Source organism: Apteryx mantelli, chromosome 1 (assembly GCF_036417845.1).
Source record: "Apteryx mantelli isolate bAptMan1 chromosome 1, bAptMan1.hap1, whole genome shotgun sequence".
Classification (NCBI taxonomy): Eukaryota; Metazoa; Chordata; class Aves; order Apterygiformes; family Apterygidae; genus Apteryx; species Apteryx mantelli.
Genome location: NC_089978.1, coordinates 10,882,284 through 11,148,502, shown reverse-complemented (window position 1 = coordinate 11,148,502; position 266,219 = coordinate 10,882,284). Strand labels below are relative to the sequence as shown.

At 39.2% G+C, this 266,219-nt stretch overlaps 2 protein-coding genes across 4 annotated transcripts; one reads left to right on the top strand and one right to left on the bottom strand.

The window, feature by feature from the left end:
- The first annotated feature begins 75,027 nt into the window (after positions 1 to 75,027).
- On the top strand, positions 75,028 to 183,615 carry NOX4 (NADPH oxidase 4). 3 transcript variants are annotated; one of them, XR_010883134.1, is made up of 17 exons: positions 75,050 to 75,112; positions 75,801 to 75,885; positions 76,513 to 76,610; positions 78,568 to 78,595; positions 81,770 to 81,842; positions 86,538 to 86,618; positions 91,044 to 91,272; positions 93,347 to 93,511; positions 93,661 to 93,723; positions 112,035 to 112,095; positions 132,246 to 132,327; positions 156,777 to 156,896; positions 160,450 to 160,558; positions 161,139 to 161,207; positions 163,288 to 163,388; positions 170,995 to 171,228; positions 173,732 to 174,218. XR_010883134.1 is itself a non-coding variant. In XM_013956039.2 (16 exons), the coding sequence occupies exons 1-16, from the start codon at positions 75,071 to 75,073 to the stop codon at positions 171,113 to 171,115; spliced, it is 1,527 nt and encodes a 508-aa protein (XP_013811493.2). In that variant the 5' UTR covers positions 75,028 to 75,070; the 3' UTR covers positions 171,116 to 171,951. The 3 variants fall into 3 exon arrangements, 2 of the variants coding, with proteins under 2 accessions (XP_013811493.2, XP_067145722.1); XM_013956039.2 differs by lacking the exon at positions 173,732 to 174,218 and having other exon boundaries at positions 75,028 to 75,112; positions 170,995 to 171,951; XM_067289621.1 differs by lacking the exons at positions 170,995 to 171,228; positions 173,732 to 174,218 and adding an exon at positions 183,291 to 183,615.
- An 8,641-nt stretch (positions 183,616 to 192,256) lies between these two features.
- TYR (tyrosinase) lies at positions 192,257 to 247,028 on the bottom strand. Its single transcript, XM_013955976.2, has 5 exons — positions 246,186 to 247,028; positions 234,971 to 235,187; positions 224,741 to 224,888; positions 201,342 to 201,523; positions 192,257 to 192,710 (listed from the first exon to the last, which is right to left on the bottom strand). The coding sequence occupies exons 1-5, from the start codon at positions 247,026 to 247,028 to the stop codon at positions 192,487 to 192,489; spliced, it is 1,614 nt and encodes a 537-aa protein (XP_013811430.2). The 3' UTR covers positions 192,257 to 192,486.
- Between the last annotated feature and the right edge of the window lie 19,191 nt (positions 247,029 to 266,219).

The window sequence follows — 266,219 nt, the reverse complement described above, 5'->3', positions numbered from 1 at the left end:
AGGTGAAGGAGTCTTAAACCGCCATATTGCCCATTTGTATTGTGCCATGGCATCCTTTTCTTGTACTACACAGTCTACCCTATCCCATCTCCACCACTGTCTCACCAAAATTCCCCTACCTTCCCCCCCTTTTTTTTTTCCCTCTCTGCATCATTCGGCAATATATGTCGATGTGACTTAGGTGTCTCTGCATGTTGTCAGGTACTCGGACATCAGGCTATTTTATAAATAAGACTTTATTCTATTTTACGTCAGCAAATTTACCTAGGCTGAAGCAATTGCTTTCCAGTTGCTCTGTGCTCCTGTAGAAGTCACTGTTACAAAACTTTATGTGAGGAGGACGAGGACTTGCTCCCTTCTTGGCCAAAATTTGTGCCATAGTATTTAAGAGAGCTTTTAGCAGTTTTATTGATTTTTCAAATTATTCAGGCATAAAACAATGTTTGAGTTTTAATTCTATGTATAGTCTTGTTCTATCCTTGTCCCTATAGTGTCTGAACTCCTTTTAGTAAAAAATACAACAAAAGCATGATGCACATGAGCCTCCCTTTTTCTCTCCTTGGGGGAATTTGCAGTTGCATATCCTATCCATTGGGCCATCAGGGCACCAATAATATTCTTAAATTTAATCTGAGCCAACAAATACATTTTCTTCATGACTGCTTTGGTCATTTCTAGTAGTACTGTAGCATTGCCAAATTAAAACCTTTTTTACTTTTTTTTTTTTTTTTTGCTTGCACGCTTGCCTGGATCTGACCCTTTACATTTAATAGGCATCTGTTCTCAAACTGCTGCTTGCTATAGTTTCCATAGTGAATTTTCATGGACCTTTGGGCAGGTATTCTGATGCCATGCTTTCAGAGTACTTTATCATGATGATTTCTGGAGCAGCGATATTTGGATAAACCCCTTTGAATTGCAAGTAAGGGTGTGAAGACGGATGATGCTTAGTTTCTGAATCATGTACCGTTTATTTGAGATGAGTCAGGTATATGTTTAGATGTCTGCCTTCTTGCATACTGTTCAAATAATGCTTATAGACTTGAGTCCTGCTTTTATTAAAGTCAATGACAAAACTCTTAGTATAATGAAAGTAAAGCTACACCTCTTTGTTTAGGATGTATTTTACAATGGCTGCCAAAGCTCACAGACCGTATGAAGAAATCTGAAAACTGTGTGGTCTGATGCACAATATAGATTTTAAATTTTGCACATCACATGCATACGTTTTCCTGAATGCTTTTTAAACAATAATGGTGAAACAGTTTGTTTCATTTAGAATGAAACTTTCCTGTGCAGTGTTTGTAGCCTGAGAATTGCAGTTCTGTGTTAGGATGAGAGAGCCAAAAAGTGAAATGCAGAAGGAACAAGTGAGCAATTCATTTGTAATAGCAATACTGGATCAAACATAGGATTGCATAGTTGGAGTGAAATCAGTTAGCTCTTGACAAATTAAGTTGTTTTTTTTGTGGGATTAGAAATCTGTTAGGAAATTCTCATGTTTTTCTTTAAGGCATAGTCTGGATGGGATTATGCTTACCATTATTTAAGGTTGAACAGGATGTATTTTCTAAGTTATGTGAGAGCTGGATCAGATTTGATAGCTCTTTTTAAGAGTACAACTAATGGCCTTACTCTCCAGGATTAATGTGTATGTCTCATGAGTAGTTTAAGTTTGAAGACTGTCACAAGTCTGCATTATGACTAAAGCTGTCACTATCTGAAAGCCAGGTCAACCTCAAAAAGATTTTTGAATATAATATATCATGCTGCCAACATCCTTTTCTTGCACTACATTTATATTTGTCATTAGAGTAGCCATCTGAAATGAATAACAGTAGTGATATCAGTCCTCCTCTTTTTAGGAGCAGGGGTAGCAGGAGCAGAAAAAAAGTTCTAACTGGAATGAGTTTACATTTTTAATTAGTATTTTTTCTTCTCTTGGAGTTGGTGGGTACTGTCTGGTAAGAATTTAGGGACAGTAAAGAATTTAGGAGCAGCAAGTGTTTCCAAGTATGATGAAAAGACTTTTTCCCTCCCAAAATAGGGTGTGAAATATATGAATCACCTTCCCTGAGAAGGCCAGACTCTGGATTTATCTGCTGTCTGAATTTCTTCTTTCCTTTGCTCCTGGGAGTCACATTAAACAACTGACTTTTTATGTCCCCTTTTAAGCAGGTTCTGTTCACTATTCAGCACAATTTCTACAAAAATTAAAAAGAAATTAAGGGTTGAGTCACTGCTTGAAACTTAGACCACTTCAACAAGCATCTTCATTTTGTAACATTTTTGTCTTAGTAGTCTTACTAACAGTATTATTTTTTGTTTATGTCTATGGATTATTCAAGTCTGCCTTGCTATCAGATGGTTGAATTTCTGCATACAGAACTATCTTGATATTACATTTTTGTAGCCCTAATCAAGTGCCATGGTCTGTCCTCCTTCATCTCTAAAGTTCAGTTGTGCACCTTGTCTCAGGAGTGCCAGAAGAGGATAAATGACCATGCTTTTTTTCGTAAGAGACTGAGGATCGGAGATCTGTTTTCACTCACAGTTCAAAATAGGCAGAGTTGCTGAAAGGCGTATCCAGGACTTTACTACCAGTTTATTTAAAGTAAGCTATATAATATGAAGCAGGAGTCCTGAGGCCTAACCACCCTTCTTGGACTTAAAAAGTGTGTAAGAGAAGGACTCCAAAACCAGAAGACTCTCTACTGCACGTGACTGATGGCATCAGATGAAGTGGGTAGAAAAGCAGTGCCAGGATGAAAGCTGCTTGGATCATAGAAGTGCAGGGAGCAGAACTGATGATGAACTTAGATAAACCCAAGAAAGAGATGGTTGTCTGACCTGAGTATTGGTGAGTGGTACGCTGTGTGCTCTTTCTGCTACTGGAAGGCCAAGGATGCTGTCTTGGTCTGCCTGTTCTTGTGGGAGACATAATCCATCACTTGAAATTGCCCATTTTTCCCCCTCAATGTGGCAAAAGGGACAGGCATCACAGCCTTAGTGCATGTATGAGCCACTCTGGGTGAATCTCACTCTACGGGAACAAACTGGTGGTGCTGCCAGCACCGCCAGTGATGCTTACAGGGCTTTTGGGGCTTGCTGTATAAATCTTGCATGCACAGGAAGTCACCAGACTTGCTGTGTGTTCACTGTGGAGTCACTCCCTGCCTGCTTAGTCTTGCATGTCTGTTTTCACATGAGCAGGATGGGACTGACGTGATCCACGACTGAAAACAGCACTGACAAACTTGGTAGCTCGCATACCCAAAAGCATCCAGGCTGACTGAAAAAGCTTGATAGTCACTGTACCTCAGTAGTCCCCACCTGGCAATGCCAGTGCTAAGTATCTGCTGCAGACTCGCATACCTGTAAAAAAATGCTTGGAGCAGTTGTTTTTTCTTTTTACAATGCTCTTGGACCAGGTCAGAAGGGGCCTTTCACAGTCATCCAAGTTTTCTTTGGAGGAGTATTCCAATTCTTCCTTCAGTGTACCCATAAAATGACCAAGCCATTGCCACTAGGCTGTCTTTCCCTCCTCTAAGGTTTCTATGATGACTTTACATGATTTTCACCACCGTGTGAATGGACAACTTGCAATGCTTGTCTGTTTTGCTGACAGTACTTCCATAAACAACATGTGTCTGTATTTCTTTATCTGGTTTTCAGAATAATACTTGGGCCTGTCAGCATATCCTTCTGTGTTTCTGAGGAAAGCCAATTAACCCCTCTGTACCTCTTTAAAAGCAGCCAAAAATCAGTCTGCTAATGTTCACTGAAGTGCAACTGCTTTACTCCTGTATCTTAAAATAGCATTTTTAAATTCTTCTAGTTAATAGCTTCCTTAGAAAGAATTCTCCCTGTAATCAAAATAACATTACTGGAGCTTTGCAAAGGCATGTGCCCTTTATTTCCTCTCTAGAGCCCTAAAAAAATAAGTTTTTTCCTGCCTTACAGCTAATATACTGCCTTACAGCTAATAAAGCCCTTGGGAATTTCGGGAAGGAAAAGGTAAACAGGTTCATATTCCCAATACAGCTCTGTTTCAACATAGTGTTTATGCCCTTACCCTTTAAGGACACTGATTTCTGTGGAGACTTTTAGTCAGTTTGTAAATGAGCATATGTTTGTGTGTGACTCAAAGGCCTTTTCACAATTTCAGTCTACTTTTTAGAAATAATATAACAATATACAAATTGCATATTGTATGCATGTGCTAGTCTTCTGCATTCAGTGTGAACTGATCACCTGCTATTTTTCCCCATTTTTAATCAATGAAAGAGCAATAATAAGAAAATTTCCCAAGCTGGTTGTTCAGAGCTACATGTTTGCAGCTATATTAGGCATCTAAACCAAGAGCTGTTATGATTTAGGTGACCTATCAGTATTCTTTCTCTTCAAATATTTACCAGGACTTTCCTAAGCAACGAAAATAAAATATCCTTCTTTTCCCCCCCTTTTCTCCTTTTTCTCCTCAAAGTCTAAAATCTTGGTTTGTTAACTGAAGCTATCCAAGCAGATCCATGCTGAAAGAGGAAGAAAGAGAAAATATCCAAAGAATGTTAAAATAACTTTACTGAACCCACCTAATAACTTGGCTTGGATACCAGCTTTTGGCCCAGAGTATTCCAAAATTTGCATTGGTGTTTCATTCATTTAAGTATTTTGCAAAAAGTATTTTGCAATTTTTTTTTTTATTTGTTCCTTGGCAGTCTAAGTGATCCAGTAATTTAAGCAGGTGCCTATCTTAAGCATGCCACTGCTTAAAGGTCCTGGAACAACTATCATAAGCCCAGATCTAAAAATGCAGTGAATTTCTATATTGTCTCCATTGTATCTACCTTTTATCATGTCAAGGTAGTCTGCCCAGTAAATTAGTATCAGGCCAATTTTTCTAAGTATTCCAGATTACAGTCTCTTCAGTCATGTATCTACTAGATAACAAGCAAAACTGTGTAATACCATTTTAATCCTTTATGAGTATATTGCAGAGACATTCCAAAATCTAAAAATTATTCTTAGCCTGCAGGAATCTTTATACCGAACTTAGGGAAAATATTAGAATGCTGTGTCATTAGCTATCTGAAATATTCCCAGTTTCTTGTTTGCTGCAGAATATAGCCATTTAAAGTGGATAATCTTTACAAGAGGCAGAGATTAATGAGGCAAATCAAAATAAAGAAGAAAGTCACAAGTATGATGAGGTGCATCTACAAAATGAGAATGTTAGATCAATGTTAATTAAATAATCATTTTTAAAGGGCATGCAAGCAATACTTCTAATAAATGCAGCATGTTTTTTCTTGCCTTTAACAGCTGTTATATTTGGATATATTTCTTTCACTAACAATATTTGTCATTTTTCATTTGGCAAACCCTGTTGGCTTCTTTCATTTCTATATTGTTTGAAGCAGAAATGAATATATGAAAGAAAGCTGGACAGGAAGAAGAAAATTCTGTAAAAAAAATACTGTTTTAAAATATTTTTATTTCAAAAGATTAGAAAAAAAATACAGTTACAATTTTTGTAAGACTTTCTCTGTTGAAATCATCATTTTTTCAAACCTTTTTTAACAAAATTCTTTTTGTTCCCTTGAAAAGGAAAAAGTTCCTGAGATAAAGTCACTAGTTTTAGATAACCCTCAGGTGGGGGGGGGGAGGAGGGGAGGAGAGGAATAGGAAATTTTTTAAGTGGAGGACGGAAGGAAATCCTGTTGGGAAATTTTTTAATTGGCTTTTGTTTTATTCTAACAGCTGAATTTTGAAAAGTTTGGACTTGAATGTTTTCCTGAGCCAAATTCAGAACATACTGATGTCTATCAAGAGCCACTGGAATAAGTGATAGTGGTGAAGATAGGTGAAGTGGGATATAAGATCTGAAGGTTAATTGAACTCCTTTGAAGAATTTCAGTTGATATTCACCACAATACACAATGCAAGACTGAATGTTGAATTAACCCTGAGGGTATAAAATTCTTCAGTATAGACTTTACTTATTCTGCCTAGGATCTACTCTTTACAGGTGAATTTTAAGTTGAGTATTAAGGAAAACACTGAACAGCTCTGGCTCAATGATTTACCAAGCCAGAATTCATTAAAGGCAGTGAGCACAGTCTGTAGAATTATTATGATGTGTTTGCCCTGTTATTACACTCTTCTGTTTATAGCTGTTGGAGATAAAATTCTGGGCTTGATCTGAGCTAATATGGCTGTTCTTAGGTATTAATTACTTAACTAGTAAATGAAAAACAGAAACAGACTATCTACAGTGAGAGCATGATCTCCTTTGTTGGAGGCATTTAAAAGCAGGTGAGATAAACTAATGTGGCTTGGCGTGGGGGGGGAGGAGTGACTGAGCGGGGAGATGGGCTCTATCCTTCAGTTACACTTCATGATTACAATGTCAAAAGTCAGGGAAATGTGCCAGGAAAAAAAGGAGTGTGGTATTAAAAAGAGCATATAGGTTAATCTGAAGTATTTTTTCAGTCACTTGTACCAGCGGCAGGCATGAATAATCCTGCAACTAGGGATCTCTATGTGATAATGGCAGTGCCATTGTGGATTGCATTTCTTTCATATCTGTCCACTCCTCATGGCCCTTCTCTATATTAGTCAGGTAATGTGGAAGATGTGTTTCCAGTGGGGCTGATAATGATCTGTCAGGCAGGCAAGCTTCATCACTCACTGAACAAGCAATAGTACATTGATCATTCAGCAAACATCTCCTGTAGAGCTCCTTGCCCTAGAAAATCAGTCCTTGACTAACTGGTGCGTTTTGTAGAAGCAGAATCTACAATAATTCTTAAATGACTTACATTTCTCTTTCAGTACTTTTAGCTGCGTATTTTCTTGTGTTTATTATTTAGGATGATTAAATATATGTTCTGAGTTCACTGTTTAGTGTTAAAAAAAAAAACATACTAATGCCCTTTTCTTAGATCTTCAATGGCCTCAGGTCTTCTAAGATTCTTAGATCTTCAGCAACCTCAGAATTGGGAAGAAAATAGAATTTCACTATACTTCCACTATGCTGTGAAGAGCAGAGTATTGCAGATAGTTTTCAGTGGTGAAGAGCGAGGGTGAGTATTAGGACAACTTTTTAACTGTATGAGGAGTGAAGCACTGTAATAAGCTCCGTAAAGTAACTGCAGAATACTTTCTCTTCTATAATAGAGCATTCTTCTGCCCTTTAGCAAAAAGTCAATTTGACTTACATTGATGGGGTTAGCAACTTTACAGTCATCATTCAAGGGTCTAGAACAAATTGTTATGTTAATGAAACAAGTCACCAAATTAACTAAGAATATATAATGTTATTGGAACTCTTTTCCCAGAACTGATTCAGATGAATCTTGGAAGCTTGGGATTTTGATATCAGAAAAGTCCGTAGACAATTATTTAATTTTCTAACAATATTCTCACTTATACAACTTTCAGTAGAGATATATTTTAATATTGTGCATCATAAATTCTGGCAAGCAAGATAAGTATGAAAAGTAAAATGGGCATAATCAAAATTCTGCAGTCCAACACTAATACAGAGTACTAAAATCCACTCATCACACATCCCTTCCTAGATTTGGTATCTATGTAGCAAAATAGAATCATTCGTTGTTACTTCATAGTTATCTTTTTCTACCCAATCAATGGAGGTGTCTAGAGAGAAAAAAGACATATATTGCAGAGACTGCAATTGCTTTTCAGAGCCGTAGAAAAATCTATGACTTAAACATCAAACGAAGAATCTTCAACTGAATTTTTTTTTATATTATCTGAAACTGTTAAAGTTGGAAGTACATCAGAAGTCACAGACAGATGTCTAACTGCCTTCTGAAGTGGATAGCTCTGCCTGAAAAGTCTCTCTGAACCTGACTTAAAGGGAGGACTTGATCATAGGAAATAAGGTTGGAAAGGACCACAGGAGGCAGAAGAGGGTGTATGTATTTATGAGGTGGATTTCATTTCTGACATGCCTATCCAACAATTCCTAAAAATCTTCTGTGAGAGAGGTTTCAGCAGTTTTGACTGGCAACTTATCCTGTGCCTCATTTTCCTTATTGCTAGGAAACTTTTCTTTTCTGATGTTGAACAAAATCTCTGTTACTGTAATTTAGCACATTACTACTGGTTTTACTTACAGTGGGAATAAAGAGGAGTTTATTCCCTTTATCTTGTTATAGCTATCATTTACCTATTTGAAGATCAATATACATTTCCTCGTTCTTCCCTCTCTGAAGAAAACAGCTCCCCCACACTTTTTTTTCTTCTAGGAAATGTTGGTCATCTTTTTTCTAGCCCTGTTCCCTGAACTTTCTCCAGCTGATCCACATCCTTCTTGTATTGCCATGTGGAAAGTTAAGTGACTTTATATACAGGGCTTGTAAAGAGGTGTCGTGTCCTGGAATAGATACAGGTGGTGAACTATAGTCTTCAGCCTGACAGAATGGAATGCTTGCAGATACATGCATATGGAAAGTTGAAATGCAGGCATAGGTGAGGCTGTACTTAATCAGTCAAACTGACTGTCACTGCACTTTATCAAAATCCGATGCCCCAGATAAGGCTGTCATTTCCAGATGATTTGTGAATTACATTATGAATTCTCTGCTTCTGGAGACAGGCTCTGCTGCACCACACCTTTGTGAAGCTGAGACTTCTCTGCTTTAGAAGGTAAAGAATCAGGTATGAATTAGCTTTCATTTCTTTTGAACAGCCTGTTAGCATCAATCAGCTGGATTACTGTGCTTTTGTGTGCTTGACAGAGGTATCCTGCGTGCAGTGATTGGTGATATACCAATTTTATCATTGGTTTTCTTAAATTACATTTTGTATTTTTCATGAAATACTTGTTTTGAGTTCAACAGCGTAGGATTCTGATGGAAAGTAAAATCTTCATCTGACGCCTCTTAGAAACACCTGGCATTTGCTTGTATGTTAAAAGAAAAAAAGGTTATTTGATATGATGTGCTTGAGAGATTATCATTCAGTTAAAAAACAATGTGTATCCCTACAAGTCAGAAGAAATAGAATTTTATCTATTACCTTTTATAGATTTAGAGTCTTTACTCTTTTACTCCATAAACAATGAAGTATTTAAGATTGGAAGATTATGTCAAACTTTATTACATCATTGCCTTTCATGTAAAGTAGCTGTAAGAGACAGTTAAACACATACTTCACCCAAAGCAGAGGAAGATGTAATAGCACTCAGTAGTCAGCATAACCTCTGCAAAGGGTGTTTCGGTGTATATGTGTCGCGTGAAAGGGAGGGACGGAAGGCCCTTCCTTATCTTTATAATTTATAATTTACGTTTGCCTGCCAGAGCCCCCCTGTTTGAGGACTTTCCCTTAGACAGTTTCGCAAAGTGAAAAGAATAAGATTTTATTAAAGCGACAGATACAACAGGTTCGGAATTGCCGTTGATAAATGCACTTGCTGCTACAAATTTTCTTTCTATGAGCTCAAACTAACAATTAAGCGCTTTCAATAATAATACATTTTCCCGGGTAACGTCCGACGTTTGTCGGAGGCGCAAGTCTTACCAAAGAGGCGTCCCTGTTTGGGGGAGGGAGAAGGAGGCTCGCTCGTCAGCAATCTCCGGTGAACAGGTTGGGGGTTCAATTTTCTTCCCTTCCAAAAACCTTAGTGAGCTATCCTCTGTTTTATAGTTGCTGAAGGTGGGATGTGGAAGTGCGGCAGACGTACTTCATTGGCCAGATTGCCATTTGCGCGGTTGTTGGGGGTATGCCCCCCTTATTTACATATCGTTATGCAGCAAAGGGCGTGATTTTTAATATGGTAAGCAGGGATAATGAGGCTGGGGGTACTATAGGTCAACAGTTAGTCTGTGAGCAGCAATTATTTTTCGGGATGCAACCCTTTGTGGTCGGGGGCGGACCATGATACCTCCATATCGCTCCCTCCTCCGCCGTGCAGCTGGAACAAACTGTCTGGCCTTCACCAGCTGGTTCGTTACTCATGTTGCAAAAGGGTGGTGTGCTTTGGCTGCCACATACTGTTTTTCCCTTGTGCCCCCTTATCTTTCTCCTTGAATTCTCTCTTGTTCCCACAATATGATATAAACTGAAGTGGAGAAAGGAGCAACCTGTTGGAAGGAAGAATCAATCATGGAGAATAAGTTAGAAGGTTGCTGGAAAGGTGCTTGCTGTAAGCAAGGGAACTGCCTTTGTCTTCATTCCTTGTGTTCAAGAGGATTCAGATGCTTATAAAACACTAGCAATATCATACATATGCTGTCACCTAGCTTTTTTACAATTTCTCATCCCACCTGATTTACAAGAAGCTGTTTTATCTTCTCTCTCCGATCAGGAAGGTAGCCCTGGTGCTGGAAATAAAATTGCCAAGGAGATATATTATGACCTAGTATTTACCTATAATAATATGGAAGAAATAATGGAAGAACTTGGGACAATACAAAGACCATTAAATTTTCATTACCATAAAAAGCTGAAAAAATGACATTCAATCTAACACTTTTGTTAGAGCAATAACTGCAAAATATCTAGGCAGCCTGAGAAACACAGTTGCAATAGTCTCCTCTGTAACAGTGAGAAAGCTTAGTGGGAAAGCCTTGGTTATAGGTTATGGCAGATTCCACCCCTACCTCCCCAGAATGAGGACTGGTTAACAAAGATGTGACTTACATGTAAATTACTAAAAGATGAAACACAGTATGGATGTAGGTGCTAAAAGTGATGGTCTAGAACAAAACTGAAGGATCACAATCAAAATCATCTGTATGGATGCAGAACTGAGCTATTCAGGAGACTTGGGTAACCATGGACACAATGCATTTTTTATCCTACTTCAACTGTAACATACCAAGGCCTGGATGGAAAAGGTCACGATGTCCCAGTTTATAGTAATAGCTATGGGGATAGCTTATTTGCTTAGTTCAGCATTGTAGCACAAATATGAAGGTATGTTTTAGTGGCCAGCCAAAGTCACCCAAGTCTGATAGAACTGAAGAATAAAACTATCAGAAAACAGATTGATCTAGAAATCACGCAAGCCCTGGACATGCAGTGGGAAGCCAGCTAGCCAAAGCATGCAAAGAGCTAGATATTGAGGAAAGAATCAGCTGAGATGATGGAGCACCTGTGGAGATCTGGGCTACAGGTATACCAAAGAGCTGTAAAGGTAAACTGGCAATAAACTGATTTATAAATGTTCAACTGGACTTGAACTTAAATTAGAATAATCTAAAGAAGGCTAAGGACACTCTAAGAAAGTAAAAAATTTGTTGTACTAAACTTTTCTAGCACAAGAAGAGGAAATGGCTACTAGTAAGAAATACAGGAGGTGAAAGCTGGTTCTAAGTATAGCTCTGTCCAGGAAAAAGAAAATTCTATCCTGGCATTATTGAACTATTAGAAAGCAAAGTAAACTGGCAATAATGCAAAAATAAAGGGAAACATTTCTATTAAGTGCTGGCAGTATAAAAAAATCTGCTCATAAAAGGGATGATTATAAATGCAAGACTGGTTATCAGAAAGCATCACATATGTCGAGGGAAAATCCTCCTGGATTGAAAAACCACCCAGGTTAATGGACAAATTTGGAAGTGCACAATCACAGTTCATTAGGACTGCAGTTGAAGAATGGTATTTGGTTCTTGAAATGCTGAAAGGAAGTGGCAGATTTATAAGGTAATTGACATACTGACATAACAACCACTTTTGAAAGAGGCATTCTACAAAATCTTTGGGGTGGAGGGGTCAGAGCAGAACTGCTCTAAATAAAGTCAGTGATTAGGACAATGATGGAACATGCAGTTATACAAAAATGGGGTATGACAGCCCTAGAATCCAAATAAGAAGTTTGGGACATGGACAAACTGTTCTGTGGTTTAGCATGGCTAATAACTTTAGAGTCAGTCCTATGGCAAGTATCTGTAGATTTCATCTGCTTAAGTTACTTTTTGAAAATCTGGCATAGATCAAATTGTTTGTAGGCAATTGGCTTTCAGGAACTACTCTGGGGAAAGACATTATTAGAACCTCTGAGTTCTGTAGTCTTTCTGCAGTAAAAGAAAAAAGGGATAGAGATGTAAAAGTGATGAAGGAATGAGCAATCTCAGTTTTTTGGCTGAATGTTTGAGCAGCAACAGGTAGGAAAAATCTGTTCATAGAATACAGATATAGAAAAATCTATACTTTTGATGCAATAGAGAACTGGGAAGATCCCAATTCATTACACAAACCTATGATTTTATTGGTAGGAATGTGGTATTCTAGATCTCTGAAGAAAATATCATGAAGATCTCAGTGAGATTTTAGTCCGTAGCTCTGCTTAAGAAAAAGAACAGGAGCACCAGACTGCACAGAATTAGATGAAGTATTTTTAAACACTTCCTGTCTGTAAAATAGATGGAGGATCCCTGAGGATGTAGCAGGTCATTCTGACTCCTGGCACACAATGTTAAAATTGAGTGCTAGGAAGTGAAAGAAGACTTTAAAGATGTTGGAGGATGGGAGTTTTTATAGCAGATAACATAGAGATGAATTTGGGGCTACGCACCTGTCTGATCTGAGGCTTCATAAGAGTATTCCATGGTGGGCTGTTGGCCTGTTCCAGATCTGCTGGCATTGATAGGTCTGAAAGTGGTAGGCCTGATTTCTCAGATCTACTGCATATGCACAGCTGCTCTGAACACGCACAGGTATTGCAGGCCCTTCAGAAATCAATAGAATGCCCTTTGATTCAGCACAGCAAAGATCACTAAACATAGTACTTTATGGCAAAAAGTGGCTTAGCCCATACATCATGATATTTATCCCAGGACAATACAACACTTCTGAAAAAAAGCTGATATATTTGTAAATTGTCAGTATGTGGAGTTGAAAGCTAAACTTTTGCTAACAAAGAAACGTAAGACTGCATGCAGCACAGCCCTCCAGAAACTTAGAATATCAGAATTTCACAACTCTTCTGTTAAAGAAGGCTTGGATTTTTGGAGGCTTTTGGGGAGGGGGAGGGAATTTTGCTGATATTCCAGTACTACTGCATGGGCTGAGCAAATCACTTCAGCAGCTGACCTAATATTGCTTAGTATTTTCAGGGCTAAAATCTTTGTTCACTGTTTCTGTTCTGGCCTAGTTGTATTTCAAAAACCTTTTTGTGTTAGGCAGTGCAAGTACTATCAATTTTCAGGGAAGTGTTGATGCAGGAATATAAATTATTAAACAAGGAAATGACTTGCAACATTAAAAGTCTAAATTCCCCTGAGAGGGAGCATTGAACCAGACTTGATGAATTCCTAGAAATGATTAATGATTAGAAATGAACTCTTCAGTCATTAGTTGTCTGGGAAGAGTCTTGTGAGTGGAGAAGATTAGGGATCCCTGTAGCACATCCTTAGAATTTTGCAGGGCAGCTTGCCAAATGGTTGAAAAAACTGTAAAACTTCTCTTCCAGTCAAAAGCGGGTGTAGACACAAGTGTGGTAACTCTAAGGCCTTCTTTAAATGCTTAAGTAGAAAGGAAGGTAATTCATTGCTCAAAGACATGAGTGTGCTCAGCATGAGAGTTGCCTCTTGCTTATTGTACATATTTTGCAGAGGTGCAGGTGGTGCTGGCCTGTTTTCTAAGACAATGATTGCAAGGTTGCCAGAGCAGACGGTAATAATAAAAGTTTTACAGAGATAAAAATACCAGGGTAACCTAAGTCTGCTGTAATATAGATGCTTCTCTACTGCTGTTTGTGGAGCTTTAATTTGCCAAAAACAACTAATACAGTGATATTGCATTTTCTTGTATCAGTTCAGAGTTTCTGACATAGAAATGTATTAAATCAGTTTGTTTTTACCTGGCTCCTTCCGTTCTAAAAAATCCTTTTTTATTCTTGTTGTTTTCTTTTTATTTTGTTCAGAGTCCTGCATTATTTCTCTTTCTCCTTTATATTCCACATACCTGTTGTGATTTCCCTGGATTTTAGGGAAAACCAATCAGCATTCACAATCACTCCCAAGATCAGTCCGTTAGTAAGTTCATGAAGAATGGCTGATGAATTCCCAGCACCAGATGTTCTGTCCAACTGCTAAAGCATAAATAAGAATCATGCAAAAGTATATTGCTCAGTCATCATCGTGAACTAACAACATCTGGTTCATTTGCAGGTACCCTCTGCCACAGTAACATTATATCAAATTCCATGCACTGTATGTTAAAGGAAACTAATATATTTTCTGTGAAAATGTGGGGGATAATAGGTGCTTCTGTCAGTAAATCAAACTATTACTAACTGTTGAAAGAAAATGACTGAAAATAAATGAGTTTATTTGCTGCTATTTAGATTCTCAATTTCCAGCTAAACCAGAAATTTCAATGGCTGTTTTCTGGCTAACTGAAGTTTATTCCTGCACATTTGTTTAAAAAAACAAACAAACAAACAAACAAAAAAACAAACAAAAAAAACCCATGCTTTAGCTTTCCATGACTATTTCTTGAAATATTTCTTGATAATTTCTGGAAATAGAGTCACAAGCTGGTAATCTCCTACTGATTGTCAAATTTCATTGCTTGGGTATTCACAAAGTTAAGTTTTTGGAAGGTCACATAACTAGTATAATATCAAGCTGTTACAAAATTTATTTGCAGTGCAGTACCTTGGTAGAGTGATATGATATTTTCTTGTCCTATATAAAATGACAAAACAGAAAATTTAGCAAAATTGTTGTTAAATTCATGCTCAAGTGGGGTGTGTACAAATTGTTCCTGTGGCTGACAATTTGAGGCAACCTAGATTCCAAACTTAGTGCCACAGAATGGAGGACTGAGTGAATTCACATGACCTCAACATGGTACCTTCTCAAACGGGAGTTTTGTTAACCAGTTTATTTCTTCTTAGCTCCCTAAATGCTAGGGCTGATGCTATTTCTTCTATTATCCTCAGAGAGATACCTTGGTACCAGTGATGTGATACCTTGGGACTATGCAGTGCAATGTCTTCTCGGCCCGGCAAATCAGTGGGAAGAGCAGAGGGAGCTGCAGGACTCTGGAATTGCAGCTGTGCAGTTCTCTGGCTCTTATAGGATGTGCACTCTTTTGACTCACCCAGTCTTAATGCAGCTGGAGAAGATACAGCCTCAACAATCAGCTGTTTCTGCTGAGAATGACCACAATTAAAACATCCCCGTTGCAGACCATTTATAAAAATTTTATGACCCTAAGTTGTCCTTTCTCTGAGGACACCTGAAAAAGATCTTATAACATGAATTTTGCTTCTGCATGCAAGAGGCTAGATTAAATCTTTCATCAAACACACATGACCCATGCAGAGCCAAATTCTTCTTTCTCTTATACCTCTTTTTATGTCTATCATGATGTAAAGACCAATATTTGATGAGAACACGATAAAATTCAATTCTTACTTGCTTGTCTGAAAACTTGCTTTGCTTTAGTTTGATTTGCCAACTCATTTTCTAGGTTAGTAGAATACAGGGTACCAGAGTATGAAGGGACATGTTTCTTCTTGCTGCTGAAATAGGATTGTTGTAGTCTGTAGTTGTAGTCTACGGGGCTTATTGTAATACCCTTTTTATTTCTTTGAATGGGACTATTCAAATACATAGAACTACTAGCAATAGGTGCCACACTTTGTCGACTAAACAATGCCAAAATAATCCAATGAAATCTTGAACTGGAATTTTATAATTGGTTACATAAATACAATTAGATAGATACAATTTCCATCAGCTGCAATGGGAGCTGCATCTATGAGAGTAGATCTGAACCAGTTCCATTTTGGAGTCTGTAAATATTGCTTGGAAATATGATCCATATTATCCTCTTTGTTTGTCATAAATCTGGTGTATATATGAGCTCCACTTGGCCAGCAAGTTAATTGCTTTTCACTCAGACATCTCCTTGCTGATCATCTGGTAACAGCAAAACAAATTCTCTGTCTCGTCCTGTTCCTCATTATGTGTCTGTTTGAGTACTTTTTGTTGTTGCTGTCTTTCTATTAGCCCAGTCTGCCCTGGTGTGGTTAGGGCAACTTTGGTTGATGGTTGTTCTTCTGCTAAAATACGCAAACATAAGAGACTACTGTTTAATTAACTCTTTAACTTTGCAGTGAATCTCCAGACTGTAGAACAATACTTGGCATTGATGGTTCATATATGGAACCTTACCCGACATTTAGCTCTCTGCCTTTTTCAAGGCATTCTCAGGGCAGGGTTAAAGATATTCCTCCCAAGCAATCAATTTAAACTGCACTGTTCTGTCTTGCTCTTAAAGCCCTACAGACATGTTCAGGGTAACATGATGCACTTACTGTAAATGAATTCACAGATACCACAATGAAAACATAAGGTTTTCTCTTCTGTTTCTTAGAAATGGTATCAATTAGATCACAAGTTCTTTTTCTAGGGAGAGAGAGAGGAATTAGGATGTTTGAAGTGTTGAATGCCTACTGTTAAGAGCTTTGTAAGGAGCTGAGGTATCTAGCTACATGTCTTATTTGCCAGTATTGACTTAGAAGAAAAAGAATGCTTCAGTTCTTAGAAATAATAGACAAAAGCCACATAGAAAAATCCCTAAGCTGTTTCTTGTTGGTTCTCAGACAAAGGACTTGGTTGGAGTCAAGAACGATTTCTGTGGTTAATAGCATTTTCCCCATTGGATATGATTTGTGTGTCTATTTAGGCATTTTTTTCTGTTAGTCCAATTTGTCATTGCATGGTTAGGGTCATACAGGGGATTTGCTTTGTTAGTGATAGTGTTACTGACTCCTGTACATTGGTTGCAGGCTGAGTTTCATATTCTGTGAGGAAGCAGTCTGCCAGCCAGATTGTCACACAACCAGGACCAGGGCTGTCAATCAGCCACTGAACTCTTAAACAGGAATGCAGTGGGTGAATCTTTGACTATATTATTCTCCCCAAAAGGTAGCTTCCTAGAAGCCAGCAAGATATGTTAGTGTTGTATGTTGTTAAATCTTCATCCGGATATACAGCTTTGGTTAAACCGGTCAGTGTTTCTAGTTTTGCTACATTCCACTCCACACACTTCACTGTGTAGCAGTAAAGGTTTGAGTGAGTTAAATGCGGGAAGATGAATAGGCGTGCCATGGATTTTTGGAGCGGGTGAGTTGTACTACTGAGGAAATTTTGCTATAATTGACAGGGTTTTTCTGTCCCATTGGGTGACATCAGCTGTGGATAAGAACTCCTTTTTTGTAGGGGTTTTTAGTAGTGGTTCCTGTGTACTTTGATTGCCGTAAAGAAATTTGCTCTATTGAATTATATGTCTAAATTGGGATAGTTGACTGAATACTGTGTTTCCCACTTCATAACAGAATATTAAGAGGAGAGTTGGCCTGTGAATTTTGCTTTGCTGAGAGCAGTGTGTGTGCATGTGTAAAGGCATCCTTCATGAGGCTGTTTTGAACTCTTTCTTCTGGGTTCACTGTTAATGATCGTAGCTAGCTTTCTTTTAGATATACTTTTTGTGAATTTGCTGAGATTTCCTTATAGCATTGCCCTACTTTTTCTAATATGAGGCTTTATGGTTCATTGGATTACATTATTACTGATTTTTCTTCCTTGTTTTCCAAAGGATTTCATGATGCTAGGAACCCATGCTTTTTCATTAGCTCTTGTGAATGTGAACAAGTGCCACATTCCTTTCATTTCAAAGTCTCAGTGCTATTGCATTCTTCCTTTAATTTCTATATTGGCTCATGAATCAAGAACAATCTAGATATTTTCCCTTGTAACTGGCTTGTCTGTTTTGTAAAGAAAGGAATTTATTTTTAATTTCTCCTGGTTCCTATGTAAGTATTCATAATTTCTTTGTGTTTCTTCACAGCAGCTAAATCACCTTCCTCTGTATTGTCCCAAAACACAACTTCTTCCTCTATATGTTTTTAATTACAGTGACAAGGTAGGTTGTACAATGGAAGAGAATATTTTAGGATTTTCTGCAACTTCCTGTTTCCTGAGTCTCTCATGTTCTGCTGAGATTTGGTTTTCTTGGCCATAAAATATTGCTGCAGTTGGGAATTCACTCCTACAGCATCATAAACCACCTGTTAGCATTGCCCTTTGAAGAAAGTTAGGGCTGAAGGAACAGCTTGCTTGCATTAAGAGTTTCAGGCTAGTGTGATGCTTGCTTCAAACTTGGACTCATCTTCTTACTCGAAATCGCCAAGTGCACCATCAAGCCAGGAAGAAAAGCAAAACAATAGATCTCTCTGAGTTGAAGAAAACAGATAGATATGTTAATAGTGTGGATGTGTGCTAGACTGTGTATCAGCGGGGGATGACTTGAATCAATAGTTCCCTACCTTTCTGCATTGTTTCGATGTGTGTCTGAGATGAGAGCGCACAGATAATGCGTGGACTACTGTGGTTCAGCAGAAGTTGGGGCACATTCCCTGAATATGTGTTCTCAACGTGTGTGTGGTTTAAAATGAGGGTGGCAGTTTGGGGCCATCTCTACTCTGGGCCCTGTCTCTGTTTGAATATTGAAGTGTAAGTGAAAGGCTTTCAGAATAAGTCACTAAACTTGCACAGGAGTTGGGACTAGAGCCATCGTCTCTTAGATATCCACTTGTCTCCCCAAATACCGTCTGTTTTCCCACAGTTGTTTCTATACACAGTGATATTAAGAGGCTCTTCAGCTGGAAATTATCTTTTTTTATTCAGTGATGTTATTCATGGATGGGTATCTTACTAGAACATGTCTTGCTTTGCATTACTTCTGTTACCTGTTATGGTAAGAAGGATGTTTAATTTGAAGATAAAGTGTATGGACAGTGAGCAAGGTCTCTGGGTTCTAGTTCTGACTGATGCACTTATTCAGCTTTGTCCATGCCATTATTTCTGTGCCTCAGTTTTAGCAGTTCAGATGAATATACTGTAAACAAGGTCTGGATCGATGCTGTGAGGCTGAAACATAAACAAGTGTATAACGTGAGAAAAATATTCTCATGAAAAAATTACTACCACACAGTAAACAATGCCCAGAGTTCTGTTCTTAGACTTGTTTGGAGGCATGCAGAAACTCTGATGTAATTACTACCCTGCTTCAAAGGGATACTGTGTGAGGATAACTATGATAAAACTTAAATGCTCTGTGATAGCAGAAGTGGTTGGCCATAGAAAGTCTTTATGAATTTGATACCAACCTTTTTTCAGCTCTTGAATTTGATTAAATAGATATCATTTTGCTCAGGATAAAAGTCCCAGTTCTAATATAGTTTTCCTTTAAAAAGAAAGAAAAGAAAAGACTGTACCTCATGTTTATAGGTGAAATCTCAAAAACATGTCCAAAGTAGCTTAGCAAAGTAGCCTTTTTTAATTACACTTTTTTTTCCAATTGCGTTCTTTGGGAGCTGAGTCATAGATGTATTTTTAATGCTTGGGTTTGGCAGTCTTGTACTAAATGAATTGTCACCCAAAGGTAAAATCAAAAGAATATTATAAGTCTTAAAATGGGAAAAGAACATTTTATACAGCAAAGCAAGGTTAAAACTGAACTCTTGCTACATGTGATAGAAAGAGAGTTGGATGTCTCTCATTTCTCAAATATCTTGACAGAGTTTGAAACCAATTTTTGACGTGGTCATAAGTTAACTACTGTGGAATTAGTCCCTGGTGCAAAGCTAGACTATTTCAATATGTGATAAAAAGACAGAGAATTAGTTTTCTTAACCTCATTTATCTCAGCAGTTCCCCAGTCTGTGATGCATCCTGAGGAAGGCTCTTTGATTTAAAATAATTACTTATTAATACGTTTGAATTAACAAGAAAAATTGAGTAGCTATTGAATTTCTGGATACAATAGAATGAATGCTAGCTTCAGCTCTGAAGTTCAGATTAGAATGTGCTCTCCTGAAAGTCAATGTTCCTCTTTTGGGGACTGATTTTAATCTTTGGGATATGCTGTCTCTAATTTTCTTTGGTGGAGGAATGTTCTTGGGGACATGATCTAACAAACTCTCTCTGTGTGACAAAAGACATGGCAGAGTTTCCAGTTTCCTTCTCTAGCATCCTCACTTCAAGTTAGTAGATGTGTTTCTGCAGTTGTTTTCTGTATGAAGTTACTCAGCACCCTCAGTGTTGTGACCTTTCTTCAGAGGATTAACACACAGTACTTTTAGTACAAATGGAAGGCGAAGATGGATCAAAGGGGACAAATGGGAAGAGTGAACTTTCTTTTCTCTCCAAGGAAGCTAAGCTGTGGTCTCTGAGGGATTCCTAGCTTGTGATAAAGGGTGATGAAAAGAAGTGAGACCCTAAGCTTTATTCCAAGTTTCTGGTTTGTGAAAACACCTATGGGTTACATATGCCATAAAATGTTGCAGTTTGAGTACATATATACATTTGTATATGTGATTTGTGTACTAAGTAGAATTTAATTTCAGTTTGTAGTTTCTCAGTTTCTCAGTGTTGTTATAGTTCAGGAATAAGAGAAAAATTGGGTTTATGTTCTTAACTCCTACGTATCAGAGTGAAATGTTGAAGGGCTGGAATCTATTAAAATGGAACTCATCACCTGGATCATGTGCTTAGGAAAAAAAAACTCGGGCTGTGTATAGTATATCACTCCAAAGGATACCTCCTGCCCCCAGAACAAGTAGTGAGAGTATTGTTCAGAGTAGTGAGATGAAATGAAAACATTGTGAACTAGAAGGATTGTCCACTTTCCAGAACATACTTGCTTTACTGGCAAAAGGTTGCCTGCAGCCTATTTTTACTTTCTACAGATGCAATTTGCATGTATCTCTATCTGTGTTGTTGCTCAGGCTTTCCAAAGCTGACACTCTCTTTCCTTGCAGGCAGAACACTGGTATTCCCCTTAGTCTGAAAGAAGGAGATTATTACCTGAACTGATGTAAACCCACATCCACAGATTCACAGTGCAGGGATAATTCCTAGCTGTCTGCAACCCATTAAATGCACAGGTGATGCATGCTTGTACTGCAAAACCAACAATGCATCGAAACTGGATGGCTTATGACCCTATTAAATAACATTTAGTAGTTCAGAAGAACATAAACATCCTTCCTACATTTTTTTTTGCTTGTTTATAATAGTTAAAAAAGTGCATATATGAATTTGGGTTCATACTGACACTTTTAGAAGATCTACTGGAACTAAGTGCCGATGTTAACATAAAAAGCTCATGAGGTGAAATTTATTTCTGAGCTGAAAGCAAGAATGAAGACCATGTACTACCTAAATCCTAATTAAGCCCAGTGGCACCACACAGATGCCACAATCTTCATTTACACTGTATCAATCTAGAGGTACTTGACTGATTTATGTCACAGTAACTGAACACAGAATTTGATCATTTTACCTAAAAAAAAGGGAACTTCTCTTTAGTGCATACACATAATCATATTTAGGGCAATGGACTAGAGAAATAATAAATGTGTATTGCAAGTGACTGAGATTCTTCTGCTTGGACACCTGGAGTGCATTCACTGACTTTTTCTCCCTTGCAGATAGGGAGTCCGGGAATTAGACTAAAAACACTGAACAGCTTCTTGGTATTTTCCTTTGTTGCTGCTATTTCAACCCTATGTTATAGACACACAAATTCCATGATTTGTGATTCCATGATTCCAAGGGGAATCATTATTGTTGTGATTAATATTAGCTACTGAGTTATAATTTTTAGAAAGCTAAGCACAATAGGAATAGCTATATGACTGCTCACATTAAAGATAATAGGTGAAATAATATGAACCTGGCAATGCTCTGAGTCTAGGTGGTGTCCTCTGATCTTACAGCTGGGTCTTGTAAAACTCCCACTTTGTACAACATCTGTTTTCTATTATGTTGAGTGTATTTTAGCTACCTAACTCATTGTACGGTTTCCAACTCTAAAAGTGTTACTTTTACAAATAAGACAATTTCAAAAGGCATCTCTCTCCTGAGCAGTGACTCTTGATCTCTAGGGAATCAGAAACAAGTGTTACTAACACTGACAAAGTTTGAATAACAGTGCTCTGTCTGTGTGCAGAGTGCTGAAGATAATTGCTTCCTTTCTCTGGACAAGGACAGCTTTCTTTAGTCCTAGACCTCTTACTCTTTTCTGCACCTGCTGCTTTTTCTTCCCACTTGTCACTCTAAAACTTCAATAGTGCCCCTGCATTTACAGCAGTGTAACCCAATGATCCTTCTATGAAGGACAGGGAAGTGGATAACATTCCATTCATTATTGTAACTGGCAAATGTAGGAAAGTGAAACTGGGACTAAATCATATTAATAGATAAATATATCATTTTTTGGATGTTCAATCCAAGCATTACCCACTTAGGATATCTACTCAGGATACCTTGTCTAATGTCATTGGGTGAGTCCATTCAGGGCAGTGAGAGTTTCATAGTGTAGCCAGATTTTTAACAGTTCTTTGAAGAGAGCTCATGGAGTCCTCTGCAGATGCTTAACACATCCCAACACTACCATGTTGTTTATCGTTTTTGTACCATATGTAGAGAGCAGGCAAACAAACCTTGCAGTTGTTCTAGTGATTATGGACCTATATGTGTATAGATGAACACTGTAAAAATGATCCGTCTCTGTATTAATTGTACATAGGGAGACCAGAATAAGGCTTTCAGGAAAACTTGGATCATATGACAGAAATCCATTTAAATAGGAATGTGTCCTCTGTTGCTGTTAGTCTGCTGAATAGTCTAGTATCTATCCTCAATCATTAAGTCATTTTTTAACAAGATGATGAAGGACTGTGATGTTACTGCATTTTCTTGGCAGTTTAACTAACCAAGAAAACTGATGGCAAAGGCAATTGCAAGCTGGTCCACAGTAGACATGCAGGGTGAGTAAATATGTCAGTTCACAAATTTTGTGCCTTTAAATATTTCTGCTATCACTTGTGCTTTTGTACAGGAATTGTTTGACTAAGGCTCAGTGTCTCATGTTAGGTAGGAGACTGTATGAGATCAGCCAGATGCATTCCTACTGACTTAAAATGTATAATCTGAAAGGGTGTCTGTTTGAGATATGCATTTGTACACTATGAAAAGGGATGTACTGTGCACATCCCATACAGTAGCCAATTCAAACTGTCTCCTTTTAATGCAAATATTAAAGAAAAAAAATACAGAACTGTTGACAAAAGTGCTTATGCCTGTCTCTGAAATTCCTGTTCTTGTCATTCTACCCTCTTAGGGTTAGAGAAGAGGGGAGGCAGACACAGATGATGGTTTTTGTATTGTGGGTTCTCTGAAGCAGAGATTGATACTTGCCATCCATATAACACCTGCCACAGTCAGAGGCCTAATCTGGTTGATGTCTTGTAGCACTTCTGCAATAAATTTAAATTTTCAACTTCCATGTGTATTCCAGGCTCTTCTAGACTGAGGGGCTGGCCTCCTCCATTTGATGCAAGCCGGGTGTTTTCCTTTTTCCCATGCTGTGTCATTCTAGTTTCTTATGTTGCAAGTGTGTGAGGAGTTATATTTCAAAGAAAAGCCATCATAGATGAATGAGGTTCCATTTATGCTGGGATTGATCCTGGCCTATTCTGGATGCTGAACATTTTCCACATTATAAGGTGTTAAAAAAAGTGTCATAATGGAAACACATAGGAAACAGAGTAGAAGGCAGAGAGGAGCTGAGATAGTTAAATGTATGTATATGGTCTTGTCATAGAAGTCACATCTGTGGTGCAACTTAATGGAACACAGCTCATGGACAACTTCTGTTTTTTAAGACACATGGGATATGGCCTAGGGCTATATTGCTTTGTCCAAACCCTCTTACTCCACTATGCAAGAATCACAGCCATAAATCAGCATCAGAACAAAGGCAGGTGAACAGATATGCTTCGGGAGGTGAGTTGTTTAACACTGTGACCCTTTTTAAACTTATATCCTTCGGGTTAATTAGAACAGCTGCCACAGAGCTATGCTATTTGGCTTAAATTTCATTATGAGTGACGCAGAATGAATGTGTGACCTCCATGATATGCACTGACATACTAGAGACTGAAACAAGAATATCCTAAGCAAAAAGCATTAAATAATTACAGCTAGAATTAGAGAACTAGTGTTTTCTTGTTGGTGCTACAACTGATCTCCATCTTTGATGTTTCTGGCCCCACAGAGAGATCTGTAACATGCATGAGAATTGGATTTAGAATTTTGTCGGGGTACAGGGGAGAACATGGTTCTAGCAGGCTAAGTACTTCCATGGATTCAGCTGGATTGTTTAGTTCCTATTCTATTTTAGATCTCAGATATTTGGTTTAGATTCAGCTTATTTAAACTGTAACAGTATCAATATCAGTCTTTTTATTCCCACATTTGACTAGTGGTACCACACTTAAAGAATATTGTTTCCCCAGCTCACGTCCAGCAAAGTTTATGAAAACCTAATGGATCAAATGTTCTGTTGTGAATCTGTCAAAATCAATGGTGTTGCAAGTTGCAACAGGGACTAACTTTGATCAATGAGAGAAGAGAAAATGGCAAATAGATCATTAGTCTTAATTAGTTTTATACAGTCTTTTTCTTTGATTCAAGACTCAGTGCCAATCCCATGCCTCCAAGGAGGCCCAAGTTACTGATACAATTTTTATGCTGTATTTGCTCTTTCTGATAGCCTTGGGAAGCTAGCCATTAAAAGATGCTATTGGAATAAGAACTTTAAAAGGATGGCAGCCAGATATCATCATCCCCTATTAATGTAATTATAAATATTTTCATTCCATTTACAAAGTTTAATTATACTTGACAGGTAAATCTTCCAAATTTTTGTTTATCTAAATTAACTGTGCCTCACAGACAGTCTATATGTTCTAACTCCCTGCTTCTCTAAAATCGTTATACTTTTTCATGGATGTGGGAACAAGAGAGAATTCAAGGAGAAAGATAAGGGGGCACACGGGAAAAACAGTACGTGGCAGCCAAAGCACACCACCCTTTTGCAACATGAGTAACGAACCAGCCGGTGAAGGCCAGACAGTTTGTTCCAGCTGCACGGCGGAGGAGGGAGCGATATGGAGGTATCACGGTCCGCCCCTGACCACAAAGGGTTGCATCCCAAAAAATAATTGCTGCTCACAGACTAACTGTTGACCTATAGTACCCCCAGCCTCATTATCCCTGCTTACCATATTAAAAATCACGCCCTTTGCTGCATAATGATATGTAAATAAGGGGGGCATACCCCCAACAACCGCGCAAATGGCAATCTGGCCAATGAAGTATGTCTGCCGCACTTCCACATCGCACCTTCAGCAACTATAAAACAGAGGATAGCTCACTAAGGTTTTTGGAAGGGAAGAAAATTGAACCCCCAACCTGTTCACCGGAGATTGCTGACGAGCGAGCCTCCTTCTCCCTCCCCCAAACAGGGACGCCTCTTTGGTAAGACTTGCGCCTCCGACAAACGTCGGACGTTACCCGGGAAAATGTATTATTATTGAAAGCGCTTAATTGTTAGTTTGAGCTCATAGAAAGAACATTTGTAGCAGCAAGTGCATTTATCAACGGCAATTCCGAACCTGTTGTATCTGTCGCTTTAATAAAATCTTATTCTTTTCACTTTGCGAAACTGTCTAAGGGAAAGTCCTCAAACAGGGGGGCTCTGGCAGGCAAACGTAAATTATAAATTATAAAGATAAGGAAGGGCCTTCTGTCCCTCCCTTTCGCGGGACAATGGAACAGCCCAGGAAAGGACTGGCAAAATCTGAAGAGTTTATGTTATCAGTCACATAGATGGGCTCAGAATATTATGCAGACAAATTACACTGAGCTGCCTGCTCAGGTCAGCAGATTGCCCATTAAAGATAGATAATCTGTTAATGATTTAGGATGCATTTGTGGGCAGAGGGGAGCAAAAGTTCTGGCCAAAACTGTTTCCATTGAGTTGGATTAATACAGTGACCAATAATTTATCACCTAGAGCACTGAGAACTGAATTGTAGCTAGCTAACTGGATATACTAGCTAAACCCACCATGCCAGAAAAAGGCAGCTGCATACAAGCCACTGCTGAATTATACTCTGAGGATGCTTTGTGTTGGCTCTTTTCCCATAAAGAGAATTGTGAAGGGCATACAGCAAGTGTGCCGCACCACTGTGAAGTCTGATTTGTACTTCCTATCACTTTTTACTTTTACTTATATTTCTTTTTCTGCAAGCTAAGCATTAAAGCTGATGACGCTTGCATTCCAATCCATGTGGCTAATTTTAAGTTATTTGGTGTTAGAGGCAAATAAAACACTGCCTTTTAAACACAGAAGGCCCCAAAACAGGAGAGCATACCACTGTTTAGCCTTGAAATCCAGCTCCAATTCTGACTCCAGCTCATTACTTTAATATGTGTTCTCGATATATAGCTCTTGAGAGGATGGTAAGTAGGCTGCAATGAACCAGGTAATGAAGTTAATAAAGAACTTTTCTTTGGGCCACTTACATTTTATTTGTAAATATCCTTATTTCTGTTTTCTCAGCTTCTTTTGTGTCATCCCAATGACAAACATATGAGAAATGATATTTTATGCTTTACATTTGTAATGCTTATAAGACTTTTGCACTAAATGCATTCATTTATTTATTAATATTTAATCTGAATAGTTATTAAAGGCCTTTTCTGTGTTGAAATTGAAGTATCCATGTAAGTCATCATCCCAGAATGCTTTGCACTTTTATTATCCTTGTGATGTTAGGTTTTGCTGACAGTAGATATTTAAAAGAATTGGTCAGAATGAATTCTTTTGATGTTTTTTCCACAGCCATGTACTCTGCACTGGAGACAAAAGATGTCTTTAAACCTGCATTTCCTTTTGGTAAGCTCACCTCAAAAGGAGATAGGAAACCAGTAGAAATATTTTGTTTTATATGCTATATCAGAAATGTGATGTATGTTTGGAGTGTTTGAATAGGAGTGGTGAACTGCAGTAGGAATGCTGCGTTACTGAACTACATCAGGATTGGTAATGAATCCATGTATCCTTTCTTCCACTTATGAAACTAAAATACCTGGGTCTGGTCAGTTTGACCTTCTAAGACTTTTATTCTTATACAAAATAAGTAATAGTTCTAAAACTTAAAAGGGATTCAGAAGTTACTCTACTAGTTGTATTGAAAACATTTGTATATTTGTATTGCTTACAAATCTTTGATTAGATCACAATCCCTGTGGGCTTGGTCCTATACTATCTTTTTCCCTGATGAGCTAACAACCTAATTATAAAAAGTAGAAAAATAGTGGTCTGGCCTGCTCTTTTTTTGGGAGAGTCTGAAATATATTAAAATATATTAAATGCAAAACCTTAAAAAAAGACCATTGAATTAAACAAGAATTAATATTAGAGTCTGGCTGGGAGAATTAAAACAGTGAAAACAAAAATGAAAGTCAGAAAGACCTCCCAGCATCCCTAGGGTTGTGACTATCCAATGTAAAGATTCACACGTCTATACCTACTCTGGGTACTTGGACACGCAAAACATCCAATGTAATTTAGATAGTTCTCTACTAACACGGCTTGTCCTGTTTCTAAGGCTGTATTTAGATTCGTGGCAGGATAAATTAGCATGTGAAGCTTTGACTTTTTGTGACTATACTGCTTCTTGTAGCCACACTAACTTGTTTTCTGCACACTCTGTGGTAACGTGCAATGTGGATGTATCCTGGGCATGTGATATGGAGACTACAGGAATCCTTGCCTCCAAATTCATGCCAAGATTCTTGAAAGTCTGGTTGTACAATTAAAAATTATTGGTTGTGTTGTGGTTACTTCCTTCCTGCTGAAGGTGGTGACTGACTTGGTAATCACTGCTAGCTGTCTGCAGCTGGGAAGTAAACTGCCTTAGTTTTATGACTAACAAGCAGCAAACTGTTATCCTGTAATAATAAAATCACTTTTGTATGTAGAGCTTTATGCAAGCAGTTCTTTTTGCACATTGTATTTTTTTAATATATACATGTTTAAGCATAACATATGTGCTTTTTTTTCAAAGTAGCACCTGTTCTTCTCATTTTTTATTTAAAAGAATTGATACCTTTTCAATATTAAATGTGAAGAAAACAATGACAGAGCTCTTTATACAGTGAGGGACAAATTAGAAAATCTTTAATAGAGCCTGGTATGATATTCAGCCAGGAGACACTCCTGGTAGCTTTGGGACTGGGAGTTTACAACACCAAACTGTTTCACATCAACTGTTTCTCTCCACAATCTCCTCTCTGAGAATCAGGCAGCCAGAAGATGACATTTAGGCTGACCTCCCAAGAAAACAAGTTTGTTTTTATTATTTTAACAAGGGCTACAGATGTTTATCTAAGCATCTGCTAAACTTGACTAAGTTTCCCTAAGTTGGACATTTGATATGACAAATGCATGCTAAGTACATTAATATGAATTATTATATTTTTAAAAATAAAAAGGAAGTTTTGACCCATCCTGGATGAGCAAAGGCAGTAAAGCTCTAACCAATGCTTGATTATAGTGTGAATCCAAGAAACCATTATTGCAATGTTAATGGCACTGCCTTAGTTTAAAGCATTAGTGTCTGTAGTTTGGGGTAGCTTGGTTACATATTTCATATTGGTGTAAAATCTGCAAAATGTTGCACCTTTTAAAATCTGCATAAAAGCCAGTCAGTGGCCTGGAGAATCACACAGAGCCTGTAAACATGAGTCATCGTGGATGAAAGTAGTAACTAAGGATATGAATTAATGAATGAAGAAATGTGGTTACAAAATGTGTCTGTTTAAAAGGAAGAAGCTCTTCTGATTGCTATCACAATGTTCCAGTCCCTTTAAAACAAAATTAAAATCTCTCAATCCAAAATTGCATTAAAAAGCTCTAAAGCTTCACACATTTTATATAAAGCCATGAGTTAGCTATATGCATTTAGCTGTGAAACCCTGTGAATTGTTTTACCCACAGGAAGTGTATTAATAAAATCCAAGTGTCTCAGACATTTTTGTGTGGGCTCCCTGGCTGTCGGTGAGACTACTGAAAATCACGGAGGTCCTGAAGGAAGTGAGTGAGTACAGCAAAGCTTCAGACAACTGATGAAGCTACTGCCTCCAGTTGTCTGCCAGTCCTCTGCTGCACAGAGGATGAGGCCGTTATGGATTAACTCTATCACTCTGAGTACATTAAAGGTAAGTTGGCTTCTGTAACGCATGAGGCTAATGAGCCATTTGGCCACCTCACTGCTGGAGGGGGCAAAGAAGCTGGAAGTACTAACTTGGTCAGCCCTCCCCAGTGCTATTGTTACTGCTTTTATCTAATAAGTCGGAATACAAAGAACAATTTACCAGAGCAAGCAAATGGCCTCAGTATTTATCCTGCTTCACAGCTGAGACTGTAACTTTGCTGATCTCATAGCTGCCGTAGATATTGATGCCTAATCTAGCTAGTCTGAAATTGTGATGCAAATTTAGACACCTCTCCAATCTCTTTTAAAAATGTGACTCACCACAAAGTCAATAATAATAGCTCAGTGTTTTTTTGGCTTTGATTTACCACTGGGAGTTTAAAGAGTATATAAAGAGAATAAAAAAAAGAGAGAAAAAATACAAATATGCCCCCCCCCCCCCAAATCTGTAGTTTACACATAAATGAGCTGGTGTTCAAGCTCCCAGTCATCATGGCTGTGTGGTTTATGCAGCAAGGCTAGCATCCCTCTTTTCCATTCTGTCTGAAACGAATTCTGTTTCAGAGCAGGTCTCTGGTTCCACTGGACGTACCAAAATCTGTTCAATTAGCACTTAGAAAAGAGCATGACAACAGAACGTGACAACAGTAGGTAAATGCACAAGGACAGATCATCAGTTTACTAGTTGAAACTGTATTGATATATCCCTGCTGAGAATCTGGTTCACAAACAGATCAATAAGGACCTCCAGAGGTCCCTTCCAACCTCAACCATTCTGTGAATAACCTACTCCATTTTTCTATGAGAAAGGGGCTCTGCTACTAGCTATGCTGACTGTAGTCTCTTATGGTGCTTTTGCTGTGTAAGGACTACACTGATTAGCTCTGCTTCTGGTTTTCCCCAGTTCAGAGCAAGGACTTTATAGTAGCCAGCAAGTGGTGAAGCTCCATCTGGACTGGAGTAGATGCACAGCATGGAAAGCTAGCATACCTGCTGCATCAGAAACAAAGTAGATATATCCTTATGTTCACTGGAAGGCAACTGGTCAGCTTCCAACGGACCTCAACAGTCGCATACACAATTGAATAAAATACATATATTTTACCGAAGATGAAGTTACGGTGTTCTTAACATGGGTCAGGAAGTGTCTGGTCTTTCTCCCTGCTAAAATAAAAAAGCACGTAATCCTGGAATATGTTTGTTAGCTCTTCTCTTTCAAGGGATTCATGATGGATTTAGTGGGATGCCAAATGTCTTGATTTATCTTTTGGGATTAATTAAACTTAATTTCAAACACAGGCTTGAAGATGAGAGGTCAGATCTCTGAAGAACACGTGCCTTCTGTTCCCTCAATTAGTGTGAATGCATACAAGTTGACATTTTGGTAATACCTTCTAGATTTCCTATTTTAAGGTGAAGCATAGAATTCTCTTTGCAATGTTGCCTGACAAGCCCTTTCAGCTAATCAAGCGCAACATGTTTATTCCAGAGTGAGAGCTTTGTTTTTTCCTTTACAGTACTTAGTGGATGAACCTTAAAAATAAGGATAAGGCTGGTAAAAATGGAAGATTACTCAATTATTATATAACAAATATGAGAAGCTCCAACTTCAGAGGATTCCAAAAAAGGGTGGGTACAAGCAGAAGAAAAATAAATAATTTAAAGGAAATATAGTTTGGTTCTTACCAGTTTTCTTTAAAAAGCAAGGGAGACGATGAGAAGGAACAATTTTTAATTTTTATATATTACAGAATAGCCAACCATAACACTTAATCTAGAGCCCAAGAAAGGGATTTGTGTGTTAATATGTCTGTGCATTGTAGATTTATTAATCTAATTCATTAGTAGGAGCTACTTTGAATTTCAAGGAACAAGTAAGATTAGAGGAAGTTTGGATGAGATAGGATTTTTTTTTCCCTTTGATGGGAAATCTTAGCTTTGTCCATATTATAGCAGAACATGAAGATGCCTTTAACCAAAACAACTGCTGAAGCAATTTTTCCTTCTACTCCCTTTTACTGGGTCAGTTTGAAATGTTAACAATATCCAGTTTTTAGCAAAATATCTTTAACTAAATACACAAATTCTAACTTTTGAGCTTATGTTCTCTTCTTTTCCCACTAGGCAGAAAGGGGTATGGAGGCTTAACAAGGACGAGATGGAAGATAATTTTTAATTTTTTTAATGAACTGGCAATTTTTCTCTTTTCTTTACTTTCTCTCCTCCCTTTTGTTGGAAAAAGAGGGGTCACTGTAGGAAATATGGGACAATGATCAGGGGAGAAAACCACCAGGTGATATTTTATTTTAAAAGAGAAAGCAATTTTTACTCCACATTTTATTTATTTTTGCTTAACAATTCTCACTGGAACAATATGAAGAGTTGAAAACTGAGCAAAATGTGAACTTTGTTTCTCTGAAACATGCCACTGAATTCCTCCCTTCTCCTTCGCCCTTGATCAAATCTAGTTAATGTGCAAACTTTCTTGATGCTTCCTGTAGCATGATCATGAGGGAATGATCTAAATATTTATTAGAGACTTTAAATTTCATCTTATGTTTCCCTGTCCAACTCCTCCAGCCTCACTCATCAGCTCCTTGTCTCTCTGAAAAGAGATTTGAATACAGTATTTGAAGGAAAACAGGAGAAATGGTTTCCAGAACCATAGCATGTCAAGCAGGCATACTTGAGATTGGTTTTTAAAACTGTTCTTGAATTTTAAGGCCTCATAACTTTGAAGGTTCCCCCATTTTTTCTGGAAAAGGGTCACATTTACTGACCCTATGCTCCTTTTTATCTGAAAACTGAGTCAATCCCAGAGGTGTCGACTTGAACGCTTACAGTGAGGTTGCGTGTGTAAGGTTGAGACAGTACAGTGTGAGCTCGCAGCCACCCAAAGTCCTGTTTCCTACTCCACCACAGCAGCTCCCTGGAAATGTACTCCTGCTGTTCCCTGTGTGCTGTCTCCAGAGCTCATCTGATCGCCTGAGTGAGCCAGTTCTGCTCTCTTATTCCAAAAGAAATAATCAGTTCATGGGGTTAGATATTTTTTCCCCATGTTTTAGTGAGCACAACTGGCTCACAGATCAGTCAGCCAAACACCTGAGCTCAAGGAAGCACTTGTGCTTAGGGGAGATGGGAGTCAGGACTGCCTCTTTGAGAAGCAGCAATCTCCTAGCTGTAGCATAACCCTTACCTTAGAAATTAGCATATTCAAATAGCCACTGTCTTTTTTTTTTTTTTTTTTTTAACTGAAGTGGGATTGGGAGGTGAACAGAGCTGTGTACAGCAAGTCTGAATGCAAAAATAACAATGACAAAACTCTTCACTTTTTCTGCAGTCATCTCCGTGTTTCTCAAATGTTAATTAAGACTTCAACACTCTTGCCAGATAGCTGAGGTATGAGAATACAAAGCGTCTTGCCCTAGGTTACACAGCAAGGAACTGGTGGCTCCCAGGAGCCTCTGCCTTCCAACAGCTAACTTCACTGCTGGTGTTAGAGGAAACAATAGCGTTGCTTAATTGAACTGGCATTCTGTGCCCTGTTCTGTTCCCTGTAAATTGCAGAACTCTAGTATCAGTAAAGGAAAAATACTCATGCTGTCTGAGCCAGGATTTGATTTGAACCAGCTGCCCTCTTTGGTCCCTAATGAAGGCTCATTTCATTCGAGAGTAATTCCTTGACCTATCAAAAATTCTTTTGGAGGAAAAGCTACTGGACTTGATATGTTTGAAGAGGAAGCTAAGGAGAGATAGATACAGGTAAAGTTTCAAGGGCAGCCAAACTGTCTTGAGAACCTTTTCTATCCTGCAGTTGAAGCCTCCATTATCTGAAATTTGGCATCCAGGGGTGCTGCTGATGTTTTTTATTTACTTTTGATTGCTACTTTATGCTTTAAGTTGCAGAAATGGAGAGCACTTTGCAGATTAGCCATGACAAATTTTCTTTTTTTCCCAGGCACTGTCCAAGAAGTAGGTTTGTTGTTTTGTTTGTCTTTTTTTTTTAAAGTATGACTGCTTGCTGTCATTGTTGATCTTTCACTGGTGACCTTTCAGTCTCCAGTGCTCCCTCCAATCTGCAGTTAGTTAACTGTGAATATATTTAATTAAAGCTGTGTCTCACAGCAGGGAAAGTATTAGCAGTCTGTATATCATTAGGCTTTTTGTTTTTATTAGTCTTAGAGTGTTTTAGGACTCTCACTATGAAAATATCATGACATCCCCAACTGCTTTCCCTTGACAGAAGCTGTAGCCAGTTACAAAATCTAGACTTTGAGTAGACTGAGCTGAGAGAAAACTGTTCCTCATCAACCCTGTCTTAATTATTAAGCACTGTGACTGCAGTAATATTTTAAATTCATGTCACCAGATTTGGTACTTCCCCATTTAAAATATTTTAGTGGTGAAAGTTATAGTAACACCTGTCAATGATTTGTGCCAGGGCAGTCAGCAGAAAGTGGGAAAGAGGAATTATAAAAGAGAGAAAAAGGTATTTAGAAATTTGGAGGCATGAATCAAAAATGTCAGTGATACAATATAAGTTAATAAGGGGAAGAAGGATTTTCCTTGGGGACATAATTATGTGATAGGATTTCATTTACTTCCCACTCCTCTGCCCCCCTCTCTTTCAAACACACATGAAACGGTTGCCATTGGCACTCTCTGGCTGGGGACAGAACATCTAACTGTTTGCTCAGGCCGTGTTCTTCCATCCTTAAATCCCAGAATCCTTCAAAACCCAAATATGTATCCCCTATCATTACAATCTCTGTCTATCTTCTGCTGCATTATCAATGAACTGGAAAATATTGTCACAATGTTTTCACCTTGTACTACCTTTGGTGAGATTCTCTTGACAGTAAGAACTTAAGCCAGACTCTACATTTAATGAGAATTTATCTGGAACTCAGTGAAGAATTTGAAAGCAGCAAATACATTGCTATGGAATATTGGGCAAACCATTTCCACTAGAGAGAAGGCAGTATTAATGCCATTGTGCAAGTCTTTGGAGACCTGTGATTTGATGGACAGGAAAAAGGCTCATCTGGCTGTGTCTACAGTGCAAGGAAAAGGTATCTCATGGTGTGCCTGCAGTCCTGGTTTCCTGATCACCCAGACCGCTCTCTACCTACCCTGAAAACGGAGTATGTTGGCGAAAGTGCTCACACAAGTCTTGTACCACCACCGAGTCAGAATACTGTCTTGCACATTCAAGATGGCGTGGTACCTCGCAGAATATCCCTGTTCCATAGTGCAGAAACAACTTGATTATTCAGGGACTGGAGTGCATACTGAATGAAGGTGTTTAGAAGACAGCATGTTTGGCTTCACAAAGCAGAGGCTGAGCGGACAAGTGATTGCTATTTGTAAAGGCACTGGGAAGAAACAACAGGAGAAGAAAAGAACAGTTTAAGCTAAAAGACAGTATTAGAACAAGTTCAAAGTGGATTTCAAAGAACATAAATATATTTATTTAAGCTGGATAACAGAAGAAAGTAGCTATCTAGAGAATGAAGTATGATGATCATGCAATAATAACAGGAGGAGCAGAACTGAAATGAGAATTATGAAAGAAAGCTCATTGAGTGGTTCCTCCAAGGTCTGACTTCACTGATCCAAGAGGTTCCTTCTATTCATGTTATGATTTTTTTCAGTGCACTGAGAATTGATTGATTTTGACACAAAACAAGATTAATCAGCAGCTCTGACAATTGTCTCCTCCATTTTAGGCTTGGATATGGTCATTTGCTTGCTACTGTATACTTCAGTTTTTCAGAGAACATTTTAGACTATTTAGACTATTTAATCTTCCCCTAAATAATAAGAAATATTTATGTTATGTTGAATTAGCTGGTTCTATGTTATTGATTACCATATGACTTACGGAGACAGAAATCTTTTTCCTTTACTGAGTGGCAGTAAGACTGTGTCCACCATGCTCTACAATAAATCGACACAAAGCAGAAGGATATTCCCTGCCCCAATAGATGATTGTACCTATTTTCACAGATACATTTATCTTAACTTTTCCCTGTCTGCCAGCCCCCTAGAAGGTTACAACTTCTGGTGTTTACTTACAGCATTTACAGAATCAGAGCAGCAATATACAACAAAGACAATTTACTTATATAAAATATTAACTGACCCAAATGTTTCCTTTTAATATATAGGTGAAGGAAAAATCAAAGTTATGATTTTCTGCTAATAAGGAAAGCATTTCTTCAATTACTAATGTTATGATGAAGAAACAAACAAACCATGATGGGGGAGGGGTTTTTTGTGTTTTTTTTTCACACTACGAATAATCTGCTAAGCAGTGGAGTTTTTTATGTTTAAGGACCTAACACTTCTTTAAAAGAAAGGGCAAAAATATTTTGGTTCTTATTTGCATGAAATGGACCCATTAAGGTCCAGAAAACTACAATAACTTTTTCATAGTCACACCAAAAATCAATGTCACTGTGTTTGTCATGAACAGAGGTATGACTGCTCAGTCTAGTGCTTGAGGATTTCTTAGTTATCAACAGAACTTTCTGTTTTTGAACTACTGTAAGGAAATGAAACTTTAAAAGAAGTTAAAGATCTTTCCACTCCTACATTCTTTTGTCTGTACTTAAAGTCAGCTAACAAACAAGTGAGTGACACAGAGGATACCGCAGGCTCATAGGAATATCCTTTTGTTGATAAACGATTTGAAGCAAGTGCAAAAATCCAGAGAGCTGCCAAGAAAAGACCTATTAAATGTCCAGTATTAATGAACTGGACTTTTTTTTGCTGAAGGGGAAGTTGAATCTTGCTCATAGTCTCTTAAGCATGAAAATACAATAAGAGAAAATTGAAGCACAGTAAAGTGCCATATGAATTTCCATGAAAATGTGCATCACAGACCCATGGCAGCATTTCTTGTAAATCCTGAGGGTCTTACAGATTTGTCCCAGAGTTGAGAAAATGTAGATTGGACTCCCAGAACAACTTAAAGTTAATGATACCTTCAAGGGAGAAGAGTTCTAGCCAGGACAGAGCAAGGGTGTCCCTTGGTGTGTATGAGGGAGTACAGGGGATGCAGAACAAGAACGGTAATGGCCACAGGATCTTCCTGGCTTGAGAAGAGGAGGAGGAGGAGGAGGAGGAGGAGGAGTGGGCTGGGAGCTGAAACAGTGTGAGGAAGGCAAATGAGCATCCTGCCCTAAGCGCTGAAGTGTATGGCTCTCCCAGCTGTAAATTTAGGGTACAATACCTCCTTGTGAGAGAAGTAGAGAAGTGGAAATGATGCCACGTCCACTCTTCTTGCACCTTTGCAAGGTTAGGGTAGCTCTGTGAAGCAACAGAGCTGCTTATAATGCAGAAGTTCCTGTAGTGATTTGTCAAGGTGCCTGTCACCCTGCTGCTCATGAGTGTATAGGAAGCAACCATCTTCCTTCCATTATACAATTAACTAATTATGCCTCTCATTGGAATTAATTATATATAAAATTGCATTCATTCATATTCATAATCCTTGTGCCTCTGTATGGTAGCTGTGATTTTTATCTATTGCAGTTTGAATTATAGCAGCCCTAATCTGCTCATTTTTCCTCTTCTGAACACTTTTCATCCCTTCATGTCTTTGGCACCATTGCTATTTCTGGAGCTAAAGCACAAAGGCAATGCAACATTTTCCTTCCTTCTGTGACTGCTCAGAACTATTGGCCCATTGAGAAAAACATTTTAACAAGGCTACACATTATGTATAAAATGTTCTCTGTTTTCTCTGGAACAAACCATTATGCTTTCTGGTTTATACTCTAGGAGGTGATTCACTGATATTATTGAGCTAATATAACCTAGAAAGCTTGTGTGTAATGTAAACCTTTTGATTAAATGCAGCACCTAACTGATTGGTTGAAAACCAGTTTTCACTATTAGGGATAAGAATGTGCTGAACGAGGTACTTTCAGGTACACCCGCTCAAATTTTGTCAGCTACTTATACAGAGGCACTGAGAATTTGGTGCACAAAAATTGCATAAGGATATGCAGTCCTTTTGCCTTCGTCTAAGCTACTATCTTGCTATGAACATAATCCCTTTTTGAAAGAGCCAATGGTAATTTGGTTGCACAAGTGTGTGTGTACAGATTCATTCTGCAAACATACCTTAAGCATTTGAAGTCAAACCGAATTTCGTTTGCACTGTCATAACGTAGAGGTATGTGACAGAGTTCTGTGCAGTTGTTTCAGATTTGACTTGAAGAAATAGCAAAAGAATTTAGCTCCAAGTTTACTAATCTTTTCCCTAAAATTCTAAAACATTTTTCACTTAAAAAGAGCTACCAAAAGGAAACCATTTATAGGCCACAGAATGTTGTCGTGATTCAAAAAAAAAAAAAAAAAGTTTGACAGAAAAAGTGAATTGCAAACCTGAAATATTTTGGGGAAATATGTTTTGTTAGTGTTTTCTGACAAAATATTGGAGTGAGGTTATCTGTATGTGTATGTGTACCTATGCCACAGTGGAACAAGCAGAGAAACATGCAGCCCCATTGCAGTCTGAAACCAGTGTGGCCCTTATTCCAAGTATTTAAAAAAAAAAAAGAAAGACAGAGGGAGAAGGAAGTGAGGAAGACAGGGAGATCATATGTCCCAGCAAGGGGGAGAAATAGCTTTGTGCTGGAATAAATGAACGTGGTGGATGGAGAGAAGGCAGATGACAAAGGCATTTCTGGATAACTGCAGCTCAGAAGGCTATTTTAGACAGTGTATCATATTTTAGCTAGTGTATCATATGTCCTTCTCTCAGTTTGCTGATAGATTAGTGTGGGTTAATCTGACAAGTTTGTCACTGGGAAGCAGGAGAGGGAACAGTGCACTTACTGAAACTGAAATAAAAGCTTTGAGGAAAATAGACTGAGACTAAAGTTAGGGCTTGGATCAAGATGACAAGATTGACTCTGTAAAGAGAGATAATTGATAAAGAGGTTGAATGCTGCATGGAGCTTTGTGGGTTTGGGATGCTTATCTGAGGATGCTGGAGGACAGAAAACAAGAGTATGGACAGCATAAGATGAACTTGCTGAGATAGCCTTGTTAGAAAATAACTTTCAATTTTGATTACTTTTCATTTTGGTGTTCTATTATGTATTAAATTAAAGCAATTTAATTGTAATTAAATTAATGTAATTAAATTTCACCTAGGGAGGAATAACCCCATGCACCAGTACAGGTTGGGGGTTGACCTGCTAGAAAGCAGCTCTGCCGAGAAGGACCTGGGAGTGCTGGTGGACACCAAGTTAAGCATGAGGCAGCAATGTGCCCTTGTGGCCAAGAAGGCCAATGGTATCCTGGGGTGCATCAGGAAGAGTGTTGCCAGCAGGTCGAGGGAGGTGATCCTCCCCCTCTACTCAGCCCTGGTGAGGCCACATCTGGAGCACTGCGTCCAGTTCTGGGCTCCCCAGGACAAGAGGGATGTGGCACTACTGGAGCAAGTCCAGCGAAGGGCCACAAAGATGATTAGGGGACTGGAGCATCTCTCTTATGAGGAAAGGCTGAGAGAGCTGGGCCTGTTTAGCCTGGAGAAGAGAAGGCTGAGAGGAGATCTTATCAATGTGTACAAGTATGTGAAGGGAGGGTGTCGAGAAGATGGGACCAGACTCTTTTCAGTGGTGCCCAGCGACAGGACGCGAGGCAACGGGCACAAACTGAAACACAGACACTTCCATCTGAACATGAGGAAAAACTTCTTCCCTGTGAGGGTGACAGAGCACTGGAGCAGGTTGCCCAGAGAGGTGGTGGAGTCTCCTTCTCTGGAGATATTCAAAACCTGCCTGGATGCAATCCTGTGCAATGTGCTCTAGGTGACCGTGCTTGAGCAGGGGTGTTGGACTAGATGATCTCCAGAGGTCCCTTCCAACCTCAACCATTCTGTGATTCTGTGAAAGTGATTTTTCCTTCATTTTTCTTAAAAGAAAAATTAAAAGCAGCGTCCTTCTTAATTGGTATTTTAAGAAGAGTAAAGCCATTCAGGAGTGAATTAATTTGTTCTGATTTGTTCATATTGTTCCAAAAAATATCCTAGATAATCTCTCTTACTGTTTACAGTGTATACTGTGGTATATTCCTTTATGATGTGGTTAATGTTCCTACGGGACAGCTAACCTTCTAATTTCCTCTAACTTAGCTCATTTTAAACTTACAGAATTTCCACTGTATTAACCAGGAGGAAGAGGAACTGCACTGCCCCTGCTAATGGTGAACTTGCGTTCTCCAAAGAATTGCTGGAACAGGTTCGTGGCCAGCTCACTTCTTAGAACCAGCTGACTCATGCAAAAATAGGATGAGGTCATCCCTTTCCAGTGTCTGAACATTTTATGCTGTGCTACTGTTCTAAGCACATCTTCTTTTCCCTTAGGTACATGTACATCCCTTTCCAGACAGACTTTTCTTTTTTTTTTTCAAATTCAACAACTTAGTCTAGAAAAATAAAAACAGAGATTCTTGCCAGGAAAAAAGATATTAAGACTTGGTTATTCAGCCTGTTTATCTCAGTTGGAATGACTGATGGCTGTTTTTCTTCTGCTCTTTGGCTGTTTCCTCTTCTCCAACTAGAGTTTAAAAACTTCATAACAATATTTAAACTTCAAGTAATAGTAATATCTAAACATCCTAAATCTTGAAGTGTCATTACTTAAGATACTTAACGTAGTCTTCAGAATTTCTCGGTATGCAACTTTTGCTAGGACTATCTTTAGGAAGGCAATGATACCTGTTATGCTTAATGTACTGATAAATTTTCATTGCTTGAGGACTAGGAAACTATGCTTATACGAGCATAAGTGTAGCATATATTAAATGCTAACAATACCATTGCTATTTTGCTAAAAGAAAACAGCAAGCATCTGATTTTTCCTCTTGATGGTCTTGGCCCTGTGCTTCTGAGCTGGTTATTAATGGTCTGAAAGAAAACTTAAAAGGAACACACATGCAGTTTTCAAATAACATGTGTCGCGGGGGCGAGGTAGGGGGAGGAGGTTATTGGTTATTAGTAGGTTATTATTAGTAGTATTATCTCTGGGTTTATTGCAAATAGATTTATTGAAGATGGCCATACAGTGTAGTCATAGCAAGCAAATCTTACTGCACATTTGTTAGTGCTCGAGTCTCGGTTTCTTACCACTCCAACGGTTTCTTGTCAGAGGTTCTCTTAACTCCAGGAGAGTAACCTTGAGAAGGTTGAGTCCCAGCTCAAGGGGAGATTCACCGCCGTGCAGCCCGCTGCCGTGCAGGAGAGCTCAATGGGCTCTAGGCTGCAGTGCTATTTATGGGCACGGAGTTTGACTCAAGGTCATACAATATTTGGTGTGGAGATATACCATTTTTGCTGCTCTCATGCTGTGTTGGGGAAAATATATCTTTTTGCTGATCTCATGCCACATTGGGGAAAATATACCTTTTTGCTGATCTCATGCCCATTTCTGGCCTCACCAGTTGCAACTGGTATTGCCTAGTTCCTCCTGGTCAGCCCTGGGCACAGTCAGTTATTTGCGGTCAGCTGGGGCCTGAGATAAGGTGTTTGTGTGTGGGGGGATAGTTGTGCTCCACCACACTTTGGGCCTGAGATGGGGGGGTAGTTGCGCTCTGCCACGCTTTGGGCCCGAGATGTGTGTGTGTGTGTGTGGGGGGGGGGTAGTTGCGTTCCACCACAATATGCAAGTTGGAGGACAGGTCAATTATACAAACACGTCTCTAAAGCTTGATAGGGAGCATATGTATAAATAATTTGCTTCTTAACAAAGCCAAATAGAATGCCAAGGAAAATGGTGAGGAACTGGGAACTGTATCCTGGAAAAGAGTGATTCTGAAAGGAGCCGGGACATGACCCATAGCAAATCAAGTGCAAACCCTGAGTTTGGTGTTGTCGCTGAAATCAGAATAGTTGGATCTACCTTCAGAGGACCTTTAACTAGAATAAGGAGGTGTTGTTATAATTATGTACAGTACAGGGAAGTAATTTGTCTAGATCTGGTTTACTCTCTTCAAAGACAAGCATTTAACAATTCATATTAATTCAGAAAAGAACTGAGAGATTTGCAGTTTGATTGCAGGTGTGATAACCTATTTAGTTTATTAATAGAAATAATACAAAGCTGATGAAGGTACCTTTTAGGTATACCAACAGAAGAAAAGAAATCTGACAGCATATGCTCTTTGATTTATAAGAAAAGGAAATGCCTGAGATCCAATGTCTAGAAATGGATGATATATCAATTCAGATTAAGAATGGAGCAAAACATTTCAACAGTGATGGTAATACAGCATTGAAAATTATTACCAGTGGCTATGGAAAATATTTAATCACTTGCATTTTTAAATGAGGCCAGGCATCTTTCTTAAAAATAGCTTTGGCATCAGACAAAAAATGTTTCTTCTGCGTGCTTGATTTAGGAATTGCTTTGTAAAGTCCTTTAACCTGTGATACTCAGAAAGTAAGGCAGGATGATCTTCGTTGTATATTGCCTTTAAAATGTTGACCATGCTTGTTGCTAGTTGCTACAGAAACCTCCAATTTATTGCATACCAGATTTTAAAGAATTTCTCAGTTGGGAAGTCTGTAAATCAAGATTGGCCAACCAATAGTATCTTCCATTGGAAACTGTGAGTTAAGACTTAAGCCTGCTCTCCTTTCAATCAAAAGAAAAGATTTACTTCATAGCAAGTCCTAAAAGAATGGAGCTAGCTCTGGAAATAGTTGGAAAAGACCATTGAAACCCATCTCTTTGAAGAATGTGAAGGTATAAATAATGACTAAAGACGTGGTTGCTCAGGAGCGTGTTGTTGGATGAAAAAAATGATGCTTAATGATTTGTAGAAGTCCCTATTGACTCTGAGGGTACTGATACCTAGCCAGTATCATTGTTTATGAAGCTGTTTTGAGTGTAAAATGTTTTATAACACCTTCAGGTCAGCACTATGAACACTGTAAATGATGATTCTTTCATGGAGCGTGAAGAAGGTAACCACATGCTCTCTTCTCCCTCCTTATTGCATTGGTTTGGGGAAAGCTGCCACTTGCCTTCTGCCATGCCTGGTTCTATTCCTGCCACCTGTGCATTGACCATTTCCTGTCACTTCATTAAAGATGTGGCTAACAGTAGGGATTATATGAAGTAGGAGGAGCGTACATCTAGAGCACTTCTTTTTTGGGTTTGGTTGCCTTCAAAAAAAGCAAGATGAAAGATGTCTTTACTGGTCAAATTCACTGGTCAAATTCACCTGAATTCACTTTCAATAAACTCAAAATGCAAACAATATGTTTGATTTGTATCAGAACAAGAGGTTCAATTCTTGGCAGTGAGACTGGAAACATAGCTACAAAAGAAAACCTTAGAAATAAGAAGGCATCAGCTGCAGAAACACCTGTTGCTGATTTCTTGTCCTAGTTGACACTTGTGGGTTTTGTTAGTCTTTTCGCAGGTGCAGGCTCAGACTTGCAGGACAACAGCTCCAGGAGTCTTTGGAACCTGTTCGGACTCCCTTTTCCACCTGCACAGGTGAGGGTTATAAGATGCCACTGAATGCAAATGATTGTTCAAAGTAGTTCCTGGGAACTCTTGAGTTTTCCTTCCTTAACAGTAATTGAGATTTTTTATATGATAACTTTTATTAACTTTGCTCTTTGTGAGGACAAAAATATTCTTTAAGTTTTTGTCTGATCTGAACTGCATTTTGAAATGTACTGAGGCTTGGTTGTGTTGCTTTCTACCTCAGGATGACCTTCCTGTTTTTAAGCCAATTGCATTGCACTGTGAAACTTTGTGTGGCTTCATAACAACTGATTATAACATAAATATTTATCTGTAGACTTTGATAATCTTAAAATCCTTGGCATTTCTCTGGCTTTGCAAGGAGAACCCTCATTCCATCTTACTAATTCAGAAGTCCAAGTCAGTATTCCATGGCTTGGCTGAAACGTTTTAAAGTTTTCTTCTCCTGTATGCAACTTTTGGTCAATTTTAGGGGCCAGGCTTGATGACTCACTCCATGAACTTCTATAGCAACCTGATGCTTGTTTATATGCTTTCTGTGGTTCGTTTGTTATGTTTGAATGCTTTACAGAACTAAACTCGATAAATTCACTTTTAATAAGGACAAGGACTGGGAGTTCTTCCTCTCCTTATTCCCATTTCTCCTTTTTTAAAACTTTGTTTACCATTTTGCTTTCATTCCTAGCAGTCCCACATTCTTTCAGATGACCTTTCTCGTATTTGTCTTCAGATGTGGCTAAAACCAGATCTGTTGAGATAATTAAATCATATTCATTCAACCCTTGTTCCCAGCTTGCCTTTAGTTAGCTTTCTGCTGTGCAACTATGTGACTGGAGGCTGTGATACTGCAGCCTCTCGCAAGCTGGCAGTAACATTTCTTTTCCCACTATCTTCTCACAGATTATTTCTCAAGACTCTTTCAGGAGATTTCTGATGAACCATCCTTCTATAATAATGACTCTTTTTGTAGTTTGTTTCCACTTTCAGATACTCATTGCACTCCTGTGCAATGTGCTCTAGGTGACCCTGCTTGAGCAGGGGGATTGGACTAGATGATCTCCAGAGGTCCCTTCCAACCTCAGCGATTCTGTGATTCTGTGATTCTGTGATTGACACTGCTCATTATTTCTAAGGCTTGATTTTCTTAACCTTTAGTTTATTCTCCTGTTAGGCCATACTGTACCATCAGTTAGCAAGTAGGATTCTTGACTGGATTTAGTAGGTAGCTAAGTGACTCAACACCATCCAACATCCTTAAATTAGAGAATTTAGGTCACCGTATCTTATAGTAATTCCGAATCAGCTTTATTCTATCACCTGCAGCTCCTTAATGTTGCTAAAATATCAGTGCATATCCCTTCTAGCTTAGTCAACATTTTTTTTTAAAGTACAAAGCCTTTCATCTTTTCCTTCCAGTTGGTAATTTTAACTTTTCATAAATTTGAGCTACAATGTGACATTATTCTTCCACATTTTCTAGTAAGACTTTTCTCTGCATACTTGGTGCAACCTTTACACACTGTATTTTTTTAAATTGTTATCTGTCATGCTGTTAATTATGAAGACACAGGAAAAAGGGCTTTGCCTTTTCTATTATTCTTTATCATTTGATTGATAGGTGGAAAATAAAACATTAGTTTCCTATTCTAATCAAACCTGTTGATCATCTTAGTTGATTATACAACTCTTCCACTTATTTCTAAAATTCTCAATTTGTTTTATGTAAATTTTTTTGTTCCTTGCACATATTGGGATTATAGAGTTCAGAAGCAATGTCACGACTCCATTGAATCAGGTGCTACATAAACAGTGTCCATCCCTTCCTAGGCACAGTATAAATGGTAGAGTAACAAAGAAGGCAACCAAGATGATTAACGTCTGAGAAATAATTAATAAGAGATTTTTTTTTTTTAACCCAGAAAAAAAGATAACTTGGGGGAGGAAAGAGGCTATGATACAGATCTTCAAAATCCTGCTTGGTAAAAACTAGTATGGATGATTGTTTCCCAACTCTTCTAAACCAATAAGCAGGAGATGTCAAATGAAACTGGTAGGTGAATGAAAGAAAATATTTCTTCATCCATAGTTCAACTGTAGGATTCCTTACCAAAGGAGACTGTAGCTGCTGAAAGTCCACATGCATTCTAGAGATGATGGACAAGTAATGGAAGGGTAAACACCTAAAGGATTAAATAAAAGACTGTCTCTCAGGAACCTCCTGGATGACAAATAGTCAGATGCTGGAAGATTATACTGCAGAGGCATCCTTAATGATCTTGCTGTATTCTTCTGTTCTTCCATAGGCAGACAATTCTGGCCATTCCTGGAGGCCGGGTAGCTAGCAGATAAGGCCATTTGTCTGACTTGGAACAGGCATTGTATATTAGAGCGTGTTTTCTACCTTTTACACTCCAGACTAACTTGGATATTTGGAATACAGTAAATATGAATAATATAAATTACATTTTGTCTTTCTGCATTTTGGGTCACATTATACTGCCTAAATATCGGAGCCTCCAGGACAGTCAGTACTGAAATCTTGACTGGCTTTGCAGCGCTAGAGAGACATAGCCATTCTGTTTAGTGTACTGAAATACACATACCTGTGGGCAGAACAGTATATAGTGCCTAAAAGAATTACCTTGTGAACTGAATCTAGACCATTGCCTATATGTTGCATAGCCTGGATTAGGGAATTTTGAAAAAATAGGAAAAAAAGGGAACTGAGAGTCCAAACCTCTTTTTTCCAAACTATCGTTTAATTAACTAATATTTGACATGTGCCTGGAAAGATGGCTAGAACAGCAAATTCCTTCTCAGTCTGTGTGGGAAAATCCTCTTTTGCCATCCTCTTTTGTTTATTTAGTAGTGGCAAGGTACAATGATAAGTATGGCCATTAATCTTGTAAAGCTTGTACTGTAACAAATGGAAAGCCAATCTATTTGGAGATCTGAAGAGGGAAATAATTAAAGGATCTAAGAACTGAAGGGCCTCACCTACTCAAAATCAGCAAGCATTTTAGTGGCAAATCTCTCTGCCTTAGTTTCTTAACTTTAAAATGAGGACATCTGACAAAAGCAACTGCATACAAATTTGTTAAAGTTTGAGATGCTTATTTTCTGGAGTAATGCACACAATAAAAAAAGCTTCTGAGGAAATGAAATATTCTGTATGCAATGCAGAGAAGTGTGAGGCCACATACTGGATGAAGAGGATAAAAAGAAAAATCTGAACAGCCAGATGCTTCATTTGCTGAATACTCTCCATCAAAGGATCTAATTAAAAAACTCCAAGATTTATTAAGAGTAGAGAGAGACTCTTCTGAAGACAAAAGAAACAGCTTGATTAACACATCTTGTCCTACAGTGGGTCTGGGTTAATGTGAAAGAAAAGGCGCATCTTATTTTTCAGAGAGATGAGGATTTTTTTTCCTTATTTTTTCCTTCTTTTTAGCTCTCTCAGCTAACCGGCCTGCTACCATATTCTTCTGAATATCTGTCTACTGTCCTTTACAGCCCTGTGAGGTTTCTAAAGTCTTTCTGGATCTCATCACACAAATGCTTGTTCCCTGCAGTTCTCCCCAAAAGCACTCATTTTGTTGATAGCGATCTGGATGCCTAAGGTATCTGTATGGCCTTAATTACCACTGTTCCTGACTATCCTTCCCTGCGAGGTAAGATGATATCTCCGTTTTACCTGTGCTCAGTCACCACTTCATGCTCTCAGGTGCATCATTTTAACACTGGAAACTTTCAAGCATCTTAAAGAGCATGTTTCTACTCAGGCCTAGGCATTTCTAGTTCCCAGTGGGTATCAAGCTGCCCATTAACTGATCTTACCCAAGTCCTATTATGATTGTAAAATTTTAATTAAAGTTGGGCTACATCTGGTAGGTCTTCTTAAAACTCTCATCAAACTGGGAACTTTGTCAAATGCTATTGCAGTTTTTTTTTTTTTTTCTTTCAAATACAGAATAAGATGATATCTATTTTTTTTAGCATCTTGATAGTGGGAACATGCAGGCAGGATACAGGAAAATCAATATACTCAGCCTCAGGGAATTAAACTCAAAATACGTGCTTTGCAGGAGGGTAGACTAACCAGCAGGCTGTCAGGTAATCTGGGCTGGAGGCAGTATCTTCCTTTCAGTGAATTTATAACACTCAGCTTTTCTACACACAGATTCATTTTAGCATTCTGAAGGATAGAAAGCAACTCTATGAACAGAGTGGGAAATTCAGCACCCTGGTTTCCAGTCTCTGCTCCAAAGTCTTTGATGTCTACTTACTCTCAAAACAGAAATAGAGTTTGTTTGTTTGTTTTTAATAATTTGTGCATCATAAATTAGTTGTGCATTTTTAAACTGCCTTTGCCTGCTAAATTACTGAGATAAAGAGCCATGAACATTAGTCCCTTGAGAAAAAGCCTGACTTTTGTCTCTTTATCTAAGTTTCTATGGCTTTGATCACTTTAGGATTAGTACAAACAGTTATGCTTCCCTGGCTTACATGAACACAGAAAGATTACAGATATTTTACTGATATCCTTTCACAGTCTGGATGTGAAGATATTGAGACTTGTTCCTGCCAGCAATACTGAAGTTTTTAACACTGATTTGTGAACTGTGCATCTTCAGGTGAAAAATTCCTCTTTATTTTTATAAGTCATTGGTCAATTGCTCTTTTTCACTGACATATCAAACATAAAATACTTTGGTGGTTACTACCTCTCATTTGCTGTCACAATACCAATTCCCATCCTTAATCAGCCAGTGCTGTTGACCTTTCCTGTCCACTTACTAAACTTGTCAACAAGCATCATCTGTGCTTTCTCCCATTTTACCTTTCATGTTAAAAGGAGCTTGCCGTAAAAATCTCTAAAGCCACGTCATTGTCCTTCTCCAAATCTTTCCTGGAAATCTGCAGTATCACTGTTCTTGCAAAATCTTGGCAGTGCTGTTGGGCGGTTACCACCTATTATTATACTTAGTAATATTATTTCAATTTCCATGGTTTTCAGTCTATCTATCTTTTTGTATCTTTCCTACCTTTGGAAAAGACGGAAAGTCACAGTCAAGGATTACACTGACTAGTGCTGCTTATGTTCTTAACGTGAACAGTTACTGAGATACACATAAAACACTTCTGTCGCTCTCCTGGTGCATTCACCTCGTTGTGAATGCTTTCTTGCAGGTGTGTTTTTTTAGAAAAACATACGCATGTGAATCTTAGTGCAAACTAGTGGTGACTTTTTAGATACAATAATGCCAGACCTTTTCAATATTACGTTAGCTTTATTGTCTCTTGAATGAAACCAATGCACGAGCAAACTTTCTGACCCCTAGCAAGGATAACCCGAGGAACTGACATTTCCAGGAAGTTCGTTATACTGTTCAGAGTTACTTCATTCTAGTTCATTGAAATAACAGAAGGACAAATTTTAATGTAACAAACAGGTTAAATAAAAAGCAATCTCTGAAAGTTATGTTAACAGAGTGGTTTTGGTTTCCTTTCTTTTTTTATATGGAGTGATAAAGGTACTCATTATACATCAGTTTATGACTCGCTTATGTTTCTTTTGTTTATATTGTTTGATAATCGAAGCATGAGAGATGTCCAGCTAAATTAGAATTGCATTGATTGCACTTCAGTACATGTTAGACGGTCCTTTGAAATATCACAGACGAGCCTAGCTTAAAATAAAGCAAGTGATGAAATGGCAACAGTTGTGATTATATATATTGCATAACACTAATACTTTGACAATTATTCTTGCTGTTAGAAAGTAGATGTGATATATTAATGTGGAACAGTGCTGCAAATCTAATCTTTTTTAAGTAACTCTACCCACTTCAGTCATTCTTGCTGCCTTTGTTCTTGCAGAAGGAACATTTTGTGAGCAAGCGCTGTTCCTCGGAATACATGCCTATTTACTTGCTTTGAACAATGAGGATTCAAAATACCAATTCTTTATTTCTGTAACAAAGAAAAAGAATAAAGCTGAATAGGAAACCTAAAGTCAAATGTTATCTTGACATTCAATAGACAATTCTGAATTCTATCATTTAGAAATTATATGGTACAACAGGTAAACAATCAAAATATTCCCCAGAGAGAGTGACAGTTTCTCTGTGGTATGTACAGAAATCTTTGTTTAACGGGAACAATTTTATACCCAAACATTGGGAGTTCTGTACTTAAAAAGATAGACTGTATATATTTTTATAGTTACAGGGATCATAAAAAAGGGAAATAGATGTAAAAAAAAGTTCCCATTAGATATTTAAAATTGAAAATAATGATGCTTACAAATCCTGGGAGACACTAAATAAGTGAATAAAAATAAAAAGTGTTATCAGGATCTTTAACATACATTTTAAATGAGATGTTTTTAGATTTATAATCCCAATGATTTGGCTATGTTGTGGCTATAACAAAGAAATGTTATTTTCTGTAAATATATATATATATATATATATATATACATACATGTACCATGAATTTTTGTTAAAAGGGATTGAAGATCTAGGATTGCTGTTGCACAAATAGAAGTTGTATGATGCCCGTAGGTTTGCCTGGAAGACGGGGAGAAGTTGGGGCTGACCTGTTGCAGCGTTCCTCTGTTAGCACTGCCCAGTGAGTGATGCCTGCTTTCGTGTCCTGGGGGATGCAGTGATCACCCAGGTGCTCAGTGCCCCCATCTAGGTTGGTTTGTTGCCCTTGCAGAATATCTTATCTAACACCTGGCTGATTGATGCATACCAGACGATGACTGCAACAAGCTAATGGAACTACTGCTTTTAGCTGAAGAGGTGCATATTTCTATTATTGCAACAGGTGATATTGTTCAAACTTCTGTGAGATATATATATATATATATACACATGTGTATATATATGTATGTATATTTACTAATCATACTAAACCTCTTAGAGACAGTTCAGTAGTTTTGAGGTGTCTGTGGCTTTGAGCACAGTTTCCCTTCTCTTTCCTTTCTTCCTTCCCTGCCTGATTCTGCTGAAAGGACAGACTTGTTCTTTAGAGACTTCACATCATGGTTAAGGGATGCAGAAGTTTGCTGGGATTCCCTATTCCTCACCCACTTTCTAAATGTACAGGACTACCCAGCACTGGAAAACTATACCTTCCGCACTGACTTTCTGTGATCACTAATCTCATGTGCTCAGCAGCACGGTGAGAATGAATGTTATCCCTTAGGGAGGAAGGAAGGGAGATGTGGCTTGCTTCTAGTGCCATCTCCTTCCTACTCCAGGAGAAGGAAGTCTGTGCAGATACCAGAGAGGAGTGGGAGGAGACAGTGATGCAGTAAGGTCTGTGGGTACAGAGTAGAACACAGGATGGAAGTCATGGTTCTGTAATAGACTTGAAACCTAATTATGTTGGTACAGCATCCAGCACTACTGCAGTATTATTTTATTGCCCCCCATTGGTTTGTTGTAGAAGTGATAAAAAAACCTGAAATGTCTGTTTCACAGAAAATATTGCTATTCTGAATCCATTTTGAATCAGTGAAAACTGTCTCCCAAATTTCCTACAAAATGAAAATTATAAAGATCTTGTTTTGAAAACCACAAACGTGCTTTAGTTTTTAATTTTTATAGTTATGCTTTGTAGTGCCTTGTTAGCATTTATCACATATTCTTGAGACATATCACAGCATGTCAGTGTAGGTGAAATTCTGTATTTCAAATTACAAGTCATTGAATAATAATAGAAATATCTGATTTTCTGGATCCATCTGCTTCAATTTTAATAAAGTGTGGCATGTCAAACAAAAGAAGAAGCACCTGGTAAGTAATTTAAGGAGCAGCTGTTTTCAACGTGTTGTATTAGGATGTTAATGTGCAACACAGCCACAATGCTAAGAGCTGGGACTGCAACTGGGGATTTAGGCTTTGTATTTGCACTCCCTCACTAGTGGCAGAGTCAAACTCTGTCTTGTGCTTTTCCTCCATGTCGCTGCTGAATCTTGCACCGTTTGCTGCAATGGATCAAAGCTTCAGTGGCATATCCACATTTCCACCTGCCCTGAAACCCGGTGATAGGGAAATAAAGGTTTAAATCTCTTTGGACTGAGGACAAAAATTTTAGATTCAACATCAGATGCCACCCAAAAATTTTCTCAAGACTCAGTGATCACCCTCAGTGATCCTGGATTTAACTCAGTTGTTTTCCCAACTGCTTCCAGCAGCCACTACCATCAGTGACTGTGTTTAGGTTTCCAAGAGTGAAGTGATCATCTGTGTCCAAAAAACCCCTCATCAAGTACCTATGTCCAAGGGAGAGCTGAACCCTTTATAGAGATCAAGTGCTATAAAGTGACCAAGTTGCTGCATGTCTGGAAATTTCAGATGAAGAGCTAAAGTTCTCAAATTCCCTCAAGACAGCATGTCTTGGCAGAAGATGATGTATCCAGGACAGTTTGGATGATGGGTAGCTTTACTTTCAGAGAAACCTGATGAGACTGTTTCTGTGATTTCCTTTATCAGTGTGTGGTAAAGCATGGAAAGGAGAGAAATGTTGGGGAGAAAATGAATGAGAGCAGCAACCTGCTAATTATTATTATATTTTTTTTTCCTGCTGAACTAGCTCTTCCATATTGTTAGTATTAATTTTGGTCAAATAAAATCTTACAGATTTTCATATTTAAAATGCCAGTATCTTAGTGCTCCAGCACTTACTGTCCTTGCAGACAGTGGTGAATGTTACCTGATGAAACAGGTCCTGGCATTGGACTAAAGAATTTATTTCCTTTGGGAAGCAATTTAATTGCAGATTTTTTTTTTCTTTTTCACAAAGAATTGACTGTCTTGTTTGTTTATTTTGTTTTGCCTCTGATGTCAGTCAGTTACCTTTAATTGGCAGGAGAATGTTAATGTATTTCATTCCTGGCAAGTGTATTTCACCTTCCATAGTCTCTCTTAATCAACCATAAAAATTTGCTTTGTATTAAATCATTAAAAAAGGCTACCTTTTACTGACCTTTGGATTTTAAACATCTTCATAAATCTTTCCACTCTAAATTCTTGAAACTTAATTAATATTAACTATTTAATTGATACCACAATTCACATTTTTGGCTTCTTTAGTATATGATGATAACTTAAATTCCACTTGGGTACAGGGCAATTAAAAAATACCCCCCAAATTTGCTCTAGAATACTTGGTATATCATTCATCTTTTAAATGATTCAAATTGTGTATGTGAGAGAGAGAGAGGTTTTAGGAATATGCTTTTTAATAACATTTAAAGACTGAAAGTGCTTTTAGGCAACAAATTACCATGTAAGGAGGAATTTCTGCTGTAATTCCAAAAGCACAGCATAATTGAAAATAGATGTCATTCATCTATTCTAGTGTATAAAGTGTTCAAGATACTTTAAACAAAAAAGGATGAATAACAAAAGAAGAATTCTTACTTGGGGGAACAAGGGCATTTTTTTTTCAAGCTAGTTTTATCTTATACATAGTCTCTGAGATGAAAATTTGAATTTCTAAACAATTAATTTGGAATGTACGTGACTTGAAGATCCCATGACATCATTATCTAAACTATTCCTTTATTTTTTTAATCAGTGGAGCTAGACTTGCAGAAAGAAAAAACATTTGAAGAAAATAGGAATGAAGAAATCAGGCACTTATACAGTAAGTATTTGCAAAAAGGGTTTGTTTATAAAGAATGTACATTTATATTTTCCTAGCAAGAAATCGAATAACAAAATAGAATATCTTTATACCTGTTTCCTGTTTTTTTCAAGCAATTAATCAGCTACAAATCTTAATACTCTTATTCAAGGTGTTCCAGCTTTTCTGTTTCTTCCATTTGTTTCTTTTGTTCTTAGCTTGCAATAGTTTCACATGCAAATATAAACTTAGCTCTTCTAAATCAGTAGCTAGCAAAGACTTCCATGTAATAAGTTCAGCTTTGGCACACTTGCCTTTTGTGGTAGTAATGTGCCTCTCTTCTAGGGATTCTTCTTTCAACACCTGTTTTGCTTGATTCTTACACTTCTCTTAAATGAAAGAAATGAGTTTGGTTACAGCCCTTAGTGTCAGTGAGTCTTAATGCGTAGCGATAGTGGCACTATTCTCAGATGGAAGCCTTTGGCAAACTATGGTAGGCCTACTGTGCGTAAAGGTGACTGTAACAAATTGTTCAGAGGTGCAGTGTAGATAAGGAAGAAGAGAAGAATGCCGTCATAAAACATGGCGTGGGAGGGAGCTAAATGTTTATGAAATTAGTTCAGTTACATCCTGAGTAGCTGAGAGGTGTGAATGCTATTCAGAAGTATTTCTCAGCTATGGAATTAGTCTCATGTAGACCTCAAGACCCATGTATCGTGATGTTACTAATTAATTCTGTTTAAGTAGCCTCATCAGAAACTGTCTTTCATTAATTTGCAAGGGATTATGTAATGGTTGTGGTTCCACAAAAATGAAGAGAAGTAACTGTACTGTAAGTCATTGTCATAACAATGAGGAGGCCTTTGGGTTCTCACAGAGGAGTATCTAGTAAGAAAGCCCAAAACAGTTTCAGGTAACTAAGATTTGTCCTACTAACTTTCTATCTAGATACGTTGCAAAAGAATGGTGTGGTTTCAAAAAATGTCACACCATCAGGTATATCCAGATCTATCTATGCAAATCAATCATAAACCTATAGGTTTTCAATAATGCTTAAAATATGTTACTAAACTTTTAATGAGTTTAAAATGAAAGTTCTCAAGCCAGCAGCATTTTCTGTCAGGGTTTCTCATAATGGCTGTCTTTAATAAATCTGGCTCTCCCTATTTAGAATACCAAGGGGGAGAACTGGCATAATTCCATGAACTTCAGTAATGTTGCTTCTCATTTACTCCTGTGCCGGACTTTGATTCAACAAAGCACTTACATATGTGCTGAAAGCCCTGACTGAGCAAAGAAATCCTTTACTTAACTGTAAGCAAAGTTAGGCTGGACCTCAGCAGAACTGCTTGTTTTTTCTAAAGTTCAGTTTAAGACCTTTGCTAGATGAGAGCCTAATTGAATAGAATAGGGGATTCTACTCTATCCCCTATAATCTTCTCCCTAACATTCACAATCTCTTTTCTCTAAACTATCTAGCTTGATACTGTTTATTTTGTCTTAGAGCTAAATAAAGTATGATCCATGGAATATTCTAAATGTCCTTGAGCTTCATCAAGTTGAGCAGAAGCTGGGGGTCCTCTAACAATGTGAGATATACTTTTTATGTTGTATGAAGCAGGGAAAATGTCTTTCTTTTGTGAACCAATGCAGAAATTTGCAGTGCAGCTAAGTAAGAAAACTAAGTATTAGTTTTGCAAAAATAGTTGAATTCAGGAATATGATTCCATAATTGTGACAATAATAGGCTCTTTCTCAAGAAAGCTCATTATGATTTTAATTAAAAGAAAGAAAAGTTGTGTTTAACATTAAATTAAAAAATAAAAAAAACCTTAGAAATAATTTGACAATTCTGATCCAACTAACTGATAACTAAGAATGGAACAAGTGGTGAAGTCAGTGACAATGACTGACTGTTGTTAGCACTGGGTGGCAGTTCTCTGGCCCTTGTAACATGACAATGATTTCTGGAAAATGTGTTTGGACTAGAAGATACTTTCTGAGGCTGGATCATTGAAATGTCTTCTAATTACTCTGGAAGATACATTATACAGTCCTTTTCCTAAAACAATAGAGTTCTAACTTTTAACAAGTGAACCCCCGCCTCCGTTTACTCTTACTGGAAGGCTGTTTCAGAGCTTCACTGTGCTTCTTCTAGTTTCCAGGATAAATTTAATCCTGATCTGGATATATTTCCATGTATTGGTGTTTCCCTGTATTTAAAGAGTGTTTTCTCTCTCTTTAAATATAGCATTTACCTTTCTACTGCCAATTATAGTTGCTTTCTCCGACTATCCCCTATCACTTTTTTTCTCCAGGCTAAGCTCTTTCACCGTATTTGCATTACTCCTCAACTCACCAGCAAGTGCAGCTGCAAGTATGGCACAGTCAAGTCTCTTGCCTTATGTCAGTACAACTGGGCTGACAGGATGCAGCCACTGTTTATGTGTTTTCTTCTGGTGATGTTCTAAACTTTCAGCTGCATGTGGCCATTTGGAGTTTTTTGTGTCTCTGACAAAAGCACATTATGCTTCAGATTTCCCACCTGTACGGGCAGCAGTACTCATCTTGAAGGCCATAAAGTTGTTATACTTCAGAAGGCAAAGCTTAGGAGCCTTTGCTTTTAAGACAGAATAATTAGGGAAGAAACATCTGAATAGCCCTTTTCTGTATTCCCACATAAATTTCTTTCTCAAGTGTGGGGACAGCATTGAACTTCCTGCAGAAGTAGTCTATGCTAGTGTTTTGAGTAAGTTACATGGAGATAAATGTGACCCCAGATTAAATAAGACTATTAGAGCTGTCCTAGGCACTTTCATAAGAGGATTTTGAATTGTGACAATGTGAATAGACTAGGAATGAGCCCTTGCTTAGTTGAGAATTTCTATTATCTGGGATTCCAATCCCAGAGTTTAAGCAGTATAGAATTGGAAATTCCTTCAGATAAGGCTACACAATTTACAAAGGTCATTCTATGAAATGACACACAATACTAGAACATATTCACACTTCTCTTTGCTCCCTTCCTTGTTTTGATTCCTCTCTTGCCTCTCAAAATTTAGTCAGTTTTTGTCTTGCTGTATTAAAAGTGCTTTATTGATTTTTTTTTTCTTTTTTCTGATGAAGGCTAAAAGTCAACTTTAGTCCTCCCAGTTCCTTTGGTAGTTTCATGCCCTCCTTTGCCCTTGCCATTCCAATTTTTTTTCTGCCCTGTTAACTTTGTAGTAAGACTGCAAACACCAATTTGGAAGAGTTAGTGTGGAAGAACTTGCCAGTCTCTCAGATCTGCAGTTTTGACACTTTTAACACTATTTATACTCTTAAGGGGATAAAGGTTTTCTAAGAATTGAGCAATTATGAAAGTTTAGTCAATGCTGATATTTATGCTGCTTGCATAAGTATGTTGTTGCATTTTGTACTGTAGCCTTTAAGAGTTTCTGTAAACCATGCTCTGTAAACTGTAAGAGCTGTAGTTTGTGCTGTAATCATTTAAAATTTTTCATTAACTGGGACGGACGTGTTCTCGATGAGCCCCCTGGGACACTTGGATACTACAGATTATTTGGCACTGACCTTTCTGTCTTGGCACTGAATTAGTATGCCCTGGCACAATGTTAGCATGCACTATGCCACACTGGGTGCAAACTACTAGAGACATAAAAGAATGTTTTATTTCCTGTCTGAAAATATTGCTGTGCAATCCAAACCCATTCTACCTGAGAAGTTGATAAGTGTTGATATGAAGCACTTCTCACCCAGTTTGTAGTTATTTCACGGCTTGTTCCAAAACTCAGTTAATTAATAATTTAAATATAGCTCTGGCCTCTCCTTGAAGGATATCATTTTTTTATTAAGTGAATATCACGAGGGATTGTTATTCAGTGGTTGTCTTTTATTATGATTGTTCAGTAACTTTTTTCTGGACCATCTCTGTTCAGTAGTTTTTATTCATGGTCTGGAAGCATTAATAATCTTCCAGCTCAATTCTGTAGCTAAATTGACAAATGCAGGAACTTGTCATATAAGCACAAGAATATCCTATAAAATACTAAGATATTAGTACTTATACCTATAACATTAGTGAGACTGGTTCTGAACTGTTGTATTAAAACATGGGTTTTCCCTTCAGAAAGTAAGATGAAATGTCTTCTGAAAGATCCACAACTCTGGCAACCTTGCCTTGGAGAGAAGAATTAAGAACTATACATCTTTTCAGTCTATTCAGTTAACCAGGAAAAGAGGAAAAGGAAAACTGATAATAGGTTATATGAAACTGAACAGAGAAGAGATTTCTAAAGGTAGATTTGTTTCAATGTAACAGCAAAATATATGATTATGCCTGTGTTCATTCCATACTGGTTTTAGTCCTGTTTGCTCTAAAAATAAGGTGCATCCACAAAGAAAGAAAAGAAAGAACGATTCATTAAGCTTAAATGTACTTATTAATTAATTAATACATTTAGCTTGGTAGGTTGTATATATTTGCCCTCTTTAAAAGTTTTAAAGTAAGGCGAGCAATTTTTCTAAAAAGGTCTGCTCAAGCTCAAACAGAATTGATTGGCTAAGTACAGAAATAATTGGTTGAGGATGGAATGCCAGTCTAAGTGAATATAATGATTCATTTCAACTCCTAAAATTCATGCTTGATGTGTTTTTAACCACTGTACTATTCTCAGACCTGGTCTCCGCTCCTAGTGAAATCAAGGAAAGGCTCATAAGTTCAGCTGGAGGTGGACTGGACCTGAAACCTTTTAAAAGGTACAAGATGCTGCATGTCAGTTATCTCTAAATATATGGGCTGATTCTGTAGCAAGTGTTCAAGCCAAAGGCAGGTCTTACAAACATTTTGAAAAATGAATATAACTGACATTTCTCTCAGACTGTCATGGAATGCACTCCAGCTGTATTTATTATACACACTTTCCCCATGTGCTATGTGCTTGCGTTCTTCTATGATGAACGATGTTGCTGTGTGTTGGAGTTGTCATGCTATCTTTCTTGTTTAAATCAGGAATGTGGGGGAGGTTATTTGAGGACAAAATACTGTACGACCTGCTGTTATATTCTGGAACTTAACACTTGTAGCATGAAGCTGAGCCGTGGCTGAATGGCTTGGTTTAGGAAAGAGTTTCAGCTGAAGCAAAACACATCCTGTTAATGCCATCCATATACTTAATGCCTTGTTGCTGGTTTTGCTATGTCTATGAGAATCAAGAATCATATCCCCACCTGCTGCTGTCTGACTTTCCAGTTTAAGTCTTCGGGCATTTTATTTTCTTACAGGTAAACTGGGCCTGGCCCATGCCTAAAGCTCCTAGGCACTGACTATGAACCACTGTAGCTTTTTTGAAATTAATAAAGTTGGCTGGCATCCCAAATCTGGAGAAGCATTTCACCCTAGGGAGGCCTTGGAGTCAGCCAGGGAGCATACAAAAAGAGAGTTTATCCTGTGGTATGCAGCAAATGTAAAGATCCAGTTTCAAAAAAGGAAAGAAATGATATGATATGTAATGCCATAAAAGCCATATGCCATTGCACAGGATATTACTTACATGGCACTGATCTTAATAGTGACATAAATGTTGATCACTATTTTAGTCTTATGTCGTGACTACATATTGGAGCTACAAGGAAAAAAGCAAAGGCAAACAGCATGTAGGTTAATTTTAATTGGAAAGTTTCAAAGAAATACAGGAAGTCCATTTATAGGAAAACCTGTCTGTTTTACTTTTCTCCTGTGATTTACAATGTTTCTAATTTTGAAATTTGCTCTTTTTTTTTTCTTCTTCTTCTTCTTCTTCTAACGGAAAACAAAAATGGACTAGCATCCCAGGTCTCCTTTTTCTAGATGATTGTCTCCCTTCCTTAGATAACTGTTCTAGCCACTTGGCAGCCCCCCTTTCTGATTTTGTTGTGACCCTTCTCTCTTGCGTTCCTGGCTGCACATTGGCTCAATTGGAGTTTGCTCCCTTTCTTTAATCTGCTGAACTGTAGTGGTTGGGAAACTTTCCTGGGATCTGGATGCAATAGTATCAGTTCTTTGAGAAAGGTCCAGCTCTCCCGCTGTTGGGCAAGTGCTCTAATCACTCAGATATTATGCAGAAACTGGCCTTTTCTGTCCTCTTTAATGAAATCAGTACCAACATTTCCTTCTTTTCTCTTAAGAGCTTAGTGTTAAAGGTGAACACTCAGGATGCTCTGAGAAGGCATACTGGATCAGCCCCCTCCAGGATGCAGGCAGAATTTAGGGCTGGTCTACATAAATCGAGATTGCAACAGAGTAGAAGATAGCCCAGCCAGCACCCCAGACTGGAAAGACACAGCGCTGTGCTCATCCCATGTGCAGTCACTGTGGGAACTTGCAACATGATCAAGATATTCCTAGATTTCTAGATGCCCAGAGGTTTAGGTGATTTGATTCTGGATCACTCTCAGGTACTTAAGCAAAATTCAGGCACGAGAAGCCCTTTAAGTCATCTCTGTGTTATCAACTACAGCACTTCAGCAAAATGTTGTACGGTGCCTGAATAAGCCATGGGAGTGTAGTAGCTGTTCACGGGAAGTAGACTTGGAAGGTGAGTGTACAGTCACGATCATTTTGCTGATGCAGTAGAAAAAACCTTATCAGAGAAAATACATACTCAGTCTTTATGGGGGACTGACTGCATTGAGACTGTTCTGTCCAGCTGGTAGGACAAAGTACACAGACTGTCACAACTGGAAAATGATATTCAGGAAGCAGAGAAGGGATGAGCTGGTTTTCGAAGCATTGCAGTGAGTGTAAGTAAGTAAGCTACCAACATACCATTAAACACATAAAATAAAAGCACCATGTCCCAAGATGGAGGACCATGTTCTATTCTCTTTTTTCTCCCCACCTCAGTGATGTTTGAGAGTCATAACTTTTCTAATTACTCAGTTTATAGCTAGTGCCCTTACCAAGAAATTTAAAACACATGCTGACATATGTTTATGATGGTTTAAAACAAAAAAAAAGGAGACAGAAAACTTCCAGAAAAGCCTCAGAAGTTATATTGGCTTGATTTAGTTACTTGCAAATTCAGTCTTTTCTATGGAGGAAGAACAAAGTTGTATTAAGGTGTGGCATAGATCTCTGCCAGCCTGTCCTTGGGATGCTAATTCAAAACTCTTAGTTGTTTCCAGGGAGAATGGAAGGGAGATGTTTTCTACAAAAATACATTCCTTGCTCTGTACCTGGAAATGATGTAGAATCCAATGTTGACTGTGGAGTGTGAGTCATATGCTCCACATGCATTACAGTGCTTGGTAAGTGGGCAGTGAAGTACGGTTGCTGGAGCATGAGTCATGAGCTTCATGTGAGTGGGCAGTCAAATTCTGCATAAGCTGATTTTTCTGAGACATTTCTAAGGGTATTTTGAGGTATAGCATATGGCATGGGCAAATTATTTTGGTTTTGTTTGTACTTGCTGTGGCCTCAGCTTTGGCCAAGGCCCCATGTTATTTGGCATGACGTATCATACAAGTTTTTTCTGTCATTTCGTCTTTGATGTGATTGTCTAGAGAAGTTTTGTCATCTGGCTCTGTGTAGGCAGCTTCCGTTTCTCTTTATGTTTCAACAGAAACATGGAAGTGAATGGAAAGAGCAAGCAAGATGAATAAACAGTAATTTTTCCTCTGTTGTTACAGATGCTTTTACATCAAACAGTGGTTCTGGGGAGCTTTACAGTTCAAAATATGTTTTCCCTTTCACTAGTTCTCCTGTTAGTATCATCTGATGGTACGAAATAGCTGCACTCCTTTGCTCTGTTGTTCCAAAACTTCACCTGGCAACTCAAGCAGCTGTAGAAATCCTGCCACTTTCTGATACCGGGTTGCTGCCACAGCCAAAATACCCACAACTGAGTTTCACAGAAGCCATTCCCTGTTCATACTCATTACTTTTAGGGCCACGTATGGGTCAGACAGTCCCTCCATCTTTATATGGGACTAGAGAAAGATGACCCTTAGCTTTCCCCCACTTTTCTTTGGATCCTGGCACATGGCTCACAAAGAACATAAAAAATAGCAGCTTTCCCAGTTACACGAGAAGGACAGCCAGCTTAAGCTGGACTGGGTGAGACTTCTCTGCATTGCTCCTTGGACTTGGCATCTCACAGAAAAACAGCCTGGCTTGTCTGTCAGCTGTCATTACTGCTGCTACCTCAAAGAACAGCCATGTGCACCACAATACTTCATTTTAGAGTGGAAGCTCCCTTGGTGGCTCAGGAGGGTGTTGTATTTAAAAGCTGCTAGCAACATTTTCTTTTTCTCTTAAGCTTTTTCTTAATATAAAAAAATCAATAACCAGTGCAACACCCCTCTCCTCCCCCCCCCCCCCCAAAAAAAAAAGTCACCCTTGAAGCACAGCACAAAGAGAACACTGTTCAGGGTTGCAAAGTATAGCAACCAGAACTTAAAAAATTCTAGATGTGGAGCTGCCCTGGGCAGCGTTTTCTGTGCCCATGTGCACTGTGATTGTACAGGTGCTATGGCTGCACACTCGGTCACTTTGTGCCACGCGCAGGAGCCAGTCTTTCTTAGTGATTCTCAGGAACACCTGAGGCAGCAGAATCAAAACCACGTTGGCAAAATCCGGCCCTTCCCAGCTTTCAAGGATCTCATGTACAGCCTAAAGAGCGGATTCCCGGACAGCCGCTTTGTTTTCTGCTGAATTGTAGTACACTTGCATTCACTGCTGCTCCCCCACTCCCTCTTGCTTTTTGGATCACATTTCCGTCAGGGAGGGAGTGGGGCAGGGGGGATATCAGGGACAAGCTCCTCCGAAGGGGAAGCTGTGCTGTTCGAGGTGGGGGGCTGGGGAGCAGGGAGCCAGTCCAGGCAGGCCACTTGGGTCTGATCCCCGCTCAGCCTGCGGGGACCCCAACGGTGGCGACCCCGAGCCCGTTCAGCGTGGCATTAACTGCCGCGGGCCCCCTCCCCTCCCCTCTGCGCTCCGCTCCGCTGCGGCCCCGTCGGAGGCGAGTCCCGGGGCGGCCCCGCCGCTCGCACAAAGGGCCGCTGCTCGCGGGCGCTCGCTGGGACAAAGGGGCCGCGCCGGGGCCGGGGCCGGGGCCGGGGCCAGTGCCCGGTGCCCGGTGCCCGGTGCCCGGCGGCGGCGCGGCGGGGCCGGAGCGCGGCGAGGTCGGGTCGGGCCGGGGCCCGGCCGCCCGGCGGCGGCGGCGGGGCCGGAGCTGCGGCTCCGGCGGCCGGAAGACAGGGAGGGGGGTGAGGGGTGGGGAGAGGGGAGGGTTGGAGCGGCTCAGCCCAGCTGAAAAGGAGGGCTCGCTCTCCGGTCGCCCCCCCGCAAAGTCCTGCCAGCGCTGCTCGTGGGGTGGGGGAAGCGGGCAGAGCCCCCGCGGCAGGCTTCCCGCACCATGGCTCTGTCCTGGAGGAGCTGGCTGGCCAATGAGGGGAGCAAACACCTCTTTCTGGTAGGATGCTGCCCCCGGGGTTCCTCTTTGTAGGGCTGCCCTGCTGCCGGGCGCCTCCCCGGGGAAGTCCCCTGAAGCTGGAGCGGAGAAACTTCAGAGCCCGCGAGCTGGCTGGGTGCCGCTTCGCGGACGGGGCAAGCCCGGCGGCTGCGTGCAGAGCGGGGCAGGGCGCGGATGCGCCGGAGCTGCTGCAGTCGCGGCTGTTCGCACGCTCCTCCGTGGCGTGGTCCCTGCCTGTACGTGCGCAGGGGGCACAGAGGTCCCAGCCGTGCTTGCTGTTAGGTTTCTCTGTGCTTTAGGGAAATATGCCATTGTGGACGTACGTGCACGCGTGTTTGGGTTGTGGTCCGTACGTAGCGTGGACCATGCGTGCTGCTTGCATGGAGGTGCACGTGTGTGCAATAGCCGGGGGACAATGCAGGCATTTGTGCAGTAGTGGAACTCGGCACAAACCGTATGTATGTGTGTGTTTGCTCTTTGTTGGATCCTCTTTGCCAAAGTTTGCGGGGGGGCGAGATAGATCTTCCTGGGGGTCATATTCTTCCTGCCTTTTTCTTTGTCTCTTTGTTGCTCGTTTTTACTCTTTGAGTCTTTGACTGCAATATGTAACTGAAGGTTTAGAGGAATGTTGTATATGCAGAAGGCTTTGTCAGCTCTCAGTAGTAAAGGTAAATCATCGTAAAGGTAAAGTTTGGGGAAATTCACTGAAAGCCAAAATTTCTCACGTAGGGGCTGTTACTTTTAGTATTTTAAAATATTTTTGTTAAATGCTTTCAGTTTGTTTTCCAATTCCATTTCAAAATCTTTATAAAACTACATTCATATGCATTTTATGATTGAAATTAATATTGAAAAGTTTGCACATGCAACTTTCACTTACCATCTCTTGTTTCTTATCTTTTTAATTTTAGCTTTTCTGGCTCTCCCTCAATGTATGGCTCTTCTGGAAAACCTTCCTACTCTATTATCATGGACGGCAGTATTATTATTTGCATCAGATGTTAGGGGTGAGTGACCCAGACACTGCTTTTTGCCCTGGAAATTGGGATGCTGGCTGAAGAGAAGGGATAGAATGTATTTGCTAATGAAGGATGACACAGACTGCCTGTTAACTCTGCAAAGTGGGGAAAGATCAAGTAGGAAATTACTGGGATGCTGTTGGCAGTTGTTTAGGAGTAGAAAGTTGTCAGTGTTGAGAATAAAAAGAGCTGATCAAATGTGGGACAGCTATCCTTTCCCCCTCCCTTCTTTCCTCGCTGTGTTCTCAGCTGCAGGCAGGCTCACAGGAACACAAACACAATCAACAGTCAACTGAAGTTCTACTTTGTCATCAAAACTTTAGCCAAGCTTATGGGTTCTTTTTGACAAATTCTTTCTAATCCAGTTATTATGATACATATTTGCTGAAGGAACTCTTTGGCTAAGCCTTAGTTCTTTTCAGTCTTTAATTGACATTTTCATAGATCCAATGTTCGGTGTAAATAATTGTAGTCTGTTTAATTTTAGTTTTTCTTTCTAAAAACTGTCTCAGAATCTGAATTTAATGGAGACTTGACTATTCTGTTTTAGCAACATCTACCATCACTACCAAAAAAACCCCCAAAAGATAGTTTTTGGGGGTGATATATGAATCTGCTTTGCAAGGTTATCCATAGATAATAACTATCTATTTGCAATTGTTTGAAATGACATCTATCCAAAGGGATAGATTAAGAGTTAAAAATTTTCTGAAAAATGCTCTAGAGATGCTCAGAATCTTAGAATCTAGGAAAAAGTGGATGAGTAGCATGATGCTTTGTAACAACATGTCATAACCTGGAATGGATTTCGATGACAAGTTGGCACAAGATTAAAACACAGACGGTGTGCATCCTAACCCTCTGCAGATGATCTAGGTTTTAGCTTTGGTAGATCCAGGATTTATTTTTTCATATAACATATCATTGCCATACCTAGCGAGTTCCGTAAGTTTTTGTGAACTTGTCTCCTTTTTCTTCTTATGGCTGACTCAGATATGTTCAAGAAATGAATTTTAGCCAATAGTGCAAAACGAAGGGAACGAAAAAAATTAAATACTTTATGATGACTTGTAGATAGAAAAAGTATGAAAACATGTTTAATTTTACCATCTGTAATGGCTTTGCAGCCTAGTGCATCCATTTGAAAAGTGTTTTTGCTCCCGGCAGAGCAAGTGGGTTGTTTATAAAAGCAAATGTTCTTAGGCCAACACGTTGGGCCAGATTGTCAGCTGGTATCAATCAGCACAGTTCCGCTTAATTCAGAAGTCACCCACCTTGTACCAGCCTTTTGGGGGGGTTTCTTGTACTTCAGAATGAAAGAAACATACAAAATAATATAATACAGTCAGGCTTACAGGTTAAGAACCTGTGAGATGATTCAAGCAAAAGCCTCATTGTCTTGAGCAGGAGATAAGAACCAGGAGGCCATGCGTTTGAATCCATCTAAAACAGTGTCTGCAATTGTGGAAATGCACCAAAGGAATTTAAAGACTATTTAAAAAGAGGAGGAAAGTGAAGAGCTAAGTCTAAAATACACTTTTAGGCAAAGTTCTAAAACTAATTAAAAAACTTTGCAAACATTAAAAATGGTAAAAGATCCTTGCAATTTACTCTTAGCAATATATATATATTCTAAATATAATTTGTAGATTTTGAAGTTAGCTTCCTCCCTTCTCCTAAATGTATTTGTATATGTACATAAATTGTACAAAATGTTTTCCAAGGGTTGAAAAACTGAACCTGATTTTAGTTTCTTCAGGAAACAGAGAACAAGCACAGCCGTACTACAGCTGCTATTACATTCCATGGGGATTTTTACTTCTCTTCTTTTTCTGCATTGCTTTGTGTAGCCACTGACCATTTCATGGCCCATCTCTGTAAACAACCTCCTTTCTGGAGGATGAGTGGCATACAGTGTCTCTGTTGTGCCTTTCATGATGTTTAAAATTTTTGACATTTAAGTGTAAGTTCTTCATTTATAGTTCAACAGTTGGGTTCTTTTTTTTTGTCTTAAGAGGATGAACTTTTTTATGGATACTTTCCTAAAAGTTTGCTCCATTTTCCAGGCAGTCACCAGTTAAGGGCAAAAGGGAATAACTTTTTTGTGTAAATTTTTGATTTAAAAAAGAAAAAAAGCTCTTGGTTTTCGGTGAGGTATGCTGAGATGTTTTCTCTCTGTATGCTGTGATAAAGTATAAACCTCCTTAAGAACTAGAGCTCTGAAAGACTTACCACAGATAATTTTATTGTTTACCAAGTAACAGGATGGAGAACAAGAAGAATAGCTGTATAAAATCAGATTATGATATGAAATACAATATTGGACTGAATATCCTGAATATATTCATCTCTTTGCAGTCTTTTTATGCCATTTCTCTTCGTTCTGATGTGAGAAAGAAGAAAGAATAAGATTGTTCTTTCCTTCAGTGGTTGCTGAGGGAAAATAGCCTTCTACATGAGAAGGAAGCTCAGTTTTATTCTTTGCCAATTCTATCCTCTATGACCTTGAGCAAGCACTTAGGACAGGATTTAAAAAAGTGTTTAGATACCTAATTCTCTCTCAAATATGTCCATCAGTCTTTCTGATCCTTAATTCTGTGCCTTTAAAATGGTGATAGTTGCACTGCTGTGTAGTGGGCATGTGATGAGAATCTCAATTTTTCATGATTTAATAAGAAAGTGTAAACTTTTGGCATTGTTTAGCCTAAAGAAGAGAAAGCTGTGGAGGAATACAACAGGAGTCAAAGACATTGAAGTGCTAGGAGGAGGTTTTCAGGTATATTGTACACTACAAAATTTAGTGGGTAAACTTCTCTTATGTCAACCATCGCCACTTTGTTCAGTTTGAGATCTACTGAGAAAATTTGAGTCCTGCTGAGGAGATCAGGAACTCCTTTTGGTGTGGAATCTCCATCCATGGATGTTTTCAAGAACTAATTGGGCAAAACTCTGAGCAACCTAGTCTGAGTTAGGTGTTGAACCTGCCTGGAGCAGGAGCTTGGACTTCCCAAGGTCCCTTCCAGCCTGAATGAGTCTTTCTCAAGTGATTCTTGCTGGGTGAGTTAAACCAGAACCTTGGGGATGTAAACCCCTTTCCAATACTTTTGCCTTGAAAAACCTTGAAGTATCATCTTTGGATACGTAATTGCTTGTAACACTACAAATCATAGTCTTACCGTGTAAGTGCTTTCACTGCCTCTGGTTCAGGAACACAATTCAGATAAAGAATCTCATTTTTTCATGATTTCACAGAATCACAGAATCGCTGAGGTTGGAAGGGACCTCTGGAGATCATCTAGTCCAACCCCCCTGCTCAAGCAGGGTCACCTAGAGCATGTTGCACAGGATTGCATCCAGGCAGGTTTTGAAAATCTCCAGAGAAGGAGACTCCACCACCTCTCTGGGCAACCTGCTCCAGGGCTCTGTCACCCTCACAGTGAAAAAGTTTTTCCTCATGTTCAGATGGAAGTGTCTGTGTTTCAGTTTGTGCCCGTTGCCTCGCGTCCTGTCGCTCGGCACCACTGAAAAGAGTCTGGTCCCATCCTCTTGACACCCTCTCTTCAGATATTTGTAGACATTGACAAGATCCCCTCTCCAGGCTAAACAGGCCCAGCTCTCGCAGCCTTTCCTCATAAGAGAGATGCTCCAGTCCCCTAATCATCTTTGTAGCCCTTCGCTGGGCTTGCTCCAGTAGTGCCACATCCCTCTTGTACTGGGGAGCCCAGAATTGGACGCAGTACTCCAGGTGTGGCCTCAGCAGGGCTGAGTAGAGGGGGAGGGATCAGTGTAAACGTTTGGCATTGTTTAGCCTAAAGAAGAGAAAGCTGTGGAGGAATACAACATGCACTGATTACATATAAAAGACTATGGAAAGAGGAAAGGAATATTTTCTTCTCCATGTTCATGACAGATACAGACATGATGTAGTAGGCTTGAATTACAGAAAGAAAAATTATTAGATTACTTGCATGACTCTGAAGTCTTCTTTGTTAGAAGTTTTATATCTGCTGGATCAGAGAATTCATTTCTTTGCAAACTGCCAGTTTTCTCCCTTCATATTAGCTTGACTATTTTTTCCAGCAAGGTTGCTTGTATCTGACCAACAAATTCAGTCCCATGTTCACTACTGGCCTTATTATAGGACTCAAATCTTGCTTATAACAGCATTAAGCTGAATACCTGATATCTGTTGCTTGAGTTCCCCGAGAACAGAAAAAGAATTGGACTCATTTTGTCATGGCATAAAAGGCTCTCTCTCCCTCTTCCCTCTCTAGTCTGTACTCAGATAACTTTAATGTAGCCAAATGGATATTAATGGAAGAGATAAGCTTCTGTGTTTCAGACCAAAGTGAAGAAAATTCATCCTCAGAAGGGTCCCTTTGGGAAAGGACTGCATAACTGAAAATGGGATGGAAAAGGAAAGTGCTTCCTGATTTTTTTTTAGCTATACAATTGCTGCATCCTTACTGTGCATTACTGTACATTACATTGATGTCTTCTTTATTTACTGCTTGGAATATATTCCAGATGTTCCAGTAAGTTGCACTAGTCTCCTCGCTAGTTTATCATGATGATAAAGATTTTGCAAATTGAAGCCAAGTTCTGCTTTCACTGATCCCTGTGCAACCACACTGCAGTCTGTTTTCCCCACACATCCAAGCACTGAAGGGAGTTGTGTATCGTGAGCCTTTATTTTCTTTAATGTAGAGTTTTTAGTTATTTAATTGTCTTGTAACCAGAGTATTTGAGATTTGCTCTTTAAGGAGTTACATGTAGCAAAAATGTTTACTAATTGATTGTTATGTTGCTATGAAAACTACATAAATGTGTATATATAGAACGCCCTAGTGAAGACTGAGGGTTTTAGTCCACAAGACTTTATCCTGATAGTCCGCTTGAATTTGGAAGCAGATCTCTTCGTGCCTTCTCTGTGCCTCATAGATTTTTGCTATGTTTGCTAAAACTTTTTTTTTCCCTTCATCTCTTTGTCGTTCCTGGACAGCCCGTCATTGCTAAGATTGTTCTTAGTTACGAGCCAATAAAGAACTTGGTTTTTGCACTATGTAGTTCTTATGTCTGCTTTCTTTTTTTTTTTTTTTTTTTTCGGCTCAAGTGACAGTGACCCTGTGAAGGGCATCAATACTCACAGAATCGCTGAGGTTGGAAGGGACCTCTGGAGATCATCTAGTCCACCCCCCTGCTCAAGCAGGGTCACCTAAAACACGTAGTCCAGGACCCTATCCAGATGGCCTTTGAATATATCCAAGGATGGAGACTCCACAAGCTCTCTGGGCAACCTGTTCCAGTGCTCTGTTACTGCTAACATTTATGGGAGAACCTCCACCTTTGCAGAACTTTTTGTGCAGTCAGAATGAACATATTAGTAGAAGTAGATCAAGTGATTACTGAATTTTTTACCACTATATTATATAGACTAGTGGTAAAAATATCAAGTCCTGTTGACATCATTGTTCCTACCTCTGTGATGATCATGGCATAAGACTCTATAGAACAGAATTGAATTATGGCTGAAATATTTCTTTGGTTGAAGAATGCAGGTTTCCCATAGTAGTCCAACACTGGCAGGTCTTAAAATAAAGATAGCTTCATTAAATGCCAGAAGACTGGTTTTAAAGATCATATTATCTACTGTGCTTCTTATGATAAGGGGAAATGATTCAACAGAAAGGAAGACCTTAGTACCAGATACATCACTTCTGTGTGTCTGTGACCCAAATATGGCAACAGGCAACTTTCTTTTATGACTTGAGCTGCAGTGTGTTGCAAGTCTCTTGGGGGCTTTTGAGCACCCTTCATCCCTTGATTCATGATTGGCCTTGTGGAGTTTAGATCATGCTGCATCTTGCAGGATCAGCCCTTCATACTCTTTTTGCTAATTGATGTGTGAAATGGTGTCACATTTTGAAAAGGAATTGTGGTGTTACTATGGAAGGAGAGTGAGTCTAGAACAGTGAGATCCCTTCCAGTCTGTATGTATATCATTCTACCTGCCACAAAAAGAAATCTGTAATTCAGCAACACTGACTAAAGTTCTTTTTAAAATTTTACTTTCTGAGGTCAGGATTATAGAAGCTTATAAATGAAAACATGATTTGGAGAGCATTAGAGAAGTTGGATGAACTGAACTCCAGATTAGGACAATTGCTTTCTTCAGATAGATGACTGATTTAAGCAGAATGACAAGCACCTGTAACACATAGGGAGTGCATATATAATGAGAACATGACCTAAATATGGGGTCAGAAAGAGAGAGAAAACCTGTAAGGACTGCCTGATTAGTGAGTTCCAAGTGTACTGTGAGAATATTGACTCTCAGTAGTGCAGGGAAGATACCCCGTTACCTCATAAAAGGGACTAAAAATGTTGTTGCCATTGTCCACTCCTGATGTTTTTTGCTTCTTATAATGTCAGATCCAGACTCTGATTAATGTATGCCACTATAAGATTGAAGTCGTTAGCATAGAGAATTGAGCTCCTGTTTAATTCTTAGTGTAGAGAACTGCAGTTGTTTTATTTTGTCATATGTGATATATATTTTTGAAAAGTGTGTTTTGAAAATATTATATCACTTAGCTTTAAAATAACTTTTAAAAGATTGCAGTGTGAGAAGATGGGATTTACAGAGCCTTGCCTTGCAACCTCTTATCTTCAGGAACAAAACCAAGTCAAAATTTTATAGAAGTTTTCAGATATCCTGGTGGGTTTCCGCTACCCTCACATTTTTCTTCCTTTCAGCTTTGTTGGGTTTTCTTGCTAGATCTCCAGCCAGATTTGGTAGGCCTAAGGGAATAATTGCTATCTATACTATTCAGATTTGTCCTTCGTCTTAGATTATCTGCACTCTGTTATTCAAAACCAAGAATACTCTATAAAGAAAAGGAAGTCAGGTCAAAAGAAGACACACTGTGTAGCACAGTTTGTCCCACCTATGAAAATAAATATTTTTAGCTCTCCAGTACTGATTTGGAGAGGTGTTATCTAACCTGTGTCTGCAGAGCAACATGCTGCTTATGAGCCTTCCCACAGCCTTTCAGGTTGCTCTGAACCACAGAAGATTAAAAAGGTTAAAGGCCTACAGGGAGAGTCAAGTGTGATGCGTCTTCTGCATGAAGACTTGGTTAGGATTGAGAAAATCCCTTGAGAATCAGGGAAACATCACTTTTAGGTATGGAAACAAGTTAAGGATTTCCAGTATTCCTCCATTCTTTGCTACAAGTAATGACCCCTTGCTTCTCTGTCCTACTTTGTACATTGTATTAGTGTAGTCTGGAGCCCGTCCCGAGTGCTGTGGGACCACAGGCAGCGATAGCTGGAGAGACCTTACATTCCCACTGTATCTCTGGAGCCCTTTTCTGCTGTGGAGAAGGAAAACACTGTGATTGCTTTATGTTTGTCTGGAGAGGAAAGCTTGTCTAGTTTTTTAGGATACCGGCTTTAAGTTTGTAGCAGATCCAGTTCACTGTTATACCTGCCACTGATTACCTCTGTGAATTTGATTAATTCTTTAGTTTCTCTATGCCTCATTGCCCCTCCATAAAGTGGAATAATAGGATGTGTTGCACTGGGTATGCAAAGCACAGAAAGAGGTTGTGAGATGCTTAGATTTGATCATAATGAAGATGATGGAGACTGTCCAGCAGATGTTTTAGGAGTGAGTTTTTCTCCCTTTTTGACCCTCTTGAAGGAATTTCACATGATGCTAACATGAAATAACATTTTTTTTCTTAAGACAATGATACTCTTCAGGAAGAGAAGAGGATTATTTTTCTCTCGTTTCTTAGCTGGTTGTTGAGGATATATATTCCCTTCTAGAACCATTGAGTTGCCTTGGAGCAAAAAGAAAAATAATCTTCTTTTATTCTACTATTGTTTAAAAATCCAACAATCCACTATGTTAATTTGTTACTATGCCACCCAGGCAATGCAAAGGAAGTCTAGAAAAAGACCTCTTGGAAGCCATTTGGAAAGAATTGGTTTCATGGGGATATTTTCAGCCTTTGGATATACATTAAGAGGAAATTTAGTACAGTACTCTGTTATACTTCTGGATCTTGCATGAACTGTGATTCTAAGCATTGTGAAATGTATTTCTTTACCATTGTTTTTAAATTGCTCATGAGCTTGTTGCAGCAAAGTATCCAATTTTATTTCTTCAGAGTAAAACCTTAAAGCTAACCATTAGTGAATAATTGTGACATTTTGTATTCAAATATTTGAATCACACTTTCCTAGAAGTGTCCTGCATTTTTTGAGAAGTCATTTGCTACTCTTTCCCCATCCCCCCTTTGCACTGATGCTTATAGCATTCAATTAGAATTAATATAAGGGCATTCTTCCATAGGAATTGCATATGAATAGTTATTAAATAACGACGTAGAAAAACACAAAGCAAGGTTAGTAGGGTAGCTTCTTAGACTGACGGCCTCACTGCAGCACAAAGGCTTGTATTTCAGAGGAGGATGAGTGATACTCCTTCTCTTCCCTTTACTGCGCCCTCCCTTGGCCATCCATGTACTACCTTGCTTCTTACCAGACATGTATTGCAAGTTGTTCAGTACACAAAGACTATGGGTTTTACATCACCAATGAAATGAAGTTGAAACAACAGTTATTTCTTCAAAAAGGGGATTGTGTGACTAGTAATGCAAGACTAGTGATGGACAAGCCAGGCTAGATTAAAAAAAAATGTGGCTCATTCTTAGTAAAGCTAGTTTGAAAAAGAGAATTCTCTGTCCGCCTTTCCTTCTTCCTTGGATTTGAGGAGGGCCTTGAAGAACTAGATGAAGGCTTTTCTTAAGCTTTATCTGCTCATTATAGTTGATTCAGTTTTTTGTACCAGTTAAAATGTTTGGCATTTTAACTACTTTGCCTATAACTTACAGGAACTTATTTAATTTGTTTAATAATGTATAGCATAGAAGTAACTCTATTCCAGATTAATCCAAACTAGAATGTTTTGTTGAAGTTTTGCAAGAAGAATAGTTGTGCTCAATAAAAATAGTCTTGGATAACTGCTGCATTGCCTGGTGTATGTTTAAACTCAAAGACAACACAAATTTTTGATGAAACTAATATCATGTGGGTCATATAATAGAAATTACTACTTTTTTTTCAAATTGCTTTACTTATTACCTGTATGGTGACATTTTTCAGCTTTTGGATGTTAGTCAAGAGCTACAAGAGTGATACAGCTAACTTCTGGGTTTTGCATAACCTTTAATTCTAAATAACTCATGTGTTTTTCATGCCATGCTCATTTAATCACTGGAATTCTGTAACCCATCAGCAAGCTCTAATAAAAATGTTTATGTGCTTTTAATGACCATGTTTTTGAAATTATTGCTTTTCTGAGGTGTGTAGCTCATTTTTTAGTTTCCCTTTAGAGGAAGAATAATTAATGAAAATAGAGACAGTCTTGTATATCTAGGCTGCACATTATAGAGACATTTTACTTGTCATTAAGTTCAATCATTTCATTGGTATTGCTGTTTTCTCTGTTAGTGTCATTCAGTATTCAGTACTAGTAAAATCTCAACTCAGTTGCTGAAGCTATAGTCATTGTAGTTGGTGCTCGGTTGTAGTCATTGCTCTTACAGAAATATCTGGACCAATTGGAGGAGTCCAGAGAAAAAGAGAAAATGATCTAAACTCCAAAGAATATGACTTGTGAGGGAAGAATAGCAAGAACTGAGTTTGTTTAGTCTGTAGGAGAGAAAACTGAAGAGGGAAGACATGATTAATAGCTGCCAAATATCTGGAAAGTTGCTACTGCAGGATAGGAAATAAATTTTTCTCATTGTGCATGTTAACAGGGTGTGAAGTAACAGATAAAATAGAAGCAAAGGAGATTCTGTGTAAGAAAAAAAGGACTAACTTCTAACTTCTTTAGTGGAAGAAATAGTGGAGGAGGGCTGTAGAATGGGAATGGACTGGATGGCATGGTTCATTCTAGTCCTATTTTCTTTAACTCAGTAGGTTGCTAGTTCCTCTGTTATAAAAGTCCTGCGGGCTTGGTGCACCTTCTGTGGGATCTGCTCACTGGATGTTCTGCAGGGATCATACCTTTTATGTGGCAGAGAGCAAGGCAGAGCGCACACTGCAGGATAATCTCTCCTACTTCTTATGACAAAACCTTGAGAGAAGGTGCCCTTATGACTACTTCATGCTGTAGAAACTCATAACGTAATGTCTGGTTAGGAGGTCCCTAGTACTTAGGCCTAACTGAATAATGCAAAGTGCCAAAGGAGAAGGGGGACATAGGTGGAGAGCTGGATACTTCAGACAGAGTGCACATTTACCTTTTGTTTGTCTCCTGACTTTGTGCCTGGATGTACTGCAGAGAAGATGGGGTATTTGTGTTATAAACTCTGAAAGCAGGCAATTTTCCAAAGCTACCTTCCCCTGTTATATGAAACGATGCTTTGCGGTGTGGTGGTTTTGGTGTTTTGTGCTCCTGTCATGCCGCTGTGCTTGGGATCTTCCTAGGCATGCTGAATTCCAGTTATTTTGTTTATTTTATCTTTACTAGTTTATACATTCATCCATTTCTGTGGCATAGCTAAGTCAATAAAAAACAAGGAAGGACAACTACATTTTTTAAAGTTAAAAGGCTTTTGTAATAATTTTTGCAAAAATTTAAATTTTCAAATAAATAAAACCTCTTTGTTTCTCTCCAATTTTGTTTCTTCTTCATCTTGATAGCAAAGTTAAGAATATCATGAAAATATTTCTTTTTTTTTTCTCTCTGACAAATAACAAATGTTCTCTTTTTTGGCATAAAATTTAATTTTGGAAAAGTGATACATCTGTAGTAACTTCTAATATATAACTTGTATATGTTCACAGCATTCACATACCTTTGCAGCTTTTGAGTTATCTTACAATAGTACAACAGTTCTTTATTAATTTTTTGAGGTTGAAGAACTTAGGTTTTAGAGAACATCATAGAAATATCTTTTTAGAAATCTGTTGACAGTCTAAAAGCATCTTTTATAAAAGCCAGTAAAATGTTAATTCATCCTAATGACTAGGAGAACAATGGCAAGTTGCTAACTTTTTTAGAATTCGCAAATGAATGAGAGAATATAATAAGATAACAAAATACAGGGTTATGACATTAAGGTGTGCTTTGTTCATTTATTTGACAAGTATTTTTGTTCTAATTATATAATTTCCAAATATACCAGTAAAAGCATTAGTGAAATTAGATTTCATTAAAGTTCCCAGCTATTGAGTCATTAAACTGAAGAGAACCTGGTTTCTTTGGGTCCAAATATGGCACTGAATAGTGTGAATGGATAAGGAGTTCTGTGAAAGTGCTCTAACAATCCATGAAACAATATAATCATCTCAGTTTAGTTGAATCATTATTATTATTATTATTATTATTTTTTACATCTTTTTCTAGGTTGTTTACCAGAAAATCATTACATTTTACTTAAGTGGCTGTCTAGGTTGTTCATATATTTATTTCTCTTTCCTGCTTATTTATGTCTATTTGAGCTTTCAGGTGATTTCTGAGCAGACACCACTGTGGCCCCGGATATGTTTTGTTTCATGTGATTGTGAGCACAGATGAGGATGTTGGTTCTTTCAGTAGAAAGTTGTCAGCTACTGATATTAGTGCTGTTCTTTCTGAGTAGCCTGAAGCTGGTGCAGTTCAGCTGAACTCAGGCTTTCTGATCAGTTTCAGTGATATTTGGATTAAACTAATGATGAAATCAGCTGTCGCCTCAGTTTTATTTCCCTTCTTTTATGCGGGTACAAAGAAATGGTTGTGAATGATGGGGAACCACTACAGAGTACTTAAAAGACTTCATCAAAATACAACCACAGAAAATCAGGAAAAAAACCTTTCTACTTCATTTCTTTCCAGGGCTGATAACTACACATCTCTAAACTCCTCTAGGGACTGATTTTAGTTACTCTTTTAGGGTCATCGAAACCAATCCTGCCACACAAACAAAATTCATTTTGAAAAGTTGCTCTAATAATTGATGCGAGGGGGATAAATGCTTCTCTCCAGAGAAAAGGACAGCATGCCAAGGGTACAGCTGTTTTTCCAGTGCATGTAAAACATCACGAAACCCCACTAGTTTGATGAGTCAGGAGAACATGGGAGTTGTTCAGGTTCAAAGCAAACAAAAGGAGGTTTAATACTGGCGTTTGAACCGTTGCAGCACCTCTTCTCCCTATAATCTAACTCTTGCTATATTTGTTCAGCTAGGATTGTGTATTAGCAGAGCTTCAGCATCCGTCCTCAATCTCAACTGCTGCTTGGTCCTTTTACCAATGTGCCGTGTTCTCTTGGCCTTCCTCCGAGGGTCTCAGAAGGTAAGGACCAACTTCAGAACAGCAGTTAAGAAGATGGTCCTGGGTTCTTTTTAGTTTAAAAAATAATAGAAAAAATGTTATGTCCCCATTAATTATGCAATATGTGCCTGCATAGTGCAGGTATCATCCAACCTGATATATTAGTTATCATGGGAGAAACAAGGTCCTGGCAAAGCTAAGAGGGTTTGGTTTCCACACCCGTATTCTTTAAATAATTTTAGTTGCTTGTGATTCACCAGTTACTGTGGCAGAAATAGAAGTAATGCTTTGGGGGAATATCTGTGTGTATATATATATAATTCATATTATATATAAAATATGATATCTATAAGATACAGATATGTATGCAAATATAAATAGGTCTCTGTCCCTGTGTTCTTGCTCACTTAAGAATCAATGACCCTTTTAACAATTAGTGATGGAATTCATAAATTTTAAGGCAAGAAGAGACATCACTTTATGGGCTTTTCACATCTGTGTAATATTGAATCAATTGTAAATCTTCATCAACACCTTGAATTTTCTTCATTGTCTTAATCCTGTTGTGTTTAAATTTTGGTATTGTGCTTGCAAGGACATTTAACCTAGTAAAATCTGATGTTGCTATTAAATCACCTCAGTTGCTGTTAGTATTTTTTTTCTTTGCTTTGTTTTAGAAGAGAGATTGCTTGAATTCTTCTCTTATTAGGTTGCCAGCAGGAAAACGAGAAGGCTGCTAGATAAAAGTAAAACTTTTCATGTGACGTGTGGTGTTACAATATGCATCTTTTCAGGTAAGATCTTACTGTGATGAACAGTAGCTCATTTTGCAAATACATTTAACAAAGCAGTATCTTGTGTTTTTTCTTGTACAGTACATTTGGGGGTAGTCTTGCTCTGTGCTTCCCTGCATTAAATGGTGAATGCATTCTCAGATGTGTGTGGTTTTTGCTTTATTTTTCTTTTAAACCTGTAGACTTACATTTCAGTGCTGAGGCTTTCCTTAGAATTCCAGTTTCTAAAAGGACAGGTAAATAAGATCAGGTTAAAGGTTGCCGTTACACATGACCTTAGGAATATAAGTGAAGAAGTAGGGTGCTAGAGATGGAAAAGACTTGTCTGCAGAAGAGGGAGCAGTGGTAGCAAATATCCCATTTAGTGAAGTAGTAACATTCTTTGGTGGACATCTTTCTTTGTCTCCCAGCTGAACATTGCAGAACAGAAATTATTTCTATAGTGTAAAAAAAAATCTTAAAATATGTAAAACTTTCTGCCACAAATATCTGTCTGACTTTATATATATATATATATATATATATTCATATTCTTAGGCCCTGATGTGGTTATAGCTGCTTTTCTTTAGTAGTTCAGAACAACATCTACCTCCTGCTCACTGACTTCAGCTTTACTCTGATTTTTAGTCTTACATGTTGCTGCTCATCTGGTAAATGCTCTTAACTTCTCTGAGAACTACAGTGAAGACTTTCTGGCACTAAATGTGGCAAACTATCGTGGTGAGGTAAGCCATCCATCCATTTATATTTTGCTTTAAAATATATAATTTAAATATGCAATTAATTGGATATCCAGTTCCACTGTATGATCCATTCTGTGGTCTATGCATTGCTACTAGTTCTGTGCACTGAAAACGCAGCATCACATGGATTGTTGTGGATTTTATTTCCTGCTCTGGACAAGCATATATTAATACGCATTCTGTTTAAGATAACATAATCCATACTTACTGGTTTGTGAGGTAGAGAATGCTGTCATCAAGTTGTTCCACCTTGCGCTTCTTTTTCCAGCTTCTCTCTCTGTTCCTTGGGGGGTCCTGGTTGAGCCACTTCTGCAGCTGTTTTAGGAAAATACGTTCTGCAGCTGCAGTATTGAATATATAGTGCTATGTGACATATACTGAGGATTAGAGGATAGTGGGATTTGAGGCTGATTTTTTGCACTTTTAAACTGCTGATGACCTGCACTGGGAATTATAGCATGTACGTTAAGAGTTGGAATTAGGTATCTGCATGAGATGAGCTGGAGGCTGATTTTTACTTATGAAATACTTTGGATAACTTTTCTGTCCGTGATGCAGATCTCTTGAGGAAATACCAGAGTTCTAGTCCCTTCTCCAGTGCATTTTGTACTGGAGAGTTATTAGAAGATTTTAGGAGTAAGACCAGAGTCCAGGATGTTTTCTCTGCTGGGCTACAGTCAGTCTCTCCTGCTTCTATTCATTCTAATCTCAAGTCTGCATTTCTTTTCTACCAACTTCACTGGGAAAGATTTAGAATGACCCCATCCCAGCTGCATCCTTTCCTGGAAAAGGAGAGCTTGACTCAGCCAAGACTCATAAGGACCTACGAATAAGGTCTCCCACTCCCTGGGTGAATGATCCAATCACCGAGCTATTCTATGGAAGACAGACATACCAACACCAACTATTGTGTTGAGGTTCTGGATTGAACTCAACTGTCTGAGTATGTTTGGAGTGGTCAAATAGACTTAGCCTCATCAGGAACGTTGGCAGGAGTTTACCTCAGGCAAGAACTTATCAGAGTGTGCATGGCAGCCTGTACTAAGCTGTCTTAGGAATTTTGCTATACAGAATGGAGATAGAAACAAATTTTTAATAACTCTAAGATCATAACATCCTGGATTTTAGATACTCTAATAGCTCTTGAACCCTTGTCTGTGAATTCTACCTAACTGATTTAGTAATTGTGGTTAGTCTGGATGTTACTGTCATTTTCTATACATGGGGGGAGGTGAGTGTACACTTTGTGTTTGAATGGGGACAGGGTCAGGGAGAGGGACGCTTAGTTCTTCCTGACCTGTATGAAAACTCCCACTTCCCCTCATTACATTTTACCTCCTGTTAAAAAAAGTGTTGGTTTTTTTTTTCCTACAATGAGAATAAAACCTCAAGAGGCTTATGCCTCAGGAGGAGTAAGGCAGTTTTCTGTGGGGCTGATGCATCCGCTCTTAACCCTTTTCAAAGATCTTCTCTACTTCCACCTTTTCATATGTGGTATTATCATCTCCTTTGTGTTCAGTCCTGCTTCACTGGAATCTACTGCAAATCTCTTGTTGACGTAATTGGCAGCAAAATAATCACTGCTTGTCTTGTATTTAACTTCAGAACCTCTCTATATTCTGCTACCCTCTGTCTTCCCAAAGACATGAGGTAACTGAGTGAAGTTAGGCTTTAAAAAGTAAATATCTGTAAAATTATCTGAATCGCAGTTTTTCACAACAGATTAGAATTGTATTCACCAGGGGAATGCAAAGGCTAAAGGTTTAGTTTATGTTGAATAGCAGTCAGTGTAATCTGTTACCAAATACTACATTAATTCCTGCACATTTAGTGACTGCTTATACTATCAAGCACATGAGATTTATGAGCTATTTATTATTATTACATTATTCATATGGATATAAAATCATATATATTGACATTTTTGTCTGTTTTTCAGGACCCGAGGAAACTTCTTTTTGCTACTGGTAAGTCTGTTGCAAAACTGAATGAGAAACTTTGCTGCTTCTCATCATCATTCACTGTGTGTTTGTGTGTTCTATTTGTTATAACTCAGCTAGGTTGAGCTGTATTATTTGTATTCATATAACCTGGGTTTGCTTATCCAATAGTCGGGAGGGAGGAGTTGCATAAGCCCCTGTAGTAAGAAGAGCAACATCTTCAAAGCTGTTGTTCCACAGATGAGTCAGTGGAAAATTGTTAGTTTCAAACAGAGATTCTGCATAATATTAAAACCAAATTCCTAAATGATCCAATTTCTAGAAAAAGAAATATAACAAAAAAGCAGTCTGCTTGCTTCAGCTAGTTTATTTAAGGGTTGGTTTGACTTCAGAGCAATCTACACTGTTACACAGGAATCAGACTTCAGTACTCATAAAAATTAAATAAGCAAAGACTTTTTTTAAGCAAAGACATTTTTGGTGCAGGAATTCAGAAAGGAACAACGTTTAGGTGTGGAGGGGTAGACAAAAGTCTGAACTGTAGTTGTCAAACAGCTAAAGGTCCTTTCTGATGTCATCTCTCTTTCACCTTTAATTAGATCAAATGTTGAAATATTGTCTTGGTAGCATTTAGACCAAGATCCAAACGAATCAGGATATATAGTGGTGAATTTGAGTTGCCAAATGGGGTTCTAGATCTGCCAATCTCAGTAGGTTTACTAGGATTAGCAGTCTGTGGGAAACTACTCTCTGAAAACATTGAGCAAATTTTAGATCAGGTAAAAGTAGAGGAAGTGTGAAAGTGAAATGATAGAAATTGAGGTGTAAGTTAAATCCTAACTGGAAATAAGTTGGATATCTACTGTAGTTAGCAAATCAGTGGTGGAGTGCTGGAAGAAGGTAACTCAGATAGGAAGGAGTAAAAGAGGGAGAGGGCAAGATTATATCTAGTGCCTTGGATGAAGAAGGAGGACTTGGGGTGGAGAACCACTGTAGAGGCCCCATCAAATATTGTCCCAACTTCTGGAGACACCTCGATCTGTGTAGTTCACTCTTGAGCAGAGGACCTGCAAGGTGGAACTCTTTTTACCTGCAGGCAGTCAGGAAAACGTTGCAAATGTTTTTGAAAATTTGAGCTCATTGTTGCAGAAAAGGGTGATTCCAAGTCATCTTAAATGTACAGTGACCTGGATCACTTCCTATCCTGATGACTTGTAATTATTGTTTGTACTGTGGGAGTGCCCAGGCAGGGACCAAGATTTTGCTACACTAGGCACTATACAAACAAGCAAAAACATGGTCCTCTTCTCAAACAGTTCAGGACTGGATTTATTGGCTGATTTTTTTTAATGCAATGGAGAGATGGAATAAGGAAGAGCTGGAAGCATTTACACTGTGATAGCTTTACAGATCAGTCCAGGAAGGAATCTCCTTGCGTAAGGGTGTGAGTGTAACTGTGGGAGGAATAAATATTCAAGGTTATAGTTAGTGAAGCAAAAGAGAGACAGGGACAGAGAGGAGATGAAAAAAATAGATAAAAATGAATGGATGAATTGGGGCAAGGTTGTGAGTGATTTGATGCTTACAGTTGGATGAAGAAGAGAATTTAAGAATTGGATTTAAAAGGTGACCTGCTGTGGCATGAGAGACAATGTAGGAAGCTGGCTCAAGCACTGCATTGCAATTGGATTGGAAGTACTTGTGTCGGGGGGTATTGATTGCAGACTGCATCCACAGCTAGGTTTAGAAAGAATATATGAAGAAAGAGGCAACAGAAATAATGCACAATTTTTATTGTAACTGCTTTTAACTGTAACCTTTCCACCAAGGAATGAAATTCTGTTCCTTATGAAATCCATGACAAAATGTCCATTGATTGCAGGACCAGGATTTTTCACAGAGTTTGCAAAACTGAGTAGTGATTTGGGATGTATCAGATTTCAGGCATCTGACTTTTCAGCAAGTGGATGTTGAGAAGTGTATAAAAAAATCAGATCTCAAATTGTGTCTTCAACACTGAAGAGTCTAAAATCACAAATAATTATTAAAAAATTTAACTTGTTGTTATCTGTAGGATGTGATCAGGAAAAAGGTCCTGGACCATTAAAATCTGTGGATCTTTGACATTTACTTCCATGAAAGTGTGAAAGACCTTTATATTCTGACACTATAAAGGCACTTATTTAACATTACACATGGAGATTGGCCTCACTAACTTTGTTTAAAACTAAGCTCATGGCTTTTAGGGTGACCAGGGACTATACTTAAAAACTTTTAACAGTTTACATTTCTCAAGTAGTAAAATATTTTGAGGAAATGAAACCATGGCTTTTAGGTTCTTGATTCTTAATTTAGATTCTTAATTCCTGGGATGACAGTTTTGAAAATGAGGTGCTTGTCATGAAAGTTCTAACTGTAGGTGGGATTTTTCCCATCTATCTTTAGGCTGATGATTTGCTGTACTTTTTGGGCAGTATGCTACTTTAGGATGAGCTGAATCATGCCCTAGAAATCCTTTTCTCTCCTTTGACTTAAAAAGCAGCACAGGATAGACTAGCTCTAATATGGGAATCTGCAGTTGAGTAGATGAGTCCAAACCTTAATGTTTTTAACCTTTCCTTGTTAAATGCTGGCTGTCGATCACTCTCACAGACCTTCCTCTATAGGCAACAATTTCAAGCGTGGTGCAATGCCACAGAGAATAATTTCAGTCTCTTTCTCATTGCAGGATGAAATGGGTTGGCAAACAATTATAGTGACAGCTTGCATAGAAATTGATTTGCTTGAAATTCTGTCCCTGAACAGGTTTTTAATTGTAGTGTTCTAGAAAGTTTGAGGTTTGGAAGAAAAAAGAGATTTCAAAACTTGTACAGTCAGTCTTACAGAAAACAGAGAGAGGATTTGTTCTTAGTTACCTGCTTAGAGACAAATGTTACGAGCAAAGGATTACAGGAGCAAAGACTAATAGGAAATTTGTGATGCATGGTCAAATACAAGGAAAAGAGCATTTTTCTCTGAGAAGGCGGGAAATAGATCTGCTTTGCACCAAGTGCTTTATAGTATTAATAATAATAATAATAAATACATGAAAGAGTTTGAATCATGAATTGTATTTCTAATAAATTCCACTGTCTTAAAGGTCATAGGATACAAATATAACTCTTCACAATTCAAATGTAAATCATCCTATGTTTGTTTCAGTTCCAGGTCTGACTGGAGTCATTATGGTGTTAGTATTATTCCTAATGTGTACAGCTTCTACACATGCTATCAGGTAAGACATAATCTGGTCATTATGCTGAATAATGCCACTTCAGTAATGATATTCTCATACAGATTAGAGGAAATGCAGAGCAAGTGCAATGCAATGCAAGAAGTATTTAATGAATGTTAAAAATATCTTGCCCATTTTTGTACTAATGTGGAGTTAAATTAGCACAGCAAATTTTATATTCAAAAAGTTACAAAAACTGAATAAATTGCCTTCAGAAAAAAAGCTTTTTTTAAGGGAAATGCTCAATTAAAAATCTAAACCTTTAAAAATTTGAATAGTTCTGTTTTCCTGTTTGCACAGCCAGACAGTAAGCTAAGCATATGGAAAGTGCGGTCCAATGCATAAATTAAGGCCATTGGAAGAAAAATAAGATGATATTTAATCTTAATGATTTTCAATTGTAAAACAGCAAATTATAAAACAAACAAACAAAAAAACCCAGAAAACCAATAACAACGAAGCAAACCCAAAGAGAATTGAGCTACTTAAGTAGAATATTTTTGTTTAAAGCTCTGCTTCTGGTTGTCAAATATGTTATATTTAACAGAGATGATATTTTACAGAGTTAGAGAGTATGAAAACAGCAACGCTTTATTGGCTCAGAGTAAATGCTGAAATCCTAGAGGCTTGGTCCTCCAGTGGGCGCTCATTCTGCACCAGCGTTATTGAACACATATTGTAGTACATTTGAGTGACCGGTGCTTTGCAGTATCTAGCCCAACACAGTAGCCTTTTGAAGGCTTGGATTCTGCAACTGAAAGATATAATAAAACTTGATTTTTATAGCAGTCTCTGAAGTCAAATACTGATTATATGAGTACATCATTCTGATTCAACAAACACTTTTTTAATTCCATATCTAACTTCAAGCATAATAGTAGCTCCACTGATATCAGCTAGATATGTGTTTATGAATTTTGCTGAACTAATGTTTCCTGAGCAGCAGTGTTATTAGGTGCTAATTCAAGAAAGAAGTCCAGTAAATACTTGTGCACTTTTCCTAAAGAAAGGTGCTTCCAGAATTATGAACTTTATGAGGAACTGGAGGCTACAGAAGCACAGGATAAGACTGCTACACAAGATATCAGACATGGTTGCACAGTGCATAGTCCACACAGATGGTTGTGCTTGCAAAAGAAAGCCAATTTTGGGAAGGTGGAAAAATGGAACAGTTACTTCACACTGCTGCAGTGTGCCAGAACAAAGTCCTGTTTTCTCCAAGGCCATGATAAAGTAGAAAAAAGAACAGTATGTATTAATGATTGGGAAACTTGGGAAAATATATGTAGTTGCAAACATATTCCTGGAAATAATAATTTTACGGTTCATGCAGCAAAGGTTTCCATCTTTCCAAGTTACATGCTTGTTATTTCCTTTTTCAGTTACTGTAACTACAAGTGCTTTCCAGTCTTTCTGCCATCTAGCCAGTAGAGTCAAAGCCCTGAAGAAATCAACAGCATTCCCTATTATACTAGTGCTAATTCTTATTTAGCTTCCATGTGCATCTTTTTGTCACAAATACCCTTCTTCCCCGTTAATTTTTGGCCAATTGAGACAAATTGCATAAAGATCCAGAAGCCAAAATGATGCTAGTTTTCTGCATGTTTTGTGAAAATAGGTAGGCTAGCAGAGGAGGCAGACCTTTGTCCTCACTTTGTCAGTCATTATTGGATATCAGAGAACGTGTGCAGAGAGAGAATCCTTTAAGGGTTTCAACTATGGAAGAGTATCAATTTCAGTACCTTTCCATGTGGATTCTCAGGTGCCTAATAGGGCCTAACTCATGCTGTAGTCTTAGGAAAATTCACTGCCTGTCAGAAGCTAGGCTTGGTTTGAAGTATTTCAGAGTGTATTAAGCTATCTTGGATTTCAGCCCTAATCCTCTCTTACAGACTAACCTGCTCAGTCATTCCTTCCTTCTTATGTTCCTTCTGAAACTTTTCTTTCTATGATTTTCATGTTATTTTATGTCCCTATGTGTTCAGTAAGCTGAGTGAATAAGTATGTGGAGGAATGGATTGGCTGCTAATGGTATAAAAGGAGAAAGTGAATATCTTTTGAAACCTCTTCTAAATTTTTGCCATGTTATACCTGAGAATCAGTTCACCAATTTTCGTTTAATAGCTGTTTGTTAGAAGGGATGTAGAATTATTAGAAAATGCCGTAAACGTGCAGATAAATGTTGACATCTGATGCCATTTCTACAAAAGTAACTCTGCTAACTATGAAATTAATGATGTTCAAGAGCATTTCCCTTGAACACAGTTATTAGCAATTTTGGAAATGATATATTTAAAGAAACATTAAAATATAAGCTGTTCAAATGCCATCTCTCTTTATGATCAAATACGTCTGTCTTCAGTTTCATCTTCTGAAACACCACATATATATTCCTTTTCCAAACTCTCTGTAACAGGGTTAAAAATATTTTTGGCAGAACTCTACTGTTTCCAAGTTTACTGTGTCCCTTTAAAAGTGTGGCAGTCTTCTCATACGTTTCTCAATAAGTTAACTCTGCCAAATTCTACAGTGGGTTAACCAAAATTAAAATTAAAATGCTGAACTTGCTCTCCAATTTTTGGGCATTTGGAATTCTAAGAAATATATTAATTCTGTGAATAATGTCTTTTTTTTTAAGCCCTTACTAGAAGGTAAAGAAAATAATAAATGCTCTGAAGAACTATAAAAATGTTTATGTGGCAGTAGGAAGATTACTGAGTGTGCTAGAATACTGTATGTAGCTGTAGGACCAACAGTTTAAGAAAGATGTGGTAAAGAACCACCATATAAGGATTAAAATATTAGAAAATGTTCCTCACAGTGAGAGATTCAAGTATCTCCGTCCCTTTAGTTGGGGGGGGGGGGGGAACTGAGGGGATTTGATTCATTCAAGGGGACTTGATATAAGTGAGAGACCAGAATTTTATAATAGAGGGATCTTCAGGTGAGCTGAAAAAAGAATAAAATGCTCAACTGGCTGGAAGTTGACATTTAGAGAAATCCAGACGAGAAGTGTACGTTTTTATCAGTGACAATAGATCGTGAAAACAACTTGTCAGAAATTGGGATTGACTTTCTATCCCTGGAATTTTGAAACAATCGGTTCTTTCTGAAGAAAAATGCTCAAGATCCGATTAGAATTATTTCAGGACCTAGCTTCTGATGTTGCATTCTGCAAGATACCAAATTAAACCAGAGCACTAAGACCCGTATCAGGTCTGGGAGTAAATGGTATTCTCTCTGTGCTTTCCCATCGTGCGCCCACTCCCCATTCCAACATCCTTTAGTTTCATCTTACAGATATTCTCTTCCCCAACTCCTTACAGATACTGATATGTGACTCTGAATTGAAATGCCTAACAGGGTGTCGGTAGTTACAAGTGGTTTGAGCAGTCTCGAAGAGGAAAAAGTATTGGAGTGGTGAATGGGAGAAGGAATAAGCTGAAGGAGGGTTTTCAAAGCCCCTTGCTGTTGCTGGGTTCCTTAGAACTGCTGTTGCTTGGTTTTTGTTCTTGGTGGCCCACAGACAGATTACCTTAATGATCTTTTCTGGCTTGAGAAAGAAAATAATAAAACCTGTATTGACATAAACCGATATAGCATACATTTCAGACATGTATCAAAACAAGTGTAGTTAGCTGTTATGTAAAAGACTGTAGGAGGAAAAAAAATCTGAAAAGGAGTTAACTATGTCTAAAGAGTAGCTTCTTAAACTATATACTCCGAGTTAAGGTTGTTTTTTATTTAATAGTTATTTTGGCTTATTGGTGGAGGTAGGGTTCTTTCTGGTTTTGAAAGGGACTCTTCTGCCATGCTGTGTATTATGAAGAACTGTGTGTGTGTGCGCTATTAAGTGGAGCTTTTTTTTTTTTTAAACTTACTCACTTCCTTTTTTTTGTGATTTTTTTACTCAAGAAAAAATGAAAAAAAAGAACAGGCTTAAAACAAAACAGTCCCAGAAGGGCATTTTCTTTGGTCTTGGTTCTTTTTACATTTCCTAACAAATGGCTGATGAAAAGAAGTCCTCCTTCCACTTCACTCCTCCTCATCCTCATACTGGTAAAGCTCCTCTTGTTCCTTCTGAGAGTGTCAGTCCCCACTATATGTGACCTCCAGCCCCTGAAACTTCTCCTACCTGTCCTGTTCTTGCCTCTTTGTTCCTTTCTTACTATACCTCCTTCCACTCCATACCCTGAGAGTTTTTCTTTCCTTTCCTTCCTTCTCCTCTGCTGCTGTCTACTCTACCTGTTTGTATTTAGTAGTGACACATTACACACTACAGCTCTGTGTTGGGACAGGGAGAATGGAAGGAGGCATTCACTATAAAGAGGTTGAGTTTGGAGTCAGGAGGCTGAAGAACCATTTTAGATATGAGAATCTGGTAGGCACTATATGGGGCCTATGAAAGCAGAGAAGTCTCCTAATTTAGGAAGTGTTCTCCAGGTAGCTCTGTGCTTCCCTGTCCTTCTTCTCTCTTTTACACATTCTTTCTTTTGTGCCAGTCATTTGTTCTTTTTGACTACTAACTGTTTGTAAATATGGCGTGTATGTATTTCTAACTGGGCTTTGCCTATTCCACATGACTATGTGACGTATAATGATCTTCAGTGCGCATAGATCTGCTTTTAATTAGCAGTGTTTCTGTCTGAGTGAAATAGTTTGAAATGGCATTGAACCAAGGTTTATTCTTTTCAGGTTCTCAAACTATGACATCTTCTGGTATACACACAACCTTTTCTTTGTCTTCTATATGCTGCTGCTGGTGCATGTTTCTGGGTAAGTAAATGAAAAACACCATCCCTTTTCCTCAAGCACAACCAGAAAAACCATCTCCATAGACTGTTGCCCTTCCTGAGCACGCTTGTGCACAGGGGCCAACCTCCTGACAAGATGTCCTCATCTTTGTTTTTTCTGACAGATAATTGTTTAAGTAAAGTTCAGACTGTGGCTTGGAGAATCATCTATTACTACAGACAGCTAACACAAAGTTTCTTCACTTTCAGATTTATTCCATGTCTATTTTGCCATTTTCTAGTGGGAAATTAAGAAAACATTATTGTTGCTTTTCTGCGTTCTCTCACTTGGCTGCTGAGAGGAGGATATGAAATTAAGTTGCTCATCTCTTCCTCATACCTCCCTACCTTCCCCTTTTGACTCCTAAAGAGATGGAAGGAAAGACCTCTCCCTAATTTTCTTCTTCTCATTGTTCTGGTACAGAATTTGCTAGTTTTTCTTCCTAGCTTTATTACATGAACATCGTAACAGTGTTCACACACCATCAAAATGATTCATTTTGGTCAGATATATCTATCTGGCTCAAACAGGCCCATCTCTACTGCAAGACAAAGCAGCTTCCATGAGTTATCCATGTGAAGATCTAGTCCATTAACATCAGGGAAGTTTTGTCTGTGGATAAAAGTACAGACATTGGTACAGGGAAGGGATGTGTTTGAATGAGGTTAATTTCTCCATGTCATCAAACATCTACGGAAACATGGAGTGCTGGAACATCTGTGTGACACTGAGCACTGCTGTTTAAAGTAAACAGTGAAAGGTAATTAGGCCTAGCCAGATCACGGTAGGAATAATGTTGTTGAACAAAACAAACTCAGCTTGAGATCTGGTGAATTGAAATAATGAATTCAAAACAATTGAAACTCCTGGACAAAATTCCAGTTGTTCTGTGGGCTTTTTGCTGTGGCATAGCTCTTGTTGATAGGGCTGAGGGAGTTGGATCTGATCTATTCTCCTCATCCTGGGACAGGATGAACTTCCCTAAATTATTCCTGACAGATGTTGTCTTGAAAACATCTGGTGACTGAGACCCTCTAACCTTCTTAGACAATCTGCTAGACAATCTAGCATTGATTGCCTTCCTAGTATTTTTAATGTCCAGTTTAAATCTCCTTCACTGATCTTATCCTTTGCCCATTGTTTTCCTAGCCACATTGTCATGAAGGGTCTGGCTGGAGAAATTCACAAACCATGGCACCAAGTACTAAGGAGATATCTCCTTGTGCAGGCCTCCTTAATATTGAATTGGAAAACCTTTCAGTGTGAGTCTAAAAGAGCTGAATGCCAGATAAAAGTGAGAGAAGAATGAGTCATGGAGAGTGGGAATCAGTACAGGATTAAGACACCTAAATTTAGATCTCTGCATGTTTTCTAAGTGTCTGTCTCCCATTATAGTCTAATGAGTTCTAATGAATATAGTCAATGGAGCCTGGAGAATGCTCCAACTGACCTGCTACTACAAAGGTCTATATTCAGGTAAGCTGAAGAAAGCTTAGACACCTACATTTGGGTGACTCCTAAATGTCATGTCTTAGAGATTTGCAGACAAATGGTCAGTTATTCTTCAGTGCAAGGCATTTCCTATGACTGGACTGCGTAGGCAGATTGGGTGCAGATTTGCCTATCTTGGCGTCTCTCCTTTTGAGTATTTCCACAGTTTTCCTATGTTCTTGTTTTATTTCAAACTGTTATGGATATGTTTTCATACCATCCTGTTTTTCAGGGTAGCCAAGCACTGCTCAGCAGTGTATTACGTGACGTGATTCATCTGTCATATGTGATTGGTTTGTTCTTTCATCCCTACCCTAAGGGAAAGGAGAATATTTCAGAGAATTATACTTAAAGACCTTCCTTGTTCTTGTGCTTCTTGCAATGTGACTTTCAAATATTTTAGTGGCTTAAGGCTTGATGCATATCTACATGAATTTATCTGTATTTTAAGCCAGTAATAGCAACATCAAGAAATAGTTTGTTTAAAACACAAGTTACATGTTTCTATAACCAATGTAAGGAGCTGCAAAATATTTGGAACCAGATCCTCAGTTGGCACAAATTTGTTTGGAGTGTTTGGAGTTAAATGGGTTATGCTGGTTCACAGCAGCTGAGAATCAGGCCTTTGTGCTATTGCTGTAGTTATCCAAGGATTTATCTTCTGAACTGTAAAAATTCTTAAGATTCCACTCACACATTGACCTTTAGCAGACTGAGGACCCCTCAAGCAACTCACCTTCAGTTGAGCAGCAGAAGGTGGATGAGAAGATAGGAGTAATGTAATTCCTTTTAAAGACATTTAGGACCATTGACATCTAGCTTATCATAACAATCTCAAGAAATAGTAATATGTTTTCCAGCTCTCAGCCAGAAGTGAATGTTGTCATCCACTGTCAAAGGTGTATATGTGTCTGTCATACATATGAACATCTTCTCATCCAGTATTCTGTGAGGTAGAACCATGCCAATGTCTCCATTTAGGGAGTGGAAAATTGGGTCAGATGTTGATGCATGCTCATGCCAATAGCCTATATGCTGTGTTGCTCAGCCTATCAGTCACTTTCATATGACTTGCCCTTCCTTTCTCACCCATTTTTGTTTACTGAAGTCTACTTAGTGACATCCACACTGAGCTTTTAAAAATTCAGCTATTGCACCAAATAAATATATGAGGATATATGTCAGGCTCCTTAGAGTTATACAGAGCACAGCCTTTCTGGGAATTTGTCTGGGGTGTGTGAGACAGCTTGCCTTTCCTCGACAACTTCAGAAATGGAAGTCATTGCAGCTGCCGTTACAGGCAGCTTTGTCATCCCAGTTTGTTGCTGAGTTAGCATTTTTGTAATAGTTTAAACAAGCTGGAGATCACTGGAGAAGATGCTTGTGTTTGCAGTTCAGATATTCATGTCACAAGGAAAACTGAATACTCTTTTGGATGTTATGAGGCTAGAGAACCTGAGAGAGCAGCTGGTCGGCATACTTACTGGGGTTGGAACTAATTGGAAGAATATTACATGTGCTGTGTTTTCCAGTTAAACCCATGAGGCACCATAATGTTTATAGAGCAGGGAACTAGCATAGTGCTAGGGGTATCTGTCATTTTGCAAATATGGGATGACCAACAGTGTTGCCAGATGTGAGCGATAGGGATGATCAGGCAATAAATATAGACAGAAGCATGGGTGTAGGCATACAGACAATTCCCAAGTGATTTGCCCAGAGTCAGACATGGAATTTAGAGTGAACAGGTTTAAGTTCCAAACTGCTTTATTCACTGGACCATGCTGGAAGCCTATTATTGGCTGTCAGGACTGCATTTCAGTTGGGAAGATTGCCAATAGCCTGCCGGAGCCCATTTAACTTGGGAATACTGCTTATGTTCTACTTCTCTCTGTTCTTGTGAATTAGACAGTCACTGTTGCTGCTGCTGCGTGTGTGTGGAGGGGGGAGCATGTAGCCTTGTATTTGGAACGTATACTTGAGATGAGCCTTCTCCGTGTGGCCTAGCACTCAGAAGGCAAATCTCAGCAGTCATTGTGCCAATGTGCCTTATTTCCTAGCCAGCACCATCCTACCCAGCTGTCATTTAGCCCTTTGTTTTTCGAATATTCCTACTTGTGGTTTTACTGTCATCAAATACAGATTCTCTGGAGGCAAGTAGTACTTCTGAGGAGTTTTATTGCCATTATTATCGATTCTTTCCCTTTTTGAATGATTCATGCATGTGTTGAGATATCTCAGTGTCTCAGGTTTCCATTCCTTAGTTTCTAGCTGCAGCTGCAAAATTCTCACTTCATTTTAGTATAAATCTAACTTTAACCTAAACAACAAGCACAGACCCCACAAAATAATTTGCAAGATTGGTTCCTTGGCTTTCATGCAGAACTTTCTTTTTCCTTCTTTCCATTTGACAAGATGATGTTCAAAGGAGCAGTAATGCTCACAAATCATTCTGTTGTGTGTGAACCTGATAAACACCAAGTGGTGGGAACATTCCTGCAGTTTATGAGCTGGCAACTTAGGACACTTCTGCTACAGATCTCCTTAAAAAACAGGGCTTAGTGACTATAGGGAAGAGGAGTGAAAATAGCTTGGGTGTGATTGAACTGGAAATGTGATTATTTAATTTTTCTTCAGGGCTCCCACAATGTCTCCCCCTTTCAAGCAGGATTCAGCTTGAGGCTGTTCAGTGGGAGAGTGCCAAGTGAGCTGGAAAAGTTAAACCTTGTCTCTAGTGGCAGAGGGATCTATTGTTGCAAAGCTTCAATCTCACTGAAACTCCTGAAAACAAACTAAATAAAAATTCGTATAGACAATGAGCTTTGGGACTACTTTTTAAAATCCTCTTCAAATTAAGAGAAGCTGGTTGGCTTTGACTGCTACTTCAGTGTCTTTGTTATTTTTCTCTTCCTGTAGGGGAGTGCTCAAGTACCAGTCTAACTTAGAGGAACACCCTCCTGGTTGCTTTAATCCTAACAAAACACTCCGAGAGAATATGACAGTGCCAAAGGCTTTTGACGAGACGTTTCCTGACTACACTACTGAGCCTTTCCCAGAGGACTTATCAGTACCAGAACCCTTTGTGCAAAGTAACTTTGTGAGAATTTGTTCTGAGGAACCCAAGTTCCAGTCGCACTTCCCAGAGGTCTGTATGATCCGACGTTTCAGGTATTACAAGCCATGCCAAGTCTTGCAGTCAGCCATAACCACTAATTTTTGCTTTTCCAGACCAGATGTTTAATAATGGAAAACATTATTAAAACCTTTCCAGGCATTCAAAGATTTGGTGAGGAAAAAACAATCTGTATTAAACCTTGAATTGCATAATGGTGTGGTGCATAGAATAGGGTGGAAAAATGCCAAGAGATTGGCTGTAATGTTCCCTTTTTTACTACATGATAAGACATGTATTGATGTTGCTATAAATGTGATTCTAAATTACAGCATAGCACTTCAGAGCAAACTTAGTATTTATATAACATATTCACACAGTCCTTTTGTAAGCATTGTGAGGCAGTAGCTAATTGAAATAATCAAACACCATTTGTTCTCTTTTTTTGCCATGCAGACGCAATTCCTAATACGCATTTCTGGGATGCAGTTGTTTTTGGTTTGGCTTTGTGACAGGGTAGCCTGTTGTTTGCAGAGAATAATGTTATATGTAGTACGGGTAAATGAATATGATGACAATGGGAATAAAAGAGCCTTTGCTTTTTTCTGTTTTCCTTTTTCCTTTTGTTTCTGCATGTCTTTTGGCAGCAGCTTTTTCTTCATCCAAATTTTCTCATTTCTTCTGAGAAAAGATGAGCTGGGCTATATTGACAGGGAGCCCAGGATCTTTGGGAATATTGAGTTCACAAATCTAAGGCCCACCATTCAAGGTGGTCCCATAACAAACTTCACAGGTGTTTCTGTTTATTATTATCATTGTTTTCTGTAGAACATAAATGTCCCTTAATACCTTTTGTGGGAACCCATTTTACTATGGAGCATGTAATCATTTTAAGAAGTAGTCAATGCTACACTAATGTCCTGCAACAGAGTCCTTTGGATTTGTATTTTGTTGTGATACTACACCTGAATTACAAGTCTCAATGTGCATCTAGCTCCATATGACCTATAGGACATCAAACAGTGTCTTCTTTGGGGCTAAAGATGCATGCTTTAAAGCTGTCTGTGCAAAAGGAAGTGCCATGGAAAGAAATAGTCACTTGGTCTTCTCCTGGCAGCTTGTAACATTATTTTAGAACTTTTCTGGATATGGAAATAGTTTATGCACTTAGAGATACCAAGTCCAAAAGAAAGCTTGCCTTGCCCTTAGGGCCTGTGAGCTACTCAAATTTTTACAGCCAGAGATGCTTGAGGAAATTAAATACTCTGGTAGTTGCAAGAGATGCTGATGTGAAACTTTAAAAGCTGGGATGGGAAGATGGATGAGTGACTAGGGCGCTTCCAGTGTCTTGACTTGAGTGACTTAGCAGATGTGGAGTTAATTGTTAGTTCTGCCACAAGCTCTTGCTAATTGACTTTTAGGATGGGATTCAACTGAACAGCTGCAAATGTCTCCAGCTAGTCACACTGGGCTCCCTTTATAGTCAATGCAGAGAAATGGGCACATTTAGGGCATAATTTGTCTAGCTATATGTCTTCCATAGGGAAAATGAGTCCTGCTTCAAAAGTGCCTATTTCTCTCCCTTGCCTATAATGTTCTATTAACTTACTATAAGCATAAATTTTATAACACAAGGATTGTTTCTTTCTTTTTTTTTGCCTGTAATTGATGATTAAATGAAGGTAATAGTCAAATAATATTGCAACTCAGACAGTGTTTGTGCTTAAAGGTTAACCAGTTTTATAGTACTTTGGTCAGTTAGATTTTGAAACAATAAATGTACTGTGTCATTCACTGGTGAAATCAGTTGCAATCTAACTACATAAAAATAGAGTAACATGGTTGCAAATGAGGACATTAGCATTTTGTTCCTGATTAGTTTTATGATTGAAATCATTTGTGCTTGTGGATGATGCTGCCAGTTAGACTGATTAAGCCCCCATAATGAGCTTGGATTGCATGTAGAGAGGTGTGGAGATTACTTGTGACCAAAACACAGCCCAACAGATAGGTGTGAAATGAGGTCCTGCAAGCACTCGCATTGTTCTGAAATTAGAAGACATACAATGAAAAGTCCTTGGTGTAATATACTGTTGTTTTCCCTTAGACATGGTTTTGGATTTCTGGACCTCTGTGCTTATATTGTGTGGAAAGGCTGTACCGCTACATCCGCAGTAATAAACCAGTCACAATAACTTCAGTGATAAGCCATCCCTCCAATGTCCTTGAAGTAAGGATGATGAAAGTCAACTTTAAAGCAAGGCCTGGGCAGGTGAGTTAATGTGCCCCTAAAAAAATCACTGCTGTTCTTATAGCATTATCTATAGGGATGATTTCCACTTTGTATGTACTAACCAACCACAGAATGTTTTGAACATATTTTTTCCATCATTTATTTTTCTTTGGCTGATTTTATTTCAGTATGTTATTCTACACTGTCCAAGAGTGTCAGCACTAGAAAGCCATCCATTCACCCTTACAATGGTAAGAAATCCTTTTACTTTGACATAATGAGTTTTTTCAGGTACTTTCCCATTTATTTATATTTGGTGAGCAAATGGTCTCCATTGCCTTCAAGGTGAAAATTCCCTTCAGAAGAGCTTATGTTTCATTTATAAGGGTAACAATGAATATGAAATGGCATGATTGTTATGTATGACAGTACTCGATGCATATTTAATTTTCTCCACTGTCGAGAAAATTGTTATGAGAACTTTTTTCAAAGTCTTCCATAAGTGGAAAACAATAATAAATAAATAAATAAAATCCATGTGATTTTGATCATTCAGTTTCAAATAAAAGAGGGTTCAGCCATCTGTTTGTAGACCTTAATGCAGAATGAGCACAAATTCTAATGAATTTTCTGTCATTTTTGCTATTCAGTGAAATGAATAAACATTCCCTCAGTTGCCTTTTCCAAACAAAGTTAGAGGAACATCAAGTCTAAAAAAAAGTTTTTAAACTCTTCTGCTTTATTTTTACATTAAGAGATATGTCAGTGACTTAAAGTGATGTACCAGTGAAGTCGTACAACCTTGGGATTATTACTTATTCGGCTCAGTCTAACTAGAATGAGACCTCATGGTCCAGAAAGACTGGAATAAAGTGAAATTGTGTTTAAATGTACTTGAAGCTCTCCAGGAGTGAGCAGTGCAGAGGCCTAGTAGATGCTAAAACAAAATTATTGTAAATACAAATTTCACCAGAAATAAAGTTTGTACTGTAAATCTGGCAGTGAATTTTGGTTAAGGAAAGCTGCCTTTTCATGGCTTAGTGAAGGAATATTGGTGCTGGTATGGTAAAAAGCTCTTCCTTTTTGACATAGGCAAATGGTGACTTGCAGCCAAGTGCAGTGTTTTGCATTTGAAAGAGAAGTGGAATGAAGCCTGGTATTTGCAAAGCTTTTCTGGCTACTCTGATTACCAGTAAAAAGCAGAGGCGTGTGTTATTTATCTGTTGTTAACTCCAGTAGGCAATAATTGAGGCCTTCCTCTGTATAGTGCCTAAAAATAACTGGAAGTGCGGTACTGAAAAAAGATGTGCATTGCAGTATCCATGGGATGGTAGCTGGGTTTTTTTGTGTAGAATGGTTTAATCAGTATTTCTTTCTATTCTTTGTTTGGTTTAGCAATCAGAAGGTAAATTTAAAGCACTCAGCATAAGTCTCAAGATTGCTCTTAACAGTAGTTTTGCACTGGCAGAGCTTTATTTAATGGAGTAACTCCTGTTCTATACTGGTTGATACATCTCATTTAAACATTAATCTCAAAACATTATGTTCTTGTTTTCTGACTATCTAATTCAGTGGAAATTAAAATAGTAGTAATAATTCAATCATTATTAGTAATTGCATAGTTTGGAAGATATGGGACACTTATAAAGATTTCATCTTCTTATATTAGGACACTGGCAAAATAATGGATTGTGTGATATTAATTTCCGGAAATAATGCCATCACAGAATATAAGACCTGATTCAGTAGTGGTGTTTTCTCTAGCAAAACTTTTTTTTTTTTTTTTAATGAGCATTTTGATCAGAAAAGAGACTGCTGAAATGGACCTACTGAGTTAGATCATAGGATGAAGTTAAATAGAATGTTTTATTCAGATCAGATTCTTCGCACAAGTTGAGGATTTCATACACTATTTAAAAAGGCATATTATAATACTGCCTGTTACTTAAAAAAAAAAAAAAAAGATTTTTGCATGAAAATTTCTAGATCTGAGAGCTATGTAAAATAGATCTGTTGTTCTCAGTCTGTTTTCTTAGTGAATATAAATAACTCATTGTGCAGTTTATTTCAGTTAGATACACAAGTCTAGTTGATAAATTACAGATTGTGTATTTTTTACAATTATGTATTAAATATATAACGTTAGAAATAGCAGTTTCCACTCAAGCACAATGCATTATATTTTAAACTTGTAATATTAGAACTGGCAATTTCCGTTCATGATCAGTGGAGTTATTCTTTAAAGTACAGTGGTGTCGTTCAGCATAACAGCATATCCTTCAAGATCATATACTTGTTTTAACTGTTTTAAAATATGAAGTTTCTACTGGGTTATTGAGTTTCATTTTTATTGCCACAAACATATTTCAGTAGAGAATCAGTTATGCTGGAGACAGTGCTGTTATTGGGTAATAAGCAGTTTTGTAGCATAATAAGGGCTTGAGATGTCTAGGTTTATGACAATCTTCTTGCCCAGTCTAAGCAGGGGACAGTCATTTCCACATGCCTTTCTAAGTCATAGAATATGTCTTGGGCTGCTGTCCTGCTAGAAAGCTTATTTTGGTTTAATATGATGCCAGACATGGCAATGTGCTTATAGAGTGTGTAGACAGTATCTTAACTCAGTACATTTTCCTGCTCCCATCTGACCTACTTGTAGTTACCAAACAAGTTGGAAAACTACTCCTGCTCCCTTTATTCAATGACTATAATCTCTGGGTTATTTTTCTAGGCTGATGTATGAGTATGGGGCTCAGAGCCATAGTGAGAGCAGTGTAAAGGGAGAGCGGGGCTTCAGGTGTCAGCAGTGCAACGCAGCAACAACTGCAACAGACCTAAGGGGAAGGCTGCAGCCTTCTTCCTTGGCAGCCTGAAACAAGCTCTGTGGCAGGAAGGGGAAGACAAGTACCTCTCCCACACCTGCCACGTGGCAGGAAGTCGCCATTGTCCTCCTTAGGGTATATGTGACGTCCTGTCTAAGCTTCTGAAGCATCTCACTGTGCCTGGAGTCTTGCTTAAAAGACAAGGAGAAATGACGAGCTCAGGCATGTCACTGTACTCTAAGCAAGGCTGTAAGCAAAAGTGGGAAGGAATGGAGAAGACATGCAGATGTTTCACTAGTCCCTTCTCTTTCCAAGGTTATGTAATATTTACAGATAGCTCAGTGTCTTACATAATGCTGGGGTGGAGGAAAACACTGGGAGGCTGTGTAAAGGGCCTGAACGTGCTCTCATTGATCTCTGGCAAAGCTCCCGTTTGTTCCCCTCAGAGCCAGAGGGAGCTGTGAATCTTACCCAAGTGAATAGAAAGAGGTAGCCATCTTTAAAAAACGCATGCAATGGTGTCTATTATCTTTTCTTTTTTTTAATTAACAGCATTCTTCCCCTTGCTAATGGAAGGAATTAGTAGAAGTAATAGGTACAAAATGCACACATGAATTTGGAGAAGCACAAATCATGGCACTGCTAAACTCAGAATTGCCAGTCTGGCTTTTTTGCTAACCTATGATTTGAATCTGCAGTCAGAGACTTCGTGTCACTTGCACGTTCTGATGTCCAGGCACTCAGAGATCCTGTTTTTCCTCTCATAATTGACATGGAAGGTGATATTCTGGAACTCCATTTCTGAAGCGTCCTTCTACCTGTTTTTATTCACCCATGTTTCTTCCTTGTCTTTGTTATTCATTTAAAATGCTTGGAATGGCCCAGCATCTAGGATTCCTGCTGGTGACCTGTTTGGCCAGTTCTAGGTAGTTTACAGTGGGCCATTAGCCTCATATTGTCTTCACTGCTCCATTGTCTTTGACCTTCCTTTAACAAAATGCTTTCTACTGAACATATTTTACCATGCTTCTTTCCCCAATTTCTGTTCAAAATCATCTTAAAAAGTGACTGCTGTTACTGTGCTATGTGTAACAGTGTGTGAAAAATTTTCAGTCTGGTACCCCCTTATGTCCAATTTATTTATTTTACATAGGGCATTATTCTATCCCATGATAGAATCTGAGCAGAATGCAATCAGTTGAGATGTTTTAGTCTGTATTGGAGAGAAATAATTTTTTTATAAATGGATATTGTAACTGAAGTTATTTAAAGGGACAAATGATTTTTGGGTGCTTCCACTTGAACTATTTTAAGGAAATTTGGCTTTCAGACCTCAAGTGCACAATATGGCCTGGAGATCAGACCATGTAAGAGGTTGGGAACCTCTTCATCCTCCAGGTGTGAGGAATACAAAAAACATTGGAAATCTTCTCTTTAGTGTTGTATTTCCAGAAAGTGAAATTTCTTTACATCATTTCTGTGGAAGAAAGTGTGGAACTCATCTGTTCTGGAATACAGTTTAAATTTTATTATCCATAACAATCTTTAAAGCCGGGGGGGGGGGGAAGCAAACATCAGACATAATACCAATTTCAAGTATTCAGGATTGTTCTTCGTTACAGTTCAGATATTCAAAACATTGCTTCAACTTTCTCTGCTATCACAAGGTCAAAACTAAGTCCCCCACCTCTTTCCAAAACAAACAAAATAAGTTTATGTATATTCTTCCATCCTTTTCTGCATCTTAAACTTCATCACAGTTTCTCTTTGCTTTACCATGCATGAACAAGAAGAGAATAAGGTTTGCAGTTTATGGTAGCATTGTTTTTCTTTCCATCCCCATCTTACATTTTCCACTTAGTATTGAATTCCCTGTCTTTTCAGACACTTAGCCACATTACTGGTTATTTGCAGCAGCATGAAACCATCGTACCAACCATTTATGGCTGCACGCTTCCTTTTTGCTAATGAATGACTTCAGAAGTGGATTCCCATTTAGAATATATACTAATGTCTTACAAGAGAAGTCACATTTTCGGCTATAATTTTGGAATTGTTTCTCACATTGGCATGCAGTGATCGGCAGTAAGCCTCATGGAAATAGTTTTCTGTTTTGCAGATGTTAAGTGCTTCAGAAGATGTGCCGGGTCTTTTCATGTGGTCTCTGCTGAATCTACTACAGAGTCAGTTCAAGCCACAAACTCTTACAAGCTATAATTTAGACAACTTGGCTACTAAAGTACTGTTGTCTACTCCCAGCACCTCATAAAGCTTGGATAACCTTGTTGTTTTAGTAATGTTGATTAGCTTGTCAGGAGGTAGGAAACAATTACATCACTTCATATGGAACTTATATTGTGACAGACCTTGAAATAAGGACAAGACCAAGAGCTGAGTTCTTCTAAATTTGGAGGTGGCTCGTATCTGAGGTTTGTGGAAAACTTCTGTTATAAAACAAACATCCTCAAATGCAGGATCAAATAATCTGTTATCCTAAATTTGTGACAGTTCTGATTGTCGCTAGCTTCTGTCATGCCCATTTCCCATTAGACTTGAACTATACATTGCACAAAGATGGTAGTTACCTTTCCGCTGTTGTGGTATGAATTCAGAGGTCATTTAAACTGCTAGCTGAATAACTTATGGATTAAAATCCTGCCTTCTGGTACATGCAGGAAATAGTGCAAACTGTTCAAAGCTATCCGTTCAGTGAATACTGTCTGTAAACCAGAGTTACCTCCTCTGAGGAAAAGACAAAACTTAGTTCTGGTGGTACATTCGGTAGTGAACTGTGCCTTTCAACAAAGCTTCTTTATTACCACCTCTTATGGTGGCCACTGTGGAAGAAGGCCAAGCAAGTGCTGGGGTGATTGACTGAGTCAGTTTGCAATATCCTCTTTGCTGAAGTTGAGCTACTGATGAAAAGTCTTCATTAAGTTTTGTTTCATGTCTGCTCTTTGGAATAGTATTTTATTTTTTTCAGCTAAAGTATTGGATCTTCAAAGGATTGTCCTCTTTCATTTCTGACCGTTGTGTGTATGTCTGGGGGGGGTGCCAGTACCCTCATTTTACGAAAGGGAACCCAAGGCACAAAGCAATGGAGTAGGGGCTGCTCCAAAAGTCTCTTTCTATTTTACAAATGTCTTACAAGAGACATTCAGAAAAGGAGCCAAACTTAGGTCCTCTGAATTACCTCACTGCACTGAGAAGATGCTTAGGACTGCAGGTGCTAGCCTCACTGCCTAGAATTAGTCCTGGGAATGCCCTCTGAGATGCTGTGCATGCTAGAGAGGAGAGAGTCTTTAGTAGTTTCTGGGAACTGAATTCTATATTCTAGAGTTCCTGTCTAGTGATTGCAGTGACAAGACCACAATTTCTTCCTTCACTGAAGTTACTCAGACAACTGATTCATACTGAATTTATCTGAAATTCAGGACATCATTATGTTGGAAGAGATGGAACACCAATTCCACCAGGCAGGATGCATTTCACAAACTCTCCTCTTTTTTCCTTACTTTGCTTGTGTCCTGTTCTCTACTGCCATTTGCAGCAGCTGGTGGTGGGCCACAGTAAATCTTAGCCCAGTAAATTCAGGTTCCTCAGGCAGAGAAAAACTTTGCCTGGTCTGTGTAGGTCAGCCTTCACTGGTGTCTGACTTCACTCAGAGATTTCATTCCTTTCTCATCATTCCTCCTGACCCAGCACCATTATTAGGATGCCCCCACCCCTCTGGCAGTTCCCCTTTAAGCATCCAGAATCTCTACTGGAAACAATTAAAAAGCCACTTATTATTAAGATAAAAGGCCTGTTGTGAAGATGTTAATCTATATTGAGATTAATGAACATAGAAGTTGCCTCTCTCAGTGTAGAGTACCACGTCTTCTATTCTTGTGAACAGTGCAACATTAAATATTTTGGACGAATGCCTTTGTACTTTACTTGTCTCTAGAAAGCTGTTGAAGACCTCATTTGTCATTTAAGAGATATATATCCTGAGCTTGATGTTGACTTTTCAAATTAATGCTGTCTTAACATTGGAATTGTCCTTCAGTGACTATTTTTATAAGCGCATACATGCATCCCAAGATACTCTTGCTAATAATAATCAGACACAGTTAAATTGCATAAGCTCTTTTTGAACTTTCTCTCCCTCTGTGTTCAAGGCATACTCTGCACTGGGAGTTTCGTGAGACAGAGTTAATAGAGGCATGTAACATGAACGTGACAAAAACAGAAAACCCAAAACAAAGATCTCATCTCCCAGACTCCAGGCCTTTATGAAATATCTGCTTTATATTAGCATGAGTGGCTGCTGCTTCAGATCCTCCAGAGTTTTAGCTCTTCACTTACTGTTTATATTCTAATTCTTGTAGCAGCTAAGCAGAGATCAGTTACCAGCAACAGAGAGATCTTTCTTTGGAAGTGTAAAAATTTTCTCCTGTATTGTAAAGTGCTCCCATCACTCCCTTATTTCTGTGCAGCATAACAAATCTGCTTTTAAATTCCACTGAGGGAGAAGATGGAAGAGTCTGGCAATAACAAGCTCCAAGAAGTTCTGCCCATTCACTAGTGCTCTGTCTTTTTGTGCAGAGGGTTTAGTTTGAAGCAGATCAAACTAGTAATGCAATGTCTTTCTTCCTTTCCTTCCACAATACAGTTCTGTATGAGTAAGAAAAGAAAAAATCCTGAGGGCCTTAGGCCCAAATTTGAATTCTTTGCTCATGTGCACGGATGGACAAATCCTCGCTATGTAGTTTGCTACATGTACCAAGTTTGGGGGGCAAGTTTGTGTGTGTGTTAATAACTTGAAGCTGAGTTTTGAGGAAGAGAGAAGACATGTTTGCATATACAGATATTCAGATTTACAGACAAAATCCAAATATGTATTATGGAGGAAGAAAATCTGTTTGATTAGTTGTATCTGACTATAAAGATCTGTAAAGCAATAATTACTGAACACCAAGCAGAGAAACACTAAGTTCATTAATCGTCCCAGAGTAAGAAAGAAAATTACCTGAAGGAGGTTTCTGAATGCACATGACAAATTGTAGTACTGTACCTAAATGTCTCTGAGCTATTACTTATTTATACATTTTCTGCCTTTAAGGACTTTTTTTTTTTCTATAGCCTGAATTTTCCTTATCCCCTCCCCACCTGCATGTAGGTATACGTTGGTATATGGATCTAGGCATGTTGGGATTACAGGCTGATGGCCCTAGTCTGGATGTTTACAATTTTGGGCTTGATGCCTTGTTAGAAAGGTCTCAGCAAATAATACATGAGTATAGACAATGTCACAGCAAGTGATACATTTGATTTTGTAAGGGAAAACCTTTTTTTTTTATTGAACCAAGGTTGTCTTTATCCCTGGATAATCCAGAGGTCCTTTAAAATCACTGAAAAGTCTTCCACTGACTTCAGTGGAATTTTAACAGTCCACTAGTGAAGTTTTAGATCTGAGCTTCTTTTGAGCAAGGCACATTCAAAAGTGAAACTCGAGATGCTGAAGAAGCATGTGTCCTGTACCATAAACTTGAGAAATAAACTATGCACAGCAGGAAAAGCCTAAGGGCCAGATTCTGAGCTACTTCATCAAAAAATGAAGTTGTTGGAAGTTTGCCTGAGTAAAAACTATGTGAGGACATCAAGAGCTAAGTTCATACTAACAGATAAATGCAATAAAAACAAAATCTAACATGATGACATTCTAATAAGATTTGTTGAATATCTTATGCAAATGGTTATGGAACTTGACTTTATGAGGTGATTTACAGAGCATTTAGGGAAATGCAGATATGGTGAAGTATCTTGCTGGCAAACTAAAGAAATCCCTAGAGTATGTCTGCTCTTCATACAAGTAGAAAATACAGCAGCTGTTTGACAAAGAATTTAAGTAAAACAAAAATAGAATAGATTAATCTTTCAGATGCCTTTAAGTGCTTCCTTAGACTTATTTGTTTGGTTTTGTTTGGTTTTCAGTTTAATAATTTTGGGGCCTGCATAAAAATCCTAAGTAAACCTCCACTTTCATTCAGACTTACAAATCTGACTCTTTTTGATCAAGGAAACACAGAAATTGTTACAGACAATTTCACTAAATCCTGTATCATCCTTCAGCAGATACTTTAAGCAGAGGCATCAGATCCCTCTGGTGAACAGTTTTTTTCAAAGTTTTTGTCATTAATCATGACATTCAGATAAACTTTATACTATATATAAATAAAAAAACTAACAAACTCCAAATTTTGTTAAGGTTTCCTGATTCAAAAAATAAAACTTGATGAGTCCTGGCTTCAGGTCTTGTAATCAGATTCCACAGTTTAATCCCACAGTGTTTGGAAAAAATATTTCCTTTAAGTTTTGAATCTGCTAGCTTTAATTTCATTGGAGGGCCTCTTGGAGCTTCTATAGAGCTAGGGTTTCACCCCAACTTTTTTTATTGATCAGTATGGAAACTGGTTGGATTTTCTGCTTTTTGCAATAGTCCTTACTTCCAACTAGAGCCATGGATAGTATCTCCTATAAATGGTAAAAATACACATCAAATTTATTTTCCTGAAAATTTATTAGTATGGAAAGATTTATGCATAAAATAAATAAAAGATTGGGAAAATCCAGAAAGTTAGAAAGAGAAGCATTAAAAGCTAAACATAAGTTAAAGGAACCAGGAAACGGTCTTAAATGGAAAGATAGAAAATTCAGAACTGGACAAAAGGGAAAAAAAAACCTGTGCAGTGTTCAAGTGCCTTGCTGCCATGATTTCCACTGATTACCTTGTTAACTAAATTCCCTCCAAGTTTGGACTTATATGGAGAATATTCTAGTATTATAAAAGTAAATTTGCAGAGTATAACAAGCATCCACTTAATTTAGCGGAGAAGTGTGTTTTGTCCTATCAATCGGAGGCAGTGCTTCTAGGTTAGTTTCTAGGTTAGGTTACAGAGAGGTCTGGGAAGTGAGCTAGAAACTTCAGCATGAAAAAATTAGGCAGAAATTTTAAGCATGAGTACAGTTAATACATGAACAAAGTATTAAAGGAAATGAAGCACTTTGTCTCCTGCAGTCTTAAAATTAAGACCATCTGTCTAGCTGGAATCAGCACTTTAGCCTGGTAAAAAATACTGTGTATACTGGTAGAGTAGTTCGGAGAGATGCAGTGTTCCTTGAACTGATGGTGAACTGACTAGAAAACGTGTTGATCCTTTTATGGCTTCTTTTCATGAGCACGTCACACCACCGAGAACAATTGAGCTTCAGTTTGGGGACGGCCCACAGTTTCTGCTCAGGGATGATGGAGAAGGAGCCTTCTGTGCCATCCAGTTTCCTTGTTCAGCCATCAACTCTATGGCAGTGATGCTTGATGACGTGCCGGGATACCCTTCGAGGCTGAGGAGAGGCAGCCTTTGGGTGGAAACATTGCTCTGCTGCCTTTTACTCCTTCAGGAACAAATACTCACGTCCTGAGTATCCCACAAGGTTGTGGTATGTTTTTCCCACTAGCTAGCTTGACTTGCATAAATTATATGAGCTGAATATTACTAGGATTAGTATTGATACATTTTTTACTATTTTATAGGAAATGTACTGTGTCTGTTGGGGGGCAAAGGGGAATCAGCAACAGCTTTTTACCTTGGTTAAGCTGCAAAGGTGAAGATGGACTGACTAGACTGTAGAAGTGTATCTTAATAGTACATCTGTAGCAGCAAAACTTTATGGGGTCAGGCTATTACAGACTTATTAGAAAAAAATAATGTTATTTCATATTATTTATTTAATATGATCAATATTTTCAGAAACGCATTATGAAAACACTTTGTATCAAATGTCTCCACAAAATTCTTCTCCAGAATTTGTGCACTTGAATCTCCACTGGTTCTTTTGACCTTTCACAGCCACAGGTGCTGAACACCTCTGGAAATTAGATTTCAGAAGTCTGGCGTTAGCTATAAGACATTTAAAATTAAAATATACTTTAAATTTAAAACTATTGGTCTATTTACAGTCTGGAGACATCTATTCCTGTAAAGATTTGTGTTTTTCTCTGGTTCAAGAGTGAAATCAAGCAACAAATGCTCACAGATTCAAACTTAAAAATAAGATTGTTTTTAGCACTGAGTAATTTAACAACTGAAGACTGCAGAAGTGAAGTAGCAAATGCTGAACTCTACTACAGACTCACAGGAATTAGTGGGTGTGCTTTTGTGTTTTATATTACAGAAGTAGTTAGACCCCAGATGACCAAAATGAGCTGACCAGGGATGCATCCTGAGCATCCCACAGTGTTATGTCATGGGTTTTTTTCCACTAGCTAGACTGCAGGTGTTTGGGGTTGGACAAGAAAGGAATGGAAAGCGAAAGGGAAAAGTGCTTGGGATATGTTACTGCAGCTGGGTGACTTGCAGAAAGACAGCTCCTGCAGGAGGGATCTGGCTGAAACAAAGGGTATTCAAGACATGGTGGTCTCGCCTCAACCATCCAGACACCCTTGATACTTGAATCATGTTCTGTGGTTAGAATTTCCACAGGTTCAAGTGTCATAATGTCTGCTAATGTCTGCCAGTTAAATCAGGATAGCTGTAGGGCCAAGTCTCTAACAGGAAAAGCTTATCTGTAAAATAACCTGAAATAGGAAAAGGGAAAAAAACAAAACAAAACAAACAGACCCATTTTAGAGAATCTCGTAACCTTTCAGGCAGAGATGTGTTTAAAATAATAACTCCTCAGATCAAATTTTTTTTTTTAACACCTGAAATGTGCTTCTTAAACTGTGTGATTCGTTAGTTAAAACAGGGGTAGCCCAATGTAACATAGTTCATCTCCTATGAGTCAGGCTGAAGTCTAGCTACTATTTTTTGGCTACCTTTATATAGCCTGCCTGTGTTTGTCATCACTCCTCTTCATTTTCTAATGTCAAGATGAATCATTTTAGGAATGTTTATAGCAGTTTTGCATGAAACCAGACAAGCTACAGCTTACTGAGCTTTTGCAGCTTTTTTTTTTTTTTTTTTTTGCAGTTGATTGATTGACAAAATTGAAAACCTTTTTTTATTTTTTTTTTCTCTGTGAGGGGGGGAAATGGGTTGGTTGTGTTTAGTTCACTTTCCCAGTTCTGCCTCTCTCCCAGTTATATTAACTTTTGTGTGCTTTTCTTGATCTGTGTAAGTGCCCCTCTGACTCTGGAGCAAGAAGGCGATGAAGCGGAGATTCACAGAGCAGCTGTTTCTCCCTGGCAGGCAGGCAGGCAGAGACATTGAAACATATCAGGAGTTCAATGCTGTTTGCAGTGCCCACCAGGATATCTGCAAACTCCTTATTAGAATCAAATCATGGCTTTTTCCCAAAGTGAAAACCTTCTTTGAAGGCGTTTCCCTTTGTTTTAACAAACTCTGCAATGAGCTTTCTGAGATCGGAGAAAGATGAGGTTCCTCTTTGTTCTTCCAGCTGTGGCACGACCGCCTTAGTAAATCTGGGCTCTGTTCAGACCACCTCCTATGGCATTGAAGATGGAAGCTGGTGTTAACTGTGGAGCTCAAGTCTGAGAGCAGTATCTCCAGCACTGCCCAGCCTGTAGATAAATATGCAGCTCTACAGGAACTGGAAGGGGCTCTACTCATGCAGTCACACTGGGGCACATAATTTAGGCATCCCTTTCATTTCCTGTTTTCTGATAGTAGATATTCTGCAGTGTTATTCTGGTATATACACCAGTGTTTCCATGACAGCGCTATGACCAAAAACTTACATCTCTATAAAGAATCTTCAAAATTCTTATAGGCAAAGGTAGAGATGTACAGAAGAACTGGAAATTTTCAGGAATGAACTTTAGTTTGCTGTTGACTTTCTCCCTCCCTGCACGCTGAGATCTAAAATCTATAGTAGATTAATTTTAATAGTAGTGGTATTGCCATTTTTTTACCAGTAAAAAAACCCAATAACCAGCAAATTGAAATAGAGTATTATTTGCCTCGAGACTTCAAAATTTCAAGTGTTATACCTCCCTTGGCAAAACCCATCTACAGAGTGTCCTGTTTCTCATTCTAGAGAAGGTTCTTCATCGGGAATAGATACCAGTGATGTTCCTGTAGGAGGTTAAATGTTTTGGGTAATCTAAGCTGTAAACATAGATGTTGACAATATATTTTCATTTGCTGTATGTTGCGCTCTCATATGCACAGATTTCTCCATTGTTCATTAATTCCAGGAGATTTTTATACCTATTTAAAGTAGGTGTAAAATGTTACTGCTATGATCTAATAGCAATCAATTCATTCACTTTGTATTCATGTAAGAGCAAGTCATAGAGAAGAACAGAGAATCTTGTCCACAGTCATAAAATTGATAAATAAAATAAATTTCAAATCTGCGTTAATCCAGCACTGAATTAAACTTGGATTAGTTATATTAAGACTATTATCCATATTTTATCTCAGTCAACAATCACCTAGCAACAAAACCATAGAATTACAACTACTGGAGACTCTAATTTGTTTGCTGGTTTGTAAGCATGAAGTCCTCCAGGGTTTGTTGCAAATTCCCTATGTGATAATTTGCGTTTGTGTTATAGTTTGCTTGGAAAAAAGTGGAAAAAGCATATATAGTGGTTTTTTTCCCCCCATCAAAAGATATAGAATAATCTGCATTCCATAAGTTTTGTTTACATATAAAATATCCTCACTGCTTTGAATGTGAAAAGATATAGAAAAACAAAGTAAAAATAAGTATTGTAAACCTCTTCACCTTTGATTAACAGCTCTTGGGGAAATCTACCAACTTTCAAATGATAAAAACATAGCTGGGTTTCTTCAGGGGTGTAAATATGCACAAGTCTATTAAATTGAACAGAATTCCATCTATCTTTGGGTTTTTTTTGTTTGCTTGTTTTTTGTTTTGGGAGATGGCCAAATGCTGGAAGATAACCTGTTTAGCATAGAGGTTGCTACCTGTAATATCTTTCACTTTTTAAAGATATAGATAGTTTGAGGTTAGAAAAAGATTAACATAGCTTCACATAATTGTACCCATCTGCCGCAGTTAATTTGTGTACTGTAGCATTTTAATCAAATGAGTACATCAAATGAAGTTCATTTGCAGCTCTTTAGGTATAGAAAGAACTACTGAAAAACTTACCACTTGTGACCTTTCATTCAATAATGTCCAGTGTCCTTTCTTGTTACAGACTTTTCAAGTTAGCGATTTGCCTGTTTGGAATCCATTCTTTATTTAAGAAAAAGAAGCTAAAAATAAAATATTCTTTATTTCAAGATTAGCTAATCTTAACAATTTCCTTTTGAGCAGTGTGCTGTGAACTAAGGAAAAAATAAAGGGCTTCCTGCAACTCTTGCTGCACTGCAGTTAATAGTCTAGTCACTAGATTATTTCTTAGGGCTCCCACAGTAAAAGGAGCAGGGGAACATCCAAGTACCATTTGCCAAAACACATCTTAAAAACAGTTTTATTGTTTTTGTTCGCAGCTGCAGAGAGTACATCATGCATTGCTGAGGCCACTTTGCCTTTATTTGACTATATCTCATGTGCTTATTCTCTTGATTTCCAAATCAAGAAGGTGCTTCACTTTGTGCTTAGCTTTAACTTCATAGAACAGAAATACATGTCAGCTTAAACATGTATGAGCTGACCAGAATAAATATCTTGAATCAGTGCTTAGGTGTGCAGTGTTTTAAAGATGAGATATGGCAAATTATAAGTAATTGGTGCCCAGAGACTTATATATGTAAAATGGAGATGAACATAGCAATTCACAAGGCTTTTGATGCTGTCTACTATAATATCTCATAAGAGAAACTGGTGAAGTATGGACAAGATAAGTGGACAATGAAGTGGATTGAAAACTGGCTGTAAGTGTTGTGATCAGTGGCACAAAGTCCAGCTGGAAGCCAGTCACCAGCAGTGTGTTCCACGGGTTGATACTGGAGCCAATACTGTTTAACCTCTTCATTAATGACCTGGATGATGGGACAGGCTGCACCCTCAGCAAACTTTCAGATGATACAATACTGTGAAGAGTGACTGATAGACCAGATGGTTGTACTGCCATTTAGAGGGACCTCAACAGACTGGAGAAATGGGCTGACAGGAATCTCATGAAGTTCAACAAAGGGAAATGCCAAGTGCTGCACCTGGGGATGAATAACTCTAGGCACAAGGGCAAGCTGGAGGGCCAAACAGCTGAAGATCAGCTTTGCAGAGAGGAACCTGGGAGTCCTGGTGGACAACAAGTTGAACATGAGCCAGCAGTCTGGCTTATGTCAAAGAAGTCCAACAGCCTCCTGGACTGCGTTAGGAAGAGCGTTGCCAGCAGGTTGAGGGAGGTGATCCTTCCCCTCTAGTCAGCACTGGTGGGGCCACATCTGGAGCACTGTGTCCAGTTCTGGACTCCCCAGTACAGGAGAGACATGGACATGCTGGAGAGAGTCCAGTGAATGGCCACAAAGATGATTAAGACGATTAAGAGCATCTGTCATATGAGGGGGGCTGAGAAAGCTGGAACTGTTTTGCCTACAGAAGAGATGGTTCAGGGTGATCCCATCAATGTGTATAAATACCTGATGGCAGGGTGTAAAGAAGGTGGAGCCAGACTTTTCTCAGTGGTGCCCAGTGATAGGATAAAGGCAATGGACACAAACTGAAATACAGGAAATTCCATTTAAACATAAGGAAAAGCTTTTTTTACTGGGAAGGTAGTCAGATGTTGGAACAGGTTCTCAGGGAGGTTGTGAAGTCTCCATCCTTGGAGATATTCAAAACCCAACTGGACATGGCCCTGAGCAACCTGGTCTATCTGACTTTGCTTTGAGCATGGGGGTTGGACTAGATGATCTCCAGAGGTCCTTTCCAACCTCAGTTATTCTGTGATTCTATGATTCCATGAAGAAAGTTAAATACATAAGAGGATATTTACATTACACTTGTAATTATGCACAGTGGCCTGTCAATAACACATGGATGTTTACCCACTTTCATGATTAAGCTTCTGAAAATCCATCTTTGAATATTTTCTTAAACTGTCTGGAATAATTTCTCCAACAGTCTGGAAAAAACTACAATTTGGGGGTCTATTGTGTTTATGGAGATAAGAGAGGTAAAGTATTCTGCCATTCTGTACAATAAAAACATAAATATAAATTTCAAAGTTAGAATCATGGAGTCATAGAAAAGCCTTAAATCGGAAGGGACCGCTAGAGATTATCAGCTCCAACCTTCTAGTGAAAGCAGGGCCTAAGATTAGGTTAGATTATATTAGATTAGGGACCTGTCAAGCTGAGTCTTGAATATTTCCAGCAAGGGAGATGCCACCACTTCTCTGGGCAACCTATTCCAATGTTTAATTGCTCTTATGTTGAAAAATATTTTTATTATTATTTTTATTATATTAGATGGATTTTTCCCTGAGGCAACTTGTGCCCCTTACCTCTTTTTGGGTCACCATGGATCTCTGTGAAGAGAGTACCTCTATCTTTTCTATAGCTACTTTTTAGGTTTTGGAAGACAGTGATTAGATCCCTCCAAGCCTTCTCTTCTCTAGCCTAGACAAATGCATTCCCTTTTACCTCTCTTTGTATGTCGAGTTCATCAACCCTCAAATCATTTCAGTGGCTCTCTGATGGCCCCTCTCCAATTTTTCTATGTCTCTCTTGAACTGGCGAGATTTCACTCCATATAGCCTAGATGATTGGTTCGTTTCTTCTGGTAAGATTTAGTAGCACAATAAGATTTTTTCCAAAGCTCTCTGAGTTCTCTCATGCTGTTATGGGTATCAGAGTAGGCTTCCTAAAGTCTAAAGAGAAATAAATCTCTTTTTTATTGGATAATTTTTCAAAGTTCTGTAGAATGGAGTTAGTCACAAGAGTAATGTAAAAGATAATAGGATTGAACCTCTTCTGGCTAGAGTCAAGAGGTATTCTGCCATTAACTTTAATGGAAGGAGGGAATGGCAGGAGACAGTTTTGTAGATGATGTGCTGAACTGGGACTTGGCATAGCTGGACTGTGAAAATCACTCAGTCTCCCATGAAACACAGGGAACCCTAGTACAGACCAGACTGAAAATTAAACTCTGCTAAAGGCTGTTAAAGAGCCCCGCTGGGAGAACAGATGCTTGTGTGGCTAGTATGCTTCTTTCTAACTGAGAGACTGCATATCTAGTTGTGTATGGAGAATTGGTCTTGATATTTTGGGGGGAGGCAACAGTGCAAATACAATCCTAGTTGTCTGGAGTTCGCCTGTGTACCTCCATTGATGCCTTTTTTTGAAGGCTAAAGCTTGGTGAAATGATTCCGACCCTAAAGTTCTGTACCAGATTTTTTATAGGAAAACTTGAGAGATGACAAGGCATTGAACATGCATCTGTCTAATTATCAGTACTCTTAACAAAGCAGGAGTGGTCTTCCCCTTCAGGAAAATGGAGTGACTAGCCATTGCATTCCCATTTCTAGATTTGCCAAGATGCATAGAACACTAACCCTTTACCTGGGTCTTTGCTGATAAATAAGGAGGGATAGGAACCGAACCTCAGCCTTGAGGCCAGTGGTATCCCACTCTATAACAGGTTAATCTTGAGAGTGCTGGTGAGCATGGTCCAAAACAGAGCCAAGAAGCGGGCTCACAAACAGTGCGGACAATCAAGGGTTCACTCCCTGGGCCTCTTTTATTTCCAAAATAGATGTGTTCCTTGAATTTCAGCTCTCTTCTCAGAATCATATCTGTCTGTAGCAGAAGAAAAATAAGACAGCAGTGTCATCTGTTGAGTATTGGATTCATGGTAGAGATTGCACCAGTCATTAACAGGTTCTAAGAAACTTGTCAAAACATGGTAGTAATATCTTGTACCAAGAGAAACTGGTGATGTTTCTTTATAGAAAGAAATGAACAATCTTTTCTTGAGGAATAGCTGTGTGTCCTGTTTATGTGTGAAATCTTTCAGTATATCTGCAAAAGTTGTCCAGTCAGTGAGTTTGAACTCTCCCTTTAACTAACAAGAAACTAAACTCAGAGTGCTAGTTCCTTAGACCTTTGACCTGGCTTGGCTGGAGGTTTTTAGATACCTTGGTGCGGATACAACTCTAAGTGACATAATGCCTGTGTTGACAGTCACAAGTAAGTAGCCCCAAGATGAGGACATAGGTGCAGAGTGACAGAATAGTGGCTACAGTGTGATTTTTATGATGTGTCATGCAATCTGATCCTTTTCCTTTGAACACGCTAAGCTTTTGTTAAGTACAGCAAAACCTCAGTTTTCATTTAGGAAAAAACAAAGAAACAAACAGCAGTTGTGTAAGAATGATCAGCTTGAAAACATGAGCCCTAACATTCAAGAACCAGGAGTCTCTTAAAGGAAAAATATTTCCTTAGTTTTTTGATTCAGGGGTGATGTGGCAGCTTCTGATTTTGAATGTTTAACAGTAGAGGGGATATTTCTGTACTGCTATGATCTTTAGTTGTCATTATTGCTGAATAATGCTTAGTAAAGTGGTTGTTTCAAATCACACCCTCATAAAAACTCATCCCATTAAGTTTTATGAGACTTAAGAGTAAGTGGAGACTAAACATGTCCTAGGCTTCCCAAACAGTACCGATGTTGGGAATGCTTTACAAATAAAGGGTGTAGCTGCTGCTGTGGATCTTCAGCAATTTACAAAAGGGTCTGTCTTAACAATTATATTTTGAATACATTTTATTTTCTTGTTCCTCAGAGGTGGTCTTTAATGTATTTAATATTTTCAGTGCCCTACAGATACCAAAGCAACGTTTGGGGTCCATCTTAAAGTAGTAGGAGACTGGACAGGTATGTAGAAAAACAATTATTTTTTAGAGACAAATACCTTTATTTGAATCATTATCAATTTCTGGCTTCAGCATGATTGTACCTTGATTATGACATATTTTCATTAGAGATCATTCATGCTTGTTTTCTCAAAGTTGTTTGTACTACTTTTTCGATGCAACCCTTGGTTTAATCAGAAGTGTATTTTTTCAGATAACACATTTTTCCCACTGCTAACAGATGTTCTGATTGCAATTTAATAATTTGCAATGTTTTTCAGTTTCTGCCTCTTTTTCTTATTTTTAGTAGTCTGCTGCCTCTGTTCAAAGCTTAGAGACTGCAGAAATGCTGAAATATGCAGCTCCCAGATAAGGGGATTGTAATGCCAGTAGTTTGGGTGGCTGCCAGATTAATTAACACCCATGGTATACTGAGATTACAGGTTGCTTTCATGTTCTTCTATGCTCTTCCATTGCTCTCTGAATGTCCTCCAGACCGAGGATGTAAACCAGGATTCCCCACAGAGGAGAACGGTAGTTTGCTGCTCAGTGTGACAGTGGCATACTCACGTGATAGTTGTCATTATTCCTTGATGGCTGGCTTTCTTCCTGCTTAGCATAGCATTTCCTTGTAAAGAAGATAAATACACAATGCCATCTTCATTTCTTTTGAAGAAATGTTTTCATATTAATTTGTACTCATTCACGTATTTGTGGAACTGAGTCAAATGAGCTTGTCACCCTATAAGGGATTAGACAAATTCAGGGAGGTTAAGTCTATCAAAGTCTATTCAACTTGTTGGTCCAGCTGCATACTTGGCTACAGGAGTCTCTGAACCTTTAACAGGCAAAACTTGCCATGTTGCTTATAATCTTTTCTAAGCATGTGCTAATGGCTGCTTCTGGAGACAGGATATTGGGCTGGAGGATAATTTTATGCAATATACTGTCATTTGAGCTCTTCTCAAAACCTATTCTTTCAGCCTTTATCCTATTTATTCTGGTCATCTTTTGTATCACATTTTCACATTCCTGAGAGTTTATACCTGACACCAAAGACAGTTAACAATTTATTTCAGAGAACTCAATTAAAAGCCCAAATGAAAGAGATGCAGGGGGGGTGCAGGTATGTTGCAAAATGCAGAGAAGATCTGGTCAGTTGTGAGACATTTCTCCTCTCACTGGCTTCAGCTTCTGCTCCGTGCACCTGTGAGATGGGATGAAAGAAAAATTTCCTGCCTTTAGCTTTAAGGACTTGAGGGAGGATACACACCATGCCACTGCTGGCAAACCAATTCTGCAAGTTACATTTCATGTCAAGTCACTGACACTGAGTCTTATGTTTTGAGAATTGAGTAAAATACCTTATGGCCTTAGTCACTTTGTTTTGTAGGTTGGGAAAGCAACTGCATGTCAATAGGAAAGATAAAAGAGGTAACAGAATTGTCAACTCCTGATGAGAAGTTGCTGTTAACAGAATGCCATTTATTGCCCACATCCCAGTGCATATCATTTTAGATATCCAATAGTAGCAAGAAGTGGATTTGGAACAAGTTAGCAAGCACTTGAGAAGTAAATGTTAGCATGGGAACCGATATTTAATAGGTTTTCAGACAATATAAGTATTCACTCTTTAAATCAATGATTTGAATATCTCAAAACATGGGACAGAGAAGGTAGGAAAGAGACGAAGAAAACTCAGAAACCATAATTCTGAGACCTTTGCAAAACAAACAGTAATCCAGACTTCCCTAAATAATGTATTTCTTACTTCATTGAGACCATATGGCGCTATCTGAGTTTAGAAGAGCTGAGAAACTACACTTCCAAGAAGTAGGTTTTGATAAAGGCATGGCATTCCCTCCCATTATTTAGGCAGCAGCATCCTTCAGATAAATTTCCAGTACAAATCTGAGATCTTTCATTTGTCATCTGTGTTATGGTAGTGTTAGTAACTGTATTGTGCTTAACTTTCACGTACATTATAGAAAACTGAGACACACAGGCAAGGGTATTTTTGTAATATAACCTTACATGCCTGTGTAGTAGATACTTTTACCTGAACTGCTTCCCTTGTCTCCTTTGATAGTCCTCTGACCTATTTATATGTCTGTTTTAAGATCAGATGAACCAGACCTCAGCCATGCCTTTTCTCTCTATTGTAAAGGGAGTCTAGATGTGTATCTCTACCTCAGAGTAGTTAGTTTAGTTAACTGAAAGTTAGTTGTGATTTTTCCCACCTACAGGTTCCTAATATGATTTCTCCAACTTTCACTGTGCGTACTGTGTATTGTGTGTAGTGATACAGCTATTACAGACCCTCCCGCAAATGCTTTTATAATAATATAATTATTATACTTGTACTGGTATAAGATTACTTAAGTCAGCATCCATTATATTAACAAAACACTTTGTGGCATTATGGTGGATCATAATATTACTGTAATTATCTTATTGTGTTAAGAGGTAAAACCTGTGGTTGTAGACCACAGCTTAAGGAGTCTGTCAGGACTTAGACACTCAAGGTACAGTGGGCTCACACAGTGCATTGGCCCGTCTGAGGTGAAGTGCAAATGCGAAGCCATGCAGCTTGGGCTCTCTCTCTTTCATTCCCAGCTAAGACAACTTGTCTTACTTTGCCTTCACCTGGCTGTTATTGCAGCTGAGCTGAGGAATGGTAACTTTAAACCCCGCAGTAACATTAAAGGCCCTGCAATAGTGTGTGTGTGGATCAGAGCTGTGAGATCCATAGATTAGCTAATAAGCTTGTCTTTCTTTATTGAACTCATCTTTTTTATTGACATCCCTTTTAAATGCCTATTTTGTTCAGCTTCTCTCATATCTCCGTGGTAACCCTGCTCTCCTTCAGTTTTGGAAAATTTATTGACTGAATATTTACAAAAGGTTTTTGGAGGGTTTCTTTTTCATTTATTTTCTAGTTTGTCCTCGGTGTTGTCATCTATCAGCCTTCTGTTTCCTCTGTCCTTGCTGCTCCCTCCAGTACCATTGCTTGTTTAGCTTTAGAGCTGACATTTCGGCTGGCACCTCCGGAGGGAAACAGAGCGGCTGCAGGCCATGCCTGATCTGTCCAGCCGCTCAACAGCAATGAAGAAAACACAGCAGCGTATCAAAACAAGGTGTCTCACTCACTAGACAGACTTGAGGGTGCTAGACAGAAAGTGATATTGATGATGCTGAAATAACAGACTTCTGAAACCATGCAGCCTGTTTTTGTGGAAAACAAAAACACAGCACTCGGAAGCGTTAAGGTGAACTGTGTGGTTTAAGGCAACAAGACATTGCTGTTATGTTGCAGTGTACTGCTGGTACCAACTGATGTGAGATTATGTTTAAAACACTGCTGCTGTTCTGTGCCCTACAATAATTTTTATCTTGTAGTGACATCATCCTGCTGTTAAGTCGCTTATGATGCTAGAGACATTTGCAAGGCCTGTCCACTAGTATGGTATTTGTTAAAGGGACCCTGAAACAGCACTTTGCTTACCACCCACTAAATTTGAGACTTCCGTCCCATACGTTCCTACGTGTCATGTATGGCACAGCAGGAGGTGCTGATCTGTGTTGAACTCTCCAGCTAGAACCAGACTGGATAGCTTGTAGGGTACCAGCCTGCATTAATCTAGTAAATATTAGGCCTCATCAGAAAGTACGTACCTTTTCTTAATTCTTCATGTTGGTGCTGAGGATAAACATGGTCAGGAGGTCCTTTAGGTACCAAATACCTTATTTTGAATAAGGTAAAGTAAGGTATTTGTGGTATGATATTGATTTTTGTCAGATATTGTCATAGTCATCCTTTTTTTCTGATAGAACCAGATTTTGGAGCAGGAAGGAGAAAACATTTTTCAGTTAAAAACAAAAAAATTCTTTCTCCCTAGCATGACAAATGTAAGAAAGCATGAATTTTGTTTAAATCCCTGTGGACTAAAACCTGAGACAGCAAAGAGCCCATACCCAATTGTATTATTTTTAAGCTTCCATAATTTTTAAGCCAGTTGTTTGATATTTTGGAGACTGACTAAGCATTTTTTTGAATGCTTACCAGAAGAAAATAAACATGCCTTTTAAGTGGCTCTGAAGGCATGATCTAAAATTTCTGGGCTGGGAGGATTTGTCAAATTGTTTAGGAGTATCTACATGATCCTGATAAGTCCTTGGAGCTCCTAGTATAGAGAATGTCTGAAGCGACTCAAAGCTTGCTTCGCAATGCTGCACTTAGCTATAATTTATCAGCAAACAAAGGAGTAGCAAAGAAGCAATATTTCATTTTCAGTAACCTAAGGGATAGTTTCAGAGATATTGAAGTAGTGGATCATTCAGTCAGTATCAACTATATTGCTAGTGGATCTTGATTCAGACAGGAGAAATGTATGAAGCATAAGATTACAAGAAAAAATAACATGGCTAGAGAGTTTGCCTGCGGGATGTGACAAGGATGTCCCAGGATCACTATAATTGCTACTGAGTTTCTACAAAAATATCTAGTCACTCAAGCTCTGCTTGATTTGGGCCTGTTTCTTTCCATGGTAGCATGCATTTTGTTGCGTTTAGTCATTAAATGAGATTCTTGACAGGGTATAAAGGCATTAATGACATGGTACTGTTGGTTGTTCCAGCAAAGTGTGGTTTTGAAATCGGAAGACAGAGATGGGAGAGGTGTTATTTTCCCCAGTAGATTTTATGACTACTAATTCTTATACTGTCAGTGAATCCTACTTACACTTTTGAGGAAGATATCGAAATTGAGTGCTAAAAAACTTTAACTGTGTTTCTTTTTATGTAATTTAATATTAGAAATAAAAGTGATGCTGTTGCATTACTGAGAGGTTAAAATGGCTTAACAATATAATTAGCCAAAGTGTGTCATAAGGAATATGGGCTTTATTCTTCAGAACCATTAATGTTCATTAAGGTTTTATTAATGACTGTAAACAAGCTCATTAAAAGACAGGATTAAGAGAATGGAGAAAAACAAGGGGAACAGATTTAGCTTACTGGCTTGATGCTGAAAGCCCCTTTCCTCTGATTAAGGAATTAATGATGAAGGTGAGTTTACACGTCCGAATTTTTGGCTCCGGACCTGGATTGCTTTACATTAGTTGAACTCCAGCTGATTTATTACCAAACACAGTATAACTTGAGTCAATTCTCATCTGAACAGTTCGTGAGTTTTACAGGGAAAGAATCAAGATATTTAAGCCAGAAGTTTGCCTTGAAGGAAAGTTTCTCCTACTCTGAGTTCTTTCTTCACACATTTTGTTATGTGTAACCTTCTGTCTTTTTGTATATCCCAAGCTTTATAATTGTGAAAGCAGAGTACGATATGGCTGCATGATGTAAATTATTTTTTTCCTTCAATATAATACACACAGGAGGTGTGGATATTGCTGTCGTTACGACACTGACCCAAGAATATAAGATTAAAAGATTCCTTGCCCTGTCACGGATGTTTTGTGTAACCTTATGCATTACAGGAATGAAATTTGTGGATCACGTTAGTGTGTAGGAACTTATGGAGTCTAAATGAATGTAGAAAGATCAAAAATAACTATTCTTTACCTTGAAAATAGGATTGCAAGAATATGAAGGTTCCAGGATATGTATTCAAGTGGACTTCCAGGCAAATTTCTGTTTTTGTAATCACCACACACACCCACACACCCACACCAACACACCCACACACACACCCACACACCCACACACCCACCAACACACACACACACACACACACACACACCCACACACACACACCAACACACCCACCCACCCACCCACCCACACACCCACACGCACACCCACACACACAGTGTTTGGCTATTTAAGAAGACAAAGTGGCTGCTCTTGAGCTGCCTGTATTTCACCTTTTTTTTTTTTTTTTGTTAATCTTTGTTCTGATGCTTAAGGAACTTCCATTCTTGCAGTAGTTTTCTGTGCAGAGTAACACAAGTGCTTCAAACAGTGTGTAAAGTCTGGCTGCACTTTGTACTTCCTTTGTGTGTGCACCTTTAAAAATCTCAAGTTCACTTCAAAATGCCATTTTTTCATGTATGACTGTATTTCCCTAGGAGCAATAGTGCACCCCCCTAGATGCCACTCAAGTTTTACTGAAGAGCCCCTACCAAAATAACTTGTTTTGTTCTCAGTTCGGTGAAAAATCTGCCTCAGGGACAGAAGAAAAATGCAAACACTCTTTAGACTTGCAGTTATGAGATCATTTGCTAAAATATATTAAAAGTAAATTTGAAAGGTTTCTTTTTGGGACCCTCTTCAAACAGATTGTAAAAGTTCTGTATTTAAATAGGAAAGTTATATTTCAAGTAGGGAACACTAAAAACTACTGTAGCAACTTTTGATATTTATAAATTTTATGATCAGAAGGAATAGTTATCTTTGTGTGTTCCCATCTCCTGTATGATGCTTTAGAATTTCATCCAACAATTTCTCTGTAGAAGCTAATCCAAAACCAAAACATTTTGTTGAATTGGTTTGCAGTTTTTTCAGCTTCAACCTTTAGATGTCCATGAGCTCTTCCTGTGTTGTTTGTGGAAATAAAGCTCAATTTTGGGATGGTGTCAGTAAGAGAGTTTTGTCCTATGGTGGTCCTTATTTATTTATTTATTTATTTATTTAGCCTTCTTTTTCAGGGCCGGAACCACCCCTGGAAAATTTATGTGAGTTGTAGTTCCCCCACCTTGTGTGCAGAATGCTTATAGAAAATGAGCATGGCACCATTGAACCTTCTATTTGATAAATCTGTTGTGCTAAGTCCTAGTTTTGAGACCTCAGATTTGTCTGGCTCTTTTCTTTCTGCATCCTCTCCCCTTCTATCTTTCCTTTTAAATAGGGAACTGGGACTCGCTGTTCAGTAGAGGTCTCATCATGGATGTGTGCTGTAGTCAAAGTGGTGTTCTCTTCTGCCATAAAGACTACAACGTAACTCGGCAGTGGTGGCTGCTGGTCTCTTCAGATCATGTTACCTTATACTGCTCGTTAATTCTTGGCCTCTCCTACCTGCCTGGCCATTTCTGCTGGTGTCTTGTCTTATGCTTGGATTGGGAAGGACAGGGCCATCGTTTGTTCTGTGCTCAGCACGGCATTTGTGATCCAAGAGTTTTTGAGAGGCATCCTGCAGTCACAGCTCTTCTCTGCCCCAGTCCTCCGCAGGAGATCTGTCCCATTCAATTATAAAGATTATTAAAAAAAAGAAAAATACTGTTTCCAATGAACTATATGATTATCAAGTGCAGAAATAAGATTTCTTTGGAAAAAAAATGAGTATGCAACAGCCGCAGAAATGTTACTTACCCTTTTTTCCATTAAAAAAAAAAGAACCGAAACAAACCTCAGAACTTGCACTGAAAGCACCACATTGTGACACTGGGCCAACTAGCAGTTTTCCACACTTGTAAAAATAGATATTTTGGCATCTTTTATAAACAGAAGAGTTTACTTTGAAAGGTTTATGGCTACACATTTTATGTGAACTTAAACCACACACAAAACCACATGCTAAGCAGAACTCTCTACTGGGCTATGCACTACATGATCCCATGCCTGAAAAAAAAAAGTGAATACTATAGTACAGAACAGAGATGTGGGGACTAGGTAATAATGGAAATCAAGTCAGACTGCCAATGCAACCAACCTTAATCCATTTTTTAATAAAAAAGCTTCATTTTTTGAGTGTCAATCCACTAAATTAATTTATAATTAAAACCTTTTTTTTCTTTTTATTTTTAATCTAACTTTGAAATTTCAAAAGAAGTCAAGACAGAAATGCCTTAAATTCCCTAAAAAGTTTAAGAGACTTCCTGGTAAATTTCTAATGCTTTTGAATCATGAGCAAAATGTGAAATGGTGGTTGCTGCATACTGGACGTGGCATTTCTTAATAAGACAAATGACTCAGTTGCCTAATTTTTAACTAATACGCTGGGAGAAAAAATACTTGTGGGAGGGAATTCATAGGCTGGAAATCACTTATCCAAAATGTGAATGGGATTCCAGTGTTGCGCACTGTGATATGTGGAGCAGAGTGTGCCGTGACAGTAATGAGCAGTGCTCTGGAATGAAATGCAGCAGCTGATAAGCAGGGTGCAGCATGTATTTTGTTTCACTGACATTATAACCCACATTTCTGCAGCTCAGCCTTGTTCTTGTTCTTGTTCTTCCTCTTTTTCTTCTTTATTTAAACCTCTCTTTTTGCTAAGAACGGGGATAAAATGACAGAACTTGTTTAAAAGAGGATATCATGATATCTTTTATTTTAGATAGTTTGTGACATTTCTACCAGATTAGTCCAAAATACACTATAATGAAATAATATGCCATGGGAGACAAGTTATGTAGGAAAAGGTAATATCTTTTATTAGATCAACTGAAACAGCCGGAAGGAAAACAGGCAAGCTTTCAGGCATGCAATGCCTGCAGCACATTTGACAAGGAAGGAGCAAAGTAGAAACCAAGAGCAAGGAATAAAATAATATTACCTGTTATTTTTTAAATTATTTTTTCTTTAGAAATATGAGTGTTAGAATTGTTTGGCAAATAAACAGAAGATGCCCCCTCCTCCCAATTTTTTAAAAGTTCATTTACCTCTGCTGTGAGAAGTTTTATTTGTTTTCCAAAAATTCACGTGATCAAAAATATTATCTGGAAGCCAAAAATATCACTTGTAAATGCTGCTTTTTAGGATTTGTATCACTCCAGCTTTCTTTATCTTCTTTTGGCTGGGTTCCCAATTCAGAGTATATTTGCTGTAATGCACTGTGGTCTCTTTCTCTCCTGGAGAGAGAAAACACTTGTGTAATGGCAGGTACAGTCTGGCTGACAATGCAGCAATTCTAACTGGGAAAAGAGATGGGCATATGAGAAAACTTCACTGTGACTTGCATGAAGTGCGACAGTTTATTTATATGCACATACATACACACACATCCCTCCACTTTCAGAATTTGTTGTTTTTTGGTTTTTTTTGCGAAAACATACATTTTAATGCTTTTTTTTTCTTCTCAAAATCTTAATATCCTTTCTAAAAAACATTTTGATTGGAAAATGTTTGTCCATCTCTAGTGAGTAAAATTCAGATGATGCTTTATGTAAAAAAAAAAAAAAAAAATGTTTTCAGTAATTTGCAGGGAACCTGCTCTGTATTTGGAAGCTGATAAATGGCGGGTGACTGCTGGGTGACCTGAAATCAGCAAATTCTAAATTGAGCTGTACTAAATACCACAATCATGAGTAAGAGAGAATGTATAGCTTCTCTGCTTGGGGAGAGTCAGGAAGGGCTGAAAATCCCAGATAGACATGGCTTTGTTTGTATGTATGCTGGACAAGAGGGAATTCAGCTGGGGTAGAATTTACAGAGGGCTATTGATACATTTTTCAGGGCTGAAAGGGAGATGCTGGGGAGGGGGAGAGCATCAGAGATTATACGCTGGTTGAGTCTTGCTGAAAAGGCTGCTGCGATGATTTTATTGAATTTTCAATGGTAGCCAGCAAACCTACAGTCCCAGAGAAGCCTCCTTGAGTTATGTGAAATGAAAATAAATCAATGAGCAATTTCTGTTCTTCTTTGCAGTAGTTTTAAGGACTATGCCTTCACATAAAAGTAACATATTCCCTTATTTTTTGTGTGCACTGTAAGTGTCATTTCCTCAAGGGAAATACCACAGACACCCACACACATTTCCAAAGACAAAAGCTGAGGTGCTGCGCTGTGCTGTGCTCTGCTCGCGCCAGCCTGATGGCACGGGGCTTGCCCTCAAGGTTTCCTCTTGCATCGTGAGTGTTAGCTGAGTGTCTCTTGAGTTCAGGCATGACCAGTTTGAAAAAAGCAAAAATTATAATGAAAAGAATAAGAAGTTTTTATGATTTCTGTTATTGTATGTTTGCATTTTTTGTAATGGGTTGAGGGAATTATGGTAATTTTGCCCTATTATTAAATAGCATAGCAAATGAAATTTTCTCACTGCAGCTTCCAAATAAAACAGCATTTCATTAATACAAAAATTGGTTTCATGATAGTATTTTTTTTAAAAGTCTCCCACATCTCTCAAAACATATGTACCACCATGTGCCATTTTTGCATGCAAAAGACTTTTTCCCTTCTGTGCCATTTTATATTGCTGAATTTGTTATGGCAGATTGATGCATTGCTATGTGCCAGGCCATGACTGGTAACACGAAAAGAATCAAACGCTCAGATAGATACCTAACAACAGCTCACAGTTATAAGAATTGGCAAAATCACTTTTTCAGAAAAGTGCATGTCAAAACATTTCCTTTCAATGATGTGAGGAAATGGGTAACCTAAATCATATTAAACCAGTGGGTCTTTATTCTACAAAATATTTATCAGTGTAAAATTACACAGTAACATTTTCAAGATTCTCTCGCCTATTCAGGGCTGGGAATAATTTTTCTGATGACTTGAGTAGTAACAGACTTTCTGTCCTGTAAAAACATGTCTATTTATTATTACATTCATAACATGGTATTTGGAAGATGGAAATGACAATCCAGTAGAAAATCCTGCAACCCATTTTAAGGAGGGTCTGCACTAGAGTTAGTGTGAAGTCAACAAATGTATGTACTTTTAAAAAGTTAGTAATTAAAAACTATCTAGACTAGGTTATAAATAGTAGTTTATATTCAGGGAATGGGCAGGCTTAAGTTATTAGGAATATCTAATTCAGATATAAGAAGAAATAATAAGACTGCTCACAGCAGGGTGAAATTAAACTAAAATTTTGATACATTTATTGATACACTGTGTGCTTTACATTTTGTCACCTGTCTAAAAGAAAAAGAGAAAAAACGTATCTCATGGCTCATTTCATTTGCCAGTCACTCAAATGATTTCCTGCTAAGGTTTTGATATTGCCCTTTGAGAGATGTTATAAGAGCCCCAGATGTGATTAGATCTTTGGAAAAAATGTGCATTTCTTCCCAGTGGATCATCCCCGGCTGTCTATCAAAATTTATACCAAAAATAGGATCCAGCTGAGCTCTGATCGCTTTATCCTGTGTTATGCTTCAGTGCAACTAGTTCTAGGAATGCTTTTAGAGAACAACTTGTACTTACTTCTCTAAAAGAGACAGACAGCTGAAAACACGGGAGAAATGATTTTTATATATAAACAGAGTCCCTTAAGACCCTATTTCTTACTTCTTTTGTTTCTTATTTGAAGCCTTGTTCCTGTTATTTCAAGTATTTTGATTTAGTTAAGTGGGTCAATAGACAGGGATTGAAGGCACTTGCCCAGCAGCTTGTATGTCGGTGGTGTTTTACCCAGGCACAGTACCTGAGTACTCTGCCTGCTTCAGCTGGCCCGCTGGCCCTTAGCGTAGCTTGTGAGAACAGCTCACCACCTTTAATGAAGGCATTCTCACAACTTACCTGTGAAGAAGCAAAGGTCGTGGCCTGTATTTTACAGATGCTGGACTGAGATCAAGGCAGCTTAGGGCTGTAGTATGCTTAATGACCTTACTAAAATGGGTTAAGCCTAAGCAATTAGCAACATTGTCCACGGCTGCATTTTGAGGGAAAAGAGTAGAGGACATTCTCATAGTGAATTCTTATAGTGAAAGGCTGGGTGTGAATGTGAATTAATAAGCAAACTCCTGTTCTCTTTTCCAAACACCTTTTTTATTTTAGTCTTTTTCCCTCCCTTTCCATCCCTGCCCCTGCAGGGATGATGATTAAGGAATCAACACAAAATACTGAAATTCATGGTAAAAATACACATATTTTTTTTCCACATCATATTACCAGACTTGCTGGATGTATCAGTTAATGAAATTTAGTATGATTTTTAAGAAACGAGGCTTCACAAAGAATTGGAACATACTTGGCAGTGCTGTCTCTGTAGGGACATCCCTTGGTAGACCAAAATCTGCTTGTACTTCTCTCATGTTCTGTTGTAATGAAATAAAGAGTACAAATCTGGCCTGTTGTATGTTTTGGGCATACAAAGCCTTTTGTGCATACACTCCCCCCTCCCAAAGAAAACAAACAAGCAAACACAGTGGCTAAAGAGAGAATATAATATTACCATCCTTAAAACAACCCTTACATAGTACAGGGAAAAGTTCATTAGATCTCGAATCCAAGTATCCTAGTGTGCAGCTCTCCCTTCCAAAAATCTTTTGTCATATCTCCTTTTAATAGGGAGGGAGGGGGTAAGGAAGACAGAGCCAGGCTTTGCTCAGTGGTGTCCGCTGATGGGACAGGAGGCCATGGGCAAAAATTGAAATAGAGGAAATTCTGCTTAAACATAAGAAAAAAACTCTTTTGCAGTGAAGGTGGTCAAACACTGGAACAGGTTGCCCAGAGAGATTGTGGAGTCTTTGTCCTTGGAGATATTCTAAACCTGACTGGACATGCTCCTGAGCAACCTGCTCCAACTGAGCCTGCTTTGAGCAAGGGGATTGGGCTAGACGATCTCCAGAGGTCCCTTCCAACCTCAACCATTTTGTGATTCTGTGAAGTTATTGCGCAGTAATTTATTTGCATGTTTCTCTTGAGTGTAATAATGAGTATGTTCTTAGAAACTGTGTCTGTGTTTGCATTAGTAGGAGTGTGAAATCATCCCATACTTAAGGTCTGAAATGAGACCAAATACGTAGACAAAAACCGGAGCAAAAGGTCCCAGTAACTGGTGGTGTTTCTGTTATGATGGTTGCAAAAAGTTAGCTTTGGATAGGATTAATTCCATTATTTTGCTGCTGTTATTGGAATATTCTTAACAAATGTGCTTATAGCTTGTTCAAATGAATATGTATAAAATATTATGCTTATGAACCTACTCATGGATGTAGCTAAAAATATTTTCGTAGATATATACCAGTACAGGTGTGCATGGTGTACACATATATTTGGTGGTGAACCAAACTGGAGCAGAGGTGGCCATTACAGCCCAGGAATGAGACTTTGCAATCATGATAGTTATGTCCATGATGACATCAGCTCAGTGCTCATCAGCAGTAAAGTGAGCAAAATTATTAGGAAAAGAGTAGAGAACAAAGCAAAGAATACTGTGTAACTGTGTAAATCTGTGGTGAGCCCACACCTTACATACTGTGTGCAGGTCTCCTCCTCTTGTCTCAAACAGGATATACTAGAACTGGATAACGTTCAGGAAAGAATGACAGAGATGATCAAAAGCATGGAATGGCTTCCAAACCAGGGACAATTGAGTAGGCAGGGAGTCTTTGGCTTGGAAAAGAGGTAATGTAGGGGAACACAGTAGTGGTCTACAAAATCATGCATGACATTGGAAGAGTGGGTAGGGACTGACTGTTCACTGTTTCTGTCAGTATCAGAACTTTTGGCCATCGAATACCTTCAGTAAGACACTATTTCAAAGCAGATGTAAAATGGTGGATCTTCATGCAGTAGGCAATAGACACGTAGAACTCCATCTTAAAGGATGTTGGAGAGAGGAGGAGTTTTGTATGGGGGACTGGACAAGTACCCCAATGAGAAGTCAAGGGATTACTTAATAGACAAACCCCATTAGGCTCAGGAGATGGGCTGAGATAAAAATATTTGGAGGCTGGGAAACTGACAGAAGGAAGGACTTGCCCTGTTTTTATTCTTCCATAGGTGTCTGCTTGTGAAGTTCAGAACAGCAAAGTACAGCCCTTAATGGACGAAGGGAACAGTTGTAGAACTACTAACTTCTGTGGAATTAACATTTCCTTCAAAACATGTATTTATAAAGATACTTTTTAAAATTAAAGTTACCTTTTAGTATTGTTTCTAAACCCTATTTTAATGTAGCACTTTGTAAGCCATGTCTTGTGGAATAAACTCAATTTTTATGAAAGAAGAAGTCTTCAAATATAGTACACGTGAGAAAAAAAAAAATACATTCTCTTGGTTAAGACATTGGTTTTGAACTCCAGAGGTCTAGCTAATCCCCAGCTCTTTCAGGGAGTTGCTGTATAACCTGAGGAATGATCTCTAGCTCAGTATTGGGTATTGAGACTGGTTGACTTTGGTCTTGTGTTCACTTCTCTTCATTGGATGTCTGGGGAACCGAGTCTGGTAAGCCTAGCTTGCCAGAGGCGTTCTGGGTCACTCACAGCTATCTTGAACTTAAGGGCATCTTAAGTTAGGCATATGCAATGCAATCTAAATATGGTCCTCAGCATCTCTCTTTCCTGTTGTGAAGCAAACCAAGTAATGCTTTTTCTTCCTATCATTCTCCTTTCAGTCTTTTTAGGTTGCAATAACTTTTGGACAAGAACTGCCTGTGTTTCTTCGTGGGCTGATACATGGGCCCATACATATCAGTCATGCAGCATGTGCTGTTATAATGTAAATGAGGGAAATCTAGTTAGAAATAAATCTGTCTTAACTGGTTTTGGCTTAGGTGGGGCATTTTAAAGATGTAAGAAAGCACCTAGAGTTCCTGATAGGGAAGGGCGTGCTGTTGCTGGAATCAGTGAGGGAGAATGACTTCCAGCTAGTAAGCACACAGCTAAAGAGGAGCTGACTGTAGGAAGCAACTGCAGGTTATGAGGGGAAGCAGCGTGTGTAGAGATTTCCTTCAAGGAAGGGAAAACTATTCTGAAGGTCCGGAGTGGCTGGAAATTTCACTGCTGACATGTGTAATGATTAGTTGATTTCTTTATTTTATTTCTGCTTCGGTAAACTACATTCTCACTAAAGATAATGTTGCACAGAGGGATGATCAGTGGTTATTCACCTAGCTTAAAAAATGAAGAAACCAGCTTCCTTTCTGTGGAATTTTATTTCCCTTAAAAAATTTCAGTATAAACTGAAAGCTCTTTTATATTATTCAACTTTCTGGGTTTTCACTAGCTTTTAATTTTTTGAGTAGCTCTGTAAATGGTGGACTCTAATTAGTCTTTCAAGTGACTAATCAGGAGGGAAGCAAATGGTGGTGGAAAAAAAGGCAAATTAAGCTCCAGAGGGCTTAATGGAGTGAAAACCACAGAAGTTCAAGTTGGTCCAACAGCCTGTCTTTTTGCATTAGCAAAATGTATATGTTCTAGGGAACTTCCAAGATTTATAATGTAGTCATTTTGGAACCTCTAGCTCATGAACATTACCTCATCATTATTTTGTTTCACCCCCTTTTAATCTAATGGAGGATATTTGTAGCATGGACTTTCTTCAAGAGGAGAGCAATGCCGACACTTCCTTAACTCCAAAAACTCCAGCCATTAATAAGCCACAGGTCAAAACAAAACATTAGACATTTCAATTTTATGTCCTCTTGTTGCTCATGGTAGTTTTATAGCCCTTCGTTGGCAAAGGCATGTTCTTAAATGCTTTTTCTTTTTTACAGGGCACTGAGGATGTACTTATGACAGTATTTCCAAATTTACACAGCTTGAAAACAAGGCAGATTAACAGGTCTCAAATTCATTTTAATTTAGATCACAGTTTTAAGAAAGCAAACTTAAAAAATCTTTTATTACAAGGTGCTGAGGAGCTATTCATAACATGTGAGGTGCCCCAGACCAATCTTCATTTTACATAAAACTAGGCAGATGTTTTCAGTTTGAAGTTGTAGGGCCTGCAAATGCCCATGCAGTGAAGGATGAAACCGAGACTTGTGTCTCCAATGAAAGCAGAAGTGCTACAGCTAATTATAGAAATATGATTACAAAATATTCCAAGGTATGAGTATGTCACTGCGGAGAGACCTTTGGTAGACAGCTAGGCTTCTGGACCACAAAGTTCTGTACTTTAAAATTCGTGGGGCTGTTTTGTTCTCCCATTCTCTGGTTGCTTTCTAATCACAATTCTATTCATTCTTATTAACCATGATTTAAAAAGTAATCCATACAGCTGATATAAAAAATCCTTATCCCATACAAAGCAATTATGGTCAGTTTTACAGTGTTTTTAATTGAGTTCACTGCATGCACTTCAGTGTGTTTTTATTAGAGCCTCAGAGTGATCTGAAGCTGCTGGGCAAAAGGTGGTTGGGGTAAACAATACAGCAGTGTCTCATACTTCAGTTATATGCTGTTCTGGCCTGATGAGTACAGACCCATCAGACTATTAAATAATAGGAATCTGTTTATTGAAGACCCTTGGAACTCAGTAGAGTGAATTTGCTATTATTTCCTGTAAAGTATTGTGTAACAAGAACAAGCAAGGAAACAAGAACCATGAGACCTGGCTTTTAAAGCCAGCTCTGACACAATTGCACTATGTGACATTTGGCAAGTCATTTTGGCATCATCTTGGAAGTGTTAAATCAGTAAGAGCTTCAGGGGCATGACACCTTCAAAAAACAAGGCCGCTGTTCCCTGTGCCATAGTATTCCTGTCTACAGAATGTGAATAATAATGTGTGTTTTAACTCCCAGGGACGTTCTGTACAACTTACTTTGCTTTGAGATCTTTAGGTATTAAAATATTATAAAACTTCCCTTCATCCCTCTTTCCACCTCTCTAATAGTGTATCCTGGCAAAAAATAAACTTGACTTGGTAAACAGTTTGAATGGGTTTCAGACTGTGATGATTATTACTCACATTTTTCTGGCATTACCATTTCTTTCCATATTGAGCATCTCACACATTCTTATTTGAGAATACTACTGACATGAATCTAAATATTTCAGAGGGAAAATTTCACTTGAAATGCTTCCTTCTGTCCTTGTAAGTTGATAACTGATATGTCAGAACATGTATTATAAAGTTGTTAGTAGGTGTTTATGCTGAGATTCCAATAGCTGACTTCTTGTGAATTCTTTGAGCTGGGAGCAGGGAGGAGGAATGGAGGGTGAAAAAGAGGGGAGAAGAATTATATGAGAGAGAGAGAGGAGAGATTTATGTCAGAGGACGGAATTAATCTCTAACACTTTCCATGACAAACTTTCTCTTTGCCATTATAGTCCACAACCTTCGTGATTTAGGAAGACAGGACACAGGACTGTGTTATTAAATCCAGCCCCTAGTAATCAGAGGTAATGATGCTACATGTTTGGCTACACATATATGGTCCCAGTGAGACTGTATAAGTTTAACTGAGCACTTTTCCTTGAATAAGAATTTGGAAGGAACTGGACACTCAGAATGAAAGTTAGGAGGAAGTGCAGACACTCAGCATGTTGGAAGGATAAGTTTGAGCGTAATAACACTTGACTGTGCAACCATCCTTAATGTCTGTGAGAACTTCATCTTGTGAGTAGACTTATGGGAGACTCAGTGGGACTACTTCTGCAGAGTCACACTCAGCAGAGTGACGACAAATCAATTGTGTAACTGATTTCAGAACAATTTCAAAAATCATTATGAGGCTAGCCAGGACAGACTTAGACTATTGCAAACTGCATGCATAGAATGAGAGATAGAGAAGATGGTTGCAGACTTTCAGAAGTAAGCCTTTTAAAACTTGGTTAAGGAAATGTTTATGTTTTGTCAGCACACCAGGCCAACATCTAGCAAAAAAGCTTCACATTTCAGATCTTTAAACTGTAAGAAGTGATGGAAAAGATTCAGGTTTTGATGTTCCAACATCCCACATTATGGAAAGGAAAAATAAGAACAGGAAATACCATCTTCCTCTAAAATCATTCTGGGTGATGATAAGATTGTCTGTGACTTGGTTTGGTTCTATTGTTCAATTCCTGTCATCAGAAGAATCAGAAAGAATCAGATCAGAAGAATCTAAAAATGCTCTTTTCATTTTCATTAGAGTCTCAGATCTTTTATCTGTTGTAGTAGGGATTAGAAGTAAAGATCATCTTCAATTTTTGAAAATTTATTTCCGCTTGGAAGGTATCATTTTGATTTTTCTTGCAAATTGAAAAGCCCTCACTTGTTAAACTTTAGACTTCTCATAGTCAGTTGTGTAGGAGCACCAAAAGTATCTGTGTTTTCCTGGTAACTGCCAAAGCTCTTACACCTCCATTGTCACCTCCCTCATCACCTCATTAGATAGTCCTTAAAGGTGATAGGGTCATTTGCACCAGTTTGACTTTCCCTATGTGCACAGTTATGTGTAATATGAGAATACCATGGACCTGAAAGGTGGAGTACGTACATAATGGTCCTGTGGGAGAAGTTAATCTTAGAGGTTTCTGTTCAGTGTGCCATTTCTCTTAAGAGGCTTTACAGGACGCGGAGGCTACATGTGCTTGAGGAAGTTGTAGGATATATGTGAGATGAGGTGGAACACTACCATTAGTGTAAGTGTTGCTGTGGAAAAATGAGTAAAGTCATATGGTGAAAGGAAAATACAAAGAAAATACATCTGTCTGGGAAATCTGCCATAGTGTGAGGGGAAAAAAGTTGACTTAAACTAAACCAAGATCCAGTAGGGAAGCTGTTTAGGCCAGTTTCAGATGCCATAACTTGGCTGCTTTCACTCCAATACCGGCCAGCTCTGTCAATACAATTCAAAATATTTTCAAGATCACAGCTTGTTGAATTGAGTCCTGGAATGCAGCCAGGTGGTCTGGATCGATGAGAAAGGCCAGCAGCATAAGAAAAGAGTCAGGGAATAAAGGTTAGAAATGGAATTTGGCTCCCTGCTTGGGTGTGGTCTGTCTCAGGCAGAACAATGGAGTGGGACACATCTGCACCCTCACTGAGATGCATTTTGTCTGCCCCAAAGAGTTGCAGGCCCTTTGCAAGGTCTGACAAACCAATTTCACTCAAATGTAATATGGTATTGTGCAGTACTGAACTGAAAAAGAGTAAATCCCCCAATGGTTTCCACTGCTGTTGCTCCTGGTTATATGCTCTAAAAAATAAATAGATCAGACAACTTAGAAGACATGGAATTAAACAAATCCTTACTTAGGATTTGGATCCTACTTACTGGAGGTCAACAACCTCAAAGCATGGAGGGGAGTAGCATTGTTCAGTGTTTGCCATTGAGAACTTCTTCTTACTCCCCGCCAGGCACTCACAAAGACTGTTGTCATTCATAAGAAGTCTATTTATAAAGAGTTCCTTGAATGGCATGAGTAACTTGAGTTGCACTGGAAAACATGAAAAAATCCATTAAGATTCCAGAAGTGGGGGTGGAAGTTAATGTGCTTGCTCTGGCACATATACAGTCAGGTATTTTGCATTAGCTAAATCTTCCTAAAGTCTTTCAGTTCTCATCCTGCTGCTTTTGAAGGTCATTTTGAAGGCAAACTAAAGAGGCTAAAACCTGTAGTTCAAGACCACAAGCCATATTTATGATGTATTGTGGGAAGAGTAGGAGCTATCAAGCTGGCGAAGGCATCACCGGTGTCCTAGGTTTCTGTGACTCTGATGAATTGGTTAAATAATACTTGCAGATGATGGAAGGAAGCAGACAGAGCATGTTGCATGTTATGGAGAGCTATGGGATGTGCTAAGGTTGTTTGACCTGGGTGGGGAATTCCCTTCTATCTCTGAATCTTCTTATCAATTTAATTTTGAGGAGGCTACCATCTTCCAGGAACAGACAAATTGATACCAAAAGAAGCCTCAAGAGATCCTGCTTATATATTGTTTCTAGAGCATCAGAGAAAGACAGCTACACAAAAAATGACTGCTTCCCATCCTGTAGTCAATGAAGCTAAGTTACAAAAAACTCACCTCCTGCAGATGACCCTGTAATACTGTTTCTAAAATATATAACAGTGAACAAAAAGTGATCCAGTCTTTCAACCTGCCTTGAAAATACCAATGAATCAGATACCCAAGGACCCATATTACAATTTAATTTTGATGAATTAATTAATCTATCTTCATTTAGACTACTGTGAACCTTGAATGGCTGGTTAATTTCTTATTTGCTCTTCCTTTCCATTTAGACTCTAAACTCCTCAAGGCAGGGACTATTTCAAGGCAAGGTCTGTGTATGATACCCAGAACAGTTGGATGCAGACCTCATAAACTCGTAAGCACTATTAGAATTTAATATCAGGTGAAAAAATGACATTTTAAAATATTATTAAAAGCGTTTACAGGTTAGAGTCATTTCCAATATTAGCAACAGTTTTCTGTGTATCAGTGTATAGATTTGCTTCCTTATAAACTTAGCTTTGTACTTTGGTAAATAGTGCTGGAGAAGAGAATTCACTGATATTACTGCTTGCTTACTTTTAGCCTGAACATCTTATAATGCAGAGTCACAGTCTGGCTTTTTTTTCTTTTCTTTTCTTCTTTGTCTCTTGACAGAAAGATTTCGGGATTTACTGCTTCTACATTCCAGTCAAGATAAAGAGATTCTGCCCATCTTTCAGCAGAGGCGCTATCCCAAGTAAGTAGAATTGTCTTCCTGGGAGAAAAAAATCTTTATCCATTTGTGGTGAGGGAGTGTGAAGCATTTATAGCACTGTAAATGCTTCTGGTGTAAAGTCCTAAGGCAGAGCTGTCAAGGAACCACACTTAGACTGAGCTTTGCACTCTTTCAGCTGTGTCAGGGAGAAGTAGACGTGCTTTGCAAGCGCTCCCAGCTGTCACGGGGGAGTTGGTGGCAGAGTGCAGACGTTAAGCTGCCTGGATCAGTGTCTGGTGGAGCTCTGTTTCACTCGACACCGTGTGTTGACATAGGCAGATGTTTTGTCAGGCTAATCCCCACTCTTGTCTTGTGGGATTCCATCATCTATGGTGACAGATTCCCTTGGATTTTAACAAGTTCTCCCTTGGGAAGCCTGCAAGCACTAAAAAAACATCTTTTCTGCCCTTTTTAGGGATATATGTGCAGGCAGACCAAAAGAACGGTGTTGTGTGTTTAGGAACAAGCTATACGGCATGGCTCATTTTAAAACTCCCTCAGTAATGCGAGAAGGTGTTAAGGGATCCAGAGGTCACCTCAGAGCACCTCCAGCTGTTCAAAAGTTTTAATGAATTGTATCTCTTCCCCAGAGACCTTTCATGGTGTAAGTGTGTTGAGTATCCTGGACAAAACCACTTCTTTCTCCAAAGTTATGTACCTGAATGAAACAATAAATGCTATTTGTTGCTATATATTGGTTAACACAAACAGTCACTTTCAATAAAGTCTTTAAGGGTCTTCCACCCTTAAAAAGGGGAAGGAGGAAGAGAAGATAGTTTTCCCATCAACTGTGGCCAGACTGAGCAACATAAAGGAGGCTAGTGCAGGATGAGCAGAGGGAGAGTATATGAAGGAGAAGGAAGGATGTCTGGAGCCAATCCAATAACGCTGATGGAAATGAGCAAATGAGTTTGTTTTTTTTTTAATTATTATTATTATTAAACTGGTTCCTGAAATACATGAGAAGCCAGTCAAGCTATTTGTTAAATACAGCTCTTAAAATCCTGTAATATGAAGTATTTTTTTAAGAGCAGACAACAAATAGAGGGGCTGAATGCTGGAAACCCACTACTTCCTCACTGTGGATACTTGAAAGCCAAAGCACTAGAGGTTGAAATCCTGACTCTAGGGAAAATGGTGAAATTTTTGCTTTGACTCCAATGGAGACCATATTTTATCCCCCTGAATTTGTTGTTTGCATTTGCCATTGTCACTGTATTACCAGAACAGCCTTGAGGTACAATATATGAGATGACAGGAGTTGGTGGGCTGGTCTGCTTGCTTCACAGCACGTCTGTGAATTATTCCCTTAGTCCTTGTCCTTTGGGCAGCACTGGGACGGTCATTTTTCCACAGTAGTAGGATGCTTTGCTTGGCTTAGAGGATTTCACTTATGGACACTGTCAGACTGATCCGAGAAACTAGTTTATTCTCCCTTCTCAAAGAATAGGCTTGACTCTATATAAATCATTCCTAACTAAGGTGTCTGACTTTCATTTTTACATGTAATTTATTGGTAGGACTGTGGGCAAGCAGAGTACACTAGCAGTGTTACACATTGTCAGATCCATGGATCCATGAGTATTTGTTGTCTTCTGTTTAATGGATGTTCTAACTTTTTGAAGAACGCATAACTTGTGGTATGGAGCTGTATTGCTATTTGAAATTATAGCAGCCTTGTATCCCAGGAAGATATATGTTTTCTGCCACATTACTTGGCAAGATTGACTGACCCCTCTACAATACAAAATCAGCCAAACCTTGGCATCTAATTGAAAAAAAGTTTGTATATGATGTTTTAAGCAATTGGTTTCTGTTTATAAAATTATTAATTGGTGCAAAATTGCTTGCTTTTTACAGAAATTTATCATCTATTATAATTCATTTACAAACTGATTGAAGACTATTGAGGTGTCCTAACTTCTCTAGGGGTTCTCATTCAAGAGGAATCCTTGTGTTCAGCAAGGCAGAAAAATTGTTCATCTTCATAATATATTTCCTCTTTTTATTCCCATTTCATTTTTTCCCTTCTCTGTGCTCATTTTCATTGAAAAGTCAGTTAACAGAAATCAAGATAATGAACAGACAGATCTCATAAATCAGTGTCCCTTCATTGACTTCAGCTGAGCAATAGTTTTTTGTACTGCATAAGCATCTGAGCAGTAAGGTCATTTTAATGAGAGGATATCATGGGGCACAGGCTGGAGCTTGTAATGTTTAAAGAAATCCTAAGAATATGGAAGGTTAAAAACAGAAAAGGAACTGCAGTTATGACTTATCTGAAAAGCTTGGCTAAGCAGGTAGAAAGGATAAAAGTTTGCAGATACTTAACAGACATATACCCAAAGGAGCAAGACTGGAAATGAAGATTAGAGGTAAAATGAGAAAACTACAATCCATCAATTTTTGGAAGAAATAAAACCTGGATGTTCTGGCCTGAATTATGTTCTTGTGCATTTGTTCTATTAAGATCTGAATTCCTTCCCATGGAATAGCAAACTAATCTTGGGTACGTGTTTGTTCTCAGAGATGTTTGTGCACTGGAATGATTGGAAATAGTTTTCTAGAATATACATGCATATATGTTCGTGTTGTTCTGAATTTTCAGGGGGTAACTGTGTCGAAGAAATAAGCTTTTCACTCATGGCTGATGAAGGGAGAAATGCAGAATCTTTTGATGGTCCTTGTGTTTGCCTGAGTTTATTCTGCTGTTCTTGACTCAGCCAAGGAGGGAATATCTACTCTGATGTGTGGAACAGGTTATAGAGAGGCCTGAGCTTGCAAAGATGCAAGCTTGTAAAGCCACGTGACATGTCACTGTGCTTCCTTGACTTATCACTGTGTGCCCAAAAGTAGTATAGCATCATGAGCATCAATTTCCAGTACAACTCGTGAGCTGAGATTCAGTACTATGCCAGCACATTTATACAGGATCTATCCAGTTAGCTTGACCTCCAGTATGCTTCTTCTCACTTTTAATTATGAGGTTAGCAGAACAGGAGGAGCTTGGCTTTATCTTACGCTTCATTCATATCCCAGTGTAACTGTGTCTTGGGAAAATTATAACTATTGGGGAAGAAATATGGAAGTATGTTCTCCCATAAATGCCTGTAGTAGAATTTCACAATGAAGCATCTTATACTGCACATAATCACAGATTACAGAACTAGCAGGACCAGTCTAATTCAGGCAAGTTGCTTTCGTACCTCAAGTAACTGTCAGAGGATGAAACTCATGGTTCTTATCACTGGAACCCCTCATCCACCCCCGCAGGAAACCCACCCATCCACAGAGTAAAAGGTATTGAGGAGAAAACTTACCTTCTAGCTGACATGAAACCATCACCATGCCCATGAGAATTCTTGTTCCTGAAACTAATAAACCTACAGCTGTGGGCTGCTGAACAAGCTGGGGCTTATAGCAAACTTAGAATAGTATCAGGCTGGGAAGAGCCTGTGCACTGGAACCAAATTACAGGCATATTTGCAGCTTGTTCCTTCACTCACTCACCTCCATGAGTCTGCTGAAGTCCTTGAGGTGAGTTACTCCAACAAAATTAGTCATGTCAACAAATCAAATTTGTAGCATTATGTTTGTAATGAGCCATACTGTGCCCAGTCGCTTTGACAATGAACTTTAGGGTTCCTAAGCCACTTAAAAACTTTGAAAATTTCATTCGTAGCATATTTCTGCAGGATTTTTCCTCAAGTTGAATCGAGTTGGATCCAAAGCTAATGCTTTCCCTGGTTGCCTGCCTAGCCCATGAGGGGCCTACCCTTTTTCCCATGAATTTAATTATAAAACAAGAGAACTGCTGAAATGCTGACAAAGGCTACAGAAGATTGGTCCTGTAGAAAACACTGTGTTCATTAATCTAATTGTAGGGTCTAGCACGTGACAGTCAGTTTGGTGCTAACAGCATGGGCCTAAGTTGCTCACTTGCACCACTGTAATTTTCCACTGACTTCACTCCACTCCTGATCCTCCTTGCTGTGAGCAAGAGGAGAAGATTACATAATTGCCTTGCAATGCTACAGGAAAACTGTCTCTTGTAGCTGAACCTGATAATATCAAAAGAAAAAAATAAAAGCACGGAATGGTAAGGGTAATGATAAAAGAACTGTGAGAGTAAGGAGTTAGGTTGGTAGGTTAAGAGGGCAGGAAAGAGGCTGATACTACACAAAATAGTGCTTATTAAGGATGGGCCAGAAATACTATTGGCATTATGGCTTTTTAGCAAATTTCCCTGTATGTAAGGGACTTGAGAGTACAGTTGTACTTTCTATTTTCAGGATATTACTGAAATCCTCAAATGTGTATGTGGTTTTTTTAGAGCAATTATTTGCTTATTTTTTCCCTTCAGAAATATTTGGTCTTCATTCTTATCTTCTGTGGGTTTGGTGGAAAAATTCTTGGATGATTCACAGATTTTAAGAACAGAAAAAACTGCTATGTTCCAGCTAATTTGAGTCCCTTCTTAACATAAGCCATAGAGCATTACACAATAATCCCTGCAGCAAGCTTCTGGTTCAGCCAGAGCATGAATTTAGAAAGACGTCCGATCTTTAAATTAAGACATCGAAAACTGGAAAATTCACAGGCTTTTAGATCATCTTGCTTCAATTGTTAATTACTTCACATATGCATAATATGAATTTCTTCAGCTTCAGTTTCTAATCTCTGCATCTCACTATACCGTTTTCTGCTAAACAAGAAAGCCCTGTACAATCTGAAATGACTCCTCCATGCAAGTGGCTGGAGGTCATTTCAAAACTTATCCTTCTCTCAGGCAAATTAAATCAATGAAACTTTTCTAAAGGATAGGTTTTACTTAGAAGATCTCTAATTTTTTTTTTTTCTCTTTTTAAAACTTTTTTCCCTTTTTTGGGGGGGGAGCAAGGGGAGCAGAATATAGATGGGAAATTAATGAAGTATTCTGGTAACTGTCTCCATAACATTCATATGCAGAAATGGCAGCACTTCTTTATACTAAAGTAGGGAAAGAATGTAAATTGAGCATTATCTCATCACTTAAATGGAATGACAAAATGTTGAACTTTGGAGAAAAAGTGAACTTAGAACCTAGCAGGTATAATAAAATAACAAAGTATTCCAAATGCAATTATTTTTCATCTGTCATAAACTTACAAACCTTTCTTTGGTATATGTTCTAAGTAAATTAAGGTAGGCTTTTTTATGTGTACAAAAATTCTGGTCATTTTGTGTCACAAAGAAATAGAAAATACAGGATCCTTATTTTATATATATATATATATATATATATATATATATGAATGTTCAAATACATATTTTTGAAGGTCATCTTAAAAAGTTGTTGAAAGTTTTAGCTCAAACAAAGCCAAATGATGTTATTTCATTCTCATCATGGAGCAGTCTAGACAAATAGGCGACAGAAAGTTAGTGCCCTAAACTATTGTGCCATCTGGTTCTCAATTGCTACTCATTTTAATGATAATGGATCTATGATGGATCCATGCCAACTTACTACAGCTTGAGATCTGAGCCAAGAAGCTTACAATATTTCATAAATAATAGCCCAGGAATAAAACTTCTATCTTACTTGTAACTATCTTGAAAACATTTTCATTTTTAAAGAAAAATAATTTGTGTCTATCTAGAAAAAACAGTGAATTCTGGAATGTGGCTTCTGGAAGTTACAAAGCACAGGCAGCATCTGCTGAGATTCCCATTGAATCCTAGATCTAAGCATACACAGGAGTAGCTACCAGAATTATGGCCTAGAAACCTAGTTTGGTTCCCAAGAGGAGCAATGGCAAACATCTTCTTCAGCATTCAGTAAGAGGAAAACTCATGACCTATACATTTGTCACTCAGTCTTCATTATAACAGCAAAGAGTTTTTTTTTTTTAATTTAAAAAAGAGGGGGAAAACTTTCATGGAGTGTTTTTCTAAGAAAGATTTTCTGTGAAGTGGTTTACAAAAGATGTTCTTTATTGTTACAGAGGAGAAACTGAGGCACAAAACTGTGACGTGAGTTACCAGCGTCACCCAGGAACAAGTCTCCTGGGGATGAGGCCAGAAATAGAAATCAGGTCTTCTGCAGTCTTTTCACTCAGTGTTCTGTGCACTAGGTTAGATTGGCTCTCTCATCCAGAATAACATCCATTCCGTTTTTTCACTGTAATAGCACGTGGCCTATCCATACTGCTGAAATCAGATGGGAAAGTTCCCACCGGAGGAATCTTTCAGAAGTGCCCACACGAGCACTTCAGTGCTTTGTGTAGCATTGTACACTAAGCATGAAAATTGCTGGGTTTAGTGCTCCAAGATATGTTTCAAAATGCAGACTAGAAGCTTTCTCTCCAGCAGCACTGCGCCATCGGAAGAACTGAGTGTCAGGGACCTCAGAGCATTATGATCCCTTATTAAAAAAAGAAAGATATCTGCTCAGGGATCATGTAATGATATTCAAAAGAAACTCAAGCTGTTTACAGACAATACTGAGAAATTTATTTTTAGTGGTTATGGATTTTTTTCTCTTATTTTTCATCCATTTTTTTTTTAAATCTGACTTGCAGTGTTATCAGCTTACCTTGTAAAGCTGGCAGTATGGGACAGGGTTGAGTTCCATGCTATTAGAGCTTCCACTATAAGAAAATGGCATTTTCCTATCATTTGGGATTTTTATCAAATGGAAAGAACAACAATGGCAATAGGGTGAAGACTGGTAGTGGTTTATAAAAAACAACAATAATGTTACAGGAGTAATCATGTCCATAAAAATGCCAATATTTTATCTGGGTTTTGTTGAAGCCATAAAGATGATGGAAAGAAAGAGGACTAATTCACATGATGCACCATGTGCACAGCCTCTGATGCTGCAAGGACTCGTGTGGACACATCCACATATCAAAAAAGGCTAAGCCAGTGTCTTGAAATCTTTAGGACTGTATGTTAAACTCAAATATTGGTCATAAATTCCTTGAAACAGAGACTTTATTTGTTTAGAGTGTCAGTACAGTGCTCTACTAACTTCTAGTGCAAATAAAGACTTTTTTGTTCTGTTTCCGAGGGCCTTGAGTTCAAGCACTGGCAATATAGTGAACTAGTCCCCTTAAAGTCAAGGGGAATTTTGCTGTTAACTTCAGTAGAACACAGACTTTACCTGAAATCTAAGAAACTTTGAAAAAACAAGTACAAATCCTTCAGATGTAGAGAGATAGGGGGGAAAACCTGTATCCTCTGGGAGTTTAGTGCAGCAATATACATGCAGAATTGAAGCTCTGTGTGCATATATATTCTCTTTTAAGCACTAACCAACCTACAGCCCAAGTTTGACTTAGCTCTCTGTTTATTGTAGCATAGTTGTGTCTCATTAGCAATCATGAACTGTTTTATGCAAAACACTGCAATACTCCCAGTTGAAAAGGGGAAAGGGCTGACTGAAAATAAAAGATTGCTAAACCTTTCAAAATATTTGGGAGATGAAATCATTGCTTTGTTCAAAATGAATGGTGTAAGACAGAACTTTACAGCTGGTTTTTATTCTGCTATTTCGGAGCATGAGCACAGGTCTTGATAAAGTCTGTTGATTTAATTAATATATACTTGCCTACTACTGAGCTGCAATGTAAGACTGTGGGGAAATAACTGCCACAAGATGTCTTTAAGGATGTTTTTTTTTAACATCTCAAACAAAAGTTGTAGTAATTTGATGCAAAAATTATCAGTGATGTTCTTTGATTTATTATGCAAGAGACAGTTACAATGATTCCTTCTGGCCTTACAACCAGCTTTATCATAGTTTTAAAAATAATGGTTTATTATCATTTAGAAAAATAGTTTAATGATTGCCACAGTTACAGAAATCCAAGCACCACCTTCCTCAGGAAAAAAAAAGAAAAAGAAAAAGGTGCTTATGTGCTTAAAAAGTGCATGATTGCTGACAACAGTGACTTTCTCCTTGACTCTGTGTTCAGAAGGGAACAGCTCCATTCATTCACTCCTATACACTGACTTGCACATTGTCAATTTAATGTTTGGTCCCATGCTTTTACCATTGGACCCCTGAAGCTGATTTTTTTGTAGAACCTGTAAAAGGAGTCAATATCTTTTGCTGATGTTTTGTAAGGGGGTCTTGGTGAAAAAAGGAAAAAAGAATGATGGGAAATCCAGTTATAATAAAGGGGAAAATTCACAATATTGTGGCCTTAAACAAATGAAAAGCTGGGAGGGAGCAAGGAAGTGCCTATCATGTCTACTTTATACTTCATATAAGACATAAGCAAAAACTCTACTTCCTGATTTCTAAGGAGAGCAAAAATCTAGCAACACTCTTCGGCGTTCTTGCCCTTCCACAAACAAGGTTTGAAGAAGCAGGAAAACTATTAGATCAGGATCTCAGCTGTACCACGAGTCCTTCTTCATGCCACGTAATGCCTCAGAAAACAGCATACACTGTAGCCCCTGGGGTAGCAGGGTGAACATACCCTCTGTGTAAGAGCAGAAGGGAGCATGAACCTTCAAGCCAAAGGAGACAGTTATGACGTTCTAGTTTTGCTAACATGGGCAAGGATGGTCTATTCTCATCAGAACATGAACCTAGGCTCCAGTTTTATCACCCTTTTGACAGGGTGCTCTGCCTGGGTGGTTCAGTTTAGAGTGCCAGACCCTTTTGTTTGTGTGAGGGGAGAGAAATTTGTAGTAGCCTTCCTCTCCCCCCTTCACTTTGCCCTTCTTTTTACATGCAACAACTTGGGCTTTGAGCACTTGGTCGTAACCAGGAGGAGTGGGAGGCTTATGATGGAGGGGTAGATGATCTAGGCTGTGGGATGTCAACTGGACCACACCAGAATAGAGCATCTCCAAATAAGGTCATACATTAAGCACATTTCATGGAGGAAGATGTCTCAACATTTAAGCTAGGGCTTAACTCAGAAGTAGCTATCACGTCTTCAAAACCGGCAGTGATAGAGAATCCATCTCATCCCATAGTAAGTTATTCCAGTGGTTAATTATCCTCAGTCATGGGGACCAGAATAGGCTCCTGAGAATTGTGCCCAGTAGGCCAAACCTAGCCCCAAGGAAAATTCTTTTAAGTTCACGTCAAGTGGTTTGTAAGACTCACAAGTGCTTTTGAACAGCGAGACAGCTAGCAGCTGGAAAACATTGTTAGCAGCTGTAGACCGGCAACAGCCAGTGATACTAGCTGCCAAATCCATTTTGAGTGTTGCCTAATCAGCTAGCTGAAGCTGTTCATGAGCAGAATTGGAGACTAAAGTAGATAAGTCCTAACACAAAAGCTGTTACAATAGAAAATGTGTACTGAGTTGCTGGATGGGGAAGATAAATTGGGTGATATTCAGAGTCCCTGATTTTTTTTTAAACGGATGAACTTTGAGGTTTACAGATTTGACAGAGAGAAAATTACTAGTATAAGTATCTGCACCTTCAGTGAGGCATTATGTGTATGGAGTGAGATGCCTAACACTATTTTTTCCATGTTATCATGAATATAATGATATTTTTCTCCCCTCAAGGCAATGACAGAAGCTGTGTTATAGGTGCTGACCAGAAAGAAAAGATATTAAAATCATTTGCTTTAAAGCCTAATAGCTTTCATGTAACACTTTGCTTTATGACTTAATTATCTATTCCTGTCAAGGTATGTCTGTAATATGAGGTTTAAATTATGTTTGTGTACAGTAGAAACTCATTTAGAACCAAGCTCTGCAAGGAACTTCCCCATTCCTCGGAGAGCTTACATAAGGCAAATTTGCTGCATCCTCCAAGAAAACGGGAGCTGGGTGATTTCTCCTACACCAACCTCACTGGACTGGTACGGAGACATTAACCCATACACAGTTGCAAGTGCAAGTGGCCTCTGTATCCTAACTACTTTAAGAAAGTACTCAAAAGTGTCTGTGGCAAAATGCGTAAGTACCTGTGAGGTCTGGCGTCTTATTTTCCTCTGTGTGATGCCTCATGAAGTTACCTCAGGATATTACAGCTCTGCATATCCCTTCACTAGGTACCAAGTCTTTAAGGCATAAAATAGCTTTTAAGAACATTACTGTTGGTGATTTCTAAGATTGGAACCTTTAACATATAATTACTTCCTCCTTTAGATAAATCACAATAAAAGATTGAATTTCTTAATTATACAGATATTCCTCTGCTAAACTAATTCTGAAGTTCTTAAAATAGATAAAATTGAACATTTTTTTATGGATAACTGAATCTTCTTAAACAGTGTTTGAAATGTGGCCATTTATTTGCAAGATTTTCAGCAAAATAAAGGTATTTACATTCTCTCAAATATCCTGTAAGACTTTGAAAGCTATTTCCAGTTTATTTTCTGTGCCATACTTTTTATGTTGCTAGGGAAAATAGAGCAAAGAAAGTGGTCAGTGACAATTTCTACACCACGTGGTAGTATTACCAGAGCAAGGCTGAAGAATTAGTGGCAGAACTGGGATATTTATTTTTCTGTGTTGCATCCTGAAATGTATTTTTAATTTGGATGAGGCAAATCACATGGATGTAATGTTATCTTCTGAAGGAATCAGAAACATGATATTCCGGGCATTTGGGTATTGTGAAGGTCTGATGAAAGTCTGTGATCTTAAGAATATAGCAAGAGTATCTCCTGCCACTGCAAAGTTCTCAAAGGAAGCAGCTCTAGGATTTCAGCTAATTGTTCCATCAGCAAGATTTTGAAGTGTGTTGGAGAGAACCTACTGACTTTGCTCATGCCTAGGAAATGGGAATATGATTCAAGCTGGTATAAGATAAAAATCTGGCAAAACTGTGAATTGAACACAAGCTTTCAGTGAAATCTGAGTATAAACTGTGAGAAAGACTAGTCTAGAAAGTACCAAAATCCATTAGTTAGGGTGAGACAGTAGGTAATTCAGAAGAATTCAGTGTTTCTGAGTCAGAAGGGCAGGTGCTGCTGTCCTAAAGAATGACAGCTGATCTGAAGAGTATAAAAATCATTGGGTAACACATTTCAGTTATATTCAAGTGAAACGCTGTACTGTTTTCCCTCCAGAAAGAGCAAACTTTCTATGAAGGACAATCATTATATGCCAGCCTCTCTGTCAAGCCTGTTTTGTTTCAAGGAGAAGTGGGTGTGAAATTTTGCTTCACCTTACATATATTGAAGTTGGTGGTCAACTTAAGAAGAAAAAAATCTATGTAATTTGAGTTTAGTTTCTGAGTGACTTGGAATGGAGCAGAATGATGCTGTATATTGTGTGCTCTTGCACTGAGTAATTATACTGAGTGGGAGGAGAGAGGAAGGAAAGGAGGGAAGGGAAGGAGAGCGGGTGAGGCTTTCTGTTTTGCACTCTGTCCACACATTACATGGAGAAAGATACCTTAATTCAAAGGAACAGCTTTACCTTATGGGATCAGCAGAGCAAAATTTAATGAGCTTGTTCAGCTTTATAGCTCTGTGATTCTAATGAGAGTCTCCAGGCACCGCTAGGCACTGACAGGATATAACGATGTGGTGCTGGTATGGACTGACAATTTGAGCTCCATTTGCCTTGTGTCGGGGAGGAGGGTTTAAGGAATGGCTTGCTAATCTCTTTGCTCATTGCTGTGCCCCCCAGGAGAAAACAGGCTGTGAATTTGGTGTCTCCATGGCTTTTCTCATCCATGCTGCCATTAGCACTCACTTGAGCATCTAATTCCTAGCTGTAAGTGCAGCCGAATGCCGGTCCCCTGGGCTCAGCGCCCCTTGCTTCCCTCTTCCAGAGACAGCACAAGCAGCGCTTCTGAGATGAGGAACTTTCCTACCTTTCTCTGCCCCATCTGCAGCAGGATTTTGCTGTTTGATTTTTTTTTTTAATCGATATGCATTTTGCCTTTGCATTATTAGATAGTGGCAGCTAGCTGGGGAGTGGTCGCTTGTTAATTGGCGATCCTGTTCCTAAGCTTTAAAACTTTTCTTTTTCTTAGTGCAGATTTACCTCACAATTAAGGAATCCACTCTAAGGGACTGGTGCAAAAGTGATTATTGAAATTTGGGCTGACTCTCTGAAGTCATTCAATAACAAAACAGAGCAACATAAAGACTGACTTTAGTCAGGGTGGCTGCAAGCAGCTCTAAAGAGCATCAGTGCCACTTAAGCAATCCATTTATCTCCACATTTACTATGCCATCTATACATGGTCAGATGCCCTCTCTACCAGTGGATTAACTTTGTTGTTAATTATTTGGCCCTGCACTCAGATTCTGGCACCAGTAAATAGCATCTGCGCTGCATGGAAATGTTTTGGCAATTAAGAGCCAATGAAATTTGGCTCATCCTCCTGTTCCATCCTTCTTATGCTGTTCATGGACAAGACTCTTATGGCTGAAATATTTAGGATCTATAAAAAAAAAATTGGGGATGTCTTGCTTTAGCTCAGATTGGGCCTGTTTTCCTCTGCACTGAAGGCCCCTTGAAGGATGAAAGTTCAAGGGACGTTGCACCATAAAACCTGCCCAAAGAGAGAAAAAAATCAAAATTGCTTCTAAATTATTTATGGATTCATTATCACTGAGTCAATGATGGTAGAAAAACTGTTCAGTCAAGTATTTGAACACTGGCATGTTGAGTTCACCAAACTGATCCAATAGAATTAACAATGAAATTACAGGGCTGCTGATCCAACAGAATTTACAAGGAAATTACAGGGCTGTTGGCATTATCCACAGTCATCCTCACCCTATTTTACTTGTATGTTTGGCTTGGCAGAAATTCTCCGATGAGATACGAAGTTATCACTTAACCCCTTTTTAAATCATGTCATCTGAGAGGTCTACAAATGAGAACCATCAGTTAGACAGATGACACCTTAAAACAATGAATTTCTAGAAATGCTCCTTTGTGTCATGTTGTCCTTCCTCTCTTTTTATTTGCTTATTCAATACTGTGATCCGTATATTGATGGGGTTTATGGGACCATTATAGATGTATATATGGGCCTCACAGCATTTTATTGACATCATTGTTCAGTGCTTTTCTGTGTTTGCGAAATACAATTATTCCTGTGTAACAGATAGGCACTGTCACACAGTGGCTATCTGACTTGCCAAAGTTCTCCCAAGGAAGGCATGGCAGAGAGCAGATTTGATCCCTGATCCTTCAGTCCCCACACAGCACCTTAGCTTCCGTGTTCATCCTCTTTTTGCTCTTTGTTAAGTGTTAGTGCAGTGGGACCTAGTTCCCAGTGCAGTCTTTTGATTAGGGACCTTTGGATACATCCACAGTAGATGCAGCAGTAATAACATTGGAGACAAGTGGTGGTAGTTTAGCAAACAGGTGACGAACGCAACTGTTAAGAGAAAGATGAATGCAATGTCAGAATCTAATAACAGCCAGAAAGTATTGACCTGTCAGCCTAATTTTTACTTTACAGTTTGTTTAAATGTTATAGTTGTTAAGGGAACCCTTTAATGGGACAGAAGTAAATGGTATGTGGAATTGCCTAAAACTCTGATCACAGCTGATGGATACAGAGTGAGCTCTTCAAGAAAAGAGATTTGGTAGATGCACAGGACTTAGAGCACTGGAATTTTTTTCCACTGTGTACTGCCTATGTGCTGATGTATTGACTTGCAAATATAGGTGCCACAGCAGGATAAATAGTAAAATAGAGACTTGGTGAACAAAGACAGTATAGTGGATATCTGCTTAATAATATAGCTTTCAGTCCGACAGAACTGAATCGTAGTATCTTGGAATTCAGTGGTATTTTTGCCATTCCTTTTGTTCTGGAATCAGATTTTTTTCCTTAGACAATTTAGCAAAGTATTGTCTAAATAACAATACTATATAATGTATTGAAAAAAGCATTTGCTGGCACATTGCAGTCAGTGAATAACTCTTCAGCAGATGGTTTTAAATGAGGTGAGATATCAAATATGCAATAATTCATCCTGGGACTTGTTCTTTTCAATATATTAACTAATGAATGACAAGAAGGGAAATGTAAACACCAAGTTAATTAAATTCTCAGATGATATTGGGCCAGGGAGGAGAGTATGTTTCAGAGCAGATGGATTGAAATTTCAGAATGATCTGGCAAGATTCAGGAGGCGGATAGAAGGAAAGAAAGATGAGTTGGAATACGCAGAAATGTCAGATAGTTCACCAAGAGAAAAATTATCATCATCAAAGAGCACTGACATTGTGGAAAAAAAAAAGTTAGGATCATTCTTAGCACTTTATAACAGCCTTTTGTCTGGGTGTATCAGGATATTAAATTAAGCTTTCCCAGGTCTTGTGGAGGGGAAGTCTGAGAAGTGTTGCTACCTTGTTTCACCAATTGAGAAAGTGCGTAGCTGAGGATTTTAATGACATTTTGTAAATAGATCAGCATGAGCATGATGGGACTAAAAGACAGGACTTCTCTTTCTCTCTAACCAATCCTAATTAGCATTTGAGGTCAGACCTTGGACACAGTCCCGTGCTATGCATTTCACAATGACGGAGAGTATGACGAGGATCAGCTTAACCAGTTTGGAGCTGCAGGACACTGATTTTGTACAAAAGGCCTTATTTACTGTGCCTCTTTAGAGCAACAAGACCAACCATATGCAGTGTGGTCTTTATGCATATACACAGAGCAACTTCAGGGTGCCTGGTTAATAGGTTCCCGTTAACTGGTATTGGAGCTACATCAAAAGCCACAGGGATCCTTCAGCATGGGCCCTGAATCAGGGCTGGCTATGTTCTGCCTGGGATGTCAGGCCTCTGTTCTCTTCAGTGTCTTACAGTCGCCTTGCCCTACAGCAATATTTTGCACCCAGTGCATCACAACCCTCAGGATATTTATGAAAAATAAGGGTGGGAATGGTTATGAGAGGACTTATATATTTAAAGCGCCTGGTGTGAGCTTAAATACTAGTCCCCTCTCTCTATCTCTCGTCAAGTCTCTTGCTCATCTGTCTTGCTCAGGGTCACCTCTCAGCTTTTTAAAACTCATAGAAATGCTAAAAATAAGATTCTCTCTGCTATCATGGATACTATTAGGGTGCACATAAAGGTAAGAGCATGAAGGAATTTAAAGAATTTAAGGGATTAAGAATTCTTTATTTTGAATAAGACGTTAATAACCCAAGAGGATGGAGGAGTGTACAGAGGGATCTTTGTATATCTAGAAAGGTAATAAGAATGACGCTACCACCTATGAATAATGATGCCATTATATAGAGCCTTGACAGGACTGAAATTGGAACACTGCATACAATAATGGGCCATTCACTGTAAAAAACAGAACTGGAAATAAGAAGTTAGAGCATATTCAGAGAAAAACAAGAGGTCAAGATGGTCAGGGCTGGATTGAGCTCATCTGTGATGTAATGCAGTATATTCTCCGGTAGCTTGATAAACTTCTGCCTGTGGCTTTGTATGCCAACTCATCTATAGGCTTATGTCAACTTCAGAAATTCCTTCCCTCAAATTGGGTGATCTCACACTTAATCTGCCATTTTATTGTGACTATGTATGGTTCACTCTAGCTTTCAGCAGGTGTTCTTTCTTTCCATTTTTGCCTTGCCAGTTTTGTATATTCCTTTCTGGATAAGAGGCTGTCAGCCTAAAGAAATGAGCTTGCCTGACCGTCACTGAACATCTGGAAGCCATTTGAAGTTGCCTTCTGATTATCTTGCAGACCGCAGTCCTCAGCTGTCAGAGCTGTACTTAGAGAAATTCTTTATTGACTTTCTGGCAGCTAAGTTCGAATGGAGATGTTTTACAGACCCCCAAGCCAGTAGCACAGCTTCTTTGATTGCTGCCCTTGGTGGCCATGTTGCGGTCTAGCAGGCAACATGGGTCCTTCTCGCAAGAAGTAATGATCTTAGCACTGAGCCCTCTTCCTCTGTTAGTAAAGTGCTGCTCACTAGGACAGGATTTCCCCCTTCACTGTGTTGCTGGAATTGCCTGCAGCATGTGTCTCCAGGGTAGTATGGGATATAAGTTACCAAAGCAACTGGATTGCCGGTTTCAGATGCCACTTCAAGTTTTTCACACCTCTCATTATTACATATGCTTTTTTGACACTTTTAACCAGCACTAGGGGTCTAATGCAGTTCCTTCAGGCAGTTCTTAGGTATATTCAACAAAGTAAAAAAAAAAAAAAGAAGAAGAAGAAGAAGAAAAACAGAAGGAGGGCAACAGTATAAGCAAGAAAAAGCTCACCCTAGATATTAAAAAGGACAAAAGGGCAACTGTGGTAGCTGATTACTCTAAAGCAAAAATACTGTTTGCAGTGAGATGGACAGATAACTACTGTACCAATTAATGAATTAATGAATTGTGCAGAGACCTGGCTAACATCTTCAGTCTACTTGTGGTTGCTAGTCTGAAGCTGCATGCTACAACTTAACTTAATGTTATAACAGTCTAAACTTTCAAAAGGCAAGTTACAATAGGTGTGCAGCCGTTACAAATAAAACATACTTCTGTTCATTTTACTTTATTAGATGGGGCCGAATTGGTAAAAGACAAGTTTACAGAAAGGCAAGGCACTTCACAGAATAGATGTTGTATTTGGTAAGGAAATAAGTAGAAAATTGAATTTCTTGTTAAAATAAAATTAAATTGTGTAATCTTTTATCAAAGGAATACCTTTTGGAAACATTTTATAAAACATTTTATAAAAATGACAGTAAAAAGGCTGTCACGAAGTTAAATTAATACAACTTTAATTAACAATATTGAACGAACAATTTGGTACAGAAAGTACATGTACTTCTTTGAGAGAACAAAGTTGTCTGAATACATAATTATACTTGATTGCAGTTCACATAGTGGTTTTAAAGACCTTTTTAATGCAGTAATCAAACAGTCTAAACTGTTGCTTCTCCCTTGTGATAAAGTCAGCAATGAGTAATATGAAATATGAGCTGTCCATAAATACATTTGGACAATATTTATAGTTTTATTCAGTTCTGAGGAAAAGAAACTTGGTCTGAGAGAAGCCAGCAAGGCTTCCTGAACAAGGAAGAGCTGTACTAACCAAAGCGTTCATCAACAATGTAAATCCATTTCTGTTGCCTTCAGTGGAAGTTCTATCCCTATACTTTTTTGAAAATTTCACTCGTAATTATCAGGTTCCTTTATCCTCCTCTGTCCTCCTCCTCACCCCTCTGTCCAGCTCTTTGCAGTACTTACACAACTTTTGGTGCTGTAGTGTTCCAGCCTACTGCGGTGGGATCTAATTCTCCTTGCACCTGCACTGCAGCTCATGGAAAGCTGTGGATCCCAGCTTAAGGTCTGAGCACAAATCATTACGCACTCTGACACTGACACATACATAAGAATTTATTTTTCCTAAAACTATTGATCCTTTTGGCATTGATACTTCACCACTTTCCTTTTTTTTTTTTTTTTTTTTTTTTTGACAAAGGCTTGAAAGGAATCTGGAACCTCTTAATTCCAGACCAGGTAGGAAAAGTGCAATTTAGACTGTACAGAAGCAACTTTGTCCGTGAAAATACAGGTGTCTGTTCCACTCTTCCACTTTCTTGCTCTTGTCATCATACCTTCAACATGTTTTCTCTTTCTTGTATGCCAAGGATGTTGCACAAATGGAAATTCTTCCACAGTCCTCTCTGGGCTCCTGGAGAGCATAGCAAACTGAAGAGCAGGTGACTTCATTTACTTTTTCACAACTAGGGAGAAATAAATTGAACTGACATGTTTTAAAACCAATGGCTTTACTAGAATTTAAATAATAATAGTAATTTGGCATGTTTCTATGAGAAGAAAATCTGATGGTAATTGATTCTGTTGGCTTTTGAGCCATCTACTTCTTGATAATTGAATGTTGTAACAACAGATAAAGAAAGCAAATTTTGTGGAAGAAAGAAGAAAACTTCTATAACTTCTACATGTTCTAAGAAAAAAGTATGTTTGAAGTTGAATGGAAGAAATGTGTATAATCAATCAGAAATTGAGCTCAAGCTGTTTAAAAAAAGAGAGAGGATGCCTAATGGAATCTGAATTAGAATAATAATGCTTTCCTATCTCATGGAAAATAGTATATGAAGTTAATTGGATCCGCTGGGTTTTATAAGTTTACTTGTTTAAGGGGCTGCTATTTTCTTTAATGAAAACATCATCCTTCACAATGTCAGAAGAACACAAGGGAATCTCTGAGCTCACATGCCAGATGTCACATTTAGTTACACTTATAAGCCCTGAAAGCTGTTGTAGTTTTGGAAATCCATCCAAACCAAGGATGATGAGCTGTATTCAATGGTGGTTCTTCATCTGTAAAAGGCTATTGGTACTGCTATGCTGTCAATAATTATAAGTCTTCTGGAAAAACAGTGTCAGAGTATATGCTTATTATTTGAAGTTTAAATAATGACATAAAGTGTCATATATTGTCTTCAAAAGATAAAGCAGCTGTCTGGATTTTTGCTGCAGAAAATATTTGAAATCTTCGATAGCAGTAAGTACAGTGTCTTTGAAAAGTAAAATCATATAATTTGCTGTAATTCGATTCTTATTGAAGCAGTCTATAAATACTGGTTATTGAGCCTTCACTGAGCCTACAATACTGTGTATTGTAACTCTTCTGTCAGTTTTTCCTTTCTGTAAGCCTAGCATATGTAAGATTTACATATAAGTTTCAGAATTGTGTGGTTTCCCGTATTTATCTATATTGTCAAGGTGCCCTGAAGAGCCAGTCATGAATCAGGAAGCTATTCTGATACATGCAGTCTCACCACGGAGAGGCTGTCCCAACCAAATCAACTTAAACTTGAAGAACAGGAGACAATAGATGGATATAGTCTGACAGCAAATTTCAGAGAACAGTGAGACAGTACTGGGCCAGCATATGACTGAGCTTTGGGAAGCATAGCAGCAGCCAAACTGCTGTCAACCTTTGCTTTATTGGTTTTTAGATATTACAGGAAAGGGGAGTCTTAAGAAGGAATTTGGAGGGAGATAATGAAATAGCTCTGCAGATGTTTACAGAGAATTCCTCTCAGGCATAAAGGGCAGTGTGGGAGGAACGTGAAGATACTTGTTTGAATATTTATCGTGTGGGGGGTGGAGGCTGGCATTGTGGGTTATCAGAGGGAAATGATGGCATCTCTCTGGTGAATGAGAAGTGAGAGGAGTTACAGTGGCAGAATAGCATAAGTAGACAGTTTCAGCCACCTGAAACTTGGTTCCTTAGAGTTCTCAGACCGTATCCATCATTACAGGGCTGAGCTGAGGTTTTGGTAGGACAAGCTAAAGAGAAGGACAGATGTGGGACAGGGTTTGTTTACTTGTTTTTATTTATGTTTTTGGGGGACTTTTATCCAAAACCTATTCAAGTCAATGACACAGGCTCTTCATAGGGAGTCAAGGGTGGGATTCTTCTCCAGCTGAAGACATCTAAATGTAGGTGTCTGTGTGAATCTAAGCTATGTTTATATCAATGGAGATCTAGTTGCCTCAGGCTAGGTGTCTAGTGCCATTTTAGTTCTGCTTGCCTTCAGCTGCCATTCCAGAGGGACACAGATCTCTAAGGTCCTACTGAATTGAGTTAATACAGTCAGCAGACATAGAGAGCAGTTAATTGTATCCTGAATCTCTCTCTAGGCCCCATTGACTGTATTGCCTACATCTCCATTGACTTTTATGGGGGCTTATTCAGTATGCTCACATGAAGATATCCACATTTAGGTGTTAATAACAAGCTGAATCCTGCTCCAAGGATATCAAATCTCATATTGCTGGGTGAAATCCTTACTCTATTGGTGTTGGTACGAGTTTAGCCACAGACTTCAGTAGGACTAGGACTTCACTTTCTGTGTTTTATCCAGTGCTTAGCATCCAGCCATTTTGTTCAGCTTACAAATGCTGATACGTTTTAAATTAAAATTTCCTATAAGGTCTTGCATTCACTCCCCTATCCATCTGTTATTCCACTAACATCTCTGATAATGTCTCACAGTACCTCCCTAAGAACCACACACACACACAAAAAAAAGATGTAATGTCAGCATTTACAGTTGTGGAGTACAAAATACACATTAAACTTTTCTAAGAACCCCCACATACTGCAGTAAATCATGGCACTGAGAACCCAGGGGGCAGGTATCTCCACATATCACTATGCAGTTCCTTATGGAAGATAGTAACATGGGTATTGAAAGCTGCCTCCAGCCATGAGACTGTTAATTGGCTTAGGGACAGCACCATGCTAGTACAGTTTTACTGCCCTGTACTATAACAAGCTTTCCTGATGCTTGCTGGGATATTTCTGCACGGCTGTACTGTAGAATATATGACGTGCTTTACGTAGAAAAAAAATATGTAAGCCAGATATCTAGAAGATGTTTTTAATACTGTACTCTTCTGTTTTTTGTGGTATATTCTGTTTTGAAGAGCTTTTTTCTGCTTGTGATCTGAGAAATTATGCCAAAATAATTGCGAGCACCCTTAAGACTGGAAATGAATATGTCTGAAAAGAACGCTTTATTTGAACTGGTTTGCCTGAAGGGGAAATTTCTAAACTTTTACTAAAATTCTGTTCCCTTCCTTCATTTTAATTAAATTAAAGCTGGGGGCTGGGAGTGAATAGTATGGTAGTGTGATATATCTGGGACAAAACTCAAGAAAAAAAGTTACCTCACCCCCGTTGGCTTGCCTGCCTTATTATCGAACACTGTGAGATTTCATTTGCAATAATGAACTTCTGTTATGCAAAATTTCTCATTACTACCAAATAAAAGGAGGAATATGTTGACAGGAAGTGCAAGTTGCATAATCTCGGTGCAAGTCCATGTCTGAATCACTGTTCTGTTTGTCACTGCTCTATTTTATATGGCACCAGGAGACCTTTTTCCCACTGACTTGAATAAAAGGATCAATTCCTAACTGACCATCTCCAACAGCGTATCAGAACCACATTTCTTTTAGTTATAAAGTATACCCATAATAAACTGGGAATAATATTGTTTGTTATACATTCAACAAAATCTTCCAGGCAGATCATGTTAACCTTGGAATCAGTCTTTTCAGGCAGTCTTGTAGAGTGGGTTAATGCAGTAGCAATATCCCTCTAGCTTTTTCCCCATTTCTCTTTCTTATACTTGGATTCGGTGATTTCTGGCTGTTCTGTGCTGGGCCACATGCAGGCACAGCAGGAGGCACTTGGCTGTTCTGACTATATTTGCTGTCCAAACAACCACTCCTCACCCCCTCAGAGGAAGAAGCAGTGGGCAGACAGAAGCGTTTTGCAGGCCAAATCTGGGTAACAGACTACAAACTGGAGCAGTCTGACCAAAGTACATGTTTAATTGAAGCTAGTTTCTTGAATTTCTGCCATAGAGTTATGCACATGCTTGACTGGTTTGCAGTGACCAGATCCAGTTTTACATGTTGCAACCCCTGATCATGTCAGTGGTATTCAATGGCACTAAGACTTTCCAGGAATTGCTTAGTCCCTTGCAAGATCCCAATTCAGATAGTCCTCAAGCAGTCAGCTCCACAGCAGGCTTAAGTGCAAGTCTGCTGAGTGGCTCCCACACAGTATAAGACTACTGTCAGATCAGCTGTGGTCATTTCTGGAAAATCTGCTTTGCTGGTTTACATTTGTTTTGTTTGCTTTTGTTTTTTCACCCCAGATGTTGGCTTTGAGTCTGTATATCCAGATCAAAGTTAGCTGCTTGTGCAAAATGCAAAGAATTTCCCTCAGGCCTGTGCTTATGCCCTTAATACCTTTAGGAGTGATTCTGGTAGATCTCACTAGCTAAGCAGGATCTGGCTAGAGTAACACATGCAGGAGAGGTATTCAAGGAATGACAGTGGACTTCAGCTGCTGGCCTTGATGATCCAGTACAGATTTTTTCCTTTTTGCCCTATTGGTATTCCAAAATTAGATCTCTGCTGAGACATGCTCCTCAGAATCATAACATTTGCGAACTTGTCTCAAAATGTCCCTGGACCAGATTCCTTTTTGAAAAATGACCTGCTTCTCTACATTGCCTCTGCTGATTCATTTAAACAAGAGATACTTTTTTATCTCCTCAATCAAACATTAGTTCAGTGGTGAGATGCTCTCTTAAAGCAGCTGGTGCTGCACTTCACTCCAGAAGTGGTTTCATTTCATTAGTGGAAAATAAACACTTGTTAAGCAAATGCGGAAGAAAGTGTTATGTAACAGAAAATGTTTCATGAAAAGACTCTTAAGCTTCTATTTATATGAGCTGTGTGCACATGTCCAGTTTAGTTTTTCTTGGCCCCACTTTGCAAAAGAAAGTGCCTCTAAGTAAAAAAATTATTTTTCTGGTATTCTCATCATGCTGATACTAACATACCTGACATTGAAAAGGCCTGAAGTTCTCCAAGAGGACATTTGTAGAATACCGTAGTGACTTCAGGATATAAAGGCAGAAATAAGAATAAACATATTCAGGTTTCAGATTGATTAGTTGTGAATTTTCGTGATTAATTTTAACTATTTAAAAACTTATACTGCCAGACCTCCTGTTGCTTTCTGGTGATGAATGTGGATGGCCCAGTATCTTCTTCTTCTCTCTCCAGGTAGGACAGCAAGAGCCAAGAAAGGAGTTTTAAGGTAGGGCATACTTAGGGATTGGCCTGTTTGCCTCCAAACCCCTCAGAAAGTAGGTGTTTATGCATTTTTTGATAAGGCATTGTAGGAGAAGGAGCCTGGCATATGGGGCATCAAGATGTCAGCAAAAGCAGAGGTCTGGAAGATTTTTCCCAGAAAGGACCATGTTTGACAAAGATACCCAGATAAGATGTTGTCTTGTCTGGTAAGACACCAAGGGTCAGACCACAGAAGTAAAAGCAGTGGGATCTTAAATCATGGCTAGGAGCCAGCCCTCAACAGGAAAGAGTCAGATGAGGATTGGAAGACTTTGTCTGGGAAAAGACACATCTCTTCTGCCTTTAATTTTCTGACTGATGATGTAAAGGAGAAGCTTGGGCCTTACTAGACATGCAGCATGCCTAGCTTAGTTGCATAATTGTACCAGTATGTGTGTGTATATAAATATATATGTTGGAGCTTTTCTCTGGAGTCATGCCAAAGGTTGATCTCAGTCAGCCTAGCTGTGAGCAAATACTTAGTCATTGAGCTGCGGAACTAGAGACAGCTGAACACAGTGCTGGTCTCACCACACTCTGATGCATTCATTAGTTACCTAAAATGTGGTAATTCAGTGAACTAATCCTAAACAGAATGGATCTTGACTAAATTTTCTATTCAAGTTCTAGTCATAATACTTTATAAAGGTAAAATGACAGATACAGTTAGTATTCCATAGGTAGAATAGGGGTTATATGGATCTTATTAGAAAAATTATGGCCCATAAGCTTTGAGCTATCTGTTGATGAGCTTGGTCAGACTTTCAGCAGTGTAGCAAAGACATGGAGGTCAAATCTGTGAAGGTGCCTGAAGGACTTTTCAAATTGTCATCAACTGACTTTCAGAGAGACTGTAATATTCAAAATGGGTTGGAAATGAGACTCAGTCTCCTAGTCACTAAATAATCTTTAAAAACAGGTAGATGAAACTGTCATAAGAATGAGAAGGATAAGTCAAAGGGATGCAACACAATGATCTTATCCCCCTTCAGATATTCGATATGATCAGGAGAGACCACATTCCCAAGCAGCTCTGCATTGCAGCCTTAGCTGCAATGGGAAGGATACAGCCATGTGCTGTTGAAGTACCTACCTAGAGACAGTTGCAATATCTAAGACCATACAGTCAGTATAAGAGCTGTAGCCTTCATGGTAACCTTCATCTCCTGCCTGTCACTGATGACACTGAAACCATTTGTATTCCCAGTACAGCACCATGCCTTACCAGAAGAGGTAAGAGAAGCTGCCTCATTGTACTGGAAATCTAAGTGGTGTCAATGCTAAGGCTGGCTCTGGACATGAAGCAAAGAAGTGGATAGATATTAATTTGTTCCTCTTTCTCACTGCAGGACAGATTTATATCAGCTCTCCTCTGTTCTCTGGAATCCCTTGGAAAGTATTATGGGAAACCAGGAAGAATAGATTTTTGTACCCCTTGGTTCATCTCAGCTATGTCTGATGTTCAACAGTTGGAGCCTCCTGGGCAGGATTAGCCAAACTCTTTGTCTTCCCGTTTATGACCAGCCAAGTTGTCATTGTCGCTAATGTAGAACTTGACCCTCTAATACTACATGTGAAGGGCAGCTGGTTTAGCCATCTTCAATTGTTTGATTAAAAAATAGCCTGTCTAATCCTGGAGTGTACCAAGAGATTTTATACAACTGATAATTTTTCTTACCACCTGGGCGTTGGTTTCTTGCCACAGTCTTGATCCACATAAAGCTTCCCTGGAAAAAGGTTTTCATATTCTGCATCCTGAAAGTAATAAAAAATTGAAATAATTTCTTGAGAGGGCTTTTTCTAAAAGTCTTCTTTTTGCTCTTCCTGCAGATTGTATGTGGATGGACCTTTTGGAAGTCCCTTTGAGGAATCCCTGAACTACAAGGTCAGCCTCTGCGTGGCTGGAGGTATTGGAGTTACACCGTTCGCATCAGTACTCAACACACTGCTGTAAGTGAGCTTAAGCCATTTAGAGCCATTTCCCTCCCAAACTGCCGTAGTAGTGCATGTCAAACACCTTCAGAGTTATTCATAACTTCTATTAGCATAGCATAAATGAATGCTTCCTTGAAGTGAGGTAGATGAATGAGAGAGCCTAAGACATCTCATACAAGTTATTTATCCCCAAAGAGTTCTGGCAGAGTTGTGCCAGTAAGGCACATCAGCTGGGACAGAGGCATCCATCACATCACTAGCATTTATATGATGCTACCAGCCTAGTCTATTGTAAATGTTTGTTTATGATCACAGACCCTCCAGCTAGATTTGTTCCCCTAGTCTCTGTTTAGACAAGGCTATGGACCATGATAGCAGGGGTTTTTAGGGTCAGGAAGCTGTGACAGTCTTTCTGCTGGAAATGCAGGCCAGCTCTGCCATTCCATTTGACTTTTGTAAATGTGTACGCTTAGGATTTTTAAAGTAAGAGACTTGGATTTGGGTTTTAAAGGGTTTGGCTTGGATTCAGGTAAGGTTTGGATGTTTAACTCCATTTGAAAAGTTTAAATTTTAGGTGTGTCTTTTCTTTTTTCTTCTTTCTTTTTTCTTTTTTCATTTTTCTTTTTTTTTCTTTTTTCTTTTATTGTTTTAATTTAAAGTCTTTGAAAATCCATTCAGACCAAAACTTTCACTTCTCATTTCTCTGTCACTCAGGCAACATGATTACCATCACATCCTACATCCTATGAAGTAGGGTTGCTTTTATGATTGCTATTGATTTTTTCTGTTGGAGTACTGGCTAGGAGCGCCAGTCACAGGTTAAGCACCCCAGTTTTATAGGCACTGTATAAATAGCCAACCAAAACAGTGAGCCTTCCTGAAGTGTTTAAGGGCTGGCTGACTTGGGGAGGGTTTTACAATGTACAGCTGAAGCATTTGTTCTAAGATGAACATAGCTCTAACTCCAAAGTGATATTAAAGCCTCATTTTTAGGTGCTATGTATGTCCTTCACCCGGACTAGACCAGGCAGTGCTGAGCACTTCTGAAAATCATCGCTCTTTGTATCAGCCCCACCTGTCTCATGGTGCAACCCACAAAGACCATCCTGGGCTACCTTTTTCTTTTCCTGAAAGTGTATTGATCATCCTCTCAAAGAGAGAATGTGAAACACAAGTACATTTTTGCTGAAAGCCTGGGATCCGGATGGATAAGCTGACTATTTTCCTCATGATGGATTATCTTTGACAGTGTTTAACAAAAATGTCACATATCATAATGATGGACCAACAACAGGTAAAACGATGGACCAACAACAGGTAATGAGATGGCTGCCTCTATTGGTGTGTTATTAGAGGCAGTAAGAACTTGCACAGACATTGCCTAGAAGCTTAGTGTCCAAAAACTTTTTCAATGTCAGATAAATGGGATCCATTTACCTGGATAAAGCTATAAATTGGCTTCCAACCAGTCAATCCCATAACCTGGTTTTGTAACAAATCTTGCTTTGTGTACTGTAATATTATACATGGGGAAAAGTAATGGTCTTAGCCTGCTTTGCTTCTCAGTGTTTAGAAACATCTATAACAAAGCACTGGTTTACTGCATGATCCGCCTGTTTTTTTGCCCTGGCTTAGAAACTGAAATTGGCAGGTGTGAAAATGCAAATTGTCTTATGATGCCAGCATTATAGAACAGCGAGAAAATCCTGTTTTTTCAAGGACATACAGTTCTGAAGGAGAGCAGAACACAGTTTACACTGAAAGTAATTTGTTTCTTGCTCAACTGTATTCCTGTTGTATGAACACAATTTGGTTCCTACTCCTCTCCTTCCCTCCATTTACCTGTTGAACAAATCTGCCCTACTTTTAACAAATCATGACGTATATTAAAGAGAGCTAGTGGCTTCCATGCAGAGATGTCTGTAAATAATGGCTGTTATAGGCAGTGGTAACATTTAAAAATAGGCAGGAAGTGTTGTATGCATGTAGATTTGGTTGCACTGGGAGACTGCACGTTTATTGCATAAGATGTCCTCCTGGAGGTAGACCCAAGCATGTATATCTGATGTGCTGTTTTAAATGTATGCTTGACTTGTTTCATGAAGTTTTTCATTCCAGCCTCCTTGTTCAGCTGATTTCTGGCAGTGTTTCATTACTGAAAGTGGTGTTTTGTTACTGAACTACAGCAGTTCCATACAAAATGCACTGCATGTCTCTCTTCTATCTTCTTTATGATGGAAAACACTTACTTTTCTTGCTACTGCTTGTAGTTATCTCATCCCATCTGATCAGACTGTGACCCTTCCTAAGGTCATCTGTTAGTATAAGCAATCAGAAAAACATGGAGGAAATCCTACTCTGCAGGTCAACAGTATACAAATACAGAAGCTGCAATCAGGACCTGAAAGACACAGTACTTCACAATCTTAAAGGACCTTTCTTCTGTCCATGGGGATTTCATGCCAAAGGCAAGGAACTCTCAGCTCCTACATGCTGCTGAGAGTGTCTCCATCCTAGCTCTTCAGGCTTACAGTGGAGGTTATGGAGATAAGACAGCCATTGAAGCCATCCATTACATAGATCCATTAGCACAATATCAATGTTGGATGTGCCAGGGACCACAGAGTTTGAAATCATGCACAATGGATGTAGTGAGATGTATCATGATGCTTTGCAGCTGGTATTGGTTCCCGAGACAGGCGTTTGAAGTGGTATTTTCTAGTTGAAAATTATTTTAGGAGGAAGAGGAGGAAACAATCGTTCCTTGGCCACTTCAGTGATCAGAACAACAACAAAAAACATCACTGGCACCTAAGAAAAGACTTGCTGGATATTCTTGCTTTTTTGAACTCATTAATCATCAGGATCTTTTCATTTCTATTTTCTAACTCAGTTTGTTCTAGTCCTTCCTTTCTACTATATTTGTGTTTTGTTTGCATTAGAAACCTGACATGAGAGTCATGTTTTCCTAAATGAAATGCCAAATTTTGCCCATAACAGCATTTCACCCACCAACATCTTCTGAGGACTGTAATATATCACGCAACTGCCTAACACAGTGGAGCCCTTATTTGATTTAGTCTTTGTGATTCCACTACAGTATTAATTATAATAAACCAGAGCTTATCACATATAATGGCAGAATTTAGTCCTGACATTATTGCATTTGTCAGTATTTTCCTCTTATGGGCCATTTGATAAGCCTAATACAGAACTGATGTAATACACTTGAACTTAGAATGTCTACTTTGCTTTGAAATAAAAGTTTGATGATGATGCATGAATCTATATTTTCAGCCCAGATCATTTATATAGTTGTCAAATTTCTAATGTATAAACAGTATCTGTGAAGGGTTTTGGTTCTGTGCTGGAGATTTAGTATTCTCAGGATCATCCTAATAGAGTGCTTTGGTCATTTCAGTGTGCTGTTGTGTTGTAGGAGGAAAAAAAAACCTTATCAGTTGGCTTCTAATGGAAATTCATATTTCCACTAATGAATATAAAGCATCTTAGTTAATGTTTCTTTTTAAATGATAATTTTTAATTCCCCAAACATTTCATTTTCAAGTGACGGCTGGAAAAGCTACAAGCTCAGAAGACTCTACTTCATTTGGGTGTGCAGGGACATTGAATCTTTCCGCTGGTTTGCAGATTTGCTCTGTATGTTGCATGACAAGGTAATGGAGGTTGCTTGGAGGGATACTAACAACTTAATGAATGCAGGGTATGCCCACACCACACAACTGTCATGCAGTAGAAAAGGCAGACTTGTTCAAAACAAGTTAGCTCCAGGAGTACCTCAGCCTGGGCCATCTGACCGGAACTCTGCTTGTGCCTGGAGCTGCACAAGACAGCTTGGGTATCTCTCACCAACATTTCATTGCACAGTGTTGCTGTGTACCAGTAGTCTTGACACATATTCATTAAGTTTATCAGACAGAAGAATGTGCAGGTTGAGGAGTCTGGGAGCCTTTAGTCATTTGGTTAGTAGACAGTCTGATAAGGGAGGGGGATTTACAATTTCAGGTGGATTTTAAGAGCAACATAGCTTCGTAAAATAATATTTTGTACCAAGCAGGATGTGAAAAAGATTCCGGAGTGCACAAAGGGGTGCTGTGTAGGTATATCTTATTCATTAAAAAGCTTATTTCACTGATGCTGAAAAGTAAGTGTATCAGGATACTAGGCACAAGGGACTTTACACTTATATTAAGAGAAGGGATATTATTTCACTAACAGTTTTTATCATTCTTCCAGCTTTGGCAAGAGAATCGACCAGACTATATAAACATCCAGCTGTACCTCAGTCAAACAGATGGAATACAGGTATGTGGCTAAATGCTGTTTGTAAACCCAACTAGACCTTGGAGTAGCAGACAATGCAAATTGTCAGTTAAGTGCAAAAGGGAATTACTGCAGATGGTAAAAACAGGAAATTAGGCCATAAACTCAAGTAGCTTCTTCACTACTAGGGCAGAACAAGTCCATCCCTACAGTGCTAAGAAAAATCTAGTCTAGTAGCCCTAACTTGATTATATGTGGGCAGAAATCCATATCTTCCTTTTCTAGGAAAGAGGTCCTTCCAGGCCAGGCCACAGACCAGACAACTGGCAGGATTCGATGGGAAATATCTGCATCATTTCTGTGCTAGGAATCAAAATAGAATAGTTCTAGGAGCTTGCAAGCTCAAAACTTATTTTAAAATAAATATTTTGAGAGAAACTGGCTGTTTTTGAAAACCTTGGATTTTTTTTGCTTTAAATATCAACAAAAGTTACAAATTTCTTGAAGTATGGGACCAGAAATTGTACTGAATTGTTGCTTATCGTATACTGCCAGCACCAAGACTGGGTTCATTCCATAGCTCCTGGAACCTCCTGTAGGCCATTTATACTTATGATCTTTATTTTACATTATTTAGCACATGTGCCTGGGTCTGATTCTTTACTCTGATGCATCTGGAAACTTTCCTTTGACTGCAGTGGGCTCAAGACCAAGCTTGAAAATGACTACAAAAAGTGAAATTCAGTGGGGAACCTTGCCCAAAGGATTTTCATCTGTCTTGTATCAGGTGGAGACAGCATAACATTCACAGCTGTAGTAGGAACACTATCCAATGCATCTAAATGATGTAATAGCTACTGTGGTTATGAACAGTGCTCCAAGTATTTAATACCTGGATGATGTCAGCTGGCCTGGGGTACTTGAAAATACCTAATTGGTGAGCCTAGTATGTAGCTGTTAGGTTAAAATTAAAACTCAAAGCAGGACTGCAATGACATAGCAAGGTTGTAATGATATACAATTCAAAGCAAATTTTCTAATATTCTGTATAGAGCAGCTACTGAACTTATTAAAGTCTTTTTTCTTTTAAATCTTTCTTTAAAGTCACTTTCCTTTTGTGATTGTTGCGAAAAACTGACATCAAGTGTAGTGCTACTGTTCATATATCAAGGTGGAGTTAAACACAACTCTCCATTGACCTACAGCTTATTTGTTCATCGATGTTAGTCCACAGTGCTGGCCGCCACCAACGTTAGAACAGTGTTGCTTTTCATGCTCCCTTTGCACAGAAGCAGAGTGCATGTGTGACAACAGAGAGTCAAGCCCATTTCTCAGCAAATGCCTCTTGAAAATAAAAGGCCAGCGGAGTACAAGTTAGCCAAGGCTGTGTGTTTGTGTTGGTATGAGCAATGTTTTAGAGCGTTCAGCAGTAGAGTGAACGTGGAAGCCTAGATAAAATGTAATTCCTCTGTCTTCCTATTACATTAGGGCACAAAAACAAGGAAAGGTAAGGCCATGCAATGGAAGGACATTTTACTTTTTCAAAAAGATAAGCAAGAGCTCTAGTGAGTTAGTATTGCTGGAAATGGGTTGGGTTCCATCTGGGGACCAGTTTGGGCTGCTTTGTGCTGCTAAGGCAGCTCAAAACAGCTGGCAAACTATTCTCTGGGAGAAATAAAAGATTTCCCTTATTACTTTTTCAGACCTAGTCATCTTAATAGTTATTTGTACAAAGTTAAAAGAAAATACTTCAGACAGAAATACAATTTTTACATCAGAGATGTCTTTTCCAGCTTAACAGTAAATACCGATGGGGAATGAGTAATGGGAATGTGGTTATTGTTTTATGGCTTAAATAAATTGGTTTAAAGGTAATGGGGAGATTAATGAGCAGCTACATGAGGAACAATGTACAACAAACACCAAAGAGAGCCATTGAGAAGGCAGTGAGCAGAAGTATTGATGCATGAAATGGCTGCAATTTTAGCCACAACTGTCTAATACTGTGCTGAGGTTTTACACCTCAGTGGTATGGTAAGTCAGCGAGTATCAGGAATGGGAGCCCTGGGTGTTATCAGGCAATCTGCAAATCAGGCAGCATGGAATGCTTTGTTTCTTGCAGAAAATAATCGGTGAAAAATATCAAGCCCTGAACTCAAGACTTTTGATTGGACGACCACGATGGAAACTCCTTTTTGATGAAATTGCAAAGTGTAACAGGCGGTAAGTACAGGTCTTGATGGGTTTTGCCAGCTTGAAGGATGGGGATTTTATGCATCTGCAGCCATGTTTGTATGGAAATGACTTTGGAATTTTATCTTAGAGTGTAATGTTCAAGCTACTGATGTTGAAATTAGCTAATATTTTGCTGTGAAAGATAAGTTGTATAAACTGAAACATTTCTTTTAACACCAAAACGGTTCATCTTTTCGTGCAACTAGGATGTTCAGTGGCCCAGAAAATAAAAATAATATATTTCCTCTCACTGCACAGAGACTGCATATGTTTGCATCCATTGCTGCAAACAATATCTTGCTTGCAATACATGCCATTTTTATATATAATTTTTTTTTTTAATTGTTGACATCTATAACTTTTGTGATAGTGTTGGATTGCAAAGGCACAAAGAAGAATCTGACTATCTTGTATTGTTTTTATTCAGATCATATATTGTCTTTGGAGATTCTTGGCACTTTTTTATTCTTTGTTAAGACCTGGCAATGCCTTCTTACTGTGCTAGGCAAACATATCATAGTCTAAAACAGGACAGTTGTAAACCAGAGAAGACATGCAATTAGACAGTGGAATGTCTTTTTCCAGATCCAGCTTTGCTGGTGGAGTATGTTACAGCATACTGGCAGTTTTCTGCATCAAAAGCACATGCAGTAGAAAGGGGTGTGAGTTTTCCCTAATCCACTTCTGGCAAAATCAGTGGGGTAGAAGCAAACTACCTTTATTAGAGGTTTATGGTAATCTGGGTGTTCCAGGTTGAGAAGCGCTCTCACGATCCCTTTCAGCTGCCGAACTTTCCCTCAGAAAGTTACTATCCTCTGTTGCAGTTGCAAAGTGAACATCTGTCCAGGGTTTATTGAGTTCTCTCTTCCGATGATGAACATAACTAGAGGACACTGATGCCTGGATCTTGAGAAATATTGAGCTCCAGCGTATATCACGGCTTTCCATGTGAGCTGCTAACAATACGAATCTTGGACTCTGGTCCTTGAGGATGTTCTGGACAGGATCCCTTGCCCAGGACTCCCCAAAGGCTGCTACAAAAGGGCATCCCCAGTAGGGTTCCCATACCATGCAAACCAGTATCACTTAAAGAAGGGTTTTGTAGTAAAGAACCACGGCAAGAAAGGGACATAGAGGGGGGCAGAGAGGCAAGTTGACTCTGGCTCAGGCTTGACCTGTTAACCTGTTGTGCTCCATTCTAATGTCTTTTTTGTTTAACTGTGTGAATCCAATTTTAAAAGATGAAAATGATGAGGTTTTGTCACCTTCCTTGCAAGGCTGTAAGTGCATGTGGTATAGATAAAGCTATTAATGGTAGTCATACTTCTTTTTTCTTTCGTGCTTTCCATCACATTACTCCTAATTAGACCTTCAAGTACCATTTCCTCTGCATTTTCCCATCAGGTCTTTAAATTGTGCCACCATTTCTAAGCAAGGTGTCTTTTATTACCTAAGTAATGTTCTGCCTCTTTGGCTTTTATACTTTTAGATTATCCTGCAGATTGTTAAAATGCAGATTTTCTCCTGCTTTGTCACCCCTTTATCAGGGTTTGTGTATATAGATCTCTATCTGTAGATATACTCACGTGTAACATGATCTGTAACATAGCTATCCCACAGAAACTTATATGCTGTAGGTAAATATTCTGCTTGTTTCCCTGGACAAGATAAGAACTTCCATTTTTTCTGTAGTCCATTTTTTCTGTAGTCTCCCCATTTCCCTGTCTCCTAATACCTTTATTTGCATTCTTCTTATTTGTCAGTAACTTGCCTCCTAAATGACCCTGCTGCAATATGTAGACCAAAAAAAAAAAAAAAAGCAGGCCAACCAATTTTTTTTGCAACATCTGGTGCCAGCGTTCAGACTTTCACATGCATTTGCAATCATCCCCTTCAGCTTGTTTATGGGCAGCCAAGTTATTTTCCAGTTTTTATCTAATGATTTTAGTAAAAGCTGCACATAAATAAACATGCAGCTGGCAAACCTCACATCGGTTTAGCCATCCGATTGCTTTGTGATTTCTGAATTGCTGCTGTTGTTGCTGTTTGAGTCCCAAATAGGCAAAGTGCATTTGTAAGTGTCTGAGCTTTGAGCTTCAGAACTTAACATGGGACAACCCAACATCGGGTTCCTTTTCTTTCATCTGAACTAAGAAGAGCAAAAGCATGCCATCTACTGTTGATATTTTATATGACACCCACAGTCCCAAGAATGTGCGTTGGGACAGTTTATATAATAAATGATATGACTTGTTTTTCCTGCTTTCTGTTTGAGGACAGAGCAGCATTCTTGTTTGTGTTCGATTGTCCTCTGGATGAAAAACTTACATCACACCTTTGCTGTCGTGCTTTCTGAATTTTGCTTGGTTTAAACGGACACATGATTTTTTCCAGACAGAGACTGACCTAGAAAAATATACGTTGATATCTGTGGGAGGGGAAGGCTTGGAACACCACGAATCATTTCTTGTGCACTGTAAAGGAGAAATCTCTCTCTAGGAATCTCTCTACCTCTCAGAGGCAGCAAACAGATGCAGCAGTTTGCGCAGCAGTGTCTGGGCTCTGCTTAGACAACACAGCTAGGCACAAACAGTCCCGGAGGTTCCTGCAGAGCATTGGTGACAACTTCTTGACACAGGTGGTGGAGGAGCCAAGGAGGAGAGGTGGGCTGCTGGACCTTCTACTAACAAAGAAGGACTGGTGGAAGATGTGAAGGTCGGGGGCAGCCTTGGCTGCAGTGACCATGAGATGGTGGAGTTCAGGATCCTGCGAGGAGGCAGCAGGGCACTAAGTAGGATCGCAACTCTGGACTTGAGGAGAGCAAACTTTGGCCTCTTCAGGGACCTACTTGGAGGAATCCCATGGGTGAGGGCCCTAGAAGGAAGGGGCGTTCAAGAGAGCTGGTTAATATTCAAACATCACTTCCTCCAGGCTCAAGAGCAGTGCATCCCTATGAGAAAGAAGTCAAGCAAAGGTGGCAGGAGACCTGCGTGGATGAGCAAGGAGCTCCTGGCAAAACTCAACCAGAAGAAGGAAGTATACAGAAAGCGGAAAGGGGGACAGGCCACTTGGGAGGAATATGGGAACACTGTCAGAGTATGCAGGGATGCGACGAGGAAGGCCAAGGCCTATTTGGAATTAAATCTGGCAAGGGATGTCAAGGACAGCAAGAAGGGCTTCTTCAAATACATCAGCAGCAAGAGGAAGACTAGGGAAAATGTGGGCCCTTTGCTGAATGGGGTGGGTGCCCTGCTGACGAAGGATACAAAGAAGGCAGAGTTACTGAATGCCTTCTGTGCTTCAGTCTTTACTGCTCAGGCCAGCCCTCAGGAATCCCAGACCCTGGAGGCAAGAGAGAGAGTCTGGAGAAAGGAAGACTTTCCCTTGGTGGAGGAGGATCGGGTTAGAGATCATTTAAGCAAACTTGACACCCACAAATCCATGGGCCCTGATGGGATGCACCCACGAGTGCTGAGGGAGCTGGCGGACATTATTGCTAAGCCACTCTCCATCATCTTGGAAAGGTCATGAAGGACAGGAGAGGTGCCTGAAGACTGGAAGAAAGCTAATGTCACCCCAGTCTTCAAAAAGGGCAAGAAGGAGGACCCGGGAAACTACAGGCCAGTCAGCCTCACCTGCATCCCTGGAAAGGTGATGGAGCAGCTCATCCTGGAGGCCATCTCCAAGCATGTAGAGGACAAGAAGGAGATCAGGAGTAGTCAGCATGGCTTCACCAAGAGGAAATCATGCCTAACCAATCTGATAGCCTTCTCTGATGGAATGACTGGCTGGGTAGATGAGGGGAGAGCAGTGGATGTTGTCTACCTAGACTTCAGCAAGGCTTTTGACACTGTCTCCCATAACATCCTCATAGACAAGCTCAGGAAGTGTGGGGTAGATGAGTGGACAGTGAGGTGGCTTGAGAACTGGCTGAATGGCAGAGCTCAGAGGGTTGTGATCAGCGGTGCAGTCTAGTTGGAGGCCTGTAGCTAGCGGTGTCCCCCAGGGGTCAGTACTGGGTCCAGCCCTCTTCAACTTCTTCATCAATGACCTGGATGAAGGCACAGAGTGCACCCTCAGCAAGTTTGCTGACGATACCGAACTGGGAGGAGTGGCTGATACGCCAGAGGGCTGTGCTGCCAGAGAGACCTGGACAGGCTGGAGAGGTGGGCGGAGAGGAACCTCATGAAGTTCAACAAAGGCAAGTGCAGGGTCCTGCACCTGGGGAGGAATAACCCCCTGCACCAGTACAGGTTGGGGGTTGACCTGCTAGAAAGCAGCTCTGCGGAGAAGGACCTGGGAGTGCTGGTGGACACCAAGTTAAGCATGAGGCAGCAATGTGCCCTTGTGGCCAAGAAGGCCAATGGTATCCTGGGGTGCATCAGGAAGAGTGTTGCCAGCAGGTCGAGGGAGGCGATCCTCCCCCTCTCCTCAGCCCTGGTGAGGCCACATCTGGAGTACTGTGTCCAGTTCTGGGCTCCCCAGTACAAGAGGGATGTGGCACTACTGGAGCAAGTCCAGCGAAGGGCCACAAAGATGATTAGGGGACTGGAGCATCTCTCTTATGAGGAAAGGCTGAGAGAGCTGGGCCTGTTTAGCCTGGAGAAGAGAAGGCTGAGAGGAGATCTTATCAACGTGTACAAGTATCTGAAGGGAGGGTGTCGAGAGGATGGGACCAGACTCTTTTCAGTGGTGCCCAGTGACAGGATGCAAGGCAACGGGCACAAACTGAAACACAGACAGTTCCATCTGAACATGAGGAAAAACTTCTTCCCTGTGAGGGTGACAGAGCACTGGAACAGGTTGCCCAGAGAGGTGGTGGAGTCTCCTTCTCTGGAGATATTCAAAACCTGCCTGGATGCAATCCTGTGCAATGTACTCTAGGTGACCCTGCTTGAGCAGGGGGGTTGGACTTAGATGGTCTCCAGAGGTCCCTTCCAATCTCAGCCATTCTGTGATTCTGTGAATAAATGTGGGATTTAAAACAGAACTTTTCAAGTTCTTACTCTCCTCTCTAGATAGCAAAGTATTTCACCTCTCCCTCAGCTACCACTGTTTATAAAATGGATGTAAGAATACATTCTAATCTACTAATCCCATAGGAACACTGAGGATTCTGGAGAGGTTGGTTATTTGCTTAATGTTTTGAATGAGTAAGATCCTATATTAATGTTGATAATTATTACAAAGGGTAGCCTACAACAGTTTGCCAAATTGTATACGTGCTGGTGGTATTCGAAAGATTTTCTGACGTTATGCCCCAGCGACACCCAGCTCTCTGTTTTCATCTGAGCGAGAAGATGAGCACTTGACCCAGACAAGAGATATGCAATTAAAGCCCATCAACTCAGGGTAGGAATGTGCTGCTCCACATGGTAGCTGCTTTCAGCTCCCCACCTGGCTGGATCTCGGCATCACTGTAAGAAACCAGCTAACAAGCAAGTGAAGTAGGGAGGAAAGTATCAGCGAGCAGGAAAGTGGTGGGAATAAGTGGATGAGAAGGTAGGTGGTGAGCTCTGGAAGGTCCATGGTATGTGGCGTGATATCCAAGGTAGCTGCTCATGGTGGGTACCCCACAGAAGGAGTTTTGGGAGCCTTTGGCCAGCTGCATCGGCAGTGACTGAACTAGGATTCAGGAGACGTCAGCTTACTTTTTGGCTCAGCCACAGACTTCTCTGGTGACCTTAGGCAAGTCACTTAACCTTTCTGTGATTCTGTTTACTATCAAAAAGTTCTTTATGCTTTGGAAGGATGTTGTTGGGTTGGGAATACATTAGCAGTATATGCTGCTTAGACATGTCTGTGCTTGGGAGTATGTGTGTGTATATATATAATAAAAGGGAGAGAGAGGGAGATGACCTTTGGGGTTTTATTTAGTGCTTGTCTGTACTAATTAGACTAATGAAAACAAACATTTAATAAAATTAATTCTCTGAATTAAAAATACAGTAAAACAAAGATTTTAGCTGAAAGCTCATGCACCCTTTTTTCCACTGTGCACAGAATATATGATGTCTCAAGACTAAGTGCTGGAGAATCTTGTTTGCAAGCACCTAGCTTTCTCATTATTTCTGCAAATCCAGTCACCAACACAGCACCCTTTGCCATTAAAAGGAGAGCTGCCAGGACAGGAGAGTTGATATGTTAAGATATGTTAAGAGTGAGAAAAATATGAGTTACAAATATTTGTCGTGGATTGATATGAGAGATGATGTAATTAAAGTTAGCATTGTAAGGTGGCTGTGCAAGGGCTCAGTTATAGTTACCTATGTAACTTTATGATGCCTTCTGATGTTTGAGTCCTCAGCTGTGCTGTGCCAGTGTTTCTGTTCAGTTGCATAGTATGGATTTCCATGCTATTCAGGTTGCTGCCTAATATTAGGCACAAGCACTTGACAATACTTACCAAAGTGTTTTTTTTTTTTTTTAAATATGTTAGCTCCTTTCTCTCACCAAATGCATACACTCATAATGCTATTGATTGCCTGTGAAGAAGCTTTAAACTGTACATTTGATTATCCTCCATGTGCTAAGATATTTTATATTAAACAGTCACTGGATAAAATACTGAAACAGTCCTGGAGGCAGGGTCCAACCTCCTGGTGAGTGCTGTAAATCATAGTGGTTAGAGTCATGTTCCTTCTTGTGTGGTCTCTCTCCATCCCAGTAAATCTTTAAGATTTTTGTGTATAGTGGCACAATTTTAGTAGGAAGATGAAGGGATTTCTTATATAGTATAGAAGAGAGAGCTCCACATCCTCTTTCCCTGCTCCTTCCTTTCCCTTATCCTTGCCTTTCCAAAAAAGGGAAATGCTGAACATCATGAGTGGCTCAGCCCTGCTGTTGCATATATGCCCTGTTCTGATCCTGGCTGCTGCTTTGACCCTCTAGATTCTGTGTGACCCTGAGTATAGCTTAAAGCCTGTGTTTAAGGTGACCAGGGAGCTAAGTGCTGTGTTCAGTGGAGTGGTGTAAAAAGCTTGGGTTTGTTAATGAACTGGGGCTGATGGCTTTGGGTGATGATCAAGGGTCATATTCTGTGTTTGGCTTTTTGTAAAGCTCTCCAAAACTGCTACTGGAAGAAACATTTCATGGTAATGTGAAATCAAGAACACTAAAGCAGTAAAGTTATTTTGCTGCTGCCAGGGCTAATGCATGGGTTAACAGTGCTCTGTTTAATTAGTGTACCGAAACAACATTAGTGACTAGATTCTGATCTCCTGCTGGTGTAAATCATGAGTTACACTAATGAAATCATTACATTGAGACACATTTTTAACAAAAAAGGTGATTAATCGTGGAACAAATTAGTGTGGGAAGTGGTAGTTCTTCATTCCTTGGTGTCTTCAGACCAAGATGGGGTACCTTTCTATAAGAGCCAAATAAGTAATAGGGCTCATGGTGGGGATACTTGGAAGAGATATGAGGGCTGCTGTAATCCTAACTACATGATCTAGTGAGCTGTTCTGACCTTAAAATCTATGAATAGCTGGCATATATGTAATAAAGTGAGACAAGAATCGAATTCTGTTTCTCTTAAGAAGTTACTTACTGTTTATTTGCAATGTCATAACCTTCTTCTCTTTGTTAACAGGAAAACCGTTGGAGTTTTCTGCTGTGGACCAAACAAAATCTCTAAGATACTCCATAAACTGAGCAATATCAGCAATTCTTACGGGACAAGGTTTGAATATAATAAAGAATCTTTCAGCTGAAAGTCTGTCATACTAGCAAGACTCTCTAGAAGATAAAAGTGCAATTTTTTGTTTGTACAACTTAAAAGTTCAGCTGTGGTTTAAGCAGACAACTGTACCAAAGAATAGCACAGGTTTTCTTATTTATGATTATTTAAGTCTATGGAAAATGGTGGATACAGCAGTATACCAACAAATAATAATGGCTTATGCTCAAAGCCAAAGGCATTCACACAATATTTGTGGCAGTGGTGATTCTTTAGAAATGTTTTTGTTAATTAAAAAAATACAAAAGGTAGGGAGAGACGCAGTTGCTTTAAAGCTGATGGAAGAACGATCTATGCAATAATTGAACTTCTTCCATTTCAGTCCTCTGAAACTGGATCAGTGAGCTAAATCCCAGATTAGTCCAAATGACAAACATAGTGCATTACAAAGACCCTGTGTTTTTGTTGGTGTATGAATCATATGGCTTTGGGATGGAGACACTCCTTATTAAAGATCTTCAGCATTGCAGAGTTGGGATCCTGTGTGTAAAATATACAATGTTATTCTCTCTAGTCTGCTTCCATAATGGGTTTTAATACTCCTATCCTGAATGGAAGAGAGGTGGAGATTTGTGGAAAGATGCAAGTTAGCCTATGGAAAAGCGAACACAACCATGTAGCACCTCTGGGCCAGACTCAGCCATGAAGTAAATCACAGCCTTTTGGCAAGCAAACAGCTGTACATGGAGAATTTTGTATCTTGCATTGATTCATCATTCAGTGACTTTGCAAAATAAATGTGATTTATGCAGCCAGAAGGATGGAGCATGAAAAGTGATTAGTAGGAGGAGGCAGGATATGGTGTTTTTGCTGTACCACACAACAGCATGGGAATTGTACTCACTTTGCACTCACATGCACTGAACTTTCAAAACTTTGTGACTGGACTACTTAGATGCTCTTACTGATTAATTTACAATGCAGCAGGTTGACCAGAGTATCTTCTGCTGATTGTGATTCCTTAACTACCTTCACTGGAGTCACACTTGTTTGCACTGATGTCACTTAAAGCAAGATTATGCCAAATAGGTCATTTTCATCACCATCTACAGCAGAATAGGAATGAAGCCTTTGTTACTGTGGTTCTTTGCATCACATATGCAGTTAGAAACTTTGCAGGATCTGCAGTATGGTGTCAATATGTCAGAAGATCGCAGGCATCCAGATTTAAGATTTCCTTTCCTCCTCTTCCCCACAACTGTTTTCCAGTGTGCTCATAGTTTCCAGGAAGGGCCAGAGGTGGAGTCAGACACTTAAAAACCTTTTGTTCCTGAGGAGCAACATTTTTTCCTCAATCCAATAGCCTATTTTCTTTATTTCCTCTTTGCCCCCTTGATTTTCTTCCCTTTTTTTGCTCTGAGAAGAGGAAATTTAAGATGGAGTCAGACCTTAGGTGGTATAAATAGGCATCATTCTAGTGCATCTTAATAGAGCAACGTTACTTTGCACTTGCTGAAAACCTGGCTCTTAATCTTCAGCAGAAGCTTGGGAGCAATACCCGATAGTGCTTGCAGCATACACAGATGGCTCAGCTCCTCTCATGCCTATGGTTCACCTGTACTTTAACACAGTGCATTTGATTCAGTTTACATCTTTCCAATTAACACCTTCTTATTTCTCATCCACAAGACTTTAATTTTCAGCTTGCAACATCAGCTCTGTTAAGGGATCTGCATGTATCAGTGTTCAAAGGAAAGCATTTTTCTAGTAGGTGGCTTATTGGCATGTTGTATGTGTAACTAGTGAAAATGAGTTTGATCTTTGCCTTGGCAGCTTCTGCTTAGGAGCTGACCTAAGTGGAATAGCAGGATGGAAGTGCATCAGCAAGGCCACATGGGGCAATGTTCCTTAGTGCTTGGACTTTGCACTAAAGTTCTTGCCTCTGGCTCTGCTCAGCTGGAAATTCACGGGGGAAGGAAGGAGCCAGAGATGGCTGTGATCCTGTCGACTAGAATTCTCAAAGTAGCCTAGAGGAGTCAGAAGCCAAAATGTCATAGAAATGCAGTGTGAGATGGGAGTTTACATGGTAGCTACTTTTTTTTTTTTTTTGACACCAGAAGGATCACTATTTTCATGCTGAATCTCCTTCACCTGCCGCTGTAAAACTGGAGTATGCAGAAGAGGATTAGTCCCTTTTTAATCATTAGTATTTGTTTCTAATACTGCCTGCATGGGTATTATAGTAAACATAATGCTGATGGCAAAATGCAAATATGAGATATTGCCTATACTGCAAGCTTTTTTGTTTCTTTGCAGTTAGCTTAAAACAGGATTGAAATCAAGACTGCATCTATTAACCACAACCACACAGTAATCATTTTCCTGTTGTTTTAGTATCTAGTATCTAAGGATTTTTAAATATGGTTCAGAGTCCTCTAATCACAAAGTTGTTTGTGGTTTCACATCCCTCTGACATGCATAGGTTCCACTACCATATGATGAGCAACTTGTTTTGTACTTAGCTCTGTGCTAAAACAGATTATATTTTCTGTCTCAACTCCTATATAGGTAGTGCTTTATAATTAAAATAACAGTAATAATAATAATAATAATAATAATAATAATAATATGCTTTTATTCTGATTTCTAGGAGGAACTGACACTGTGTGTAGGAATGCTAAATGACTGTTGTTACATAAGGTAGTACTGGCAGAGCAAGATGCAAACAGAGCCACTGTCTCCTATTTCTGCCTCTGTCCTATACCAACCTCAGCTGACCCTCTTGTAAAATATTGGTTTAGGACTGTCTACCTTTCTGGAGTGTTGTGAGGCTTAATTAATGTTTCTGAATCACTTTGGCACACCTGCAATGAAAAGGTCTGTTTAATTGCTGTGCAAGTTTATTTGTGCTTTATTTTTTGTAAAGCTTTGGTTGCCTGAACCTTTCTGTTGCTCTTATAAGTAATTGCTAAACCATGTGAGTGTGAACTGGTGGAAAAGCTAAAAGCTTGAATTGCTTTTTTCCTTTTACTTGACCTATGCTTTTTATTAGAGCAAAAAATTTAAAGGTTAGTGACTGGGACTTGACTTCAGGAGTGGCAAATATTATTGGTAAACACAGCCTTTCTAGAGACTGATTGCCCTTGGTGCTTCTGAGTGTGCAACTAGCCAGCAAAACCAAGCAGAGCCCCCTACGTGCAACTCAGTAGCATTTTTATCTGTAGGCCAAGCATACATGAAAATAAAACTCGGTGCCAGGCAAGTAAGTAAAGGCTGACAGCATTTAATTCCACATTTACAGATCAACCAGATTTATGTAACTGAATGTCTCTTTATGCTTTAAACTGAGTCCTGTAAGTAGGTCTGTCATAAGTTTCCTGCTGGCGGGGGGAGGATCTCACCGTGTATTATGCCACTTCTTGTTCGGAAAGCTACAGACCCTTCAGCATTTTCTCAGCAGGATCTTTGTGTCTTATGCATCATAAATGTTCCAGGACTTTTATTTAAACTGGAGTGATTTCATGCCATGATTGAAACCAAACCCTTTCTCTGAATGAGCGTCCAACCCTCTCATATAGCACTCTGAGACTCAGGGCTTTACACAGCTAACAATTGTATTAATCAGATTTACCCAAGCAATTCCTACAGCACTGGGATCACTTACGTGAGTAAATGTTCACTGAGTGTGGGAAGGCCTGTCAAGGAATGACCTTCAGCTCTGAAGTCTCCAGGCCTGTCCATTGCTCCATTACGATTATTCCAGTCCTGAGCTTGGAGCAGCACTTCCCCTGTTATGTCCAAATTCAGCATATGCTACTAATGGCACGTAAGGTCTTCCATGGTCAGAGGGTTGCGAGATCACTAACATAACCTCAAATCTGGGATGGGGAGAGGAGGAAACCTGTGTGTACCCCAGCAACTCAGTGCTGGTTGATTACATTGCTTAGCGCACTGGTAGAAAGTTTAAGCCAAACCTGGCCTTTCTGCAAATTGCTGGTTGTTTTGCCACAGCAGACTAGAGAACAGTTGCTGTGAAGAGGAAGGAGATAAACCATCTTTATGTTTGAAGACTCCTGCCCACACAAGCCTGATGTGAAGATGTGTGTGAAAGCACCACGCACATTCGGTTTCTACTAGAACTGTGGTGCATACACACTGCATCCCTATGGTGGGCTTACTATCCCTGGACTGAATTCTCATCATTTTTCTTGGTTGCAGATCCTCACTTATCTTCTAAGCAAATGTGCCTTGCAAGGGAGAGAAGTTCTACGCATAAGTGCAGGCATACACACTGTCAGACACATGCACAGAGCAACCTGTGAGCAAGCTTTACAGCCAGTGCAAACGTGCAGAATTGTCCCTCTGGCTTCTAATGCTCCCAGCACACAGGCCAGAAAGAAATTTGGAGTTGGCTGAGAAGGGGTGGATAACACAAGTGGCACAAACAGACAACTTTGGGAACAGTAATTCAGCTGTAAAAGCCTAAAAAATCAGAGAAGTAATGGTTTGGTAAGAGATTTGTTTTTAGAACAGCAGCATAAGAGAAGAGCCTCTACTCCACGCTAACGCACCAGGTTATCATTTAAAACTACAAGACATTGCTTAAAGAAGCTGGCAGGAGGCTCACTAGTCATTGCCTGTAGCGGCCCAAACTTCTTCAGTAGAAGCAGGCATAGTTATTAAAATGCAAGGTTTACTTCTTTAAAAAATAAAAGAGCTTCTAGGGAGATTAATTTTCACTTCAGCCAGGCAATCATTTCATAAACATGCCAGTGTGATTTAAGACAAGCTGGATCTGTTCTCCTTTGGATTATGCATCTGATTTGTCTGCAAATTTCCCACCCCTCACAAATAAAACCAATTTTTGTTGTTTTAACAGAGAGGATTTAACAACAGTGTTTAACCAAAATGCCACTGGCGCCCATGCTGAACTGAGCTTTTCTATAATGAATGTACATTTATCAGGGATGTATAGAATACAGCTGAGGACTCAGCTTTAAATGTTGTTTGGGAGTTTTGAGTTGTTGATGCTGCTGACGTATTTAAGGCCACTATGGTGATGCACTGGTGAAACACATGTAGCTGAAATGAGACTCTTCATTCCCATTATGAGCCTGCTGCTGTACTAAGCATCGTAAATACCAGAAACTCTGGTGTCTCCTTCGTAGGCACTGTAGATTAACTAGCCAATGTTGTTTAAGGCTGAACCCTGAGCCTTCTGCTGGACTGACCTGTATAATGAATGCTCTTAGGCAAAGGTTTTGAGCAACAAACTCTTTCTTCAAGGGCTGGATGAGCATTTGTAAAGATTCAGTATTCAGCTAATCATATCACCCTCCTTGTAACAGGGATAGGGTCTGTTACAGCACGGAGGGAACCTGAGGAGCAGTGCCCCAAGGTGCTGTGCATTTCCTGGGAGGTTCTGAACATCTTCAGCTCGCCAAACATGCAGTGGATGCTCTCAAGGTTTGCAAAGCCTGAAGCATTATGTTCTTCTGGGGAATCATATTTGTAAGAGACAACCATCAGAGCTGTACTAGCAGCCGTGGATCCGTCCCATTATTATGGAGGTACAGCAGGGAAGTTCGAGAAAGCAACCCATCCCAGTTGTAGATTGCCTGTTAACAGACCCCTTGGATTTCTGAGGATATCAAATCTTGAGGAAAACACTAGCAAAAAATTTGAGTGCTGTCCCTGCTTCTTCCTGGCAAAATCTGCCCATCCCATAACCCAAAATCTGCATATTCTTCCTAATGATCTGTACTGTTACACAAGGAGGGGAAAGCAATGAGTAGCTCCTGAAGCTTCAGGTAAACTGTGCTGTCAACTGAGGAGAAAACCAGGGAAGGTGGAAGAGGATGATAAATTCAACTAGTTGAACAAGATGAAATATTTAGAACCTGGGAGCAAAGATGAAGGAGGAAGACATTCTTCTGGGCCCCTAAACTCTAAAAAATGAAAGCCCCTTTGTCAGAATGTGGATACAAAGTCTCTGTGGGGGTTGAGAATCAATGTATGCAAAGAAAATGCCTTTCAATGCACAAATCAGAGCTAAATCACAGGAAAAAAAAAGTATATTTTAGTAAACACCTTGGAAATAAGTCATTTATTTGAAATAAATCCACCATTGACTCTTCCTAGTTTCCCTGTTTTAAAACGTCCATTTCATTTGTTTTGGGGATGGCTTTACCTGTTAACTCCTTTTGTACCAAAACGTTGGAGTATATAGTTCTCTATGCTAACTGTAAGTAGCTTCAACAATTCAGTAAATAAATCACGTGTTCATTGCTGCTGACCCTAGGTAAGGACAGCCTTGAAGATGAGAAGGAGTGTTACATAAATGCCCAGTGTACATAGCAACACTGAGAAGAGAGATGCTGCTGCATTGCTTTTGGTGCACCAGTCACACATTAAAATTCTGTCATTGCAAGGGCATGTTGCTCGTCTCGTACTCTACAACCCTGGGGAAGAAATTTGGATGAGAGGTGGGGGAGGAAGAGTGAGAACTTCCTCGTTGTGCTGTAGCAAAGAATATATTCATTGACAGCAGGGCATTTCCTTCTATTTCAAAAGAGCGTGTCATTTCTTTTTCAGTGATGACAGATTCTCTCCTGGTGCTGAGTAGTGGTGTTTGCATGTTAGAAATGTAGCGCAGTGGTAACGGGTTGCTTCTGAACTGAATAAATAAGACCTCTGAGCCTTTTTCTGAGAGAAATGCAAAATAGCAGAGAGCATACAGAGTGGACTGTGTCCTGAGTTGCACTCGGTGCAGTCTGGTTAGGAATGCTGCACAGAAAGCTCTGCAAGCTGCTGGGAAGAGGCAAGGTTTAGGGCAAAGTGAAAAAAGAGAGGTTTTAAGGAGAAACACAGCAGAAATACATGATCAGCAGGCAGAAACAAGCCATGTCATAACACTTCCCATCTTGTCTTTGGACAACGCTGAATCAGAGAGTATCCTAAAAGGACACTTTGGCATCAGGGAAAGTTGAGGGCTCTCAGACTAAGTCTGCAATGTGAGGTGAAAGCAGATTTAAAAACAGCTGGTCAGTCGCCTGTGTGCAATTTCCAGTTCGGCACTCGGACTGAGTCACCCTGTTGTACTTGAGGGTGAGTTGTGTAGACAGTGAGCTGGTCTGACTCTCCAGTGCAGTCTCAGTTGTGTCGTTAGCTGAGAGTATGGGCGTACCCTTTGTTTTTCTGTGGCTTTGTAGAAACAAGTTCTTAGAGACTGGGGTGCAGGGTATGTTACTGTACCTCATTAGGGGTGAGATGCTTGAAAGCATGTAGTATCCCGTTAAGCACAACACGCAGAACAGATGAGGATGGTGAGTGCCAGGTTCCACTGGCAAATGAATGTACTCTGCCCATACTTGCACTACTGTTGCAAGGAATAAATGGCAAAACCTGTGCAGAGGAAATACAAGCTTTTCCTTTATTATGTCAGAAAAATTTGAATTAACTGTTAAAAACATGCCTGCTAAGACTGTGAAGTGTCACCCAACATATTATTCTTTTTGATTGACTAAACATTTGTTTAATCTATGATTTTTTTTTTTTTTTGGGGGGGGGAAAGAAGTTAATTAACATAATGCTCCCAAGCAGGGCTTAAAAAATGTGGCTGAGATTTGCAAAGGTTCTCCACCTGACAGTAAAGAGTCATTGTCTATTGGAGCTGGATGCATTGGTGCTGGATGCATTGGTGCTTTCATTAATTTCAGTCTTATCTACTCACACTCCATGGAAGACTAGTGGGAGCTGAGCTTTTAGCTCCATCTGTTCCTCTCTGTGTACCCCCAGTCTTCATCTGGAAATGTGCTTTGGCCTCTGGATCACTGGAAAACATGTACCTTGTTAACAAAACCTGTGCATTTGGAGATGGCATGGAAGGGAAACAGCCTCATCTGTGTGTCACATTATCTGCCTTTTCTGCTCTCACTCCCCGCCCTCAGTAGCACATGTTACGTCAAGAGGCTTCTCCCACCCTCTCCTTCCCTTGACTCAGGAAAATGCCACTGCTGGAAATGCAGAAATATTCAGTTTTAGTCATAGCATACACCAGCTTTTATGCTGCTTCTAATATACCTGGTCTAGTGATGTTTTTCTGGTCTCTTTGATCATCTTTAGGCAAGTCATGGGTTGCTGGGTCCAGGCCCTGGTGGTGCTTTTTAGAATGGGAGGAGGGGCCCTGCCACAAGGACAACTGTGTGTGAAATGTGGAAGACTCACAATATCAAAGATTATGTCATCTTCTGAATGAGAAGGAGGGATCCAATTTTGTGAAACTCAGATACTTTGTGGTCATCACCAAAATTAAGTCATGTTTCTACTCTCACACTCGGGCATTTCAGGACAGCCAGCAGTGATGGAAAGGGTTACTTGTTTGAATTATCTTCTCTATTTCCATGCAACCTCTCGTTTGTCAACAGCATATAAATTCCTCTTTCACTGATTAAATATTTCTTCGCCTGGTTTCTTTGCTTCAGGGAGCTTGAGAGCTCATTGTTTATAAAAGGAAAGAAGAAGGATTGAGCTGTTAAGCAGACAGCTCCCAACACATATGTTCTGCTCTGCATCTTTGCAAAGGAGGCATTGATGCTGCTGTGGTTGTAGAAGGGCAGAGCTTTCACTGAGATTCAGATGCAACCAAGAGGCTTTTCCCGGATTCATGTGTTGGAAGCTCTGGGCTTATTAATTAGTTTTTGTTTTTTTTTTTTCCCCCTGAAATAAGAAGCCTTAGCTTGTCTGTGCCAGACTGTGAAACCCTTAATCCCACTGACCTTTTCCTTCCCTGTGTTCCTTCCAATCAATTGCAAGAGCAAATTTGATGAAGTGCTGTGGAGGGTCATGACAGGGTTAAGTTGGAGAAAAGTTGCAAGCCATGGGAAAAGGGGAACTGGGGAAACTGTTGCTAGCTCGAACAAAGAAGAGTCTCAACAGGAGCAAGCATACCCAAGGACACTGGTACAGCTGGGGGTGATACATCTTGAGAAAATACAGATAAACCAGCAGAAGCCAGTGGGAACCAAGGCTAAGAACAAGTCAGCGTTTCTCCAACAAAGAAGCAAACAGCAAGGTACAAGGCATGATCGCGCATGTGTGATCGGTGCAATGACTGGCTACCTGTGACATAATCTGCATAATGATTGGCTTAGCAAAGTGCGTCTGTAAAACCGCTGAAGCAGCAAACTTTTTAGTATAAATATGTGTTAAAATAAACAATAAATGTCTCAGGACGCAAAACCTCCTGAGTCCGTGCACTCATTCGCTACAAATGGCGCCCGAACAGGGACATTCAGCTCAGCGTAAGAAGGGACTCAGCTGGCCGTAAGAAAGAGGAAGACGCCAATCCGGTAGCGAAGCCCGACTGAACCTGGACGGAGCTCCCGGGAGAACTGAGAACAAAGTACATTTGTGTAAGAAATGGCTTCCTTGATTGGTCTGTGAGAATTTAGGAGAAAAATCATAATAATGATTTTTTTTCCCTCAAACTGATTGATATCCAGAAAGATATTTAGACTAAACCAGCTAACAACTATATAAATTCCATAATCTGAATAGAGTTGGGTTTTTTTCTTCAATTTATATGTTTTTACATTTTTCATAAAAGGATATTTTCATCTCTGAGCAAAAGGTCAGTTTGAACAAATCCCCCCCATCTTTTTACTTAGAAAATGTCAGCATGTCCAAAACATGTCTGCTTATTTTAAAAAAAATCCTTCAAAGATGCTTAGAAGGGGCAAATTTGTGAAAACCAGCATTCTCCAGATTCAGTTGCAATAACGTTATTTTCTAATGGAAAAATGTTCTTTGGGATATTTTTTTCTTTCCATCCTTCATTAGTGAAAATTACTGTTCGAGCAATACAAGCCTCCTAATAACCTGCTAAGCCTCTAGGCTCAAGTTATGGAGCAGTGCATGCATTAGCAAGCACTCTTTAGATGGACTTGGGCCTGGGTGTGCCACAGGTGTCATCTTGAGGGTTCAGATGACAGTGTAGACATACTCCCAAAGGTTCTTTGCTCTAAAAAGGAGACATTCACTTGTCAAAGTTCAGATTGTATGTTAGGTTATTCCATAATGGGGTGGTAAGGATATAGAGTTGGTGGTAAGGATATAGATCAAAATCCAGTTTGAGGGAGGAAGATGGCCCCTAAATAAAATTATTGCCATCACTAAAATTTGGAAAAAGGGAATAAATGCAGTTTAACTTTCCATTTTTTTTCTCTTAGGAAGTAAACCTTGGAAATATATATTTCCAGTTAACATGTATAATGTGATAGAAAAGGTGAATGCTCTGTCTTTTCTGTAGATGCAGATGGACTGTTTTACTAATGACCACATTCTTCCCTCACTATTATGCACTCTTCCCAGTCCCGGAAGAAAGAGTCAATAAAGTTTGTCCTGAATTTCTAATTCTGTAATTATATAATTTTTCTACTAGATATGAAATAAAAAATGAAGTATTAAAAAGAAAGGTGGCATTTACTTTTTTATCTGTATACAGTGTGCAAGATAACCATTCTGGAAAGTCCTACCATAAATGTCCATGCTTCTGAGTACTAAATGTTCTTTTCAGAGGTGTCTGTTTACATTAATGCAATTTCAATCTGTTCTTATGTTTTTATAGATCAGGATGTGGTATACTTCTTTGAAAAGAAGTGACTGCTTAGTTTCCAAGTGGAACAGAAAACAAAATTTGGTTCTGAACTTTCATTTTTATTTTTTATTTTTTACCCAGGCTTTACTTTAGGAACAAGAATAGTACTTACTGGTTTCTTGCCCATAACAAATCATTCTCTTGTCATATGAAATAGCCCATTTCATAGCTTCAGCTTGCTGCCCCCCAACATGACAGCAGAACTATGTTTCACAATATGGAAGGAATAAAATAGGTCACTACTATAACTGTGTGCCTAGTAAATCATCAATAAGTAATCAATAAACTCTTCAACTCTGCTTGTTTCCATCAAAAGAAGCAAAGCTTTTACTAGTTAGCTGTATAATAAGACAGATCCAGAAAACTGATAATAAAAAAGCTTTGTTTTTTTTTTACCTCTCTCCCTTTTTCCTGGGTCACGTGTAGGAATCTTTTTTCCATGGTGTCTCTTTCTTAATTATGTGACATTGTAAGGGTAGGTGCAAATCACTGGCTAAAGAAGGGAACAGGGAGGAATTCTGAGCTCTGTCCCATGGTTTTTCTCAGTTTCTCCACAAAGAAACCACCCTGCTTAGGATTTTCAAAGTAATGTGAGGGATTCCAGAAGTTCACTGAGGTTTTGATACCCAACTGCATTAGGCTTCTTTCTAAAAATCCCACCTTCTGTTTGCATACATGATGAGAAGAGTTTCATGTATTTCCCTAGCATCATGATGTACTGTTTTCCATGGCTCATGGATCCCTAAATATTCCTGCACTTCTAATTTATTTAGTTAAATTGCAAGATTTTGGTTGCAGTAGAGAAAGGATTCTTCTTTCCGAAAATACTAGAACGAATCAGCCATTTTATCTTAATGGCAATCCTGACTGTTCAGCTGCTCGGTTCTGTTGCTGTTCAGATGTTATTGTTACATTCTGTTATGCTAGCAGGACGCCCTAACTTGAGTTTATGTCTTGTATTGTATTTGATGAAGCACCGTACATTTATTCCTCATGTAATTATAGTATTATACTCTTAAGGTATTTACTTTACAGGAAGCTTCATGACTTTGGAATAAACAAGCATTCCAAGACTGAGCAAAACATGGTTGAGTTGCTGTTTGTGAACTGGTTTTAATTAATGCCATACTGCTTTAATCATAGAAGCATTGTGTGTGTATATATGTAATTACATATTACTGCCTGCAGGGGAGAATGGGATTTCAGTGCTTAAATGGAGGCTCTTGAGATACTCTAAAGTATTTGAAACATCTGTACAGGATTGGCAGATAAACCACAGGAGATCCATGACCTTCTGGAATGGCAGCAGGAATCCAGGTAGGATACCCTAAGTGACAAAGTTGTTCTAGGCGCCCTTGTTTAAGCACCTGAATCACTCCCAGAGCCATTTTCTGTGACTTAAATATTAGGCACATGCTTACTTCATATGCTGTCTGAATTTCTAACAAATCCAGAACAACTGAAATGCAGGACAATGTCAAGTATGTCCTTGTATTTTTGATTATGAGACCAAATCAGAAGCGGAATAAATTTATTTCATTCTCATACACAGTCGTCCCACCACTGGAACTTAGAAAAATGACAGTCCTCCGTGTTCTGCATGTTGTTGTCCTTTTAGAGCACAGTGGGAATAGAAAACAGCAAGCACCTGACCCTGAACCCACCAAAAGTAATGATGAGCAAAGTTCCCTCCCAAACCAGAACTGTATAGAGATCCTTCCTACTCAAGATGGGGGAATAGCACTTGAGATCCTTACTGCATGAAACATAATCTACCCAGTCTGGTAAAGTATTTCACAGTGTGTTTCATTCAAAGTACCTGCTCAAACACATTGGTGTGGATAGATCTTAATGATGAGCTGATACTCTATTGTGATCTTCAAGATACTGCCGATTCTAAAACACAGATGAAACAGAACTTCCCAGTGCAACCCAAAGCACCCTCTCAGTCTCTCTGCAACATGTTGAATGTCCTGGTAGCCATCCACATAATCATTTCTGCATCTGGCAGTATTGTGTTTTTTCAGGAAAGTTACATATGAAACACAAATTGTCTCAGGAAAAAAAGAAGTTTGCAGACTTCTCAGATTTCAGAATATGTGTCAAAACTTCTGGTTAATTATTTATTTTTGAGAAGTAATGATATGCAATTAAACTGCATATATCAATCTCCATCTTGTACTTTGTCACTTTATTTTCCAGAGTGGTGTTGATATAATGAGGGCAAAAAATACCATCCAGGATGAGAAGTTTAACTGTAGCAAGATGAAGTAAATACTATAAATTCCTTCTCATTTATTTTTAGTTGTTGGGTTATAAACATGTAGAAGAAGTTAACTTCTCCATTTCAGTGAAGAATTTCCTGAGCTGTGGAAATGGAAAAGGTATTTGTTTATACTTAACACAGGATTAGCGGCAGGTTGGGCAGAGTTGCAAGAGGAAATATTGATACTTTAAAAAATGATTGTGGTGTTTTTCTTTAAGATGAATGTCCTTCCCCACTCCCCTTCCCCTGGCCAAATAATGAGTTTTGGCAGAATGTATTTTGGCTCACGAGCTTTGATTTTCTGTGTGATATTTGGAGAGGTTTGATGGGAATGGATATATGTCACAAACACATTTGATTAGCAGGAAAATCTTATTGTTTGTACAAGAAAAGTGGGGTTGGCAAAAAAATGGGTGGCTATTTATTTTGTCAAAACCTACCTAAAAATGCTAAAGCAAGAAAGGGAACTCTCCTGGCTCTGGACAGCAAGAAAAATACTGCAGTCTTTTGCCTGTCTTCTAGCAGAAGAGAAAAATTATACTTCCTCCTCCCCACTTTCAGCTCTGTATAGGCATCACTGATCATGATATATACTTGATTGCATGATGTGCAGAAGGGCAGGCAATGGCAGGCAAAGACTGCTCCCACCTGATGGATGAGCTCTTGCACAGCCACAGAGGGTAACCACAGCTAGGGACTGGGCAGCAGCTGTGCCCAACTTAGGCACCAACCTCACATAGATTTCAGTTATTTAATGAGCCAGATCTCCTAAAGTCCATACATACCTTTATTATATCGCCAGTGGGGAGATGTGAAAGCCTCTGAAGACCTCCAGGGAGATATGGGTCACCTGACTCAGATTTCTACACGTCAGCATATCAAATCTCTTTCAAAAGCCCTTCCTTCCCTTCATTGATGTTGTAGGGAACACACTCACCTATTTGGGGAAGACAGCCTGTTATGGACCTAAAATGCAGGCACTGGTTAAGTGTGTAAAACAGATGAACCGGTCCCCCCCCACACACACCCTAGAATATCCCAGCCAGAGTCAACCAAAAAGCTGTGCATGTTACAAAGTTGAGAGCATCTGAGGAGCACACATACATGTTTCCTTACCTGTTCCTGGATCTGAAATCTGAGGTGGAAGGGATTGCTAGTGCTGCCAACCTCTTGAAAGCTGGGGAGCAGCAGTGCAATCCATTTAGAGACCCGTTCACTATAGAGAAGCTGCTGCTTAACCTTACATGTGCCCAAAAGCCCGATCCATTCATGTGCATGTTGCAGGAGGGCTCAAAAGTGGGGCACTGAAATAATTTGCCTTATCAATGCAACTTGGATTGCTTCTCCTGAAAAACCTGTCGTCATTCCTATATGTGAGATGTCTTAAGATAATCTTCACTTTTCATCTATTTTCCTGTTCCAACTCCTCCCAAATTTAGTTCTCATAAATTTAATGGCCCCATGATTTATCATTAGTCTCTGATGGCTTGTTTAGCATATGCATAAACAATAGATTGAGTTTAATAACACTGCATTTTCTAATCTGAAAGTGTACATGGTAGTCTGATGACTGATGGTCTGAGTAACCATCAACTTGTTCCGTCTCCCTTTCCCAAAATGGTCCTTCTAGTTTTCCTGAAAATTCATTTTGTTAACTCAAAGTTTCTGACCTTTCTACACATTAATTTTCTAAATGAATCTTCCTCTAAGTTTTTATAGTAGTAGCTCTCTTACTGGGAGAATGGCACCTTGATTTTGGTGATTGCAGTGACCTCCTGCTCTGCCATCTGTATCCAAACCTCTAAACAATTTCTAAAGTGACAGCTGCCTTGCGGGCATCACAGTACAGTGCTCTGGAGTGCCATAGCTCCTAGGATGAGACAAAAGGCCTAATTTTTAAGTCTTGGTACCTAGTCTTGTGGATTTAGGTATATTTGTCGCACTGAAAGCGACTAGAAATGGCCTGATGTGCAAAAGTTACAAGCAACTTTTCTGGTAACAGAATGAATGACAGAAATGTTTCATTTTCATTTAGGCACCTAAATGAGAATTGTCAAGAGCCTGATTTTCCCAGAATGTTAATGGGAGGTTGGCACTTTGAAAATCTAGCCTCTGGGTTAAATAATTGGGGCCGCAGGCTATGGAATTAAAAGACTACATAGAATTTTAAAGTAGCATACAAGTCCAAGGTGGTGTATGTAGCAAATGAAGGCACGGACTCAAGAGGTGGTGGTGCATCTTGAGACATTTATTATTTGTTTCTGAGTATATTTATACTAAGAAGTTTGCTGCTTCAGCGGTTTTACAGACGCACTTTGCTAAGCCAATCATCATGCTGGTTATGTCACAGGTAGCCAGTCATTGCACCGATCACGCACGCACGATCATGCCTTGTACCTTGCTACTTGCTTCTCCTTTCCCATACGCTTTGCTGCTTGTAACTTTCCACCAGTTTAACCCTGTCCTGACCCTCCACAGGTGTATAAGGAGACCTGAAGCCCAGATTCTGTGTTAGTCAGTATCTTCTACAGTCACTGTGGCATTAATTAACAAGATCAAAGTGAAAACAAATCACTGCTGTTCTGATTTGATTAATCATGTATTCTCTCTTTCCTGATATAAATGGCTGTAATGTCATCCCTGTGACAGGGGAGCAGGAAAGAGTCCCTGTAGGGCTTGTCTGTACACACAGACATGTGGATACATGCCCACATATACATGCATGTTGTACAATTTTTACTACTATAGTAAGAATATGGTCATACAGCACCCCCTCTGTCCTCATGTGTATCTTGCTATCAGTTTAATGCATGTTGCTCTATCACATTGGGACATGCATTGTGCTTCAGTAAAAAACACATTTTTTGTAATTACACCAATAAATAGTTCTGTATACAGGATACTGTCACAATTGCAGTCATTTGATATTTTTCCAGCTATCTAACCATATATATATATTTCATTCTGTACAGTCAAGTCATCTGACAATGAATTCAGTCCACAGTAAATTTAGCAGAGCAACATTAATGGGCTAGTATTTTCCATCCATGCCAATCTGCCAGTAAATTTATGAGAAGACAGTCCAGGCCTTCAAAGTCCTTATTAGCAGATCTTCCTGAAATGTTTGTCTCTGTGACAAAATAGCCAGGGCATTTTCTAGTGTTCTGGTTTTTGCATAAAGGGGTCACATACAAAGAACATAACCTTTTAACACCCATTTCCAGAAAGATATATTATTTTTGTGATGCATATGGACTATTTATTTGGAATGGCTTGCACAGAGGAATGAAGGGAAACAATGTCATTAGTGTTGTAAAACAGCTTTTCAGCATCAGTTATTGATGGAGAAAAAAATCTGATTACAAGGAAGGTTGTATTGGTATGCAATACCTGGTGCATGGCTCTGCCCTAAGAGTTAAGAGGCTCTGCAGACTACTTTCCTTTATTTGTATTTATGGCACTGTTGTCAGAAGTGCTTGGAAAGATGTACAGCAGTTTGAAAATGTAGCACAGTAAAATGATCATGCTTAAATTCTCCAAGAAGCAATGAAAGCAAGAAACATTTTAATGTGGCTATGACTGCCAGAAAATGTGTGAAAATTTGTCCTCAGCATGTAATCCACCTGAAAATACTTTATTTGCTTACTATTGCCTGTGCATGTGCTTCTTTTAATTGAAAACAATGAGAAAAACCAAGGAGGTGTTTTTATACTCGCAAATTCCTTTGGAATCTGTATTGTACATTCACACGGTGATGGTGTATGTACCTCGCCTGTGCGCTGGCTGGCGTTGCCATCGATATGCCAGCCTCTGTAACATAGTCCTGTCCCACCGCTGGCCCTCAAGGATGCCTTTTCCTGACAGATAAATCGGTGCAGTGTGTGGTGGTGTGAAAGGGAAGGTCGTGTAAGGCTGGATCAAGCTGCATGGAGGGAATTGATACAAAGGGACAGGCCACAGTTAGAATCTATAACTAATGCTTATTGCTGAATCCTTCTCCTTATTTCAGAGGGGATTCTTTGGGTGTGGAGGGGAAGAACTAGTCTCTCCATATATTTTCCTAATCCTGTAGATTTCTAGAACTTAGGCTCTGTGTGAATTCTGCATGCCTGACCTCCTCAGGAAAAGGAGGTAGCATGCAGGCACACAGCAAACTATCCAAGAATAAGTTGGGACATAAGAAAGCCTGATGGCTGAAAAATGGGTAAGCAGATATAAGTTTATTTTCTGTAGTTATATTGCAACTTCATTTCTAATTCAGTTTATTACAAAAGTCACAGGAATAGGCCATTTTTGATGACAAGGTCTCATTGCTGCCAATTTTCAGCTCAGTGTGGAGACTGGTTCAAAATGCCTTGCATCCCTACACACATTCATATACACAGATGGTGAAGTCTAGATTTATCTCTATGGAGAGGACAGGTGCTAAAAATACAAATTTCAGAAAATTGCGGGAGGGAGAACAAAAAGAAAAAGACTGACAGCTGCTCATTGTCCTGCCTTGACAAAACATGAGTCGTAACAATCCTGGGAAGAAAGAGATCAGCCTAGAAAATGAAAGACTTCACAGAGGTATCACTCCACAATAAAGGCCAGAGACATACAATACTGATTACTTTATAACGAAGCTGCCAGGGATCCTAAAGAAGGTGTCTGAATGCCACAGCAACACAGTATTTTTGCGTCCCTATGTGGTACTGCGGATATGTCCCTGGATGCTGAAGCTTGTGGGATCCTGGTCTGAAAAAGACTTTCAGGCAAGCTTAACTCCAATCCCACTGGGGTCAAAACAATGTATGGTTGCATGGGCTGTATACAAAAGATCTCAATTTTATGGCACCAAACACCATAATGCCCATTTTTCAGGCATTGGTCCCATCAGAACAGACTCTGCACACCCGAGTGAGCTGCCTAAAGCTGGCAAGGAGCTTCTTGTCTCAGGGAACCACCATACAGGAAGTCACCTTGGCCAGCCAAAGGAAAAGTCAAAGGCTTTTAAGCTCTGATACAGTGAGCCTACACTACACACAGACCCTCATGGAATGCCATTATTTCTGTTAAAACCAGCAGGGAAGGTAATTTTCTTCCTTCAAAACAGAGGGGGGAGGGGGTTGCCACTCTGCCCTCCTCCCTTCTTATCTCTTCTTTCATCTTCTCCTTGTAGGCTGTTTGAGCATCCGCCTAGGCAGTGAGGAACGCAGCTTTGATTTGTGTCTCTGCCTCATGGCACTCCGTCACCCCTCTCAGGGCAGCATCCACAAAGGAGGTCCCTCAGCACTTACCTTTACATGTCTGAGCCCAGGGGCAAGCACGTGCCCTAGCCTTAAAGCCCTATCCCTCCACAGATTCAAAGAAAAGCCTTTAGAGCTCAGCTCCACTGCAGCTCCCACCATTTTTGTGTTCCCCTTTCCATTTGCCCACTAGAGCCGAGGGGGATCAGGGGGTCGGGGATTCCTGGGTAGTCCTGACCCTTAGGCTGCTGTGAACAGTTGTATCTTGAAAAACATTCTTTAATTATTTTGATCCCACACTTCCCTGCCCCCAAAGTTTTTTCTTTGAAACTCTTCTGACACCTTTTCTTGGATTTGTTCAGAAGAACTTCAAAGAATAAGAATTACATAATCTAAATATTTTAATCAAGTCTTGCTCCATAGTTATCAAAGACAAAAGTAAGGTTTTAAGAAGAATCACTGAGCATGAAAGTTTTTAGTTGTGTGCATGTCAGGACTCCCATTTTCCTCCCATTTTAATTAGTTGAAATAGTCCAGAGTAATTAAACAAATAGCTACTATTTGTAGAATTTGAGTAGATCCCTCAAACAGACTGAATAAAAATCTTTGTGTTTATCTGACATTGAAGAAAATTAACCTTTAAGAAGCCAAAATTTAAAAAAGTTTTTTTTTTTTTTTTTTTTTTTTTTTTTGCTGGTAGCATTTATTTCTGCCAATAGCATATTCTGTGTTTTATAAAGTATAAATTAAATGTCTGAACTGACCACTTGAAATATAATCGTCATATAGTTCCTTTCCTTCTTCTGGTGCCTCCGTGCCAAGCAAAAGGTTAAAGTCCCATGCAATCAGTTTATTTTTAATATTTTCTAAGGCACTGGAGAGCATTACTCTACTAGTATCTCAGCTCATCAGTCAGAAGCCACAGGAAAAGAAACAGCTCTTTTGAGTTTGGGACTGGAGTTCTTCACACAGGAAAACAGCTTCATCCAGCCAAAGCCCTCACTCTGTGCTTTGCTGTACTGAAGGCAATTTCAGCCCATGCCTTCTGTAATCAGGGCAATAGACCAGATTCAGCAGACACAAGTCAGCCACTTACATCCTGGGGATGGAATATGGTTGGATTTGAGGGTATTGCTTGTGACCTTTCTTCTCTTGATGGTTCGATGTGCTGATAGTTTTATTCTCACCTCCCACTCTGCCTGTTTATGTGACTATTATGTTCAGTCATGGATGGCTGGGAGACTGCAGATTTCCTTGCTGACTCATGGAAAACAGGATTTCCACATCAGGAGAGGGATATATGTGGATATTAATGCTTTGATGTGAGAAAGCACACAAGCACATCCCCTGTACAAACATCTGCTTTGGGAGGATCCTTCCCAGCCCCTTAAGGTTTTGTGTCTCTTCTGCTCTGTAAAGAACTGCTGTTTCTATAGTGCAGAGGACAATTCCAAAGCAAGTCCCCAAAATGGAAGTGAATCCGTGTAATGTCCAGTTGAAAAAGTACAAAAATAAAGCCTTTCAGTACTCCATAACGATGCTCACTGGAGGCAGCTGTGAGAGAAAATAGCTCATCTGAGAGTTTCCACAGCACTTCTGACTGGGAAAGAGTGCTCAGATCAATGCTCAAAGTATGTGTTTCTCCACCATTTTCAGATGATGCAATGTCTTCCCCTCTTTTCTACTCACCTTCCCTCTCTCAACCATTTCACCCCCCCAACTGCTTCTCACAGTCTTCAAGGTGCTTGCGGTGCATAGCTGAGCTGCATGCAAGGACACAAGGCACCACTTCCCACATTGTCATGAGGACAGTGCTCTGCCATGGCAGCGCAGGATGGCCCGGTGAGGACAATTGTGGAGTATAACACCATTAGCCTGAAATGTGGTGGGCTGCACCACATCTGATCATTATCTTTCTTTCAGTTCTCTAAGCAGTTACATAAAGTACCTCTCCATTTAGGCTCTTTTGTTGTCCTCTTCACTGCAGCCACCTAAGCATACCTCAGTGTTTCTGGAAGTCCTGTGAGAAGGAGCAGGATTAATATCCTCTACATAATGGGTAGGGAACTGAGGTAGATGGTAGCAGATAATTTTTACAGAATAACATAGAAATTCTTTATCTGATCTGGGAATAGTCTTCAGTCCCCAAAGGCTGATTCTATCACTTTAACCACAAGACTATCCTGTCAGCCAAAAAATACCTGGAATAAGCCAGGATTGCCACATTGCCATGAGTAGAGCAGGTCTCTCCAGGACAAAACCCATGGCCCTAGCTTCAATGATCTGTTAATTTTTTTAAAAGATGACCAGGAAGTGATGTGTTTTCTTTGAACCAGACTAACAGTACACCTAATTTTAAGGAACATTGTGAATTTATGCTTCTTACTAGAGGTGTGCTTTGGAACTATTAAAAGCCAGTTGGAGTCACCATTCCCCCAAAGCAGGTATTCTTTTGGGTTAAGACTCATCATATTATTAGATACCTTGTTTTGTGACGTATGGAATATATGCATACTCTTACTTATAGGAGCAACTGTAAGTCAAACTGAACAGAGACAGAAAACAGTGAGACTAGATTTCATGTCCTAAAAAATCCTCAGCACCCTAGACAAATGAAAAAGATATAGCAGAGATGAACCAAAATGCTTGAAACAAGTGAGAAGTGTTTTTTGAGAGCCTGCTTCCTGTTGTTGGTGGCATTCAATCAAGGACAAACAGGACATTACTGGAGCTGGAGGGGAAATAAGTCTACCTTAAACGAAAAATGTGTCTGTGGATCATTCGCTCTACTTGGAGGCACAGCACATTTCTCCCACTAAAGCAAAAGGCTCTGTACAACACAGTGTAGCACTGATCTTGCAGTCAGGCACCTCTCTCTGGATCCATGTACCTACCTGTGCCCTGTGCATTTCTTCACATGCATTGGGCTGTGGGGTTGCAGCCTGCAGTTGCAAGAAAGCAATAAAACAGTGGAGATAGATAGTCTGGTTTCATAGGAACATCATTTAATCAAGCATTGGCATAGGAAATACATGGTTCCTTGGGTGGTATGGTAACTTATGTCAGATCTGGGAAATTTTGTAGGGGTGATTCTGATAATGTACTACAACACTGGAGGTTACAAGAGACATGATGAACAATACTGTCCAGAGTGCTAATGCAGCACACCTCAACAACGTATTCGTAAACGTGAATCAAACCCTGCATGCTTGATTAGCACCTTAGTAACACCACTGAATTACTGGAGGCCTTTATAAATTGGACTGATAAGAGATATTATTGTAATCTTCACTTTCTATGAGTAAGGGCTGTATCTCTGTAGAAGTTCCTCTTCTCTTCTTCCGGCAGGCGAGAGCAATCCCTGTGAACAGAGCGGTAATTATGCCACCGATCACAGCTGCGCCAATTAACCAGGCCTGGATCTGACGAGCTTGCTCAAGATAGGGTATTAAAAAGTCCCAGAAAGATCCAAGTGCTGTGGGGAAAAAAAAGGCAGAAAAAGTAAGGTCCTTTTATATTATGTAATGTACTGGTAGTTTATTGAGGCCAGCAGTTATATAATGGCCAATACTGGAAGACTTAAAGTGAAAAAAGATATTACATTGGTAAAAATTGCCTGAAGGTCACAAATATTTTTAAACAAATCTCTTCAGTCCTTAGAGTTTACATTTCCCCATTTTTGTATTAAAGATAGGAACAGAGTTCACTGTTCCCAGTATTCTTTATAGTTTTACCAAAACTGTAAGAATGTAACACAAGAACAGACTGAGGCAGTACGGCCAAAGGTCCCACTAGCTCAGCATCCTCTCAGCAGCAACAACCAAAGCAGAGTACTAGAGAAGAATTTAAGAGCAGGTCAAGCATATTAAGATCCTTTCACAAAATATTTTCCCAGTCTCCAACTTGCAGCTCAGGGATTTCTTGAACCAGAGGTGGTGTTCTTGTATGTAATAGTCACTAGTAGATTTTTTTATTTTTTTCATCAGCTTGTCCAGCTGCTCTTTGAACTTTTATCACAACTTCTTGGACCAAGGAGTTCCTTATCTTAACTACATACTCTGTGAAGAGCCACCTCCTTTCGCTTGGTTTGAACCTGGCACCTGCTAGTTTCATTTGATGTCTCTTGGGCCGGGAGAGGCAGTAGACAATTATTCTGTGGTCACTCTGCACACACGAAACCCTTGAAGGAAGAGGTGGAGCCTTCTTTCTTTGGGGGGGCCCAGGGGAGCTCCTCACTGGTTAGAGAATCAACCCTCTCCTTGCTTTCCTCTATGAGTATGTCTGTCTGTGTTCCTGTCTTTCTTGCTATGACCCAACGAGTCATGAAAACCTTGTCGTACAAGGCTCTCACTTCACTGTGTGACCTTTGCAATGCAACCCACAATCTGCTGGCTTGTATGTGAGAAATGGGAGTATGCATCCTGTTAGACCAAGCTGAACCTGGAATCCACATCTCCCAGTTACTAGCTGTAACTGGCTATTAGGACAAGAAAAGGGGACACCTGTGGGAAGGCTGTAGCTTACTTTTGAATTGTGTTCATGCAGCTGGACTGCTGTAGGTGTGCTCAACCACATTTAGCGTGGTGCTCTCCCAGAATGTCTCCCTGCCCATCTCCCAGTTTCACTAGTGCCGACAAAAGTGATCCCATGTATCTCCTCGAAACATGGTGCTTCTGAGTGTGTGCTTTTGAATGCACTGAGCTCTGAAAAGATGCTATTGGTTTGGGGCGCCCTTAAAGTTAAACAATCCTTAGCACTTGGTGTCTGATTTACTTTCTGAGATACAATTCCAGCTTAGCCTGAATATAGTTTGCTTTGTCCCCACAACTCTGCTTCACTTTTGGGAAAGTGTGGTTACTATATCTCTGGATCTTATTTTCCAATTTTGTATTCGGAGGTTGGATTTGCCATATACATGTTCAGCCTTCTGCTTCTGACCTCAGTAGACATATAAGTGCTATATAACACTAAGAATTATCAAAAATTTAGGTTCTTAATATTTCAGAGTGAACTCTACAAGCCTCTGTATACAAGGCACCTCATCATTTCTCATCTGTCAAATGAGGACAGCACCAGCCAGTCAAATCCTTTATATTGTGAATATAAACTAATACTTCTGCAGTACTCAGCTGCTGCAGTGATAGGCACCAGAGAAAAAGTGTAAGAGGAAACATCTTCAGGATAGTGTTTTAAGAGCGTACAATAAATCATACATTCGGCTACACACGGCTTAACTAAGAAAAAGAAAATCAAAATTAAGGAGAATTGGATATCTGATACTTAATGAATTCTGTCTATGCTGTGCAATGAGTGAGGTGGAAGTCTGGGGAAAAATAGCATGTAATTGAAGATAATGCATACATATAAGGCTGGAGGATGAATTATGACTGTATGGACAAATTTAATGTTGGAATTCTTAACTTTTCATGCTTGACTTTGTAACCTCAACATTTTTTTAACCTACCTCTTTTATGGTTATATTATAAACAAGACTGAATCAGAAACAAAATGGATATTTAAACTGGAGGATGCATATGATAACAGAAACCTGATACATGACAGGGACTTGATACTGTCTTAAAGGTGTTGAAAAAGAGCATTATCACAAAGTTGTCCTCCTTGCAGAACTTTGTCTGGGATATGAGGGATTTCTAAGTGACTTCTTAAATCCATACTTTGTTGTTCTCTCTCCTCCGCCAATATTAATTGGAGTTCTGAGCTCTCTTCTCCTTGGCAAAATGTAACATGACTTTGAGACACAGAGATGTCGCATTTCATGGCAGGTCCTTTCAGAAGGGATTAATCTAATCCTTTTTTTTATATCCCTGATATTCAGTCAAAGATGCCTCTCTCTTGCTTTCTGTATAAAATTCCTGTAATTAGCTTGAAGCCAACAGCCACCTCCTGGCATCTACTGTCTGTTTTCTGCTTCTTTTTGCTGTGCAAAGGATTTTTGGCATCTCTATCATAAAGTTACCATGGTAACTCTGGGGTACCAGCGAATGGAGTATCCCAGGGCTCCCTATAATCTGTAAACATATGACTGTAACACAACAGTAAACCTATGACTGTTCCCGGACTTGTGAGCTGGCCAGCCCATCTGCCCAGCAGAAATCCTGCAAACTGGGATTTCAAGGACTCCATTACCATAATGATTTAGTCTCTGACAGTGCTAGACCCACGAGTACAGCGATGGTTTGCTGATGGCTACATGGGAAAAGTGTTAAGAGAGCGGGTAGAGGACATAGCCGCTCTGTGGGAGCCATTAGTGTTTTGAGTCATCCTCCCCAGAAGGTGCCATGAACATCGATTAAAACTGCCCTCCCAGTCAATAACTTCATGACGAAGCAAGAGGAAGCCAGGTTTTGCTGGTGCTTGATCTTTAGCCTTCCATTAGTGGCTAATACCAACAAATCCCTTCATCTTGCTCTTTCCCATAAAAAAATAACAGTTATTAACCCCAGCCACAGTCTTAGCATCCAACTCTTGAAGTTCTTTCTTCTCAAAGAGAGTTTTAGCTCTAGGTAACAGCAACGAAGCATTTTTTACTATTAATACACAGAAGTACTCATTTTTTAATTAAAAAATACTGAATAGTCCATTTTTTGTAGGTTACTGATGTTACAACAGTACACAACAGTGTAATTTTAGAGTGAAGTAATGTGTGTCTCCTATATTTAGGGAAATAATATGGACTTTCCCTCCATAATTAAAACAGAAGAAACATGCTGTGGCTAATCTATTACTGGGCATCCTGAGAGCTTCCTGTTGTGATCTCAAATTATGTTATTGATATAATGGATCCCAAGGATGAACAAAACCACCTTTATATGTATATATATATATATATATATATGTGTGTATGTATGTATCTATTCTATATATTCCTTTTATGCAAACCAGTGCTATGGTAAAGCCTTTCCAGGGTAGATTCCACAAATTAGAAATAAAACTTCTCTCCAGCCAAAGAAACAAACAAAAACTAATTTCCTATCATTTATTAATTGCCATACATCCCACTGGCATGTTGACAGAGACCTGCCATTCCATTTGATGTACTTTTCTTCCCCTAATTTGTGTAATTAATGGGCACCAGATTTTAAGCAAACTTTCAGGCAACGCAAACTTATCTAGCTCAGGCTTACAGATTTTCTTCTCACCCTTTTAAGCAAGTACTTTCTATTTGGTTGTTGTCATTTCCTTGGTTTGGTATGGGTGGTTCATATGTTGTGTCCCTCTGGTTGATCATGGGAAATACCACTGAGACTTCTACAATCAAAAAATCAGGAGACGAGCTGAGAGGGATTTCAAGTTTTGGAGATCCTCAGTCTGTCCTAACACAGGATCACTTGTCCCTGCAGTGATGAGAAGGTCACAGCTCCCATGAACTTCACTAGGGTTTCCTTATTATTACAGTTCGGAAAGTCTTTCGTAAATGTTGTCTTCTTACAGTTTAAGGCTTCCCATAACCATGGGAGAAAGTTTGGAGAAGACGTTCAGCCATTGTCCTCTGTCTTTGGGCTTCAAGAGATGCTGTGCAATGAGTATTAATGAGTTGTTCATGGTAGAGCCGCAATATCTATTGGTGTAAATTCAAGCAGCTCCTCTTTAGTCCTCTCTTAAACCTAAAGTGGACAACTCAGGAAGTTATGATTCGTTCCCTTGCTACCCCCCTTCATTGTGTGGCTATCTCTGGAAATGGTTTCTGCGTTTTATAATCAATTTTATAACCGAATTTTCAGTGCTGAAGTTGGTTAGAGTCGTCCCTGCCTGTTACTTCTGCACAGTAGCATTGCTGTGCATTCCCACCCACTCACCGGCAATGCTGACACGTCCACAGAGCGGATTACAGGCAAAAATGGATTACTTTGGTGTATTGAAAGGAGAGAAATCAAATATTCCTGGGTATATTTATAGAGCAACACAGTTCTGTTGTTGTTGTTGTTGCTGGATAACCTGAGTTAACACTTGCACTTGATAACCACTCTTTCACAGTTTGCTTATATGAATCTCTCAAAAAGGAGGTGAGATCTGGCTATAGGACACCTGATATGTGCCACCACCACATTAGGTGCTACTAGGGTGTTAATAACTCACTGAAAGATAGTTTCCTTTCCCTAAACCTTGAGGGAAAAAGAGAAAACAAACAAACAAGCAGTTTTTAAAATCCATGTCTGTGTTCCTCCATTAAGCATCTTTGCATAACAGTCAAACTGTCTGCTCGCACTCTGCTTTCTGGGGAATATATTTTTACAACCTGTTTTTTTGGTTCTCTCCTTATTTTTAATCACCCTTATTCTACACCTCTTTATCTCTGCCTGAGGAAAACCCCAGGACCAAAATGCTCTCTTCTCATCTTTTATTTATAAAAAAAAATTTTTTTAGTCAAGTGTTTCAGAAATGTAAACTGTATTCCAAGTCAGCATTTAGCAAGTATTGTCACTTTTAATTGCATTCTATTACCCCAGCATCCACATTTTAATGCACATCACTATTTTATTGTACAATCTTAAATTCAAAATGTTGTCCTTTCACACTGTAGCCATCAGCGCTTGCTTCTGCGTGTGGAGACTCAGCAGAGTCCCCCCCTTTGTGGTACAGCGCCATTTGGTATCTATTGTATTTGCCAGTTGCCATGTTTTCTAATTGCCTGTCTCTCATTTTGCAACCAAATTGCTGAAGATCTATGAATAGAAATGAGCTACGGTCAGAATCTGGATCTGGGTTTTCCTTCTGCAACACATCCACAAGCAACCAGCCAGGACAGCTGTACTCCCGGCCTTCTACATTGTAATCACACCGCTATTATCCCTTGCTTTGCCCTCAGTGTCAAAGCTCCTTGGTTAAGACGTTCAAAAATTGGAACTGATGGTTAGATTCCTGGGTTTATAATTGTGTAGCTGCCTGTTTCTTCAAAAAATGTGAAACATCCAGCCACACTTATAGGCATTGTCAGATTGTTCCCACTAAGAGAAGGAGAGTTTCTGCGGAAAAGTCAGGCTGTGTCTATGTTTTTATCTGTTCCTATATCTGGAAGGAAAAAATTAAAAAGACTTAGTCCAGACCCTTAAATGCAAATGCTTGGAATAACTCTTGCAGTAGAATATTGTTTTGACAGCCATTGCTAGGTGGTGCCATTAGTCTTCCAAATCCTTTTTATTGATGCCAGCAAATGTTCGTCCTCAGCAAGCCTTGCCAGTTTGTTAGTTTTATGGTTCATGGTTCTCGTGTCAGGGAGAGCTGGGTGTCTGCTTCAGCTTCTGCTCAAATCAGCACCCAAGCAATTAGACTCTGACATGCCTTTAATTCCTGAAAGATGGATTTCCGTGTATACTGTTTGTGACCACTTCTGTTTCAGGGCTGTCATATGTATAAAAATAAATGAAGCTGCGATTAAAATATCCACATACTCTCCCATACTGATTCATTTTTCAGTAGAAAGAAGGGCTCCAGGCATCAGCTTTTTCCCCGGGGGAGAACAACAGTATAATTTAGCATTAAAATACCATTTTCTCATTGGATCCTTTCCCACTTTTATTTCTTGCAACCAGCCTCATAATGTTCTGTATGAAACTACTTCATCTCTACCAAATTGCTGTGCTCTAACCCAGAACTGCTGCTGTTGCTGCTTTTCTCCAGTTACTCACTTTAAAATCAAACAAAACCTAGTTTATTTGTTCATTCCTCATTCTATCCATTCCTGTTCCTCTGTCTTTCCTCTTCCTCCTCATTAGGAAGATCTGCAGAAATTCTACCTATGCTCACCTACCCAGATCTTCACTGCTGTTATTTTTTTTACCTTTGTAACTTTTTCCTGCACGTCTTATAATTCCTGGCTGCCACTCACAGACCCATACTTCTGTTCTGCCATGAGTACGCTGGAGGCAGGCTTTCTTTCTTCAGCTCCTCTTCAAGAAGTTCCTGTTTACTCTTAACAAGAACCTAGCATTCCTATCCAGAGAAAAGTCTGGATTTAGGCATGGAAATATTGAGAAAATCCTTGTCTGCATTTTGAAATTCTGGACCATTTTCCATTTGTAACCCGTTCTTTCCTTTGGATGAGAATTAGCTTAAACTCTTTTCCTCTCAGGGAGATTAACAAGAGGTTGAGCGACATCTAAGGATTATCTGGGCTTTCTAAATGAGGTTGAATTTCACTCTTTGTGTTGATCTTTCAAATAATTAAGGAGCTACTTTCCTTACTTCTGCATTAAGAACATGGGCAGAATTTAATAAGAATTTCATCTTCTGAGCACTGCATGCTTCCCCATGAAGAGTGAAGAAACCAGGAGGCAACAAAACTGGATTGTTAAATGGTAACTAGTTTACTGCTTACTTTTGCAATACCAGTCCAGTTCTCACTATTTCTGATTGTCTTGATATTTGGCATTTTTTAATGGTATGATTATACATCGTATCATGAGATTTCAGGAAACTAAAGGGTTTCATTAAAAACAGGTATGTATTTTTCTAGTCTTGATCAAAAATAAAATTATGGAAACCTGAACAAAGGGGAAAGATGACTACTAATGAAACCAAAATATTAATTTTGAGATTATATTTTAAGTGATTTTGAGATTATTTTCTGTTTGAATAATTGAGGTTGGTCAAATTGTGTATGACAAGTTAGAAGAAATACTGACTTCTGTCCCTGTGTTGTAGTATGAAATGGCCTTAACAATTATCCAGGCGAGTTATAGATTCCTTTCCTTACACATAAATAATCAGTTATAAAAATGTGTTTTCTGGATGACTCTAAAACATGAGCCAGATTTTACTTAACTGGAGAATTGAATGAACAAGCTGAATGCACACCTGGACAGTTTATCAGGTATGCAGAAACCATGCACCCTCATCATTAAGCAAACTCTTTCAGAAAAGCAGAGGTGCCCTGGGAACTGTTCTTGTCTGATAAAGACAAAAAAAACAATGAGAATGCTAGTTTTGCTAAAATGTCTCTGGTGCTTTTGCTATACAGTTACTGGACCTTCATCTCTCAATTGCCTTTTTACTGAACAGGTGTTTTCACAGAAAGTTTTCTGCCTCAATCGTGAAAAGCAAACATGCCAGTAACCTACTCATTCGGTTGCCAATGATGTTTTGCAAAGATGATAACTGCATCTCATATTGAGGATAGGTTTCGATAGCAGTGAACACCAGAGACGTGTCTGATCATTCCAGGAGTCCATTTTTATAATGGATCGGGCCAAAGCATCTAAGAAATCTTCTGTTCCAGACAGCTTTATATCTTTAATAGAATTTAACCCTTCTCTTAGACAAGAAGGATACAGGCACTACCAAAGTGAAGTTATGAAGTCCTCTACCCTGAGTACAAGACCTGAGTTTACCTGAGGTTCCCCAACAGCTAAAGCCCCACGGTCCTCTATCCTCTCTATGCTTGAGAGGATGGCCGAAACACCCAAATCAAAACGAAACAACAATGCAAGTCAAAACCTTCAGTAAACAGTGAAAAATCCATTTGATTCAATGAAAAAGCATTATAAATGATCCAGTTGCATTCTGTACAAATAACCATAGGGTAAGCACAAGGTCAATGGATCACCTAGTTTTAAGTGCTGCACAGACCTTGTGTTGTCCTTTGGTAGAGGTGAATTTTACTCTGGGTACTTAAGAGATCAAATTGATTGCTTTTGTAAACCAAAAGGAGAGCTTTGGATCTGCCTGCCCTTCAAACAAAGTCGAGAATCTGAAAAACCCACTGGTTTCCATTTATGTTGCACAGTATCACCTGAACTGGGCAAACAGCAGACTCAAAATCCAGTCCTTTTTCTCCCTAGCTCTGATCACAAGCTGACTCATTGGGTCAGAGTCTGTTCTTTATAAGCCTGTGTAGTTACGCAGCACAGACAGAATAGGTAGGATTGGTGTCAGTTACTAATTTTTGGTTGGCAGTTTTCAGATAGTATCATATTGATTACATATATCATCGGACCAGAAACATGAAAACAAGCAGGAGAAATTTGGGACTGTATTCAGGGAAAAATCTAGAATAGAAGTATTGGGGATTTTTTAATCTTGTAATTCTACAGACATATTTCATGTAAAAAGCAGCAAATTTGACATTTACTTAAAATTGTAATGTTACCTGGTTCTTCCAGGTACTCATAGTCATACCCCAGCTCTCTTGATGGAATAAAAAATTCTCCATTTCGGTAAAGAGGGATAAAGGGAACCATGTAATTTTCTCGATTGTGCCCTATGGGTGCATTGGCTGCTGGGTAAACTTCTCGCAGGGGCCTGTGTCTTCTTAGCCACCGCTCAAAAATGCTGTGAAAGAAGAAGTATGACTATTAATGGTGGAGATAGGCAGAAATTTTATTCCTGAAGATATCAGAAATTGTCAATGGGGTTTGAACCCTGGAGACAGATTGACACACGTTAACTTGTGATTGTATGTGTGTAACGCTTTCTAAATAGTTCTGGATTTGTTACTTCAGTTATGATTTCCTATGCAAGCCAATGAAAAGCAAAGGCCTGCAGTGCTGTAGAGAGGCTGAATACACTTTTAATTTCCAAAATACAATTCACTGTGTCGGTATGACCTGACTGTAGCTTCTGCTCAGTAATTCACATAGTTCTAAGGGATACAGAGAAAAAGATTGAAGACCACAGTCCTTCCCCTTCACCTTCAGAACCTTTTATGACAATTTTGGATAGTCCTGTTCCCAGCTCCTCAATTCTGTTCCCTTTTCCCTGTTCCTTCTCCATTATAATCAGAGATTTTCATTCCTCCATTAAAATGTGGGTGCACAATACTTGTTTTGACATCACCAAGGGGTTGGAAACATCTGAGGAAGAAGGAATAGACTAGATGAAGCCAGAAACTTGACAAAGTAGGTCAGCCATCAGGAAAGATGTTTTCTCCAGCAGTAGGTGTTACCTACACCTCTGACCTCAGCTTCTCCTTTCCATTTCTCCTTGCCAAAGGTTTCTGTCTTTAGCTGTCTGTCAGCACAGGTTTGTATGCATGTTCTTTAACTTGGAGAGAGAAAGCTTAAACATTGCAGGATAGAAAGAGAATAGTTTATATCAGCATTTTCAGGTCAGCTACTAGTTGTGTTTGGAAGGCAAAAATGACAACCTCCAAAACATTCTTAGTTGTCCTCCCTGTGTGTCTGAGCTCTGTCTGCTCAATTCTCCACTGTCTCGCTTTGTTTCAATTTGCTGGGTTTTGTTCCTGAAATCCCCTGCTGCACACACTGTGATTTCACCTCGTCAATGAATAGTTGTGTCAGGTAGGAATGGGAACAGTGGCAAGATGCTGTAAGAAGAGCAGATGTACAGGTCCTATACATGAAGAAAGGGGGCTCCATTCTTGCTCAGAAGGTTTTAGTAGAAGGGCATTATTGGCACCAAGCTCGGGGAGGGACAACTAAATTCATGCACCGGTTACAAAAGATGGAAATGATGGTGTAAGAAAACCCATAAATTGTACTTTAATTGAGATTCTAGCTCAATAGGTGCTGAGGAGCTTTGGACTTGCTTCATGCCCTGGCTGTCAGGGCCTGGAGGGCACTAATAGCTGTTGATGGCCCTGACCAGCCTCCCTGGGGCCTCCCCTGCACCCTGCTTATGGTCCAGGAGGCCCATTTCAGCTCAGCCTGGGCCATGAGTCCCTGCCCCAGTGATGCCATAGCAGTGTTGGTCTCCAGCCCCGTTCTTGAATTGTTCTCTGGGTTTCCTGGACTGACCTTGGACCTGGCTTATTCCCTTGATTTTGCCTGATGATTGCTGGACTGTTGATACTACCTGCTGCTTTCACCACCCTGCTCTGCTTGTCTAGATCAGGTGTGATAGGACTGCACTTCCCCTAGGGAGCAGCCCTGCTCTTGCTGCTCCCAAACACTGGTCACAAGCTGGAGGATGCAGACTCCCTTCCTATGTAATTAACAACCAGCTGTTCAGGGATTGACGTTCTCTCAGAAACACAGACCCTAAATCCAAGATCTTTACAGCATCAGGATCTCTGCAGAGCACCCAAGGATTCTGTCAGGTAGATTTTGTCTCTTATCTTTGGGCAAAAGTGTTAAGAATCAATCTGTTTACCCCATCAAATTAAAGCTTGCTCACCCTCATTCATCAAAACAGAACTGGGGCCAGAACCTCAGTTATTTTTTAGGATCAAAAGATTTAATAGATGAAAGCATCACTATGTTCATTCACCTTGTCAGCCCTTAACAATGCAGGTATTAATCTTGATTAAATTCTTCATTTGTGCCTCTCATCTTCAGTTAATTTCATCAGCCCTGTCTAGAAAAACTCTTATCAGAATAATAATGCTCAGCTGAAGCTTTCAGATGGATAAATTTAAACAATGATATCAAGGCTTTAGCTGTAGTTATCAGAAGAAAGTTTGAACAGAAACTCTGTAATCAGATTACATCTCTGGAGAATAGCATAGAGAAATTCAGTAATCATTACAAAAGACATAGGATATTAAGGAAATTAGGGCCCTAATTTAGACTGGGGAGGGTGCTGGACTCTAGTCCTTACCCTGCCTGGCCTTTACCCTTGCCTTAGGTAAGGCGCTCTGCCCTTCTGTGTCTTGTTTTCCTACCTGTAGAAGATGGGAGCTGAGACAGCTCTTCTCTGTGGCACAGGAATGTTAGAGGTGCTGAGATACTTTGGTTCTGGGGGCACAGTAGCATTTTAGGAAGAAGACAGAGATAGGACTTAGATCAGTTTTTCAAAATCTTGTGATGATCCATATCTTAACTTTTGAATGCTCAGTCTGAGGTGCTTCTTAGGGAGTGCCTTTTAGAAAATGCTGAGCATTCACATTCTGAAAATCTGGAGGGTTGATGAGCACACAGTTCTGAACGAGAAGCCATCATTCACCTGAAATAACTTCATATGATGCCCTGAAATGCAGCATCCTATCTGGATGACTTAAATCTTGTAATTTCATATGCAGTTTCAAGAAGAATTCTTATGATAGTAATCTTTTAAATAGAATGCAGATGCAAAGCATTTCCATGGAAATGAACATATGCACTTTGGATTCTTTCATTTGCAGTGTGTTTGCTACATTAGATATCAAGCTTTTCTTAGCAGTAGCAGGAGCATTGAATTGTCTGTCCTTGCAGCTGATCCTTAGATTAGGATGCAATCATATGCCCTTAATTACTGATATGATGAGTTCTGCTGATGCACAAGCTATACCGCACAGTTTGGTGAGCTGTTTATGAACAGTTCCCTCCGTAGCCATATAGCACCAGCATAAAATCATACAATCTTTACTGAAATTCGTTTAATCTACCACAGCTGTATGCCACTGTAGAAATCTCATAAATATGGAGGCACTGCCATTTCCTGCCTTGGTTAAGAGAAGTTATGAGAGAAAGAACCTTACGCTCGCCTTGTAAAACAGGTTTCCCAGCTGGGTGGGAAAAGAAACCTCTGGCTTGCACCCGATAAGGAGGAAAAGCCAGGGAGAGGGAGCAGACTTAAGCTTTATCTCTGTTGTGAAGCACAAGTAGTACTTGCTGGACACCTTAGGCCATTTCATATCAAAGAGCAACATTTTGAGACTCCCAAACTGAGGCCATTAACTCCCCTCACATATTTTTAAAGAAAACTTGAATCCTCATGTAGCATATGGCTTGTGCTGTCAGTCAGGTAGTGACATTGGCACAGTGTTGCTGTCCCTTGGAGACTTGCTTTAACTGAAAAGACTTTGGGCACAACAACTGTATATATGGAGAAAATATTTATACTGTCTTTTGCTTTGGTGTACTGAGGCTAATGAATTACAAATTCTAGGAGAAATAGGAAAAGGTCTTTTTTTTTTTTCTTTCTTCTTCTGAGCTGAGAAGCAGGAAAAGAATTAATCTGTGGTTGAGGAGATACCTCAGAGATGAGACAAATCACCTCTTTTCAGTTGATCTGTGGTAACTGTCCTCTCTCAGTCTATGTCTTAACTTAAGGCAGTTAACATCAAAAATGCTCTCATTCATGTAATGCTATCCTTTCCTGTAGGCAAAGAGAACACATCTGAACATTTACAATGGATCATCTGACAGTTTCTTCATGTATCTTAGTCTACAAAAAAATGCTAGCTCCATCAGATAACTGGCATGTGTTTTCTGTGGCAAAGATAACTCAGTACTTCAGTCATCAGATGTTGATCCACTCACTGCTGGTAGAGCTTTTGGTTTTCTTTAGAAAAACTTTGTAAGTTACTTCATTTCAGCACCTTGAAAATATATACTTATTTTCTGTACTTTGCTCAGTAGCTGCACACTTGGAAGAATAGCTTAGGACTGCAGAATTAAAACTACACACACACACACAGACAAAGTGCGCTCTGATAACCTGGTCCCTTTGTGGAGTGTCCTCTGTAGGAAAGCCAGGTGTGTAGCAGAATGGCAGACTTGAACTGCCTGTACCAGGTTTCTTGGTTATCTTGGAAAAAACTACTATCATATTTTCTTTATGTGAATCCCTGCGTCCTCTCCTGGCCCTGAGACCCTAACAAAGGAAGACTATGAATAAAATGGCAACTAAAGGCCTCCCTTCCTTGGTATAGTGAGACCAAGAGTAATGAAAAGACACCCAAAGAATCAGGGGTCCATGATATACAATTCCCATATGTCTTCAGTGAAAAAAATAATACCAAACAGAGGTTCAGTGAGGAAGGGATCTGTCTGATTCCTACAGCAGTCCTGGTTACTCTTTCTCAGGATGTAGACGAAGAGGGCAAACAGCTAATTAGTTTTTTGGACAAGTAGGGGTGACATTCTCCAGACCTGGAGACTTTTTTTACCACTGCAATCCCAGCTAAACTGATGTCATCTGGGAGATGTTGAAGTTTTGAAGAGAGCAGATGGGACCTGAGGGTGATGGGAAATATAAGGCAGGATAAAGGAAAGAAGAGAAGAGCTAATCAAAAGCCATTGGGAATTAGATTCAGGGAATGGGAACAGGGAGAACCTAACCTGGAATCTAACAGAGATAGAGCATAAATACTCATTAACAGAGAGGAGAAGGAGGAGGAAAAGAAAGAGCAGTTACTGCGTGAAAAGCAAAGGTTACCATCAGTTTGACTAGAAAAGAAGAAACAAATATGTTGGCCTCACTTAGGGACACAAAATTCCCCTATGCAAAAAAATAAGACCTTTTTGTCTAAGCCAATTCCTTCTTTATCTTCTTCCCAGGATGAAAATATTCAGGGCTTGGGATCAGCTATCAGGAAACATTTGGAGGAGGGAGGGAATCCACTGGAGTGGGCTATCCTGCTTGGGTTGAAGAAAACAAACCCCAGTTATCAGGGGGCTCATTTTGGTACAAGGTCAGACATTGAAAAATGAGACATTCAGAAAATATGTCTTTAATTTTTAGAGCCCCCCTTCAAATGCCAAATTATCCAAACCCTTTGAGTAATTGTGGTTGGTGGCCAGAACAAATTACCTTGGCTGTCTGTGCCTCAGTGGCTTAAGATTCCTTCTTGACAGGCACTTTGCACATAAAAAAACATGATTACTGTTGTAAAAAAAAAAAAAAAGAAGAAGAAGAATTGATATGCAATTAAGACATTTTAATGGTGGGCCATTAACTATATGGGGTCATTATTTCCAAAAGAAGGCTAGATCCTTTTCATCTCTGGGTTTGTGGCTTGCATTGACTTCTACAAGTGGCTTACAGGAGATTGTTTTGATAGCAACATATAAGAAGGTATTTCCTGAAATGGAGGGGATCCAGGGTGACAGGATAAGAAACTGAAAGGGATAGAAGAACAATCTGAATTTTGAAAAAAAACTTGTCTCACATTTAGAGCCCAAAGAAACTTATTCTCTATAGTGTACTTACAAAGCAGGAATGATTTTAAGGTTGGAGTTTTATTAAACTAAATATTGAAGGTTTAAGAATTACTGGAGTATGATGATCAAGAACCTATGCAAAGATTATTTCTGTGATAAGAAACAGTATTTTAGTGTTGTAGAATAGGGTGGACTTAGACAAATTTAGGCTAAAATAAAGCTCAGTGTTTGTATTTAAACCTTGGAACAGCTAATTTAGAGACACTATAAATTCACAATCACTATAACTCTTTGGTTCAATCAGAAATCAAGTGCTTGACTCAGAAATAACTGAAGGAGGTTATCTGATTGGAATTATTCTCAAAAGGTCAAAAGACCCCGAAATATATTTTTTTGCATATTAGAGAACTTTCAGAAAGTGTTAGGAGCCCCATTTTACATTAGAGAATATAGGCACATTGTAAAAATGACTTGTCCAAGATCACACCAGATACGCTGCAGTAGAGTAGGACCTCAGCTACGGGGCCACTCTGTGCCTACCAGACTGTGATGCCTCTAGGAGTCAGATTATATCATTGCAAAGCAGATGGTCTCGGTTTCATTTATGGTTTTGCTATAGATCTATGTCCAGATCTCTCTGACTTTTAGTAAGCCTAATAATACTTGTGTACCAGCATGGTTAGTTCTAACAAGCTGGTATACAGTAAAAAGCAATAAGGACTCCCACCAGGTATGCTGATGCTTCAGTAGTTTAAATTTTCATTCTGGAGAAATATACTTCAGCTTTGCAAAGGGTTTTAGTGTGATAAGGTACTTTTACAGAGAAAATTAAAGCCATCTATAAAAGACATGGATATATCACTTCCATCTGATTGCATATAAAATGGATCTGAATATTTCCTTGTTGTTCTACTCCACACATACCATATTATACAAAGTGAAATGAAATGAGCCTTAGTAGAAAATTAATTGGAAAAAGCTTGGTTTAAAAAGTAGGGGGAAACAAAAAGTAAGATTGATTTGAGGATAATTAAAAAAAGGCCACCAAAATATATTGCTGGATTCATATCGTTCTGTGAATAATATATGCAACAGGGATTATAGCTAATGAAAGGATGAGTCAAAATAAATGGGTTTATGTTGCCAGTGGGAAATATCAAGCAGAGTATAAGCAGCACTGCTGTACGTAGGCTGGATAACTTCATACTGTTCTAGCTAGTGTTGTGTGTTTTGATATAAGATGTTGCTAACAAGAAAGGAAACTTAAAACCTGTAAAAAGTAGAGTAAAACAACTGGAATAACTGTTTTCTTTATGGTTTTGGGAAGAGTCACTTCTAAGAACAGTTTCCCAACAGTGTCTCTCCACTGTCATGATCAGAGCTACACTTGATAGCTTGCATTGTAAGAGGGGAAAGCAGATCTTAAATATTTCCTAAAGATTTCCTTGTATTTCCTTGTATAACCATCACAGAGACACTGATACATAGTGTAAACCTAACCGGCCATTCGGGAAGATTTTCCAGAAGTTTAAGCCAGTGTGTTTTACTCTGCAATTAAGGAGGGCTGCAGAGAGGGAAGGTGGGAAGAAGACGGCTGTGTACCTGTATAGTAATTTCACTGCCACGTAGCCAGGAGCATGTGTGATGCTGTTTGTGTCCCTGGTGGGACAGGAACTATACTCTCCTCCTTATGCTGAAGGTTCATTATCACTTTATGTCCATATTGCTACAGATGGTAGAGCCCTGCTTTCTTCTACCTTCTTGTTCTCGCCTTCATTGTAAGTGTTTGTACAGCCATATCATAAAAAGGATCGAGCAACCAGTTTGGTTTAAAACCAACCATCTCATTTCTTTTTATTTGTTCTGGGATAGCTGAGGTCAGATAAAATCCCAGACCTGATTCATTATATCATTGCATGAAAGTCAGTACCAGCACAAGGGAGGAGCAGAAGTGAGCACCACTAGGCGGTGGCAAGAGGCGAGCAGGACTGTTTCTTTTGATGGTGATGTGCAAAGTTATGCTGACTTAAAGGAACTGTGAACCTGTGCCCTTTGTTTCTGATTAGCTTGAGCCTGATAAGTCCATGCCTCTGCCAAGCAGGCACACAGACAGTAGTGACAGTTCAGCTGCTAGGTTTTATCATTTTCTCACATTCAATTATGTACTCATGTCACTACTTGCACCTGATTTGACACAGAGACATTCATTCCTGATTTACAACTGTGAAAGTGAGGCTAGGTCAGGCATACTATGGTAGAAGGAAGGCAGAACAATGTTCCTTAGAACTCACTTACACCATTTATTCCAGTATCATGAGATGTGACATTCTGTAAAAGAAATCTGGCAAGTGAGATATATTTGCATTTGGAAAGAAAGGAGAACAAAAACAAATGAGGAGGGCTGAAGTGCCAGTCCAAGTACTATGGCGCAGTAGTCATCACTTTAAAAGTTGGCACTAGTCACCTGATATTACAAAGTCACCTCAGGTAATTCCCATCCCAAGTGTTTGGGAGAAATATTGGTGCTTCAGTCCTGGAAGAGCTGCTCAGGCTGAGGTTGTAAAGTCAAGGCACTGTATTGTTTGCCAGTGTATGCGGTTATATTGCAGTGTCTTTTTTTTTTTTTTTTTTTTTTAAGTAGACTAAAGACACTACAGGGACTCTCAGGCTCATTGTAAACAAATTGTGCCGGTCATAATGCAAGTGTCTGATTAAAAATTAAGATGCTGCCCTCAATTATTGTGAGAAACCCAGCCAAGATCTCCACGGCCATGTCTCCCCTGCTGTTGAACCACTCCTGAGGACTGCCCAGGGTTACAATGTTCACTCTGTGTCCTCGTCCTGGCTGTTGGGGAACTTCTAGACTTTGCCAGTCACTTCCACGCTACAGCGTGCGTGGGGCAACCTTGGGCACAACGTCTCTCCCGCGAACCCCTGCAGTAACTGTCCAGCCGCTCCAATGTCAATCTCTGATTCCTCTGCATCGCTTACACTGTGTGACTCCACTCTGCTACCCTTCATGTAGTGCCCTGTTTGATTTTCATCATTATCCTCCAGCACCGCAGAGCACAAGAAGAAAGAAGGGGGAATTGCACCAGGCCTGACCTAGACCACTGATCTATTGCAGCCTTGCTCACAGCTCCTTCCACAACAGTACCTGGCAGCTCACACAAGGTGAGATGACAAGTATCAGTGACAGCAGCTCTGGCTGTTTGCCTGAAAGTCTGTGCCAAACCTGCCCTTCCTCCACTTTGATCAGCCTGTTGAGGAGTGCCGACCAGGACAAGCTCTGTCTCCAAGATATTTTCTCTACAACAGGAGCAACCAGGCTGTCTGTTAGTTCTTGCAAAGTGAATTTGACATGGACGTGAGTATATACAGACATCAGGCCGGGATGGGTGCGTGGCAGAGATCAGGACTAGCTGGCTAGGCGAGATGAAAGATGTAGAGCTGTGAGTGAGCTGTCCTTGCCTGTGCCTGGAGAGTGACGGGACCATCCTGGGACAGCCAAGACTGGTGAGAACTCTGTTTCCAGTGTGCCCTGAGAAACTGGGAGCAAGAGCCTGGGAACAAGCCAGCTCTTGTGGGTCTGTGCTTCGTCTTGCTCCCAGCAGTATGGTGTTATGGCAAATCAGGACAGGGGAGGGTGTTGGGACAGACTGGGTAGAGAGGAAGACAGAAGAAGAAATGCAAAAAAGACAGACTGGAATAGCAAGGTAACAAGGAGGTCCAATATCACGACAAATGTGTTATTTGTGAATAAAGATCACACCTACTGGCTGTTCTGCATTTGTGTATCATTCACCCTGGCTGTGGGTAACACCACTGTGTGCTCCAGAAGGACACCTGGCTGGGCTGGTCTTTCTGGACTGGGAAAAAGGTGAGCAAAGGACTCACCAGTTTTGACTATATACAGCAGCTAAGAACTGATCATAACCTTGTCAGGGCACACATAGGGCACTTGCTTACAAGTTACACTGCAGCTGGTGACTGTGACCTTGGACTCTGCTCTGAGTATCTCCTGGGACAAATTGGCTCTCCTGGCAAGTTCAGGTCCCTTCCTACCTGAATACTTCTCATTCTGTGCTTCTATATGTGTTGATATATAGCGGAAATCCCAGGTAAGGACAATGCTGGCTGCAGGTTCATCCAGAATCCACATGTCTTGGTCTTGGTGAGCTGTAATGCCAAAGGGGATCAAAGATTGCCCAGCCCATGCTGGGTGTGCTTCACTGCTAGCAGTCAGGTATCAAGTCCCCAAAGGTTATACAAGAGCCTGCTTATTGGCCAGTGTGGAGAGAACCAAAGAAGCCCAGCTCTCGGCTCAGGGGGCGTTTCTTTCAAATGCAAGCTGTACTACTATGTTAGTTGATGTGATTAAAAGTTCAGCTCCACAAATGAAGGAATATGGATGAGCAGAAGCAGGTGGAGGAACCCCAATAACCCAGTCAGAGCAAATGGAGCTCCTTGACCCAGGTGCTCCCAGGATTGTCACAGGAGAGTGATTGGCCAGTGGTCCAGGTGTGAAACCCACCAGAGGAGTCAAGAGGAGAGGCTTTCTCCATCACCTTACAGCTCAAGGAGATTACTGCCTCTGGGGTGTGGGACTTATTATGGGATGCTGGGGAATAGCATCTTGGGACTGTACAAGACTTATTATGGGATGTTTAGGGGAAGAACCAAGGCTGGGGAAAGGGAGAGGTCAAGGTGGTTTGGGGAGGAACACGTGTGGGAAAATAGATGGAAAAGGGAATAAAACAGGCTGATCAGGTGTAAACAGGTTCTGGTCAATATGCCTGTCTGGCCATGTCCTGCACCTGATCAGCACAGTCCATCTTCTTACTGAACTCTATTTCTGACTATTTCCCTGGGTGTGGGGCTCTCTTTTGTGTGTGCATGTGTGTGTATGGAGGTCTAAGTGCCAGCAACTGTAGTCAGATCATGGATCTCAGGGCCTGTGTGTCTGGGTGCCAGCAACTGGAGAGACCAGAGAGTATGCATATTGTGGGGGTACGTATGTCAGTGTGCGATTGCTGGCGAACATGAAGACAGATGAGGTAGTGAGTAGATAAGAGGCTTTGGAGCCAGATATTAGAGTGGTCACAAGCCTGGACCATCTACTGGAGAGACCAGAGTGGTCTGAGAATTGCCTACTGGAGGGACCAGTGGTCTAAGACAGCTAACGGAGAGACTGTGGGGCCTGGGATTGGCCACTGGTGAGGTCACAGGTCTGGACTAACTACCAAAAAGATCCATTTGCATGTGCGTCTGTGCGTGAGACAACTAGGAAACCAGGGGATCCAGAGGCAGCTACCAGATAGACTGTGTGTCTAAGGCCAGTTGCTAAAGGGATTCACAGTGTTTCTGTGTGTCTGTGTGTTCAGGGGCCCATATATCCAGGTACCAGCAACTGAGGAGACCAGAGATCCAGGTGCCAGCTGCTGGAAGGGCTGAGTATTTAAGGACAGTTACGAGGGAATCCACATCATGTATATGTATGTATATGCATATGTATTTTCCTCTAATGGGTGTTCATCCTGGCTAGCCGGAGAGAGGAACAGGATAAGGCTGTGTTGTTTGTTTTTGTGTGAATGCTGTATTTGCTGTGTTGATGTGTGTGGCTGGCTATGTATATTGTATATTTACTGTGTGTATGTGTGTTTATGGGGAATACATGCTCAGCCTCGGCAGTGGCTGGACCTGGGAACAGGGAGCTGTGGCACACTTGGTTTTATGGAGCTACTGGACTCGGCAACTACTAACGCTTTAAACAAAGATTTGCACAAAACAGACAAAAAAAAAGGATGTTTTAGCCCAATGAAGCTCTCTTTCACATAATTGTGCGAGCCTAAGTTTTATCTTGCAGCATTTATGCCCATGTAGATGAATGTCATGTCTCTGAAACATGAATATTCATTTTCAGTGAAGGTCTGGTCTAACACATTGTTTACCTTTACTCCACCTTCTTAACTAAGAAAATTGTTTGCTTTTTGTTGACCACAGTGAACTAGACCACCTGCAATAGTGAGGGGCAATGTGCAGACAACATGAAGCACCTTGCTTATCTAGCCAGATTGACATCAGCTGCAGGCTGCTTCCTGAAGGACAGTTCTCTGGATGCGTCATAATGTGTACCATATTGAAATCTTCAAACTCCTTACGAAAGTATCACAGAACTGGGGAGCCATGTGGCATCTGAGGATCTTGGCATTGGCCTGCTTCACCATCCCACTGCAAGCATCTGCACTTCCTTCCACCTCCTTTGTTCTCATTTGTGGCATGCCACAAACTGGGAACTTGGGGAGAGACAGATACAGGAAACAAAAGGGAGGGAGAGAGTACAGCCATAATCCAGCATGACCAATCCCATCTAAGAGACAGCCAATGCTCCTTTCTTTGCCTGCGTCTGACTCTACTGAAAGCTTCAAGGTTACTGCGATCAGCTGGAATATGAGATATCTTCCTTCTACTAATGTGATTTAGAGCATTTTTTTCCCCTTACCTGTAAAATGCCCTCACTACACCTCTAGGATTAGAGGAAGAGAAAGGATCTTCAGCCATTTCAGCTGAAACTGTTGCTCTTCATGTCAAACAATGAAGTAACCATAGCCAGCTGGAGAATATGTGGTTGGGTCTCTCCCTGCTGCTCAGCATGCCCACGTGGGTGCAGAGGGCTATGCATGTTCCGGTCACTGCTCCAATAATAATGTAGTGCTCTAAGTGGTTTTCTTTTAGAATAAAACAGGTTGCAGATCCTCCAAGCTCTACTGTGAGAAAAAGCTGCTTAGGCATCTGAGTCCAGAAGAGAATTCACACGTAACAACCCTGAACAGAGAAAGATAGCTGCCAGCAGAGTAGGAATAAGTGCTGTTCTTCTCACAGAGAGAGCTGCTGAATGCCCAGCTTTCTCTTCCCCATTTACTGTGCCGACTCCCAGAAATCATACTCTTAAATACCTAACTTTTCCCAGGAAACCCATATGGCTGCCTGGGGCTTTGATCCCGTAGCGTATAAGTCTAGGGCACGGCTGCCATATGACGAAGCCCAGCCTGCTGGGCAGCCTTGTAACTCGGTATTCCAGTCAATGAATCTTACCGAAAGATTCTCCTCTTTTCCTCCCCTTTTCAGGAAATGGTGTAGGCTAAACCAACCAGTACTGAGCCCAGCCCATATTTGATCGGTTGCTGATGGATTACAACATAAAGAGCTTTATTCCTACTGGAGAAGGAAATAACAGATAAGCACATCACTCACTGCACAAATGGCAGGAGCTCAGCATTGGAAATTGTCTAAGAATCTGTGCAGAAAAATAAGAATATAGTCTAATGTAGGACTAGGTGGTTGCCTAATTGTAATCCAGTTATTGATAGAACAAGCCAACTGCTACTGAAGCTTATTCTACACCTTTCCCAGAAAACAGGTGACTTTAGGTCAGGCTTAGCTAGGCTGAGATTCAGTCAGACATCTGATCTAAACTCTATCGCTTTTCTTAGTTGAGTCAGGCTCAGCTTTATACCATTGAAAGTCAGCAGTGACTGTAGCTTGATGCAGGAGAGGAATTATTGTTCCTTAAAATAGCTGTCATAATGTGTGTTATTTCACTCCTTGCTGTCAAACCAGGGCAATTTTTGGCTAAATGTATTTATTTCTCATTCAGATTTATGTCCCTGATGTTCTCTGACACTGTAAAAGCCAAGGTATATATGAAAGATGATGGTGTGTCCTCTGTCCTTTGTAAATAAAGAAATACAAATACAGTGATGTGTTGCATGAAAAAGACAGTTAACGTTTGCTGGAGTATGTCTCCTGTGTTAACTTTCTCAGGTTCATCATTACCACAGTTTACAGCTAACAGAAAAACATTGCTTGAAGTAAGAGATAGTACAAATGCCAATTGCTCCAAAGTTTAATGACTAGTTTCCCCTGAAGGGAAAGATAAGAAGCAGATTAAAATGGACTGCTGTGGAGGTAGCTGGACTGACTCTATGTAACCCACTCCTGTGTGCTGTAATTCATTTCTTTTGAGACTGAGAGATTGTCATTACTGAGGTTCACAAGGGCATGTAATATATAAATCACATCTACGGTAGCAAAGTGATAATTTCTTTTGATGAATAGAAGGTACCTACATGTGGGTGAGAAAAGTACCATGTTTTCCTGTGATTTTTTACAATTTGAACAATTATAGCAGCTATTATTGCAGAAGTGCTGCAGGAAGGAAATTCAATGGTATACTGGCTGTCTGCATCAGAGTTTGTCTTGATCGCTGTGTCACAGAGAGAGCTTTCTCCTCCTCTAGCATTATGAGAAGAGGCAAAGACTAATGATATTGCTCTTGCCCATTTTCTGGGCAAAGTAACCTTTCCTTTTAAAAAACACTAATCACTTGCATAATATGTAGTAGTGTGCAAAGCAATCCATTTTACAACTGCATTCAGTGAACTAAAATCTTGCCATAACAATGATATGAAACATGCACTTTAAATCAAACTCTTTGAACTGAACCTCCTATATCATTGATTTTAGGAGCAGAATGGACAAGTAGAAACATCTAACCTGAATAATGACACGGCAGGTGAGATTGCCAACTATTGTATTGCACATATATTCCGCAAGAAGTCTGTTTAACCTTCCTTTCCCCATCCCCCTAAAACAAGGTGGATCTGCAGCACTGTAGGTTTTATATATGTATAAATAATACAAAGAAAGTTTACCTCCAAAGCCTGTTTCTTGTCTCTGTTTCCTTCTGCCTCTGATTCTGTATGGTTTATCTGTGGATCGTCAGTGTGCTTACTTAAAGAGGTGTGGGTTAGTTAAGATGCATGTGCAACTTTAAGTGTACTAAATAGGCTCGGCCCTTGCCTGTCAAATGGGCAAAGCGGGAGGAGGGTTGTTGTAAACTTGTATTTCTTCCCCACCCATCTGTTCCCGGCCACCACTAGAGACATGATATGGGTTAGAGGGACCTGTGGTGTGACCCTCCGAGGCTGCTCCTACGCCCCTTTGGGTGCTCCATAGCAGGAGCCCTAACTTCCTCACCAAAATAGATGCAATCACCCAGCTTCAGTTTCTCAGTGTACGGTTTGCATTTCAGCCAAAGACACAGGGATATTAAAGGAGAGATACTGGGGAGCTGTGTTTCTCAGCAACACCCCAACCTTCCCACTTACACTCTGTTTTCTATGGATATATTTATGTGGTATTTTGCAGTAGATGAGAACTCGCTCTACCCACATGCTGAGCCCACTTTGAGTGAGTCAGCTCCATCAAACAAGCTAAGTAGCTCTGGCAAACACGATACTAAGCCTAAGAGGTTAAGAGGGGAGAGTTATCAGCTCAGGTTCAGTGCTAGCTGAGTGCAACTACATGAGGGCTACAGGAGGACAGAGGGAGTTTGTGTCCTCCTGCAAAGAAATTTGTAGACCTCCCCAAAGAGAAGCAAAATTAAAACAAATCCTTCTCTGCTATAATTTCTAAAAAATTCTGTGCTTGGGTTTCCAACCTTTCAGTACTGACCTACTGTCTCTCTTATACTTGTGGCAGGAATCTGTGGGTAGCAATAAAGCTTGTGACCAATGTCTCTTCTGGCTCACCCTAAAATGAAATGCATTGCCAGAGACCAGTTTTTTTTCCTCTGATATTCCACCTCGTAAAACAGTGCTGGGTTCTATGATTTGGTGTCTTCCAGCACAACAGCAGGCAGTGCTGAAGCAATTTCGTTACTCATCTGAGAAGAGTGAGAGCCGGGTTTCCCTGCTGGCCGGCATGCTCCCGGGCGGCAGCGCCCGCTGGTGGGAGGTACATTGGGCACGCTTGTCAGAGCTCTTTTCTCAGCACGGGCTCCGTAATACATGCCAGGCAGGGAGAAAAAGTCTGACAAGCAACTGCCACCCAGGAAGCTTTGCAAGAAAAGTAATTAATTTCCCCAAGGGCTTTGAAGGTGGGGAAATAACTTTCCCAGCCTCAGTTTTGCATACACAAGCAGGCACCTTAAGCGTTATATATGCTGTGGGTGTTTGTGTCGTAGTAATCTCTGGAAACTTGAGTTTAGGTGGACCCTTTGCGTTAGGTATTGTGCAGATATATATATTATATATATATGTTTATATATACATATATATATATATATATTTGTGATGGATTCATCTGATCAAAACACAAAAAGGTGTCTCAGCAGATATGTTTATAGCTGAGCTAGTCGCTAGCCTGGCTCTCCTGACTCTAAGTGGGGATCAAAAGGACATGTCTGCACTGTGTAGCTCAGGAATAAAGCTTAGCCAAGGCTGACTGCGTGTTTCCTTAGAGGAAAAGCTGTGTCTCTGATGCAGGCCTACACATTCGCAGGTGGTTAATGTGTTAACAGGCAAACAGCTCCAATGCTCACGCTCTCTCGCTACGTCTCCAGGGTACAAGGGAGCTCCCTGCATTAGCACAGCACTCCTCTCTGAGGGCCAATGTAATCTCCTAACCAGAGCTCCCCACTATCCAGAGCCCTACAGATACAACGGTTTATTGGGGCTTCTTGGGATATTGTATTAATACCCCAAAATGCTCACATTTATGTGCTTCTTCAGCTGTCCTGCTGCCTCCCCTGTCTGCTTCTGAAGTGTTTTTTCTTTTTTCCCTCTTTATTGGTCTTGCACACTTTTAGCATACACCTGCAGTCCCACTGACACCATACAGCCCCCACTGATGCCTCCCACCCCCAGCACTCGCATCGTTGCCCCACTGTGAACACAGACACCCTTTGTGGGCAGCAGCACTTTATGTTCCAGATGTTTCATTCCAAAGGGCAACATAAAGGATATAGACAATTATCCTGAGTGCAAAATGACTGTCGCACCTACCAGCTTCCACAAGATTTCACCCAGCTGCTGGATATCAAAGAATATGTTAGGAAATGCAAAAACTTATGGGGTAAGGTAGTATCTGGGAGCATTAGGGCCTGTCCAGCTACATACCATCATCCCAATCCTGTTCTGGAAGCAGCACAGAATATTCCTAGGTCAGCAACGATTCCCAGGGGCTGGACTTTTAAAAGCTGTACTAGGTTATACCTGGGAAAAGCAGTAGCCCAGTGATGTTCATACTTCTTCTCAGTGCAGGGACCTTAACTGTGTTTCTCCTTCCTGCCAGGGACAATTATGGAGAGGGCTTCACCTCATTGACTGCATTTATGCAGGCGCTTGGAAGGATACAGTGCAGGACACAGTAAGACTCTAAGCTGACATGATGCAGAAAGACTGTGGGTTTATGTTACTGTGGCAGGAGGTATATTGCTAATGGCAGCCTCTTGACCTGCCTTTGTCTAACAGTTTTGATATGGCTCCAAGCCATAGTTCATTCAGTTCCAGAAAAATATGACTTTTAGCCTGGGTCATCATTTTCTGCAAACAGTCTTATTGTGTCCATATCAAGAGAGAAAATTAATCACACTCAGTGATTTATGCAGTGACTTCTCCATTTCTACACTGCCTTATTATTAGCTGTACTGCTGTTGCATTACAATCTCCAAGATAGCTGTGCTTAAGTCACTTATTTCTGTGTGCCTATATTTTCCAAATACCAAATGGGGATAATACTTCCTTTGCCTCATGCTTTGTCTGTGTTGTCTCCAACTGGAGACAGTTCAGGGAAGGGAATGACTTTTATTTCATGTACTAAACAAGTCTGGAAAACCTATGTTGCCTTGCAAGAATTTCTAATGATCCTTTTTGAATGATTTCACTTGAAATGTTCCAAATTCTTGAAGCAAATAGTTTCGAACTGCTAAAAAAAGTTCTTGTTTCCTTTCAACATTTCAAAACAAGAGAACAACTTGCTTTTTCTTGTGCCATTTTTTGGTTTCAAAAACCTGAGATGACATTTAAGAGAAAATGAAAATGTTCTGTTTCAAAAACAGAGCAAAATAAGAGGCTTTTATTTTGACATCTCCTGTGAGTGAAAATCAAATTTCTTCTTGTTAGAATATTTTCCCACAAAATCACTTTTTGATGTAATGTTGACTTTTGGGGGGAATGGAAGAACTGGCAAGAAAGTGAGTATATTGTTTCCACAGGGACTGAAAATGTCCATTCTGTTGAGTTAGTGGATGGGGTGTTGCTGGCATGCAAATTAGGGTGTGTAGTTTTTGTTTGCTGATATATTTTCAACCAGATTGCTCCATACGTGCTTTTCAATTTAACACTTCACTGATAATCAATGCGATAAGCAACATTTCGTTGTTAGAGTCTGGGATAAGCCAGAATCTGGCGTTTCCTAAAGCTCCCTGCTCCAGCCTGCCACTGAAGCAGAATGGGTTATTTTAGCATCCTGCAGAGGAGTCTATTGCAGCTGATGTTGCTGAACAGCCCAGAGACACTTGTCTCGATCAAGCAGAATTAGCGGCATTTTCATGGGGCTCTGAAGCTAATATCTAGGAGAGTTTCCCCTGCATCTGTTTGGGAATGTTAGAGTGGCTGCAGGTGACAGTGTCTCCACTCCCTGCATGATATTACACTTGACTTGGAGTGCTTTTGGCAGAGTGTGCATGTGTGCACACGCACATGCACATGCACTCATAGACAAGCACCTGAAGGCTTTTGTCTCCTTAGTGCAAGAATTTAGTCCTGTGTGGAAGCAAGCAAAAGAGTCACTACTGAATCAAGATCAGCATAGGACTGTCCAGGTGTCTCTTGTTATTGCCACTTCATTGAATTGCAAAAGCAGCAATTGCTCTTTCCTGTTGCTCATGTTGCTTTAGCACCTTAGAGTCCTAGTCAGATGATAAGAATAATTATGCCAGGCACTGCACAGACCAAAACACTTGGACAGTCCCTTCACCAGAGAGCTTATAATTTATACATGGGACCAGAAACAATAGATGGATACAGACAGATGGGATGAGTACAAGGAAACAATGTAGTGAGGCAGTACTGGGCAGCTCACTGAGTGAAGGTTTCAGTTTAGCAACACCCTAGCTTTTCTGCAGGCATCATGCCTAAGATAAGAACTGTGGATGTTTAGGGTGAGCAATTCCCAACCAGAAGGAGCATGGAGAGACTTGTTTGGATGCTGAACAGATGTAAGATAGAGATCGATACCACAAACTTGGTGGTGGGGTGAGTGAATTCCATAGCAATGAATATGGGATGATTTGGGGATGGGCAGTGAAGGGCCTTGGAAGTAAAGACCAGCAGTTCAAGTCTGATGTGACAAAGATCAAACAAATGGTAGAAGGGTACAAACAGAGGGGAATACCGGGTCAGAGCACTCAGCTAGTATAACACATTTGCAGCAGCATTTTGAACTGCATGTCCACTTTCATTAAGGCTGGAGAAAAAGGTGCTGTTGCAGTAGCACCACTTTGACAATCTGAAAAACCATTCTAGCTGAACAAAAGTTGTCTAACAAGACTGAATCTTAGAGATGTTATGGGGAAAGACAGTGAAAGTCTACATCGTATTGTGCATCTCTAGAAAATCATTTGTAAATTGCTTGCACCAAAATCAGTGCCTTTGAAAGTCATCCACACTATTATAATAAACACTGTCCATTACTGCAGAGCACAGAAACTAGATGAGAAATGGGGCCCTGTTGTGCTAGCTGCTATACAAGCATAAAGTAGTATGGAGATCTTTAATGGCAGCTAATGGCAATTTATTTTCCTGGTTGCTATTTAGTTATTCTTGCTGTTTGTGAGAAGTTTTGGGGGTGGGATGGGAAAGAAAAGCTAAATGGAGGGAAGAGGTACAGAACAAGTGAGAAGAAAGATGGAAGAAACAAAGGACAGAGGTGCAGGGAGAGCCAGCTGAAGATCCTATGTGGTTATGGGATGGAGGAATTGAAAGAGTCAGCACAGAAGAAATAAATCCTTTTCAGAGCTCAGAAAACACCCTAGTGAGCTCTACTGTGACTGTGGGCTCTTGCTTTCACTGCTTTTGCAGCTGCTCCTTCCAGCTTGAGTGGGCTGACTCCTCCCTTGTTATTCCCTTGTGCTGACTGTAGAGCATATCTGAATGGCAAGAGATTTGCAATTAAGAGAAATGCTTCACAGAGCTAAAAAAGCTTTCATTTTTGCTGAATGTATATTTTATTGAATCTGTGTGGTTTTTTTAAAGCCATTCAATTAACAATTAATAATTTTCATGGTAGTCACCTGCTTTTACCAAGCACTGGGGTTTAATCCTTTGATTTGATAGCTAGCAAACAGGAGGTGAGGAACCTGATTTATGATTGCTAGGAAAGCTGTTGCCTGGGTGCCCTGATACTTCTGCACTGCTGGAAGGGAATAGCCTGAAAAAAAGGAGAGTTTTTGTGAGCAAATGCTTTGCTTTCCACCTGAAAGATCTCAGGTTCACCTCTGCCCCATCCATCCTTCCCTCTTTCTGTGCATCAGGCCTGGTAGGTAAGGCTGGGGTGAGCAGCAGATGGGAGCTGACTGTTGCTCTGTTTGGAATATAACTCCTAGCATTTGGCTCACACCTGTCAGCAAACTCCATATACACTTGTTTATCCTCCTCTGTACCATATGTTTCTATATAAAATCAGTTCCAATGATCTATTGCCTTACTTCTATCACTCCTATTATGGTCGTAACTGAGCATTTCACAGTCGTTAATGCATTTACCCTGACAGTGTCCCTGTTGCGTAGGCATTTCGTATCACCCACTTTACAGATGGGTTAGCCGAAGCTCAGATCAACAGCTCCTCAAAAGTCTTTAGGCACCTCTTTCTTGTTTAAATCAATGGGAGGGAAACACATCTCCAGGAGATGTGAGCTTTGGAAAGCAAACTACATGCTCGGTTTCACACAAGAAATTCGCAGTGGAGTGAGGAATCCCTCTTCTAAGTCCTACACAGATGCTCAAAGCGCTGAACCACTCTTGATTGCCTGACACAGAGCTGTTCACTGCCTTTGCAAGACCTAGTAGACCTGCAGTTGCCCATCTCTAGTCGTTTTTTGACCTTTGCCGACAAAACCCTGCCTCACAGCCCTCTGTGTCTCCGCCAAAGCCTGGAGGGGACAGTCTACTAGGCAGAACAGTTAGTTGAAGTCCATCAGCCCAGTGCAGTGGTAAGCAATCAGTTCAAAAGTGCTGTGTCCAAACCAGAACAGTTGATATGGACAGAAAAAAAAAAGTTTCTGCTGCAGTAGAGGCTGTTTCTCCCATTATCCTCTATTCTTTGTACGCTTGCTTGCCTCTCAGAAAAGAACTTCTTCTCAGCCCTTCAGATTTAAAGTCTATGTAGGAGAGGAACAATTTTTTTAAATGTACTGTACTTACCTATCAGTCACCTACTTATTAATTATAACTAAAAGCATGATTAATCTGTCATGGATAAGGCTGCTAAGTAACCCTAATCATGCTAATGCACTTCTGTCACTTATACAAAAGGCAGCATTATTATCAGTTTTTACATCCATGTGTACTAAAGCCCATATACATAGCAGCTGCAAATCACTGGTAAAATTCTTCCACAGATGGGATGAAGCTGCGCTCATGACTTTCCGCACTGTCGCCACAGTGCCTGTGCAGTGATTTATTTCCTCTGCACCAGTAGGATATAATAACATTATCTTTTGCAGATAGTTTTGCCTTCTAAAATGGATTACAATTACAGTTATGAAAAGTATTTCCAGAGGCTCATAACAACTGCAGCTGAAATTTCTCTGTGGGAGAGGTCAGCATGAAGACCAAGGTACTACTTAAGCCCTGCATTGAATGGGAGTTAAGAGATGCGTAGGTCTTATACAAGCATGAATATTTAAGGAAAACAGTATCGTTTTGATATTACAGAGCATAATGCTTTTCCTTCAATGTTCCTTTTCTCTGAATGTTCAAATGATCCAGTTTTTAATGGCCTAGACAAAGTTAATTTCCAGGTGTCAAACTTGAAATTTGTAACCACTCCTGAAACCCTTGCGTATCCATCCCGTTACGCAGTCAAAAGGTGGATATGCTAAACTGCAGCCAAGATACACTGTTTAACTTTTAAATGCTCTGAAGAAAAGCTATTCACAGAGAAGAGCTTCAAAATCGACACCTCCAGAAGACTGATTATACCATACAGCAATAGGAACAAAAGATAGATGGGTCATCCTTCGAAGAAACCATCACATTGATGCCTAGGTGACCTGCTTAGACTGATGCCCTGTTTTTAGGTGGGTAAAGTATGATAACACAACCATTAGGCTCATTGAATATATAAACTGAGGATTAAAAGATCCAACTTTTCTTTCATACCTACTACTATCTTCTATATGAGAGTTTTGGTGTGAACTGCCTGAGATTAAAGAACATCACTGCAAGATGATGTCTTCAAGATGTAATCTGCATCCCTGCTGTTCTGCATGCCTCAATGACCCAAATAAAGAAACGATTTTCTTTTCCATCTGAATAAGCTCCTTGCTGCATGCAAGCTAGGTCTCACTCAGTAGGTTTCTGAGCATGCAAATTTATGAAAGAATCCACAAAGTTTTTGCTGGGAAATAGTTCTTTCCTGAATATGAATTTCTCCAGAGCTTATGACACCCAACTTTCTAGTGTAGCTAGTCAACTGAGTGACTTGATAAGAAGAGCAGGATGAGTTGAAAAGGAGGATTTGAACAAGCCAATCTTCAAGACATATAGGAATCTTCCTCAGAGGGAATGGCACCAAATTTTGAAGGAGTTGAATGTTTTTATTTCAAAACAAACAAACAAACAAACAAAAAAAAACCCCTACCTTCCTAGGGCTAGATCCTGGACTTGTGTTGATCTGGCTTACTTTTGTTTACTGCAATTGAATTATATCTTTTAAACCAAAGAGTCTGCTGCTGCCTTCCCAGGTCTGCAGACAGGATAAAGGTGCAGCATAAAGAGACCAGATAAGAAACTGTTCTTTTTTATTGTTATTGTTCAAAATTATCTGGGCAGCAACTTGACTTAGAAAAATCTAGTGAATTTCAACATAATTTTAAAGTGTTGTACATACGGTTTTGCAGTTCTTTTAGCTAACTTTCTTCTTTACTGCCCTTTAGTCTTCGCAGTTTTGTGTACACAGTAAATTGTTGTAGCTGTTCACATATATTATAGAAGCATGCAGAAAATTTTAAGATCACCATTAAATCTTGGGATGCAGTTCTATGCCTCAGCATAGCAATTTCCTTCTCTTTTTGCAGAACTGCACTCCCCTACTCTTTCTTATTAATAAACATGACATCCCTCTGTTTGCTTTCCTCTCCATCTGCACAGCTGTAGTCTTTTATTCCAGCAAGAAAGAGTCACAATTTTGTTTGTCACACTGATATAAGAATTTTTACTTCTTTATTTATGGATAGCACGCTAGAATTTTCCTTATGGAAGAGAAATTAAAACAGCACTGACATTTGGAATGTAAAGGAATTACTCCAACTGATTATAGTTGTGTTAAAATGAGTCACGCACTTTTGGTCCAAACTCCTTGACATACACTTCCATATATATTAATCTCTATGACATCATTGAAAGCCTATTTTTACCTTGGTAATAAAAGCTGAATGCATTTGTCAGTTTTTCAAATGACATTTAATCCAGTGAACATTCAGACAGGTTAGGAAAGTTATAACACACTTGCTCTCAAGTAGGAGCAGAGCTCAATTCTACATGTTTGAAAATACTGTGCATGTCATGGCATGTAAAATATTTGCAGTTTTGATATGTAGGTGAAAGTACACTGTAAAAACACAAAATAAATTAGGTTTACCAAGAAGAATTAAACTCACCTGTCAACAAAGGCATGGTGCAGTACAAAGATAGGATCATTTGCAGAGCCTTGTACTTGGGACATGGAGCCATTCATGTAGATGTGAAGTGCATTATGCAAACTGCTCTGAGATATGTTTGATATTGCAGTGCGTGGATCAGCAAAGCCTGTATGTTGAAAGGGAAATCATATACTGATATAACAATGCGTGTAATTCTTTTTCCAGTAAAACTCAAGATCAAAGTACTTACTTTCTCTTCATTTATGTTAACCTTTTAAGACAAGAGCTCAGGAAAACATATAAAGGAGTGCTAATACATTTCAAGGGAATAGCAAACATGAAATCAGAATAAGCTAAATTAAAACTCCTTCGATGTAGCTAATGCAGCATGTCAGCAAATGTACTGCTTAATTGCTTTCTATTTTTAAATTTCTTTGTCCATTGTGTCTAGCTGTTAAAAGGCAAGCTAATCCCTGAAGACATTTATGCGTATATATTTATTCAGGTTCAGTAAATTTACTCACTTTGTTTTCATTTTTGATCCCTATACTTATAGGTTCTTAAGATAAAAGAGACTATTGTATCTCATCATATATTCAAACAAAGATCATCTTTAGTATTGCTTAATATCGTTTGTCTCTACAGAGCACATTCCTTCACTGATAGGAGGCACCAGAGTATAAGCTTTAGTCTTTAGAAAATGAGTTGGTAAATAGTTGACTGGATGATCCTTGCAGCATGAAAGTCTGTGGATTAACATTATTTTCAAGATCACTTTGAATGCGGGCTTTGAGAGAAGGCCACACAGACCAACCCCAAAATGGGAAATGCTGGAAGATGAGTGTCTCCATCAGCTTCTATCTTGGTAGCCTGCTCACACCTCAGCTCTGATGTGGGTTGCCCTTCTAAGCTTCCTGACAACAAAGCTTCCTCCCTACTTGCAAGGACTCCAAATGAAAGTCAACTCAACCTTGTCTGACGCTTCTCTGGAAATCTGCAGGAGAATAAAAGCAGAAATGTACATTGTCCTCCCAATCTATTTTTTAAACTGATGTTAGTCCTGCTGTTTAACCCAGACTCTCTATTATGTCTCTTTGATTTGGTTCCTGAAACAGTCTGTTTCTCAGAATTTCTGTAAGCTGTAGGATAGGGAAGCACAGTGGATAGACATTAAAACATCTTTACAAATTATAATTAAATAAAAAGGGTTACTAACACTGTGCTGATCTGCAGTGCTTTCCCTATATGGTTGCAGTTTGTCAAGATTGAAAGGCAGGGAAAGGAGAGATCTTAGCTCTTTGAGAAATGTCTCACACACTTTGAACATCTGCTTTATCTACTTATTTGGACTAAGAAGTAGTATTTTAATGTGGCCCAGCAGTATGTTTTTAAAGCAAATCTCACAGCAGTCCATCTGTTTCATGCTGTGACTTATGTCAGAGGGCAATTTCTGACTGCAAGCTGGATTCTTTTGGATGAAGCCTGGCATGTGCCATCCATCAGTGGGTGTTCAGTTCACAGGACTGAACTAGAGCTGGTCCAAAACTACCCCTTCTCCCCCAAAAGAAACATGTATGATGAGGAAATCAGATCCACAGTTCAAATTGTTTCACCGTTCAGGTTTTCTCCTCCTGGGCCACATTAAGTATTAATTGAAATCTGAAGAGAGATACCTTATGAGTGGAGTCATACTCTGTCAACTTGGAAATATGAGTTTTAGATCCCATTGTGAGTCTGATCTGCTGGGTGAAATCATTTAATCTCTTTGTGCTTTTAAATTCCATCATCAGGCTTTTCCTTGTCTATTAACCTCTTCCAAGGAGGGAAAAACTTCTGTCATAAAATGATGCTAATTATAAAGGGCATCATACCATAGCTGTGGCACCTAGGAAGCAATATATCATAATAACCACACATATTTCCAATTGTAATATTATGATAAAGATTTTGAGACATTCAAGGGAAGCCAGAGAAGAAAACAGAGCATCAGGAGACTTGGAGGAAATAGCATTGGCTTGTGATGAAAAATGTAAGACTTCTGGGGTGTGAGTCTTGATTTAGGGGAGAAAGAGGAGCATGTTGATGTCTGCAGATAGCTGAAGGTTTGGATCAGATATGGAGCAGGATTATTGAAGACGCTGCATGGTGACATAAATAGCTGTGGTTGAAGATCTCACAGTGAAAATCTTGCCCACAGAAACTTTCCTGTTGGTGAATGTTATGTTATCTAGCTATCTAGTTGTCACTCAAAGGAAACAGCAAAATAAAGTATTTGCAAATGTGCTATAAAGAATGATGTGCATTGACAATCATGCAAGAACTTACAGAAATTGATGGTAGCAATTTTGGTCTTCTTTGCTGATGACCACAGCTGGTGATCATTGGAATCAGCTGATGTAGAAAGACCCCATACTATGAAATCCCTGTGAATATTAGCTGAAAAATATCTATCTGTATTTCACTGTAAAGTAATTATTTCACTTATATTAAGCTGCTGTATCAGTACGGTGAAGGGAGGATAGAACTTTGTATAATCTAGGCAAAAAGCTAGATGTTTTACATCAGAATTGGAATGCTCATGGAACATCTGCACATGAGCAATCTATCTTAATGATCTAAAGCCCTGTAACAGGAACAGCATTACCATCACTCCCACCCCCCTTTAATTGGGGTGCATTCAATCAGTGTCAAAGGTAACATCATGTTTAACCATATGCTAAATATATATGAAGTTCTAATATCTGGTTTCTTGCTATGGAAACTCTATATAAATAGTAAAGCTAGCAGGGATAAAACCATAATGCAATATTACTTTATTTATTTTATTAACCCAGGCCTTATTCTGGTTTCATCTGAATTCTTTTCTCTCAGAAAATAAATTCTCTCTTTCTAAAAGGATTCAGAACAATCATGTATTCAGGGTGTCACACTATGAAATGGGATAAAGACAAATAAAGAGAATATGTGGCAAGAAAAGGTTTTTTTTCAGCTTGGGGGAAACTTTGCTGAGGTGGCTGTGGTGAATTCCCTTCTCCTGCAAGCGTAAGGCTCCAGATCTACAAGCCAAAGTGAGCTGAAATAACAGCTCCTTGCCTCTAAAAAGGGGAAGCTCCAATTCCTTCTCCTGCCTCGCTCCACGCTGTTGCTCTCCTTTGTATTAAATGTTGCTCTTGCCAGGACTTCTGTGATATGATTTAACTCACTAATTTGGCAGAAAACTACCCTGAGGGAAGGATGCCTTTTTTTTTTTTTTTTTAGGCTGATGAGGTACATAATCTCATGAAATGATATGATGAGCCCCAGAGCTGATACCAAAAAAGGGGGAGAGTGACTGACTGGAGGATGGAGGAGATAGCACAGAGCAGCAGGACTGTCCCTGATGTCAGTGAGCTGTTAAATCATCTGGCCAGTACAGGAAACCATGTCATTCAGACACCCTTTTAAACCCTCATTTGATTACAGTGTACTAGAAGTAGTCATTAGGGCATAGATCTTACATCACTGAGGCAAATTAAAGTTTTGCCAATGATTTCAATGAGGGACAAATCACATTTTTAAGACATCGTAAAACTGATCCTGCTGATGCTCATAGCACTATAAATCGATGACAGTGATTCAGCAGAGCTGAAGTAGCTTTGCTGGAGCCAGGCCAAATTAAATCAGATAAGGATCTAGCCCAAAGTTTATTATAGGAGGAGCTAATGATGCCACCCACAATTAAGGCTGCCTGACACTTTTTAAGATGATACATAGGTGGTTCTCATTAAACATGCAGTTGGGTCAGGTGTATGTCTTTAGAGAGTATTTAATTATATTAACTGCAGGTTTTATAGTCTAGCAACAGAGACAAGAGAAGTCAATGTACAATCACTCAAACACACAGCTTTATGCATTAAAAGCGAGTAGTGTTTTTCTCCACTACTCATTTGCTAGTGAATGAAGGGCAGCAACTGTTGAGCTGATCTCAGAGGGTACGCAGAGCTCTGAGCGCATTATCAGCATTCGGTGCTACAGTGAAGGAGGAACAATTCCAATAAGCCTCTCTCCTCTGATTATTTTAGTGGACTGCTTAACGTCTGTATATAGGATTATAACATTATTATATTAACTGATTTATTATAACCTATTTATAACAGCTTTACAGGCTTTTCTAGCTGCCTAATTGCTTTTCTTATAAAATAAAATTTAGTTTTGTATTACTTTCTAGGAGTGTGGTCTGGACAGCAGTGACTTTCAAGGCCAAATTCTGCTTTGCATGTTGAATGTCTGAGTCCACCTGACTGTCATACTTACTCCCATGCTCCCTGGGAATGATTTTTCTTTAATAAGATCTCCACATTTTAGAAAAGTGAAAGTCAGATAGATGCATCTACTTTAAAATAGAAAGGAAGAGAAAAAGAAAACCTTTTTAAGGCCATATCCTCACAGGTCTTTGAAGTTAGTGATGTTCTTCTGCCTTATGTTGGTGGAGTTTTTTTGCCCTTGGCAATCTTATAGGAAACTTTTCAGAGTTAAATCTTACATATTTTCTCCAGTTATTACTGTAATCTTGCTACAGTGAGGTAGCTGCAAGATCTGCAGAATTTGGCCTAGGGGGCTGTAATAAATGAAGGTTCGTGATTATCTGATTTAGACCATGTCACCATCCAGTTTTTCTTAAAATAATGCTTGGACACTCTGGTCTGGAGTGAACAGTCTTTCTGGTTCTCTGATAATGACCCTCTGGGACTTGACAGCATTTTCTCTGTGTGCAGCATAAATTTACCCAGAGGTTGAAAGTTTGAACCGTGTGAGCAATGTTGGCTGTAGGCTAAAACTTTTTTAATTAGAAGTTTTCTGTTTGAAAACTTCATTTTGAGAAATCATTTTTCATGAGCTATATAGATCAGTGAAAATACTGAGAAAAGTTTTCCAGAGGAAAATCTCTCATTTTAGAAAAAAAGGAAAATGTCCTATTAAAGTGAAATTAAATTTTGAAGTGTTTGATGTTTTATACCATTATTTCATGACAGAACAGCAGTACCGATACATAATTGTGACAGACAATGGAATGCTATGACATGGCTTGACTTGATACCATGTGTCATAAGTTAATTCATGAATAATGAAAGTAATATACAATTTTAGAAATAAAAAACAAAATGCTCTTTTGTCACTTTGTGCAAAACTTAGAAGGCACTGATTTTCATTTGAAGTTGCCATAAATAGATTCATTTCAAATGTGAAATTCTCCCACAAAAATGGAAATTCTAAGATTTTCAGCCATCTCTTATTCTTAGGAGGTAGCATTAAAGGTGTCACTCCAAAACTGAACTGAACAAAGAAGAAACCCAATGATTTCACATGCAGTCAGCTAATTCATTTTTGATCTTACTTGCTGCTTAAGAGCTAGACTGATATTCCGTCCTCTTCTTGTGTCCATGAAGTCTGATGCTGTCAACAGTGTTTCCCAGTTAGGGCCACTATTCAACAAATCCTCTTCAAAATGGTTGTCTCCATTTCAAAGAACAACACACAACCTGCTTTTAACCTGTCATTGTTCAATTACAGCAGAAGGCCTGTCCTCGAGTGTGAGAACAGCCTGTATGCTCTGCCCCAGTGTGGTGTTGCTTTATTGGACAATATTGACCTTTGCTGTTCCTGGCTGTTGTGGTTACTCTTAGATGACATCATTCTGTCAGTATAGCAGCATTTTCCTTTAGCCAAACAAGGATTCAGCCTGCGCTGTTGGCAACTCCTTGTAACAATACTGATATTTACCTCTTAGATGGGTAAAAAAGGTGTTTTTATTCCAATTTACGTGGACACTCAAGCATAATAGAGCATATAATTTTGCACAGAAGTGCACAATAACATGCCTAGGACTGGAATAGTTTGTTCTCATCTTCTGTTCTGTTCTTCTAAGTGACCACAGATGTTTTCCTTTACAGAACAGTATGTGGGGAGTAAATCTCACATGGGCGTAAAACAGGAGTCATTCCATTAGAGTCATTCATTGGCTCAGTTCTGGTCATCTTTTGTAATTCTAGAATAACACCACTAAAGTCATTGGAGTAGCTCTGGATTTACTTTGGGTCTAAAAGAGATTAGAATTTGACTTTATATGTATTGGCACAAACTTGTGTAAAAAAGTAAAGAAGGATTGAAGAATCCTTAGATCCTTAGAAAAGGATGTAAATGTTAGGAAATGTAGGAATGTTAGCAGGTTTGTGAGAATGCCATCACTAAGAAGTGGGCACTGGCATAGCAAATGCAAGCTGGCAATTTAAGTTTGGCATCTGTACACAACAAAAAACTAGCCAGACCATTAATAAGAGAGGAGCTAACATGATCAATTTTCCTTGGCAGTAGACCTGGCCTAAGAAGTTCCCACCATCTTTTTTAACTTTAGCCATGTACTCTTGGCTTCATATTGCAGTTCACTCTCTTGTTAGTTGAACTGATATAAATTTTTATGGACCTGTGGTGTCAATTTGATTGTTGAAATAATTCAGGTTAAAAATCAAGTATTCTCAAAGAAAAAGATTAAAAAGCTGTCTCAGAACGGCACTGTGTCTGGTGGAATAGGCCGCATCTCTATAGTAATATAGATAAATGCCTACTGAACTAGATCTGGCTTGCATTCAAACAGACTCATCACCAAAAAATCCCCTTTTCATGGAACTATATGGGCTTCCACTCCAGTGATCACTGATTCTAACAAAATGTTCTTATAGAGAGAAAGGTAACATCATGATCACTGTCCTCTGGAAGCTTATGTCCTGTATTTTCTGAGATGATTCATCTTGATCCAATCTCCTTCAAAAACATAAACGACCTCTTTAACCACATGATCATCAGTGCTCATTACACACTGTTTTACACCAACAGCAAACATCAAAATTACCTTTTTTTAAAGTTCCATTGTTACAGGGGAATTTGGACCTGGGAAACTGATGAGGAGTTAAGTGATGAGCTTCATACTAGAGAAGAAGAATCTCTCAAAATATTCAAAAGACTTGTAGTGTACAGCATCCTGTGTAATTTCTTCTGCACACATGAAGGGAGTCACTCCATTTAATGGACAAATTATGTCTACTGTTCTGAAACTCTCTGTATTTCATAATTACTGTTTCTTTTCTATTTTAATGTAAGAGAAAGGGGGAAAAATGGAAAAAACATTGAAGGTGATGTTGTAGCAAGTCAGTAGATTTTGGACAATTTACAGTTCTTATCCTGATCATTCCCCTTGTCAGTACTTATTTAGTGAATTATATATATATATATATATATATATGTATATAATTAAAGTCAATCATGCATCTCACTAGTGCAAGAAAACAATTAATGAATTGAGAACATACAGAAGGGTCCAACCCTGACAATATGTTGAGAAGAATTTGTGTTAATGAAAATAATGACATTTAAGGATGAGAAGCCTTGTGGTATATTGGGGTAAGAAGAGCCTTCATACTATGAAGCCATTATGAAGACATTTAATATCTTATTTTTTGTACACTACACTTAGGATAAGGAAATCACTCAAAACTACTTATATATATATATGTTGAAGGAAAGGAATGGTTTAAGTTTTTGATAGGAGTCACTCTCTTATGAAAAGAGCATGAAAATTAGCAAAAGCATAACCGTATTGAGCAATGGCAGGAAACAGATTTCCCTGTGGAAGCACAGAAGAGGGGAATGGTAGCTGTGTTGCAAAGGAATAGTCTAGTCTTCTGGAGTTTTCAAGAATCATTTTCAGGAGAATGCAACAAAATGTTGTCTTTCATGGAATGATCAGAGCTATCTGTTTCCAGGACCCAGCTCCTTGAGTTTTATAGATAATGCAAGCCTAAGAGGTAAAATTCCTAAAAGGTAGGAATTATTTTCATGAAGGTATGTGCTCCTGCAGTGGTTCTGGACTCCTTTGATCTTCACTCTCTTACATACTAGCTCTTAAGCATTATGGATCTTCTCTAGCTGGGCTGCAGGAGTTAGACAACAGGCTGGAACCTGCGAATTGCACTGGGAGTTGGACTACAAGCAAACATGGTTACTTGCTTAACAGGATTCTCCCTAGAAGAGGGAGGATCATAGTATTAGGTTTTTCTAGTTTCATCTCTACAGAGCTTTTAAGGAGGGAACATCCATTGCCTCAGCTTTCCTACTGTAGTCCAGCCTCTCAGGCTCCCTTAACATGGATCCTCAGGCTTGCAAAGGACCTTCTTCACTGCTGAGAGAAAAGGAGTATTTCAGTCTATTTTCTTCCCTTTCAGAATCAAATAGGAGGCATCCTATAGATGCTGTGAAAGGCCTGCAGTGCCTGTTGGGGATGCCATGCCTATACAGTCTGATAAAAAAGTCATGAATTTGCTCTGTCCGTCATCTGAGCTAACTAGATGCATCCAAAAGCCATGCAGTGCTACACCCGAGATAATATATACTGCTTCTATAGCTGCCTAAGCTGTATGGCTTGTGCATCCATCCTCAGCAACATGTAGTTTTGGCCCTGGTCTGTCATAAGAATTGTCTAAATCATCTGAAGTCCAAAATAACCTATTGGGGGTGACACCCCTGTACCTGGCATGGCATTTGCAGGACTCCGAATAATCATGGTGGTGAGCTAGAACTTCATATCCTCGGTTAGGAGAAAGATGAACACTGTTCAGCTTCTGAAGGATTACTACACAGAACAACAGAACTGAGCTGGAGGCAAATTTGATCTACCAGAGCTCTTTTCAGATGCAGCGACATTGTTGCAATTCAAATTAAAGCATGGCCCTCTTCATAGTGTGTTTGGAAGATCACTCTAAGATATTTGGCTATGACTGCGTGCACTTGCCATGAAAGTAATGTGACAAAAGCACAGCACTGAAGGACGGGTTTGATAGATTAATTTGGCAAAGCACTGATTCTGATTTTAGAATTAAAATAACTTCTTCCAGCCTCTTTTGGGGCTGTAGGTGCTTTCTTGATCATTGTGCAATTTTGTTGAACATCTTTGTTACAGCCTTTTTTAAAAATAGCTACTGTTATTTTTAATAGAAAAAAAGTATGTACTTTTTATTTGACATATGGCTCTGTTTAGCCATCAGTTTACACTCCACATTGACCAAACTGAGGTTTTACCTTTTTTCTTCAAGTACTTACCAGATTATCCTTAATTAACCAGCAATCATCATATTGAAATTTAGGCCTCTGAAGCAATGGGGCCATTTTGACTCTGCCCTCTCAGTAAATCCATCTCTGGCTCTGCACAACTTCCATAGACTGTGCCTTTGCTTTTGTTTACAGTGCTAACAGCATGATGGTAGACCCTCATTATTTCATGACTTGTTTACTTCATTTCCCTTTTCTCTATTCTTCCTATTATGCTATTGCATCCACTCTATTTCATATACTTCATAGAGAAACAAACAAACAAACATCTACTCAATTGTATCACCTTTTTCTTTCCCAAACTTCGCTTATTTCCCGTTTTCAAAGGTACATGTCCAGAGCTGGAGCCAATCAACGCTTGGACTCTCTTTTGGCTTCAGCAGACAAACTCCACATTTTTCACTGTTTTTAGAGCAGAATTTGAATCACATTTTTATCCAAGACAGCTTTATGGCATCCCACACAACAAAAAGTATAATACTGAACATGTTACAGGCTTTGATTTCTTGTCATCACATCAGCTCCTATATTATATTGTTGTGGCCTTTCTAAGCTACCTTGCAAGCAAAATTCTCTGGGATACCAATGAAAGTACATCTTATTTGATTCACCAGACATATGATACATCAGGGAAGCAATACTTTTTGATACCTATCAAGGATGTGCTATCTTTGTTTACCAGCAATTTAGCAAGATTCAAAACATGTTGGATAGTTAGATAGTTAAGACAAATAACTAATCCCTTAGGAAAGGATACTAAATGTCATATTTTCTATAACCCGCATGGTCAATGGTTATGATCCTGTGTAAGCGAATTATTAGACTACCTCATCTTATGCAGTGCTGCATTTTTTTGCTGTGCCTAGTGCTGACTATTGCAGGAGACAAGCTCTCCTAATTTTGGAGTCTGATCTAGTCTGTAGTATATATTTGCTTACCGAATGCCTTTAATGTGGTTCTCCTTGTCTGTTGTTATTCTAAGAGAAAGTATAACATTTTCCTGAGTTGTGCTTACTACAGTCATCTCAGACTGTCCAAGGTTTAAAGGCTTGAATCCCAGAAAGAATCAATTTACAGATAGAAGTGGCATAGTAGAATAAAACACCTTACCTTCCAAAGTGTTTCGGAAACTGTAATTGGCCATTTTATCCATGGATCCAGATTCATACTGAGTCAGTGAGAGACAAAATTCAACTTCAGCTGAAGATGGGAGCCTTGGTGTCCTTGATTTGTCATTGTTCCCAGGATTTCGCAGTATAGGCCCTTCACTTGTGGCATTGCATAAAGACTGTTGGCTGTTGTACTCTTCGGATCGAGTGCAAATTACCTGTGTAAAACATATTCTATTAGCAGAGTTGCAGTGGTTGTAAAAGACAAAAGCAAAGAAACATTTTAATTAAGTTTAAAAAAAGGAGTGAAGTAAGCGTACAATATAATCAGCTTGTTATAAGAAGAGATATTAACTTTAAAATTTTTGCGTATGATTTTAACATAAACTGGGATATTTAATGGAAAATAAGCCTCTACCTTTGTACATATTTTGAAATAATTTACTAGTCCATGTCTGAAACTGCCCGTGTGGACTGAGGCAACATCAATTCTCATTTACACCCTTGAAGAGTCACTGTGACTAAGTTCAGTACTACTAATGCAGAAGAACACAAAAATCTGCTGCTGCAGTCACTAAATGGAGGCTTTTGACTTCAACAGATGGAAAAGGAAAAAAGCCATAATTGCAGAATTTTGTCCACACACTGTAAGGAGAAAACTCTTATCTTGGAATATGGAAAAAGACACATTATCTTTTTTTCTGAAAATATCTGTCCATGCTCTGTTAGGCTTACTGGGCTCAATTTCACTATGTCTTAATGATGCGTTATGTACTAAAAGGGCTAAGACCCTGCTCTATCCCACACAAGTGTTGTGGGAATGAATATAACAGAAGTTGAGATGCCATAGTGATGGGCATTAGGAAAGGACCTTGGGCAGAGAGATGGATACAGATATTGAATATTGTCAGAATCCAGCATGATTTATATAAAAGTTCTGGGTTCACGGGCAGATTCAATCTACCATGGCATAACAAGTCATCATTTATCAGATTATCTGTGGAAACTGTCAGTCCAGTTTGAGACTCCTGGAAGTGCAAAATAGTTCAACATAACTTCCAACAGTAGTCAGGTAATTTCAGCTAAGTCAGACTCCTTCACATTTGCCATGGGTTAAAAGTGCCCACACAGGCTGTCACTGTTGCTAAGATGGTGTTCAATGTCTTGTTTTGTTCAATGTCTTTTAATGTCTTTAATGCAACAACTTATTTGTTGCCCAAGGACATGGGCACTCTGATGACCAAGAGCTTCTACAGTAGCTCTCACTGCATCCCTGCTTGACCACAGAAGTGATGGGAATGAAAGTGGGATATCTTCTCATATCTTGATTCAATAAATGCACAGAGGGTTAGCACATGTACTAACTTACCTTCCTACTTTATATTCAGGAACCTGCCTGACATGGAGTCAGGATGAAGGATGGAGGAAAATGTAATGACACAATGACATGCAAAAGATCAAACTAGATGGTTTGGTGGTCCCTTCTAGTGGTACAATTGATGGGTCTATGAAAATGAAACAGTGCCTCAGAACTTCCAGGAGTTGTTCTGTATGCACCTCAGGTGATGCCGAGGGTCTGAACCAACACTGATGTCTATTGTTTTGCTTTTTCTAAAAAAAACCCTTCAAAAACAAATAAAATTCCGAACAAATCAGAGATCTCTTCAAAATATAGAGCTCTGTGGTCATCAGGTAATCAATGAAGTTAATTAGAACATTATGTGGAGAGAGAACTGATCTCAATTTTGAGTGATATGTTATAGCAGAGAATACATAACACTGAAACCTAGGGACATCTTTCATCCTGGAGGTGTGTTCCTATTTCATGGACTGAAACAATGAACAAGAAGGTGAGTGAAAGCAATCGTATTTGCTGTGAGTGACATGGAAGAACATGAGATTCTGTATTAGTAAAGGCAGTGAGTGGGAGATTCATTTTGCCAGCACTAGCTGTGTACAAACTGTCAGACTGAAGTAACCTTTAGGGCTACCTCTACGGTCAATAAATAGGGAGAGGCATCTCCAGAGTGTGATTCAGCCTGCCTAAATAGGTGAGATGTCTGTACTTTTGTACTCTCTCCATTGACTAAGTCAACAAAAGAAAATGTAGAAAAATTCAATGCAGACACTGTCTCTGGACTGCAGTTATTAAAGGAAGCAAAATTAAGAGTGTTCAGCTAACTTAGTGCTCTGCTTCTGCATTAGGATGGGATGAATCACACCCTGGAGGCATGGATGTGTCTCTGTACTGACTAAAGACAGAGCCAGAAGCAACTTGCTTCATTTCCTAACTAACTTTTGAATGACTAGAGGGAGATGAGATGAATCCTATTCTAAGCAATTTGACCACAAATTCACAGAAAATGTATGACAGAATTGGTAATATAACCTAGATTTCTTAAGAATCTGGCGTTCTTGTATGATAAGATTTCTATGAATATGAATCTCATGAATAAATTATCCTCATCTTTTTTTGAGAAGGTAAGAAAGCTTATCAGAGAAATTTATCCTTTGAGACCACTCTATTAACTGCAATTTGCCATAGTCTGTTAAAACTACTAAGGTGCCCTTGGTAGCTGTAGGTAGGAGTTGTCCAGGAGGGAGTTTCCTGTGTACAGAGCACAGTAATCCCATCGAGGATCACCAAAGTGGGTCAGGATTGTGCCTCTGAGAGGCTCCTTTCACAATCCCCGCCAAGGGAGAAAGCAAGAGGGAGAGACCTGCAGGTGTAAACACAAAACAAAGCTATAGCACTGTTTTTATTACTGCTTTCTCTTAATAAAGAAAAAATTGCTTTCTTGCAGTTTATTCCATTTGGAAGGAAAATAAGGGGATGATTCAGGCTGAGGGAGATGCTCTAGTAATTTTGTGTTTAGGAAAAGTGCTTAGTCCTATTTATCTACAATTGCGCTAGTCAAGAAGGCAAGTGTGCCTTCTTGGCTGGTGGATCTCAGCCCATTTCCCAGTCCATCTCTTTGCTCAGAGACTACATGCACATAGACTTTCTGCCTAGCTCTGTTTTCTCAGGGCCTTATCCAGTGCTTCCTCTGGTTTTTCTGTTCTGCCATCTCCTGTCCTTTCATCCTTTTCTCTCTGCTGCCCCAGGGACATATCCATAGCACATCCTAAAGAGGAATCACATGTTCAAGATGAGGCTTTTTGGCTATTTAGACAATGAGTCTTTAAGTACGAGCTTAAATATGTCTTTAAAAAAGGAACATCTCCCCATTATTTTGTTTATCAGTTCCAGTGGAGTTCAATGCAACTCAGTTTTATGAGGCTTATAAATGGATAGAGTGCGAGGTTTTTTTTTTTCCTATTTATGTCTCAGTGTAGTCCTCATTAACTGACTGACTAAATGTAACCTAAACAGAAACCAGATGCTATAAGACATCCAGTAACGCATGGTCACGAAATGCCAACATAAGGGACAGGAATGAAAATGCTTTTTTATGACTTTCTATTTTTTTCTGAGCTAAAAATTAAAGTCTGATCATACAAGTAACCTCTATGTTTTTCCAGAAAGGTATGATTTAGGGTCTATTCCTATGTTATTATTTGCTGTTTTATCAGTCTTGTGATATGTAAATGGTAACAGCATGTAGGTCAGTTAAATGGTTTTAGTGGTCTTTCTGGATTTAATCTGTAAAAACTATGCAAAATGGGTCATGTCATTTCACTTCTTTTCACTGACTTCTTTCACTTTTTACTAGAAGCGTGCTGTTTAAACACATGCTTTTTTGTTCCCTTTTTTGGAATAGTCTTGAGTAAATTTTGGCTTGCCCTGGACAATACTTAATACTCAAACTGCACCAAGTGCCTGCTCTTCAGCATGCATAAATTCACTGGGTCCAGGGAAATTTTTAGGCAAATGCTCTGAAATAAAGCTTATGTAAGTAGTTAGCAGAGCAAGTGCCAGTAGATGGCACTCCAGAATATGCAGCATTGCTCCTGGGCTTTGTAAGCACCCAAAAAAAGCCCTCAGCGCACTGCAGTTGAGATCTTCTACACAGCTCTTTGTATCGTTTCTTAGAAAACAGACTGTAAATGTGCGGAAGCGTTGCTGCTGTCTCGCACCTTTTTGCAAATGGGAAACCCTTTTGCTTTTTAGTTTGTAACTGGCTGCACAGACCAGCACCTGAACTTAAAGAAAGTGAATTGCGTTGCAGGAATCTTCAGCAGTGTTCAGTCCTTTGTCTGCTATTTTTAAAATCAAAGCTTTTGGGGTTTTGATGACAAATTCTTTGGGGTTGATTTGTGCTTATTAGCTCTATGCTCACAGGGACGCGCAATATATGCAACATACACCCACACATCTGGAATAGGTGATGAATATTTTTCTGTGATATTGAAAGAGCCGCTCAGTTACAAACTGAGCTGAAGTTCACTAGTTCACTAATGTAGGAAGGCCACTCAGAGGGTTAATCGGCACTGTTGCACACGGCTTCCTTGTGGAGATGATCCCTTGCTCTGCCTTTTTTCTGAGCCCACTGAGCACGAGTCCAGTAACTACAAATGCATATATTCATAGTTTTACGCCCCAGGTTAATATACGCTAAAAGAACTGGTTCAGAGTACAGGCAGAGCAACCACATGATTGTCCTTGCTTGTCTGTTGGACATATCCCAGTTCTCCTGAAGGCCGGGATGTGGGCATTTCCTGGGTGATGGCATTTCTCTGTGCGTTCCTGTGCGCCCATTTTTCCTGCTTGAAGTCTAGGTGTCTGAACTGGAGCCCTGAGTTGCACTATGGGGCTGAAAGAGACTTTGCTCTGTTTCAGCACCTTCCTCTGCTCTCTTTCTCTGCTTATTCTCACCTACATGCTTGGGAATGGCATTAAAGTGCTGCCCTCATGCCTGATTTAAAACATGTGGCAGTTGTAAAGAGGTTTAACTTTTACTTTTGGCTACGTTAGGGCCTGGCATAATTTAATCCTAATTAAATGGCATCCAGAAACCAATTACTCACCAAATTGGGAAAATGCAAGAAAAAAACCAAATAATCTGCAGCAGAACAAGCTGTGTTTTGGGGAGCTTGTTTTCAAAGGCAGATTTTTAAAAGGTGCTGTATCTGTAGCAGACCAAAGGATTTTAAAGAGACTATGTATGTTTATATCTACTTCTTCATGTACTCCTGAGTATTAGCAGAACTAGAAACATAAAACAGGCAGAGAACTGAATAAAAGAAAATTTGAAAAGTAAAACTTCAAAGAAATTCTGAGAACCACCTTTATGCATATATAAGGTCATAAGTTATCTTTGTGACCCTTACTGCATATGCATTAACAGGGGGAGCTACTAAACTCAAGCTGCAAGGCGATGAGACAAATGCGAAGTGACAGCGCTGAAACAAACCCAGACCCTTCAAGGTATTTTCTCAGTCTTCAGTAAAACCTGGCTGAGTTTCATCTCTTTGCTCAGAGGCAGTCCAAAACTGAGGGATAATTTACGTCCCATTCAACATCTCAAAATGGTGCTAGGGTGGAGTAGGAAATTCGGTTATCAATTACTGTTGAAATATTCATTAATACTTTCTGTTTTGGCAGAGTGTGATTCCCTGCTGTCTGGCTGCCGCCAAGCTGTACCCTTTTAGTGTCGCTGTCTCCAGGTCCACCACAAATTCACAAAGGCCTATCTCTCTGCAGGTATTTTTTTTTTTTTCTGGTGAATTATTAACAAACCCCAACTTTTATGAAATTCCTTAGTTATTAATTTCTATACTTCTGATTATTTTTTAAACTACACAACTCCTGAGCAATTGTTGCTGTATGCTAGCAACCAGAGGCCAAAACAGTGCTTTCAGCCACCAGTGATTCCATGAAAGCACTGGAATTTGAGATTACAGTGACATTAAAAGGCTGAGGATGTCCAGCTGTCTTTCCCTGCTGTGCATAGATCCTGATTCCCTCAGGAAGTGGTATAAAGACACAATTCTGTTTTGGCATGTGGAGACTTATCTCTTTGCAATAGGAAATGTTTCAAATTTGTAATCTATGTAAGCATATCATTAGGAAGCTAATCTTGATACACTCTTCTTTGATAGTCACTTCCTCCATTTTGACTGTTGTCTTTTAATTTACCAGCCCGTAGCTGGCCCCAAAACCTGTAAGTTGCAAAAAAACCCTGAAGTCTTTTATTTTTGAGTTTATAAGATACCTTTTTTATATTTATTTATTTATGAAATACTTTTCAATATTTTGAGTTTATGAGATATGCAGACATCCACAAGTAAATGGATGTAGGACTATGACTCATTCACTGCTGCCTCCAATGTTAAAAACATCGGCTAAAACGTAGATTAAGAGCCCATGAAATAGGTTCAAACAGGATTTTGTAACACTTACGAAGCCTTTTCATTTGAGTCATCAGCAAAACTTGGTGTAGAGGCCAGAGGTAACAGAAGGGTCCTGTGGTAGTGTATTTACCTCCACATCAGCCCTGTGAGAAAAGTGCTTTCTCCCCCAGTTATAGGTAAAAGCTAAGGCACAAGAAGAATATGGCTGGATGCACAAAAAGACTCAAATGTCACAGGACTGGTTTGTGAGTACAAAACACAGAAAGAGAAAATCTGAAACATGTTCTACATTTAGCATTGCCTGAACAGCAACAGCATCAAAAAGAGATATCAGAGATGCCTTTTCTGGAAATTACTTCTCATTTAGCTGCTGTGGGCACCCATTTGAGAGGTAAAAAGTGGGGAGTCAAATTCCCTGGGGCAGAGGAGAGAGCAGAACCTGTGTCCCTCGCTTCTATCGCTGCTAAGATACTGGATAGAAGGAGTACCACCTTTCCTAAGAATACCTAATTCTTGGAAAGAGTTTAGGGTTACTATTGCCATCACAGATGTCTACCTTCTGATAATTTTGAGCAAGATGCCTAAGTGCCTGGAGTTTAATCTGTGTCCCTCTCCTCAAGCTTCTTGCCATCCATCCATGCTGCTCAGCACCTCACTGAAAGGATTTAGGATTGGGATGGGTTGCACAGGGGAACGTGGGCTCCTTTCTCAGATATGTCAATGCCACCAGGTAGAAAGGGACTTAGAAGTTGGATATAACAACAATTCTTGTTGTCTTAGAATCAAATAGATTGTCCAAGTTTACTTAGAATGTCAGTGATATTTATTTAATGTCCTAGGCTAATATCTTGAACTGTTCTTTCCATCTCTCCATTTGCAAAACCCTAAGAAGGTTCAAACAAGTGAAAAATATTTTTGAGTCAAAAAAGCGTTGGCTTTTGGTGTTTGTATTTTTGAAAATTTATTACAATTTTTAAAGGTGAACAGAAAATAATGTTTTGGATGATCCTCTCAGACTATTCAGCTAGCAATTCAGCTCCCAATAAACTGTGCTTAGAATTAAGTAACTGTATCTGAATAATCGAATTTCATCTTTCTTATGAAGACATATTTTCAGGTAATGGATCTAAAGTACTACCACTATTTGTTCAGAAGCATTATACCCATTTTATATTTGTGTAAATTGTTTCCCCTTTGTAGCAGTTTTGCATTTGTAAGTGGTTCTTCAGGGTGATGCAGAATTAAGTGCTAAGGGAAATTCTCAGTGCTCGGAACAAAGAATTGGCTCCAGGCTTACACCAGCGCAGCTGAGAGCAGGCAGCCCTCCATGCTATGCGATTACTTCTCTCAAGTTGCTCTTCTTTCAGAAGAGACAACATTCAGAGCTAGCATCAGCGGCCTGTTTGCCACAATAGCAAACCTAAAACTGCACTTACATTTTCTTGCTTCATTTTACTCATGATTTATCAAGCAAACTGGAGGTGGGGAAGTGGCAGGGAGGAACCCAAACCTGTAATGTTAACTCCCCCAAAATCTGAACAATTCTGCTTTTATTTGCAGAGGACTTGTTTGGATTAGTAATTTCATTTGACTTCAGTAATCTCTCCAAATAAATATTTCTTTGAGTAAATCCGTTTTCTTGAATAATTATAGAAATGAATGCTAAAATAAAAAAAAATCTCAGAATGTCATGGAAAAGTTCCATTTTCCACCTTGCTTTCTGTAGGTCTATATGGTATTGCAGAATTGTTTCACATTAGTAGGTGCCATGCAGTCCTAAATAAATCTGAATTCAATATTTGAATCATCACAAACAAGTAACTGAAAGCATAAGAAAATCCTTCCCACCCACCCTAAAACATGAACAAAGCAAGCAAACAAAAACACTAAAGTTTCCTGATAGTCTTGCTGGTAAAAACAGAGGTTTCAGAAGTTTCACTTAGATGATAAATGTGAGAAGAAAGTGGACAGATAATTCACTCAGCTAAGTGGTTACAGCAGCATGTTGAAGAAAAAAGTAAAGGGAAAGCTAAAATTTCAGCATGTATTCATGGGTATCCATGTTACCATGGCAACTTCTCAATGGAATAAAGTATTTTCTCCTTTCTTTAGGGATTAAAAAAACCAACAAGATGCTGTTCTGCAAATAGGCACTTTGCCTTTTTTAAATAAATCCATAACTATTTCTTGAGCAAATCTATTTCTGAATTTTACTAATATAGCAGGTGTTACTTTGTTATGCTTTGAAAAGAGCCTTAAATTCAGAAAAGGACACTTTATTATAAATACGTTATTCAAAAGGTTTCTCTTGCTCTCTTCTTTTTATTTTGCATGCTTATTAAAAGCCTGAATTCCTTCACATTTCTGGATCATCCCCCCCCCTCCCTTTCTTTTTCCTCTCTTGCTGTTTAGCTACAGAGCTTGGCTAATCAGCGTATTCTGCAGCAGATCTATGGCTGTTTTCCGGTTGAAGCTAAAGCTATTTTTGTTCCCTTTTGATTTTCTGGAGTAAAATTCTGATCTCTTATTTTGTGCTGCTCCAAGGAACTGCACTGACTACAGTTTTTCCGTCATAATCAATTGATAAAATTTGGGTTCAAGGCCATTAAAGAAACATCAGATTGTCTTATACCTTTACCACAGACTCATTGACTGAAAATGCAGCTCTGTTCAGTCTCTTTCTTTCACTATATTAGGCAGAAGAGATGTAAATAGTTAGAAAATGTTAAAGGGGAATAATTCCTTTGAAGGTAAAGTTGTTTGTGGTATTGTTTCAGAAAAATTGATAAGCATGTAATATTTCCAGAAGTGGCTGAAAAATATAGGTGATAAACACCCAGTTTCAGAAATGACATGGGAGATTTCAGCAAAGGACTTAGGTGATCTTACATGTATACACTAACACAAAACATGTTTTTAATGTGGCTCATTTTTTGTTTTTGTGCCTTCTGAAGTAACACAGAAATATCTGTTTAACAAAACATATTCATAAACCTTTGCTTTATTTTCTGAATATATCTGTGGGAACTCACCTTAAGTGATAAGTTATAAACCTGACTGTTTCTTAAATATATTCATCACTACTGATTAAGTGTCTGGGTATTTATGTACCACCCGGATGGAGAAATTCTAAGAATCGGGATATGATTAATAGTACCTTTGAAAAAGTGAGATACATATACTATCTGATCCCTTCAGTGCTTTTATAAAACATTGCTATCAATTTGCTAATTCCTTGGTACTATCTGCTTCCTACCACTTTGGTTATCATATCCAGTATATTGTATTGATATCTCCACTTGACCCAGGTAGCCAGCTCAATTCTAGTTTCAATTTGTTCCACTTGAACACTTGTACCATTTTCATGCAATTTCATGTAACTATTTAGCTCAGTGTGGAACAGCATCAGATCCATTTCATTCTGTAAATGCAGTTTAATTAAATTAATAGAGCTCATCTGGATTCATACTGTTAGAAATAAGCAGACTCTTTGAATATGGGGTCAATATACATGTTCATGGATATATCTACTTTATGACTATGTCCATACTAGTAAATTAAATGTGATCAGGAACATTCCTGGACACTGAGGCCAACTGGCATGAAATAGCCCATGTCTATGCTAATGAAACTGTCTTAGCCTCCCAAACAGGGTGGTTGTATGCAATGTGCTGGAAATGGACTCTGAAATATTTTAACTCTTGAAAAGTGTCTGTCTGGGGGAAAACTAATTGGTACGTACAAAATCCACGCCCTAGAATGTCCTAGAATATATCTGTTCCAATACCTGGGAATGATTGAACTGACAGGTATAGACACAGCCTATATTATTCAGAGGACACAAATGATGACTAAATCCAGTATAACCAGCCAAATAAGTCCAGTTAGTCATTATTTTGTGATGCCAAAGTATTGCAGAGCTGCTGGAGCTTGTATCTCTTTCAATTTCCACTAAATAACTAAAACTGCCCAATCTTCATTTAAGATGATGCTACAGAAATAAACAGAACAAAGCTGTGTTTACACCAACATAATCATATACTTCAAAGCCAGAAGGGACTGTTGCTATTGTCATGATGGAGTATGTCTATGCAAGCTGATAGAAATTTATCATTGTATTTCAGGCAATGTGGTAAGTTATGAGCAAGTCGCAATAAAATCTCCAAGAGCACTCAGTGTGAGAACAGTGCAGTTCAGTTCAGCTATCTGAGACCATGCCACCTGCGCAAACACGTAAAGATACCTTGGTTTACAGACTATTTTTGCATCTCATTTAAGCAGCAGGAATAACTACTGAGTTTATTTCTTAGTAAACTTAATAAACTTAGTTCCTTTGAGCATGAGAGATTACTTTTTTGTTTGAGCTACTGATGTGAATAGCACAGACTTTTTTTGTGCTCTAAAGATTAATTGTGTTTTTTGAAAAATCTGAAACTAGACAAGCTTAATTGCATGTTTTTTAACTCTTGGCTGAATAAAGGTACCAGAGGGAGGGGTAGAGTCTCTGAAAACTCTTTGCTTCTGTTTCCATCGTTTAGTCACTAACTGTCTTGCGCTGGCTATGTGCCAGCAACTTGTCCTGTTTTATCTCAGCTGGTTACTTGAGCAGACCCAAGTCTGCCTGCAGACACAGAGACGTGACCTTCCTCCTTCCTGCCTAGCTTTAGGTTCTTAATTAAGCTGCTAAGTCCTACAGTCAACAAAGAGACAGAGAAACAGATGAGCAGCTCTAAATGATGATTAAATCCATGTAAAATATGATTTGCTCTCTGGAAATGCTTACTTTCTCTCCAGGAACTTCTAAGGGAATCCAGCATGGCTGAGCTCCATACTTATGCACCTTACTTAAGCATCTGAAGTCAGATGGGATGATTCTAGCATAAGCAACTCTCCCTTTATCATTCCCCTCCACCTGTCCTTACCTGCCATGAGGAGAAGAATGATGCTGGGCTGAGTAAATTAGGGTTGGTGGGATGTTTGCCGCCCATGTATTCATTGGTGCAGACAACACAGGACTCAGCATCTCGCCAGTCCCAGTAGGGGATGGTGAAGTTCTCATCACCTGTTATCTTCTGGATCTCACGTTCCCACAGCAGCAGAAACACACGATGCCAAGGCAGAAAACCTGGGGCTTCATGAGCAAAATCAATGTCCCGCCACACATTTGACCCACCTAAGAGCGTGTCTCGAGAAGCATAATAATGCATCCACACAAAGAGATCATACACGTTGATGTTTTGGAACATGGGATTGGAGCCATGGCTCATCTGAGCATACGTGCCAGTAGCAATAACAAAGTCCCGGCTGAGGGTTCTCTTTGCCAGGTTGAGGTAGGCGAGGAACTTGTCCTTCTCACTAGTGGTGAGCTGGAAGATGTTTCTTCTTGTTCTCAGTCGCCTTTCAGTACAGTTGACTCCTGAGAAACCAAACTTGCATTCCCCACAGCTGAATCCCATGAAATTGCCTTTGCATTGACACGTCCGGTTGTAAAATACAGAGGGCCAGTCCTCTCTGTCATCCACTCCTGAGAAAGGGTATTGTGGCCCCAGCGGAGCCTGAGAGAGAAGGATGTCCTGGCAGGACCCCCTGCTGGAGAGCTCCCCACAGGGGGACCCGTCTCCATCCCAGGGAGGACAGCACTGCTTCCTCAGCAAGCTTTCGGTGTTCGCACAGGCTCTGGGGAACTGCCCCGTGCAAGGCTGAAGGATCACTAGCAGGAAACCCATTGCAAAGAGAGACATCCTCATAGGGCAGCAGGAGAGCATTGGCATTATGCTTCAGCGCATGAAGAGCTCTGTCTGACCACTTCCAAAGTCCTGACCATGAAAGAAATTTCTCCGCACTACAGGGAATACTTCACCGCTGACTTTCCTTAGACCACACCCTCCAATATCCTTCCCCATTCCTACCGTGGGCACATTTACCCACAAAATACAGTTCACAGTTAATCTGATTATCACATGTTTTGGATGAAAGCCAAGTGACTTTTCTCCCCACCCCCTACAAGTTTCAGAAATACAGGCACTTATTATATACTTTCATCTTCTGCCTAGCACATGACTGCTTTACTCCGGCAATTGGGGATGAAGTAAAATTAAAATTTGGACACAGAAACAACTGTCAGCTCTTCAAATTGCTTGTTTGATTACGTGCATTAGAGTAAATGGATGTTTAAAAAACAGCCCCAGTCAAATCTGAACCATTAAATAAGCACAGCAAATATAAAAACAACAAAAAAAACGTTTTTGGGGTAAACTATCTTTTTTTTAATTGGAAGCAAACACAAAATGGGGTCAAATAAAGTGTGAACGTGGGGCAGAACCAGAATAGAGGGTTTGGTGTTGCATTTTTATGTTTCAGTGTAAGCTGCCTTTCCCAGGCCAGTGTATGGCAAAGTAACTTCACAGGGGATGTGCTAAACTTTTTGGAGAAAATCCATTTTGTTTCCTTGAATTGACAGTGCTTTAAGAGTTAACACCCCTCCCAAATCTGGACCCAAGTTTTCTCTGCAGTTCTGTGGAGAACATAGATAATCTGCTGACAGATTTGTGGAAAACACTTAAAGCAGCCACCTCCTGACCTGGAAAATACACCTCGACTCCTGTCTTTCTCCCATCAGGAGGTCTGCAAACACTGTGTCCATGTGTTTTACTCAGTGCTTTACCGGTCAGCCTCCAGACCACCCACATCCTCTTTCTTCTTCTACGTTAGCCTGATCAGAGTTAATTGAGTTATATGAAAGGCATTAGAAGTTGTGTGTACTTTAAAGTGCCGCTTGAAGTAGAGGGACACCAGCGGGCAAATTGCACATGAATTATCCAGTTTTCTTTAGCTATCACTGTTATTAGGAAGGGATTTTTTTTTTTTTAAAAACATCATGAATGATTTCCTTATGTTTACAGAGAATCTTAGTAGGACAGGAACAACATGTAGACAAATGAAGTGAGAACTTTGCTGGGAAATTATGCCTTTTGTTGGGATCAACAGGTCTTCACATGACTGTGCTGAGGAGCACGAGGCACTTTAATCCTGTTGGCTTCCACACCCCAGATATTCAAAAAGATTATCCCTGAGTCCCAGGGCTGGGGAGCCTGTGGTGGGGGCACTTGGAGCAGAAAAAGCAAAGGAAAAGGTATTGTTTTCTTTAAATTATTTCTAACCACAGGCTGATGTTGTTTGATTCCCCTGGTTTTCATGCTAGGTTTGTAGAATAGATTTCATCACAGAAATGTTACTTATTTGATTTATTTTATTTTCTCTGTGTCTGGCTGTTTGGAAAACCTTTGCAATCTATTTCATTTACCGTTCCTCCCACTGAGGCTAGTGTAAAACCAGTATTTATGAGAAAAGACCCATCTTTGAGGATAACGGTATATGTTTTTTAATATGCACTAAAAAGCTACAGGGATTGGGAAAAGCTTGAGGTAAAGCCTCATTGCGAAGCAGAAAAGTACTCATGTATATATTTAGATAGAGGGTCACACGCAAATACATTCAAAGCCCTATTTTTATATTCTAATGATATTTTATGTTCAATGTTAAAAAAAAATAAGAATCTGAGCCTTGACAGTTGTCATATGATGAGTTTCTGAAGCAGCTTGTTAACAGAGGAATCCTCTGTGAAAATGTATGAATGAGAAACTCTGAATGAGAGATGTGATTGAGAGGTGGCATGCACCCTTCTTGACCTACTACTGAGCAGAGGCTTGTTTTAATTAACTGTCAGTGATTCAGACAGTATTTGGAAAACCAAACTTGCCATATATCACCAGCCATAAATATTAGCCAAATCAGAAAATATGTATGCCTATTCCCTTTTGTGTCATAAAGAGTCACCAAAACATGGGACAGTCACATCTTACATGCTCCATCTGGGCAAAAATCTTGTCATTAAAAAGGTTCAGAGGATTTTTCATCTGTCTTGTGCTTCAACCCATCACTCCTTCTTTCACTGTTGATCTAACACAACCATCATATCTAACTAAGTTTGTGGATAAGCTGAATTTACTCTTTTTGCCTGAGAAATCTCTCCAGCCCACCACCAGTGGGTTGGCATAACAGTGTTGCATGCTTTGAGAGAGACCCAGTTCTCACCTCTGGGTCCTTGCATTTGGGTATGGATCAGGACTTATCCATTTAAGGTCCACAAAAGGCTAGGTGGCCCATAAAATGAGCATGGTTAAGACACACCAATTTCTGTATTCAAGAAAATGCAATACAGTAATCTGGTGATCAGCATATCCAGCTTTATTTGACTCCAAAGAATAAATCACCAGGAAACCCTCTACAGTTTGGTATAGTAGGGGCAGTCTTCATCAGCAGACTAGCACAGGGTTCTACTTCATGTCCGTAAATCTTAACTGCACCCTCAAGTTTTCAGCTAGATGATTTAAAGTATCAGTTTCAGTGTAATGAGGAACACACTAATGATAATATTTAATACCTATAGATTGGTTTTCATCAGAAGGTCCTGAAGTGCTTTATAGAGGTCAATAATTATGGATGGGAAAACTCTCAGACACGGTGTAGTGAGATGTCTTCCTCAAATTTCCATGCTGGCTTACTTGTGACATAAGGAACAGACTTCCAACACTATGCTGTAATTGCTAAACCAGACTGTTCTTACAGACACCACCGGTGGCTTTCTGATATGGTTATGGGCAAAGGAAAGGAACAAAATCAAACAGCAAGCAGTGGTATAATATGAGGGCTCATATTACCTCACAAAAATAACTCTTAGGTTCCTCAGATCTGCCAGGCTCATCTTCAGAAGATACCTCTTCTTTTCGAAAGACATTGGAGTAAATTTCAGTTCTGGGTTGCCAGTATTGAACCAGTTACAATTTCAGGCAAAATTAGTGGGTCTTAAAAACTTCCAACACCTGGACGACACTGTGAGGTTAGTATCTCTCAATACCTGTTAAAAGTTTTTAAAGCTCACTTGTTTACACTTTTTAACAATTCTGTGCTTTTACAGTTCAATTGTTTATGTTGAATTAAAAAAAAAAGAAAACTGGGATGGAAAAAAGAGAGAATCATTTTATAATTGTAACTATTTTAAAAGTTCAGTATCAAACTGTGACAAACCAAACTGACAAATGGAAGATAAGATAGCCCATTAACCACTCAGGAAGCTTGATTTGAGAAACCAATAGTCTCAGATTATGCTCTCTGGTCCTCACCTGCTGCTCACGGCTGTTCACCTTCAGTATCCTCACACACTGTCACAAGGCACCTGGCTTCAAATGTTCATCTAAGATTTGTACAACTGGCCTTTGGCCCTGCTGAGCTTGCATTTCATGTATCTGAAGGACAAAACATTGTTTTTTTCTCCTGGCCCATGGCCTGTGTGCCAGATGGAGCTATCGGTCTCCTTGGTGGTTTGCCAGTGATCTGAGCCTGGCTCCTGCCACCCAGGAGTGGGGGCGAGAGGCTGCGGCTCTCTGCAAGGGATCTCATCACCAAGAAGAGTTTGCTCCCAAAGAAGCCATACTCCTTTCCTTGACTTGTCGGACTAATCCTCTGCAGCACAGCTTGATGAGACCTGATGCTGGGATGAGGGTTTTGAAATGTTTGCCTCTGAAATATGTAAGGGAAGGTGGGCCGATTTTAGAAAGAGAGAAAGATAGGTGTATCTGTGGGTACAGCTGGAGCCATGAGATGGAAAAGAGAAGTGGATTTAGGATGATGACATTTGTACATGTCATAGATACCACGTTGTGGTCAAAGCCAGAATTAAAAATCTGCCTCCTGGTTGCTGACAGTAGGTAGATGAAAGTTAAGAAGAGTCCTGCTTATCATTAAGAGCCATGAACCAGCCAGGTATTTAAGCATTACGCAAAGAGAGATGAAAATATTTTATTTCTATTTACAAACAATTATGCTTAGTTGCTGAAATAAATCAAGTTTCTAATAGGAAAGTAAGAATGTCACTAAGTTTATTCTTCTTAATCAAGGATCTTTACTAAGAAGCAGACTATAAATTACCAAAGGTCATCTTTTTAGCCTAAGACAAATGCTTCCACACCTTTTGGAACGATATTTGAAGATAAAGCTTAAAAACCCATTTGGCTTTATGAAAGGAACACAACTTCAGGCTGAAAAATGATTCTGAATGCTGTTAAGTAATCAGCTTTTAACTCAGGAGTATCACACCTAATATCCAGTCAGCACCGCTGATGTATGTACCTGTGGGCATATTCAGTCACGACTGGGATGATGGGCCCCTAATCTGAAATTCAGTGCAGATAAAGTTCGATTAAACTTGGCTCATGCAGCAATTTAAACAAATCCTTCACCCCACCAACCTTAACCCTGAACTCCTGCAGAAAGAATTCACAGATGTTCACAAAGTTTTGTTATCACCATTACTAGGAGCAATTGTTGCGCTAGTGGATCAACCACCTCCTGACAGGAATGTGATATGGACCATACGTGAACACTCAGTCAGAGAAGACAGGGCCAGGGCCATAGTTTTATGTTAGTTTTATGCTGCCTGCAAGAGGACAAATGCCCGTTCTGGCAAAAACTTAAAGGTGTGGTTAGAAGATATTTGATAGGGTATAAAGCTTGCTGGAAAAAAGCTGATCTGTCCTTTTAACAACATTGAGCCAATGAGTTCTACTGTATCAGTGGTTTTATATGCCAGTGGCCATGGCATTTTTGCTCTGATACTGGGAGCTCTAGAGACAAACTTAATGCCTCTGAATGTAGGTACTCAAACTGATCTCACAGGCTAAATATTACAGGCAACATCTAGGAATCTAAAAAAAAAAAAAAAAAAGATTTACAATCCAAAACTAAGGAGAAGAGAAGAAGATGTAATCAGAACAATAGAAGTATAGAAGCAATAGCAAAAGACAAAAAGGAATTATGCCTTGTTTATCAACTGATGATAGTATTAAAGTAGTTACTAACCTACCAATTTATACGATTTAGGTTTTTTTGCTGCAGGTCACACAAAATCTGTCGGATATCTATCAGTCTTGATGACAGGACAGCAACTACAGGAGATGCTGAAGCAATATTATCTATAATTTTGTTACACTCCACCTCAGCTTTCAGCTCTTTGCTGAAACACGCAGCCTGAAGTTCTGGCTTTTCAGAACATGCTAGGCAGAGTGGAAATTTAGGTAAGTGGGTTTGAATGCTTCCTATCAGCTTTCAAAGGAAAAGTACTGTATGATTTTTTTAAACTACTGTGTGGGTGATATGTGAATTTAGTCTCGATGGCAGGCTAGGGCCCAGGTTTAACTAGGTGGATAATAGTGAGGTGGTTCAGGAAATCCCTGATTCAGCTAAGAGCTTACTGAGACTGACAGCACAGAAAGTTGTTCAGTAACCTTGCAGGAAACTATATTTTTTGCTGGGTTGATGTTGTGCTTGTTTTCCAAGGGGAACTAGTCTGCTGAGGGATGCACAAGTGCTCTAACCAGCGGAAAAGTAGCATTGGAAATCACTAGGGGTGAAGCAAGTCTGGTGTTTGTTCTTTCAGAGGGCTCACCCATTTTGCAAAACCACATCGATAGTCCTTGTGACAGGCACCCCCCAGCTATGCCTTAATCACTGCTGCATCTTACTCTTGCAGTCATAACCTATGATATTCCTCCTCCTTCCCAAAATACTTTTATAAACTTGACTCTCTGCAAGTTGACTGTTTCCCACCGTGCATGCCTTCTCTTCAGAAACAACTTATCTAATAAGTGACACACTCTATTCCTGGATTCCTCTAGGCCTTTATTACAGAATTGTCCTGCTCCATTTATCTAGCTCTGCAGAGACACAGAAGAATAATAAAAATTCATAGTGGATTCCTATTTTTCTTTTTGGTTTTAGGGTTTTTTTTTTTTGTGTGTGTGTGTATGCCTCAGAAAACGGATAATCAAATAGTATGTTAGAAAACACGAGCATGACATTTAGCGCAGAGCAAATCTCAGTAGCTCCTGGTGGTAAGGCAATCAGGGCTAAGCGGTGTCAAAAACTAAATTTGGAAAAGCAATGAGAGAATCAGTCAAGACAGGTATGTGGGAATAAGCCAGATGGGACCCTCTGAGGCTGAAGTGACCTCATATAACCTCTCGTGTGCAGGACTCAGCTGGATTCCATGAAACCCTGCCTTTCCTTGCAGATGGAGGGGGGCCTTGTGCATAAGGTAGATAGTTCACATTCATATTTTTCTCTGTATGTCTAAACATACATCATTTTTGCCATAAGTTGGTTCTTTTAACATGCTACCAAAAAAAACCCTTTAAATGCTCAAAAACTGTGAGGAGAATGCTGCAATTGCTCTAAAGTGTGTCTCAGAGATTTGCTATGTTGAATCAAAACTTTTTGGATGGGAAAAATAGCTGTTCTTTTCATATCTATATATCAGCTTTTAAAATGCAAAACCACTGCAGATGTGACTAAATGTGGAAAAAATACGTACAGAAGGAATCAATCTCACATGTTCCATTCAGATTTTGTCCTTTGAATACTGTCCTATCCTGGATCTATCTCCTGTGGGCTTGAAAAGCAATTTGGCTGACTAAACTTGCATGTGCCTCAAAGGGCTCCATAAACTCAAAGACTTTTTATTTGTAATGGGTCCTTAAAGTCCACAGGTTTTGCTTTGCCTGAAACTGCTACATCTTGGTAGCTCTGGTAGAAGGAGTAAATCAAATAAAACCAGGCTGACTGAGGCTGCAGAGCGTAGGCACTTTCTGCGAGCCACTGTGTGAGAAGGGAAACTGTGGAGAGTGAATGTTGCCTAACTTCCCAGCCCACTACCCACAAATCTGTATATTATTGACTAATTTTCATGCAGAATCCTATTGTGCTGCAACGGGTGAGGAACAGCCAACTGCAATAGTCCAAAGCGCTGGTGGGAGGGTGACCCGCATCTGGCTTCCTTCTGCTTATCCCTGCTCTGCACAGTGGAGACAATCATGTGGTTCTTCAGTTCCAGATCATTGCAGGGAGAAAATGCAGATAATAAAGTAGGCAATTATAATAGCTCCACTAACATTTCTATTAATTTAAATATCTCTACAGCATGTGGAAGATAAGGGAAAAAGACATACATTGTTTAGAATTAAAAAAATCTTATTAACCTTCCATAACTGTCTGACAATACTCAAAGGCCCAGCTACTCAAAAGACTCAGAAATACTGAATGTATTCTCTGATTTTTTCTCCCTTCCGAATAATCACTGTAATGAAGAATCAAACTGTAATGAATTTGACTTTCTCTGTAGAGCTTTACTAATTAACCAGAGCTAAATAAATATATAAATAAGACCTTGACATTCAACTTCATTTTAATGCAAATAGCAGATAGGAAACTCAGTTTCTCATGCTGAAAACTCTAAATAAAGAATAAAACATCTTAGTAAGACATTAAGCATCTGGGGAAAACAAAAAAATCCTTCCAAAGTAGTGTACAGTGATTCTGATAATAGCTGAAAGTTTTAAATAATGTAGAGAAGGTGAATTGGGAATGATTTTTCCCCTTTTTTTCTTATTCTTTGCTATTAGAATGTAGTATGCTCGAATCAGGCAAAAAAAGATTTTTATTCATACAGGTCATAGTCAATCTGTTAGAATCCTTGTTACAAGATGTTGGGAAGGTTGAAAATTTTCATAGGTTCAAAAACTGACCAGAAATATTCAGGAAGAAAATTTATCAATGCCTATTTGGTACAATCACGCTACCTCTGGCTCAGCATATCTCTGAACCCTAAATTACTTGAGGGAGACCACTCTGGAGAAATGTCACTACATGCTCGCTGTTCTTACACATTTAGTGCATTTGCTATTGTCCTTTGTGGGGGTAGGATACTAGACAACCTGATCATTCGGTTTGACCGTTCTTATGACAAAACTAGATTAAATACTGCTCCATTGAAGTCAGTGATATATTTAGCATAGATGTCACTGACAGTTCCTGGTCTCTATTGAAGAGCAGCACAAATATTACAAAATGTATCTCCTTCAAATTCAATAGCAAGAATCCCAGAGTTATTAGAAAGGAGAATTCACAAAGTAACTACTGTTAGATTCTGAATCTTCTTCGCAAATGAAAAAGTAGACCTGTTTTCAAGTTTCCAGAAGAAAAGTAAAGAGCTGGGCAAAAAAAATATAATAATAATAATTGCGGTCCTTGAAACAGACTTCTTCAAGGACTTCCACACTGATACTGTAAACATCATCTCTGTCACCATTTATAGGTTCTGGGAGATTTCATGTATCTAGAAAGACACTTGAAAAGAAATGAATACCCCAATACATTCCTGGAATTCCTTTCTTCTCCTCAAGCCAGACAAGGTACAATCAGAAGATACCAAAAATAAATAGTTTGGAAAGGAAGGGATGGAACAGTTTTGTAGAGTAGTAAGGTGCTAAGTAAGACAAATTCAAGATGTTTATTTAAGAAATATGTTCAGTATTGCTGAGATATGTTTAAGTGAGTCTTGTGACTAGAATGTTTAAATTAACATTCATGATTAGTCAGAAAGGATGGACTTGGCCTAAGAGCAAAGTTATCATTAAAGTCTTCTGGTCAAAATATAGTTTCTTCAAAAATGCAAATCCATCAAAACCATTAAAAGTCTTGAGGGGAAAGACTCATCTCAGCAAAAGTGAAGGATTGATTTAGTGCTTAAAGTAGTGATTTGGCAGGTCACTTGGGAGACAGGAGAAACGAAGGACTTCATAGTGAGTTTCCAAGGAGAGCTTTATATACAATTCCTTGCATTTTTACAAGCATACATTAAAAATATCAAAAGCCCTCATGCTTATGCCAGGATCTTTATGTTACTCATTTCCCTGTCTTCAGATACAATAGGCGCAATGTACTTATCTCCCCAGATAAAATATTTCTCTACATTATAAATGTATAGATGCTATTTTGTGTGTGTATGTTGATTGGCTAGGGGAAATGAGCTGGAATACAGTAGTATCATATGATACATATTTCAGTGATGGTGAAAATTTAATGATTTAGTGAAAATTTAGTGATTTGCACTAGACTGGACATTTAGAGACATTTGGGCTGACACACCCCCAGCAACGAACTACTATGCTTCTAAAATAAATTCAGTACCAGATACCAGAACGGTTTTACTGGAAGAAGTTTTTTTGATATTAGTAAATTTTAGTGTGATCTAGCATTAAATACAACCAGATTTATTCTTAACTTGGTCTTCCACTCACGTAAGACAAAAACATATTTGACATTATGTTAGCTGAAGCATTTTTAAATGTGTGGAAATTGCAGGGCAACATAGTGCACCCTGACAGTGCATTCCTATCAGCACGACCAAGGACGGCCCCATTGCTAAGGAGTGATGAGGATGGCATGAGAAAAGTACTGAATGTGGGCCATAGCATGAAAACTACTGTCAATGTACACATGGCTAATCTTAAATCACCTTTCTTACACACACAAAAAAAGAGCGGTGAAGCAAATGATGAATTTCAACCCCTTTGTGCATTTTTTTTGGAAGAGTCTTTTTTTGAAATATTTTTAGTGATTATTTTGTAAGTCCTGTTTAAAGAGAAAATCCTGCCTCAATGCCATGAGCTGATATCAGATTCTTTCTTGGAAATGAAATAAAGCCCAGAAATTCCTAAAAAAATTTTCCTAGAGCTTTTCTATATGAAGTGATGTCTCAAGTTTTCTAGGTCTGATATTTTGGGATCTCCCAGAACTAGAAGTAAGTGTCAGTTCTGCTCTACTTTTGGGAATGTCTTCATTTCATGGGGGCAAAACTCATTTTCAGTCTGTCAGTGCTTGGAAGACATTGGACTTCAGCCTTGCTATTTGGATTACTGGTGTTTTGCAAGGGAATTACTTTTATGAATTACTTTTTTGGGGCTGTTTCTTTCTTTTTTTTTTTTTTTGGTGCTTGTATACCTTGAATGTTAGAAGACTGATGGATACAATTCAACTACTCAAAGCAGCATTTCAATTCTGCAGCTGTGTTTAGCATACAAGCTTCCAGGCATGGATTATCAGGGGAGTAAGAGGCATAGCCTTCCTCCCTTCACTCAACACTTCCCTATGCCCCATGCTAGCTCCCACTCCTCCGATATACATGGTCACAGCGGTAAGGCGATAGCCCAGCTCCTTCCCTCTCCCTGCGGCTGCATTCTTCTTTTTCATGGTCAGTATCACTTACACAGGCTGTGAAATTGCTGCCAGAAACTGTTGATACCATGGGGAAAACCTCATAGCTTCTCCGTTTTAAAGACTAAAGTGCCAATAAAGTCCTTCTGGTCTAACTTTTTCCCTAGTGTAGGCCATGGGATTTCACCCCTAGATTCCTGTACCATGCTGAATAATTTGGGATTGAGCTCTATTAATCCTTTGATGCAGGCACACCAAACCAGTTTGAGCCTCTAGGGCACTCCAGTTAACTGTAGTGGAACTGGGCCAAAGATTTTTCTTGCAAATTCTTAATAATTAGAAAATCCACAGAAAAAGCACCTGTTTGAGTCCTAAATTATGCCTGGTAGCCTGCAATACGCTGTGAATTGAGACTGCTTCTACTGAACTTTAACACCTCAGAATCTTTCCTCTTTGGCCACTAGATAAAACATCGATAGACTTGTTTACTTGAACAAGACAAGGAAAAGTTAATAACCACCAAACCAATCTGCTGGCACAGTGCATTTTTAAATTAACTTTGAATCCATCGAATTTCAATGTGATCACTATGGTTGTATGTGGAACATGTTGTGCTTTGAATACTTTACGTCATCCAAAGAACTTTGAATGGTTAATAAGTATGAAATACTTTTACATATTGGCATGCCACAGAATTAGGCATTTTGCCTTCATTTTCTGGTAAAGAAATTGAGGCAGTGAGAGAAGAAGCAAACTGTCCCAAGACCAAACAAAGCCTACTTTTTTGTTGTTTTAGAATTTGTAACAAAACTAACTGCAGCAACATTAAACTTTCGTGAAGACAAAACAAAAGAGAGTTGGTTGGAGGATCAGTGCCAGTTTCTCCATCCCCTCATCTGGTTTAGCTTAAGAGTTAAAGAGAGTTTGTGTTGCATAGACATTTCCAGAAAAGTATTTATTTCACTTTTTATTCAATTAATAATTTGATCTTTTGTCCTATGTGTAGGAGAACCATCTCCTTTCATTGATGGACTCCAATGAAGAAAGAAAAGTAAGTTTCTGAAGAAAATGGATATAGATAAACCTCATTACTGTCAATGGAGAACACACCCTACATGTTGAATTCTTCTGATCAGATGTAGATATCTGAATCTGAGCTAGTCATCTGGAATGCTTTATGGTTTCAGGAGAGAAGCCAGAAATTTTAGGATGTAACTTACCTCATCCAAAAGCAAAACAAATACCTAAAATAGTCCAAATGAAGTACTTATTCCTTTCCATTGATTATAATGGAAGCTCAGGTTACTCAGCTGTACAGTGCCTGCATTGCCAACATCTAAAATTTGGTGAAATGTATCCCACTCTAGATATTTTGTCTTTCTTATTCAAGTCTTTCATGTTTGACAGGTGATGAATTGCATCTTTATTTATTCTATTATCTATAGTCTAAACATACCGATATTGACTCATGGCTGAAAGACTGTGAGACATTTGCTGCTCTACTTCTCGTCAATAATAAAGCAGTACATACAGTACATTTCACATACACAGATTTATATAGCAGATGTGATAAATGTGTAAATAGAAATGAATGAAACTCCAAGCGGGATTCATCTCCCCAGCCTGAAGTTAGTTATCCAAACCTGAGCTAGTCACCCTGGGCTTCCTTCAGAGGAAATGCCATCAGCTCATGAGTGGCTAAAATAGAAGTTCAAGATAGTTCAGCTGAACCACTTTCTAGCAGTGCCAGTTTCTCTCCATTTGCTACAAAAGAAAGACAAGGTGACCAGCTCAGCATCTGATATCTGAAGCTGGGTTAGATGTAAGAAGTGTGAATTTAACCTTGCATTTAACTATGCATTGCATCACCAGAGTAAGCCTGAGCAGTCCTTGAACCCAGCAAAAGTGCCATGTCCTGCCAAACTGCATGGCACTGTTTTGTATTTAGTGAGAGGGCTATGGGTGACACATACAGAGCTTCATTGAATCATTTTCCTATTTTTAAAAACAACAGAAATAAAAACAGCCCTGAATGAATTGCTGATTGAATTGCCAAAGACTTCTACCGCAGAAATGAACTTGTCTACATATTTTTTCAACTGTACCGATCAGTTTACATCAATTTTATACAAACAATCTTTACAATGAAATGGATTGGAAAAATGCTCTCACTTTATATGTGAGCTGTGTTGCCTGTATACTTCTAAGCACTGACAAATCAGAGGAAACAGAGATTCTGGCAATATCAGTTGTTTCATAATCTTTATTAAATTTCTAGACAATCTTCTGAAATAAAAACGATATTAAGAGATAGGTAGCCTCTCCCTTCAAGAGTGAACTGTATATTTTCCTCAGAGAGAAAAGCTCAGCATTACTAGGTATCTAAGCAAATAAGTGACATGGAGTGCTTTTCCCTTTCTAGAGAAATGTTGTGGAAGATATAAAATAGAATGATTTAAAATAAAGTATCAAATATTGACTGAAGGAGCCTATAGATATGCTGACTTTGGAACATAATTACTATGGAAACAACAAACAAAGAGGTTATCTCAGAGTGTGCCAAGCTGAAATTCATGCCTGGATTGATTTCAAGTCTTTCCTTGCTGAGAAGTACAGCTGAAGCTTTTCAAATTGAATTCTATAAGGAGCCTTTTCCAATACGTCATTTTCATTCCCCAAATCCCCTTCCCTCCCTTTTTTTTTTATATCAAGGCTTGAACATCACAATTTTTTCTCAAAGGTTAGTAATTTTAAAAGCCTTTAATTTGGGGTATCTAACTGTTAAAATAGACTTCACTTTCAAAAATTACAAAGTAAAGATGGCACTGTGAAAATATGTATTGAGCATTTTACTCCAGGTTTTTATGAACAGTGGAGAGAAAAAGACAGTTTTAGTTGCAATATATATATATGACCTCTTTAGACGTCTACTTCATAATGATCTGAATCTCACTCTAGAAATGCCTGTTTCTTTCTATTAACCATAAAGGGAGTCTATTATACATATACAGATGTCTGTGTAAACATACAGCTAGACATAACCATATTATCATGTATGATATCACATATAGTAGATACATATACAGGATAATCTGTACATCCCAGGTTATTTCCCCATTAAAAAACTGTGCCCATTTTAAAAAAGAATTGTTGGAGGTGAAGAAAATTTCCCAGGGAATCTGGAAGCAAATTAGTATATTATTAAATCATGAAAATTTAATTTTCCCGGGGGGTTGTTTCCTTTCTTGACCATGTTTATGGTATATTTCAAGCCTTTTATTAACAGAAATGTTTTTCCAGTTACTGGAAACCCATATTAAAAAAGGTATTTTTGGCAAAAATGAAAATAGGTCTCAACAATTCCAGATTTTAATTCAGTAAAAATTAAATTGGGAAAGATTGCATTGGAAGAAGGTATTAAAGTTTTCAAGATATAGAATATGTCATATTGGTTGTCAGAAAAATTATGTAAATGGAAATAGATAATTTTCATTAAAAATCTTAGTGTGAAAAATGATGTGTAGTCATAATTTTAAAAAATTATGTCTTTTGCAAAGATCCAATGAGTAATTCGGATTTTTTAGAAGGGTTTTGCAGCTGCTATATAAATCTTGGGGATGTTGCAGGTGGAATAATAGCTGTATTACTATTTTTTTTAAACTTGAAACCATTTAATCCTGTGAGATTGCTTAATATTATGACATATATTGTATAGGGATAGAGTAGAGGTTTTGTGTACAATACAAAAGTGGGAAGGAGAAGCAGTCTTATCTAAAAATATAACAGCGAAGACTGAGGATGTTCCTTCTTGATCCTCCTTTAATAAATATTAAAGTTTTATTGTTGAGTGCATTCAAATAATTAATAGTTACTTTTCTCAGTAAAACCAAAAACATGAAAAAAAAGACTTTAAATCCAATAAAAAACAAATGTTTTTTCTCACAAAAAAACCAAACCTTGCATTACATTTTGGGCTGAACACAATATTTATTTAAACTTTTTTAATCTTTTCATTTTATTTTAGTATACTGCAAGTTAGTCTGAAATGTCATTTTAAAATGAAAAATTCATATATTTTATTAAAAATACTGAAAGTAAATCTTGATCTGTCTTAATTTCCTTTTATGCTTTTAGCTGAATTCAAGCTGAATCTGTTTCTGTTTTTAAGTGACCAACCCTATATTTATAGATAAAAAATGTCTTTCTTTCTTTTAAATATTTGTTCAAAGATCTAAAGACACACAATCTGGTTTCAGAACAAACAAGCAAATATACAGACAAACTCATATGTGCAAAATATTTCATCAATTGCTAAATTTCAAATTATAACAGCTTTATTTTGACATTTCCTTGCAATGTTGGTTTTTAGAATATAACAGCTTTGATTGGCCTCATGAAAAGCAAAAGGTGAAACTAACTCAAAATCAAAATGCATCTGACAGATTCAATTGGCTTGAGATCATGATGTATGAATTTACATATCTGCATGCAGGTATCTACCTGAAGGTGTCACAGTTTAAGTAGGGACTTAGTTCAGCTCCTTCAACATAGATGTTTAAGGCCATTTGAGATGGAGAGGGCTAGAAGATACGACACATGACAGACCCGGGCCTTTCTAGACAAGGCAGCTGAAGATCCATTGAAGGCATCTCGGACAGTGCTAGATACCAAGTAGATGAGCAACTGAGTGGAGCTGTAGGAATCTACTTGAGGGGGAGCTGAACTCTTCTCTGGGCCCCACCGGATGCGTTGGCCAGGAGAGGGATTCAGCTGCTGAAGTGCAGGCATCTAGTGCCTTTTCAGTCTTGAGGGTATCACAGTTGTCTTTCACCGCACAATGCAAAAAGGTGCAGGTCTCCCTCACCTCCATGCCATTCTGCTAACCTGGTGCAACATCTCAGATGCTCCACTGCATCTCAGATGTTTAGACAATTGCCTCCTGCCCTAGAAGTAGAAGACGACACTTCAATGCCTAGCTCCCATGCCGATACATCCGTGCTGATAGTTAAACCATGGAGTCCTAATCTGGAATGGAATCTTACCTTAGTTTGCTTTCATTTTTTTCCAGTCAGTCAAAAAAGCAAATAATGTTTATAAATAGTGAAAAATACAATCTTTGAAAGGCATTTGGATGCATACTCTGATACTGATATAAGTTGAATGTCATGTTTATGTATAAATTGAACTGGAATTTAGCTGCATTTAAAAATGGTGCCAACTAGAGCTTGAAAACCTTTGAGGAAAAGATGCAGGCTGAATGTATTTGCATGTGTGACATTGAAGCACCATTGTGAGGAATAAGCATCCCCATTTGTGAGCTCACCTCTCCCCCTGCTTGGCCATGGCCTCAATGCTTTTAGCTTGTGTTCCACAGGAGGACTCCCTTGGGCAAGATGAATCTGTACACAGCTAGATCCAACAGTATTATGTGTAAGGCATAACACATTTAAACCTGTGCTATGTCTTCAGAGCCCTACAAAATAGAATTAACACATTGGGAAGCCAGGTTGTTATTTTTATTTTGACAATGTTCTTATTGTTTTATCCTACTAATCTGCTTTTCAATGATTTATACATTAATTTTTTATACATTAATCCCTGAAGCTAGGCTTGGAAAGGCCATGCTGTAAATATCACATGGCTAACACACATGCCAGCGGCAGACAAAATTTACAAGAAACAGACAAACCTCAGAATAATAATTTCATCATATCACCCTTATAAATCTTCCCAGCTGTTCTGACACTTTAATTATAAAGTGACACTTCCAGTCTTAAAGTGTTGTGGCCTGTGTAATAGATCATTTCACTTAATACATGTTATGACTCTGGCTACTGTAGAGGAGACGTGTTACAATCCATCTCCTTCACTAAGGCAGAAAGACAAAAAGATTAAATGTTGTAACTATAAAATTCAATAAGAAATTGGTCCAGTCCTGAATTTATTGCAAGCATACATACATGCAAAAAATGCTTATTGCCATGAAGAAATGTGTCCTATGCTTGTGTATGACATTCTTCCAGTGAGGAGGTGCGTTTGGTCAGAACGTGCCTCCCACCTGCACACTCAGGGTCCCCTTCCCTCGCCACCTTTTAATAAGTCTTTTCGAAATTGAAGGAGGCGAGAGGTGGGTTGCTTTGTCGTGCCTTCCACCTACTCCCCTTCCCAATATCCCATGCAAGCCTCTCTGAGGAACGCAGGAATGGGCTGAACAGCCTAAGGATGAGAATTAGCTGGTCAGTTCTTGAACAGTTTTTACCTGAAATGTGATAGTTTCTGAAAGCTACATGTAAATGACAGAAGCTCCAGACTATCCCTGCTGAGCAGCTTCCAGGCAAGGGACTGGGAAGAAAATCTGACTCAGGAATAAAGAATGTGTGACTTGCTTTCAATCTAACAGTCTTAACATGACTACATTCAGACAGTTTGAAAACTTAAAAAAAAAAAAAGAAGGGAAAGGACAGTTTGCTGTAAACAGTGACATCAGAATCTCAGAATGGAAATGAACAAATACTATTACTTTATTACTTGGAGGAATAGCTGCCAATCCTAGCATGATACTTCTGGGGTCTGATCTTCGCTTAGACAGATACAGAAATTCACAGTAATGCTAACAAAGGCTGCAGAGACAGACAGTGTTTAGCTGTGATCCATTAAATACACCTACCCCTCTACAACTCTACCTACAGAGCTCTAGTTATTCATCCTGTAACCTTTACATCTTAAAACCTCGCTGTTGTTCAAGTAAAAGCATCATCGTTAATCTTCCCTTGTGGTGTCTTTCACTATTGACCTATCACTGGAGTAACAAGACTGCTGTCAGTCATGCTGAACAGCTTCTCTGAACAGAACTGTTTGCAAAAATTTCTGTTTTGGAGGGAGGTCAAGCTGATTTCCTTGCCTGGGACATCCAAAATGGTGACTTAGATGCCAGAAATGTTTTGCTTTCCTGTTCCTTGGTCCTTGTTTTGGCACCATGGTTCCACATTCCCTGTGCTGATTTCAGCTTTGTTCTTACCATCAAGCTTTAAAGGCATTTGACTAACTCAGACGTGTGAATGTTGCAATTAACACTGATTTGTGTGCATTCTCCTTTGCAAAGATGAAATCATTTTGCAGGTGTCTCAGGACACAGAATTTTTAGATGATCCTTTTAACCTCAGCATACACCAAGTAGTAGTATAGCATATACCAAGTAGCAGTGTATAAGCTGTCAAATGTTGTCAGGCTAGAATAGAGCTATCCATTATTTTGCTTAAAACCAGAAACATCCGTCCCCACATAGGATCATCCTTTTATCTATTAATTCTGTTAGCATATGTCTTGGTTACAGCGTTAACATTGTGTGACACAGAGTGGTATCCAGAATTAATGAGCAGCACAAATCCAGGCAGCCATGACTTTAATTTCTGGGTGGCTGTTTTTTTCATTGTTTCTAATTTGTGAAATTTGAAGAGAAAAAAAAATATTATGTCCTCTGGCCATCAGCTTTACTTTTTGCTTCTCTGCTTATTTTCCTCATTGAAAGGTTTATCTTTCCTACCAATGAACCCACAAGCTTTTGCATATAAAGGAGCCCATCCAGAAATCAGCTCCATATGGGCAAACCATATGTGCACACTGAATCCCACTGAAGTAAACTATGGTTAAAATTTCTTATTTCTGCTATAGTAGCGTACATGTGTCCCTGACTTTGTTGAGCAAGCCACTGTATAGACAAAAAGAAAAAGTTAATCTTTGTGATAGCAGAAGGATTATCACAGTACAGGATGAAATTTATAAAGTGTAATGGTGGCAGACCAGATTCTTAACTGGTACATATCAGTATTTCTTTATTACAATTAACAAAACTAACGTAATTCAATGATTCCATTTAAAATGCACTCAGTGCTCTAGAAGAGGGTCACTCTCATTTGCTTTCTGGGTATAAATCACAAGTGATCTTTCCTGATTTCCATGAGGTTGCTCATACTTGTGTTAAGATTAGAACCAGGTATGGTTTTGCATTCTGGGCTTGTCTGCGGAGGGATGTAGCTGTGAAATAAGGTAGACTGTGAATATGTAGTGCATTAATAATCTTGCAGAAACTCATTCCTTTTTGAAAATGGCATTAACCATCTTTTTATTACTATGGACTAAGCATGTCCGTGTGGAAAGACAGTGTAAAATAACCATGTCCCTATAAATTTATGTCTAATATTGCTTTGCAGAAATGCCCCGTGTAGGACAACCTTGTGTGATGACAGCAGAATGAAGCCCAAGGTAATTTTCCAAAAGTTACATTTGCCTGGTAAATATTGACATATACCAGACCCAAAGAACAATGTTGATCCACAGAACAAAGGTGAGGATGTGCTTGTCTGTCTTAGGACTGTTATAGAGATGGCTTTTCAGGGAGAAAGAAAAATGAGGGAAAGACAATTCTGTGGATATACTTTTTGATCAGTAAAGCTGCACAATATACACAGTCCAGCTCTTTCCAATTAGGTTACAATTATATTGGAAGCTGTTTGAATGAAAAACAAGATTGGATTAAAAATCTGGAATCTGAAGATTAAAAATAAGATGCAAAATCTTAAGAGTCAAGATAATGTTTCATTAAACCATTTATTTAGGATTTGATGGATTTTCTGTTATTTAAAATATTTGAATCAAGTTTAGAAGCCTTTTAGGAAGAGATGCTCTTACTTAATCCAAAGTTATGGGCTTTACTTACAGAATTTCCAAGTGAGAGTCTCTGACCTGTACTGTGCAAGCAGTTGGCTTAGATGATCACAATGGTCCCTTCTGGCTTTAAAATCTATCAATTTATTAAGCAACCTGCTGTAATGCTGTGATGCAGAGGCAAT

Excerpts from the sequence above, each read along its gene's own strand:
- NOX4 (XM_013956039.2), top strand. The coding sequence starts at position 75,071 with ATGTGCCGTGTTCTCTTGGCCTTCCTCCGAGGGTCTCAGAAG. Across the intron at positions 78,596-81,769 it reads GAAACTTCTTTTTGCTACTG|TTCCAGGTCTGACTGGAGTC; the intron begins GTAAGTCTGTTG and ends TGTTTGTTTCAG. Across the intron at positions 156,897-160,449 it reads TCAGTACTCAACACACTGCT|TGACGGCTGGAAAAGCTACA; the intron begins GTAAGTGAGCTT and ends TTCATTTTCAAG.
- TYR (XM_013955976.2), bottom strand. The coding sequence starts at position 247,028 with ATGCTCTCCTGCTGCCCTATGAGGATGTCTCTCTTTGCAATGGGTTTC. Across the intron at positions 201,524-224,740 it reads CACCATGCCTTTGTTGACAG|CATTTTTGAGCGGTGGCTAA; the intron begins GTGAGTTTAATT and ends CTTCTTTCACAG. Across the intron at positions 192,711-201,341 it reads TGAGTACCTGGAAGAACCAG|CACTTGGATCTTTCTGGGAC; the intron begins GTAACATTACAA and ends TTTTCCCCACAG.